At 43.5% G+C, this 288,358-nt stretch overlaps 11 protein-coding genes and 1 long non-coding RNA gene across 22 annotated transcripts in view; 6 read left to right on the top strand and 6 right to left on the bottom strand.

Moving 5' to 3' along the window:
- The window catches only part of enah (ENAH actin regulator), a 56,831-nt gene extending 44,552 nt beyond the window's left edge, over nt 1-12,279 (bottom strand). The window contains 2 exon segments of the mRNA XM_029114506.2: nt 593-758; nt 12,188-12,279. Coding sequence (XP_028970339.2) covers nt 593-758; nt 12,188-12,279 — 258 coding nt within the window.
- Nucleotides 12,280-48,500: 36,221 nt separating this feature from the next.
- srp9 (signal recognition particle 9) lies at nt 48,501-50,011 on the top strand. The gene is made up of 3 exons (XM_010882657.4): nt 48,501-48,687; nt 49,209-49,277; nt 49,418-50,011. The coding sequence occupies exons 1-3, from the start codon at nt 48,616-48,618 to the stop codon at nt 49,529-49,531; spliced, it is 255 nt and encodes an 84-aa protein (XP_010880959.1). The 5' UTR covers nt 48,501-48,615; the 3' UTR covers nt 49,532-50,011.
- A 4,001-nt stretch (nt 50,012-54,012) lies between these two features.
- On the top strand, nt 54,013-59,802 carry ephx1 (epoxide hydrolase 1, microsomal (xenobiotic)). 2 transcript variants are annotated; one of them, XM_010882655.4, is made up of 9 exons: nt 54,013-54,063; nt 56,006-56,199; nt 56,323-56,503; nt 56,710-56,928; nt 57,069-57,198; nt 57,988-58,202; nt 58,318-58,426; nt 58,531-58,653; nt 58,919-59,802. In XM_010882655.4, exons 2-9 carry the CDS (start codon nt 56,014-56,016, stop codon nt 59,124-59,126), a joined length of 1,371 nt encoding a protein of 456 aa, XP_010880957.1. In that variant the 5' UTR covers nt 54,013-54,063; nt 56,006-56,013; the 3' UTR covers nt 59,127-59,802. The 2 variants fall into 2 exon arrangements, with proteins under 2 accessions (XP_010880957.1, XP_034143527.1); XM_034287636.1 differs by lacking the exon at nt 54,013-54,063 and adding an exon at nt 54,458-54,564.
- Nucleotides 59,803-60,094: 292 nt separating this feature from the next.
- Nucleotides 60,095-61,825, top strand: LOC105017772 (transcription factor 24-like). The gene is made up of 3 exons (XM_010882654.3): nt 60,095-60,457; nt 60,821-61,111; nt 61,406-61,825. Exons 1-3 carry the CDS (start codon nt 60,344-60,346, stop codon nt 61,538-61,540), a joined length of 540 nt encoding a protein of 179 aa, XP_010880956.1. The 5' UTR covers nt 60,095-60,343; the 3' UTR covers nt 61,541-61,825.
- Nucleotides 61,826-71,565: 9,740 nt separating this feature from the next.
- Nucleotides 71,566-87,546, bottom strand: slc5a6a (solute carrier family 5 member 6a). 2 transcript variants are annotated; one of them, XM_010882652.4, is made up of 16 exons: nt 87,441-87,546; nt 77,279-77,425; nt 75,578-76,030; nt 75,256-75,321; nt 75,083-75,134; nt 74,842-74,909; nt 74,585-74,739; nt 74,346-74,486; nt 74,089-74,218; nt 73,859-73,947; nt 73,644-73,756; nt 73,425-73,492; nt 73,146-73,232; nt 72,773-72,960; nt 72,405-72,630; nt 71,566-72,296 (listed from the first exon to the last, which is right to left on the bottom strand). In XM_010882652.4, the coding sequence occupies exons 3-16, from the start codon at nt 75,923-75,925 to the stop codon at nt 72,114-72,116; spliced, it is 1,914 nt and encodes a 637-aa protein (XP_010880954.2). In that variant the 5' UTR covers nt 75,926-76,030; nt 77,279-77,425; nt 87,441-87,546; the 3' UTR covers nt 71,566-72,113. The 2 variants fall into 2 exon arrangements, with proteins under 2 accessions (XP_010880954.2, XP_010880955.2); XM_010882653.5 differs by lacking the exons at nt 77,279-77,425; nt 87,441-87,546 and adding an exon at nt 77,019-77,242.
- Nucleotides 87,547-88,460: 914 nt separating this feature from the next.
- On the bottom strand, nt 88,461-94,742 carry rpl7l1 (ribosomal protein L7-like 1). Its single transcript, XM_010882651.4, has 6 exons — nt 94,640-94,742; nt 94,035-94,143; nt 92,371-92,534; nt 91,677-91,814; nt 91,435-91,544; nt 88,461-89,301 (listed from the first exon to the last, which is right to left on the bottom strand). The coding sequence occupies exons 1-6, from the start codon at nt 94,657-94,659 to the stop codon at nt 89,093-89,095; spliced, it is 750 nt and encodes a 249-aa protein (XP_010880953.1). The 5' UTR covers nt 94,660-94,742; the 3' UTR covers nt 88,461-89,092.
- A 419-nt stretch (nt 94,743-95,161) lies between these two features.
- ncoa1 (nuclear receptor coactivator 1) lies at nt 95,162-148,710 on the top strand. Its single transcript, XM_020056185.3, has 21 exons — nt 95,162-95,741; nt 103,594-103,771; nt 117,942-118,031; nt 123,802-123,968; nt 130,073-130,179; nt 130,880-131,057; nt 132,070-132,249; nt 132,551-132,649; nt 132,992-133,132; nt 133,327-133,474; nt 133,650-134,736; nt 135,326-135,626; nt 136,169-136,321; nt 137,079-137,196; nt 138,855-139,023; nt 139,314-139,619; nt 141,364-141,462; nt 141,750-142,158; nt 142,418-142,574; nt 142,841-143,027; nt 143,178-148,710. Exons 2-21 carry the CDS (start codon nt 103,767-103,769, stop codon nt 143,343-143,345), a joined length of 4,269 nt encoding a protein of 1,422 aa, XP_019911744.2. The 5' UTR covers nt 95,162-95,741; nt 103,594-103,766; the 3' UTR covers nt 143,346-148,710.
- ptrhd1 (peptidyl-tRNA hydrolase domain containing 1) lies at nt 148,709-150,793 on the bottom strand. The gene is made up of 2 exons (XM_029114654.2): nt 149,860-150,793; nt 148,709-149,342 (listed from the first exon to the last, which is right to left on the bottom strand). The coding sequence occupies exons 1-2, from the start codon at nt 150,067-150,069 to the stop codon at nt 149,172-149,174; spliced, it is 381 nt and encodes a 126-aa protein (XP_028970487.1). The 5' UTR covers nt 150,070-150,793; the 3' UTR covers nt 148,709-149,171.
- Nucleotides 149,235-154,313, bottom strand: slc25a27 (solute carrier family 25 member 27). 2 transcript variants are annotated; one of them, XM_010882648.5, is made up of 11 exons: nt 154,213-154,313; nt 153,731-153,896; nt 153,345-153,536; nt 153,173-153,254; nt 152,819-152,941; nt 152,563-152,675; nt 152,379-152,463; nt 151,431-151,523; nt 150,965-151,067; nt 150,800-150,873; nt 149,235-149,342 (listed from the first exon to the last, which is right to left on the bottom strand). In XM_010882648.5, the coding sequence occupies exons 2-10, from the start codon at nt 153,819-153,821 to the stop codon at nt 150,802-150,804; spliced, it is 954 nt and encodes a 317-aa protein (XP_010880950.1). In that variant the 5' UTR covers nt 153,822-153,896; nt 154,213-154,313; the 3' UTR covers nt 149,235-149,342; nt 150,800-150,801. The 2 variants fall into 2 exon arrangements, with proteins under 2 accessions (XP_010880950.1, XP_034143774.1); XM_034287883.1 differs by lacking the exon at nt 154,213-154,313 and having other exon boundaries at nt 153,731-154,051.
- Nucleotides 154,297-161,439, top strand: LOC109616877. Of its 2 annotated transcripts, XR_002198162.2 has the most exons (6): nt 154,297-154,385; nt 154,830-154,982; nt 156,539-156,625; nt 156,715-156,813; nt 157,410-157,640; nt 159,137-161,439. It is a non-coding gene; the product is annotated as an uncharacterized LOC109616877 (long non-coding RNA). The 2 variants fall into 2 exon arrangements; XR_002198161.2 differs by having other exon boundaries at nt 156,539-156,813.
- Nucleotides 161,440-167,035: 5,596 nt separating this feature from the next.
- Nucleotides 167,036-225,419, top strand: rcan2 (regulator of calcineurin 2). Of its 3 annotated transcripts, none has more exons than XM_010882643.3 (5): nt 167,036-167,055; nt 173,837-174,067; nt 209,862-210,035; nt 210,723-210,894; nt 222,570-225,419. In XM_010882643.3, exons 2-5 carry the CDS (start codon nt 173,852-173,854, stop codon nt 222,722-222,724), a joined length of 717 nt encoding a protein of 238 aa, XP_010880945.2. In that variant the 5' UTR covers nt 167,036-167,055; nt 173,837-173,851; the 3' UTR covers nt 222,725-225,419. The 3 variants fall into 3 exon arrangements, with proteins under 3 accessions (XP_010880945.2, XP_010880946.1, XP_010880947.1); XM_010882644.5 differs by lacking the exon at nt 167,036-167,055 and adding an exon at nt 167,980-168,128; XM_010882645.5 differs by lacking the exons at nt 167,036-167,055; nt 173,837-174,067 and adding an exon at nt 197,876-198,071.
- Nucleotides 225,420-233,094: 7,675 nt separating this feature from the next.
- msra (methionine sulfoxide reductase A) lies at nt 233,095-284,383 on the bottom strand. Of its 5 annotated transcripts, none has more exons than XM_013138668.4 (6): nt 284,190-284,383; nt 252,563-252,631; nt 251,300-251,419; nt 248,172-248,276; nt 246,715-246,821; nt 233,095-233,563 (listed from the first exon to the last, which is right to left on the bottom strand). In XM_013138668.4, the coding sequence occupies exons 1-6, from the start codon at nt 284,323-284,325 to the stop codon at nt 233,399-233,401; spliced, it is 702 nt and encodes a 233-aa protein (XP_012994122.4). In that variant the 5' UTR covers nt 284,326-284,383; the 3' UTR covers nt 233,095-233,398. The 5 variants fall into 5 exon arrangements, with proteins under 5 accessions (XP_012994122.4, XP_019911873.2, XP_028970318.2 ...); XM_020056314.3 differs by lacking the exon at nt 284,190-284,383 and adding an exon at nt 253,718-253,742; XM_034287783.1 differs by lacking the exons at nt 233,095-233,563; nt 246,715-246,821; nt 248,172-248,276; nt 284,190-284,383 and adding exons at nt 249,632-250,117; nt 280,095-280,750; nt 280,932-281,421.
- Between the last annotated feature and the right edge of the window lie 3,975 nt (nt 284,384-288,358).

Here is a 288,358-nt window from a genome sequence, read left to right as displayed (position 1 = left end):
ATTACTGGCGGTCTGGACAGATCATACAGTACGGAGCACAGCAGGAAGTTACAGTCAGAGGAGAGGAATACAACAGACACCGTTCCCTTGCTCCTCTGGCACGGAAGTACAGAGCTATTGTTCTCCCTGTTGACTCCATAACTAACAGTGGGGTTAACGCTGGAACGACAAACAAACAAAGGTTTTTGAGAGCTTGGCTATAGCGAGCTAGTCAAAGTCTATGATGTTTGCGACCGAGGGAGTAGCAGAGCTCTCAAATATGTTTCTAATTAAAGAGCCGTGTCATTCCTGAGACTGCCAAGATAGCAACCAGGCTACAAAGGTCAGAGACTGAATAACGTAAAGAATTACTCAGTCTTCAGCCACATAAATCCCAGACCCACATCAAACTAACTTCTGAACGCTTCTTTATTGCGTACACAAAGTCTTCATACACACAACACTTGTTGTCTTTCTATTACGCTATTGTGCAATTGTGCTGTACTCTGCTGGCAATACTCGGCCCTCATTCAGGGCGGTAGCGGTTGCGGGGTGTCCCTTTGGTTGATGCCTGGCAAATCCCTCCGGCCCGGTGCTGTGCCCAGAGTCTTACCTGATGGTCCTGTATTTTGCGACCCACCACCCGGAAGGCGTTGTTGCCCGTGTGGTGGTATATGTGCACTCTGCTGAAGCCAGTGGAGCCGCCTGCTGGAACCCATTTCTTATTGGCATCGTCGTACACCATGACAGCAGCCCTCGCCTGACAGATACTCTGCTCACTACAGAAAGACAAGAGAGGGACATGGGGGGGGGGGGGGGGTAATGGCACACGTCAACAAAGAGCAACAAACAAGGGGACACAGTTTTTACCCGGAGCTGAGGGCAAGGAGAAAATGCCACTCCAGGTGGCACCGTTTCCAAGCCAGGGCTGCCAGCATCCTTTTTAGTTATGTCAACTGGATGACAGGAAGTGATAGAGGGGCGCTCTGGAAGGGAGAGGGCATTGGAGTGAGCCGACCATACAGACATATCACTGAGTGTCATACACATTATAGACAGTCCACCTGCAGGAATCCCTCTAACTGCATTGTAATCCTCTACGTGGGTTCAGTCCATAACTCCGTAAGACAGCCGCTACATCCAGACCTTTCAGGGTAACAGAGGAATACCCCTGGCCTAGGTCTATGCGCTGTAGTAGTGGGTGTCATTTGAGACTTGGCCAATGACAGTTGGGTATTGTGATCCGTTACAAAGATTACCGACCAGGGGAACAAAAGAAGTAGGCCACGGCCCTGCCAGGCAGCAGAATAAATTATTCACTAACGCGCTTCACTCACCCTCCCACTCCAACGGGAGAAGATGGACAGGAAAGTATGAGAAGAGGAAAACATAAGAAGGAGCAAAGAAATATGAACGCACGAAAGCTAGAGAATGTGTGCATGCTCCCACAATTACACACACACAAACCACGTGAAGGTCAGCAGAGAAGGCAGTGTTGAGTAACATCAGAGTAAACCACAGAAGGAAAAGGCTCCTGTTTTTCACTTTCTTCTTCGAGACTGGCTTGAAACATTCATCAAAAAAAAGAAAACTCAAGAAACCGACAGGGGGAAAACTGATTACTGATCACTAGTCAGGCCAGGGCTGATTCTCACAGGTAGAAACAAGATACAGTGGACAGTGATCGTGTACACAACCACAGCACAGTATTTACATTTACCAATGAATACAAAATAAGATTAGATTTATTTTGATTTACACAATCCCCATTTGTAATCCCCAAGTAAAACAACGTAAAAAAATTAAATCTACTATCGATCAATGACCACATTTATTGATGTTGAGCATTTTTGACAAGAATTATGTCTTTTTCCATAGGGGCGGTGGAAAGTTGCTCAAACAATATTCAAATTATTCACAGAAGCAATGAGATTTGGAAAAGTCACTATATATATTTTTGTTTATTTAGAACGTTTCCGGCATGTTCCATAGCAGAAGCAGAATCTGATTAAATCTCATCTAACAATGGACTCTAAGGCGGCAAAACGTTGGAGGGGTCGGCAGACTTTCACTAGCAACTGTAAGAAAAGATTTGCAAGGCTGGCTAAACACTGACAGGCCCGAGGCCCATAGGGAGCCAGGGAGCTCCCAGACTTCAAGTGGTAAGCGGATGCTTTGCAAAGCAGGGACAGGGGAGGGCCACTTACTCAGCAGTCCCCTCCTCATCCCACTCTCTGCTAGGGACAACCCAGCCCACTCGGAGCATCCATCAGCGTACTCAAGTCTTAAAATACACCAAGCCCTTCCGAGCCGACGCAGCCATGAAGGTCACTAGAGCAACAAGGAAACCTCATGCTCACTTAGACAAGCATCACTTCATCAGACAGGGGTTCCCAACTTTGTCTGGCCCATTAACCAAAGCAAAGAAATAAATAGAATAAATAACCTACAAATGTTTCAAAATTACAGCAATGACAGTGCTACAGTTGTTTCAGAGAGCTTTGTAATAATACATCTTAAGGAAGTAAGGATTACCATGCAAAGGGGTCCAGGGTCACTCAGTTGGTCAAAGCTGGTCTTGTCAGTTGACACATTCTTTTGAAAACTGAAACCTCATGTAAATTATTTAAAATGAGGCACCTCTCCCTGTTGTTTATTCTCCATGTCATAGTTTAATAAGGCCCAACATAATTACGCAGGAAAGCAGTGTAGGCTCCCTTCAGTCACTCATAATAACAGCTATGTGTACAGCAAATTGATTTGTCAACAACCGGGTCTCAGCACAAATTACTCCTAAAGACCACTAACAGCTATCAATTCAGAAAAACGTACCTGAAAAGCATAATATTCTCGGTGGAGCTGGAAGATGATCTATCCCCATTCATCTGAGAAAATCGTGCTTTCCATTAGCTAGTGTAAGACTACCTTTAGAACTGAGTTTAGCTGGAATCGCAGGGCCAGTTATATATCTGGCTACCTGCACTAGTCTGTCTTCAGCGAAAACAGTGCTAATAGCCTGCCAAGATAACAGAACCATGGAACCCCACTAGGCACATCCCTATTATGCCCTTTGGACCTCAGAATTCTAATTGCATTTTTCTAAATATTTCAAAGTTTCCTTAAACTCAGGCACTGAAACCCTAATACATGTAGGGAGATTTTTCACATGGGACCATGAGATTTCCATCTTATTGAGGTGGGGGCATACTGCTGTGATAATAGACCTTGCCATCATTTGCCGTTCGTCTTATCTCCAATCGTTAACTCCCCTCATGCTGTGCTCATGCTGGGTTTTGTTGACAGACGCAATCAGGTCACGTGTGATGGAGATGCTAATTGCTCTAGCATCGGAGCACAAACCAAGCGTCAATTCCCACTAGTGTTCTTGTTCCACATTCCCACTAGTGTTCTTGTTCCACATGAATCTTACAGGAGACATGTAATGGAGTTTCTATCCCAATCCACCAGAGAGAATCCAAAACAACTCAGTCTTTAGGCTCTGATCTGCCACCACTTTCCAACCACAAGCAACTGAAACCCAGAGGAATCCAAACCCAAAGTGTCCAAGGCAGGGGAACATTCTAAGGCTTTCACACATCCCCTCTCACAACCCTTTATTACCCCTTTTACTTTTTCTTCTACATCATGAAAACTGCACAGCTGGTATTGGCTGAACATTTTCTAAACATTATTCTGGACACATTTACCACCGCTTACTGTTGTCACAACACAAAGACAGAGACCCATGAGGGCTCTGGGGAAACACAACGAAGCTAAGGACAATCAGAAGAATGGACGAACAACAATACATTTCAAGGAAAGTAGTCGGCTTCCCAACTAAGGTTGTAATGTGGAGCCCTGTTTAGTAGATTTGTAGCAAACTGTTTAAGAAAGAAAAGCCCAGGGTTCGGTTCTTGGAGCGTTTCCAGGCTTAGACTTGCAAAGTAGAACCAGACAGACACAGCCCGTCATTATAGCCCCAATCCCATGCCGTTTCCTCGTCTTCCTATAAGGCCTTCTCAGTCGGCTCAGTACACCTACACAGCTGGCTCTGCAAGCTATCTGGGCTCAGATCATCCTCTCCGAAAGACTTGTACAACAGTACTCCACTAAAACTGCACCCCTTTATAAATACACTCTAGAGAAAACACACACACCACTAAGATATACAAACACACACAGACAACGCTGTAACGTTCAAGCTAGTTGGAAACGGAACAGGAATAGGGGCAGTGTTTCTATCCATTCATTAATGTTAATGTCTCTATTCTGAAATATTACATCAAAGAGCCTGACGGTGAGACACCAGAGGGAGGAGAGACAGAGGCAGCAAGCAGTGGTGACGTCAGAGCCGGTAATGCTTTGAGAAGCGCACCAGGGACTAGCCTGCTTATGCAATACAGTGCCTGCCTGCTATAACCCTATCAAAGAATACATGTCCACACATTACTGCACCTTATTCCTCTTATTGCTAAGAACAGAAACGCATATGCTTTTCAAATAAACATACCTAGGTAGAGAGGAAATCTCCACGTAAAATATGAAGTAGATTGGTAAAAATACAAATCTGCCATCAAATGAATGCTATGACGATAGATTATATTAGAAATGAATGCATCTAGTGCAGTGTTTCTCAATCCTGGTCCTCGGGACGCAAAGGGGTGCACGTTTGTTTTTGCCCCCTAGCACTCAGAACTGATACAGATGTTGCTCGGCCACTCACACACTTGATTGACATAAGCAACCTATAATCAAGCCTTTAGTTTGAATCAGGTGTGTGATAGCTTGGGCAAAAACGTGCACCCCTTGGGTCCCGAGGACCAGGATTAAGAAACACTGATGTAGTATATTCTTCATCATAAAATAAAAAACCAAAGGCTTTGATTTTTGCTCGTAAAGATTCAATGTGGACTAGAGAACAATACATCAGTGTTAAAATGTTATTGGAAATATCAAAACACAATCATATTCATGTTTAGACCTTTTGTTAAGTAATATTGACATTTAGATATATTCATGCAGAACTGTCTTGCATTCTGTACACGGGATAGCTTTTAACTGATATTTGATGTGACGTTCTTAAGATTTAGAACCGTAGACTGGACTGTCAGTACATCATACAGTGTTCCCTGGACCAGACAGCAGTGGTTAAGGCTTAAAAAGGAATGTTGGCCTATGTATCTGGTGGCCATTTTAACACTGTGGCTTTTGTTGGCCTTAACAACAGGCTGAACTAGGCTCTGTAGTCAAAGGCTGAGCATAGGCTAGTTTACAAGCTGAAAAGGGATGAACCCAGTATGAACCCCAAAACACAGCAAGATTAAGAAACACAAAAGACAGCGATTGTTCTGAAGTTTGGGGGCTCTGTGCAGATTAGCAGCTTTCACTCCACTCTAAACGGGAGGGAATTTCCATGGCCAGATCTTGAGAATTTCCATGGCCAGATTCACTTTTCAGAGAGTGCCTTCTCTTACTCATAGGAAGTTATTTTACTCAGAAGACCACATCCATGTTGGATGATGGGGCCATTGGCAGAGGAGGGCCACGGTTGAGGTCTGGATGGCTGTTCCGCAATGGCTGAGTTTTCGTGACATTTATGACACTAAATATCAATTTACCCTCAAATTACAGGGTTGCTATCTTTTGAGGTTCTAGTCATGAAATCTATGCAGCCTATCCAATCACTTTTCATAGCTACTATTTACAGACCCCCTGGGCCAGATAATGTTTCCCAATGAGTGGGATGCAGTGTACCACATTTCCTATCCGACATTGTAACCATGGCAGATAATGAAATGTATGCAGTCTTCAAAATTCACATGACATCCAATGACCCTCTTCAAAAGGTCTTTGGAGCCAAAATGGTCTCATTAGGTTTAGCCCAAAAGGGGTTTTAGGATCTACACATTGCCACAATCATACCTCGGATTTACTTTTGTCCCACGGAATAGATATTGTGGATTTAAGGACTTAAGGACTTTGTTGTATTACAAAGAGGAAAATCTAAAATATATTTGGATGCTCTACCATACTCCCTCTCCCGACTCTAGGACAGCATCAAATCTTACCAGAAATCCAGACATAACCCTATGAAATACCGGAGATCTGTACATCCATAATAGTTTCTCTTGCGCCTGCTATAGGTTGAAAACATGTGCACATTTTGTTTAAATACTTGGTTTACAATGTTAGTTTGAGTTAACACTGCAAATACTAGCGAAGTCAACTGCTTGAAGCTAGTGAGTGGCACCAAGATATTGTCCCACATAGCCTACACGACAGCATGGTTATTAAAAGTTTCGGCTTCAATGTCAGTGCCTTCAAAACAAATTTAATAAGGGAGGAAATATACCTCAAGGGTTGAGAAGTTTTGCCTAACCAGCTATGACAACGGCACAAACATAGCAAAGGCAGCAAACTCCATCGCATTAAATGAGAAAAACAAATAGTTCGACACGGCCTGCATTGGTAATGACTGTAAAATAGAAAACACTGAACTTTAACTTGACTTTTATTCAGTTTAATATCATGTTAAGTAGGCTATGATCTCTATTTTTAAGTGAGATTATCTACGCTGTTTACACCCATGTTTGAAAATCGCAAATGATAACCGCAAGTACAATTTTTGTCAAAGAAATCCCAATTCAATATTTGATCCAAATCGTGCAGCCCTACTATTCATAAGTTATGCTGACAAGACACAAGCCTCTTTAATGTACCTTACATTTCTAAACAACGGGAGGCAAGGTTTCTCCCAAAGAGCTTGATTAATGAGACACAAATTCAGTTTCAACCTTTAAGTGTTTACTGAAGACTCATCTCTTCAGTATGGTCTGATTGTGTAGTCTGGTCAGTTTGGTTGTCTCACCACTGAGATATCCTCTCTCCAACACTATTTGGTGGATGAGTCAATGGCCCCTAATGTTAATGTTAGTGAACACTGTGGGCTAAACTTGGCCCTGTCTCAGGGTGGTTTGTGGTTGGTTAGGGTCCTTTTGGTGGTCTTGGTGCTTGGCAAAATGAGCTGAGTTATTTCTAGCCTAGTTGGCTTTTCACGCTGAATTCAGAGTCAGTCTGAATTCTATGCTGAGGTAGCTTTTTGGATATAAGGAATGGTCCCTTAAATTTCACTGGGGTTCTGTTGAATCTTAGGACATGAGTCCTTGGACCACACCTTAGGACTACCTGGCCTGGCGACTCCTGTCTGTCGCCTGTCCAAGCTGAACAAAGCTGGTTGTGTTTCAGGTCCACAACCCAACTGGTCATCCTTGTCCATCCTGTTGTTCAGCTGATCTGTATTCTGCCTGAAGACGGTGGACACAGATCAACGCTACTTACTGACCTTTGGTCATCTGAACATACAAAGACATTGATGTGGCCCTAAAATGGTCATGTAATCTAAATCTGCACTCTGTACAGCCGGAAGAGGACTGGCTACCCCTCAGAGTAGAGTTCCTCTCAAGGTTTCTTCCCAGGTTACGAACCCTATTAAAATAGATTTGATTGATTGAAGTGAATACATAAAGAAAAAGTCAGTGAGGGAAAACCAGACCATTCCCAGGCAGCCAGTCGACCATTTAGGCATTAGGGAAAGGAGAAAAATCCCCGGGCCAGTCTTACAGTGAGTCGAGAGACCGGGGTGGGTCAAATTGAGGGCTCAAGATTAAGACGGGACATTGAAACAAGAGCCCTGCAGATGTAAAAGTAAGTCACGACTGACATTAGCCACACACCACTTGGAACACATGGATCCACCAACATTAGCGGTTAGCCAGCATATTTTCCGATACGCTGGCAAAACAGACCTACTGCACACAATACTCTGGATTCCACTAAGATGTAGTAGAACATGAGCAAAAGGGAATGCATATGAAATGCTGCTGCTTCAAACACATTGACGATGATGGTGGTGGTGAGGGCCTCAAACCTGCTGTAGCTCAAACTCTTAGAGGCCCCGTGGACGTGATAGAAATAGGCCTGCCACCATTTAACCTGGAGGACATTGTTAATATAAATGCCTGAAACCAGCGGCATAAAACCTTTTTTTTGATGAGATTGAAACTGTCTGGGGAGCTTCCCCCTTCTATACAGTTAATCCAACTCAGTAAATGTGGAGGAGTTAAGAGGAGGTTTCACCTTTAAAGCCATGGCTCGTGGCATCCTTTAACCTGAAAACCGGGCACATGCTGTTGATACCAGCTCCCCCGACGGACAAGCACTAGACTACAGCTGCTGCGAAAACGCATGGAACTCCAGTACCAAGGCAAGTGCTAGCCAGCTAATCAATAAAAAACCTCATCCTCTCACATTTCTTCAGTTTGTAAACAACTTAAGGTCACCTGAGGCCCCTGGATGCCGTGGTTAAGTCACCGCCTTGCCGTTAGCAGCAGCATTGAGAAACCAGCGTTCAAATTCTGCTAGCTGATAAAGCTTTGGGGTCCCACAACGGTCGGCCAAGTCACAATGTCGTGGCCGATAGGGTTAAGTCCACTGACTGTCCTGAACAAGGACAACCATATCTACCTGCCACTAGTGTGATCGAGCAATTACAAATAACAAAGGCTCTAATTATTGCTTGACTAAATTCATTTTTACTTCAGACAGCATTAAATTATGTCATCTAATCAACACGAGCAACATTTCAAAAATACTGCTGTGGTGCATAATTAGTCCTTAAATAATCACAAAATATTCAGAGACTGAATAAATACCACAAATGGTGTGTACCTGTGGGTTAATTGCATACAGGACATCATGGAAACAGGGAGTAAAAAGGGGTGAAAGGCAAAAACATGATTCAGGAATAAATATGCTTGAGGAATGGTTTCTTTAAAGTGTGACCCAAACTATGCAACTGTAGTCCAAGGCAGACTGTCATAAGAGCTGGCTAGATAACATAGGGTAGTAGAGTGAGGATGGGAGCTTGCAGGAAAGCTTGTATGTCAGTTCCAGGGTAAGAATGAAATCTAATTCCCTCTGAACCAATTAAACTATATCAAAACAGAGATAAAATATAACAGCCAGGCGTAGCATTAATTCAATACTGAGAGATTTCCAAAAACCATGCAGTTATCTTAAATCCAGCAGAAGGTTTCAAAAATAACAATGTGGCGTCAAAGCAACAACGTTATTATTTAAAAATACTCTTAATAACGCATGTTATTTTGATCTTAGAAATTGGCCATATCCTTCCAAAAAGTATTGACTGCACTTGGCCTTTAAACGGCTGAAACTTGTAGTGACAACCATTGCCAGTCCCGCGAAAGGGGAAGTGCGTGCGCATGCAGAGTGGAAAGAGGGAGCAAAAAATACATTCCATTTCCTTCCTATAATATACCTTTTCAGAGCTTTCAGCGCACACCTGTCAATCTCACCATGTAAAACCAGCTGGAAAGAAGACTGAACGGGCTGGGAGACTATGCATGATAAATGTCACTTCCTCATCGTCTAATGGCACATTGTAGACATGTGTAGCAGACCCCCCCCCCCCCCCCCCGCCCGCCCTGCTCAACTAGAGTAACAATTCTTCATTGGTGTTTCCCCTGCTTTCTTCCAGTCTTTTAATAGGCTGAGAGAAACTACAGCCATCACCTTAGCAACACAGTGTACGTGGGTGGGTTTTTATATGGATCCCTGGCTGCTTTTCACAACGCTGGGAGGGAGAGGAATAGAGAGAGAGAGAGAGAGAGAGGGGGAGAGGAAGAGAGAGAGAGGGAGAGCGCCAACGACCGACAAAGGCTAAACCATTCATCTTTCTCCACTTCAAACATACACAGGGAAGATCTCAATTGCATTCTCCCTGTGTCCTTTGTCATTCACTTCTGGAAACCCACTTGGGGGCCCCTCTGGCCTTCTAATCTAATGGGTTTCTTTAGGTGACGAGGAAAGGGGACGATAGGAGACCAACACGCAGGTCTGAGTGTCACCATGTCTGCAGGCATGTCCACCAGTGGGGAAAAGAACTACGACTTGACTGATTTTACGACACGTGGTCTTGTGCGAGGTGTGAACATGGCCACAGGCTGGACTGTTATTATTCTGCAAGCTTACTTCCTCCATTGTTTCCCTGGTCTAGCCGACACCTCAATACTCCCACCCTAGCCTATCACCACATCAGTTATTGGTTGTGGGTTTTATTGCGTGAACCCGAGGAAGAGTAGCTGCAGCTTACGGGGATCCAAATAAACAAACCTCACTTTCTCCCGAAACAGCCACAGGGGGACGGGCACACCTCCTTACCACCATCGCAACCCAGTATAGCACACAGGAAGCAGACCGAGAGCTTAAAAATACAAACCACACTGCCATTAGTCATTAATAACACCACCAGATTGGGTGAGACAGAATTATGGAAAGAGACAGAGATTCAGAGAGTGAGAGACAGTCAGGAGTGTGACAGATCTCCATTTTGCCTTGTCATTCTTACTTGCCACTATATGCCCATTTTAAACTACACTGTGGCTAGGAGTGTAAAAATAGGCTGGTGGGAGCTGCTGAGGTGATAGGCTCTCTTTTATATGGCTGGCCAAAGCCAAACTACTGGTATTTGGGCTGCATTTATGAGGCATAAGAAGCCTTAGCCATTGGCAGACAGACAGCAAATCACTTTAAAGAGGGACAGTTGGGAGGCAACGGACTGAGCGCTAATACCTTCATAACTGTGACTTAGTGGGATGTTAACACTAGGGATCATACAGAAGCCATCACAGCACACAATTAAAATGCAAAACACAGCTCAGCTTGAAATCTAGAGGCCTTCACTTGCATTTAGGAAATTCTTGGACACAGGACTTCCCTTTGAAAAGAACATGCGATGGAATGTACCTGTCTATTGTCAGGAGTCTGTACTGTCTTCCCGGCCATCTGATAAAGCTTGTTGAAGGACATCTCATAATCTACACCATCTACTCTGAACAACAGGGTACTTAAATTCCAATGGAGCAAGTCATGAAGTCAAATTGACTTTTGCAGGGAAAATAAATCATACACTCATTGCAATATATTGTTGTCATCCCAACACTCCACGTGTCCAAATCCTCAAGACGGAATCATCACAGTGCTAGGGCGTTAGCCAAACTGGTTCCAAATGAACCGAATGACACCACCAAACTGTACCCAAGAAAGAAAAAAACATGTCATACAGGAAGCGTTTGACGGTAAACTTCGTTTGCATTCTGCAAAAACACTGGGGAGGTTATGACCTTGTTAGCACTCAGCCCGCGTGTGTGACAGCAGCAGCTGGGCGTTTGGGAACACGTCAACTGCAGGTTTACAGGGCAGCGGGGAGAAACCGCCAGGTGAGTGTTCACTGGGACCACCTCCTACAGGAGGACTCAGCACTGTGGGCTGCCATTCAGCCATCCACAGAGAGGGATTCATATAGAACAGAGCCGTCAATCTCCCAGCACCGCCCGGGGGAAACAGAACCGGCGGTGTCAGGGAGGCAGGGGATCTGGCACGGTCGCCATTGGGTTTCATCGGTCTGAGGGCTGACTGGCTGTTAGCGCTGTTGTTACTGAACATGGGCCTTCAGAAGCCAGACTTTCCTTCATGTACCAAGCCACCGCGGGACAACCAAAATGAACTGAAAAGGCATCGACCATATTACATAAAAGAACATACGTGAAATTTCCATGCCCTTGAAAAAACGAAACGTCAGCGCCCTGCGGGCAAAGCTAAACATGCCGGGTGCACACTGGACAGATGTGTCAAGGGAGGGAGCGGATTTTAATATTCGATGACAATCCTCCTTTGCAAAACATGATCTTGATGGCTGGCTTCATGTTCCCACAGCCAGACCAAGTGGAGAACATGCATGTCTACAAGCCCTTAGGGAGCTGTGCAGGAGAAGGATAGACTGAGCACTGAGACGACAGCATCTGAGAAACACTCGTTGTGACACCGAAAACAACCGTAGCGGGGGAAGATACTGAACATCAAGACAGAGGAAGAACGGTACAACTGAAATAACTTTCTTCAGCCACACATCAAGTGTGAAAATCATTCCTGTCCAACACACAAAGCTGCTTTCGAGACACCAAGAGCCTTCGAGGCTTTGCTTAAATAAAATGCAACAGTTGCTTTGATGAGGGAGATGAGACCACCAGTCAGCAGGCATTCCTTACCGAGAGAACCCCACCCCCCCCCCCCCCAAAACAAAATACCTACAACTACTGTACAGCAAATCAGTATAGGCTACGGTACATACCGGTAGATGTCCATTTTGGAAGACAAGACGCATGACCGTTCATTGAGGATGAAGCCGGAGGCCTTGCGGTGAGCGGCGGTGTCGAGCTGCATGGCGATTCCCCGCCACCCACCCACCCCCCCACCCCCCCTTCGCGACGGTGCCCCTCGCCTAAGCTCCCGACGCTCTCCGTTCCAGCCACCAGACGCAGAGTGCAGTCCGTCCCTCCGTCAGCCTCTCTCTCTACCGATCTCGATGGATCATGTCGTTGCCCTGTTCTCAGAAAAGGCGTCAGGGATTCATGCCCGGTGAAGCCCTGAAGGACGGACGGGTTTATCAGCCGGTCGGCGACGCTCCATGCGAGCAGAGCCCTGCGATGTGAACTGCTGCTGACGCCGGATTCAGCTTCTCACAGCGGTGGAGGGGTAACCTGGCAACAGGCTCTCTCTCCTCCCTTCCAGGCAGCCAGTTGTTAGAGGAAGATCATGTGTTCCAGAAGATGAAATCACTGCACACACATTCTGGTGTTTATAGCTGGATACAGTTCAGGAGAGAGCTCCCTCTCTACCCCCCCCCCCCCACTCCCTCTAAACACCAACGCCTCCCCCACCTGTACTGTTTCTCCTGTCTCTACCAGAAACACCCCCCCCCCCCCCCACTCTCTCTCGTCCCTGTCTCCCACCAGAATAGACTTATCATAATAAACAGGCAGAATTAGCAGTGTTTTGTTGAGTCTTAACAAGGCTTAAGCAGGCATGGCTGTCGAGTTATGAAACAAGCCTGACACGAGGAAATCTTTCCACAGGTGATAGTGAGAATTATAAAGCAAAAGAGGACTCAATGTCTGAAATTGAATTAATATTAGAAAGGAGCTCTACTGTGCAACCATTTTACTCATAGGTATACCAAAACAATTAGCTTTGTGACCCAGAATTTTAATTTAGGAGCACCAGGGTCAGTGGAATGAAGGATTCTAGCTCAACTATTTACTGGGCATTCACATTTTTTAACTTTGGTGCACAAAGGTAGGCGTTGAGGCCTGCATAATCAGCCATCCTTCTTAAACAGTACACTTACAATATGGAAAAATAAGCTAGTTTATGCAAGTGCTTGCGAGGTCAGCAAGATGGGCTAGACAGTGAGAGACAGTGGCCTTTCTGTACATCCAGTTATAACCACGACACACCCAGTAGGCTGACCGGTGAGACGAACCCCTACAAAATATCATGTTTAAACCTGGCTGATAACACGATGGAACCACACAACTCTTAAATCTAAAAGGTCAAAGGTGTCCTCAACTCTACAACCGCTAGGTAACCTAGGAGCCAGTTACAGAGAATACTGCTGGACATCTCAACCATAAGGCAGGCCCTCCATGACATAATCAAGAATATTTTGTCTTTACTTTAAGATCTTGAGTAACAGAAATTAAAAAGAAAAATATCCAATTATTTATGCTACTGTAGGCTATACAAAATAAACACATAGCAACGCTCCAGACAAATCCACCACACACAAAAAAAAAATAATCCATAATATTGTTTTGTTAGGTGTTCATAAATATGGTACCAGTCTGGTGGTCCAAGCTTCCGAATAAAATGGTGCCAGTCTGGTGTGGTGGTCCAAGCTCCCGAACTCCAGACCACACATGCCCCCTGGCGCCAGGGGTTCGCCCCCAGCTCTCCCCTCTCCATCCTACACTCCTGATGTTAAAATAAAACCTCAAATATCCTTAATGAATTTGTAAAAACATTTTTTTTCAAAAGAACAGGCTAGTTGGTTACCATTTCCCCATCCTCTGTTCAAACTGAAACCCTTGTCAGATATATAACAATAATGTGTGTATATGGCAATTGATAATGCCACCATCAGAGTATCAGATTAATCTGGTCTTTCATAGAGTTGTACCAAGTAATACATTTTTTTAAAATCGGTTAACTGTAAATAAACATAATTCAAACTATTTGGTCCTAGGTTGGAAGCTACATCTCTTCAACCCCAACTACTGACTCCACATCCTCTTTTCATAAAGCCAGAGGAAGGCTGACGGAACACAACAGGCGCGTTAAGCCAATGGCGTGTGGCGAGGGTGGGTGGCAGGGAGAGTGATTCCAGACCTCACTGCAAGTGAAGGGGCTGTTGGTCTGCCATGGGAATGCAGGTGAAAGGTCAGCAACAAGAGGGACCCGTTGTCCGAGAGAGTGCAGAAACCATTGACACTTGTACGGACCACCAGTGCCAACTAGGGCCCAACTGATGGGGGGACATTTTGATAGTTAGTCTTTGACAGGATATTGTATAGTTTTGACAATATTGCAGTAGATCTTTTGCATTAGTTTACCATAGCTCAAGTGATTCCCTAAAAACATGGTTTTCGATCTTTTTAAATAGGAAATACAAAAATTCCAGTGCTTGTACTTCCATAACTAATGAATAATATTTTTTCACATTTCTCTTAACCATTTGAAGTAGACATATTGTGAGCTATGTTTGGAACAAGGCTTCTTCAATAAAATCTGAGAATCTAATCTTACTATATACAGAATTGTAATCTTGAAAATTGCAATATATTGTCTTGGCAGCTAAGTATTGCGGTTATATTGTATTGAGGTTCCTGACCATTCGAATGGACAGAAGCATTCAAAACATTTTCATGGAGACTATGCACACTAAAAGACTAAACCGCTGAGCAGGGCATATAAAAAGCTATACATTGTCTATTTGGTATCTATAGGTTTAACCACAGTAGAGAAATGAATTGTCATAGGGATGGTAGAACAAAGCATTTAACATGACAAAATCCACATTTTCAAGAAAAACATCTAGCCTGGGAATTCATTGCATTAATGGATAAAAGCACTTACATAAGAGGTATTTGTCACACTTTCAGTATCCCGCAAGTAAAGAACTGTCAAAACACGACTTTCACAATAAAAGCTGCACAATTCAATTAGGGCCTGCACTCACAAAGGAACACTCACCGGCCCACAGTATTACATCCAACGAAACGTAGATGAAATTACATGGTACAGCATAGACATTGACACCCAGCGGGAAAAGGAGGAGAAAAAAACAAAACAAGGCTAACGTCAGAGCACAGATGATCTGAACCACACCACCCACACGTTTAAGCCAACAGAGCCATAAACAGACAGCGCTATCCACCTGTGCCAAGCCCCTCAGACTGGCAGGCCAGCCCAACGGTGTGAGATCCCCACCTCCACCTCTAAAAGACACCTCCTCTAGGCAGCACACGGAGGAGGGATGGAGGAGGGATGGAGGTGGGGGGGGGGGGGGGGGTCTTTGTGATAACCCGTGGAGATGTAGTGCCATTTTGAGTTGTCACCACAGGTGGCTTGGGCAGGCATGGCAGATGACAGTCAAACCCAGCTCTCTCGCTTTGAGAGAGTGAGTGTGAGAGAGAGAGAGAAACCGTGAGATGGGAAGGGGATAAAGGTATAGTGTGAGAGAGAAGGAGGAAAGGAGAGAGGTGTAGACAGGTGATAAGACCACTATCAGGGAAGCATGCATAATTCAGTTGTTCACATCCCCAGCTAGCGGCTAGAATGCAGACAAAACGCCAGACAGTAGGAGAAGCTGAAATTGAACACTATTTTCACCTTGGGATTCTGTGCTCGGAACCGCAATGGCTTTAAGATGAGCTGTCGTCCTTGGCACTGTGGCAGCCACAGAGACAATCCATTCACAGAAAATCCGTCCGTACTAAAGGCTCAAACTAATGACTGTTCCATTGGTCATGTTCAAAATCAAAGCAATTTGTGCTCCAGTAACTTAAGACAAATGGAAGGCACAGCTAAACAGAGAAAACCATGACTCCAACGACAGGAGCTAATCATTCAGCAAAATAAACTGCGCTGGCAGCTGAGGACAACGTCATAGATCTTTAGAAAATAATTCTGAGGGGACTGCCTGAAGAGGCTCTTCTTCCCAAAAGCACCAAAACCACACAAGCAGCAAACAACCAAATGATTTGCTATAGCATTATCACTTAGCGGGATGAAGAGGCTTGACGAGGAGCCATTCATCAAAACCAGTGTACAAGACCCCTGATAGATACCCTGCTCAGATCCCCTCCCATCACTCCAGCTGCGCTCTTTGACTACATGACATCAGAAACCCCGGAAATCAATATCCCTTTTAAAGGCCCTTTTCCCTACTCCGCTGAGGGTGCATAATTCAGAACTGATCCAGAAACCAACTGTACAGGTCGCAGTGTGTCCTCCACTGGGGAGCATCTGAACATGCGTGGGTAGAATGTATGGATGACATAATCATAGGGCGAAGGTCACTGCAGTATGGCCAGTGACAGGCAGCTCAAGTATATGGAGGGAACAGTGGGGAAAAACAACACAGCGATGAATACATTTGCCCTTCAATGCTTAATTAACTAAGGACGACACCAAGCTGCCCAAAGGCTCTTTTGCTTTCCCTGCTCTTTTCTCTGCACAGACAAGCTAAATCAGCCCCTGTTCAGATCTCCCTGGCAAAAGAGGAATGCGTGGCAGTGCTAGGGAGCCTTGTGGGACCGTGGCCCAGCTAAGTGAGAGAAGGAGAGTGAATTGGGAAATCATTGGGACATTCTCCAGCATTTTGCATTTAATTCACTTTGCCAGGCAACCTAACGTGCTGCATCACGGCACTAGGAAGTTCAAAGCGCCAGGACTATTCATTATATCAGAGGAGATTGCACCAGGCTTTCAAGCACCAGATCAGCATCTTCACTGTACAGTCTTTAAAATAAACGTAGGGATGAACGAAGGAGGACACTGGCTTTGTGTTCCAGTACAGCCAGTAAACATCAGTGGATGAACGCTGTGTCTGCTGGGGGCCACCAGGACCCTGCTGCTGTGTAACTTAAGACTACCAGCCATCCTGAAGCCCAGGCCTCCTGGACACAGGCAGGATCACACTATTCTGAGCTCCAGCTCCACTGAAATCGGCAGCGAAGCACTAGCTCTGGACACATGCACAGTCTGTTCACCACCAGAACAGAGGAGATTAACATAAAACACTGCAAGAAGAATCGAGAGAGAAAAAAAAAGTTTCCAGAGCAAGTGGAAAAATCCTGAGTCCAAAGGTGATCAAGAAAGGAGAGCAAAAATCTTGAAAAAAATTCAGGGCTAGACGTTCAGCCAGGCTTGTGCTCAAAAAGGAGCCATCGAAGCACAGCTGCCTTAATGCCACCGTTCCAAGTATCGAGGCAGTCACAGGCCCAGAGATAATGGATAGTCAACACATGGAAAAGATTCCCTGCTGCACCAGAATTTTACAGAAATGTGTTCGGCGGCTAGGTCCTGAGTGACTTGTGGAGATGAATTGGTGCTATGCAGGCTCTTCTCAATCCTCTTACGGGCTAGCCAACAACACAGTAGCCACAATCATCGTTTTGCAGAAACAAAATCATATTAGTGAAATTGTTTTGGTTTGAGAAATTGTGTAGTAATGAAAATATACGGTTCATGTTTGAGGCCAAAATGACAATTTGTGTTGTTTAATTTTTGCATGGACTTTAGCTCAATTCATGAAGGGTGCCAATACCTGATGACTTGAATGTATTTGCCCAAAAAGTAGGAAAGATAGGAGTGTGTAAGCCGGAACAAACCCACGGCCGAATCGAAATCACGTTGTAGTGGTACGTCTGGAGAAGGCTGTACCACCATTTGCCACAGGAATGTGGTTTCAACCAATCAGCATCCTTCGCACCTTCTAAAGCCCTACAGTACCAAAAGTATGTCCTTGGAGAGATAATGTCTGTATCCAACCATCAAATACAGGTGACATGTATCCATCAACTAGCCCAGCAGAGATGAGCCCAAATCACCATTCTAAGGATAAGCGGACTCAGCAAGAGGGCCAACGTTAAATGTCCCTACAGTACGATTATATTCTTTTTGTAACTGATCAGAGGATGGCGGACCCAGATTGAACTTGACAAAGGTTATTCTCTAGCAGCTGAACTGAACTGTGACGACCAGAAGATATCAATTACACTGTGTCATTAAATATGCTCTGATGCCGAATTAGGACCATGAAAAAGACGCCGACGGAAATAGACAATGATGACACATCATAGCACGGGCAGAGTTGTGATGGACAGGAACATTTTTGTTATTTTATTAGCTTCCCTCAGAGAAATGTGCTAAACAACATGTAAATAAAATGCACAAACCTGTTGAATAGCCGGCATATAAAGACACTCATTTCAGCAACAACCTCTTTTCCGAAAATGTTGCCCAACCAAGACATACAACAGAAACCCAGTAAACATTACCCAACGGGCTAGCTCTGCAACACCTGCTTATGGAACTTCACTTAATGCAGAGACAAGGCTTAAGGATTAAACTGCACAGCAAACATTTTTCAGTGGTTGTGCCATTTGTTACATTTCTCCCTAAAATGAGGCCATGAAGAAAATATCTACAAAGATGGAGGCGTGAGGGAAAAAAAAACATGCTAAACCAGCACCCAGGGATGAAAGTGACAAAACAGCTCAACCAGTCACCCAAAAACTAGAAAACATTTCACCCAGGCGGCATAAAACAATGCTGATGTATATCCAAATTCGGACAAAACTGCCCTATCAAATGAACTCCACCTGTTCCAATTACCTGTCGTTGCATCTTCTCAGAGGCAGTGGGGAAGCATGGTGGCCCTCCAAAGTGCAGCAGGTTAGGAAAATGACCAACAGGAGAGTGTCAAACAGGCAGCTCCGGCAATTAGCCCAATTTATTCGACAAACAGAGGTGCTTACAGCCTCTTCAATGTTGTGTAAAACAGCACAGAGTCTATACACACTACACCAAGTCCAAATGTAGTCTACACTAGTGTAAAACACTACCATATTGTGGACCCAAGGGCATATGTTTGCATTGCATATCATGAGGGTCAGGGTCAATGGGTCACGGGATTTTTTAAAAATCTATTACAGGGGGATCAAAGCTGAATGCTCCGGTCACATCATCACAGGAGAAAAACTATGTTCTAACTGTACATTGACCCCACTGTAGACCTGAATGGCTTCTTAAGAGGACATGGTCTGGAAATGTGAGCTATTATGCTGTGTTATAGATACATTTGTCAGCAAATCTGGGATGGGGGAGAGGCTCATCACACACAAACTAAAGCCATTCACTCAGTCGGGAGGAGGGCACAGACAGGCTAAGCTCTAATCCAAACCTGGTCAACTCCTACCCCATTTAAAACAAATATGGGGGAAGGCACATTTCTGCTAACAACACACTTGAACTACAAACAATCTGGCAGTAAAAGTCCATCAAGTATAACCGTCCTCCACAACGTTTCTCCATCTACCCCAAACAACACATACTTCCTCACCCCCCCCCCCCCCCCCCCCCCCCCCCGCTTGACAGTCTTCAAGGTGAGGACTTACGAGTCACGTGTCATAGTGGCGGCGGAAGCGACAGGAATTTTCGGCACCAACACCCGAGAACGTCTGAAAGGCTCTGCTTGGGTCAGTGTTCTACAAGGTCTGCGGTGAAGAGTCCCGATATCTGTACGACAGCACTGCGGGGCTACCATGTCGGCCAGAGGCTCCAACACGACGGCTGTTACTCAGACCCTCCCCCAGAGGAGGGCTAAATCAGGCAATCCGGGCAGCCCCCCAAAGAATGTACCCCTCAGCCCCAGGAATAAACATGCTGACTGAAAGGCATCATAGGACGGTTTTGTTTCCGGGGCTTTTCTGAGTGAGACTCCAAATCCATTAATATCCCCCCATCCAGCAGCACCAGTGGCCTAAATGCACTGCACATCAAAATGTTGTCCTGTGAAGCAAGACGGAACATTTAACTACGACGGATGTAGAAAAATGTATAATCCATAAAATGGTACAGCACGAATATGGCCCAAGGCCAATCACGCAATACAATCCAGATGATCTGGTACATCAACGGAAGCATGTATAAACAGACCCGAGCCTTCTCAAACACATATAGGAAGGCCAAATAAGTGACTGGAAAGCATGGCCTAAACAATTACCAGACTGCATCCTAAGGTGTTTAAAAGATAGCTTTCACCAATAAACAGTGATTCGGTGAGTGAAAGAATGACAAGAACATAACGCTGTCCATTAAACACTATAGGAGCCAGCAAGAGGGTGTGCCCTTCCCATCCACAGCTCCTCCCCTATCCACAATGAGAGCGAACTGAAGACAGCAACAGGAGGAGATACTAGTAAAAGTCACAGAAGACAAATCACAACAAGGTTGTCAATTATTTTTTTTTTAAACTGCTTTCGCTCACCTGAGCTAGTCTTCTAACCGAATGGTCCATTGATCTGGTTTCTATGGTGACATGGCCCTTTCACTTGAGCGGGTGGAAATGGGCCAGCGGATTTACAGGATTAGGGAGGAAGGAGTGAAGCCTTGGTGCAGCCTTTTCAGGCGTGCGTCTGCGCACGCATATGTACGTGCTTGCTGCTTGCACATGCGACCGTCGGAATACGTGCATGGCATGCCTAGGCTGGCTGTGTCCCTCACTGGTCCGGAGCCACAAACATCCTGATTTGCTGAAGACACAAAATTAAGACCAGGTTCAACTCAGGACAGGCTGTGATTTAGTCGTCTGATGGGTCAGTGCTAAACACTGTTAAATGTTGGCCAATTCCCCCTGCCAAGAGGTAGCCAGGCCAGATGCTTGTGTCGGGGCACAGGGCCCTGCATATCACCAGGATGACAGATTAAAACTGCACTGGCGAGTGGAAATGCGTCTGTGAGATGCCTGAGAGGAGACTGGCCCACTGAGTGAATCACAATGGTGTCAAAATCCGCACATAAATCACAGGCGTGCTGAGCTAGCAGGGCAGCTAGGGAGAAGCCTGTCTTGTTTGTTAGGAAGCAGCCGTTGCTACAGTAACCCTAGTCTTCCATGATCTGGGGTTGTGAAGAGTCACAGATGCACAGCAGAGATCTAGGGGGTGTGTCATTGTTTGTCCGTATACTAACACATGATGAGCCTCAAGACAGGAACTACCATCTCATGGCTTTAGGAATCAACCAATCTTTGGCCAGCAAGACGTAAAAACCACTGTCTGTCCCCAAAGAATTTGCAAACACTTCTATACATGCCACATATGTCCAAAACGTAAAATAAGTATCGGTCATTCAACTCTATATCCTGTCAGAGAAGGTTAAGTCCACACATTCGGTCTGGTCGGTCTCAAACCTCCATAGTGTTCTGGTTTTCTGTGCAGTAAACAGCTGAGTGAGAACTGGTCCCGGTTGCTCCTTTGTGGATCATCACATTGAGATGTATGATTCTGCAGACCTTTACTTGGCCTTCACAGCATTGATCTCTGTAGACTGGCACTGCGTTCCATGTCGAACACGTGCGCCTGCTGGCTAATGCAGTGCAGAGAATGTTTTGGCCATTTTAAGCAGAGGTAGTGACTCAGTCACCATTGATGATGTCTGTCAAACACTGTCAATAGTCAATGGTATAGTAACATGACTCAGCCCTGTACTAACTAGTTAGGACTCCCTGTAGGCTGCCTGATTGATAGACCCCAAAAGACACTCGTCTGCTTCTACCAGGCAGCTTATCAGCAGACATCCCTACCCGGTCACAAGCTGGATCTGGCCCACTGCAACGCTGAGACCATAATCCCTAAATCTTTTAATATCATGTTCAACATGCTTTGCCGTAAGGACAGAAATGCTACAACGGACAAAGATTAAGTTGCACAGCCATGATGAGGTTGGACTAAAACTAAACCCTTCAAAATAGTTTTTTTTCTCCTGTTACATAGAAAACAAATCTTCCAAAAATAAGAAACAAAATTACAAAAAGAAGAAATATAGAAAACTGGAGTGTCAATTGCGTAGCCTAATTCTAAGCAATGTACACCTCTTTCAGCAATGTCTGCATTACTAATAAGTCACCGATAAGATGTGCTAAATTGGTTGCAGGACATTATATTTTTGGGGGGTAGAAGAGAAAGTGGGAAGGAAGATTTGCCTGGCGTAGAAGAAGCCATCATTGCACCCCATGCTAGGGTCATCTGTGCAATGGAGGCAGTGGCGTCGACCGCTGGATCATCTGAGGCAACAAGGAGTTGTATATGAAACCACCTACGTGACGGTGCACATGGCGGCCTGTTCAGTCCCCGGAACACAAGAGACCGAAAACAGTGGCCCTTGAACACCGAAACGGCGCCAACCGAGTTACTGTGAGCTATAATCAAGCCATGTTCCGACTTATCCCGGATTCATCCACTTCAAAAAGACACTGCACTTTGATAATCGTATTGACTTTCTCAATATGTGCAAAGCGATTTAATATAAAATTACCTACATTGAATATGGAATTGATCTTAAAAACATCCACTTAGTATATTGACTCATGTGGAGCGGCTCATTTGTTTCATGAGCAGTCGGTCTGATCATTTATCACATCCTTTTGTCAGTGCTACCTTAAAATAAAATAAAAACAAGGCCTTTAATTCTCGTTCTACGCGAGGTCAACACGAGCTATACAGGACAAACATGAATCGCTGGGAGGGAGCCATTCATCTCAGTGAAATGTATCAACAGTCACTAGCACAAACAAAGCCTCTGCATAAGTGGAATTCCACACAGTCAGCTAAAAGCTATAGTTCCAGTTCATGAGTGCTAAACAAAAGGGCGATCTGCTTTCGATTATACTGAAAAACACCAGTCACAGTAAAAATATGTCCGTTTGGAACAAAAGATAACCTGTGGAGTGGATACGGGCTGATGTTGTAATGCAAATATGTCAAGACAACCACGCTGCGCTTATTGTGCCTTTATTCTAATGTGAACTTCGCCTCACCCGTTGCCTACAGACCGAGCACAGAATACCTTTCCAAACTCAGTCCCCACTGGAAGCAGAGCAATGTAAACAAAACAGCCTACTTCAGCTAACCGACATACAGTATATATGGTAATAGAAGAGCAAGAAATGTTAAAACCAAGGGTGTAGCTCTCCAAAGCAGTGGACAAAGGCTTGTTTTACCAATTTTTTATAAAACAACTGTAGTCGGAGAGTACAGATACTTAATCTAGTCCATAGTCCAGTAATGACACAAATGAATACATAACATCGCTTAAATATCATTATATTTCAGACTGAAGAATAGATTTACTGTGCACAAGGTGACAAATCATGAAGCACTGTAAAAAAAAAAAGAATTGTATTCATTAGGGAGATAAGACTTCCATATAAAACAGTGAATCACATACTGTTAATTTACTGAAATAATGTAAAACCTGGCTTCTGGTGTTTCAACATGTATTTGCATGATATCAATAGCAAATAACTGTAGTTTGTAAGAATGTTGTAAAGTGGGCCTAATATGTGAAAGATAAAAAAAATTACTTAACAGCTTGATGAGGGGTACTATTGCATTTCAAGAGTTATGTGGGTTTGCTCCATTTAAACGAGCAGTATTGATAACATGAAACGTCACTTGCATAGGCACTTTTTAAATACTTTCCAACTGGCTCCATTGCAGATGCAAAACGAGAATGTCAAACAGAATCACGGTTCTGAGATACCCATGGCTCTGTGGACCGAAAAAGTGTCTGTATGTTATGTAAATTGCAATTTCAACCCAAAATAAATCTCATGCAAATGTGAAGAGGGCCTTAAAAAGATAACATCTGCCAGCATCACAGCTAGAACTTGATCTACGACGCTCCCTACCATGCAAACAAAGTGTTAACAGAACTTAGAACAACAAATGTATAATGGTCGATGTATAATTATACGGCATTCCTCTGTGGTTCAGGTTAAGAGGAGTGTTTAACCCTCATGCATGTACATCCAATCCTCTCCCTGAGATCATTAGGCCTCAGGAGCTGAGAGAGTCTCTGTGATACCAAACATGGCAATCATAACTTGATGACTCACACACAGACTGAGCCCGTCCTCTCATCCACAGAACCAAATCACTCAGCACCAAGGTGGGTGGGTGGGGGGTGTGTGGGTGTCTGTGTGTGCGTGAGCGCGTCTGCCTTTTAGGCTCCAATTAATCAGCAGAAAAGAAGGACAGAGGCCTTTAGTCATCCTGTACAGCGCCACATCTCATTGTTCCCATGAGTGTCTTTCCACAGTCTCCAGTGCATTCCTTCTACTTCATCAGCATCAACAAAACAGTCAACCAGTGAGGCCCAGGATGGAACATTTAGAGAAGCAGGCAACAAAATATATACAAACACACTCCTGGCTAGGAGACGCAGAGGACAGCACTGCTCTAACCACAAACGTGGCTAAATTCTAACACACTGGTTTGAGGCACCGTATCACTACAGCAGAGTCCAAACTGTAAGTCCAGAGTCAGAGTTGAGGGTTCAAGGTTTTATGAGGCCCTCTCTCATACAGCCTTTGGAAAACCTTGTAGACAGGAGGAAGGAGAGTTAGCCACTGTCCATGTGACAGAAGGGGACTTGTGTTGTGCCTGTCATCACCCACAACCTTTGACTCCTCTGACAAATGACTGAATAGCGGCGAATTAGGATTACCATGGAGCGACTCAACTGGTGGAGCGAGGTTATGAAACTGGACAGAGACGACACGCCAGGGCAGGCAGCAGGACCCTGACACGCATCCCCCGGGAGATAGCAGCAGAGGTTTAGTCAGCAGCCCCCCCCCCCCAACTGGCCTAGGGCATCTTCCCAGACAACGTGTTTCTACATTGCCTTATTCACCTACAGCGCCAGGCTAGCGAGCACCCAGCCACTGGAGGGCCGTGAATGATGTGTCATGAGCGTGACTTGAGGGAAACCAACTGTAACCCCATGACTAAGGTTTGCTAAACACTTGGGCCGGAGAATCCTTCTGGAGACCAGAACGCAGCTAAACGCGGCCCCCAGAGGTCCAGCAAATGCACAGCTGCTAGATTTGGGGGGGGGGGGGGGGGGCAATCCGACCCACAGCTTTCAGCCAAAACCCTCTCCTCTACCTTTACCACTGTGTCTAGAATTAAGTGAAGAGATCTGAAAAATATAACTAAAAAACAAAGCTGAAGTGGAATAAATCCACTGGAAGACGAGTCATCAGAGCACTACCAAACACAGCAGTGAAATGCAGGCTCCTTTCCATTGGGCGGTTATTGTTACTATATTTAAAAAGGCAGCAACATTCCTCTACATAACAAAGAGAACCTAAGATAATTAGTCTAATGATATTAAACCGAATTAAAAAGACTTCACGTGTCCAGAGGCCATCAGTTTTACGGAGTATGAACGCGATTACGGGTACACGCGATAAAGCTTAGAACACACTACGATATCATGACAAGCCGCTCGGTTAATCTCAAGCCTTTTACATGAAATTCTATTCCTGCTAAGTGCATGCGTTGACCCACCAGTCTCCTCTCCTCCACTCCGAGAACACACCAGTGCGTTGCCTTTAATTAAGCCTTGCTTGGAGCTTAGCTGTCGGGTAAAGCTGCTCTTTTGTGCCGGGGGGAAGAATTTCCATGCAACGCCGGCGAAAAGGGGAAAGTGGGAGAAGAGAGGGGATTCTTTCCATTGTCAACCAGAGGCTGGCCGCGTGCCATGAGAACCCTCTGGCGTGAGGGAAGAGACTAGGAGGAGGATGTAGGGTGTTCAAATTCCATATCAGACACTGAGCTTAGAAACACACACACTGGCTGCCGGTAAAACCGTAGCATTCAGGGGAAGAGGACGTGTGCGTGTACGTTTTGGAGTGTGGGGGGGGGGGGGGGGGGTGTTCAGAACTGACCCAAACAGCGGATGGATTTTGTTGTGTTGTTGGGAGAGATTATGATTTGCATGGACTCTTCCCAAGACACTAGTAATCCTCTATACCATAATCACACTACAGCAGCAGCGGAATAAAACCCTAGTAGTGAGTAGCTCGACGCGTTCAACTGGTTGACAGATGTCCGCGTGCCCTGGGGTCTTTGTTTTTCGGAGCAGACAGTGGTCCACCTGTTGTGGGAGTGAGAGAGGAAGGACGGGAAGAAAGGAGGATGGGAGGCATTGTTGGGAAACAGCTGACGTGATTGGCAAGGTGAGAATCATGCCATCCGCTCAGTAGCTTATTTATGACTGCATTAATAACTAACGCTTGTGACATACAATTAAAAATGTCACTCAGGGCACTGAGATCACTTAATGCTTAATTAATGCTTCATAGAAAATGTGAAAAAGTGGAGAATCCGCAATCAGAAGTACCGTATGCTAATGCTAATGCTAATGAGAAGTACCGTATGCTAATGAGTTCTATAGATAGACAAAACAATGAAATGAGGTATTTCGTGCAGGGTTAGTGTTCGACCATGCTACAGTGGGAGAATGTGAGCAGTTAAACCAGTGCTGCTGACACCAATTAATCCAGTCATTTCCCTTCTTTTCTAAGCCTTCTGATTCAGCGATCAGAGACTGGAAACAGCAGACTGCAAAACGGCGCCAGCATTGGCCTCTATTAACGCTGATTAAACACGACTTACAGCTCAGAAAGCATTACAGGTTTTGAGAGATGGTCAACGTTGAGTTTTTTTCAAATAACTTTCCCGGTTGAATAAATACATGCAGTGCTATTCTGGAGAATTGGATCTATAAAAATGGAAACTGGATTGACAACATCTTGTGCCAAGTGAGCCTTGGAATCTCCTCGAGCATCTCCTCCCCCAACCCACGAGAACAAAACACACCTCACACACACACACTGGGCGAGAACAAAGGCATTACTGTCACTGAGACAACAGGTGTGTTTCCCTTCCAGTCCTACCGCTGTCCTGTACATCTACCCAAGCCTCTACTAAAGTAAGAGGTCGGACATCTTGGCTTGGTAAATGAGGCAACATGACCCCAGTCTGGAGAGAAAACACAAGAGGGAGGTGGGAAAGGCAAAAGTAGCCATGGGACAGCTGCTCTTACCATGGACAGATGGGCTGACATAGGAGCCACCTGTTCAGAAACCCTGCCCACAGACTGCCCACTGTCCTGGCCCAAACAAACCACATGACTTAAGATATATCCAAGGCTTCCTGAGGGTTTCAAAGAAGAGGGAGAAAGCACAGAGGGATATCAAGAGACGTGGTGGGCATGTAAAAGGAGAAGGTGGAAACAAAGCTAGAGAGTGAGACTAAGACAAAGATGGAGGCCACAGGAGGGGAGAAACAGATCCTCATTTCAAAACCATGCAGAAATGACAGGGCAGAAGACACTCGGCGGGCCAGCGAACAGACTCCTCATCTATATGGACGGTGTGGAGTGATCTCAACCGGTCCGTGGGTGCTCACAGTTTACTGACTGATCACTGACACATTCATATCAATAAAGCGAACGGAGATGACGCACAAGCTTCGTCCACTGACCGACTCCTGCACAGAAGGCCTCACAGTATGACCTCAGATGGAGATATGGGGGGGGGGCAAACAATTCACCAAAAATCCCCTCTGCATTTCCACAAGAGCACGCCTCCGCATCAGCACTGAATTAGCATACTTGATGTACTTGTAGCATACTTCATGGGAGTGATTTTTTTAATGGCATTGGACTGGAGACCACAGCAAGATAATCTCTTTACACCCAGACTAGGTTTGCCAATAACAGGCTTTATCTTGTATCAGTTTCTGTCAATGATGTGTTGCATAACAGAAGACCCAAAATACACAGCCTCAAGGTACTGAATCATTCAACTTCTTTCCATGAAACCTGTAATGCCATATTTAGTCAGAAAAGGGCAGTAAATGTTTAACGTGTTATTGGCTGGAGATCTTCGCTTCTGACCCCGAAAACAGGCCAGGGGAGAAATTAGCAATATGTTCGTCTACCAGCAGAGGGTTTTATCACCGGCCCAGAACCAGTGCCAGTTAAGTACAATCCTTACACCTACAAACACTGACAGACTAAGGCAAACAGCAATATTGACACCAGAAAAAACAACTGTCAAAGAAAACCGGCCAATAGACCTTCCCACCAGACCCATAGACACGTGCATGAGCCCCAGACATCTAGCAACAGGTGACAGACCAGCCGTGTGGACGATACTGGCTTGATAACACATCAGCTCACAGTTGAGAATGTCGATGTTTTAATCAGCTCAATTTTAGATCATGGTTTCTGTAGGAGGGTTGTAGACAGCTCCTCTGCTGTGCTTCACAGGCTTGTGCTTAGTGGGAGGGAACTGGGCATATTATCCATCTAAACTGTATGTGCGGAGCAGCTCAACTAGGGAGTTCCTGTCAAAGCAGAGAGGAGCACCAGCTCTAAAACAGCCAGTCAGTGAGAAGTCGGGATTTAGATTAAAACAAAGGCTGAAACCCATTAAAGACGTTCAAATAGCACTTGCTTTCCATTGTGAGTGATTAAATTGCAGATGGAATTTCAAGAGCTCCTTTCTGCGGCCCAACCAGTTCTAAATCAGTGAGATCAAAGGGTCGACATACACAATCAGGCAAATGGTAGCTCTGCGTTAGTAAGACATATCCTTCCCAATTTAAACCGCAAGAAGTATGCTGCTGTTCCTATACATATTCAACTTTACAGCAAGGCCTGTTGGGTAACATGTTATACATACAATAGAAGGGGGGAGAATACGCGGAATGTCTATGATGATCAACAAGAGCATGACCATCAAAACATTTAGATTCCCTTTGATTCTTGAAAATCTTTGGGCAGTTCTTTAATTTTTCCAGAGAACACAGAATCATTCAACAACAATATGACAGTAACCCCATGAGCGGTTAAGAAGGTCAGAGGTTAAAGAGTCAGTGAATCAAGAGTGTTAGCTGCTGTGGGTGACAGAACCATGTGTCACACACTTTCATTGATACACCCTGTTGCACAAACAGCCTGTCAATCAGTTGTAAGACAACACTACTGATCATTCATTCAGTCAAGCTCTTTAACAGGACTGTATAAGACAGTTTGCTAATAGTCTGTCAATTAGCCTATAGTTCATTTAGTCTAACTTCCACAATCAGCCATCTAAACCTCTGGTAATCACGGATGCCTCCATTATTGTGCTATACACATTGATCATTATCGTATTCCAAACTGCTATACTAACTGCTAACATACTAACATAATAAGTTTGTAACAATTTAAAGAAAACAAATCCATGTTTCAGTTCTCTGCCCACAGAACCATCTAACGAAGTGGAAAAAGAAACTGGCCTTGAGGGCCTATGGTAGCTTATTATGTCTGCCTGACCGCTGACAGAATGGATTTGGCAACACAGTCAAATAAAACAAGCCACAGGGTTTGTAAAAAAAAAATTAAAAAAAAAGGGTTATCTTCATTCAAAACATTTCCGACCAACAATTTAATTGTCCTGACCCTTGAGCCAACTACTGGAGTTGAGATCTTCTCATTCCACCCGAAAGCAGTTTTTTTCCGCCTCATCCATATGGACCCGTGTGTATCCAATCGGACCCGCTGCAAGACTGTAGTCGGCTTGACCACGTCATATCTTAGAGTCGGCGAAGTGCTGTGCTAAATGCTCTCTTCACTGCCACTGGGTATCTAGACCTACAGTAGAGTTATACAGTTAAGTTACACCAGCAACAGTGATAACTAAGTGTCAGATCCCACAGTGACACACAGCAAGGCAAGGACCTAATCCCATGGACAGTTGGCTGACGGACTCAAAGATCTTATCACCTTTAAACAGATGCTGGCAGAGGGAAGTGAAGTGCAGTGTGGTTGCCAGCTGTTCCGTGGTCAGGTAGAGTGTGATCTTGGTTCCAGTCAGACTGGTTGACTACAGCTCCTCAGAGGTATATTAGGGAGTAATATGAACACAGATGTACAGGGAGACATATTTCATATACATCTGGTGGGATAGTTTTTGGGTTTTTTTCATGAATGAAATAACATTTTCATGTCAAAGCGCCTTTTGGTGGCCAATCCCTTGTGGGATTAATTGACATCAACAAAAATAATGTAAAATAATTACAATTATGATGTAATAACCATTGGGATGATGCATTAATCTGTATCCACGGTGAGAAAGCCCAGTGGGTGGGCAGAAGCCTATGAAGTGAAATGGGACGGGGTTGACGTTCAGCCCATTTTCTCAACAATTAAATATTCGACAATGTCAATGCAGTACTGTGTTCCCAAAAAGGAATTTTTGGAAACCGAGTGGATCTTAATGAAGGAAAAATGAGTCACAGAGTGGGCATTTCCTAACAGAAAACATACTAGAACACCAACATTGCCCAATAGAATCTATTTCAAACATGGCTCTGCCAAACTCCTTTGCTAGGGGCTGCCCACTTGGTTTCTCTAGCCCCCATTGAAAATCACAGCCTGTGGGTTCTAGGGAAGTGTTTGGTAAAAGTCTAAACAATCTATCAAACTGTTATATTATGATAAAGTTTAGCTAGACAAAACCTAGCATTATTTAACATCTCAGGCAGCAACACAATATATTCTCTTCACAATAGGGGACTGATGTGTGCTTGGTTTTGATAATGGGTCATTAAAAGCTTTAGCATTGCCTGGAATCTTTCCCCCCTGCTTAGAGGAGAGGTTCAACTCTGGAGAGGGGCGGAGATGCCTTGGCTGTCCCCCCACAGCCTTTCTTTCCTAAAACGCACACCAATTTGTTTTGAGCTTTTTCAGGCAGTTCAAACTTTGCTAAAAGAAGGCCCTTTCACAAGCAGGACTTGTACTTTGCACCAGTTCTCTTCTGCCTAGAAGTTACGCATTTCTTTTCTCAATCCAAACACTGAGCGATTGCACCAAGTGATCACTAAACAAAGGACAGTGTTCTTAGAGGAGTTCATGTGTCAAACTATTCTTTCAGAGTTCCCTCCATTGTAACAGAAAGGAAAGATGTGTGTTTGGGTTAGTTTATCCATGGCATTGCGGGATTGCCTTCACATTTACCATAAACCTTGGATGTTTTATTTTTCCAAGACCTTACTTCTTCTGAAAAAATCATCATAGAATTTATATTTCCCCGGCATTTGGCGTTGCCAGAGCAACCCCTTCTATGTGAAAAAGTATTTTGCGATATTCAATGCACTCAGCATGGAAGAAGGCACAGAGGCAGATGAGGCCGAGCAAGGCTGCATTTGTTAGAGCTGAACTACTGGCGTGAGTCAACAACACGCTGCTCTCTGTCCTTTAGGGAGGACCTTTTCTGACGTTGGCCGCAACACTGACAATTAATAAAGACATAAGCTGTGGACAAAGACAGAAAATAATTCAGTTTCCAGTGTATTCCCGGTTTGCATAATCATGTGTGACCTCCTCCATACAAGAACAGATACAGCCGCCGACTCCTCATGCCGACTCTAAGCTCCTCAGAAACGACAACATCGCATTTAAATGTCTCCATATTTACACAGAGACACACACACAGACTACAGAAATGCTCACGCTGTGCGGGCAGATACATTCAGCCCCTTAGCGGGCGAGACACCTCTTCGAGAAGCTGAGAAAGAGCGAGAACAGAAATGAGCAAGAAGAAAAGCACCCAGAACTCACAGCAACGAATACAGCGTTAGGGAAAAGCTAGCTAACGCACAGGATTCTAGAATTCGACTAGTTGGATGTAGCGAGCACTGGACGAGTGGGAGGGGTCACTTAAAAACAAATTGACAGCTGGTTCCTAATGTGGCCGTGAGGCAGCAGATCAAGCTGGGCCAGGCTGAGATGAGGCATACCCATCGACTAAGACACTCAACACCGACTGAATGGTTTAGCTATGGTAAGAATGAGCAGCAGTAACATGGTGAATATGGCTGTAGGAGCCGCGTTAAAACACCAGTCAGCTCTCGGCAGGCAGCTACCATAGTACTCAAAGACATTTATAGAGCAATGAGGCTGCAGCAATGAGGACCAGCCCACAGGAACCCTGTGGGTTTACACTGTCCATCAGTATTAAAAGGGCTCTGCTTTTGCAAACCACCTTGTCCAGCTGGGTGATCATCTCATTCATCTGCAGTTGACAGTAACCAGTTAGGTACAGGTTCAATTTCACCGTGTTAGCAAAGCAGGGGCATCAAGGAGCATTAGGAATCCCTTTTAGTCTCTGCAGCTCCGCTTTTACTAGAGCTTCATGTCACGTTCCAGTTATCCCCAGTCTATCCACCTAGAGGACCAACCTGCTACAAAAAAAATAGTAGTCTCATTGTCAATGCTGGGTGCATCTGTTCCAGAGGGACACAGCCTCATAGTGGATGCACCCGGTGTTCTGGGGACAGATCTATGGGCGCCAACTGCATGTCAACACACTGAGGTATGGAGTGGTTTGACAGACTTCTCTAACAATGTTCCACAGACATTTCCTCATGAAAATCAACAAAACTATCATTGACATCAAATGGAGACGTGACTGGGACGGCAAAGAAACACACATTCAGGATATCTGGAGAATTGCAACATACACTGTACAGTTGGGGACAAATATTGGCAAACCAGGATTTTCCTGATTCCGATGTGCTGATTCTTCTCAAATTGCACACATTGCAGATCCTAATTTATTTGGTAAATGTACGCGTATAAAGAAAAACAAATGACAAAGGACAAATTTACAGACACTGCAGACAAACTTCTTTTGTAGACATTAGTCTGCATGGCGCAACATCCTACCGCCACATCGACCCAGTCTTCATCAGCAAACAGCTCAAATTCTTCACTGTTTAAGGACTGCTCTCAAACTGCTGTTTTCAGCTCTCGCCAAATGTTTTGGATTTGATTCTAAACTGGACTATCCAGGAGCCACTACTTTTCATCTTGAATCACTCCAAGGTGTTGTTTCTGTATGTTTTGAGGAGTGGTCCTGCTAGAAGACCTACATTCTTCAGAGACAGTGATTGGACGCTGGATTCAACATTACACTCCAAATGTTCTTAATCTCCAGATTTCACAGTCGTGCACACATTCAGGCCGCCAGTACCAGAGAATGTCTGCATTTGGGTGCAAATGTAAAAACATTGTTCTTGTACAGGAAAATAATTAAATATTTTCTTTGTGCATAAGTTTCAATTGTTTACCAATTTGAATTCTTATAAATTCTTAACAATTGTGTTTTTCCATTTCCACATATACAATGGCTCTATTTACATATATGAATACATTAATGAAGGGTCAGATGCAACCACACAAAACTCACTCTCTAGCCTACCTGCACTCACCTACACTGTTAGACTGCCTCATTAATTACAGTTCTCACATTCTGGAGCATAATTCACCAACAGTATCAGAAGGATAAACACACTTAAAGCCAATCTGCTTGTCTTGACACCACACCGATCTATAAATGCTTTATTTTGTAAGGTCATTAGGTCAATGTTACTATCATTATGATGCAAGCGTATAAAACACTCAGTAAAGCAGTCACACCAGTAAAGCAATCAATCCAGCAAACAAAACAATTACCGCAAACACATATAAACACCAAACTGCCTTAAAAAAAATTTTTACAGACAGAAAGGGCCAAAAGCACTTCTTCAGATTAGAAAAGCGACATTCCCTCTCAGGTCAAGCAACAGGTGTTGGTGCTCCAATATGAACATTTGTAAAGTACAACAGCTAAGAGAAACATGTAAATTAAACCATATGGCACAAGTCACCCTTGACAACCTGAGGCCAAAGGCGCAGTCTACTACATTCTACTTGGCGCCACAGGAAGAGTAATGGCCCATATTAATGAGGAGGCCCCTGCTTTGCGTGTCAAATGATAGTGGCGAGCACAGGGTCATAGGTCACCCTGACCTAGGCTGCCTGAGCACTGACGCGAGCTGTCGATGTCATCAAAAGCTGGTAGCTGCTCTATGCCTGAAAGAGTGTGGTGGCTGATTCACATCCACAACTGGATGAATGTGCGTGCAAGTGATAAAAGCAGGACTTCAATACCACCAGGTAGTCGAAGAGGTGTGGGAGCTGGAAGCCACTGTTGAAGCCAAAACCAAAGAGGTCTTGGGATCTGATCACAAAAAAAGCAAGACGGCGCCAGTGTTTGCGGCGAAACGTCTGCTCAGTATTGTGTTTGCTGTTAATTAGTTTAAGTATTTGTCGTTGTATGGTCTTTGCGTTATTCGTTTATGATCGCCAAGTTCTTTAGCATCGGAGATACAGTTGAATTGCTGCTGCTAAAGCACGATTTGGGAGAGCAGATTACAGGTCTCCCTCTCTTCTCATCTGAATTACCTGTAGCCCTGCGTTGCCTACCCTGTGCCGACTCTAGTGAAAAATGTTTTAAGAAACGCTTGAAGAGACAGGGAAAGCGGGGAGGTGTGCTGGCGAGGCTAAAAGCTTGACACAGATGAGCCTGATGCCCTCATTTGCGACTGATCCTTGCAGTGGATGGTACCATATTCCTGCAGTCAGGTGTCTACTGGATTCCAGACGTCGCTGGATCCAACCTGTCATTCCGTGTCTACTGGCGGAGGCTCCCCCAATCCGGCAACATGGGCCAGCAGAGGCGCTGTGGATCACAGGAACCTTCGTCCTCTGAACCGTTCCCCTTCACTGAACAGTGGGGAGGGTGTGCTGCGCGTGGCTCTGATTAATCCTAGATCGCTAGCAAATAAGACGTTCCTGCTCAATGACTTTTTTACTACTCGTGAGTTGGACTTCTTATTATTGACGGAGACCTGGCTCCATGCTGGTGAGTTTACTCCTTTCTCAGAACTTCTTCCTCCGGAGTGTAATTTCCTCAGCTCCCCTAGTGGCAGGGGTGGAGGGCTAGCATCAGTATTCAGTTCCACTTTCAAATGCTGAAAGACTCCTGACAGTTTCCTTAGTTTTGAGTTCAACCATCCTTTTCCCATACTGTGCACGGTGGTGTATCGTCCACCTAAAGTCAATAAGGATTTTCTGACAGACTTTGCTGTCTTTTGGGCTGCGATTATGTTGGACTACGATCGTTTTTTAATTGTTGGTGATTTTAATATACATGTTCGCTGTGAAAATAGGCCTTTGGTCAAGGATTTCACCAGTCTTATAGACTCCTTCAATCTCGTTCGGTCGGTGACTAGTCCGACACATGAAAAAGGGCACACACTGGACCTTGTGTCCACGTCACTGAAATGTGTGATATTTGTAGATCAGATCACCTGCCTGTTTTGTTCACGTTCACAGTTCCCTGCTCTAAGGTTGAAAATTGTGTTCCTGCATGTAAAGAACTTCGTTGCATTTTTCTAATGCTTTTAATTAGTCTATGTTGTGTAATCTAGATGACAGCTGGGCTCTTAGCGCTGATGTTGTTACTACTCTCATGCATTCCACTTGCACTGATAACTTAGACTCTGTTGCGCCGTTCAAATCTAAAACGTGCAAAGCCCTCTTTAGAGCCTTGGCTAAACGACAGTACCCACACTCTCAGACGTTCACTTAGACGAGCTGAAAGAAAATAGAAGGATAAACTCCAGATTTCCCTAGGAATGCTACATGACTGCTGTACTATCTATCAAGAGGGCTGTTAAAGCAGCAAAAGCACAATTTATATCAAACCTTGTTTTCAACAATAATCATAGGCCTCAGGTTCTCTTCAACTCTCTTAACTCTCAGATAAACCCCAATAGCATGGCTTGTATTGTTCCATCAGCCAAACAGTGTGAGGATTTTTTTAAATTAATAAATTGGAAAGATTGCTGCTCTAAAAAAAAAATTTGCAACTTCCTCCGACCGAGACCCACTACATTCTCAGCTGTCTTTGATCAGTTTGAGCTCGTATCACTTATTTACAACAAAGGTAGTTCATACCATGCGCCCCACAAATGTTCCCCTGGATACCATTCCCTCTCGTCTTTTAAAATATGTTTTTGATACGGTTGGGCCGTATTCTTATTCTGTATTCTTATTCTGATTAATACTTGCCTTATTTCTGGGTGTGTTCCAGCTGCTTTTAAACATGTACAGCCTCTTATTAAAAAAATAAACATGGATCCTAATGTTCTTGCAAATTTTAGGCCGATCTCTAAGCTACAGTTTCTCTCTAAAATACTAGAGAGTAGTTCTTAACCAACTGACAATGTTTTAAAAAAAATGATATCCAGGAAAAGTTTGAGTCTGGCATCAAGCCACGTCCTAGTACTGAAACGGCACTTAAGAGTTTTCAATGATCTCCTTGAAACTGTTGACTCAGGAAGCCCCGCTATTCAGGTGCTTCTGGACCTGTCTGCAGCCTTTGACACAGTGGATCATAGGATTCTTTTGAAACGCCTTGAACAGTCCATGGCATCAAAGGAACTGTCCTAAAATGGTTCGAGTCATACCTGACTGATAGGCAAATTTTCATCGACCATGGCACCTCTCACTTGTGGGGTCCCCCAAGGCTCCATTATAGGCCCCATCCTTTTTTCACTATGTGGTCCATTTTTAAGAAACACAATATCTCCTTTCATTGCTTTGCCGACGATATACACATTTACATGCCAATAAAAACAACATCTAAAGACTGTACAGCCTGTGTTAGACTGCAATAAAGGACGTAAAAATCTGGTTGGAGCTAAACTTTCTCACTTAAAATGAAAGTAAGACAGAGATTCTTATGTGTGGACAAGGTAACTTCCTAGGTGATCCTCTTGGTACCCTAGCCCCTCTAGTCTCTTATAGGAGACCGTTTAAGAATCTCAGTTATACCTATGATAGCTCCTTCAAACTCAATAAGCAAATTAGTCTTGTGGTGAAATCTAGCTTCTTTCAGCTAAAACTTTTGGCAAAGGTTAAGGTCTATCTTCCTCCGAGGAACTTTGAGAAATGTATCCAAGCATTTATTACGTCTCGGCGGTATTACTGCAATTCCTAGTACCTGGGGGTAGATCAGAAAACCCTAAATTGGCTCCAGTTAGTACAAAATACTGCCACTCAACTTTTAAACGGTATAAGAAAACAGGAACACAACACCAATTTTGGCCTCCCTCCATTGGCTTCCTGCTCATTTCAGGATTGATGTAAAAGATTTTAATGCTTTTTTTTTAAAGGTTTTAAATGGTTTGGCCCCTATCTGTCTGAATTTTTACATTGTCATTCTCCAGCCTGAGCTTTTGCAGTGGGTGGTCCTATCCTCTGGGATAGCCTACCATTGCATATTCGAAATGCCCAGACTATACACACTTAAGTCATTAGCTGAGTTGGCATTAAATGTCTATGCTGCTATTTTGTCTGTGTATCTACATAATTTTTTACCTGTAATTTTCAAATATTTTGTATACTTTGACATTTTGTCCTGTACAGCACTTTGGTCAATGACAGTTGTTTTAAATGTGCTTTATAAATAAAGTTGACATTGAGCCGTCTGTGGAGTTCTATGATTGTTGACACGGTTGAATTCACAGGGTTAATCCAATTCCGCTATTTTATTCCCACAGCTGACTGTGAGGATCCTACAGAGTAGGACGTTGACTTGGCTCAAGCATTATACGACTTAATCCAAACAGAGACCCAAAATACACAGCATCACCCCATGAAAATAAAATCTTTCACCAGAGACCAAACACAGAGCATCACACCAAGGAACTAACATAGCCCACCAGAGACCCAACACAGAGCATCACGCCAAGGAACTAACATAGCCCCCCAGAGACCCAACACAGAGCATCACGCCAAAGAACTAACAAAGCCCACCAGAGACCCAACACAGAGCATCACGCCAAGGAACTAACATAGCCCACCAGAAACCCAACACAGAGCATCACGCCAAGGAACTAACATAGCCCACCAGAGACCCAACACAGAGCATCACGCCAAGGAACTAACGTCGGCCACCAGAAACCCAAAAGCATCACCACAAGAAACTGTGTTTTTTACAAAAACAAGGTTTGGTAATATCAGCGCCACCATGGCACATGAGAGATAGAGGGACTGAAGAGAGCTGGGCATTATATGTTTCATACCTTTGCCACCTGACCCACCCATGCAAACACCACAGCAGAGAAAAGGACTCAAGAATTCACTGCATAAGGACAAAAGGGAAGACCGTAGGGTGAATTTTAAGGTTAACATACTGAGACAATGTCAAGGGTTTTCACACTGTGCTACAGTCAATTTGTACACACACACACCCACACACACCAATGCAAATGTTAGGGAAAAAATTGCTCAAGGTTGAAACAGCAATGTTAAAAAAGAAAATGGATGTTTATAAGAGGTTTCTCTTATTTTTCAGTAAGCTATACAGTACCATTTTAAGACGAACGGTTACCAAGCCTACAGTACCATTGTCATCATATCATAAATAATGTTGCACTGATAATAAAGAAGCCATTATGGTAATTCTGGGGCATCTGGCAAAATAAAAGGCCTAAACAAAAGTTGTCTGCTTCCCGTTCCATGGAAATGGAACACATTGTTAAAAGCAGAAATACAAAAGGCGGGTTTGGTCAACAGGCAGTGAGGTGTTGCTGATTGATGCTGTGGGACAGAAAGGCCACTCATTCTTATGGGAGAGAGCATTGTCCTGCCACCCTACAATGCTGGGTAGGCGAGAGATTTCAAAATGAGCTAAGGAGACAGAAAAACACAGAAAACCACTAAAACAACTAGATGTGTTGCAGCAGATAGACAAGGCCCTCTAAGCAGTTGCCTGAGAACTCCAACTCAAATTTTTCACTGACATCTTTTAGCCTGAGACTCCAATTGTAATCATTTGAAATAACAGGTATTATAAAGCCATAAGCGACTCTAAAGGACCACAGATTAAAGCCAACAACACATTGACAACGTTTCGCTTCACACGTGGGTGTTCTGGCCCAAACCATCAGCTTCTGGGAGCAATCAGTCGGAATCCATTGTGAGAGAGTGACCTGGCATTAACATGTGGGCTGGTTGATAACCGCAGACCCCTCCCCCAGCTGGAGGGCAATGAGGCAGCCCAGGAGCAATCACACACAAGGAACTTTATGAACACAGGAATCATGTACATGGGGATGATGTACAAAGCAATGGTTTCCATTTATGCATCCAATCCACATCTCAATTCATGTTCTCAGACTGGCAAACCACCAGCAGTCACGCAGTAAACTCTTCGCTCAACCCCCACCTCGGGGACCTCCAGTATTTATTTCATCTATTCCAGAGCTAGCACACCTGATGAAACTGTCAGAAAATCATCAAAGCCTTAATTAGTCAATCAGGTGTGGCTGTTCAGGGCTTCAACAGAGTGAAACGTCTCAGGATCGCTGAAAGTGGTTGAAGACCTAGGAATCAAAACAGTGGAAATAAAACCCTATTTATTCAGTATCTTCTGAATGATCGACCATCAAAATTGCCCATTTGTCTGCAATTATATATCAACAAAATCACATCAAATGAAACGGTTGCAAACAGTTGCAAAATATATAAAAACTGAACCCTTGCAAGCACATGAACATATACACATTACCAGAACTTAACTTCCAACCGTTTAACTTAAACACCACACAAAAAGCAGAGGCAAAATACGAGAGCCCAAAATGTTTTAATTGGTAGATTATGTGTTACGTAAGATTGGAGCACAAAGTCACTTGTCTCCCATGAACCAGCCCTAATCCTGGTAGATGAAACACTATGGTGATTAGTTCCCTCCTGGGTCCATTTCCTTAAACAAACGATCCTTTAAAGAGCAGCGAAGTGCAGTGTAGAAGATGAAACTCCTCTGCAGTGACGTCAGATAGAGGCCGAAAGAAAAGGGTTGCAGAAAGGCTGTGTTGCAGTTTTTCAGGGAACAAAGGAGAAATTAGAGAGATTAGGGATGGACTGCCAGATAGAGAAAGTTGGGAGAGGGAGTGAAAAGCAGATGGTACAGGGAAGAGCGGGTGATAAAACCTCAAAAGAAATCCTCGGAGCACAACAGCTACTTTCACACACACTATTGGGAAGACTCATTCTGTAGTCTTCGGACGAGCCTCCAGAAAATAAAGCAAGATCCTTAGCTGTCAGTAAAATGAAAAGCCTCCAATTTAGATTATAGGTCTCACACTCACAGCTGACTGTGGACTCCTATCTCTGGTCACCTCTCGACTGTCTGTCATATGAGCCACTTGTGTCATTAGGCAGAAGACAAACAGACTAAATCAAAGTATTTTAGGGCTTACTGCTGCACAGTAATAAGCCAGAGGCTTAATACAATTGTGGCAGTCATCAGAAATACTTACAACAAATAAAAACATCCAAAAATTATTATCAGCAGCATTTATTTTAATTTGTATGATCTTCACACACCACAGTCCCCTACAAGGTGGGGGCATTTTAGTGGCTATTATTTCTCAGCATTAGTCTGTATGTAACCAGCTCCTTAAAAAGGCTGTCAGAGGTTGTTACAATGACACACAGCCCTGTCGCCTGATGCTCAGTTATCATCCAGGACTGATACAAGGTCAAGTGTGCTTTACACCAAATGTAAAGAACATCATCAGTGAGGAATTCTAAAGGAACAGGTACTGTTCAGCTTTCAGCACATGGTGACCGTATCTTGCAGTGCCTTATCATTTCAGATAGCAAAAGTCAACCACCAGCTAGTGACAGACACCAGCATGCCACTTAATATTTCCATTAAGTCATAGGATCACTGTTCGCCAATCAGCAAGGTGGTAGATAGAATTTCAGCAAAACTTGACTTCCTGGTAGCAGCCATTGTTCAATGAGCCCTAGTGTACATATTCACATGCAAAATAGGGGTGCAGCGGTACGCCTAATCCACAGTACAGCAAGTTCAGTCAAGCCATTTTATACTGTATTTCTAACATAGAAATAAGCAAAAATGACCAGTAGAAATGTGCAGTTAATGTTCTAATTTCAATATCTTTCTACAAAATGAATCAGTGACTGATATATTCCCCATTTAAACTTTCTCTCCAGACCATCTATCAGTTTACAATTACTTGCAAACTTATCTTGTGAACTTATTCTCGCTTTAGACTTATACGGTACTATACTTCTAACTCTATACCACGCTGGACTAGCTAGCACTATAGCGAGTGCTAGCTAAGGGAAGACGAGGAGACAACTTGTGTTATTGTTCAGAGACAGGACTCTCCAAAGTGCCCCTTTAACAATGTGTTGTAAGAATTCGGGGATGCTGGGTGTCAAATGTTGATTGGACAAGAAGTTAATATCTGGTAGTACATGGAATGATAAACCACAAAAAGCTATCCACCATTAAACGGATTGACAATCAAAGCATGCAGAGCTATATCCACTCTCAACACATTCACTAACTTCTCTCTCTTATCCAGTTGTCTGCACACAACAACGCAATGAGCAGCACTACATCTTTGTATACAACTTTTCAGTTCCAGCTTCTTTTGTGTAGATTCTGGCTTAATAAAAGTGACAGTGCCCTCCAGTGCATGTGTTAGTTTTACGTTCAAGTAATGTTTGCAAGCACCTATGTGAAAGTCTGAACGCGACCCGCTCACGCCAGCACAGATGTTGATGCTTAACTATGTAAAGCCCTTAACAAGGTGCCGAAAACCTCTATTCGCAAGCACACAGTATGGATGCATATATGAGCCCTCATTGCTCGTCATTTCTTTAGCCTGATTAGACTGATGCTGAGGGCCGCTTGAATGCACTGGGGTGATTAAGTTAAGTTTCTTTAAGTTCCCACACTGCCCTAAGTATATTGGTTACTGGTACTGGGGAGATGATGGAATAAATGTCTCAACATGTTGGTAGGTGTTGAATTAGCTGCATAGGTAACTTATCCTGTGGCGACATTACAGTTGTTTTAACAGCAACTCCAACCACTCACTATTCAAGTCTACAAAATGCTGCCAAACCAGAGATTTAAACTACAACTACAATATTCGACAATGTTGGTTTACATTTGTTTTGTACTAGAAACTCCCAACCCTCGTCTGAAGTCTGCCATACCTTCTGAGCTATATGGGAGACGCATACACCGGCACAATTAGGGGGTGGGCCACAGCGCATTTGCCCCATCTGAAATCCGATCGGCCCCTTTGAGTGCCCCTCCTGTCACTGCAAAATTTAAAATTTTAATTAAAACTTTGTTTAACAATGCGTAATGTACCTCACAGTCCGGAGATCCCCAAAAAAGAAAAGTTCAAACTTTGTAATACCGCACCAATGGCTGAAGAGGAGTAATACATTTAACACATCAGTATTTCTGTTGTGTCCCGACTATTTAAAGTTCCCTGTTCCACATGTGCCCAGAATCAGAGATGTAGCACAAGTTGATGCTATTTGTTCTTAAATGCTAACACACTGAACTGTATTCCTGCTCAGACGTTGACCAAGCTAATTAATGGAGACAGCTAACATTGACCTGATGTAGCAAGTACATTTAAGCGCTTGTGTGTGTGTGTGTGTGTGTGTGTGTGTGTGTGTGTGTGTGTGTGTAAATCCATCATGCATAAATGGTGTGAGTCAACTACAACTGATTTGGAAACTCCATTTAGGCCAACTTTCAGAATCTAAAGTGGATGGTCCAGACATGGAGATGGACTAGCCTCACCTCAATATCTTCCCCAGAAAACTCCAGGGAATGGGGGGAGGGCGTTTAATGCATGATGGTAAAGAGACAATCCCTGGTTAAAGTAGTAGTAAGAAAATGTTTTCTTGTCAAGGATGCAATTTAATTCAATTGCATTTACTTCAATCATAGCTTAAACAGTTTTTAAAAGCTATATCAATCACAAAAAAAACTGCCACTGGAACCCTTCCTGCTGATGTTGGCCCCTCTAATAAATACCGGCCCCATACGGCCCCACCATCTCGAAAATCATAGAACGGGCACTGCATGCCAACAGATGGACCCCATTTAGGCCTTTCACTGGAGGCCCTCCCACCATGTTGAGTCATGGATCTGAGTAGGCGTCATCCCAGTGGGTCAACCTGTGACTTCAGAGCAAGCCTTGACATCTGAACTCTCACAGCAACACAGTCTCCTCAATACAAAACATGTACCTATAGACGTTAGTATGTGGAGATTGTCTGTGTTGACGTATTTTGGTTAATACGTTCTGAGATTCCATCTGTGTTGACGTATTTTGGTTAATACGTTCTGAGATTCCGTCTTTGTTGACGTATTTTGGTTAATACGTTCTGAGATTCCGTCTGTGTTGACGTATTTTGGTTAATACGTTCTGAGATTCCGTCTGTGTTGACGTATTTTGGTTAATATTTTCTGAGATTCCGTCTGTGTTGACGTATTTTGGTTAATACGTTCTGAGATTCCGTCTGTGTTAACGTATTTTGGCTAATACATTCTGAGATTCCATCTGTGTTGACGTATTTTAATATACATTCTGAGATTGTCGGTGTTAGTGACGTCAACTCCCAAATGTGGAAATACGTGGAGAGAAGCACTGCGCTACAAACAAAGCTCATTAAGGGTTAAGGTTTGCTAATACTACATATTATTGGCACCTTCTAGAAGTACGGTATTTAGAAATGATTAGATTTCAAGCAGGTGATTATCACAATATGAACATCACTCACTCAACCAGTTTGAATAGAAAAAATGACTTATTCTCCTGTTTTGTATCACTGTGTGTAGCATAATGTAGCAAGCATGGAGAAAAGAAAACAAGAGAATTGTCTGAGGAGGTCAGACAAGACTATGGCCAAGCATGGATACTCTCAAGGCTACAAGTCCAACTTGAGACCTTGACATTTAAGGCCAGTGCCTCTGTAGCCAATGTCCCTGGATGTGGCTACAAGAGAACTTGATGGAAGATCACAGGCAATGAGTGTGAATGGTGGAGGAAGCACATTGATCAACTGCCACAGGTTCAAGCTGACCTTCAGACATAAGGTTTGACAGTTTTAACTACTACCATCTGTTACTAACTTAATCAAAAGGGTTGTATGCTAGGACACCCAGGAAAACCAGGTGCTGAGAGAACATTTTTAATAAATCCTGAATGGCATTTACCAAAAGACACCACATGTCATAGCCCTTCTGGGACAATCTCCTGTGGACAGATGAGGCCAAGTTTGAGCTTTTTGGTAAAGCACACCATCTCCATGTTTACAGAAAACAAAATGAAACCTTAAAAGAAAAGAACACCTGCCCCAGAGTTAAACTTGGCAGAGGTTTAGTTATATTTTAGGGTTGCTTTGCTGCCTCAGGAACTGGGTGCCTTGAAAGTGAGAATGGCACCATTCACACTTTCCAAACCCCAGCAACTCATTCAGAATTCAGGGGCCCATCTGGTGTTCAACCTTTCCATGTTTTCCCATGTCACACTACTTCTTTGCACTCTACACTGGGTTCCAGTTGAAGCTCGAATCCACTTCAAGGCTATGGTCCTTGACTAAGTTTGTTCGTTCAGCTACCTCCGGGCTCTTGGCTGTCCCACCCCTTTGGGGCAGTTCCCGATTCACACAGTCCAAACTCTTCTGACCTGGCATCTCAATGGTGGAACCAGCTTCCCTTGTAGGCTAGGATAGCAGTGTCTCTACCCATCTTGAAAAACATCTGAAAACTCAGTACTTAAAACAGTTCCACTGACACAATGTCTGTCCTTTGCCTTTTGTTTAATTTTTTGTTTATTATTTGTATGGTCTTCTTTCCAGTACTGACCTCAGCCAATAAATAATTATTTGATTACAATGCACTTTGTACTAAACTGCGTGGTTGTTCCACCAATCTCTTTTAAAATGAATGCACTCAAAATGAATGAATACCTGTTAAATGACTAAAATGTAAACCATGAAATTAGGAGAAGACCAAGCAATTTGGAGTGAAATGCTGAAACTAGTTTCAGAAAGCTGGGTCTCAGGCAAAGATCATGGGTCATCCAGCAAGAAAAGTACCCCAATACACTTCAAAAAACCACCATGAATGATTCAAGACTAAACACTGGACTTTTCTGAAGTTGACAGAAATTATTCCAGATCTAAACCCTATTGAAAACCAGTGCACATCAGTTGGGAGGCACCCTTCAAATCTGGGAGAATGGGAGCACTTGGCACAAGAAGAGTGGGCCAAACTGCCAGTATAAAGGTGAAGGAAGCTCCGCACCCATCATGATTATAGGAAGCAATTGGCATTTATTTTGTCCACAGGCTTGTGTGATTGACATGTGAATTTTGTCAATTAAATGTCAGTTGGTCTAATTTCAAAGGATATTAGGCTTTGATAAAAAAATAAATCAATGGTCCAGAGTACTTTTCCATCTTATTTTTTAGACATGTTTTTGAAGAGGGTGTGCAAGGGTTTCGATACTGTGAAAGTACGAACTTAGAGCACAAATACATAATAAAGAATGATATCATTATATACAAAACATGACATATGTTCAATGCAAATACGTGTCTTTATTCAAGGTAGGCTATAGCAGTCAGTGACTGTGCGAACCTTGCATAATAAACTTAAATAGCCCCGTCCTGTTAAAATATACAAAAAACTGTTTAATTTACATGGCATCAAGTAAGTTACACATCATAATCGTCGTAGATAATCGGATAGATGATGCCGTACAAGCAAAAAAATGCACTCGGAATTAAAACCCATTGCACGTAGCATACAAGTAACAATTCTAACCGTATATTGTGTCAATATGCAAGGCAAATGAGGATAGGCTACCATATGACAAAATAGACACTAATTTGATTGAAATTAATATTTAACTTTGAGGACATTGGCCAAGATTTTACTATCCAATGTGCGGTTATTGCTCCTGCGCGTTACTGCATTGCAACAACTAAGCTAATTTTTCTTGCGGGAGGCGTGTGTAGGTGTGAAATAACAAATAATTTGTGTTTTCAGTTAGCTTCATAATGAGCAATTACTGATAGGACAATTGGGCACTGCACGTCTAGCTATTTGATAAGCAAGAGGACAAAAACCACAGTACTGCAGTATCATTTGCTATAGGACCTATGTGGAATATAACACAATTTTGTGCAAGAACATTTCAAACACGAAATAAACAAAGGAAAAGCATCCGAATAGAAAGTTCGCTGGACATAGTTTAGAAAAAGTTAACCTTGTCTATTTAATTACATTTTTCCATAATCGTCAATACAGTTTGAGACCGATCAATTACTCACCTCATGATGATTCTATCACAGGCTCAAAATAGTTTCTTCGTCCAAAGGCTTCAAATATATTATTTGATTGATGACTTATCTTGCAATAGTTTTCAGAAAGTTCGCACTTGAATATGCCACAAAAGAATATCAATGGAACGCGGCGGGATGAGAGGTTCACAGCTAGGCTACATCCAGTAAAGTAAAAAAAATAAAAATGAAAATGTAAAAAAAAAAACGTTATCTTACATGATCTAGTGCATCGCGCCACCGTTTATTATATTCTAATGAAAGAAAAGAAGAGAAGAGAAAAGTCAATGGTTTCGCTGCTGAGACTCCAGTCGTTTCATCTAGCGGCAGCGTGCCGCTGGGATACCAATCTCTTTACTGCTACAACATTGACGCAAAGCTTTTCTCAACTACGTGAGGTACGTTCAGACGTACAAAAAATTGGTAGCCACGCCCCCTTAAAATTAATAAAACAAACGCAGAGAATTCCCAAGTGCCAGCTTGCGAATTCGTTTTTTTGTATATTATTGTACATTTACGGGGGGCTGTAATGTAAGCAAAATCGTTGTGCGATTATGTATTTATAACCGGCACTAAATGTAATTTTCATTCAAACATCATGCCTGTGTTAGCTACCTTGACACACTCGCTGTAATTCAAAAAGGTGGCGGAATTCTCCTGTCATTTTATTAGAATCTTAGTGCTTTTAAAAAAAAAAATTGTATATGTGGTTGTTGCGGTGTTCGAGGTCATAGAAGAGCCCATCGCCACATAATATTCTGCCACAGGTGGCCAGACCGTGTGACTTGTGGCTAGGTTAAATAAGGCAGACAGGCCTGTCACAGTCATCCATCAATCTGATCTATATATTGCGGTGTGGGGAAAAAATATGCCACAGTGATGTCATCATAACTAAAACTGGACACATATTTGACTTGTTAGTAGCCAATGAGACGTGAGTAATGTTAATGCTGCACATTAATAGAATGTGACTTTTTTTCAGATGTGTCACATATGTCTAATGCCCTATAAAAAGGGTAAAGAAGACTAGGCAACATCTTGTTAAGGAAAATACGTATTTATTCTAGGCAATTAAATTCAGAGGTGGGAAAATAGTTTGTAGAATTAAATAGTATTATTTAGTAAATAATATTTTACCTTTTCTAAATAATAATCAAACATGTCAGAAGACTCTAGTCCCATCCCTAGGGGAGGGAAGCTCCCGTTCAGCCCATTCGAAGCTCTTCTCTGACCTAACACCCCAATGGTTGTAGCAGGCAGAGCAGAGTACATTTTAAAATAGTATCTAAATTCACCACTGTTCCGTTAACCTTCTGAGTGCGTTTTTGCACTCTTGAAAAAACTAAATCTTACTGCCATCTACTGGCAAATTTGTGAAGACTGCCTTGGGTAATTGGATTTTCATAAAATGTCAATTAATGACTTCATTGGCATTGGAATCTTTTGTTTATAGTTCACATAGAGAGTTTATCAGTGTTTTTTATAATGAAGGGTCTTTAATGTGGCCAAAAATTTGCCAGATTAGAAAGGGCAGCTTTGTTGCCTTGTCATTTTCTCAGCGCTGTGCAAATAATGGCAAACATACCAATTAGCTCTGTGATTTTTTGCTTGATTATTTGCAGTGTGTGAAATAGTTTTCTTTTTACGTACTCATTATTTGGTTTGAATCCCCATAGAACCTGGGATTCTATGGGGCCTGTTTGAGTAGAACCCCAAAACCCGCTGGCTTAGAAGGCTCTTGTCTAGGTTATTCTGTCTGTAAACTGAGGGCTTTGTAATGGAAGGTTTGAGAATCTATATATTTTAGGTGAGTGTAAAATGTAATCTTTTCTGGTTTTTTATTAGGAATCCTAATTCTGCTGTGCATGCAACCTAAACTGCATTGAGTTTTGGTATAATTTAGTACATTTATTTCCAATCCAACAATGCATGTGCCTTGAGGAATTGCTTTGCAGATTCAGTTGCATTGTTTTTGTGTGGTGTAAGCAACATTTGAGTGAGATCGGCACAGAAGTGTGCGGATGAGTGAGATCGGCACATAATATTTTCTAGTGCCCTTGCCAATGAATTAATATAAATGTTGAAAAGCTGAATCCCTTTCTCACCCCTGGCATTTGAATACATCTGCGTATTTATTGCCCATTTTAACTACATGCTAATGGTTTGGGTAGATTTATTTCATGATAGTACAAAATGCTTCGCTTAAATAGCGCTTGTGCGATGTTATCCTCTTTAATAGCAGTTTATCCATTCATCCATCCACTCACGTATTCTCCGCGTGAGTATTGCGTCTCGTGTATAATCTTTGCCACAATTACGACATGCCTTGAACGCCTTAGTATTGTGCTCTGTGATTGGTAATCACAGCTCTCGTCCAATCGCAGACGTTGGTATATATCGGTCCTTTCTACCTGGTACGCTGATGTGGTTTTTACGAAGTTAGCAAAGCCTGAAGACTGATTTAATACTTTTTCTCTTATATTTTAAATCTTATTCACAAGTATTATGCCTTATTATCAAACATGGGAAGAGTTTGCAAGAGCAGCAGAAAAACTATATTTGACAGATCCAATGAAGGTATAGTAACTACGATATTTTCTGTTGAATGCAGGCATGAAATCTTGCTTGCTAGCTGTTTTTTTATATTGAAGAAGGTATCTAGCTAATTGTAGTTAGCTAACATAATTTCTTCCGAAATGGTTATTTCACAGTACAAGTGATTGTGATGGCCCATTATAACCATAACTACTAAGAGTAATAAAAAGTCTAGAAAAGTAGGATAACGTTAGCTAACACGTTGCCGTTTTCAAGCAATAACGTAACTTGAAGCCAGCTGTTAGCAGGTCAACAGACAGTACAGCACTAGTGAACGTCTGGACGAAAGGGTTGCAGTACTGCTGCTGATCAGGGTAACTGGTGGTAAAAGGTTTAATAGAAAATAACACTACAGGCTACATAATATACCAGCCCTAGTTATGTGTGAACTTAACTCATATTCTTTTTAATAAAACGAATAAGCTTAATTTTCAGTTATCTTTGTTGTAAACAAGCTGGTCTAGCTACATGTTTTTTTTTTTTTCTTTCTCGTTTTGATACAGGTCAGGGTCGTTCTTAAATACAGACACTGTGATGGTAACCTTTGCATTAAAGTCACAGATGATGCAGTGGTAAGTTCAAGAGAACACCATTTTCTACCTTTGATCAGAATGTGTACTTCTGTTGGCATTTTACATTAAATAATGACGTTTCTTTTAAGATTTTGAACTATTATATTATCCTGTGTTCCACTAATTATGTTCCATTGCAGTGTTTACAATACAAAACGGACCAGGCCCAGGATGTGAAAAAGATTGAGAAACTGCATGGCAAACTGATGAGGCTTATGGTGTCCAAGGAAAGTGGAGCCATGGAAACGGACTGACATTTTTACTGTTAGTTGTGTTAACTCTTCTTTGAGTCTGGACTGTGGTGTGTCAGTGGCACAAACAATGGAAGAGAAGGGAACTGGAACGTGACATTGGATCATGAGAGCGGGAATGGATGGGATAAGTTGGAGGAATTTGGAAGGTTGGTGGGAATCAAAAATGAAATGGGGAGCATAACTGTTGCTGCTCTTAAGGGGGATTTGCTGGAGCTCTTTTAAAGAGCTTGTATTTATTTTCAGTTTAAAGATGGACTAAAACCAGATACAGACTCACATGTTTATTTGCGTCTATGGTTAGGTTTTCATTTTATATCTTAGGTTTTTCGTTTTTATTTCCACATGGGGAAATGTTCCATGTACCATGTTGAAGTGAACATGAATGAAAAAGGCCATTTGGATTTCAACACAAAACTCCAATGCGATTTAGTAAATTTTAGCAAATTCTGGATACTCAATAAATGTTTGTTTGCACCATGACAGCCAACATCTCTCTCGATTACTGTGTGAAAAAATTTGATGCGTTGTATGGTTAATTTGCTATATCCCCATATTGCTGTTGTTAAAACTTCCATAGTAAGTACACACCAGCTGTCTAGGAGTGTCTTTAGATTCTCCTCAATCAACCTCTCCAGATATTCTGGCATCTTCTGTAGTAATTGCGATTAACTTACCGTAAAACAAGGTGAGTACTACTTCCTCGAATGCATTTTTGCCTCACCTATTACTACTTTCCTGTCCAATAAAGCAGAAGTAGTCTGAAACTTATCTAAAAATGTATATTTAAGTTCTTGAGCAATAACACCAGAAAAACATTTGAAATATTTAAAATATTTTTTTATTACATAATTTTCTTTAACCAGCAATGTTTTTATTTTACATTTAGTAAACCAACCAAATACCAACCATGTTTTGTGTTCTACCTTTAAAATGGTGTATAAAAAAAATACATTATTTTGATTCAACAGGATGCATTTTGCAAAGCTGCCATAAAAGACTGAAATTATTTTGTTTAGATTTAGTGGGCTGCAGGTTTTCATTTTAAAGGGTCAAAGTAGGGGCACTGTAGAATCCTGCCTCTAATGCTTACCAAAAAGTGCCTTAGGCCACTGGTCACTTGAATAATGTACAAGACTGTATTACTAATAACTTACTACAGTGGAATGAATAGTGATTAAAACGGCACATTCTATCGGTACTGCAGAACTTCACACTGCCAAACCTAACTGCTTGAGCAAGTGTACTAGAGCTAGTTAGATCCTGTCGATGTGTAATGGATTGCACCTATAACTAAATTGCGAATAATGTATGGGTAGTATATGAATGGAGACAGTATCAAAGACTCATCTAATCCCTCATCTGGTTAAGGGTAACAGAGATGTTCATTAATTTATAGAGCCGTTTCTCTGGAATAGACTTTAGTATTGAGGAATTTTAGGGATTTTATTAAATGTATACACCATGACATAAATATAAAGGGAAATATATAAATTGAGACCACTGCACCTTTTTCTTTCCCTTCCAAAAAGTTGAAAAGGAAAGTTTTGAGTGAGGAACAGAAGCCTTCAATTTGCAGTGGTCTCTTAATGTTAACCCTTCTGTTTCTCACTCAAAACCTTCCTTTTCAACTTTTTTGGAAAGGAAAGAAAAAGGTGCAGTGATCTCAATTTTTTCCGGAGCTGTATAATTTAAATACATTTTAATAACATGTAACATTGAACGGTGTATTACTACATTTTATTTCACAATTTCATTATATTTTGTTTTATATTTTATTATTTAAATTATATATTTCCCTTTTTATTTATGTCATTGTGTATATATTTATTTAATAAAGTCCCTAAAATTCCTCCATAGTTTAGGATTCATGACAATGTTTGTACATACGGAAGTTAGCCCGAAAACTCATAGACATAATAAAGAATAGACGCTGCATCGACCGCTACTGCCTACTTGCGCTGACGAGCCGTGGGACCGCCATCTTGGACCGGTCAGCTGCTCCACTCAATGTAATCTGTTTTGGCAGGTGAAACGACCTGTCAGCGCATTTAATTAATCATACCTCAGTGAATACCTTAGTGATTTTCACGCGGGTTTTTTTTGCTGCAAAGGTCATACATGTAGCTATGATACAGGACAAATGGTTCGGCATATTTTAATATTCATAGTTTTATATTCATCAAAACTGTGAACATAATCCCCAAAAAGGGAGAAAAACAGGAACATTTCCAGTTTGACTATCATTCTGATTGAAACACCTAATGTGTAAATAGTGGCAGTAAAGTCAGAAATATATGTTTCTCTCTCATTTCACAGCCCCCATCCCAACATACTCACATGGGTCCCAGTCTAAAATAGCAGGATGAAATGAAAAGTGACTGTTTTTATTTAAACTACACATTTACTTTGTTGAAACTCCCTTGAAAAGTCTGCAAACTTAATTAATGTAGCAATTTTCAAAACACAGTTACAAGTGCTTTTCAGAACCCAGAGGGAAAGGGATCAGGGCTAAGACAATAACAAGGACATAATGTAAAGATAAACTTCATTATACACAAGCTCACAAACTTAGTGTAAGGCAAAGGAGACCAACATTTGGATTCCTGGAGACACACACCATGAGGCTAGAGTTCATGAAACACAAACAAACAGAGGTATTTACAGACCCAACAACACTTACAGCAGTATTCACATAAAATGTGACAGACCACTGTTTTCAGGCAGTTTTAAGCCATTGCTTTCAGATTCAGTGTTAATCTTGTCAGAATGATGACAGATATGACATAAAGATACTATGTGTGATGAGTAAGGTTAAAGTACAGATAAAGCTTAGAATTAGTTTTGGGATGCTTGAATTGTCGTGGAACCACACGCTCTAAAACCCCTGAAAAAGGACAGTTCTTCCTCGTGCTCCCTTTCTGCAGTTCAAGAGAGGTGAGTTTGGTAATGTGGTGCAGCCTTATTTTGAGAAACACAGACACAACCAATGACAACAAGTCAGAATGATGGTTGTCGATGCCAAACTGAGTCTCCTCAATGTGTTCCCCAAGCAGAAAAACATCCTCCGTTCCAATCTCCTCCCGGACGATGTCTGTGATTGTCGACACCTTAGGAGCTGGCATTGGTGAAGCTTGGCGGATCACCCTCTCTGCAGCACTCAGCACCTTATTAAAATAATAATTTAAAAAAATACATTATAATTTATATAGTGCTTTACACAGGTGAGACACCACACCGAACCATCAGGCGGCGGAAGATGGCCTGGAAGTGCCGATGGATTGTTATTCCAGCCTCCTTATATGGAAAACAGGCACACAATACATACATTACTCACAAGACATAAAGATATTCATTAGGTATATTTTCAAAATTGTAATTAAAAGAACACCAACCCTACCTGATGCTCTGATTGAATTAAATAGGAGCTCCAAGTGATCTTGGCTGAACCTGTAGGTGAGCACATACCGCTGAACTAAATAATAAGCTTGTTTGAAAACCATTCTACTGTCAGATGTTCTGTTGCCTTTATTTTAAGTGTGGTGGGTATGAGACATGAGAGGTAACTTACTTTTGTTAGGGTGAATTACACGTGAATAATACAGTGTTGGGCAAGTTACTTGGAAATTGCAGTGAGCTAAGCTATTAGTTACTCTGTCATGAATAAAGCTTCACTACACAAAAGCTACCACCCAGTCAAATGTAGCAAGCTAAGTAACACAAAACACAAAAAATATATATATATATATAAAAAAAAAAAAGTAACACAAACACAGCAGTAGGCTAGTTCATTACATAGGAAGCTACTTTAAGTTGTGCTAATTTCACATGACAAGAAAAGTAGCTTGTGTGGCCAAGCTACTTGGTAAATAAAGGAGTTACTACTACTGAAAAAAGTTACTTGATTCTGAAAATAGTGAAGCTACCACCAAAATACTAAGTTACTAAGCTAGTACTGCACAACAATGATAATACCGTCTTTTATTTATATTAATATATAATTAGCTGGCCAATGTTATACCAGTAATATTTGCTTTATTTCTACAATAGCATTCTTGAGTCAGTTGAACACTGGCTGGTGCAGTAAACATAGCCTAGCTAGCTGGATACGATTTCAGTACAGTAATATCAAAGATCCTTGCTCCTTCTCAACTCTCTGGTAATATTCTAGTCACAAAAAACAACCAATAATACGGTAATGTTAAATCTTACTTGTGAAAAGTAATCCCCCGAGCCCTGCTTTCGATGGTCCGCGGATATGAGCAGGAGTATGCTCCACAGTGCTCTGGCATCGTTGCTTCTGCTGCTACGCAAATAGGAGTATGACCGGTCAAAGATGGCGGCCGTATTTCTCGCGCCCCAGCAGCCAATGCGGTGTCTACTCTTTATTATGTCTATGCAAAAAACTGCCTATACAGCTCAGTAAAACTACATCTCCCATGAACCAACGGTTTCTATTTCGACCGATTTCGACACTACAAACTGTGCCAGAGGGCAAAATCACTGAATCTTACAAATCGAGAAATCAGCAGAAGGTAGGAGTAACTGCTCTTGCTTTTAAGTAACTCGAAGTTGTCTTGGTCGATATGTTGTGCTTATGCTAATGTATTAGTCGATATTCCCTCATTTAAACGAATGAAACAATGTTGAGCGTTAATCCCAATCAAATATGTGAAGTTTGGATTATTGTGTTGATGAGATAACGGCCAGGTGCGTGAATAGAAATAAATTGAAGGCTAGAATACCTGTAAACAAACTAGTATGTTGTCGTACGTTTTGAGGTTATTTGATCATTTTGGAAATTAGTTAGCATGAGTCAGTTTTTTTTAAGTTACTCAAAGTAGCTGCTTCGTTTAGTTACAGTACTGCTGCGTTGAGCTTCGTGTAAGCGTATCCAACTGTGTCCTGACTAAAAACTGCCCAGTAAAACTACATCTCCCATGAACCAACGGTTTCTATTTCGACCGATTTCGACACTACAAACTGTGCCAGAGGGCAAAATCACTGAATCTTACAAATCGAGAAATCAGCAGAAGGTAGGAGTAACTGCTCTTGCTTTTAAGTAACTCGAAGTTGTCTTGGTCGATATGTTGTGCTTATGCTAATGTATTAGTCGATATTCCCTCATTTAAACGAATGAAACAATGTTGAGCGTTAATCCCAATCAAATATGTGAAGTTTGGATTATTGTGTTGATGAGATAACGGCCAGGTGCGTGAATAGAAATAAATTGAAGGCTAGAATACCTGTAAACAAACTAGTATGTTGTCGTACGTTTTGAGGTTATTTGATCATTTTGGAAATTAGTTAGCATGAGTCAGTTTTTTTTAAGTTACTCAAAGTAGCTGCTTCGTTTAGTTACAGTACTGCTGCGTTGAGCTTCGTGTAAGCGTATCCAACTGTGTCCTGACTAATCTTCCTTCAAAAACCCGACTAATATTCTCTTTCGAAATCCCAACTCTGGACTAGACAATTTTGACATTAATTATTAATATAGATTCAGCTTTGAATAGGCTTCAAATTGTATTTCCAATCCAATTAAAAGAATACAATGTTTATATTGGGATAATCAGTAAGGAATTTGTAAGAACAGATGCAGTATTTGGATATTATATTTATATTTAATTTCATATCAAATTAGAATCTCCCACACAAATATTAAATGGCCATGCATGCCCATCTTCCAACATTGTAAATGTGTTGCCCTAGGCATTTTGTAATGCAGCCTGTCAGCTCCAATTACCTGTTTTTTGCTTGTTGCCATCTGCTGGTTCCAGAAAAAAACGTTTTGTCTGGGCCCCCATAGAGAGAACTTTTATAGTATGTAATAAAACACCAAAGTGTCATGTCAGTTTGATTAATGTGTTTCAAAATTCTCTATGAAAGTTGTTGTGGTATCAGAGTCCAGCCAGAGAAAAGCTTGGTCATGGATTTTGGCCTTCATGAATTGTGACTATGGGGCCTTGTCCACTCCATTCTTTACCTAATCCTTTCAGAACGGAACTATGTGCAACAACAGTGACACTTTGTTCTATTTTCCACATTTTCTGCAAACCTCTGTTCAATTAAACCATCATTTTCTGTGGCAATTTGTTTTCATAATGAATAAAACATCCAGTAGGCTTAGTGAGTGTGTGTGTATGTCTATGGTGCTGGTAACCATACGTTCTGGTACTGATGATTATTTACTATTGTATTTGTTAACTATAAACCACATGCTACAAGTAGCCAACAAACCAAATGGTGGACACTTCACCACTTAGCACATGTGAATGGTGAATACTTCAATATTTAGCATATGGGGACATAGATTGCCGAATATTTTACTACTTCGTAGACTAGGAAAGTGAATGGTAAATACTTTTGATATTTAGCACACAGGGACAGTGAGCAGTGAATACTTCTACTTGCTGGCAGCATTGTAAAGGGCATTGTAACATCCCTGACTTGTCTTCTGTTCATTGGATGTCCCTCAAGGCAGCACCATGTTGACAGAGGTTCTGTTAGCCCTGGTGCTGGGAGGAATAATCTACCTTCTGGTGCAGAGGAGTAAGAGGCATCAGCTGAAGAGTGAGGATGGCTGGTGGGGGGTGGGGAATCCCCCAGAGACGGAAGAAGAAGATGTCAGAATTCACCCCTACACTGTCCGGACGAGTGACGAAGAGTTGGAGGTGAGATGAGGAGAGGGATTATTGGCCTGGAGGATGGCTGAACTTGCCTCTAACAGAGTTAAAACTCATGTAAGTGTTAAGTCGATCAATAGGATTAATCCTATTCAATGCCCCCCTTCCCAGGACCTATACAGGAGAATAGACCAGACCCGACACGTTCCTTCTCTAGAGGACAGCCAATTCAACTATGGCTTCAACTCCCACTATCTGCAGAAGGTGGTCTCCTACTGGAGGCATGACTTTGACTGGAGGAGACAGGTGGAGAAACTGAACAAATACCCACACTTCAAAACCAACATTGAAGGTGAAGTTGTTTAAAGAGATTGAATAGTCATGTGATAATCGTAAAAAATTTCAAGCAAAAAGAAACTGAACAAGCAGTCGGCTTCAAATACACTCTGCGATTCTAAGACCACGTCAAACTCTGCGGAGGAAAACAAAACGTAATTTCAGTCACCAGTGCATTAGTTATGGTTCATTAATGCCAGCGTCCTCTGACCCAAATATCAGGCATTGACGTCCATTTCGTCCATGTGCGGCCCACTAACCTCCCTGAGGGGGTGACTGCTGTGCCCCTGCTCATGGTGCATGGCTGGCCCGGCTCCTTCTACGAGTTCTACGGGATGATTCCACTCCTGACTGAACCCTCCAACCCAGACGACGCAGTGTTCGAGGTGGTGTGTCCCTCCATCCCTGGATATGGCTTCTCTGATGCTCCTCATAAGAAAGGTCAGTAGTTAAAAGCTTGGCTGGGTTCAAGGGTCACATAAGTTCCCAGCCCACTGAATCAGTGAGCATGTCTGCAAAGTTGAACTTTAAACTAGGATCCTTTTTTTCCCCAGAATGAATGATTCGCGTTTATGTTTCAGGCTTTGATTCGGTGTGCGCGGCGCGTGTGTTCCACAAGCTAATGAAGAGACTGGGTTTCCAACAGTTCTATGCTCACGGAGGAGACTGGGGATGGATAGTCACCACCAACATGGCCCAGCTGGAGCCCCAGTAAGACGGACTGACGCCCTTGCACTTCATTCAGATTATTCACCATGCAATAAGAACATTCAGCCACTTTGAATTGAGAAAAGGACTCGTTCTCCTGTTTTGTGTCACTTTGTGCGTTACGAAAATAGGTTAGACACACGATTGAGTCCATCTCCAGAGACCTTGATGTTACTATTTCTACCATACGTAAAATTTTCTAAAAGTGTAGTTGTTTAAGGCCCATTCCATTGCAGCAAACTGCCTTGAATGTGGCTGCAAGAAAACTTGATGGAATATTGTGGCAAGGATTGTTTGGACTGTTCTGTGGCAAGCAATCAGTCCAGGTCTATGTCCAATTGAAACCCTGAGGAGAACTTGAGCAGTTTACACAAGAAGACTGATTAAAACTGCCAGTAAAGAGGTGCAGGAAGCTAATCCATGGCTTTAGAATGTAACTCGATTCCAGTTAATTTCCAAAAGTTGTGCTACTCAGTATTGAATATAAGGTCTCTATATAGAGTGGCACAATTTTGAGTCTAGGGCTCAATTATTTTGTCAATGCTGATTCTGTTTTTTGAACTTATATTTAGAGACTATGTGAGTTATTTGAAAGTCCAACGGATCCAATGCTTTTGGCAGATCTTGGCCTAGTGTAATGTTTGGGCCATCATTAATGCCATTACTGTTTGGAATGTACAGTATGAATAACATGTTTGAGTTACATTTTTATAATCTTATGTCAAAAAAGCTGAGCACATTTAATGTCTGTGCTGTTTTTCTTATCCCTGCCCTCTGGTTTTATTGCCCCAGAATCATTAAAGGTTTGCATCTGAACTTTGCTCCCCCCTCCAAGTCGGGCCTGCTCATGGTTCTGTCTCTAATACTGGGCCGCCGTTTTCCCAAGCTGTTTGGCTTCGACGAGCATGACGTCCAGCGTATCTATCCCGTCTTTCAGAACCTAGTGGTGGAGACTGTCAAGGAGTCAGGATATATGCATATCCAGGCCACCAAGCCTGACACTGTGGGTAAGAGATGGGACCAGTTCAGAAGGGGAGGAGTTCTTGGCTACATATAGATTGAATTACTGCATTGAACACGACCAGGTTGAACAAACATGGTTCCGTGTATCTTTTTCTGTAGGGCGAGCTTTGAATGATTCCCCGGTGGGTCTTGCAGCCTATATCTTGGAGAAGTTCTCCACGTGGACGGATCATGACTTCAGGAACTTGGATGATGGAGGACTAACAAGGTGGAGGACTAACATAACCTCAGGCACATTCTCAGGTGTATACTACGACGGCTTCTCCGTCACATGCTTAAGACTTCTCTTTTCACCTAAATCTCGCCTTGCAGGAAGTTCAGTATGGATGACCTTCTGACTAACGTGATGATCTACTGGACATCTGGCTGCATCATCTCCTCCATGCGCTTCTACAAGGAGAACTTTAGCAAGGGTCTTTACCAGCCACACACAAAGTATGTGCTTTGTAACAGCTATGTAATGTCTATGTACGTGCAATTTGATTGGTGTGTACTATCTACGTACAGTATGTTCTAGATAATAGCTAAATAATATCTGTATGTGCTGTGTAATAGATATGTATGTCTGTTTATGTGCTATGTAATGTTTATCTATGTGATATGTAATATTTAAGATAGCATGAGGTGGTCCACATTCAGAACATAAAATACTGAACTAAAAAAATTCACAAATAGACTTTTATACGTCCTCTCTACCCAGGATGCCAGTGCACGTGCCCACCGGTTTTGCCAGCTTCCCCAATGAGCTGACACACACCCCCAAGCTGTGGGTTCAGCAGAAATACCGCCAGCTGAAGACGTTCACCCCCATGGCTCGAGGAGGACACTTTGCCGCCATGGAGGAGCCACAGCTCATGGCCCAGGACATCCAGAACTTCATCAAGATGCTGGAGAAGAGGAAGAAGTGATGGTTCTAGTGTGCACATCTGCCTTTCCTGTTTACTAAACATCACCAAATGCTAGGTCAGCGAGCACTAGTGTTATGATAGCAATGGCATGTGCCAGAATTGACTTACTGACAAACACATAGAGAGAGGTATATATCATAGCTGCCTTTTTAACACCCATGGACATATAATACTAGCAAGGTCTCAGATGTGTTTGTGCCATTTTGGCATGACTATATAATTTAGCAAGACCGCACAAACAGATCTGACACAAGGCAAATAAAAAAAGGTCTGGGTTTTGGTCAATGCCATTACAATTCTGGTAAACCCATAAGTTGCTGATCCACTTTCTAGTTTGGAAATTCAAAATGGACCAATTGATAAGAACATACTGAATATAACCACTGTTCCTAAATAATAAACTGGAGAACGCAGTCTGAAAAAGCCTCATCTTAAGTTTTTCTTTCTGATTACTTGCTAAATCAATGCCTGAGTGGTTATGAAATTATGCATCGTTTTGCAGTAGTTGCCTGAGAGCAAATGTGTATTTTACTCACCAGTTCTGTTCTTATTTACACAAGTTATTTACAAAATTGTATCATTCCACAAAAAGCACTTTGTACTTCAGATGCTACGCTACACTGATTTATACGTCTTGCCACGACAAATCATATTAATAAAAATCTAAAGAAAATGATTGTGCTGTCTTTCTGCTGATGTTTTTGGCGTCACATCTAAAACAAGTGAGACTTGATCCTGATTCAAGGTTGTATGCCAAGCAGGATGACCGTGCCAAGCATAGTGCCATCCTCCTACTTCTCCATCACGCCAGGGAGAGCCGCGGTACCTCCAGGTGCACTCTGGCCCTGGTGTTTCCCAAGCCCTGGGTCGTGCCCCGGGACACCCCACCACTCCCCTGATGCTGCTCCCCTTGGCAGAGCACACCCGGGGGAGGCGTGGGTGGGGGGGCGGGGAAGATAAGGGCCGCTTGAAGATCCCTGCATTACCTCACCAGATAAGTCAAGGGGAAGGAATGAGAGACAGAGAAAGAGAGGGATGGCTGAAGAGGGAGGACGGAGGACGACACCGTGCAGCTGAGACGCTGTGACTGGGGATTGTTAGACGGGCTGTAGAGTTGCAGTCAGGCTCTGGGTCTCTGTTGGTCTTCAGTGGGGTGACTGGGTGTCGGTTCAGGGGTTGTTACTCTTAAGTTAAGTGACCTGATTCCTGAAGCCTTCATGTCCGAGAGGCGGCTAGAGGATCCTGGGTCCATCCCAGCGGAGCAGACCAGGATGGATCCATGCCTGCAATTTGGACACCAGCAGTCCACATGCAGGGATCCTAAGAAGTGGGTGAGTTACATTTATCCAAAACCTGGAGAAATAAAGTAGACCTACAGGCAGACATACAGCTTGTAAATAGTTGAAAAGTAGATTCATTATCTTCGCTACTGTGTGGATGCTTCAGTTTATGTTAATTAACTTCACCGTCCAGATTCAGGCGACATTTCAACCCTTCGCATTGAACTGTGATGTGTTAAATTAATGTCACACTTCACAATTTTGTATGAGAACTGATTCTACAGTGCTTCTGTGTTTGGCAGCTCATCGACTTCAATCTTGAACTTTTTCCCTTTATCCTCTGCTCATAATTCTGGGGTTGTTTCCCGTGCTAATGTGATCCGTAAGTGTTTGTGTACCTCCTGCGTGGCCCAGGTGAGGTCTGTGTGTGTGAGGGGGGTGCAACCCAACAGGACCATGAAGCCCCAACCCTCCCCAGTTAACGCGGCCAGAGAGAGGAGCCGCGTGCGGAACCTCCGTCAGGCCTTCCACAGCCTGCAGGCAGCCCTGCCCTCCGTCCCCCGTGACACCAAGCTCTCCAAGCTGGACGTCCTGGTTCTGGCCACCGACTATATAGCCCACCTTACAGAGACCCTGGACCAGGGCGGTGCTCTGTCCGACCTCACACTACCCCCCAGGCCAGGGGGATACCTCCACCCAGTCAAGGTTGGTGACATCTAACTACCTGCGTTCTTGTATTTAAATTTCCTTGGTCTTGTATTGAATCCCAATGTGGCGCATAGGCATTATGGCTTTTAAAGGGGATATCTGATGTGGCCAACATACACATTATGAATGGAATCTTTGTGAACACTCTTGGTTTAAAATCTGTTTTTGGATTGAATTCCGTACCTCGTCATTACAGCTTGTAAACCGGATCTGTTCATCATCTCTTATGTGACGTAATAAATTAATGTCAAAATGTTCCTTTAAAAATGATAATGTCTCCTGCCCTGACAGAAGTGGCCAATGCGCTCCTTGCTATACTGTGGGAGTGTGGGGGAGCTACTGGCAGCCAATCAGGTGCCAGCATCTGGGGATGAGACACATCCACTGACCCCTACTCCAGAGGTCAACATGGATGAATCCTTCTAGGACGAGTAGCAGTGACATACCAATCTAACTGTGATCCAACTGCAGTAAATGGCAATGTAAACTTAATGAATGCCCTGGACACTGAAACTCCCACAATGTCAAGGGGATAAGATACAATAGAAAGAATATCTACAGTCTGCTTCACTTAACACATTGTATTACTCGTATTTATTATAATAAAAACGCTACTTTAGAGAAGTGTATAATTATTTGTTATACATTCACACCTAGGGAATTCAACAGACACTCATATTCAGAGGAACTTATTGAGTGCATATCTTTTCATACTTTTTGTACTAATAGTTATCATATATATATATATATTTATATATATTTATATATATATATATATATATATATATATATAGATGCGACATTAATATATATATATATGTATATATATATATTAATGCTTTTTCAGGGTTCTTAAAACAATATTGAGCATTTCAGTGACTTACATGACATGTTTTTTTTTTCTTCATTTTAAGATGAATTAAAGTTGATCTTTATCCTGTCTCCTGGATTGGTTTTATTTTTAGTTTTATAGTTTTAGTGTTGTGGATGGGGGAGGGAGTGAAAGGATGGACAGATTAGCAGAGGGGAGGACTGTTGTGAGAACACTTGGCGAGCAGCTTTTACTCATGGATCCTGAGTACTAGTTCAGGGCAATGACCGCTTTAGGGTAGAATATATTCATGCAGCTTTACTTATTAGACTCCGACATACGCGGTTGAGTCATGTTAGGGACTTTATATTACAGTATTATTATGTGTGTGTGTGTCATTTGTGACCTGGCAAAAGGTATCTCCAAGGAAATGTAGATTACTATGACAATGAGATAATGAAGGTTTTTCAACATTCCTTCTAGAGAGCGTACAGTGATAGTTACATATTTAGTTCAGATATTGACCAAGAATTACTGAGAAACACTGGCAGAATAATTTTAACTCCACACCAGTAACGTCTTAACACACTGTAATGTTTAAAGTATTTATGCTCAGGCAGACAGCTTTTCTTGGCTTTAACATGTACATGACCATAGAATCATGGTCATTATGTCTCCCACTTGAGCAACATGGGCTCAAGTCCACGAGAAACGGTACAACGTTCAAGGCTAGCTCTATAAATCTGTCGGGGGTCTGATAACCCCCCCACTCTTTCTTATTAATGGCTAATTTGGACCTGCCAGAATTGTGCTACTAAGGCAGGGGTTATAGAGGCAAAGGAGAGGACTGCCATTTTGGGGGAAACAATGTTAGAATGTTACAGACTACACAGCGTTCCAGCAGTCCCACTGAGGTTACTTAGTATAGATGACTATTAAGCTTAACAGCCAGGCAGGCTCAGTTGCAAAGGTCATTGTAATGCATGCCCGTAGACATAAATAGTAATCACCTCATTATAATTTATGGATAACCCATATGCTAGGAAATTGATTCTCTGATGCCAGTGTTTCTGTATCAAAGTAAGGGTTACTAAACAAATGCATATCCTTTTGGGTTGAACTGTATTCCCTTCTTGTTTGGAGAATCTCAACATAGTTTCTGTATCTTCAGCTCATTATATCCAGTACACAAAGATTGCTGAGTGAATTTATGAAGCTTTCTAGCCAGCCTCCCCTCATTGGCTTGGTCTAGGAGGAAATGAGTAGAAGAGAGGGAGGATGAGGAGAATAGGACGAAGAGTAGGGAGGAAAGTACAACTCAACAAGTTTGACCACAAGAAAAATAGAGCATTTAATGTACAAGACAGGTTGATGGTTTGATGAAGGGAAGTGGCCAAGAGATGTAAGTAAGAGATGTTCCTAGTAAACTCCACCTCCCTTCTAGCTTTACCTCCTTGGAACAAATAAAAAGCATTAAGCCAAATCTTTGAGGTTCCAGTATGAAAGGCCATTATATTGCATCTGATTCTACCACTTGAAATAACAACCAGAAGACTGCAGTGGAGTGGAAGAAGGGGCGTGAGGTGGTGGCATAAGTTGCTCAAAGAAATGTAAAGAATCGAGAATGATAAAGGTGGCAGCAGACTTTAGCTGCAGACCTAAACTCTCAGGCACCTCTACACTGCCACCTACTGGGACCTCATCTCTCAGGCACGTCTACACTGCCACCTACTGGGACCTCATCTCTCAGGCACATCTACACTGCCACCTACTGGGACCTCATCTCTCAGGCACATCTACACTGCCACCTACTGGGACCTCATCTCTCAGCCCGTCTACACTGCCACCTACTGGGACCTCATCTCTCAGGCACGTCTACATGGCCACCAACTGGGACCTCATCTCTCAGGCAACTATACACTCACCTAAAGGATTGTTTGGAACACCATACTAATACTGTGTTTGACCCCCTTTCGCCTTCAGAACTGCCTTAATTCTACGTGGCATTGATTCAACAAGGTGCTGAAGCATTGTTTAGAAATGTTTGGCCCATATTGATAGGATAGCATCTTGCAGTTGATGGAGATTTGTGGGATGCACATCCAGGGCAACGAAGCTCCCGTTCCACCACAGCCCAAAGATGCTCTATTGGGTTGAGATCTGGTGACTGTGGTGGCCATTTCAGTACAGTGAACTCATTGTCATGTTCAAGAAACCAATATGAAATGATTCGAGCTTTGTGACATGGTGCATTATCCTGCTGGAGGTAGCCATCAGAGGATGGGTACATGGTGATCATAAAGGGATGGACATGGTCAGAAACAATGCTCAGGTAGGCCATGGCATTTAAACGATGCCCAATTGGCAATAAGGGGCCTAGAGTGTGCCAAGAAAACATCCCCCACACCATTACACCACCACCACCAGCCTGCACAGTGGTAGCAAGGCATGATGGATCCATGTTCTCATTCTGTTTACGCCAAATTCTGACTCTACCATCTGAATGTCTCAACAGAAATCGAGACTCATCAGACCAGGCAACATTCTTCCAGTCTTCAACTGTCCAATTTTGGTGAGCTCGTGCAAATTGTAGCCTCTTTTTCCTATTTGTAGTGGTGATGAGTAGTACCCGGTGGGGTCTTCTGCTGTTTTAGCCCATCCGCCTCAAGGGTTGTGCGTGTTGTGGCTTCACAAATGATTTGCTGCATACCTCGGTTTGTAACAAGTGGTTATTTCAGTCAAGTTGCTCTTCTATCAGCTTGAATCAGTCAGCCCATTCTCCTCTGACCTCTAGCATCAACAAGGGCATTTTCGCCCCACAGGACTGCCGCATACTGGATGTTTTTCCCTTTTCACACCATTCTTTCTAAACCCTAGAAATGGTTGTGTGTGAAAATCCCAGTAACTGAGGTGTTACGCTGCTATATTATTGTGCTGGGGGATATGAGGAATGCTCTACTAACTTTTCTCAGTCTCCTCCAGTTTAAAATTTTAGGAGGAGATGAAGGTCCTAGTCCCACACCTGCGGATTACCTGGTTTGGGGGGCCCGTTGCTGTCCCTGTCCTTGTCTACCTGGTCATACTTCTGACCTAGTCTAAAATCAAATAAACTCTGGATTTATCCCAGAGAATGTCTTTATTATTCCAATTGGACTCTTAATATCTCACCCGGCACAGCCAGAAGAGGACTGGTCACCCCTCTGAGCCTGGGGTCCTCTCTAGGTTTCTTCCTAAAATTCAACCTTCTTAGGGAGTTTTTCCTAGCCACTGAAATTCAACACTACTGTTGTTTGCTCCTTGGGGTTTAAGGCCGGGTGTCTCTGTAAAGCACTTTGTGACAACTGCTGTTGTAAAAAGGGCTTTATAAATAAATTTGATTGAAATTTGATTGACTGAGCAGATTGTGAAATACCGGCCCGTCTGGCACCAACAACCATGCCACGCTCAAAATTGCTTAAATCACCTTTCTTTCCCATTCTGACATTCAGTTTGGAGTTCAGGAGATTGTCTTGACCAGGACCACACCCCTAAATGCATTGAAGCAACTGCCATGTGATTGGTTGATTAGATAATTGCATTAATGAGAAATTGAACAGGTGTTCCTAATAATCTTTTAGGTGAGTGTACACGGTCACCCACCTCATCTCTAATGCACTATCATCTCTAAAGTATGGGGTAATGAAATACTCTATGTGGAGTGTGTCTGAAGGTGGGCATTGCTCAATTTTAGCTGAACCTGTTAAAGAGGTTAGGGTAATGTAGATTAGGATTATTAACAAGATAGTTTAATATAGATAACGTGGCAGATTTGGATAATCAACATTAATTTTCGTTCTCTGAACCTTCAATGTGTAAAGTAAAAAGGTTAGGAGAACAGGGTAAGGCAGTACGGTAAACATGATGCAACTGAAACAAGGATTTGTCTGACCAGGCTGTTTGTCAAATCTTCAACTGCCCAGTGTTGGTGATTGTTTGCCCACTGAAACCCCTTCACCCAGTATGCTTGGTTGTCTGCTACAGAAGCCCATAGATTACCAACATGTTGCGGTTTGTGAGGTTGTTATTATTACTGCGCAGGTTTTTTGGCGGCCTGTTAGATTGCACGATTCTTGCCATTCTCCTTCAACCTCCTTAATCATTAAAAAAAAAAAAAACGTTTTGCATACAGGACTGTCACAAACAGAGCATTTTATTTTCATTGCACAATTTACAAGCGTAGACTCTGTTGTTAGCGAAAACCTAGATTACAGCACACTCAAAGCTGCTTACGTTCCCATTTCATTTCAGAAGGAGCAATCCTTTTGTGTGTACTAGGTGGTGTAGGTGTAGAGGTGGAGATGACCCATACATTTCCAGTAGGTGGGAGTATTGAAGTGTTTTAGAGATGGGGTCCAAGTGGGTCACAGCATAGAGGTCTCAGGGATGAGGCCCCAGCAGGTGGCCATATATATAGGTGTATAAAGGAGATATAAGATCCCAGTAGTTGGCAGTATAGAGAAACCTAAGATAAGTGGTGAGTTTTGAACCAATCCCTATCCCCTTCACACTAGAGTGTAGGGGATAGAGGTTCCATGGTCACTCACTGCTGACAAAACTCCAAGAGGGACTTTGACAGAGTGGCTATGGGTTTGAAAAACTTTGGGACAACGGACTTGAACTTACATAATAAAACAAGCAAGAAATGTACAGATCCCTCCTATCATTGAAGAAATAAACATTGACAACTGCACATTCAATTTGGGATATTTTAGGTTTTGAATGTGTCACGTCTCAGAATCAGATGGGACTAAAAGTCATATCATTTGGCACACCTATCAATTTTTTTGGGTGAAAAATTTGCCAGCTTATAAATAACAAAGTACCTTACGGGATTCTATGTCGCTAGGCATGTGCTAGTAAAGCATCCTTTCAGACTCACACGAAAGGGCCACTGAAGGGTCAAAGAGGGCCAAAGGTCAGAGGGGTTAATTTGGGATTTACCAACGATCTGCAGCTGGACCCCTCACATGAGTGTCATGTGAGCCAGTGACAGAGTCACGGTGACCCTCCAGACCGAAGAGCTGGGAGGAGCGGGGTGAATGAAGGCTACAGAACCATTCAGTGATAACAACCCTCCCCTTGGGATTGGAAAAGCATGACACCGTGGAAGGCTCTCACCATCTCCCCCTCAAAATGAAGGCTGAACGATCCCTTAAAGAGTTTGTTTTATAAAATCAAAATCAACATACACCCTCAATTGTGGGTATAGTAAAGAAGTATCCACTAAACAAAAAAACATCTTACCGATAAGGACAGGACCAGGCAAACAATTTCACAAAGCACATGTCTAATCAAACATTTTATTGTCAAAACAACCAAGAGGCATCGTACAACTACCATTCATTCACTTACATTTAATCTTGAAAAGACAGAAATTATGTCAAAATTGGAAAATAATGCACACTAGGATTGTCAAACAGATACCTCCTCTGTTCAAGACGAATCTTCACTCACCAGGCTCAGTTCAGTATGGTCCAAAACAAAAGGTGACAACAGAAAAGGTAATAACTGAACTTTTCTGAATGGACTTTTTGACAAAACAAATAAGACACAGAGCTCTTTCTGCTCTGAGAATGTAATCCAACACAAACACGCTGATGAAAAATAATAGTACAGATTATATGAAGGCACAGCCAAAGCAGTGTTGACCAAACTCAACTGCTTATGTTTTTGTTTTTTTGGAATGCATACTAGTACAAATTCATACAAATGGGACAAATATTAATAATAAATATTATCAAGGCAAAATATTTATTATTTTTTGAAATTACCAAGTGCCATCTCTTATAAAAGTGCATTCTAAATTAACTGTACCCTGAACAGATCTCTTAGTAACTTTGCATTAATACTATTGGTTCGTTGATGGATTTGAGATTTTCTGCTTTATAGTTCATAAAGTTTTTTGTTTTTCCGATCAGTTTCCTAGTACACTTTTCTTTAGTTTAAAAAGGATAGTTTGCCTCAAATCCTTTGAGTATTTAGTTCAGAGAGTCCACTAATAAAACAGTCCTCAATGTGTGTCAGTAGTCACATTTTCAAGTTACAGCACTGAATATAGAGAAAATTATCTAATGGTGATGTTTTTGCACACTTTTAGGGGATTGTATCATCAGTGAACTAATGAACAAAAAACATAAAGAGAGTGTAAAATATCCCTTTAATATTCAAGGAAATTCCAAACCGCTGTTTTGGCCTAAATTTACACATCTCATCTATTCAAGGTACATCTGCATCACTTAGCCCCAACATCGGACACCAGGGCTAGCCGTCATTGTGCCAGCCTCATAGCAACAGAATAGGCCTTGTGTGCTCTGAGTGCACTTCAGCATTACTGGAACACAGTGCTAAACCCACACTGGGTAGATTGACATCTTGCATAACAATTATTTCGGCACTTACCTACAAATTCATCTCAAACATACAGTGGAAAGAGGTGGTAAAGGGTAGTGATATAGATACACTTCAAGTAATTTCAGGTATGAAGAAAAAGGAATCAATTCAGTAATATCTTATATCTAAATTGATTCTACATAATATTTATCAACAAAAATATACACTCTGTCAGTCACAGATGTCACACAAAAAAAACAGAGGAACCATAGAAATGTTTTGATGTTGTGAATTTTTCAGCAAGAAGTGAAAGCCCTAAAATAACATGTAAGACTACACAAACTTGGTCTAGCTAAACACTATGCCACACCAACAGCTATGGTGAACGATAGCACAATGGCAGATTTCTGGAAAAGCTACAGAAACCCAGAAAGCCAACCCTAAGACATTCCATCATCGGGTGAAGTAGCCAGCAAGATGTTATACACTGGGTTGTCCTGGTTTTCTGTACTGTCTCTGATTTAGTCTGAGTAGGCAGCTGGAAAAGACCAACCTCCCAAAAATGTTTGGTTGAGTTTGGAGGTCTGTTTGTTGTGCTAACAGTGAGAAAAGTAAAGGCTACCCTGTTCTAGAGGGCCACTGGTATGACTAGGCATGAAAAGAAGCTATTTGGTTAATTGATCAGGATAGTAATCTACTAAATTCAACACACCTGCACTTCCACATTGGTTTAATCAAAAACAGGAAGAGGGTTGCCTATCCTAGTAAACATAATACTAACTAAATAACCACTTCTGCTTTCTATTCGCAAAAAACATTTTATGGTATTGCATATAGAAACATTCAACATACAGAAACATATTTCCATTTGCTACAAATGGAAAAGAAGTCAATGGAAAAATAGATATTATCTTTTGGTAGGAAAACTATCAAATCACATGATTTTCTATATGCTTTGAATTAAGATTTTCAGCAAGGTAAATGAATAACATTCAGACTTCTGGGTTTAGAAAGGACTTTGGTTAAATGACTGGAACATTGCCATAGGAGCCCATGCAAAAAATATAGTTATGTATGACATACAGACAAGTCAGAAGAATAGCTTGGCTTTCATTCAGCAGTTTCAGAAGATCTGGTCCCACAATATGGCTATATAAATGTCCATCCCTAGCCAGAGTTTCTCTGCTCTATAATTGAAAAGAGGTAATAAATTGCTCTACACAATTTATACATAACCATGGTCTTTGGGAACAAGTGCCAAGCAGATTGGTATAGGCAGAAGGGGTTACTACGTGGTCAATTACTAGGAATACCAACCCAAAATACAAAGACACAGATGGAGTGCTCCGTCACTGGAATCCCCAACCACACAAACACACAACCACACAGAAGTAGAAGGATAGGTCAAATGCAATCACAAACTCACAACATAAACCAGACAACCACAACAGAATACTGGCACAATAGAACGTCTTCAACTCTGTAGTACGGTTCAAGTAGATTCCAGTGCATGGAAGGAGCACAAAATGAAGATTTTGAACAGAGAACGGCATGAGAATCCCTAAAACTACAAAAAGGACCAACATTTGACAAATTACAATTACAATTCAACACCTGCACTGCAGGTTTCATATTCATCAAATTATCAGTTGAAAATGTACAACCATAATATTAACATAACATCAATCAACTGGAGATATTGTCCTGGCAAATTACTTACACCAAATATGAGCATTTGCAAAGATCTTAGAAAGGTGTTCTTTTCTTCATTTTAAAATTATTAAAATGTTCTGCCTGTTACAATGAAAATAAAAAAACTGCCAAAAGGAATCTAACCAAAGTACAGCATATATTATCCTACAATTAGATTCCCAAGTACCACACACTTGTGCCTCCAACTTGTCAACAGTTTCCTGGTTTACACTAGAGATCCTTTCACTGTAAATATTCTTGCTTAGCGTGGTGGGGTGGACAAGCCACAATTCATGCGTGTAAAGCAAACTAACATTCAAGAGACATGGAGAATTACACATAGACTTGTGCTGTACAGTATCAGTAGTCATAATGAACTACATTCAATATGGCGACTACTAATGAGGCACTTCATGACAACTATGTGAGTAGAGTGGACTAAGTGTGAATGGACTGATAAGGACAGGTATTCTACATTAATTACTGGTTAAGCTGCTGTAGTAGTGCAGACTATGACCTTCTGTACACTCAAAATATGATTCCATTTAAAGGAAAATAAGTGATCTATTATTTCTCTTTTGCCTTTATTTAACATGCTGCCTATATCAAAACCCTATTGTTTATTTGCATTAGCAGTTTGAAAGGCCATGTGAAGCAAACAGACATAAAAAGCTTGAAACACTATCAATTTGCCTCGAGTCATGTCTGCTGGAACATCAAGAATTCTTTAAATGGGAGAGGCTGTGGATCTGAGTTCTCTGGAACATACTTTCTGAGAGATAAAGGTCCTTAGTGTCTGTGCTTGTGTGCGATTCTGTACACTCTTCTCTACACAATAGGCTCATAAAAACTGCAACTTAAAACTGTGCTTATTTAATGAAGTTACATCTATTCTGAATCAATGTCTGCAGGATCACACATTGATACACCTTAAACACACATTTCTGGGGGTCACAAGTCACCAGTAATTCTGCCTAGTCTTACCGGTGACAAATTCATACAGAATCTGTATAGCAACCAAATCTCAATCAATTCCATGGGGTTCTGCATTTAGATCGTCCTGAGTAATGAAGTCCAATGTTGTTTTGAAGTCCCAATATTTGTTTTGAACTGTAAAAATCGAGTGGATTTTAGAGAAGATGGTGCTAACAAACTATATCAATCAAAGCACACATTTGGCCTGAAAGCACGCTGTTGAATTTTGGCAAGCATTCACGCAAACTGTTATGGAGAATAAAGTCATTGTGATCCTGCAGGGATTTTCTCAGCTTAGATCTAACTTTCTGAGGGCACTGGAAGCATAACAAACAACCAAATCAAGACGATGGTTGAGATCGTTGGACAATAAGTTGACAGAAATACATCTGATTCGTAGCAACTGTGTTTCGAAAAAGTTAATCTCACGTACCTGATTTCTTTTTCTTTATAAAAAATATTTACATGAAATGGCAGGTAAATCAAACTGCCCTACTCAAACTGCTCTCTACCTGATTTTCTTTGATACATAGAAAGGCTTAGGTTCCATTTTCACAGTCAGTGGAAAAACTCTGTGCGTGTACGTCCACTATCTTATTCAACCAATATTGGACAAACCCACTAATTCATATAATAGCAAGCCCATAGGGTTAGTCCAGGCTCTACAATATACAAAATTGACAATGACGACCAGACTTCTCTTCAGCATTGAGCTTCATTCACTTGTATAATTTACCATCTTGTTGCACTTCTAAAAACTCTGGTATAAGTACTTCCAGGTCAGGAAAACGGTGAACAGTGCTGTCACTAAGTGCAGATACCACTAAACCCCTTCCCAACTTTAAGTGCACTATTCTTATAGCAGAGGACTTTGGCACTCCTAAAAACCACCAGAGATGTGTGGTGTATCAGTTTTTCCAGGAAGTAGGGGTCAGGGGATGAAACTCCCTGTTCTTCCACAAGAACCCTGTGGTGCTTGATGGGAGTCATGTCCAGTCATACTGGATCACCACTGCCTCTCCGATTCATCGTGGGCCCTCTCCCCATAGGGCTGAACACTAAGTGGGGGTGTGTGAAAATGGTTGGGCTGGGGGCTGTGCATATATTTGTGTGTGTGTGTGTGTGTCTGTGGTGTGGGGGGGGGGGGGGCTATCACAAGGCTGTCTCCTGCACTGTATGAGCCAGTCGACAGGACGGCTGAGGGGTGGCTCGAACCTCGTCCTCCTCCCTGTCATCCATCCCCCTTTCCTCCGTTTTCTCCTCCTCTTCCATCTGGGCCAAGCCATTGCGCTCCTTCTGAGCCATCCGGTAAGGCTGCGTGCCAACAGCTATGGACTGCACAACATCCCCACACGCACACAAAAAAAAAATACCCACATCTAAATAACCACAGTAAACATTGTGCGGCCAAGACAAACAACAGGAGACCTGACTAAAGAATACCTTGTGTGGCAGCGGAGTGACACAGCAGAGCTTCTCCCGGTAGCGTTCAGGCAGGAAGAAGAGCAGGTTACCCAGGACAGGGTACACTGTCCCTGGGGTCAGGTACTTCTCCTTCGATGGACCCGTCAACAGGCTGACGATCAACCCCACTATCACCACAGTGGTGGAGTTATGAGCACTGTACCACAGATAGGACAAGCTGTACAGGGCCTGGAGACCCCGGGGCCTGGAGAGAAACACAGGGTAACGTGGTCAGATATCCGTGTCACCGTGCGCATGCTGTTTTTTTGGTGGGGATGCAATTCAAGCACTTTGAGGTTTTAAGTAGCGCGGAACTGATTTGAATGGTGGCTGGTGAAGCCAGTTACTTTGGTTTGGAGGTGATTGAGTCCATGATGGTCGTCATGACGGCGGTGGTCATGTTTCCAGGGACGGGCATAGCGGTGGCGTTGATGAAAGGCGGCAGAGGGGTGGGGACTGCCATACGGGAAATGAAATTACCAATGCCAATCCAGAAGGCCATAACCAGGCCAGCCACCAACCCCACTATTGCTCCCTGTGGGCAGAGGAAAAGTGGGATCAAATCTGCTCTACAAAACGCCACAGATTTAATGGAAAAGTAATCAGAAGGTTACAAAATATTTCAGTGCGTTGTTAAAAAAAAGAAAAGTTCTCTACTTTTCTATCTGTCAGTGCTAGCCAATTCAACCACTTCGTTAACAAGGCAGCATTTTTACTTACAATGGAGTTAGCCCAGGGGAAGAACATTCCAAGGCAGAAGAGGCCGAGAAGAGGACCACCCACCATCCCAAAGATACTGAATGCAGCCTGGAGGACACAAAGAGAGACAGAGAGAGAGAGAAAGAGAATCAAAGAGGCTCATCATCTTTCCATAACTTACGTAACACGCAGCCACTGTCTACGATATAGAGGGCACGTAATGTCGCTGAATGTAATTCAGTGGGGAACAGTATCCATTAACAGAAGCAATGACATGAGGGGATATGGGTCAGTCCTCACCTGCAGCACTGAGCCCATGAGAGAGGCAATGTAGGCCATCGCGAGACACACCAGGCCGTAGGCCAAGGCTGAAGAGAAACAACAGTGAGGACGTTCAAACACGGCTGCATCACCTAATTCAGAACTCTACAAAATACAACCGCAAAAACCCAAACCGCGTCGCCTGTCACTCGGCATGAACAGTGCCCCAGTGTGGACACTCGGGGAACAGCAGCTCACCCAGGCCCTTAGAGAGCAGCGTGGCTTTGGCCTCCGTCATGCCCGGGCAGTAAGGCTTGATTAGGTCCTCCATCGTTACCGTTGCTAGGGAGTTGAATGCTGATGAGATTGTACTGCAAAATGTGCGGAAGAAAGCGATATTGTGTAGTATTCAAAACAGTATGGTATTAGAATTCTCATTGAGCATGAGAGGAGGTGGCTGTTTAGTTCAGTACCTGAGAGCACCGCTGAACAGGCAGGCTACAAACAGGCCTGGGAGGCCTGGCAGGTCCTTGAACACATCCATCACAAAGTAAAGCACCATCTGAAGACCGGAAGAAAATCATCACTGGAGCCATGGTGGAGCCTCATAGACAACAGTAATGGGAGAATTTAGCTTAATAACAGCCTCAACTGAAACAGCTTTACCAGCCCTACGGCTGTTTCGGCGACTAGCCCTACTTACCTGGTCATTGGTTTTGACATAGCCCTTATCCAGCGGGCTGTCCTCCCCGTAGCGAGCAAACATCACCAGCCCCATAAGACAACCCAGACACAACACTACCTGCTGACAGGGAAACACCACGTAGCAAGACCTAGCAAGAACGGAGGAGAGACAGACACACCCATAAGATTAACATTACCAGTACGCGCCGGACTCATTTAAAATGGCCCTGAATTCATTTGAATCAAGCACGGCCAGGGGACGGCGTCCACGCTCACATGATGGCTTCTCTCTCCGTGCGCGAGCTGAGGTACCTCTGAACCTGGGCTTGGTTGACCCCGTACAGAGCCAGCATCAGGAACACGCCGCCCACCCCCAGCGTCCAAAATGTGTGCCTCTCCGTGGGGTCAGGGTTGAGGCTGCAGGGGGTTACAGGGCCGGGGAGAGGAGGATTTAAACACCAAAGCACCACACAGAGCCACGGGACGCTGTCGGCTAAGCTGAAGAAGAGACTCACTCCAGGCTGGCGATGCGGCTGCCGTTCATGGCCTTGCGCCACACCTCCCCCATGCCTCCTGCCTGGTGGGCCCCAACCACAATGACCGCCAGCTGGCCGGCAAACATCACAATGGTCTGGAACACGTCAGTCCAGATGACAGCCTTTAGCCCCCCCTGAAACACACGAGATAAGACATCCAGGCCTTAATCATAACTGCCTAGAGAGTTGTAGTGAGATAGAAGACTGAATGAAAGTCACTGATGAAAGCCACTCACCAGTGTTGTGTACAGTGTACACACCAGCCCCATGGCCAGCACTGCCCCCCAGAGGTCAAACCCAGTCACTGCAGGTTGACAGGACCAAGAGCACACATCAGCAACAATGATCACATTTATACCACACCCAGTCACTGATAGTCTAATAAGTCAGTACAGTTAATAAAGCCCTAACTGAACGTCATCAGTGGAAAAACACCACTTTCTAAAGCAGTACATACAAAGGGACAGATCCCTTTACCTGCATTGAGTGCGAGGGCGGGGGCATAGAGGACCACTCCCATGTAGATGACCTGCAGCGACAGTCAAACAGCGGTCAACAAACACACACCACTATTAGGGGAGATTTCTGATATTAGCCATGTGGAAACACCCAGGGTAGCATTTGCACACAGTTAAAGGACACACACTCACCATCTGAAAGATAAAGGTCACAGTCCCCATGATGCGCACCGTCTTGTTGAATCGCAGCTCTAAATACTAAGCAGGGAAAACAGATGGGAGAGTGTGAGAGATGTGAATGTGTAAATGTCTCTAAGGAGCACAACATAATTAAAGATTCCAAGGGCTTGTGTGTGTTCCTTTGTTGTAGGCAGGAATGTTGCATGTTATGTATGCTGGTTCAGCTACACTGGTCAGCAAGTGTGTCAAAATGTTTAATAACCACAAAGGACAACATGCTGACAGGAGCAACAAATTCCAGATTGTCCAGGGTATGTGAGGGTTCAGAGCTCACCTCGTAGGCACTGGTGAGGCGCAGCCTGTAGAAGACCGGTATGAAGATGTGGGCTGGGATAAGCAGGCCCAGAAAGTAGGACACTCCCAAGAACCAGTACTGGGTTCCATAGGTGTAGATCTCCGAGGGCGCCCCGAGGATCGCCACGGCAGACTGGAACGTGGCGAGCAGTGACAGTGAGACCGGCAGGCAGCTCATAGAACGGTCGGCCAACAGGAACTCCTGAGTGGTGCGCTGGCGCCCGCCGGAAAGTGCGTAGAACAGGCCGATGCAGGTGGAGGCCACCAGAAGGAGGGCAAAAATGACATAGTCCGGTGTGGTGAAGTGCATCTGGACTACTTCCCCCATAATGAGTGATGGGAATGGAGGGGAGGGGGAGAACTGTAGGTGGAGAGGCCCAGGTGGATCAGGGCAGAGTTAATGTAGCCTCAACCATAGGTCTTCTCCAAGACACTAAAGTGGAGAAAAAAAAGTTTGTTATACTCATTACTGGTCGCTGTTTCTCTTTCAGCAGGCAGAACTAGAAATTTACAGTTAATTAAAGAGAAGCCTTGAAGGAAACATTTTACACCATCTAAGCTTACAATATAATGAATTAGGTTACCCTTGGTTACTTGAAACCACACCATAACCCACTTCACAGTAGGTCTGTCTGCCTTAGCAGCTTTAACATTCTGTCGGATCTGATAAGAGCTAATCAAATGGGAATTAACTATCAAGGCTCCCAGCAGGTTTTCAGCGTTTTAATAGAGAAGGGGTGCAAAAGTCTTAGATCACCTGATTAAAATGTGTATTTGGGCAAAAAACCTTTTTTGTCTGTGCAGTTTCTATTTAACTGCTTGCAAAGAATAAAGAACATTGTAAATACACATAACACAATAAAAAAGTATATATTTATATATATTATTGCGATATCCAAAAGATTATTGTTATCTTGCACGATGGATAAAATACATTTCATAAAGACATTTGAAGAATAAGAAAATGAGCAGGTTGAAGACAGAAAATGCAGTGGAAAACTCAAAAAGCAGATTGAATAATAAAAAAGAAAACAGTACTTAAAAATATTTCCTTGAGAGACAGAAGGGAATCCAGTAAAGTACTTGCTCAGCATCTGGCAGAGTCATCTGGCACCATGTCCTGTCTTAAATAGTGTTTTATTTTCTCTCCAAACGAATAAACACTTACTGCTCATGTAAATGTCTTTAAACAACTTTCTCAGGCGGTCTAACACTTTGGCACAGCGCTGTAAATATTACAACGGGTCCGAGCAAGGGCAGAACAAACTAGACAAAATATCTGAACAGATGGGTAGGTTATCAGCATCTCCAGACACATCATGAGAATTTCACTTGACCAAAAATCGAGCTGTGATCAGTGACTGTACCAGCCGAGGTTTGCACAGACAGCCACTGTAGTGGGGCACACGTACAGTACTTACAGTATGCAGTTTACATCGCCTTAATCCTAATGTGATACCAGTGTCGTTCACATTCAGCAAAACACTGAAATGATATTCTTTAGATAAAGACAATTAGGGAACGGATGAAGACAGACAAGACAGGGAATTGCGTGAAGGAGAGGATGACAGGGTGTAGAGAGTCAAGAAACGGCAAGAGTGGAAAGCGAGAGGAAAAAGAAAGCGAGTAGAGAGACTGATAGCAAAAGACAGATCACTGATAGGTGGGAAGCAGGCCTTACTGTATTAGTGGTTGGAATGGCTGGTGAATAGCGGTCCGAGGTCAGCAGCCTCACAAAACTCGGAACGTGGCACTTAATAGACAACCAGTGGGAGTGTTCTTCTGATAAGCACCAATCACAAACCACCGTGGAATGCCAAGGAAAGACCTGCAAAATAATGTTTGCTTTCAGAACACTGTTACCAAAGATATAGGCCTAATCATTAAAAACAAAATCAAACACATCTAGATTCTTGTTTCCAAGGACTAAGGGCTTATCATAATAAACTTTAACCTACACTTCATAATTCTTACTGCCACTAAGCAAACTATCCTTTACAGTCTCTACTTACAGGCAATATTTGTACTATTAGGTGTCAAAACACATCAGGACTCCCCATTGTGCTCTGTTCACCCTTCTATTAAAGACATGTAATACTATACAGACTCTCTCACAACAAACCAACCCCATGTGAACGGTCCTGCCTGGGTGATTGGCAGCTGTGGAGCAATGAGGAAGACTATGCTGGGAAACCGGGGAGAGATCCTGTGAGACGCGACACTTTCATTCGATTAGTCCCAAGAGTGGCGATCATGAGTTTACGGGAGAGTGAGGGCATGAGAGCGTGAGCTAGTGTACGTGAGGGGTCACAGAGGCCCCATGGCACGCTCAACTTCAGACCTGAAATGTGCAACGCCATCATAATAAATCCTTATCCTAGATTCCAAGGGGGTGCAGAAGTTTAAATCTCTGGCGGTGTGTTAACAATGAACTACCAGACTTCAACTTGTTCACTAGGGGGTTCAACTTCAAAGGTATGGCAATAATCTGCTAATGTTTTGAACAGTACGATCGGCGTATGCTGTTCCAAGGCTAAAGGTTGAATCCGGATACACAAACGTTGTCAAGCGAAATAGGGCTGCTACATGTTTATGTGCTGGGCACATGTCTGTGAGTAGCCAAGTGTCTTGCAACACAAATTCAAAGTTAGTGAGCCAGAATAATGTCAAGTGATGAGTAAACTTTGACCTTGGATCCAATATAATGGGCTAATTTGGTTAACCATTTAATGTTAAAATTACTCACCTTAGGTTTAAACTATGACCTACCAAAAACACACATACGTACCAAAGCTATCGCAAATTACAATACAGGAATAGATTATGGGGGTTTCCATGCAGTTCAAATGTATTTAAGATTTAAATAATTTAAACAACTCCACACAGCAATACATTTTTCAAAAACATTACATTTTCATAGTAATGCTTTCTGGTAGTTATGAAAGTATGACTGATTTTATGATGAAGTAAATGACATACAGGTCAATAACCAATCACAGCCATGGTTTAGCATTGTACATTCTGCAAATCACCAGCAGAGGGAGTCCCATTAAACGGAAAATCCAGAAAATGGATTCATTGGTCCACATTGTAGAAAACAGAGTATTGTGTCTCTAGGGTCTAATTTCAGCATGTCAAACATCCTTTCCAATTAACTTTCTGTGACAAGTGCCAGAACAATCTGCACTACCAAAAAAAACATTGCATCTCCACTCACACAGAATGATTCTTAGTGCTACAATTCAACAAGCCAAACATAATGGAAATCTTACAGCACTCAATGGAGTTACATTTATTCATAAGAGTATGACAATATGTTTGCAATGTTGGTGCAAAATTACTTGGTTTGAAATGATTTTTGATTAAATAAAATTGTTTGCGTCAAGCATAGGTTCAGAAACCCACTGCTAAAATGCCATCTGCTTTATCCTTGCAGAGCGCTGAAATCAGATCTTAAATCACCAGTAAATGAGCGTTTTATACTAGCACTGCCTAAAAGCCAGTAAAAAGGACAACCCTTTTAGGGAAAAACACAAATCCAAGTGCAACACACCTTTACGACCAGATAAAGGCCTATTTACAATACAAAAACCAAAATCACCTCACCACCCATGCCACTGCCTTCACACAGTGTAGACTTGCCCACTTAGGTCTGCTGACCTGGGCTCATATATTCTAGCCTATAATCAGGGCAACAAATATACACGGTCATACATATATACAGTATACTGTATCTTTATGAAAGGGAAGGGTTGCCATCATTCCATCATATTAAAGGGGCAGCTTTCGTCTTCGAGCTAGAGGATACACAAGCGTATCAATGTCGTCTGTACGGAGTACGCAAACCCCATTAAAACAGCCTTGTGTCCTGATAAGGAGACCGCCAGGCCAGACTTTCACCCACCGCACCGTGAGGTTAAAGGGTCCAGCTCCGGACCAGCTGGAGGCTCAGGGCTGAAGAGCCCACCACGTTGAAACCCCTGTACCCCACAAGGGGTCGACGCTAGGGTCGTCCTTCAAAAAGGAGTTTGACCAGGGCAGTAGCGTCTCTAAAAACAGCGGTGGGTCGAAACGGTGCCAATCCGGAGGCTCAGTCGTGCTGAATAACCTCTGCCAGTCACAGGGTCTGTGATGATCAAAAGGCGGAGGCTTGTCGTGACAGGCTTGTCTCTTTGATTCTCCGGAGCCGGAGGGATCAAACATGGGGTGCCTGACCCATTAAATCACCCACTTATGATGAGTCCATCACCTCTGAGGTAGGACAGACAAATACAGAGAACAAGGTCACATGGCGGCATCTCTAAAGTGAATCCAAACATTGCATTGTACAATAATAATGTGATTCCAGACTCAGCAATAGTCTAGGTAGTTTGATTAAAGGGAAACATTTTAATCAACCTGCTTTATCGTTCAGGCTGTTTTGACCACTGAAAAGATGCAGAGCTTGGCTAAATCAGCACATGTATTGACCATGTCCTGTACAACTGTTTGTTTATTTTTTTTTACTACAGGCACAGTCTCTGCTTTACTTGGGGAAAACAGATAACTAGTGTATGGTGCTTATTTCATAAAGTTACAAAGCCAAAGCAATGTCTGGAAAATGGCATAGCCTAATCAGCATAGTATCGGAGCCTACAATAGATACAGAACTGAACATAAAAGTATGTCATAACATCAATGTAAGAAAAACCAACGCAATCAAACATAAAGGACCGCTCTTTAAATTCATCCAGAGAAGCATCCACGCAAGCTCAATCAGGACACTAACCGTTTGATCACAGGGAGAAATGTTAACTGTATTTTTTTTTTATATTAGTCTATTGTTGTTTTCAGCGTTTACCAGTTCAAGAACATTACAGCTGATGGTGATGAGCTGTAGCATAGCCAGTGTTTAAGAATACACTGCAGGAATCACACTGCAAATGGCCACGAAACTGCGGGAAGCGCAGGATTTTTTGGTGTCTTAGTGAAGGTCTACTGGCCCTGTGGCAACCCAGCACAGAGGCAAATAAACACAGTGCCCAAAGCCCACTGTCGCTTTAGATCAATCATGGGGTTGTTTATTATGGCCGCCTTTACTGAGACCATGCTGGTCTGGTGACAGGGCATAAAGACATACAACAACATGAGCCTGTGTTGTGCCTCCAAAAAGGGTAAAACCAAAACTACCGCAGCGACAGAGGGATTTACGGAAAGAGGGAAAGCTTCTTAAAATGTCAGTCTTGATGTATGATTAGGGGTAATTGGAAATGTGTAACCAACAATGTTGCTGCCTTCTCCAAATGTCTCAGAACTACCCAGACTGCAATTCCTGTTATGTAGATGGACACTAAAGGCACTGTATAAGCTACCGATCTTAGCTTTATATCGAGTCAAAACAGCTTAAACTCAATCAGAAGAGATGATAAATAACAAACAATAGGTTGGTTTACCAGTCTAAGCTACTCTCTGGACTTGTTGCTGTCTCTCTCCTCTTGTGAAATCATGCCATACGCGCCCCACCCCAATGCTATATGTTTCTCCTGTGTACAATTTCACTACAGTGGCTATGACGTTAATTGCTAGCAATTACCTTCATTTTAGGGATCTCATGGTTGTTGAAACGGTACAGTGCTTGAACTGTCAAACCCCGATATACCACCGACAAGGTAAAAAGTATTTTTGAATAAAAAAAAGTTAGTTAAACACTAAAACTTATTAAAAACAGCTAGGTATTAACCACCAGTGTGTCAGAACTTGACACAGAACCACAAATCTGGTTCCTGACATAAATGTTTACCTATTGTTCCAGGCTAAATTGCCCAAAATCTCTCTACTTGGGTTTCCACAGTTGGTTTACAGCAGCTTTCAAGTCTTACAACTGATTCTCAATTGGGCCATTCTAGGAAATGCACTTTCTTGTTTTTAAACTAGGCCGGGTCAATACTTGCATAGCGATACTCATCAGTATCATGGTAAGGAAACAAACTGCTCAGTGGAATATTTACTTATGTTGAAAACAAACATCATTACGCTGTCATCCAAAGTCACATTTATTTTAAGCTATATAACACAGTATCTTACATAACGAAGGTTTTTAAAAGACCAAAGATTTTAGAAGGTTTTTGGTACAGTTTGGCCAAGGAAGCTGTTCTGCAATCCAGTCACAACCCTATATTAAACCACTCCAGAGTCAACACAGCGGTTTAGGATCAGTGTCTTGCTAAAAGGTGATCCTTGGTACCAGGTCTCTTGTGACGGATGCAGGTTTTCCTCTAGGATTTTTCCCATATTTGGTTTCACCCCTTCCAATTTCAGAAGGTATTGTATTACCCATGGAAATTAATTTAGAAGACTTTATTTTATTTCAGAATATTGTGACAACTGGTAGGCAATCTTGCACTGGGAAGCGTTGGGGCAGGAACCAAAAAGGTTGATAGACTGTGTCCCAGGGCCGACTAGGGTCGTTCTTTCCTTGGCAGGTAATCCTACTTGCTCACCTAGTGAGAAATGTGGCAAGTCCCCATACCTATGCAGTTTGCAGAGGTGAATTTAAAAGCTAAAGCAAAATGTCTTCTTTGAATAAGATTAATACTTTTCTTGTCAATTATTTTATAAAAATACATACATTCTGGGGTTGATGAGGTCACTTGCTTTATGTTTTATTATTATTCATTTTATTTTGTCCAGAAGAGAAACAATTCTCAATATAAAATGCATGCTTTTATTAGCAGGTGGGTATGTTTGGGTGTGTGCAGAACAGCAGTGTTTCTAGATGGCTTGATCTAGAGTGTCCAGAAAAAAAAAAAAATATATATATATATAAAAAGAATAACCTACAAAATAACTTCATTCAAAAAGTTTTAATAGAAATATGGACAGACAACACTTCTCATGACGTCAGACAATGTCAAAGGGCATCTCACTTCATCAAGAAGGGAAGGATTTTCTCTGCTAGAAACTTTAGCAAGAGAATCAGCTAGATAGCTGGTACCCCAAGCTTGAGAAAACGCATTGGTCAAATCTTAGTTCACTTAAAGAAATGCTGTATGCTCCCAAACGAGTAGCATATTTCAAGTGTAAATTCATAACCTTCCTAATCTCAACAGTAGACCATCATATCATAAATGATCTGTTTGCTCTGTGTTTTTCAAAGCAAACCAACCATGTGACCATTCTTTTAATAAACAAGACAAAACCATTTAGGGGAACAATAAATACAACCATCAGTACTTAAAAATCCCCCGGTATACAGCAAATACGGTAAAACACTCAGGCATAATGGAAAGCCGCCGTTGCCTGGCAACTGGGGGGGACGTTTGTATACTATGTTATCTTGGAAAGCGCAGCCTGCCCTGCCTTGATGTAACCCACTTCAGTGAAATTAGTGGAAAATAGAAATCCATTCACCGGTATGTTCAACTTTGACAGGGGTGGTGAAAGAAATGGCAGTAGGGAATGAATGCAGCTAGACCTGACAGCCCTTGTAGTCTCAAATTCTGAGAAACCTTTTTTTAAATTAAATACCTCTTCAGGCTCAAGGAAATCCCTGCTGACGATGCCTTCCCCTCCTCGGGTGATGCTGGTCAGCTTTCATCACCCATGGGCCTCCAAAGCCACTTGTCAACTAGGAGCGCACAGAGCATCTTTCTAAGCAAATGTTTAAATTTAAGTAAGTAGCAGAAGATAGCTAGGTGGGAGAATCCAGAGTTTGGCAAACTTGTTTTGGATAAAAAGCAGTTCCGTTCTGGTGCACACACTGCAAACTACACTGTCCAAACAACAGATACAGTTAGGTCCGGAAATAATTGGACACTGTCACAAGTTTTGTTATTTTGGCTGTTTACCAAAATATATTCAAGTTACAGTTAAGCAATGAATATGGGTTTAAAATGCAGTCTCTTTATGTTGAGGGTATTCACATCCAAATTGGAAGAAGGGTTTAGGAATTACAGCTCTCTAACACGTAGCACCCTCTTTTTCAAGGGACCAAACGTAATTGGACAATTGACTCAAAAGCGGTTTCATGGACAGATGTGGGCTATTCTTTCATTGTTATATCTTCATCAATTAAGCAGGTAAATGGTCTGGAGTTGATTCCAGGTGTGGCATTTGAAAGCTGTTGCTATGAACCCATAACATGTGGTATAAGGAGCTCTGAATGCAAGTGAATCAGGCCATCCTTAGGCTGCAAAAAAAATAATACATCAAAGAAAGACAGGAAGATTAGGAGTGGCTATATCAACAGTTCGACACATTCTGAGAAAGAAAAAAAAACGTACTGGGGAGCTCTGCAACACAAAAAGGCCTGGATGTCCATAGAAGACAACAGTGGTGGCTGATTGTAGGATCCTTTCCATGGTAAAGAAAAACCTCTTCACAACATCCAGCCAAGTGAAGAACACTTTCCAGGAGATTGGATAACGATATGCCTATCTACCATAAAGAGAAGACTTCACGAGAGCAAATACCGAGGGTTCACCACAAGGTGCAAACCATTCATAAGCCAGATTAAACTTGGCCAAAAACCATCTAAAAAAGCCAGCCCAGATCTGGAACATCATTCTTCGGACAGATGAAACTAAGAGCAACCTGCACCAGAATGATGGGAAGAAAAAAATATGGAGAAGGCTTGGAACGTCTCATGATCCAAAACATACCACATCATCTGTAAAACACGGTGGAGGCAGTGTGATGGCATGGGCATGCATGGCTTCCAATGGCACTGGGTCACTAGTGTCAATTATTTTGGAAAGAGGGAAAGCTTTTTAGTAGCCGGATGAATTCTGAAGTGTATAGGGATATATTGTCTGCCCAGATTCAGCCAAATTCAGCGAAGTTGATTGGACGGCGCATTACTTTACAGATGGACAATGACCCAAAACATACTGCAAAAGCAACCCAGGAGTTTTTTAAGGCCAAGAAGTGTAATATTCTGCAATGGCAGAGTCAATCACTTGATCTCAACCTGATCGAGCATGCATTTCATTTGCTGAAGACAAAACTTAAGGCAGAAAGACCCACAAACAAACAACTGAAGACAGCTGCAGTAAAGGCCTGGCAAAGCATCACAAAGGAGGAAACCCAGTGTTTAGTGATGCCCATGCATTCTAGTATTAAAAAAGAAAATTGTATTTATGATTGTGTTAGGAGTGTGGTTCCAGGGTTCATGGGAGTTTGCCCAACCAATCCACATGTGTTTTGTGGATTTGGAGAAGGCATTCGACTGTGTCCCTCGCGGCATCTTGTGGAGGGTGCTTGGGGAATATGGGGTCCTGGGTCCTTTGCTAAGGGCTGTCAGGTCCCTGTACAACCGAAGCAGGAGCTTGGTCCGCATTGCCGGCAGTAAGTCAGACTTGTTCCCAGTGCATGTTGGACTCCGGCAGGGCTGCCCTTTGTCACCGGTTCTGTTCGTAATTTTTATGTACAGAATTTCTAGGCGCAGCCAGGGGCCGGAGGGTGTCAGGTTTGGGGACCACACAATTTCGTCTCTGCTCTTTGCAGATGATGTTGTCGTGTTGGCCCCTTCTAACCAGGACCTTCAGCATGCGCTGGGACGGTTTGCAGCCGAGTGTGAAGCGGTGGGGATGAAAATCAGTACCTCCAAATCCGAGGCCATGGTCCTCAATCGGAAAAGGGTGGCTTGCCCACTTCAGGTTGGTTGAGAGTGCCTGCCTCAAGTGGAGGAGTTTAAGTATCTAGGGGTCTTGTTCACGAGTGAGGGAAGGATGGAACGGGAGATTGACAGACGGATCGGTGCAGCTTCTGCAGTAATGCAGTCGATGTATCGGTCTGTCGTGGTGAAGAAAGAGCTGAGCCGCAAGGCGAAGCTCTCGATTTACCAGTCAATCTACGTTCCTACTCTCACCTATGGTCATGAGCTTTGGGTCATGACCGAAAGGACAAGATCCCGGATACAGGTGGCCGAAATGAGCTTTCTCCGCAGGGTGGCCGGGCGATCCCTTAGAGATAGGGTGAGAAGCTCGGTCACCCGGGAGGAGCTCAGAGTAGAGCCGCTGCTCCTCCACATCGAGAGGGGTCAGCTGAGGTGGCTTGGGCATCTTTTTCGGATGCCTCCGGAACGCCTTCCTGGGAAGGTGTTCTGGTCCCGTCCCACCGGGAGGAGACCCCGGGGAAGACCTAGGACACGCCGTCCCACCGGGAGGAGACCCCGGGGAAGACCTAGGACACGCTGGAGGGACTATGTCTCCCGGCTGGCCTGGGAATGCCTCGGTGTCCCCCCGGAAGAGCTAGAGGAAGTGTCTGGGGAGAGGGACATAAACGTATATCGCTACAGACACTATTGCAATGTTTTACTGTAGTGGGTTTCCGCGAGAAGGGCTTTGTCCAGGCTTAGCTTGTAGGGTTTGGATGGCCAACAGACTAGAGGTGGCAGAACAAAAAGCTTGGGTAAGGAGGTAGGGTTGGGGCAAGGTAGAGAGGGATAAACAAGCTCCTCACCTAGTCAAGACATGCAGCAAGAAACCACAAGCTGTTCAAACTCATGTGGCTTTGAAAGTTCCATGCCCAGTGTCTCACAGCTACACAAAAGGGTAAGAATCTGAGTCATCATTAAACCCTCCCTGAGAATGTAGTGAGTCCCATGAATCTGGCATTGACTACTGACAGTATGTGTGTGAGAGGAGTTATGCTAAATCTCTGGGGGGGGGCTAACAAATAGAACAGTGAAGATTGTTATTCCCACCATTTATAAGATATTGTAGCTTTCACTATCAAAGTCATTGTGGAGCATATAAACTAAACTCCATGGCCTCTGTTGGTCCAGCAGTCTCAGCCAGTGGGTCTGGCAGTGTGGGTTCAAATCCAGCAAACTACCATTTAACCCAAAACTGTCCTCCATCTTGCCACACTTTCCATCAAAAAAGCATAACAATGGCTAAAAAAAATAAATTGAAAAATTATACTTTTTTGAGTAACAATGTACAACTTCAAGGTGCAAAAGCACAGCTAGAAAAATTTTACAGATGTGAATTAATTCAAAGTCTAATTATTTGTTGCTCAATGTCATTCATAGAAAAGACAGTTTGGGACTACGCACCACAAAGAAATTCCACTCTTATTTTTTTTACAAGGACACCCATGAAAACATCACGTGTTGTTTGATTATATTTACAAAAAAGCCGGTGTATTCTGTTTAGTTGACAATGGCAATAAGACAATTTCATTACACATATCACAACCGCATGAACATACCTAACAAATCAATATAAGTACAGTGAGTCAAGAACAACTACACATCTCAACGATCAAAAAGAATGTGACATGAATCAGGAGCCAACACAATACTATAACCAACACGGCCACAATATATCTACTCCAATGTAATTAGACACATACTGAGTACCAACGAGCTGTCATCGATCAGTAGCCTCTGCATTTAATTTGATATGGTTCCCAATGAAATAGAATGATGAAACGTGCTGTTTGACAGTCAAATAAAAAAAAAAGGAATCAGTCTTCAGAATGTTGCAATCTGGCCATAAAGCAGATAAAAGATGCATCACGGTCATCAGCGATTGGCTATCACACGCTAGCTATACATGTCAGATTAGCTTGCTGGCTAATAAGGTATCTATGTCTCAATCAAGAAAATAACTAACAGAGACTGATATAATGTTAGCAAACTATGTAATTAATGAAATCCTCATTCCACTGAAAATAACTTTAAACTCGTGCTTCGTTTAATAGTATAGCTGCGGCATGAGGTTACTTCGATCGTACTAAGAATTCAAGATAGTACAATGCTCACAACGGCTGGTAACATGTCACGTTTGCATACATCACACTGGTTTATTTTATTGAACCGTGCAGAGTTCGTTGTAAAGAGCAAATAAACATCTCACCGTGATCAGAAGTGTGGGTCTCTTATTCAGCATGCTATGGAGAGACGAGGTCATTAGGCAACACGAACCGCCCATTCTCAGCGCTTCGTTCACATGTTGCATTCCCCAACTCGTACGTTACATGCACCAACCAATAGTTGTGTAATATGTCACCAATGGCGTCATTGACTGACAGATTCATATAACATGATGTTATCAGTTTATATTCGTGAAATACCTATTCAGACGTTCTAAGATCTGCACCAACTCCGCTACGCACTGACAGAGGAACGTGACCAGAAAATCGGTTAGTGCAGTGCCGCGTTCAAAACCACTTCGGACATCTATTACCACGGGTTGCAGTACTTACTAGACAACTGGTAACTGGTTTTAGTAAGGGTTTTATTTAGAACTCACAGTGGAAAGAGCCCTACATGGAACTCGTGTTATTCAAAGGTTTCAATCGCAAGGCTAGAATCCTTTTTACCACAACTTGGAAAGGACCAATGTAGGCAGTTATAGTGTTCAGTGAGGAATAGTGTTTTTAAGTCAAACAAAACCGACTTAAGAATACAAATAGCTCACATGTACATGTCATATAAAGACAGTTTCACCTGATTCTTATACATTTACATTAGGACAAACGATGAGGAGATAAATGTCGGTCATCTCTAGTAGTGCTTACAGATGGGTCATGTCTTTGTTCCATCTGGATTTTAGCACTTTTATCCATTTCATTGTCTGACCTGATCACCCTGTTATAAAATAGAGGTAAACATATTTGACCCACTTATTATCATTTGATTCAAATGACCTCTTAATGTATAATACTTACATAATATGGCTAACTATTGTTGTGCATTCTACAGACTTCATGTTCCATAATTAAATGTGCATTTGTAGCCAGATCAAATGTGGCCGGCACAAATAGCATGTCACAAATTAGACTGCAGCACCCTAGGTTGCACTTTCCCAGGTCTTCCCATTTGCTGAGCCGGATGAGTCATATCTCACTAGCGACATTGATTGTGACAGCACTGGTAATGGCAAGATAATATTTAATGAAACAGACATGCGCTACAGCAAAAGCAGACACCCCCTCAACAAATACAATTGGTGCAAAGTGACTGGCAAAGAAAACACAATCACATGAGCCCTAACCATTTATCTCTGAAACCAAACTGCTACAATTGATAATTAACAGATAGGAGACGACTGTGAGGCAAGATTTACTGCACTCCAAAGTACAAAAATCATTTCAGTTTATTGAAAAAAATAAAAACATTATCTCACATACACCACAAAATCACAGTGACATCACTGACTACATATTAGTGATGATGCAATTAACATCTCCATATAATGGCCTGCAAACTGCAGAGGGGGTAACGCTGAGAACACCCTATTTTTCAAAGGCAGGGACAATGCTGTCTAATCCCAGCATAATCCAAATATCCATACCAATCAGGCCCAGTACAATGACTTCCAACTTTGCGCCAGAGGTGGTAACACGCAGATTCATTACATCCTTAATCTTAAGGGTTTTTTAAAGCATTGTAAATCCCAGTACCGACGGCTTGACACACATTACCAAATCACCAAGGACTAGCCCATGACAGGTAACAGTCCATCACTAGCTCAAGGAAAAAGTCTGATGTGAAACATTGGCGCAATCAGTTGAGCTGCCTGATGACTGAGTTGATGTCTGTCCCTCTGGGTCCTGGGTTGCCTATGTCCTTCATGAGACCCGCCTTGTCACTGGCAGCGTGACGAGCCACAGACAGCTTGAATGGCCATATGAAGTTGGAGACAACACGAAAGTTCTTCCCCACTGAGTAGATCTCATGAATCAGGTCCTCCAGGCAGATGATACCAAACTTGCCTGAGAGCAGAGGGAATTAAGTAAACATTAACCATGTATCTGGATGGAAATCAGTGGAAAATAATTCTCTGATGACTGTGATGCATATTTTCTACACTAGTAGGTTGAATGTGCATTCAAAACAGTTGCAACTCCACTCTGATTGTTAAATGCAGCAATATTACATTATAAGACCATGGCTGTCTTTTGTCCACCTATTAAATGCATGGCTAAAGACTACCTTTCATCACTTCTGCAGAATCGTTTTGAGATACAATTTCAATGATCACACAGAAAAAATACTTTTAAACAAAAAATTGCTTTTTTACTAAGTATTCATACTATTTCGCATAAGCCATGCATACATTTTACTGAAAAAACATAACCCAACATAGCAAAGAAAAAAATAGCTGATCAACAAATAACATTTTAGACCTGTTCTGTGTCCATCGCATAACACAACTTCACTCAAACTGGATGGAAATGTGGTAGGTGATTTATACAGATAAGCTACTGAAATACATCCTAAGGGCTATCAAATGAATCATACGTTTACAAAAATGTCAAACATAATAAAGAGGTCCACATTATGCAATAAGCCATGTTTTTCAAAATATACACTACTGTTAAAGTTTTGCGGTAACTTAGAATTGTCTATGTTTTTTAAATAAATAATCTTCAATGCAATATCTACATGGGCGTACAGAGGCCCATTATCAGCAATCATAAATTCTGTGTTCCAATGGCATGTTGTGTTTATCATGTTTATCATTTTAAAAGGCTAATTGATAATTAGAAAACCCTTCTGCAATTATGTTACCACATCTGAAAACTTTTGTGTGGAATAAAGAAGCAATAAAACTGGCCTCCTTTAGACTAGTTCACTATCTGGAGCATCAGCAATTGTGGATTTGATTACAGGCTAAAAAATTCCAGGAACAAATAACTTTCTTCTAATAGTCGTCAGCTTATACTTGTTCAGAGAAATGAAGGTTATTGCATGTGAGAAATTAACAAGAAACAAAAAAATTTAGACCATTGCACATTTTTCTTTCCACAAAAGTTGGAAAGGAATGTTTTGAGTGAGGAACAGAAGGGTTAAAATTAAGAGACCACTGCAAATTAAACGCTTCTGTTCCTCAATCAAAACTTTCCTTTTCAACTTTTTTGGAAAGGAAAAGGGGCAGTGGTCTAATTTTTTCCCCAGAGCTGTATTTCCAATTAATTCTGTTATACTTTCTATTTTAACTCATTTTGTCTATGTTTTCATGTATGTGTAGATGATGCAAGTAGACTAATGGTTACACCCTCCTGTCACATCGTGTTTTTATTAATAAAGAGGAGCTCACCATGATTACATGCATAACCCATACTCTTATATTCAACTCTTTATTAATAAAAATAAGCTTTTCAGAACAATGAGCTCTCCTTAAAATTCATGAGTTGTCAAGGCATAGCCCTGGCAAAGAAAAAATGCCTAGAAACACAGTCAGCTGTATAATTGTCAAATAAAAGACGTCTGGAGCTACCAAGACTCTTCCTAAAGCAGGACATCCAGCCAGACCTAATTACTAGGCAAGAAGGGACTTGGTCAGGGAGTTGACCAAGAACCCACTGGCCATTCAACAGTGCTTCAGAGTTTCACTGAAGAGATGGGAGGACCTGCCAGAAGGCCAATCATCTCCACAGCACTACATCAATCTGGTCTTTATAGTTCAGTGGGTAGACAGAGGCCACTCCTGAGTAAGGCATATGGCTGTCTGAAAGGCGCTGAGCACACAAGGAAAAATATTCTATAGTCTGATGAGACAATTTTAAAAAACCTATTAGGCCTGAATGCCAAGAGCTACGACTGCTGAAAACCATCAGTTGACTAATTTCACTGAAAGACCTGGCAAAAAATTTGAAACTAATTCCAGCCGGCAGAAAGACATTCTGAAACTTGACCATTCAGATCAAGCCAAAGATCTACATTTCCATCAGACTGTTGTGTTGCTGCTTGTCTTGTGTATCAGAATTTGGTTTAAATAAAGTAGGTTTTGTTTACTTCGCTTTACTAGGCTTTTGTTTAAAAGCTGATAACAGTAAAACAGATAATTTCTTTAAGGGGGGGCTTCACTTCACAGTTCTGTACATACAAAATGTGGTCCATACCCATATGCTGCTCAATTAGAGTGTTGTCTGTGAGAGCAACCCTCCGCTTGTCGATCTTTGCCTGTCCTCGTTTCAAGATCAGCTCACGAACTGATTTCAAGTTGGGGAACCTGATAAGAAAGAATGATTCACCATCGTTAAAACAATACAGTGTACATAAGTTCTAAGAATAAGTGGATTAATCTCAGATACTGGCAGTTTATTATCACTAAGACTCTAGATGAACTACCACTGTTACTTACCCCCATGCCACATAGGGTTCAACCATTTTTAACATGCCCATTGAATTCTTGTTTACTTTGACGAAGACACCACTGAAGATCTTTCTCAGACGTAACATCTGAATCACCCTCCGAACTTTGGGACTGACTCCTTTGATCCTGGACAGAGACAACATTGGAACAAGTCACCTAGAAATTCAAACAGTAATTCCAGATGATTGTGCATAGCTACTTACACACCAAACGGAGTATGTAAAATAACTCCAGATTTACTCAGTGAGAGCTCACAGCAACTATATTTGCACCACTTTTACAATGAGATTATGTAGGTACATGATTACAGTCAATTAGGGCTTATTTTCATTACGATACATTTTCTGAGACATATTGAAGAAGACTTGAGACTCTAGATTATTTTGCTGTGTAAACTTGGAGATATCAACAGCCTGAGATGCCACCTTCCGAGATGGCATGCACCACATTTTTAATCAAGCACCCACGGAGGTTTGAAAGTGTGAAGACAATTCTGTCAGAACGATATCAAGTTTCTGTGCAGTGTGGATGCATATTCATCGATTTCCCTTTGACTGACACACACAATACTGCGTAGTACGTCTCTAACATGCCGGTGTACATTCAAATGCTATGGAAAAGATTATACAAACTAATACTATGTAAAATGTTATTCTCTCTTGTAGTGTAAACAAGTCCTTACATTCTGATGCGGACAGCAAAGGCCAGTCTGTTCTTTGCAGGGGGCATGGGTGGAGCTGGTCTATTATGTGCTCTCCTGATACGAGTGTCATCACGATGCTTTTTATGGCTGTCCTTCAGGAAGTCCTCTAAGCGCTTGAACTTCAATGGTTTGCCTTTGGATACCTGAACAAAAACATTTCAAGACACACAGAACTACTTAATCAACATACAGTACCTTTAAAAACTATAATTGCCCCAGTCTACTTATAATCAGTCATTTGTATTTGCACTCATGTTATGGTTTCTAGATACAACTCAGTAGTTCATTTGATTAGTACTACTGTAGTCTACACAGTCATTTAATCTATTTGTTCTGCATTCACAGATGCAACGAAATTGTTCATTCTAAATATTCCATTGCCATGCGGGCTGTCATTGTTAATCCAAGCCAACTATATCTTACGCAGAGAAGCCAACATCTGTACATTAGCCAGAAAAACAGCATAGTAGCTGAATGTGTTTACTCTGTTTTTCTAGTGACATTGGATACATCCATAACAAGCTACAATTCATGGTTTTGCCTGGTATAAAAAGTTATGAGTACGGACTGCATGGATTCAGCGGTTTACATTACATCATGATAAGGTGCTCCATAAAACTGTCTTGTAACATACATTTCTCTCACAAGTAATTTACACTAGTTAATGTGTGCTTATGTTGCACAGAAGATTAATGTTTATCTCTCTTGCATAACAGTACCATAAATACACACCTGGCTAGCCAGCTAAATGCATTGGTCAGTGGGTGAAGTAGTTAAACATATTTCTATTGAGAAGCCAGTAGACATTGTCTCATTCCATGTGTATGGTGTAAATATAGCTAGCTAACCACTTGGAGGTAGCCCATGTTTTTGCAAATGCAGTCTATATTTGCCTAACACTTCTGCAATGCAAAACTAACCAGAGTTTTGACAATTAAAAAGACTAGTCATGACTTGATGTTGCTACTGTACAGTATAATCAAAGCCAGCTAGGCCAAAGAGATGGCTCATATTTATGCTATTATTCTCTCCCGATGCTAGCAGTGTGTATTAACAACAGATACTGAGGATAACGTCACTGTCTTACTGTTGCAACTAAAACCGTATTGAAGAACAGTTCAAACCTTGTGCAGTGAATGCACCTTTTGTGTTGTCACTGCACACCTCTTCATCAATGAACAATTCCTATGTGGGCAGGGTTTTCTGATATGCTATGTGAACACTTGCAACAAGATTGTTTAGAGTTATAAATGAATAGGGACTAAAAGGCGGATTATTGAAGACCATCTCGTTAATTTGACTGATACATTTTCAGATGGTGAGAATACCTGCTGAAGTTACAAAATGGATGAGATTACACAGCAATGTTATTGGGGTGAAGGAACATTAGATACGTATTTGTATCTCTACTTCGATTAGTGATAAGTCTGCATTTGACAGTGGTTTACAGAAAATGGTCAAAGGCTTCAAACCCCTTTTAAGTCTGATTAAAGATCTCAGAAGCTGTTTCATAATTTACAGTTGTAGACATTGTTCCACCTAGATGTCCTACATGTCCTACAATGTTATCAGAGTCAAAACGTATCAGCATTGTAAAACATTCAACACCATTGTAACACAGTGAGCTTTTAGCTAATTGCTACCTTTCTCTTCTCTAGAAGTGCACGCTTGGCCTCGGTGGCTTTGATAGCTTGATAAGATTTCCTCCTCTTCAACAGGTTTTCAGGAACCAGCTTTATCACCCTCTTCACTCTATAATCACAAAACAATTATTAAAAAAACACTCAACATCAAGCTGACACCATTGACAAGAATTTGCTCTTTTCTTCTATGACAAATGTCACGTCTTCTGGGAAATCAAATCAATTCGTAAACGTGATCAATCAAATGAAATTGAAGTCTTTTTTTACATTATCAGTTGATTCGTTAGCTAACGTAAACTATATAGATAACTACAAACCAAAGTAAACGAATTTATTTAAATGGTATCCTTATCACACAGCGAAATGGTTTGATAGCAGATTATTTCATGTGGAATTTATGTCGAAAAAGTAAATGTGACTATGCTGGCGTAGAGTTATGCCCATGTCATGTGAAACAGCATGCGTACTATTGAGCATCTGTCAGATAAATTACAGAAATGCACGGCTTAACAAAAACATATTGGTTTCATTTTATATTAAAACAAAAGAAAATGTTGAAGATATTTAATTTAGCGAAGGATGGAAATAGATAAACAAATACGTACTCAGACTCCTGTTCCGCCATCACGAAATCGATGGGTAAGTAGAGGTGGATCGGCGCAGACAAATGACGTGTCAAAGTCTCTCCATATTTGCACAACCTGCCACCTAGTGGAGTGGAGTACGAAGTGAAAAACAATAATAAATGTTCTCTTTCTATAAAACATTTTTATTTGGGCATTATTGAATACATTTCGTCTGTGAAAATGTTTATGTATATGAAATACGGATAACTATACTTTGAGCTGGAAACTCACTTCATGTCAATTCTGAAATCGACAACATTTGTAATGCTGGTGCCACTGTTCACAACAAAGCTATCCCACTACCTAGCAAAGCGACGTTGATCTCCGGCGTAGCCTTCAATAAGCATGCTTCAAAGATATAATGAACCCATTCATAACATGGTCTACAAGAGGCTCTTCATGAAATGTTAAAAATGTCAGTTGTGTAATTTCAAGCAGCTACAATACAACCAACACACGAATTACTTTACTCGTGAACGAGCCTCCAACTGAGCTGCTGTCATTGTACGTGCACGAGCTACCCTGTTTGTTTGTGTAGCGAGAGGTTGAAAATGGCGAAGAGGAGAGACCAACGCGACAATTTAAGATTCAAATATTAGCAAATCGTGAATGACAATTTCCAAACAAACGCAAATTGTATTTCAAAATAACTTTATTTTTTAAGCGGAGACGAGGAGTATCCGAACACCGCTAACTGGTTTTGAAACTGGCTTTAAATTAGTTAGCATTGCTAATCTCGCTGGCTTCAATCGTGTGATTTTTTTTTTATCTCAACCTTGTTTGTCAACATTAGCGAACGGCGAACTTTTCCTTGACTAGTGACTGTAACTACGCTGCTAGATCACATTATCAATAACCCGCGGAAGAGATTGATTAACGGAACGGCGGATCTGAAAATCAAACCAGCCGGACTAGCTTACAGGCTTGTTGGCTAGCTCATGGCTGACAAATATTTACATCTCAATTAGCTAGCCCGAGCTTAATGCATGGAAATGCGGATCAAACTTCCCTCAATCCCTGTAGCTAAATAAAGATTGCATTGAAATCGGATACATAATACATAAAACAGTCTGAGAAACAGGTAAGTTAACTTGCAAAACACCCTAAAGAATTGCTGCAAAACACTAGTTTGGACTGAACCAGATTTAGCCGCGGATGGCTAGTTTAGTTGTAACGCTGCTACTAGCAGATGATCAGACCAGGAGTCAGCTATGCGATGTGTTATGCATTTGATTGGGAAACATTTTGTTTAGCTAACATTACTAATTTGTTAGATTTAAAACAAAATGTGATTTATTTAGGTGAATCCACGTTTCATTACTGTAGCTAGCAACTTCACGAGCAAGACAGTTCTCCTTGAGTTCTTAATTGGATGTGTGATTTTTGGCAAGTACTTGTTATGAATGAGTAGAGCACGTGCCTCTTGTTTGCAAGACTTCTGTGTTGTAGCGATGAAAGGCAACCTATGATGGAATTTGTTTTCATTAGCTAGAATTAGTAACATTTCGCCTCTGTATAGTACGTGTTTTAGGGATGACGTGTGATCACGCTTCAAGGTTGCAACGTTCTGCTAGCCACCTGTGCCAAATTAATTGGGCGTCTTCTCTAGTTATTTTCTAGGTCATCAATTTGGGATTAATTTATGAGGATGGTAGATTGATTGACAGGTTTGTAACAATAACGATCTGTAGGGTGAGGGCTCGAGTGTACGTTGCTTTTGGCTGCTCTGCCAGTGGGGCATTTCATTTAATCATTCTAGTAGTTCGATTAAGGATTCTAGTAAACCTAAAAGTGTTGAAATGTTTTTTATTGCCCTTTAAGTCGTTGCAATGTATTTTCTTGTTTGTGTTTAAAAAAAGTTTGATTGTTAGCAATGGTGTAGTGTTTGGGTAAACGCAACTGAAAGCTCGTTTGTTTAACAGTGATTCTAAGATGCAAGTTGACAGGGCATAGCTAATAATAGTTTGGCTCATGGAACAAGTTTATTATGTAGGCTAAGGTATAGGTGTCATGGACTTCAGTGCGATCAGGTTTTGAGTATGCAGGTCAAAGTAGACCTGCTCTCTTCACCAACATTTATATTTGCTATTGGGGGTTCCGCTACTAACAAGCTCCGAAAGAAAAAGTTCATGTTTGACCAGATGTTTGTCCACCTTTAATACATCTTTCTACTGTTTCTTCCTCACTTATCCAGAGTTTTTTTCACTCTTGCTAAGGGAACGTTTTAAGTATTACACTGGAATAATTGGTATTTTTGGGCAATGAACAACATGTAGCGAGCTGCGAGATTCTAAAACCTTGCTACCACGCAGTCTCAGATGTATATGCTTGTGTCCTTGTATTCAGCATTTATTTCTCAGGTGAGAGATATGACTGGCATGTTGTGATTGTTTTCATGTGTTTAAAAAGAGGGAAGAAAATTTCAATTTTGTTATATTATTTTTGGTCTATGTAGGGTTAGTTGATAAATACTACCTGATGGGGGGGGGGGTGACCTATGTCAGATCTTGGCATGATTTCCCAAAAGCATTTTAAGGCTTTCTTCAGTGAGAACTATAGGATCCTATGATTCAGTGTGTAAATCTACCCCCAGATCTTTTAAGATTTCCTGAAAATGTAAGCACAACCTTTTGAGTGTTGTCATGTTTAATACATTCCTTTTCACAATCTTAGAAAAGGAATTTGTGTATTCACCTGAGGTTTTTCAGGTGTTCTTGTGGCCAAAGGCAAAAGCATCATATTGTGAATGACAATATTAATTACATTTATACATTTGATAGCTTGAAACATTTGTTGTAAATTAGAACTTTGCCTTTTATTTTGATGTTAGATCCTCATTTTGAAATGATTCTATGGGCTGACAATATGGCCTATAAGTCTTATCTTTCTTTCAAAGTTATGGGCGATTTCACTATATACATTTTTATTGCCACCAAATAAACTTTTTGTATGATGAAAAGCTGTGTTTTTGTAAGGACTTTTCACATTAGTCTTTAAGCTATAGCCAAACAAAACAATACGACTCACTGATAATTACATCTTCAGTTTAACCTGCTTTTTTTGTAATAATCGCTTATCTGGATTTTAGGTGTGTCAACAAAAATACTGTTATTGCTACACATTTTATCAGAATATGGTGTAATGCATTTCCACTAATAATGACCAACCCCCCATAGCAGGTCTTATAAAAAATTTTACACTGGTCCTATTCACAAACTCTCAAGTGTAAGCCTAAGTGAAGCAATTAGCTGGCTTCTCTTTACATACAATGCCTCCCAGAACTATTGGACCCTTGGTAAACATGAGCAGGAAAGCCTATGAAACAAAGTTGTTGTTGATTATCAGCTTTTTCCCCCCTCAAAATATGAGTGAAAATTAGACTGTAAAATAGAAAAAAACTCAGAAATACATATTTTTCACAAGTGTCCCGATCATTGTGTCCCTTAGAATTTCATATGAACCTAATCCAATATAATTATTTCCCCATTTGTTTTATTTTCAAGTTTAATTGGGAACTCATATGTTTTTCACTGGGATATAAATGTTAGGTGACACATGCCAAACTCCCATAATAATCTTTAAACATGGAAAAAGTTCAGACAACACAAATGACGACAATACAAATTAGGCAATGAACAATATATTTACGTACCTGAAAATACCCTCTCCACTACTAAGAAGTTAACATCAACTGGAGCTGTGATGAGCCTTCCTGCAGCCAGCAACATCCTGTCCACCACTGTTGGTCTGCCTCTGAAACTGCATGGTCGGTGCTGGTTAATTAATGGATGGGACACCCACTGATGCTGGAAGTGGTGTTTGAGAGCCAGGATGGGTCTACGCTTCTGGTGTAGATATTACAATTGCAGTTTGGCCTTAATACCAACATGACTACCTAATCATGCCCGGCATACTACCTATTCGTTCCTTGTCCCTTCCCTGTAACTGTTGTCCTAATTGTGCAGGGAAATGTTTTCTCAGTCAACTTACCTGGTAGCATAATGCAGAAGTTTTGATCTTGAGCTCCTAAGTCTAAGAAACAACAATTAAATGCCACCTCCATGCTTACATGCTATTTGGACTTGCAGGAAGAGGGCCTGAAGACTCATCCAGAGAAACACGTCAGTGCTTGCAGTTTCCTAAACGTTACTGGAACTTTGATGGGAACCTGATTGTGTTGTCTCCTCAAAAATAGTGCTTTTTGACCCATAACTGCCGAAGATTGTTTGGTGATTAAACACCAGTATGGTCATACAAACTGTGAAGTATGATGGTGGAAGTTCTGGGTCGGTTTTATGTCCAAAAGCCCTGAAAACCATCCTATAAAAACCTATGTAAGGATGCACACTGGCACCATGGACTGTCATGTACCAGGACATTTTTCATCCAGAAATCTTTCTGCCTCTGCCAGGATTGTGAAACCATATCGTTGTTGGTTCTTTCAGCTGGACAATGATCCAAAGCTTTCCTTCAGATACAAAAAGAAATGGCTCACTGGCCACAGAATGAAGTTTTTCTCAGTTCCCTGACGTGAACCCCACTGAAAACGTAAGGTGAGCTGGAGGGGAAAGTAAAACTGTGTGTTCCATTTAAGTCTGTCCACTTGGTTGAAATATTTTATGCATGGTGAACTTGATCTGAACGTGTATTGTAGCAATACACGCAAACTTGCAAAACACAGACTACATGGGTTGTGTACCAGTCACTGGCAAACATGTTTTAGGCTTACTTGGTACCGTGATGCTGCTTACAACAAACTGACTTAATAAGAACTTCTGTGTTGCTAGGGTTTGCTCCTTGTACACTTTTAAATGATAGGTAAAAAAGAGAGTTGTTAAAAAGGTTAACCCATCTTTGGTTCTGATGGGCCTCCCTGAGCTCATTACACCATTTTCTATTTATTCCTTGTTCTGGTTATTTGTATCTATTCATTGTGTTACTCTTTTTTTTTTTATGCTTTAATTACCATAGCCCAAAAAACCAGTTGTATATCCATTGTTGTAAAACGAAGTCAGCCTTTCACGGTTAGTCTAAACCTATTGTATAAGAAGCATATTACAAATAATGTTTGAGAGGAAGAAAGGTCATGCATGTTAGCTTGTGTGAGTGGCTGAGGTAGGGGTTTCCGCTCTAGGTTAATGTGTGCCTTTGTGAGAGAGAGATCCTGCTTTTACTTTAGCCTAGATGTGGGCTACTGGAGTCGTAAACGCTGACCATTCAATCCCGCAGTATTTTTTTTAGCCAGTTCAAGAAACTATTTACAATTTTAGGGGTTTGGTTTAGGGTACATTTTTGAATCTGGTTAGTGTTTGGTTTCCGAATTATGGGGTACTTCTAGACCTAAAGGTTATGTCACTAATGGTTAAGGTTAGGTTTAGGGTTTGAAGATAGGGAAACGGGGAGTAAAAGGATCGAAAACACGTGTTGATGTGTCTGGGAAGGTGCACACCACAGGAGACAACAACTAAAGTCACATGGACATAACCTCATACCCTTAAATAGTTACAAAGAATTTTACATTTGTTTTCGCATTATCAATGTTTGTTCTGTTGCATTAAAATATAACTTTGAATTAACTGATTTTATTAGATAGCTGGCACACCCGTTTTCTTTAAACAGCCATAACAAAGCCATTGCTAGCTAGTAATGAATGTCAGTTATCAGGGCGTGTGAGCATGTTATACAAATCAAATCAAGCATTTAAGGTGATTTAGATATTGTTTTGTAACATTCACACACTGATTACAACCATTCATATTTAGCTAGTCATGTGTAAAGTTAGCTGAAGTTTATAATGGCTTCTCTTGGTATGCTTCTTTCAGGGTGTGGAATTATCAATTAACATTAAGTTGGAAAAAAAAAAAGCGGCGTTCTCCTTCAATGTTTTTGTGAACAGAGCGATAATGAGCCAATATAAAACTGTACAATTGATTCCTATTTTGAACTTATTTAACCCTGTAAACTAAGAGGAAGGGTTAATGGACATGCATGGTCCTCATCCCAGTGAGGATGGTCAGATTGCTGGGTGTGTGTTTGTTGTGCTGTGTTTCTCAACTCTCCCACCCTGTTTCGGCGCGAGGCGCACACACGGCCGCCGCTGCTGCGCGCAAGAGGAACGGAGTGGGGCGCTCAGCTGTGCCTTCGCCAGCCGTCAGAGAGCTGACCTACATTCTCCTCTCCCTGGAAAAAATAAAGCTTGTGCAGCAGACTGTGTGAATTTGTGGGGGCTGGGAAGGAAATCGAGGGGGCAGCAGAGAAGGAGAGGGAAGTGAGAGCTGTGGCACACTCATGGAGCGAGCTGAGGAACCAGATCCCAGTGTCCCATTTCTTATCGGGGAACGCTAGGAATTGAGAACTGAGATGACTGTTTGTACAGTGGGACTGAGCTGCTTAGCTGGGGTTTGGCAGGCAGGGAGCAGGGCAGGCTGAGTGACCTTGGCCCTCCCTTCAACTTGTTGTGGTGGGAAGGGAAAAAAACGCTTCTCAAGTACAGTATCATTTGCTCTCTGGATCCATGGCCTCATGAGTCATTTTAACAGATTTGATTTGAGAAACGGCAGTGTAAGTCTCATCTCGAAGTACAGGATGTTTAAACGGGTTCAGTTTGTGCGGAAACATCAGACGGTGCTAGTTGCCTACAGCAGCATTCCTCCTCTGGCTGGGCTAGTGGATGTGATGTCACTCCTCTAATAGAGCGTCTCAGACACATTTTTCAAATATGTCTTGTTGGTTTCTTTTCAGTGGATGATTCATGCATGACCTCTCTGTAAAACGTCCTCACAGTGAAAGGGATGAGATGTAGGCTTTTGGCTACTTTGGCATAATCGGCCTGTTTGGTATTCTATGCACCTGTTGGGTCTTAGGGAGCCCCCCCCCAACTGTTACCTTTGGCTGAAGTGAGAGATAGTTAGTTTATTGTCTCCGTTTGTTTTCCTTTCTGATAGCCATGGCCTTGAATAAAAACTGTAATGAAGGAGTGGATGTTCGAACCATTTTTGACTGTTCCTAGTCAGGGTAGACATCTTTAAAAATGTTTAGCTGTGTCCGTGAGGTCGAGTGATGTTTATTGTCATGGCAATACTTTTGCACTTCTCCAGTATTAGGCTTGCATATGCACTTGGCTGGTCAACTTCATTAATCCCCATTGTATTGTTTTTACTCTAAACGTGTCTGTAGAACTATTATTTGGAACAAGTTTGGCAATAAATGACTGAGGATAAAAAATAAAAGAGATGAAAGTTTGGATTAGCCTGCACTTGACCCTGAAATGATGTGCAACCTCCCCTTCTGGGTTGTGTCATAGTAGTGTCTAAAGTTCAACCATGAGTTTAATTCACAAACTTGTCCTTAGATATACTTTGTAATGCATTTTAGTTTTCCATAACCTCATGCTTCTTTGGGTAATGGCCATTGACTATAAATCAAGAAAGAGGTCCTAAAACAGCGTACAGTGCAGCGTGTTTGAGGCTTTGTCTACTAAATCTTATATAGTGTGTCTTGTATCTAACATATTGGGTTTGGTGGTGATTGTAAAGAAGATGTGCTATGTTTGAGCCTTGACTGTGCCCCTTGCTGATTGGTTGCTGGAAAACATCCACGGGTGATGCAAATTAGCCAGGGTTGCCCGGGAAGGTGGGGCATCATTAGTCTCTCTAGTGCCTCCCTTAGGTGGCTGTGGGACCTGCAGATCTCCCTGAGGTCATCAGGTGAGGAAGTCTGCACTTGTGTACATTGACAGCTTGCTGGCAATTTATGTTCAGACAGGGCTGCCAATACAATTTCATGTTGAGCAATTTGGGAAGGTATAAAAAATTAACTATGTAATGCATATTTAGTTCAATTGCTTGTGGTTCTTAGCTCCATGTATAGATATTCTGGTTAGTTAACAGGGTGTAATTTTCAACTAGAGCCCTACAGTACGCCGGGCTCAATTCTGCAGAAATGCAGGTCACTAAGACGGGGTTACTCAGGCTCTGAAATTGTTCTGCCAAAACCTTGTGTGCCTGGTTGAACTTGACCAGCCATACATCTCCCGGAAATACTGGTTTGGGAGGAACACAGGAATGATTGCCTTCCTAGCTCACTGGCTGGCCTCCATGTTATTATTTCAGTTAATGGCACCAACCCTACCTTGATTTGGCTCAGATCCCATTATTGACTCTTCTGATTGGACAACCTGTATGATAACACAGGCTTTGCCAGGTATGTATTGGAGGCTACACGACCTGATCTTCAACTTTCCCAAAACTGTCAGTTAATGTGATGAAAGGATGCCATAATCTCAAATTGGACAACACAAAATGGGGAAGGGGAATAATATAAAGATACTGCCATGGTTGTGACAGCAGTGTGGTTTGACATGGTCAGGTCAACTAAGCAAGATACGAGGTGAAGCGTGGGGAGAACATCATACCGGGTAGACCAGATAGGTGTTCAGTGACTGTCCAGATTTTGTAGGATGTTGGGAGCTGCTTTCACTTCACCAATAGATGTCCTGACACCCCTCTCTCATTGTATAATATTGAATAATGCGGATCTCGGTTCATTATTCAACATTATACAACCAGAGAGATGTCCTAACACCCCCTCTGGCTGTATAATGTTGAATGATGAAGCGAGATCTTGTTGCGATCAATAGATGAATGTGCCAAAAAAGACCAAAATCCGTGGTGTATCGTAGGTAGCCAAATTGGATCTCGGATGTTATAATGCTTACAGTGTCAATACTATTCAAAATAAACAATGTTCTTGTCTTTTACTAATGTTATTGAGCAAAGATTTGTGCATTAAAGAAATGTGTGGCTCAAATAGAAGCCGGTCTTTAATGTTAAGTGCCAGTTATGATCAGTGCAAATAAATGCTTGGGCTTTTAATTAAAGTGTTGGAGTAATTATTGTCAACTGGAACAAATGGTCTCTCTCTCTGCCTCATAGGAGGTCCAGCTCGCTTCCTCCTCCCCGTGTGGGATGGTACTGCATGACGGGGAGGCCGTGGCGCCGTAGCCCCCTCTCCTGGATCCAGCCAGCCAGCCCGTTTCGCCACCCCACTCAGAGCCGAGGATCACAGCCACAGCAGCCCCCACATGAGTCCCCCTCTAGACCGCTAGATGAAGTAAGTGTGGCCCCCCTCTTGGCCTACGGTGCTGCTGTACTCACGTCAGGTGCATCCCATGGTTAGGTTTCTGTTGTTCTGCCTCCGTTGGCAGTGTTCCTAGCTTGTCCCTTTAATTTCCTTTCTGTGGATATAGGCCTGGTTTATCATCCATTTTTCAACATAAGCAGGGCCTTGCATTGATTGGTCAATGGCCTGATTCGTCTACACCTCCTCTTAAACCCAGCCCACATTGTGTTGAAAGGGTCAATGATTTGAAATGTCATTGATATGATCTCTCATTCTGTCACAATCAGCAACTGGATAGGACTATATGGTAGAATGGTGACTGCAGCCTGACTAGCCTTAGATTAAATTCAGAAATCGCATTATATGCATTGCAGCTTTGAAAAGCAATGTTGGCAACGTTTACCGTTCGTGGTAATGTCGGCTCGAAAGTAGCAAAGCCTGTTGGTGACATCCAGGCAACCAGTCCTTTGGGATCACTGAGGACAGACATATCCAGAGCAAGTTTAGTCCAGGAACTCATTGCATGCATCTGCCTGGACCGCATAAACCAACCCATAGGAATCACATGCTCCATAAGATGCTGTGGCACAAACCAAAGGCATTTGTGACATTTGTTTCCGTTTTGATATATGAAATTCCCGTTTTCTGTATCCATTCCTAAAGGGATTACCCTATACAGGGTTTGAAATGCTATATCTTAGATTCAACAGAACTGGTAAAAGAAAACAAACTCCGTCTTAACCCCCTCCCTCTCAAAGCACCCCCTTAAAGGTGCCTTCCTCCCTCTTGAAGACCCCTGCCCCTCCCTCTAGAAGACCCCATCTCTCTCAAAAAGACCCCACCTTACTCTAGGACCCCCTCCTCCCCAACCCCCCTCATGTTTAAAATTTGATGTTTCAGTAGTTAACAGTTCCTCTGCTGTTGCCATGGAAATGTGAAATCTGACCCAGCCTGTGCCGTATCACTCATGCTCATCTACTGTATACGCAATGAAATCCACCAAATAAATTACTGCTGTCATGTGCATGACTAAACCATTTCTACAATTGTACATTAATATAGTTTTCATGATATTTCAAGTATTTGTCCTTCATAAAGCGACATTAAGCAATTACATTCAGTATAACAATTACATTAAAGGTGGTTATGTAACAAGTTTCAAGTTTATAGCTGATTGCATCATCTTTTTGTGTGTTTTCTTTAGTTTCCCTTTATGCCTTTAATCTTGTCAACTTTTGTGGTCCTGCAAATCCTGTTAGATGGGTTCATTCACATTTGCTATTAAACCTCACTCCGACCAGTGCAAGTCTTCCCTGCCACAGTTGTTTGTGCCCTTTTGACCCAAGTGTTCTGGATAACTGGACAGCTGTACATGGACCAAACAACATGATAGTTGACTATGCCACTGTGAAAATAGGGGTTGTGGAGTTCGACTGATTCTATTCTACTGCAATAATAAATGAATAATACAAATGTTAGTATAGGGGGATATTGTTGTTAATAACATATTCCCATTAGGTGAACAACCACATCCCTTTATTATATCCAAAAAAAAAACATTGTTGTCTTTGTCAGGGTTTCTAAGGCAACACTGCAGAAATATTCCAGCAAAATGAGAGAACCCATTTTATAAACACAAAACACAATTTCCCAATTAAAGATTTGTGCCTTCATAACTAAATATGATTACTATCTACACTATTCACGGCTATGAGCAATGAAGTTCAAACTTTTATTAAAAGTAAATCAGTTCATCAATAGCCTTCTTTCAGGATGTTGCCGGGTACATGGGTTGCTTAGAGAAGTGTCTGCCTCACTGTAAGATGGGCCTGTTTTGGTCAGCATTTAATGGCTCCTCAATTTCACTTTAAGAGAGCCAATTAGTTTAGCCCAAATGATGAGTGTGTTTTCTCTGAGGGGAACCGGGCTAATGAAGCAGTGTGAGATCACACACACACACAGTATCTCAGCTGCTGCTTGCATCTCGTGCCGTGACTTCTCACCCTGTTTTACTGCTTTATGTGTTGGTGTCTCTGTCTTTAAAACTACAACTAGCCTCACTCCACTGCTGAATAATCTACTCTAATTACCTAGCGGGTTACACTTACAGCTTACCTGGTTTCTGACTTCAGCATTGTATTGATTAACTGCTTTATTATTGGCTCTCATCATATTACTATTGGGACCTCCCACTCAGGGTGATGTCAAATTCTAGGTGAAATCAGGTTAGTCTGGTTTTTATTTTGCCTAAAATTCATTGTTGCAAATTGGGCTGTCTGTTTTGGTCCTAACTTAGTCAAAGATCAGCTACAGCTTGCATTCGCATACTCATGGAAAACCAAAAGATGCTGGAATATACTGTTGTTAATCATAAATTGTGCGACCCTCTTGAATGATGTTGGCTTTGAATACATATGTAATAAATAAATGAAAACAGTTGTTCCATAATTCAACCTCTATATTCTGCACTGACATAGCGTGCTGCTGTACAATTGCTGTGCTGAAAAAGACGTGTTCAAGTTATTCACCTGCCAATTGGTTGGAAAGTGAAATCATTTTGAATTGGTCAATTATTGAAAGACAGTGGATATGTATTCTCAAAAGGCACATTTCTTACTTGGTTCTGACCAAATTTTATGTTACTGAAGTATTTTTGCATGAAGCCTATTTTATTCTTATGGAAATAATGACCTTAAGATGAATGTAAATAATAAAAGTGTGTGTGGTGAGTCACTGCCAACTACGTAAACCAGATGCTAAATTCAGCATCTGGTCTTAGTTGCAATCATCAGCTACCTCTGTATAAAAGTTCAGTTTCTTTTTTTTTTTTTACATTAGTTATTAATAATTCAATACTTATAACTAATTTACACTTGATGTAATCCATGATTTTACTAAATGAAACAAAATGATGGACACCTTTTTATTTAGAATGACATTTTATGGTATTACTGTGAGTTATAATGCATTGTGTATGATGAGAAGCTGTTTGTGGATAGTTTGGGTGGAATAATGAAGAATAACAATTATAAGAAGAGGATCTCGAAGATAAATTATTTATAGAATGAGGTGATAATCAGTAGCATCTTTACACCCTATTGCGGCATATTGCAATGTACACATTACTGAAGATATACGGGCTAAGGATGTGTTATAATCCCCAAAACCACAACAGTTGTTGATTATATTCAAGTTAATCTTTCTTGCTTTGCTAAATACAAGGCGAGGTTCCCTCCCTCTCTACTCACTTCTCCAGCTTATTTGTCTGCCAAATTAGTAACATGGTCTAAGGAAACATCTTGGCTTCTTCCACAACAAAAACAGACCATTATCTTTGTATGGTCGTCGTTTCGACATGCATTGATTAGACGACGGACACAGCTGCCCTTTTCAAACTTTTCAACAGCGTTTTGTTGGGTGAGTTGTTGTGCTTTGGGACTACATGTGCCCCTGATGAACTTGGTCTGTAGTGGAGGGATTCTGTTATGTAAACCGTTTAGAAGCCTTCACTTTAGACAGGGGTTGTCCACATTTAGAATTTTGCCCGACCGTATCCATTTCATTAGCTGTAATTGATGCCTTATTTTCGCTATGCTAGCCGTTGCCTTTACATTAATCGTAACTGTTGCCTTCATTTATTTAAAGCAGTGACTGCAATTTTAGGTGTTGTTATAAGCCCTAAAAGTGTCCATTCCCACTGTGGCTATTGTCTCAGGCCAAACCCACACCCATGCCCCAGTAACAACGGTTACCATAACCATAATCCGTGACATTATCATTTCGCTGAGCGTAATGTGTTACAACGCCGTTTCCCAAGAAGTTGGGAGGCTGTGTAAAATGGAAACCGAAACATTGCAATGATGTGCAAATCATATAAACTCTGTATTCAATAGAAAATAGTTCAAAGACAACATATCAAATGTTGGAACTTGAGATATTTGTGTCTTGAAAAGGATATGCCCACTTTGAATTAGAAATTATTTTTGGTATCATGTTCCCATCCTCACTGGAATGATCTTTTAATACCCAATCATGTTACTGACCAGTTGCCACATGACATGATTAGTTGTGATATTCCACCAGGTTAAGTATATATTTTTTAGCATTATAATCCTTTTCCTGTCTTTTGTTGCCTCTGCCCCAACTGTAACCTTTCTCAGTTTCAACATTTATTATTTTGTCTTTGTACGATTTTCTATTAAATACAGGGATAAACAATTTGCACATCATTGCGTTCTGTTTATATTTGCATTTTTGGAAACAGGGTTGTACAGTTACCCCCCCACATTAGTCCTATTTAACCATAAATGTAAGTCCTCATTTTGGCTGTTGCCCCTAGCGATTCATGCAGGCTGCTGTAGCGGTGGTGCTCTAGAACTGGTCCCGGCTCAGGGGAGAGGAGAGTACGGGAAGGACAGGGAGGGGTCTGCTGCCATAGTGGGCGGGGTCTGCTGCCGTAGAAGGCGGGGTCTGTTGCCGTAGAAGGCGGGCGCCACGCCATAGGGGCAGAGGGCCGCGCCATAGAGCTTTGCACTGCGCCTGGTGATTTCCTCCTCTAGGTAAACATCCTAAAGCAAGTTGTAAACAGTGTAAGTCTAGAACAATACTTTGAGAAGAGCAGAGAGGGTACGGGGCATGTCTGGGCTCTGTCCTCTGGCCCCCCCTGGCTGTTCCCGTCCTTGCCCCAGGTGCCAGGCTTATCCCTGCAGGTCGGGGCTGTCTCCTGGGCCTAGTTCTTAAATAACTACCCCAACTACCTCATATGTAGCAGAAATGTCAGAACGAGAGTGTATATTAGCGGTGTGGGGACTTCTAATGTTGTCATCATTAGGAACTAAGAGGCAGGGTGGGTAGAAGGACAGGTGTGAGTGTGTGTGTGAGTGTGTGTGACAGCCAAGCAGGCTGATTTATGAGGGGCACCAGTTGGAGAATGAAGGCCTGTGAGAGAGACATGAGACCCAGGGGTCTGGAGGGTGGTGAAGGGCTGGCTCTGGCCCAACCCAACCTAGTATTTTGGCCGGAACCGAACGGGAGAGGCTGGAGTGCAGCTCAAGTGATGAGGGGGATCAGGTTGGTAATGCGACACCCAGGGGTGGTGTTCCTTTCTGTGGAGACGTGGCCAAATGAGGCGTGAAACATACACAGAATGGATGGCATTCGCTCTGTTTACTGTTGCTGTTTTAAATGGACACGCGGATATCTCTGTCTTACCGCGCCGACCTACGTTTTCAGGGCTGTTAAAAAATGTGCTCATTATGTGGATGTTTCTTAATTTCACTGCGGCCTCTGTTTTGAAGCCTGCTGGTGTTTGAAAGGGGTCTGCAGATCATTTATGACCCAGCTACAGCGGAGATGCAGCCAACCCAGTTGGTTGTGTGTTAGTGGTTTCAGGAGAACTGTATACATTCCCTGCCCTGTCCTATATTTCAGGGGGAGGAACTCTGCAACAGTGACTGAGCAGCTTCTCATGGAGCAAACCATTTCCGCCGGGGTGGGGGGTGGGGGTTTGGTGGGGGTCCTGTGTACAGTAAAACATGGGATACCGTGTTTTTCCTTAGGGTCCTCCTCACGGGGTCTCTTCTCGTGCCCTGTCGCTTGCCTGCCACAGACCCTGTTCGCCCTGTTCCCAGTGCCTGGGGACAAAAGCAGCTCCCCCCTCTCTGTCTCTCCGTGATGGGCTGGCCCTCTCTCTCCGTGCCATACGTTGCTGTTGCTGTTCTGCCTGTGAAGGAGGTGATTAGAGTACCCCAGCGTGAGCAAACCAACGAGGCCAGGAGCGTTCTGTGAAAGAAGGAAAGACGGAGTAGTAAAAGGGAGAGCGAGAGTGGGGGCGGTCTGCCTCTGGAATGGAGCTTTTCTGCGGTGTTCTGCCTCTTCCAGAGCCCATGCTGTTTGGAGGAGTTACGGCCCTGGCTGTGTACTGCTGCTGCTCTCAGCCCACTCCGGGGGACTGCTGCGTGGCACCTGCCTGTTTCTCTGAGTGACTGACGGGCTCCTCGAGACTTCTCTCTTATACACGCACGCACGCGCGCGCACGCACGCGCGCAAACACAAACAATCCAGCGCTAGGCCGCGCTGAACTCCGTTGGGATTCAGGTGCGTGGATTTCTAATCGGGGCTCTTTCTTGCTGCCCCCATCTGTCTCTCTGCTTGATCCTGTTTTTTTAATCTTTAGGTTAGGTATGTATGTCGGTAGGCAGGTGAGGTCGTGTGTCAGTATTTCGGAGCAGCGAGCAGGGGGAACAAAGGCCTCTGGCTATGTGTGTCTGGGAATAAGTAGCTTCATATCCTTCAGAGTTGTGTTCTAAGTGCCTGCCCTCTTGGCTGAGGTGGATGTTTAGGTTTTTTAGGTGGGGAGGGAGGGATTTGCGGGGGTTACTTGATATGTGCGTGTCTTTTGAAACGGTTTTGTTTTTAGCCCCCCTCTTCTCCGCTCCACATCCAGTTTTCTCAGCTCTCCCCTGGCCATGTGGTTGCAGGGGCCTGTCACATGGGCTACATTTTTCTCATGTTTAATTTGCCCGTATGGTATTCAGTTAGGTCATAGCCTAGTTATAACATACATATGATTCATCACATTATACTGCTTTAATGTATTGGCTTATATCTTTTGGTAACAGTCAAGTAGAATAGTAAGTACACCCCCTGGAAAGTAGTTTTCTTTTAAAATTATTATTAAAAAAGTTAACCCAATTTAATAAATCACACAAAACTTTGAAACCATTTTCAAAATGGCGACTTCCTTATGGTGAAAAGGTTGGTACACCACTATCTTTACACTGCAGAAAATGTTTGTTTTGAATCAGGTGCGTCAAAACAGGTGCGAATTACTACAAAATAAGTTGGAAACAACATGGGAGGGTCCAGCTAAACATAAAGATGAGAAACTTTGTCTGGTTTGGTCTTAACTGTATGTGTGCATGGTAACACATCATGCCAACATCAAAATACTTATTTGAGGCCTTCAGAAGAAACCTTATTGATGCCCATGAGTCTGGCTGGGGTTACCAAGTCATTTCCAAGCAGTTCAAAGTAAATAATTCCACAGTCCTACATATTGAGAAGAACTGTCCGAAAGATGGGCATACGGGTCTCTAAGAATACCAGGGTAACATCCACACGCATCTGTTGTCACAATCAATGTCAAGGTGTGTGAGTCAACTGTAAGAAATACACTGCACAAACTTGGCCTGCATGGGAGTTCAGAAAGACGCTCCTGCCCTAGAAAATGTCTGTATCAAGGCAATACTGAGGTTTTCCAGACAGCACCTGGTTAAGGACTAAAACTACTGGAACAATGTGCTCTAGACATATGAGTCAAGGTGGAGTTGTTTGGCTGCAATGCCAGATGACGTGTTTGGTAAAAATTAAACGCTGACGTTGTACAGAAGAACGTCCAACCAACTGTAAAGCATGGAGGCAGTGGCGTTAGGGCCTGGTCGACTTGCCATCGTTGAGTCAACTAATGTTGTTCCAGGGACTACTTTAGACGAATGTGAGGCCATCTGTCAAGAAGCTGTACCGAACATGGATCTTGCCGCAGGACAGTTATCCAAAACACACAAGCAAAGCTACAACAGAATGGCAAAAAAAGATTACGGACTGGCCAAATTAAAGACCAGATATCGATCCTGTCAGTGCTGTGGGTGACTTGGAGCAGGCCGTGCATGCTAGGAACCATCTTGAACATGACACTGTTGAAGTAGTACTGTAGAGAGTGGTGGACAAAAATTGATAGACAAGATAGACAAGCGACTAAATCAACTTATTTCAGGTAAAGGGGCCAACGCTAGCTATTGACCCTAGGGGTGTACTTACTTTCTCTGCACTATCCAATTGCATTTCTGTAGATTTTTGATGGATAAAGGATTGAAAAGTACAATATTTCACTGTTATCTGTAAAATGTGGTTACTTTATCGGTCAGTAGTGTTGATGTAAAGGTTACATATGTTCAAATATGGAAAAGAAAAGACAACTTTCCGGAGGGTGTACTTTTTTACATTGCAACAGCGTCGCCCGAGCAATTATTGATTGAGAAAGGGGTTCTAAAGCTGTGAAGCTGAAGGTGACAATGGCAAATTGTAATGCTCATGGAAACTGATTTGCAAAGTGGCTTTGCTTTCATTAGGGAGTGTTTAAATGAAATTAGAATGATAAGCATCATTTAGGAAGAAGAGGGGAAAGGTCATTTGAGGACACAGCTTATATCCTACATTTTTCTTATTACAAAAATAGAATATATTGAACAAAGGCTGCCTGCAATTGCTAATCAGTCTTCTCTTCTCGAAGAGCATAGACTTTGCGCAATACTCATTCAAAAGCAGCCTGACTTAGTGTTTGTGCAAAAAAAAAAAAAGCATATTTTTGAGCTTAGTGGTTTGTGACAGGTGCCACCATGCTCCATGTTGTGTGACTAAGAGAGCTCTTCAGCTGTGGCCCTCTGGGCAGCCTGGCATCCAGCCAGGAGGACAGGAAGGGCCGTTTGGGGCTTATGTCTGGAAACAGGTATAGAGCCGTGGACGGAAGGGACGCACCAACTGCCATTGTTTTGGCTGTGCAACTTGGCGCTTAGTCGCTAGACGAGGGCAGCACAAAATTAACAGGACGCCCCGACTAACAGGATACCCCATTAATCTGGGAAGACATCGAACTACTTTTTTATATGGGTGTCATCACGACATGGCCACTAGCTGATGTTATGACCGTCGGAACCCTTCCCCTCAGAGAAGCTGTATCACGAGGCTACGGGCGGCAGGATGTAGCGGGCCAGATATGAACTTACTAATAACTAATATTAGTAACCATCGACATTGTACTGTGGCCGACTCGTGGAGGATCAGCACCACTGTGTCATACGGCAGCGCCCAGCCCCAGTCTGCAGGCGCATCTCCTCTTCCTTTTGACTGGAGTGTCGGCTCACCAACTGTGCAGGGGGTGGATGTGACCATTATCACCAGGCCTGGAGAGACTGGTAGGGCAGTGACTCTGTGAGCTCGCCAGGACACGCTTGTTATCTGGGATTGCTAACAGGAAATCGGGTTTAGGGCCTGTTGTGGCGATGGCAAGGTACAGCTCACCAAAACAAAGCGTTAGGCGGGAGCCAGGATCGGGGATTGCGGATGGAACAGCATGGAACCCAGTGGAAGAGATAAAGGCATGTGGGGACAAAGACATAAACCTGAATGTGCCAGAGCGTGGGATCATTACCATCACTTATACTTTGAACTTTTAATTACAATTCAAGGCAGGTCCGCAATAGGTGAAGTGCTATTTTTGGCTTAGAGGTATGGTTTAGGAAAATAGGTAGTATTGGGGTTTAGGCATTGCCGGTTAGGTTTATGTGTTAGGGCTTAGTTAAGAATAGGCATAACAGTTTGGTTATTATGGTTTGGTTTAGGACTAGGGAATAAAAAAAGCATCTATTACTGGGTCTGGATTAAGTCTCAAGTCCCCACAAGGAAAAGACAAACGTGTGCGTTTGTGTTGTGCCTTTTGTCCCGTCTACGTGATTGCTCCCTCGTGAGAAGGACATCTTCAATGTTGTAGTGTGGCTGTACACCTCTCGTACTGAGCTTTGATCCTACAGCAATGAAACACTTCTGGTTTTAATGCTGTCCTTATCAGGGACTGACCTGAACCTAGGACACTACATGAGGGTAATTAATTACCAGGTAGAAACATAAACCAAAAGACATTGGGCCCTAATGGACTGCAGTGGAAGCGCCCCATGTACAATATGTTTGCCTCTGCCCTTTGTCTGTATTTGCCTGTGTTTAGTTTGGTCATTGGGTTCAGTAAGTGTGTTTATGACGACGAGCCTTGGTCAGGGCTGGGTCTAGTTAAGCAACTAGTCTCCCCTGACGGCGACACGGGGGCTTGTTTACATGACGAGAAAGAATAAAGCGCTAGACTTCCCTACGCCTGCGCGGTCATTTCTGCTGCGTTGGAATTTGCACCGGCGTGTTTGAGACCGACCACTCAGGATTGGGGCCGTCCGTTGCGGGGCGAGTCGAGCCCATCGCGCGCGTACTGCATAGGAACTCCGATACAGTTCCGAAAGGCGTTGGAAACTCCAGGGGGCTCTATGGAAGTGCGGTGCACGCTACCTTGGGAGGGACTTGGAAAATGTAGCTCGGCGTTTACAAGCCCGTTGTCCCTCCCCCTCGGCACGGGCATCGTTCAGTCATCCCCGATGAAAGGGAGAACGTGAACGTTGGGTCTGTGAAACGTGAAGACATTAGGGTCATTTATGTAATCAGGGTTTTCTTACATTTCTGTCTTATTTAAAAGTATCTGAATCTGTTGTTTTGGGGAGCGTCAGTCTTTCAGTTGGCGAACGAGATAAAGGCCAACTGGGGCGTAGATCGGCTGTGGTCTGGACCCGACCTTTCTTCAGCCATCAGAAGCGTGATCTCAGTTGGAAGGGTTCCTCTATCAGGAGCAGGAATGACATTGGTCTGAGGTCAAAGTGTTATTGTTTTGTCAAGCAGGACTGAATGCTGGGCATATTATGGCAGGATGTTGTTAATAATTGGCCTACACAAGCAGTTGGAGGGCTGTTTTATGGTGTATTAGTATCTTACTTCACAGTATCAGAATAGATAGCAAAATTGTATGTGCATACTAATAATTGGAAGTAGTTAATATTAACACAGTCAACCGTTATTTATAGTCCTGCACGAGACAGTGGGTGTGTGTGTGTGAGTGTGTTGTATAGCTATGCATGTGTATGGGGTTTGCTCACTCGAAAGCCTCCGCCTTACTTTACATTAAGGCATGTAAGACAATCATCAGCGGAAAGGACGTCCTCTCCTCTCATTGGTGTGCGTGCGTGCGCGCGTGCGAGCGAGCGAGAGAGAGCAGTGTATAGAAGAGCTAGGCCCCGAGCCATTAGCCAACAGGAACCAGCCTGTCCTGGCCCAGCCCACTGACAGGATAAAGGTGCTGCTGCCTGTCATCCTTCAAGGAGCAGTCTGAAGGACCCTCCCACATTCCAGACGTAGACGGCAGGTATCACAGGGCCGGTGAGCTAGCTGTACTGAACGGCGCATGAACAGCCATCCACGGTCTCCGTCCTGACATTAACCATAGGGTTAGAATATAACACCCTTTTCTGCGCCTTTGGAAGTGCTTCGGTTCCGGCCCAGTTGTGTATCTGTAAGCGTTCACAGCTGCTTTTCAAACGCCTGTTTTAACCCTTTCCTGGGGACCATCTTGAACCGCCACTGTACCGGCCTATCCCTAGTCAGTAGAGGAACACCATGTTTGATGCGAGACTACGTCCATCACTAGGCAACCAGAACTCTCAATCTAGTAATCTTGAGCTGCATTAGAGTGGCCTACCAGTCCGCTGCCTGGGTGGAGACGGCGCTCTCTGAAAGTGCACCACAGTTGATTTATACCGTGCCTTAACACTATGCTGAAAGTAGAAAGAAAATGCGTCTTGCTAGCCTGCCACAGCTAAAGGGGGAACAAAAACAACACATGGCACGTCAATACTCAACGTCTATGTTGTTCCGGGAAAAAGATCCTGAACGTTCTTCGCGGGAACCAGAATTGTCTTGTCTGAAAGGGTACGGCCGCTTCTGATTCGACGCCTAAGTGTGTGAAAGGTCAGGCTGTGCCGTGGCGCTATCGACGTGCTACTTTAGCGGAATTCTGTGTTTGAAGATGTGGCTGTGTTCTGATTCAGTCAGGTGGTGTGTTATGAAGGGCCTGTGCCCTGTATGGACCCTCAAGTGCTGGAACAGCTGAAAACTGGCATGAAAGCGGAAATGAAACTGTTGATTCAGGATTTATCACATGGGTGTTAGGCTGAGGGATTGTTTTTATAGTAATAATCATCATTTTTTGGCAGATAGGATCATTGGCACTGCCAGTCAATATTTACCTTGGCTGAGGAAGCATGTTGCTAATAGGCTCAGTGAGTTGGATGTAGGATCCAGTCCTGTAAGCACCCCGGCGTTGACAGCTTCTGAGGGGACGATGTGTCGTGGTGGCGCGTGTTCATGCGCTGTGCAGTGATTGGTCTGGGCTGTACGTTAGCGGCGGTCTTGTTTTCTCGTCTGTCTGGGTGCTGGCGTTTTGGCCTGTGTCTGAGTTATTATCAGAGTCCCCCCCCCCGTCCCCCCCCCACACTTGTGTTTTTTGGATTGGAGAACAGATTTCTCTTCCAGTAGATAAGGTGCTAACTTTCTAGCCTGAGTTAAAGGGTAGTGCTACTCTTTTGGCTGTGGTTTTTGTGGCTCTATTTCGAGGTGAAAAGCTGGAAATTAGGCTAGTGGGGGGGGGGGGGCTGCACGGCCGCCCAGGGTTTCTGAGCTGTGACAATAGTGGCTTGTTTCGGTGCCTGTGGATCAAAGCCGGACCGATGTGGGGTGGGGGGGTGTATTGGCCTGAGAGGTCCTGAATAACGCCTGTCACAGTGGTCCCCTCATCAGAGAGGCAGCACACTAAACGGCATCAGAACGTTTGGCTGAGTGGACACTGGCCATAAAAACCAGTGGTGTGTGTATGTGCATATGGATGTCTGTTTGTGTGTGTTCTGTATGCATTTCGGATGCAGAAAAAGAGTTATGGAATCAGTGATTCCAGACATTGTTATGGAATCCAATATATTGAAAATGGATTGAACTCAGTAGGGAATCAGTTGCATCAATTGAAGAATTAGAATTTGCCTGTAAGATGAAAGGAATGCAACAGTTTTGTTTCTTTCAACTTTCTGACAAGCAAAGACAATGACCTGTGTACAGTGTAGAATCTGTGTAGGCTGTGCGGGCTCCTACCACTTTGTGGAGCCGTTATCATTGGAAAGGTAAACAGTTGTCTGGTAGATTAAGGCCTCCCCATGTCAATTAAATGTTAAGTACAAAGTAACCAATGCATACCTGGCAGAACGATATCATAACTATTATTAAAACATTTTCAAAATTGGCCTGCTGTGGTTTCAGTGTTTTTGAGCACTTACATTTTTCTATTTAAAAAAGTGGGTTTAAAAAAAGAAAATGAACATGCTGAGGAAGATGGAAGCCTGGAAAAACTCAATGGAATTAACAAAATTAGGCAAAAATATAGCTCCCTACAATACCCTAGTTCAATTTGGTAGATATGTAAGTCAGGGATGTACCATGTTTTATAATGTATTTCTTTTAGCTCTGTGTATTTAAAGTTCCCTCAGAGAAAGACTCTCGTCTCACCATAACCTGTTGCTATGACTACAGGTAGTTGCTAGCTGACAACACCTGATGTACAGGAAGAGCCAGTATCCTGCGGTGCTCTGCAGATCAACAGCAGGCTCTGTGCTGTGTGACCACCATACATCTGACCATGTGGTCACAACATGCCACCACAGACTGAACGTGTTTTCGGCTTCACATACGTGCCACAAATATGATGTGTAAAGCGGAGGGGGGATGGGGGACACAGTAACAGCTACACCAAAATGGGCCACAACACTAGTTCGGGCTATAGTTTGGCGTTATATAAACCCCTCAAAGTGCATGACCCAGCGGCAGTCAGATGACTTGCAGTGGGACGCTCAAATGCGGGCCACATTCCCAGCCCCCTCCTCTTTCCTTTTTCTTTTTCATTAAACAGCGGCTGTGATAAATGGCTTTGAATTCCAGCACCTCAGATCTGCACGGGACGGGCTCTTTTGTTATCGTTGGCCCGCTGATTCCGGCTTTAATTCAACCCGTCCGAGTCTTTGATCGGTGTGGCCCTGTGGTGCTGCTCGCCTTCCCTACAGCGACGTGCCTTTGACCCCTCGCGCACGCGGCCCGGGAAATCCCCGTCACAATCCCTTGGCACGGCCCCACTGCCGATAACACTGCCTGGGTCAGGAGGACAGGGCCAGGAGTGTATCAGATACACATTGATCAGTTCGGCGATCGGCGTGGGCGCGTGCATTTGGGCGCCAGATCGGAATGGTTCCATTCGCTTCAGAGGCCTCATTTGGTTCTGCAAAAGATAGAAGCCAATCTGGGCCACCCGGGTGGCACTTTGGTTTAATGTGAAGAACATAGTTCTTCTACATTCAGTGTTAAAAAATAAATAATATATATTAACTTTGACTCCTCTCCAAGCGTTGTTTTGGCAGGTCTTTGATCAGCTGTAATTGTGGTTGTTTTCTTAATTTCACCCTTTCCTCTTTCCTCTCAGAATGAGTGCTGTGGGGGAAAGTGCCCTGGACCCTGCCACACCTGAGTTCCGCAAGAGGAAAGGCTCACCATGCGACACCTCAGGGCAGAGGTAAGAACACCGTGCATTTGTTCCTTCAGCCGTAGCAGAGACGGGCTCATCCAGAACAAATGTCAGTCCGGAGTCATATCCATCAACAAGCACTTTACTGAAAAAGAAGCATTGCCTCCGACACAGTATATCCTAGCTAGCGTCCTTCAGGCATGGCCTTTTATGTGCACCTTCGTTTGCATTGTCACCTTAGCATTGACATTCCCTGCATCCCTCGTCACCTGTTTCTTCAGCTCATGTGCCTGTTATATTTGTACTTACCTGTCATCTGGCTCCATGCGTTACAACCCCTGTCGGTGTTGAGTAGAAAGCGCGTTAAGAGCAGACCGTCAAGCTAACACGTTTATAAGGTGCCTCAGTGGGAGTTTGAGTGTGCAGTAGGTGTGGTGAAGGGGTCAGTAGAATGCAGGCTGTGGGGATCAGACGGGCCCTGGCACACAGTTTACATTTGACGTTATTCATTTATTGTAACAATGACTTTGATATAGTTAGTATAGCAGCACAGTTTAATACTTTATTTTCACTGCAAAACATTTAGAAATTGGCCCTTCCAGGTTTATAATCATTTAATTCAAGGTGGCACAGACCGTGAGACCCAAATCACACAATGTTGTGAATGTAGTGCAATGGGGTTACTGACTATGATTGGAAGATATACATCGACATCTTTACCTGGAACTTAGACACTGGAACATACACTGCCGTTCAAAAGTTTGGACGTTTCTTAGAAATGTCTTTTGTCCTTTTAAAATAACATCAGATTGATCAGAAATACAGCGTAGACATTGTTAATGTTGTAAATGACAAGTGTAGCTGGAAACAAATGAATATCTACACAGGCATACAGAGAGGCCCATTATCACCATTATGTTCCAATGGCATGTTGTGTTTGCTAATCCAAGTTGATCATTTTAAAAGGCTAATTGATCATTAGAAAACCCTTTCGCAATTATGTTAGCGCTGCTTAAAACTGTTTAAAGCTGATTAAAGAAGCAATAAAACTGGCCTTTAGACTAGTTCAGTGTTTTCAGCATCAGCGTTTGTGGGTTCGATTACAGGTTCATAATGGCCAGAAACAAATAACTTTCTTCTGAAACTCTTCAGTCTAGGCCATTCCATGCAAGAAATGTAGATATTCCATTGAAAATCAACCGTTTCCAGCTGCAATTGTCATTTACAACATTAGCAATGCCTACGCTGTATTTCTGATCAATTTGTTGTTATTTTAATGGACACAATATTAGCTTTTCTTTCAAAAACAAAGACATTTCTAAGTAACCCCAAAGTTTGGAATGGTAATGTATACATTCACATCTGTACCTGGAATGTATTCACTGACATCTCTACCTGGAATGTATTCATTGACATCTCTACCTGGAACGTATTCATTGACACCTCTACCTGGAACGTATTCATTGACACCTCTACCTGGAACATATTCATTGACATCTCTACCTGGAACGTATTCATTGACATCTCTACCTGGAACGTATTCATTGACATCTCTACCTGGAACGTATTCATTGACTTCTCTACCTGGAACGTATTCATTGACTTCTCTACCTGGAACGTATTCATTGACATCTCTACCTGGAACGTATTCATTGACATCTCTACCTGGAACGTATTCATTGACATCTCTACCTGGAACGTATTCATTGACATCTCTACCTGGAACGTATTCATTGACATCTCTACCTGGAACGTATTCATTGACATCTCTACCTGGAACGTATTCACTGACATCTCTACCAGGAACATATTCACTGTCATCTCTACCAGGAACATATTCACTGTCATCTCTACCAGGAACGTATTCACTGTCATCTCAACCAGCACCATACTTTCAATTTGATATCAACAAGTAACAAACTAAATATTCATGTAGCATCATTTTGCTGGGGGTTAATATGGACATTCAAAATCCTTTCACAACATCTTTTCCATTTCCTTTGTTTGGGTGGAGTTCCATTAACTACTTTGCGCGTGCGTGTGTTTGTGAATCTGGCCCTCCATATGCTGCGTATGGTGGCAGAAGGTTGCTAAGGAGGATTGCCTGGCTGTGTGGGTGTGGGTGCGGGTGTCCGTGTGGGTGCGCTTGGCCTGGATCAGGCTGGCTCAGGGATTGCTAGGGTGTCCTCTGCAGGGCTCCAGTAGACTGATGTTACTGCATCCTGATCCACAGCACAGCAAAGATCTGCCAGTTTCTACAGCAACCCCACGCAAAGCCTTACCCGCACCCACCCTACACACACACACACACACGCACACACACCCTGCCTGCACAAAGCAACCGTGGCAATACACTGACCTACTTAAACTGCCGTAGCCTCACACTCATTCACATATAGAATATATACGTACACACACTCATTCACATTCTGACACTCAGACACAGTTACTGTACATACACAGACATTTCGACAAGGATGGTATTTATCCGCATGTTAATAACATTTCTGTACTACTGGCTCACTTGGCGGCAGTAATGACGTGTTATTTCTTAAAGCCTAAAAAAAATCTGTCTAATGGCCATGTACAGGAAATGATCACGGCTGGCAAAGGCATACCTGTGCATCCCGGCAACATCTGTACTGGCTGATAGGGTTTTCTCGGCTGCGGGCCTGATAGTCAACAGACTACGTAAGCCTACTCGTCTACTCCCAGAGCACGTGGACATGCAAATTTTTCTAAACAAGAATAAATGATCATAATAATATAGGCATTGCCTAATGATTCTTTACGTGTTTGTTAAGATCTTGCATCTATGAACGTGCAAGACCGATTTTTTTGTTTTTGTTTTCCCCATTTCCCCCCCAGAAAATTTCCATTGCCCCAAAAATTTTTGGAACACGTTATCATCACCATATGACACCAAGTCAATAACATTTCAAGGGATATCCATCTGTCCAGTTAGGAAGCATAAACAATTGTGAATCAATGTCACCTGTTTTGGTGCAAATGAAAGTGACTGGAGAGGTACCAGCAAGACAACCCCCATAAAGGGAATGGTTTTGCAGGTGGTGGCCACAGACAAAATGCTATCCTTCCTGACTGATTCTTCTCTAGTTTTATGTTTTGCTAGTGTGTCTTGTCACTGCTGGTAGCATGAGGCGGTACCTGCAGCCCATTCAGGTAGTCCAGCTCCTCCAGATGGCACATCCATACGTGCCATCGCAAGAAGGTTTGCTGTGTCTCCCAGTACAGTCTCAAGAGCATGGAGGAGATTCCAGGGGAAAGGCCATTACACGAGGAGCGCTGGACAGGGCCGTAGAAGGGCATCAACCCAGCAGCAGGAACTTGGTGTGAGGAAGAACAGGAGGAGCACTGCAAGAGCCCTGCAAAATGACCTCTTGCGGGCTACTGGTGTGTGAACAAATTGACAGAAACCGACTCCATGAAGGTGGAATGAGGGCCCGACGTCTTCTAGTGGGACCTGTACTCACAGCCCAGCACTGTGCAACTTGATTGATATTCACTAGGGAACACAAGAATTGGCAGGTCCACCATTGGCGCCCTGTTCTCTTCATCGATGAGAGCAGGTTCACACTCAGTGCATGTGGCAGATGTGAAAGAGTCTAGAAAAGCAGTGGTGTATGTCATCTAATGGTTTTGGAGGTCGTCAGTGATTGTCATGTCCTTGGAGGGTCGGACATGCTGGCCAACGGTACCCTGACTGCTGTTAGGTACCGGGATGAAATCCTCAGACCCATCATCAGATCTTACGGAGGTGCAGTGGGCCCTGGGTTCCTCCTGGTGCAGGACAATGCCCGGCCTCGTGTGGCCAGAGTGTGTAGGCAGTTCCTGGATGATGAAGGCATTGATGCCATTGACTGGCCCTCACGTTCCCCAGACCTGAATCAAATTGAGAACCTCGGGACGTTATGTATCGGCGCTTCTGACGCCGCCAAGTAGCACCACAGACTGTCCAGGAACTCACTGATGTCCTGATCCAGGTCTGGGAGGAGATCCCCCAGGACACCATCCGCTGTCTCATCAGGAGCATGCCCAGATGTTGTCAGGAGTGCATACAGGCACAGGGGCCATACACACTACTGAGTCACATTATGAGTTGCCGTCATGAAATTCATGTAAGTTGGGGCCTGTGATTTCAATTGTTTACTTTGGTTTTCAGTTTGAATCCAGCCCTCCGTCAGTTGGTGATTTTGGTTTTCATTGACCATTGTTACGCCATTTTGTTGTCAACGAATTACAGAATATACAGTAAAGATATTGATCTTTAATATATTTAACTCAAAGAGACGCGATGTGTGATTTAAGTGTTCCTTACATTTTTTGTGCAGCGTACTAAAACGTTATTGAGGTTGTTAACTATGTTTTAAATAAAACGTATATTACAATTAGCATACACATATTTTTCATTTAAAACCTCTCTTTTTTGGCACAAGGATGTCGGGTTGACTATTCGATGACAAAAGCTGAGGAATGATCGACAGTGAAAATATTTGTCAAGCACATCCCCAATTCGTATGTGCTCTCAATCCCACTCACCCTCACATACTGCCATCGGGTAATACCAAGTCCACACTGCCAGCCCAACAGCCTTTATCAACCCCGTTCTATCATTTTTATGGTCCAGTATCTCCTCACTTGTCAAGTGTCCCAAGCATTTTATCACTTCTTTAATCCTGTTTACCACAGCTCCTCCACAACATTCAGATTCAAAGGGCTTATAGTAAATGATTTCCTATGTGAATTTGTAGACCTAGTCAGTCTCTGCATTGATCTCTCCCATGGTCAGTGTATTGCTGAAAGTCAGCCACTTAGCTACTGGCTCCGGGGGTGGGACTCACTGTACATGCATGCGTTGTGTGTGTGCGTGAGCGAACGTGCCCTGGCCCCAGGCCCAGGGTTCCAGCCCACCCACCAAGCAGCAAGGTAGCGAGACGCCCCAGTGGGTCTCTGACCCCTCCAGCACCACACAGAGAGATGGGGTGGTGGGGGGGGGGGGGTGATGGAGTGGTAGGTGAAAAAGCTTGACAAATAGTGCAAGGGTGAGAGAAAAAGAGATGGGGTAATGCAGAGCGTTGCATAGCAAAAGAGGAAGAGAGACACCGACAACAAGGGAGAGCGAGAGGGATCGAGGAGGAGAACCCGTTCAAGGGAGAACGGAGGGGATGGATATCTCCTTCTCAGCAGGGTTCCTCACATCCTCCTTGTCAGGTGATCTCCCGCTGGGTGAAAGAATAACAAACTGGCAGCGGGGTTAGTCCCCCCTCACCTCCCTTCTCCTCAGCTCCCCCCCCGCGCTGCTCTGCTCCGTCAGCGCTGGTCTCCTGCAGCTCTCCGCCCTGCCCCCCACTCCCCTCTCTCTATGTGCTGGCCATGAATTATTGAGAGGCCTGCTGTCCCTGTAGGTCCCCTAGCCCTGATCCTCCAGCTCTGCTCCCCTCTCATCTCCCCTTCTCTCCTCCTTTCTCCTTCCCCTCCCTCCGCTCCTACCTACCCAGTTACGGCAAGCCTACCGACCGTCTGCCTGGATACGGACTGCTCGGGCCCCGGGCTGCATTCCAATACCCCACAATCTGATCTCATTCCTCTCCTTGTCTCCTGCCCTTCAGGATCTCCTCCAGCGCTAAATGTGTTTCTTATACAACAGAGCTGGAACTCTGTGTGTGTCAAGTGATCCTCTTTCTTGCTAAGGGAGTTTAGCTTGGTGTCACGCCATAACAACATGTTCAGCGTGGTTAAGTGTGTTCAACTATAAACCTGTTTGCGTGCGTGTGTGTGTGTGTGTGTGTGCCTGCAGTGTGGAGAAGCGGCGGCGGGAGTTGGAGTGCCGTTACATAGACGAGCTGGCCGATCTCCTCTCCGCCAACATGGGTGACATCGCCAGCCTCAACGTCAAGCCGGACAAGTGCCACATCCTGAAAAGCACCGTGGACCAGATCCAGCAGATCAAACGCCGCGAGCAGGGTGAGCACCCGGCAGGGGGGGTGGACGCGCGCACCCCGGACGCGTTGCTGCGAGTGGGGTCGCCATGCGTCAGCCACACGTGCCGTCTGTGGCCGTGTCTCCAGAAAACACGCACGCACGCACGCACGCACGTGCGCACGCGCTCCATGTCATTCCTCTTCGTCATTCCTAGACTGACCCGTGTGGCCGGCCATCCCCTGTCACTACCTCACTTCCCCCTCCTCCCCCACTGGAAATCATTAGGTCCGGGCGGCTTGGTGGCTTCTGTTTAGCAAGAGGGACCCCTGGGAAATCAGGCTCCTTTGTCGTCAGAGCTGAATGACAAGCCAGGCTAATCCTTCCCCACTAAAAGCTTGTGGCGACACCCTTCCGCTGCGTCGCATGGGTCCTTGAAAATGCCTGCTAGTTTGCTTAAGCCCTGTAGAGCTGTTTATTTGTCTTTGGGGCTAGGATGGCTGCATATGATGGCCTGCACATTCTGTGCCTGACCCATACACATTCTGGTACCAGTACTCAAGTTTGCCCCCTCCTCTCGGATCAGTTCGACTTCTCAGTTTGACTTGTAGTCTGATCAGTGTTCACAGGGAAAAGACATAACGATAAGAACTTGCTAGATCATGGGCTTTTGTTCCTGGTCACTCACTGCAGAACCCCCAGGCCGGGGTCCATGGTTCACCTGGCTCCATAACAAAGCACTTAACTTACTTGCCCTTGTTTTGCCACCCCGAGCGTTTTTACACGGTGCGGCTGCTAACTCGCCTCATCCACCACCAATTTGTAGCACCCGTTTAATGCGCAACAGGACACTCAGCGCCTACAATAAAGCATTGTCTATCCGGTAAAGAGTGGTGGAGTGATGTGTGACAGTTAGGAATGTGGGCCGTGACCACACGGCCCTAATGTAACACACATCATGCTTACGCCCAAATTTAGAACACACACACACACACGCACACAAACACTACAAATGTACACATGCAACCATCCAGAGGGTCAGTGTGCTGATCCACCCAGACACGGTCCATCTCTCCCCGACGAAAGGTCGTCACGCTATGGTAGGCCAGAGTCTAAATGGCCGGATTGCTGTCGGTAGCAGCGTTTCATTGGACATTTTTTTTTTTTTTATGTGATTACTTATTCATAAAGCCGATGCGTATGAATAATGCACGCTGTGCATTGGCGTGAGGCCCGCTGAAGCAATAACAGCGGGTGGTGCGTCGCATCCCCTCTCAGGGATGAATGACCAGATTAGTTCCCTCGTGTTTGTGGGCGGATTACGATGACGGCGTCCATTTATTGATTGGCTAATTGTATTAGAATGGAAAATCTGGATTAAGATTAACATCACAAGGATGTGGCCAGCAGAAGGTGATTTGGAACAGAGGTTGAGCTGTTAGTCCTTGCGCGCTCATGCATGCTCGCACAAACATTAGAAATGCGTTTGATGATCAAGAGATACTGATACGGATGTTGGAGCTGTGGTCACACTGATATCAGATGGTGGTTTTAGTTCATGATGGGACACCCCCTGGGCTCCAGCCAACTGGCCTGTTTCTGCGGAAACCCTTTTCAGGGCTCTGAACGTGTCTTCCTACACCTGCAGGACAGTGTTTACACTGGTTTGAAATGGGCTTGGGCCCAAACCTGTTTAACTTCTCCCCTTTGGCCCCTGACCTTTGCCCAGTGTCGTTTTAGGGTTAACCATTGTCAACCTGACAATGTAACATTCTTCTAGTGAGTCCAAGCCCGATTCTTATCAGCTTCAGGTTAGCGTTTTTTGGGGGTTAATCTTTTTATTACCAATGTAGTATTTGTGCGCCTGCGATTGTGTGTGGCTAGGAATGTTGACCTGCAAGTTGGAAATGTAGAGCTAGGCCTAACTGATGCAGGAGATCCTTTTACAAGCCTTTTAAATCCCTCCGTTGCCAACAGCACAGTCCAATTTAGGTCAGCGCCTTAATGTTTATTTCACTTGAGATCCCTCTGACCATGGCACTCCTGACATTCCCCCCACACCATTGGAATAAGGAACACATTAGTTTCCACCAATGGAGCCTGGGTGGAAACGTAGGCAATTGGAGTAGGATGATGACGTTGTGTTCCTAGACACGTTTTTCTTTAGGTCACTTTCTATTTCAGTTTGATGTTTCAAGTTGTGATTAGTTAAGGGTTAGCTGATCTGAGATGCACTATGTCTAAGGTACTGTGTTGTCCAGTATGTTTTTTTTCCTAGTTTCCCCTCTGAGAGTCCATTAAACATGCTGTTAATGTGGAGACACACACACACACACACACCGAACAATTTCTTATCAGAAGTGTCATTTATGCAGTAATTAACACCATTGATAAAGATTTGAAAAGTAAATTAATGAATAACACAAATACTGATCTGTAATCTATATTTGCTTGGGAATGTTTAGTTTGTGTGTAGCTTAGCTTCCCATAATGGATGGCTGATAATAGAATGCTATTGGATTCTGCACCATTAAACATCATGGAAGGTCCAAAATGTTATGCAGCCTTACACCGACCTTTTTGAGGAAAAATTTATAATGTTTTAAACAATATGTTTCCTCTGAGCAGTTACATTTGTGTAATACTTCAAGTATAATGTTTTTTGAACATACACCACACTTATCTTAAATATTTTGTATAATATGTTTTTTTATTAGGGGTGCCAATACTTTTCGAGGCGACACAATATTGAAGGTACGAAAGCTAATAAGATGGCTACATAGCAGACAAACCTAGTCATTGTAACATCTGCCCATTTCTGGCCCTGACTCCCGTCATTACGAACAGGCTCTGTGACTCAGAGTTTGGGTGTAAATTTGAATATTTCTTGCAGCCCTAGTTTGCTAGCTGGTGATAGGGCCGTAGCGAAGCAGGGTCTGGTGTTGGCCTTGAGCAGGCGAACTGGGAAATGCAGTGGAGTGTCAGTGTAATGGTAAACAGCACCACACGGTGCCTCTCCTAAAGCCTCTCCGTTCCCTGCACAACGTGCCATTTTCCCCCTTTCAGCCTCTGTGAAATGACGGGATATATTAGGGTCAGTGTGTGTGTGCGCCTGCGCATACTTGCAGGCGTGTGTGTTTTCTGTGTAGAGTATGTAGCGCATTTGTCATCCAGCCTACGTAGAGCTGACATAGCCATGACATAAGGTTGTTGGGGGCCCAGCGGCCTCTGCGGTGTGTCACTCAGTACTTAGGCCCTCTCTTCTGTTTTTGTTTTGCGAGCTCAGGCAGTGGAGTGGGGGGGGGGGGGGTATGGTGGAGTAGGGCGTGCGAGCAAGCAGCCAATGGCTGAGCTCCCAGCCTCTGACCTTGTGCAAGAGGCCCTCTAGCAAAGCCCAGCTTTCCTTTCCCCTACACAGGGAGACACAGGAACACACACCACTCCAGTTGCGCCTCCTCCTCCTCCTCTCTCTGGGCCTGTACTCCCCTCCGCTGTGCCCCTCTCTCCCTCCCCTTTCCTCCTTTTACCCCTCTACTATCTGATCCTAAGATAGACAGAGACAGACCCTGGCCTCTCAGAAGACTCCAAATGTGTTACTTAGTCCCAGAGCCCCCCCACCGCCCCCCAAAAAAGAAAATGTTTTTATTACAATGTATTTTCTTACGCTGCTCTTTAGCCTCACACACTGGTGTGTAATTCTTTTCAGGACAACCTGGACTAAGTGGGTTTTATTTGTAAATGTTGTTTAAAAAATGACATGGATTAATCATTTTAAATAACAAATGCCTATTACAAATGTGGTTTGCCCCTTATTATAACCTGATGGGAAAAAAAAAAGTCCCTATGGTTAAGAGCTTGTGCTAAACCAAATAGTTAGATATAGTATTATAGACAGTATGTTCTCCTTAACATCATTTCTATAATTCTATAGATTAACTCCCTAATGTCTACCAACTCCTGAGTGGCTTGTGAGCATTGTAGAGCAAAACGTGTAGGTGTTTTGTGAGAGTCTCAGCCTTCCAATGACAAAACAAAACCTTCAGACTTTCCAGACATTTTTGTGAAGAAGGGACCGGCACCAGGCCCTTCGGAATCTGCCCTTGTCTCAAAAGCTAATGCTGTAGCTCAGTCCCCATTAATCACCCAGACTAATGGAAGTAGAAGAATCCAGTGGTGGTTGAACACTGCATAAACATACAGTGCTATGTTATGCTACACGGTACATTATAAACAGTGTTTTATAGGGTTTTGAATTCCAGGATGTGCAGGCACTTCCTTTAGACCCATTGTTTACTATGTTTTCTGAGGAGAAAAATGACTAAATGCTTATAAAAAAAAAAGAGAAATATCAATTCATTTTATGTATCAACTTAAAAGGTTAATGCACATTTAAGATATGCAGATGATTTATAAAATCAATGAAATTGACCTTTTAATGTTTGAAGCCCTTCTCTGGTTAAAGGCAGCGTGTGTTAGAGTTACTCCCTAGTGCTAGCGGAATGTCGCTAAGCAGTAGTCCACCATGTTTCTGACTGGGCCAGCCTGCTGCAGGATATTAATGTGTCAGCACCATAAAGTCATAGCCCACGCATGTTTGTTTTGTCAATAACCTAATTATGGCAGAAATTAGTTGTTTTGTTTTTGGTTTTGTTTCTTGGCCTCCTGGAATACCACATGTTCTTCGTAGTGATATGCTAACTCCCTTATTTTAAGGCTTGGGCCCCCGGCCAACCGGCGCCTGATAAACATACACTCCTCTCTGTTTTCCACCCTGGAGACGAGATAGTGCTTGGGGATACAGGGCAAAGGACCTCTGTTCTGCTCTTCCTCCCCTCCTTCACCTTCTCTCTACCCTCTCTCCCATCGTCTTCTGCCTGGCTGGCCCTCCTTCCAGCTGTTGGTTGGTTCCTTGTTATTGGGGCCAGGTCGCTATAGTGAGCTCTCTATGCTGACATCACTCGTGCCATGCCCTCCTGTGTGACTGGATCAGGTGTCACAGTCTAAGCCAAGAGTCACACCGAGGGCCCAGAGAGTGAGGGGTGGTCTTCTCCACATTAGGCGTGTGACGTGGTCCTAGAAGGAGTTTCATACTACTGGATAATAATATCCTCCTCTGCCGTCCAAGTGGGCCTAGCCCTCCACTTCTCAAGAGATTTCATCCAGTAAAATGTGCTTATAAAACCAATTGGAAGATCATCATTGTACCAACATTTCTTATTTTAGAGCAGATGTGTAGTACCAATCAAAAGTTTGGACACTTTTGACTGGTACTGTATATCCTTGAGCCAAATGTCAAATTGAACATTGATGGCAGCCTGCAGTACCCCTGTCGGCCTGTAAGTTAAGATATTAAATGAGAGGGGGCAGCACTGAGCTGTATCCGTAAACAACTGTTCTTGTAATATATCCAGTTTCTAACTGCAGTATCTCTAACTGTGAATGTTATGTATCTATGAGATCCCATATTAACCCAACTTTCTTGGCCTTAAATACGCTATTGAATATTCACACAGGAAGGAACTCTGTCATGTGGTCAATGGCCTTGTCCATTGATCTCATTCTTTACAGCTGTTGCTTGGGACACTGCCTCTTTCTTTTCTTGTCCTCTCTTCCTTCCTTAGTCCCTTACACTCTCTTTCCCTCTTGTTGATATTCCTCTCTCCTTTATTTTTGATCTTCTATTCCTCTCTGTTTGTTTTTCTATCTCTCTGTTAGTCAGTCTCTTTCTTTCTCTCCATGTCAGGGCTACAGTACAGTAATGAGACATGTAATGGTGGGGCCAGCTCAATCCACTCCACTGCATCTAAACTCCCACCCCGTTGGCCCCAGGCACCAAACATCTTCTCTCTGTCCACACCAGCACCCAGGAACCAATCATCAGCAGCCAATCATCAGTTCATTAACCAGTGCAAGAATAAAAATCATCACTGGATAGTACCCAGATCCACTATTCCTCCCTTGTAAACCCTTTGACTAAGCCTGATGTCATCACCAGTGTTTGACTGTGGTCAACGCGGCTCCCTATTCTCTACTGAATAATACCTGAGTCAGTGTGAGGGGAATACGGCGTGGGAGTTATGTGGTTATTAAGAAATGGCCCTCTGTTCCTGTGTATTAAATCTGTTCTTGTTTGTGTTCGCCTTCTGCAGAGAAAGCGGCGCTAATGTCGGCGGATGACGAGGTCCAGAAGAGCGACATCTCGTCCAGTAGTCAGGGTATGGTGGAGAAAGAGGCCCTGGGCCCACTGCTGCTGGAAGTGAGTGAAGAACAAAAAAAAAAAAGGGTTTTGTAAAAGCACTTTGTGACAACTGCTGATGTAAAAAGGGCTTTATAAATACATTTGATTGATTGATTTATTGATTGAAGAGACAAAGCCACAGGAAGTATCTACTTATCCACTGATTGGATCATTTATTAATGCCGCTGTCTATAGTACATGTACTCTGTAATGACAAGATCATATCAGTTCATCAGTAAATGAATGGGTAGTAATTAGATTGCACCTGTTTACAGTTTGATCACCGGTTGATGTCGTTAGCATAATTTTGTTTTCTTTGTGTTTTCAGGACATGTAGAATAGAATTTTTCATTCTGTTTAATGAATTTCCATTCCAATGGGTGTATTGGCACATGAAACCTTTTGTTTAAATTGCCAAGGCAAGTGGAAAATAAGAAAGATATAATGATAGAGTAAAAAAATGTAAACTGTCAATTTTTTAAAAAGATTTCTCTTGTATTGTCCAGAGTGATTCACTGAATCTGTATGTTTCTCAGGAGTATTTTTCCCAGTGAGGCCCAGTGTCATTACACCACGTTACTTCCTGGCCCGCGTCCCCGCTGGCTGGGGTTAGTGCTAGGGGAGAGAGAGCCTGAGCTGCCCCTGGTCTCTTTGTGTGTTTCCCTTCCTCCGGAGGTGTTGGTTTCACTCCTCCTTTGTCCTCTCTGTTTTGGGCCAGGCCCTGGACGGCTTCTTTTTTGTGGTGAACCGTGAGGGCCGGATCGTGTTTGTGTCTGAGAATGTGACGGGTTACCTAGGTTACGCCCAGGAAGAGCTAATGACCTCCAGCGTGTACAACATCCTCCACGTGGGTGACCACAACGAGTTCGTCCGCAACCTTCTGCCCAAGAGCCTCGGTGAGGACAACGGGGGGGGGGGGGGGTACAAATAAAAGGACACTAGGATGGTAGAATAATTACTAGAATAAGGTCAGCTGAGGGAGGCCAGGTAACAGAGAAGGACCGGAGGGTAGAGATAAGATCAGAGGTCTGCTGCCAGATCATGTGACAGCTAGAAAAGCATTGTAACCAGGAGCAAACAGTGCCAAGAAAGGAAACCCCCTTAGTAACCCTTATCTGTACAGGCCAGACCGCATAGGGTACCAGCACCTGTAGTTACTATCATTGGGTACCAGCACCTGTAGTTACTATCATAGGGTACCAGCACCTATAGCTACTATCATAGGGTACCAGCACCTATAGCTACTATCATAGGGTACCAGCACCTATAGCTACTATCATAGGGTACCAGCACCTATAGCTACTATCATAGGGTACCAACACCTATAGCTACTATCATAGGGTACCAACACCTATAGCTACTATCATAGGGTACCAACACCTATAGCTACTATCATAGGGTACCAGCACCTATAGCTACTATCATAGGGTACCAACACCTATAGCTACTATCTGCCTGTCTGTCTTCCACATCACTCAGTCACTGTCACCACAATCGGTCTTCTGATTGCTTCTCTGTCCCCATCTTCTATGGTCACCGTTATTTGACCTGTCTGTCTTTGTGGTGCACGTTTTTACCTGTCTGTCTCTGTGGTCCGTGCATGTCCTGTCTCCCTTCCCAATAATGTGTGTGTGTATCATTACCGATAATGCTGTGGTATAGAAATACAAGGGAAATCAGGCAAAGTGAGGGCATTTGGCCAGTCCTCGCTGATCTGATTTGGGGTTAGGTTTAGAGTTAGCTTTAGGCTCAGAATTAGGTTTAGGGTTACATTTAGGCATTAAGGGTTAGATTTTGGAGATGGATTTAGGTTTAGAGTCAGGTAAATTGATTGAAATTGTATTAATTCTTCACTTTGATGAGGACCAGCAAACCAACAATTGTGCGTTTGCGTGTGTGTGCGTGTAGTGAACGGCGTGCCGTGGCCCCAGGAGCAGGGCCGCAGGAACAGTCACACGTTTAACTGCCGAATGCTGAAGAGGCCTCCTGACGAGGTGGACACGGAGAACCAGGAGGCGCGACAGCAGTATGACGTCATGCAGTGTTTCACCGTTTCCCAGCCCAAAGCCATGCAGGACGAGGGAGACGGTCAGTGTGACACCCGTGTATACGTAAAGTACACACTAAAACACACGCACTGGACATACTGTACATACACACCGCCTGCGTGCACAAGAGTTACATGCGCACACACACACATTTAAAAGGGTGTTGAAGCAACAAGAGATCCCACACGTCTTTACCTGGTCCTTGCTAGCCCAAAGCCATATTGGAGGGAAGGAGGGAGACACCGTGATGCCCTGTGTATTAACACACACACACACACACACACACACAACTGTCAGAGGCTTAACTCTGACCTCTTCTGACCTTCTACCGCTGTAACCAGACCTGCAGAGCTGCCTGATCTGCATAGCCTGCCGGATGCCCCGCCCCCCACAGGTCCCCGTCAGCACTGAGTCGTTCATCACCAAACAGGACCCCACAGGTATTAACCCCTGACCTCTCACCTTTGGCACGTGAAAAGTCCCTGTACACACGTACTTCAGTGCATGGATTAGAGAGCTTTCGTTCGGCCGCCCAAGGTGGACTTAGTTTCACAACAAACCAGACTGGTCGGTAATTGTACCAGGGGAGGGGCGATGCTTTGTCTCTCACTACACCTGCCCTTTACGTCAGACTTCATAATTCACCGCTGTCGGAGTCTTATCGCACAGCCTCTGGATCTCTGCGTACTGATGTGTGTCTGTGTGTGTGTCTGTGTGTGTGTCTGTGTGTGTGTCTGTGTGTGTGTCTGTGTGTGTGTGTCTGTGTGTGTGTGTCCGTCCAGGTAAGATCATCTCCATTGAGACCAGTGCTCTGCGGGCGACAGGACGGCCGGGCTGGGAGGACCTGGTCAGGAAGTGCATCTACGCCTTCTTCCAGCCCCAGGGCAAAGAACCCTCCCACGCCAAGAAGCTGCTTCAGGAGGGTGAGGACTTGGGGGGGAGGAAGAGGAGAGGAGGATGAAGGGGGTAGAGGGGGGGGGGGAACGCAGAAGCTGTGCCCTGTAGTCAATAATGAAGCTGGGACACCAGAGCACAGTGCTGTGCAAGCTGGGAGTTGGTGGTTGTTGTGGAGTGCAGGTCACCTGATCGGCGGTCTGTGGTGGTGTTTTGTTGACAGTGATGACCCACGGCACGGCCATCAGTCCTCTTTACCGGTTCACCCTGAGTGACGGGACCCCGCTCAGCGCTCAGACACGCTGCAAGTTCTGCTGCCCCCCGAACCCCGACGTTCAGCCCTTCATCATGGGCATTCACACTATCGACAGGTAAAACACAGCCTGAACACGCTCTGCCAGAGAATGGGGACCAAGTAGAATAGAGTGCTTTGTTGACAGGCAGTGGTTGGAATGGTAGGAGTTGACCGTTACTGTTGCATTGTACTTTTTAAACAGGTTTTCTATGCCTTTCACCCAGTTTTTGCTTGTTTTCCTTCTCTTCTAGGGAACACAACACTGCTAGCTCTCAGGAAAACACTAACTCCAGCCTTCTACTGACCCATAGGAGCCCTGCTCCCTCCCGCTCCCCTGCCCTCCCCCCGGGCAGTGAGGCCAGCCAAGCCCCGGGCCCCACCTCAGGCCTCCTTCTCAACAACAGCTCCGGCCCCCCCGCTCCCGCCCCACCCACCAGCCATTCATCAGGGTACCCGGCGCCCAACCGGATGTGTCCTCAGCAGGTCAACTGCCCCTCGCCCCTGGGCAGCCCCCTCACAGCCGCCCCTACCTCATTCATGTCGCCCAGGCCCTCCAGGGGCAGTCCGGGGCTGGGCGGCAGCCCTCGCGTACCAGGGAACCCTTTCTCCCCTTCCACCCCTGGCCTCCACTCCCCGGCAGGAGCCCTGGGAGTGGGAGGCTGTGGCTCGGGCGCTGTCATCCTCAGCCGGCAGCACTCTGGTGGGGAAGGCGGAGCAGGGACCCCCCTTGGTTTTTCCCTGCCCTGCACGCCCACCAGCTCCCCAGCACGCCCGCCTCCCGCCAAGCCCCCTGAGGGAGTGGGAGGAGGTGGGGGAGGAGGGGACCTGACTAAAGGACAACAGGGGGGTAGCCTCAAACGCAACCAGCTCCTGGAGAGTGGTGGCGTGGTGACGCCTGGTGACGCCGCCTGCGCCTCTCCCCGTCCCGCCCCCCACCCCGCCACACCCACCTCCACCCCTCAGTGCCCGGCGTCCCACAGCACGCTGACCGAGCGCCACAAGATCCTCCACCGCCTCCTGCAGGACAGTAGCCCGGCAGAAGGTGGTGACGGCAAGGAGCCCGAGATCAAGAAGGAGCCCCCCGCCAGCCCGGCCACGGCCAAACCCGCCGGACCCCCCGCCACGCCCCAGGACCATCAGCTGCTGCGCTTCCTCCTGGACACGGACGAGAAGGATCTGGGAGACCTGCCTCCCCCAGCCGCTTTAAGCCTGCAGACAGTCCGGGTCAAGACCGAGAAGAGGACGGGCGGGGACAGCGCCCCCTATGCTGGGGCCTGCGCCACCCCCAGCCCTAAGCCCAAACCCAGCCCTGCAGACAACAGGCCACCCAGAGACCCGGTAGTACCTGCGGGCCTACTCCCCGTCTCTCCAATCTCGCACCTCACACACAGGGCATTACATACAGTCCTCACACACAGGGCATTACATACAGTCCTCACACACAGGGCATTACATACAGTCCTCACACACAGGGCATTACATACAGTCCTCACACACAGGGCATTACATACAGTCCTCACACACAGGGCATTACATACAGTCACAGCACACTGCAGGCTTCTCAGACAGTCTGCGGTTCTGGGTTGTACTTTTAGGGGGTTAAGGTAGCTAACGTGGTGGCCACTGTTGCCAAAGCGAAACATGCTTAGGTAGCAATTGTGATACAGTACATAAATAAATACAATTGAAACAATAAAAGCACAATTTTAAATAAATACAGTATACCCAATAATATTGACAGTTTTACAGAGAATAAACAAATAGCAATCAGACATCTACATTCTGGGTGCTATAGTTTCTCTTTTGTAATGACAGGTCAGGACATAGTCAGCTGCCAGGTCTATTGTCTATTGTTTCTATATTTTCACCCAAAATAATATAAATGTTTTCCTTTCCCCTCCTCTCTCTCTCTATCTGTCCCTGTCAGTTCCTCAGTGGACATGCTGACCTGGATCCTCTCAGCCAGCTGCTGCCCACCCTCAGGGGCCCCGCTGGGGCCAAGCAGGGCAGCGAGGAGCAGGATGGCCCCCAGGCCCTGTTGTCCCATAGCCAGACACAACCTCAAACTCGGCTCCAGTCGCCCCCACAGCCTCAACCCCAACTCCAGTCACCTATTCAACTCCAACCGCAGAACCATCTTCAGACCTCTACCTTACTCCAGCCCAGTGAGGCCAACATTCCCAGAGCAGTGAGCGTGAAGAGGGAGCCTCCCGGAACACCAAGCCGAGGTACAGCAGGAAAAAGAGTGCCAGGGGGTTGTCATAGAGGGTCAGAAGGCGAGGGGTCTAACTGATAATGTCTAGTCCTAAATGTAGCCATCCTAGGGAGGGCTGGTCCTAAACGGGGCCATCCTGGGGAGGGCTGGTCCTAAATGTAGCCATCCTAGGGAGGGCTGGTCCTAAACGGGGCCATCCTGGGGAGGGCTGGTCCTAAACGGGGCCATCCTGGGGAGGGCTGGTCCTAAACGGGGCCATCCTAGGGAGGGCTGGTCCTAAACGGGGCCATCCTAGGGAGGGCTGGTCCTAAACGGGGCCATCCTAGGGAGGGCTGGTCCTAAACGGGGCCATCCTGGGGAGGGCTGGTCCTAAACGGGGCCATCCTGGGGAGGGCTGGTCCTAAACGGGGCCATCCTAGGGAGGGCTGGTCCTAAACGGGGCCATCCTAGGGAGGGCTGGTCCTAAACGGGGCCATCCTAGGGAGGGCTGGTCCTAAACGGGGCCATCCTAGGGAGGGCTGGTCCTTAACGTGCCTTGTGTTTTTGTCTATGAAGGGCTGACTGATAGCTCCAACCTGCAGAACCAGTCACACTTCTGTAGTCCCACCACCCCCAGCCAGGGACAAGGGGATCCCTTCCAGACACCCAAAGACAGTAGCAGCCCCTTCTCAGAGCTTGGACTCATGAACTCGTTCAACTCCAGCACTGGTATGAACTAGAATATGCTAATATCAAACAGTCCTCTATTGATTATCTGTAGTTCAACCCCAGAAACACAATCAAACTCTTCATCAATTTGGGCAAATGATCTATTAGTGGTTAAAATAACTTCTTTCCTCATGATTGAACTTAGTGGCTTGTCTGTGGAATCTGTAAATGATGTAGGGACAGGTCAACTATAGTGTATATTCATATGATTGGAGAAGGGGGATGACACACGTCAAATCAGCCATTAGATGGTATGGTCACATCCATCGCTGTATATAATCATGAAGAAGTATACATGTTGTTTATGTAGCCTCCGGTATATAGTGCGCTGTCCGATTAATGTACTTTGTTCCTCCAACAAAAATGAAGCAAAGCAAATTGTATTTTTTCCTCACGATCAACATATTGAGTTCCATAGTATTGTGTTTTCTAGGTAGCCACAAAGGTAAACATTTGGCCTGTCCAGAGAGCGCTTTGAATTCTGGGTTTTGTAGTAGACTTGATACTCAATGGATTTTTTCAATAGATTTCTAATGTTGGATGCTGAGTTATTAGCAACTATAGAATTCAAAGGACATTACAGCCTTTTCTGTTACCTAATTGCATTATTTTACTATATATATCATGTGTGGTTTGGGGTGGATTGTCTTAAAATATTCAGAAATTGTAAAATTATTATAGAATATTATGGAAATGATGTTGGTATTTTTTGTTTCAGTGGGGTTAATGACGTGTGGTATGTTGTGCTGTCCTCCAGGGTTATCTAAGATGGAGACAGACTCTCAGCATTTCCAGCCCCTGGCCCTGACTGAGTCTCTGTCCTTTGATGGAGACATGGGAAACGCTGTGCCAGCCCCTCTGGCCTCGCCTCAGGAGTGAGTTTAGTACTTCCATTACAAACATGCTTTGGTCTGAATCCAAAAAAGAAAGGAGATTCAAATGAGCACCAGAATGCCTACTTTACCAATGTCCCACCCAAAGTTTTCCAACACACAGCTTTGACATGCTTGCTGTAGTAGTACCATAGTGTCATCAAACTGCATTATTGATACTGTTAATGGGAGATGGTCCCACAAATTAATGTTATTTGTACTTTATAAAGTGTAATATATTTCATTCTTCTTTCCACATACGAACACATTATTTAATTCAATGATCCCCAAGCTTCAATTTTAAACATGAAATTCTTAGTCTGTAGGTGGCCTCTCCTCAACACAATAAAAATTATTAAACACCAGAAGTTCCTGTATTCATACCTAATGAAATGGCAATCAGAATATACAATACTAGAAGACCCAAAATATAAATATTGTGAACATTATTTTAAACGGTAGCTTTATTTTTGGCAATTAAGATATGCTATAATGATACACATTCATATATATGAAATTGTACTTTAGCACATTGCGTTTGAAAAGAAACATGACTAAGAAGTTACATGCAGATTTGTCAGCTTTAATTTTAGGGTATTTACACCCACAAACCATGAATGTGTAAGACAAATAGCTCTTTTTATGTACTTAAGGCTTATTCACACTACGGCTGGGAATAAAACTCTGGACCTAGTTTGCATAATCATTTCCGTAATGTTTGAATTTGCACCGGCATGTTCTAGAATACGCAGGATTGAGCATGTCAATCAAGGAAAGAAGCAAGCGAAATGCGCAAGCACTACACAAACCTGATACAGTTCCGACACCGTTCTCTTCACACCTGCAAACCTCTCGGGGGCTCGATGAACGGTGCATGCTATGCTACCTCTGAAGGGGGCTTCGCAACAAAATAATCTAGCGTCTTGAATCTTCTTTGATATGTCGTGGAAAATGTCGCTTAATGTGAATAAGTCCGTAGTCCTTCCATTTTCCAGGGCCAAAAGTAATTGGACAAATGAACAATCTTAAATAGTCGTCATATTTAGTGCTTGGTTGGTATTCCTTAGCATTCGATGACAACCTGAAAACTGAGATCCATAATGATTTGTTGCAGAACCCTAGAGGTTTTTTGTAATTTTTTTAGCAAACTATAACCTGGCTGTTATGTTTGTGAAACTTAATTATGATTTAGAGTTACAAATATTTTTTATCTTCACAATTAAAAGCAGTCTATGGTCCTCCACAACAGTGGTCTTCTTTGATTTACCAGGTTGTTTTTTGCTATTGGTTAGCTCACTTAACGTAAATCACGTACATTTTTGTCACCTTATGTTTTGGCTGTCTTAATTCAAATTTCAGTCTCATGATGGCCTGCATTACTGGTTTCTTTTATTTAGTGGGTTGGGTTTATTTTTCAACAAGATCACAATGCATCCATTTAAAATAGTACACCAAACAAATGAAAATAAAATATGATTTTGAGGTGTCTCGACAACAAAGAAACACTTGTGTGTTGTGTGACTGGTGCAGACGTAATGTAGAGGTACACAAACACAGATTCCTCATCGCTCACATTCCACTTCACACACAGAAACAAACCTTGCACATCCTCACATTTTACAAGCTGCCACTCTCCCACGTCTCCCTCCTGTGTGGAGCAGGCAGTGTGTCCCGTGCCCACTGGATGAGCTGCTGTGCCCTCCCACCACGCCGGAGGGTCGGAATGACGAGAAGGCCCTGTTGGACCAGCTGGTTTCCTTCCTGAGTGGCACGGATGAGAGCGAGCTGGCCGAGCTGGACAGAGCCCTGGGCATCGACAAGCTGGTGCAGGTGAGTGGAAATGGAACAAATGGTAGATTCATTTTTTCCAACCCGGTGTCGTTATGTCTGGACGAGGGCAGGCACTGGCATACGTCCTCCATTCTACTACGGTCCAGAGCTGAATGCGAGCTAAATATAGACACTGAATTGAATGTCCCGTCCACACACCCACCCCCACCGACTCAGTATATTAGTGCAGTCATTGATAAATGGTTGGTGTAATGATTCATTTGGTCCTGGGGTGTTTTTCTTTTTCTTTTTTCTTCCTGTAATTAACCCCGACCCATTCCTCCCCCCAGGGCGGTTGCTTCGACCCCGTACCTCACCGGTTCCCCTGCCAGCCCCCTTCCCCCATCTCCACGGACCCCAAGCCTCCTGGCTACCCCTCTCAGTTCACCTCAGGCCCTCCGGCCCAGTTCCCTCCAGAGGTGGCAGGGTGTCAGGGTATGGGGGGCTTCGGGGTGCCCAGGGGTGCCTTCCCCGGGGGCATGGGCATGACACTGAGGCCCAGCATGGGCAGAGCACCTGGCCCGGCCAACCAGATCCGGCTGCCACCCAACCAGCTGAGGTTACAGCTGCAGCAGAGGCTGCAGGGTCCACAGCAGGTAAGATGGGCTGGGCTGAACAGGCACACCAGGGGGTTGAAGGCTCTCGTTCCAACCCAGTGCTAACGCGCTAAAATAAACCAAGCGCAGTCTCTGAGGAGAAAATGGATTAGTTGAGCGCCAGATGTGATGTATTCGCTGTCTGTGTTTTTAACATGGACCGTATGTACTCTTTAGTTTCTGTGGAAAAAATCGTCAATGCATGGATCTGGTGATAGTTGTAGTAGAATTGGTAAGCATTGAAAGTTCCCAGAAGCAAAGCGGAATCGATCGGTCGTTGTGAAATGGAAAAGGTTTGGAATGACCCGGACTCTTCCTAGAGCTGGCTGTCATGCCAAACCAAGTGACCGGGAAAGAAGGGCCTTGATCAGGGAGAGGATCAAGAACCCAATAGCCACTCTAACAGAGCTTCAGAGTTTTCATGTAGAGATGGAAGAACCAGCCAGAAGGAAAACTAGAGTGATGGAACTTGATGGAAGCTTGTATTGATGAAAAGGCAAATGCAAAAAACTGTAATCGGTTCTAATTGAGTCTATGAGGAGCGAGTGGTGGGCTGTGAATACATTCCGAAGGCCTTGAATTATTCATGATTAGATAACAATTTATTATTACCGATTATACATGCAAATATTCTTACAGGACACAAAGAAAATGATTCAAATGTCTAGGATAGTAAACAAATCCTGAAAACCGCTTCATACAAAAAGCATTGCGGCAAGATTTCCAAGAAAGAAACAAGCACTGGTACATTAAAAGAAGACTTGTGGAAGAAAGTTCCGTTCATTCTTCAGCCATAGAAAGTTGGTGTGTGTGATTCAGCTCGCTCTATGCCGTGGCACATTCGTCGGCACATATGTCGTCAATTTGTTGGCCAGGCATGTCCGTATAGCATCACCGTTTACGCTGCGTTGCCTTTCAATCCCACCCAGAGCCAGCTCTTTTTAAACACTGGCCTAAGCAATGTCCTTCCCAGCCAACCTGTCAGCCCTTCATTGTGTTAATGGGCCATTGTGTTGTGTGGCTAAGCCGAGCTAGCTAGTATAGTGTAATGGGTGGTCGTTTGACGAAGAGCTCCATTATGTAACAGCCGAGCAAACACAGGGACCTTATGGTACGTGGCCACTGCACTGTATGTACATCTATAGTGGTTGACTGTTTGTAATGCTTTTTGCTCTGTAGTTAATATGTGACTGCTCAATCTTCCCTGAAGAAGCAGTGTGCTATATAGAGAGAGGGGGAGGAGGGAGTTTGAGGGATGGAGGGAGGTAGGGGGAGGAGAAACCGCCTAATGTGTTTGCATTTTGCCTTTTCCACCGTCAGCCTGCACCCACACAAACGTGGCTCACAGCTCGTTTTCTTCAAGGTCTCGCTCCATCACGCTCCTCTCACACATGCTGTTTATTTCTGGTTCCCACACAGCTGTCTCTGCATATTATTGTTATTCAGTTTAGTGGTTCTTCTGCTACAGTAGCGGACCGTGCAGCTTTAAAAAGACCTCATGGCAAAGTAAATATTAGCAATATGGATCATGTTCCCATACCTGGTACTCTTCATCAGTCTTTAAGACACTTGTCTTTGTCAGATGTAGTTTCCATCCCCTCCCCTCTCAATCACTTCTCTTCTTTCAGTCTTCACTCTCGTCTCCATTTATTTCTTTGTTGAGTCCGCTCCCCCTCTCTATCGTCCCTCCCTCCCTCTATGGGTCCTGTGACTCCCTCCCTCACTCCCCCTCTGTCTCTGCCAGCTCCAGAACAGGCTGGCTGCCATGAGCCAGTTCCCAGGAGGAGCACACGTTGCCATGGGAATGCGTCAGGGAGTGCAGCAACCTCAGATGTCCTCTCAGGTGAGGACTCGACAGGCTCACGCCTCCTTCTCTCCTTCTCTCCTTCTCTCCTCCGTCTCTTAACCCTTTCACTTGCTCTAGTTGGCATGCATTGACCTGGTCACGTGTCTGGTAGCTAGTTATGCTGAATTATTATAAAATATAAAAACAAAGTCTCCTTATTTGCATCCATTCTTCTCCCTCTTTAATGAAAGTGATGGCCTGTTTTAAACGGTATAGTTCCTTAGGGAACACATGCACGTTGTAAAAGTGTCTCCTGTGAGCCCCTGATCCTCCTCCCCATGCAGCCCCCTTTGAACGCCCAAATGCTGGCCCAGAGACAGCGGGAGCTTTACAGCTTCCAGCACCGCCAGAGGCAGATCCTGCAGCAGAAGGTCATGATGATGCGACAGGGCATTGGGGTCCGAGGGCCTATGGGGGCCACCAGAGGACAAAAAGGGCCGCAGCAGCAGCAGCCGCCGCCACCGCAGCAACAACAGCAGTTTGTTTACTCGCCAGGCTTCAGCCCCATGCCAGGAAACCCACCCAGTTCCCCTAGTCACTTCAATCCCATGGGAGTGTCCCTGGACCCCAAGCTGTCGGGTCGGGCCCCTATGGCCAGCCAGGCAGCCATGATGGGGGGCATGCAGGGGCAGTTTGGGCCAGCGGTGAACTCGGCAGTCCAGCCTGGGCTCTTCCAGCAGTTTGGAGGACCAGGTCAGTGAGCAGTCACACCTAGGTTAGATCTGGTTGGAGGTCCCTATAACGGCATCATTTGTCAGGACAGTGCTGTTAACATCGATAACAGAATTGCATATCAAGTGCTGACATTGTCAATATTATATTATAATGTGATATTAAGTGCCATGCAGCATTCATACATGATCGATAGAAAATATAGTACAGTGCTGCTGGAAAAATATCTATATGAAAATGGTCGGGACTCTAGAATGTTCTCTCTCTGTACGTTTCGAAGCCATGGTTCAGCAAGGAACTGAGCTCAGCCCCACCAGCCCACTGCTGTCTCCTCAGAACTCCACCTCCCAGAGTCCTCTGCTCCAGCAGGCCCAGCCTCCTGGGTACCAGTCACCTGACATGAAGAGCTGGCAGCAAGCTGGCATGGGCAGCAACAGGTAAGGTGGCCAGAGCCACGCCCATGGAATTGTGTCAATTGTATTATCGGTTATTGACTTGATGTTTACCTGACAATGACCTCTCAGATGGTTATTGCATAATCACTACTTGTATGTATCTGAGAACCCTTTCTAATACCAGATGTGTTCTTTGAAGTTAGATGTAACCGAAAGGTACCAAGTGCTGTTGGGTACGTTACTAGATGAAGCTGCTGGGGAGTTCATAAGGCCAACAGTGTCCTGACCGTCTTGTGTCCTTGTGTCAGCTTGTTCAGCCAGTCTGGTCAGACCACGCCCCAGGCCTTTGGCCAGCAGGGAGTCTACAACAACATGAGCATCACTGTGTCCATGGCAGGAGGCTCAGGGGGCGTGGCCTCGCTAACTCCCATGGGACCATCCGTCGGCATTGGCAACAGTAACCTTGGCAACATGAACTCTGTGTGTAATGATCAGGTGAGGGTCTACACCTGATGACAACACCTCCTCAGCTGTCACAAACGATTGTGGCAAGCCAGGTCTCCCATCCTACAACTTTCAGTTCCTTTTATTCTATCCCCCCTTTCCTTCACTGATGGCCTTCTCTCTTCCTCCTTTCCTCATAAGGTCCAGCAGGTTCAAGTGTTTGCCGATGTCCAGTGTACGGTGAACCTGGTGGGCAGCGACTCTTACCTAAACCAGTCGGGGTCCATGGTCCCACAGAAGGGCACCCCGGGGCCTCAGAGCACCCAGTCCCAGCAGAAGAGCCTTCTCCAGCAGCTCCTTACAGAGTGACTCCAACTCAACCCGGGGAAAGATGCTCCACAGACCACCAACCTCTTCTCTTTCTCACCTTTGGTTTTAGACAGCTACCTGTTGGACTGGTTCAGAGGGTCCGGGGGGGGGTGGGGATGTGGGGGTTGAAGCCCAGGAACCAGCGTGTTCCCAGAGTGTTTCTGGTCTTGTATTAAACCGGAAAGCAGCAGTGATCCTGGTTACCTACTTTCAACACAGTCTGCTTCCTGTTCTGAGAATGGAATCAGGCTCCTGATTTGCCAAGTAGTTGTGCTCATCAAAACAAAGCCTGGTTCCTCATTGGCCCGTTGCAGCAGTGCGTTTTGGGAGCAGGAGCAGCGTACAGCTGAGCTCAGCTTTGGGTGGTTAATCAGTCGCCTTTGGCCCTTATTGTAGGGTTGGTCAGACGATGTCGCAGGGACAACTTTTGGGAATGTTCGGTTTTTAACTTCTGCAGTGGGAAGCTCAGTTTCAGCTGGATCTGTCACTGACTTGCTCTCTCCACTGCAATGCCTGATGGGAGAAAGTTCCCAGCTCTCGTTTTTTTGTTTCTGTTTGTCTCTGTTCTTGTCGTCTGCGTCGCCAGGACAACAAGCATCATGGCCAGGATGGGATAGGAGACTGCTCTGCTCAGTTGCCAACACTGTCTTTCCTGGGAGGACATTTTCAAACTACCAGACTGTTAAACTGTCTGTCCCACACTTTTGTCTCCCCTGCCGCTGTGAATATGAGCCACATTGGGTTCTCCTTGTCCTATCAGTGTTGTTTGTCATGTGGAACGGTGCAGGTGGGGTAGTATTGTGCAGCATAGACGGACAAAGATTGGGATGAGTTCACACTTTCTACTTTCCTTTCAAAAGCAACTGTCATTTTGAGCTCAAACTATACATTGTGATTCAATGCAGGTTTTTTATAATTTTTTATTTGCGAGTAATATGTCGGTTATTATAATTTTTTTAAAGGTGATGTTTAGCATCATTAAAATGTAACACTGCTAAATGTTGTTGAGGCGGGGAAAATGTCTGTGTTTTCTGTAATGTGAAAAAAGAAAGCATAAGAATTTGAACAATTGATTTAGAAGTGGCTAGCTCTGCTCTTGTGGCATCCCACTGAATGTGGCATCCCTTAAATTAAACTCCAAACAAACAAGAGTGGTTTATTAACATTACGCAATGACATTAATTGGTTGTAACTTTATACTGTAGAATGTCCTTACCAAGAACTGATAAAAGTGTAACGGGGTGTTTGTCTTGGAAACACCGTTCTCTCTCTCCCCACCAACTCTGCCCGCGAGGATGCCATGTCACTCCACTGGCCGCGCACTACAGCTCTTATTGACTGCTCATGTGACTACTGTTGCCCAGTCAGACACTGTCTATCAGCCCTGACCTCTGTCCATATTGACTATACACATTCATTCACATAGAATGTGCTGCCAACAAACACCACGCTTTTATGGGGGTACACGAGAACCTATTAACAAGCAATAAACCGTAAAATGAAGAAACAACGGCGAAGTACAGAAAGATTTGGTTTCCCCCGGCTTGATCCCAGGTATGTGTATTTTTGAATAACAGAAGGCTTTCTAAAGGATAACTGGTTCGGCCCAACTAGATGTCTCACTGTGTATACAAGATATTTCACAAAGTGTGCAACATTACCGAGCACAGCTGATTACCCAGGAGGGTTAGGGAGGATCAGTTAAAATAGCATGCGTGATCTCCCATCCTCCTCCTGAGGCCTCTACCAAGGCCTCACTCCTACAATGTTCTATGATTTGTGAATCACTTTGTGTACAGTTTCAATGGCGTCTGTGTGCGTGTGCTTTGTATCCAAACAGTGGCTCAGGTGTCCTCACCCTGCGACTCAGACTCGTGCTGAATGTGGCATCACTTTGTGTGTTGTGGATTCCAGTTAACAAGCAGAGCTGGCATCAGTTTCTATTCGGAGGTATTTACAGAAAAGCGTCGTTTGTGAAGACCTTTGTTTCACAAAACCAATTGTTCCTGTGTATTTTAAGACAACTTAACATTTTGCTTTACTTTTGACCTTAATGCATATAATTCAAAACAATATATGTATGATTAATATATTATCCGTTTTTGTTTTCATTTCTTCTGTTTTTGTTTTCTTTCAAAGGGGTGTGTGTAATTAGTTAGTACTTACCGATCGATCGAAAGATGACCGAACTAACTAAGTCTCTTTGGATGAGAGTGTCTGCTAAATGACTAACATGTAATATAAACATTAAGGTTGAATCTGTTCCTGAGCCACTGTTTGGTTTATGTAAATAAATATACACATTACAACACACACAAAATGAACAGAATGTATGTGGAAGGATTACTTTTGTTTTCAGTATACAGTACATTTGTATTATATTGGGTACCAGCTAATGGTTTCACACTCAAAGAAGTGTTACGAAGGATCATTTCTTCGTTTGATGGACGTCTTTACACACTCTCAAGCCTCAAGTCCTCATTGAGGAACAGGCAGGCTTGTATAGATAGTGGTATTAGAACTAACATTTCATCAAATGGAGAAGTTAATCCAATCTGTTAATATTACCTGTCTATCATTTGAAATATAATATGCCAAATACAAAACTACATTAGACAGTGCTCATTGAGAACCATTATTTTATGCAAGAGCCGCTCAGTGGCCAAGACAGTCCATTCAGTACAGGTACAAGGTAAATATTTAAAAATATTTTTTTTTGTTTGTTTTTTTTCCAACATGTTAACATGTATATAACAGACAATGTGAATATGTATTTGTTCAGAATCAACAAAATGTAGTGCTCCAAGTTTGTGGTATTAACTACTCACTTCCATTTTATTTTTTTATTTTTCATTTTCATGTATATGACTGTCTGACATACATATGTATGTGATTAATACTGTATATCTGGTGTTTAAGATGGAATCTGAATATGTCCTGATTTGATTTCTTCTTCTTTTTAGATACCTGCAAGTTTTCCTGTGGGTGTTGGTCAGATTGCTTTTTATGCGAGAGAATGGTTTAGCGACTGCTGAATGTGATTTTACTGAGAGAGAAGCAGCGTGGACTGGCTTTTGTATGGGTTAATTTAAAAAAGGCCATATTATTTAATTTCTCTGTTGTCAAAAGGTTTAAACAGATCTGAGAAAGTGGAACCTTGGATTCTGAGAAGCATTGTTTTGGTAGTTTAGTAAGCTTTTATTGATTGCCTGGTGTAGTTTTTGCATTTTGAGAAGTTATGACCAAAGCTTCAAGATGTTTCATTCATATCACACACAAGGCTCATGCAATCGGACAAGAAAAAAAATTTAGCGTTTGTTCTAAATGGAAATACAGTAGTCTAATACATTCATACAAGCTCCTCCTTCACCATACTACTCAATTCTGGAAGTTTGTGCTTTGCATGTTTTACAATGCTTTTTTAACACCGATACTGACAAGTGACCTATCCGCTATATTTATTTCATGCAACTTTTATTATTTTACATTTTCAGACGTATGAGTTAAACATTTCTCTCTTTTTCCATAGCAAAGACATAACCAGGCTTGTAGGGCCTAAAGCACTGTCACTGTTTACAGGAGGAGTGAACGTTACAACCGCTAGCTATGCACCTTAATGAAAAGGCATTTCTTTCACAATTTAGATATTCAAAACCACACTATAGAATCTGAGTAAATGATTTAATCAAGGTATTTTCAGTCATTAGTTAATTGAAGAGAAGAAACTCATGAACTTACATTTTAGTTTTTTTACTTCAACTAGCATTCTTGATAGTCGTCTGATCTGTCAACTGAATCTCAGAGATTAAGGTTATTCTAAAAACAGAAATGTCTTTAGCTGAATACTTTATACCAAATTTCAGGTGCCTCTTGTATATATTTTCTGCATAGAGGACGGCTCCTTGCTGTTTGATGTTGTTAATGAGGATTTTCTTATCTTTACCTTTATAAAAACAAGTTTGGTGTATTTTACATGACTTTTTTACTAAATATCTAAATATTCCAGGAAATTGCAAGAAATACAATCTAGTTTTGCACTTTATATCAGAACTATTAAAAGGAACCAGGCCATCTTGAATACTACACATGTTCAAATCAGATTACTATTTCATAATTGCCATGAAGAAAAAAAGACATCCCCTGAATGTAATAAAGAGTAAAATAATAATTTTACTTTTCTTTTAGTAATCCTAGTAGTTTCTCAGGTTCATTAAGAACTTGGATCTATAGCCCATCAATACGATGACAAGAAGTGGACATTATCAACAGCTAAACAATAGAGTTTAACATTTGATCCTCTCCTCTGCCACAGATCCTCAATCTAAACTATGCTTATCTTCTTCAGGTGAACCACCTCCCCTCTCCCGCCAACCACCCGCTAACACGCTAACAGTCATACATCCTGTCCTGCTGCAGCTTTAACTGTTCAAAACATTCCTTAACTCTGCTCTCAGCTACCTAGCATCGCTGTGCTATGCTCTGCCTCTTCCTTCTAAACTTAGTCATTGAAAAACCTGCTGATCAGTAATGGCCCAACTAAGTTTACTGCAACGTGACCCGTAATTTGCCCCATACTGCCTAATAGAAAAATAACATCCTTAGATCACTGAGAGTAGCGCACTCTACCATATATATATATATGTATTACCTCTTAACTGTTCAGAGTATTGGCGCAACTGTCTGCTGATGCTAAGTTTGTCAAGTATTGTTAAGAGCTGCCTTATGGAGACTGAAGGTGGTTGTGGTTGGAGAAGTCTAGAAAGCTTATCTCACCACTTCTAAGGGCAATGATCTCTCATTGAAACAAGGTTCCACTTTTTCCCCTGTAAAATTAATATAAATAAATATAAATATATATATTATACATTTTACTAATTTTGTCCAGTTTTGTTTATTATACTTCTGTAAACTTGTTTTTAGAGAGGAATTGGAGCAGCTGTGTGGGATAATATGAATGAAGTATCTGAGAGAATTATGCATGCTTTTATTTCTGTTTCCTGGTGGAATACCTGGGAATAATCCTACATTTTCTTAGGACGTCATAGACAATCAGTCTCAGGCTGGGTCCAGTACCTACAGGGGTCCCTGTAGGCTGAAAAACAAACTGTATTTGCATCTACTGAAACAGTCTTATTTTTCTGTCCATTTCTTGGAAGTATGTGGCTGCTCAGACTGGGATTAGTTCAGAGTTTACACACTTCTACACATACACACACACAACACACCTTGTGCGTTCAGTCCCTCTGTTGCTTTTCCAAGGTGAAGATGCTGACCTTGAAGGAAATGATGCTTTGACTAACAAATTTATAACATCCATGAATGTGAGAATGCAACACATTGCAATAAAAGCACCATTTAAAATGTTTGTTGATTCTGTCTTTTTTTATTACTAAACTGTGTTCTTTCAGTATGACATTTTTTGTACATTGTAATTAACTAGTTCATTGTAATTAAGAATATTTAATTAGGAGTGAATTGTGTATTTTGATCTAGTTAATAATACAAGAGAAATGAGCTGATTGTGTTTTGTTGCATCTAGAATGTCTTGTTGAACAGACTCCATCCATCAGTAGCTAGAGGAAATTCATGTAATTGAGACCATTTTATTGGACCACACAATGTTCATCCATGTTACTGTAGGACACAGAGGCATGCTGTATCTGAGAGGTGAAAACTCATGTTGATCTGGACAACGGCCATGAGCAATTCTTCCCCGTTCAGTGTTACTAAGTTGCACAGTCCAACTAAAAATAAAACGTTAACAGTTGTGAGGCTGTGGTCCAGACTCTATACACCATACACGCTCCATCAAAGGTTCCCTCTGAGTCATTTGAACAGTTTAAACTTGCGCAGCAACGGATGAACAGAGTCTTTTGGGTAAGGCTTTAGTGCCAGGCAGGTGGGGACATTCTCTGGCTGTTCAATCCAGAGCTTGTGAGCCACCCCTTTCTCCTTCAGTGTCTCAGACAGGCTGGAGAGGGAGGCCTGGTCCGGAGCCTGACCAACACAAAGGGATGAGAATATGATCTGATTTTATAAACCATTCCATAGGATACCACAGCATAACTTTCATACCCTATAATCTTTACAGTCCGACATGTACAGCACTGATTTTGTATTTACAGGCTATGCAATAAATCTTGAAATTCAACCGCATTGCATGGGTAAAGTTATTAGGAAGCTTGTTTTCACCACATGCCAATAATTGAACTATAAAAGAACTGACCACTAACGTTAGATTTACTAGTAAAAACAAATCGGATTTCAGTTAGTCAAACTAAATCTTATCGTAAAAAACTAAAATGTACATGTTCATCCTTTTCGGTCAGAGGTACGCAAAATGTTAACAGCATGGCTAAGATTAGCTTTAAAATAAAGAAAAAGGCGGAGTTAATAACTTCCTGGCCGCTGCCTGTTGGGCACTGCGCAAAGGACAGCCAAATCGATTTGGGTCAATATTTGAAATGTTATATTTATTTAACTTCCAAGATAACAGTAACCTAGTCCCAGCTACCTGAAGCACCACTTTGTGCATGCTGTCCAACTCTGCCAAGTATTCCTGAGTGTCTGGGTCGTCGTAGTTCAAATGAATGGCGGCGGTAGCAGCATGGCAGGCTTGTGTAATAACCGCCCCCAATGGCCAGGACAAAGTATGGACCAGGTCGGACCGGACCACAACATATTGAACGAGGCGACGGGGAGCTGTGCTTCCTGACGCCGCCATCTTCAGTCGTCAATGTTGGACAGAGACAGCTAAAAGGGTATTGCTGTTTTCTGCAAATTACGGTTTGTTTATCTTCCAGAAAGGTACTTGTATGCCCCCTTGTGGTTAACAAAACACTCAGCACCTCACGTGGTCAAGTCAAATAATCTTTCAGAATATCACAGTGGTTTGAGTGATTTGCCTGTCTCATGAGCAGGTAAGTGGAGCCCATAGATTTTGACAATAAAAATATATCCCTATTTTTATTGTAAGCCCAAAGACAGGTTATACTGTGATTTCTTCGGTGCATTAGTCTATAGGTAATTGGCCTTAGTACCAGATTTTGTCACAGACCATGTCGATAAATGGTATCTGAGAAATGTATTAACTAGATAGGAAATGCACAATAGATTAGGAGTCATACAGGACTACACAAGGATAGATATAAAGCTGCTATTTGTTTCACAAGTGTCCAGCCATTTAATGACTTCAGATATGTCAACTTTCGGTTATAAGTTTTGACCATTGGCAGTTTGTAAACCTGTTACTATTTAGCCACAAGCCAGCAGAGTACACTTTGTATCATAAGTTAACTGACTGGTCTCCGCAAAAGGTAACCAAAAATGATCACTACCATGGTGTGGTTTCACCTGTCATGTACATGTTTCTGTGGCACAAAATGCAGCACCTTAACAAAAAAAATAGATTTATGACTGGGAGTAGTCCTTCATTAGTTGATCTGACAGTCCACCTTTAGAATGAGCTGATGCCCATTGTCTTCCGTATTTGTTCAAACGACAGCCAAAACGTCATAGACCAGGGCGCCTGTAAACCAAAGAAATAACGAGGGCAGTATGAAAGTATTGGAAATTGTCAAGGTCAAAGGTCATGTTATAAAAAGTCAGAGTTTATGTACCATTCTCATCCAAGTGGGGAGAAAGCCTTTGTACAGGGATATGAACCCTTCCCCCTTTACAGATTGGATCAAGCAATCAATGGAAGATGTGTACAACACACCCCTGTGGAAAGATGAAGGTGGCCTATTAATTAGCCTACTGTAAGTACTTATTGGGAAATATGTGAATATAAAATAATATAAAAAGTTTCTCACATGACAAAATTTGGAAAATGTTCAAGACTTTCTATAGGCACTGTACCTTCATTTAGTTTATTGATCTTTCAACGGTCATCTTACCTGTATAATTTTGAGATTTTCTATATACTGTACAAGCTGGGACTTGGTACACTAATAGAAAAGATTGAACTGAACCCCCAAATACATAAATGTCAAAGCTCTGACTATGGGGAATGAGCACTACAAATTATTATTATAATTATATATGTATTAGGAAAGAAGAATGTTCTCAGACTGGCTGACTAACCTGCCATTCATATCTCTGGGCTGGTTCATTATTCTGGTTTTGATAACATCCGCTGGTGTTCCCATGGTAGCAGCAACCAGACCAGAACATGTGCTGGAGGGATAGCAGAGCTTTTAAAATACATTATCGGAGGTAATTAGTAACAGACTTTGAGTTATCAACACATCTCTATGGGCTTTACAGTGGATTGCATAAGTGTTCACCAACTACGGACTGTTGTTATAGTTGACATGTGGACAGGTCCTCCTATCCTGGCTCTGGAACTCTTTAGTTCAGAGTAACATATTGGCCTCTTGTTGGCTTCTCTGACCACTGTAAAATCCTTGCCCATTGCTTAGTTTCTGGCTAGGGCCTGCTCTAGGCAGAGTCGTGCTTGTGCAATATCCTTTCAAAAAATGTTAAAAGTTTGATGTTTTTATACATATTTTATGTATTGTGGTTTATTTGACGAAAGGTGTACAGATTGCAAAGAGAGTTTATGCTGAAAAAGCATTTGGACAGATCCAAACCCACCCTGCAGCTTATGTGTGGCGCAGGCAGTGGCCTAGACCGCTGTTCTGACATGATTGAGATACTTTCTATAGTCTAACCCTGAGAGGTATTTTTTACAGAACTTTCTCCTGTAACCTTTTTGAAAGCTCATTGTTTTACATGGTGTGTTTTTTGGGATATGATCTCTGCTATGCTCTGGGGCCTTACAGAAAAAGGATTTAATCTGAGACTTTTCTCAGCTTATCTATGTGTGTAGTTAGAAATATAATTATCTAATTAAGATTTTTTTATTTGTAGTTCATTAAAAAAAAAACATTGACATTATGTAATATTGTGTGTAGAGATGTGATGGAAAATTCTCATTAAATTGTTTTTTATTCTACATTTTAACACTACAAAAATGTGGAAATGGCCTTAGGGTCCGGTGAATATTTATAAAATCCACTGTACTTTTACCTTGCTAATCCATGGCAAAGGCTGTTGTCTTGTAGTGATGTATTTCTCAGTAGAATGTGCTTGACAGTGTCATAAGTTGTGAGATCTAATAATACAATTAAGAGCAATTAAATCTATAAAAAAACAACAGTACATTTTTGCTCAACAATAAAGGTACGGTACCAGACAGAAATAGCAGTCATACCTCCTAGATTAACTAGGGCAGCCCTCTGTACATTGGGGACCCACCCTGCCCACAGGCCTCTGATTCCCCCCTCGGAGATAATCTTCAGGACAGCTTGGTAAACTCCATGCACCCTGTCACAAAAGAGGCAAGATAAGTCACAAAAAAAAAAAGACCTCAATAATACTTACTAAATGTTAGATCTGAGTTAAGAAGCATAACAACATACCCTTTAGGGTTGGAGGAAGGCTTAAACACTCTGAAACACTTATCTCACCGAGGTGGCTTGCCCTCCAGTCTGCGTCTTCCCTCCATCTGCATCTGAACCTTGACCAGGTCGGTGGGACTGGCCATGAACTGGCCCACCGCCCCAGCCAGCATGCCTCCGATCGCTGCTTTCCTGTGGGGGAGAAAGAAAGGACACTTTGGCCTGGCTGGATAGACACCAATAGACGGGTGTAGGTCTGAGCCTAGTTCAGTCGACTCCTGACAAATTTGGCTTATGGCTACTGTGGATGCCTGCACTAGGTAAAACACAGGCACATCCAGACGAATATTTCCGTATCCTGTTGTTGTGCGTTAGACTTTAAATTCACTGTGTTTATAGAATAGAGGAGGAATCTTCTCTCACCAGAGGGGGAAAGTATCATCTTCAGACCTACCAAGGACATCTCGGAACTGCTCATAGGTCACCATCCGCACCCCTGAGTACACTAGCAGATGGAAAAACATGGAAGATGATCTAGGTAACTAGTCTGTCAACAAACCATAAGGCAGTAGTGAGACAGTCTGGTGTAAGCTACCTATATGTCTGTACACTGCTGGTGTGGCCCCCTGCCACAGTTTAAGCGGACCCTCCTCGCGTACAATTCCCAGGGCGGTGCCCATCATACCCCGGTAGGCCATCTGGGGGCCACCACCAGGGCCATGTTGTTTTATGGCTGCTTCACCCTGGATCTGGAGCCTGGTCTTGGTCAGGTCCAGGGGGAATGTCACTAGAATCAAGATTTTAATACATTTGAGTTTATCACAGTGATTATTATTTTTTTCTGTGTAATGCAATATATTCACAATATACTGTATGGTAATTATATTGTAGATATGATATATGTACATTAAAATGGTATTGACAGTAGGGAAGGTTAATCTATTAAAGCTGTAAAATATTGGAGAGCATGTATAGGCCTACCCATTTCAGCAACAGTAGCTGCACATGCGGACAAGATGAACTTGGTAACCCGAGGCCACTGCTGGACCCATGACTGCTCCTGCTGTTCCATTTTCAAGTCATTATGCAAGTTAAGCTTCAGGTTTCGATTAATACTTTTCTACTTCCTTTACGAAATATTAGATGCCTACACATAAGAACAAATGATCATTAGTTCTTCTGGTTCATGCCGCACACTACCATGTGCACCTTTTAAAAAGCGACACGAGCAAAGGTGACATCAAATATAATTTAGTATTAAGATAGGCAGAACGTTCTTCTCGAATATAAATGTCTACGCGGGGTCGACGTTTGCGAGCTTAGTCAGAGGCGCTTGCGCAATTCAAATAATTGTCGCCGAGGCTGTCGTGTTGCGCCAAACTGCGCATGTAAAGTCAAAATCAATGGCACTTATATAAAGTTATGTTCAACAAATGTGTGCAAGGTGTCAGTTGGAGACTCACGCATTGATAGTTTTCAGCTCAAATCGAAGCGTTTCCGGACGTGTCGAGATGCTGCGTTTCTGGGTTGAAACCTCTGCGGTGACATGCTGTTTCGCTTAAACGCTTACCTTGCTAAACCCAAATTCCCCCGCTGCGAATGGGATATCTCTTTTATCTCTATCGCCAGAGAAAAGGTAACATGGATCCGATGTTTTGACTAGATGCTATATTCTTCATTTATTATTCATGTGAAAAACATAATAATGTATTGGACCATATATGACCTAATATTACATTTTTCTGAATGCCAAATATGAGTTTATATATATGTTTGAGTCAGCAAGATCTTGTCTGATGTATGTGATTTTATATAGTCCTGGCCTAGAGTTCAACTATTTTTACAGTTATCTAGCACTTTCTAGCTCTTTCTGCATAATTTCCCTACTCAGTTTACTATCTACATCAGCCATCACATTCATAATTATCTAGTTCTCTCAGATTTTAAGGGTTATCAATTGGTCACTATCAATGGGTAACTCCACAGGTTAGCAGTAGGTCACTGGAGATGCCTGGCATGCTGTAACACAGACTGGCATAACATATATGACTGTTTAACATAACAACATATCTCTCTGTAGCTCCCACCTGGAAGGAAAGTTTCCATAAGTTACACCCAGCATGCAACACTCTGATAAAGGGCAAGGTGACCCCATGACCTGTGGGAGGTGTTCAACAACCACCTGGAGATGCTGTGGGGACCTGGGTTCTGTGGGACTCAATCAGCTGATCAGGTCAACTACACTAAAGCATTACTAATATCATTTTTAAAAATGAACTACAAAAAAAAATGTATTCACTCAATGTATAGTTTAGTAAGTTTACCCTATTAGGCTAATAAACATATCATAATTAAACCTAAATATAATCAACTTCCCATTGTCCTTCATCCCTGTAGGCTGTCTTTAGAATGCAAACATCAATGTGTTAAATATTATTGGTACTTTTTTTTAGGTCGTTTGTCTTACTGGAGATCATAATTGATCAATTACCATCATTGTATAACACTAAATCACTGATATTAATACATAAGTAATATTCGAATTCATACAAATGTGATAATACAATCATGTTTTGTTTGATGGTCACATAGGTCCAAATACCAATTTTAAGATATTCAAACCCACCCTTTTTACAGTTTACGGAAAGTTCAGTAGCATAATTATGATTAATATTACAATGACTGTCATTACTGCATTTTTAGTATTACAATAGATTAACTATCATTATTACATTATTAGTAGTACAGTAGGTTAACTGTCATTATTACATTATTAGTAGTACAGTAGGTTAACTGTCATTAGGATGTCTGTTTACAGAGGTTGTTCTCATAAAGGTGATACACCTCTGGCATGTGACTCTATGTTTAGTTCTACTTTATCCTTATTTGATGGGTAATATGGTATGTGGCCAATCATTTGCCAACCCCTTTGTTCAGATGTCAGGAGCTATTTTTTTTTGATTGACTGAGTCACTGGTGTAATTACCGTCAGTGGAAGAACCACCTTAACTAGAATGTTTGAACTGATGGACAGGAACAAAGAATAGTGAAATGTGAGGAGAATTTGAAAAATGAGGCACTTCTTACATCTGATGAACTCTATATTTAACACCATGGCCAGTTAGGTGTTATTACTCAGCACAAAAACTTTCAAAGATGCCTGTCTGGGTGATGGTCATCATAGACAAAGCTCTGGAGTCATTTGGTTTTACCGAATTTCTGGAGTCCCATGGTGACTTTTCTTTTTCCAATATTATCCCTGAACACCTCTATCTGAAGTCCCTGGGACAGACTGACCAGTATCCTCTGCAGTAGTAATGGGATTGTCTATCCTCTCATGTTTGACTGGGCCGTTATGTACCCTGCTGTAATGAGCAACCTCTCCAGGCCGGTCCCTATACAATGGAGCGGTTCAAGAACTTTGCCACCTTCGATGAGGGCTTTGAAAATGGCTTCTAGCTACCCTTATTGGTTAGTCTAGTGATGTCACTGTCTTCACAGTCGGCCAGCTGAATGGAGCGGAGGAGAACACACATTGTAGTGTCACTGCACAATATATTGTATATTTACACTGGTCTAGGATTCCACATGTGTTATTTCGTTGTTTTGAGGTCTTCAATGTTATTCTACAATGTGGAACATAGTAAAAACAAAGAAACACCCTTGAATGAGTAAGTGTGTCTCAACATTTGACTGGTACGTTATGTCACCTCTAAGTTTGAAATCAGATACTGTAGCTATTTAACCTGAATTGATTGGAGATTTGATGTAAAACATGTCTTTGTTTAGGTTACCCTTGGGGCTGTTGCCTTCTTGTCCAGTCCCACCAATACCAGACAGCCATGGAGCAGATCAACACAACATTCAAACGCCAAGGTGAAGTACAGTATCTCTGGGAGACTCCCAGTGACGGGCCCCATTAGCATAGTCTAGCGTTGTTGTTTTATTTCTTGATATTTTCCCAGGGAAGAGAACACATTCTCATTTTCAGCAACAACCTCTGGAATAGTTACAGGGAGGAGAGAGGTGGATGGAGGAGCCAAACAGAAGCGGGGGATGATTAGGTAGCCTTTCTATTCTTTCTACAAAGAGGTTTTTACAGGTTTTTAGACAGGGGAGAAGGGCCTCAGTCAGGGTGATGACCAAGAATGTGATGATTACTCTGACTGAGCTAGAGTTTTTCTTTTTTAAATTCAGATCAAGGATGAGGGAGTTCATCGCACTCCATCTCAGTCTCAGTCCATTTCGTTCAACCTCCAGTAGGTGTCAGCGGTGTATAAAAAACCTGACTGGAGATGGTCCGGTTTCTGGGGAATTTAAATGATTGGGCTGAGTGGTATCAGTAATCTGAGAAGAGACTTGATTAATGTCACCATAATTAGGTGAATTTTCAATAATCAACCTATTTGAGACTTTCAATTATACTTGCATGAAATCCCATGTAATCCTGTTTGCTCAGATGTACAGTATAATCCAACCTGCTCCGTGCTGCCTAATAGAAGTGCCCAGGTTGTTTTTATAAGCTCAGCGGTAGACTCTTGTCTCTTATCAAAGCCTCAGTGGATACAGAGACAGGTCGTGGCTGATTTCATTTGTGTGCGCTTGTTGTACTCGATGTTCATGTCTCACTGTGTGTCTATGAACTCTGGGTCCCTGCCAGACACCAGGAGGACGACGCTGACCTCACAGGGGGTGCGTCATGGAGGCCATCCAGCTCCATGCCCTGGGACACTCACGCTCGGAGTGGTTCCGACCCCTGAAGAAACAGGCGGCACGTGGAACTCTTGCCTGAGTGTGCATGTATCTCTTCCAGAACTGCGTCCTTCCTTCAGGGGACCTGTTATTGTTGTCTCCATACTGGGCCCATCGGAAACCGGAGGAGTTCAAACCTGTAAGAACGGGTCCAGTCAATGTCTACCTTCAATGACATGTAACACGTACCTGTCGATGAATGGGATACTCCCAAGGCTTTAAAAGTGGTAGGGATGTTGTAAAAATATGCGAAGGTAGATGTTTTCGGACAAAGGTTGGATGTTTTAGGGCAAACCCTTCACTCTGGAGTTATTGCTGTGTCTCCTGCATGTTTCATGTCTGTATCTATGTCTGGCCTCTATTTTATTAGCCTCCCGTGAGAGCCAGGCCTCCGACAGAGTTCTAATGTAAAATGAATGACCCACTCAGCGGTGGGGGGAACATGACATTTATCACTGCCGTTACCCTCCTTACAGCCTGCCTGCCGTCGTTCCATTCGTTTGGTCTGCAAGTATCTCATTTTGCCACCACAGAGCTGACCTGAGGCTAATTGGCATGTGCTCTTGCTTTCCATAAATTCTTCAAAGTGAAGACTACAACCTTTGTAGTGAATCTCCATGTTTTTTAGCCTCCCTGTACACATAGTCATTCAGCACGCTCTTATCCAGTGCGACTTACTGGAGCAATTAGGGTTGATTAAGAGCAATTGGGGTTAACTGTCTAGCTAAAGGAAACAGCAACACTTTTTCACAATCCCGCCTCAGGGGTTCGATCCAGCAGTCTTTCAGTGACTGGTCAGGTGCTCGAACCGCCAGGCTCTCCTCTGCCCCTATCTGCAGACAGTGGAAGTGCACTTGTGTTCCACAGGAGTGCATTCCAGGGTCGCTGACTGTCTCTCCCTCACTGTTCTCTCTTAAAACACACTAAATATTTCACACACCACACGCCCACGCTGCTGCAGTGTAAATGGACTTTCTGACTGCGAAAGCATTTGAGAATGATTAAATGATGCTGTTTCTCCAGCGTCAGTGAGGGCTTGAAGACCGGAGCGCATACAGCATTTGACCACTTGACATTTTCTGTAGGTTAGCACTTCATTTTTGTTTGTCTGACTTGGCATAATATGTAAAGGAGCTGGGTCATGAGGCATATTCAATACCACAAGAGGGAATCTTCTGAAATGATTAAAGGTTCCAGGAAGTCAATCCCATTCATTGTTTTCAATAATGGTGGTTTATTTTATGAATAGGGTGGACTGAGAACATAATAGGTTATGTTTTGTGGCATTTAATGGTTCGTGGATCATAATGTTATGGTATGACAAATCACCCCAGTTTAGAACGAGTGGCCTTTCTTTCTAATGGTGTATACACTGCTCTTTACAAATGGTGTCCGGTTGTAATTTTGAGCGCAACGTTCAGTCTTTAAGTGCAGCAGAGAATCACTCAGATGGTATATAATGACAGGTTGAAATGCATTTGCCGCTGTCAATGTAAAATGAAAACATTCAAAGCAATCAACATTTCCTTGTTCATGAGATTTAAAATAGTATAGTTTTGCCTGAAGCCCTTCGCAAGGATAAAAATAAAGCTGATGTTTATTCCAAAAAATAAAATCTCTCCTTTCTTCCCACAGGAACGATGGGAGAAGGCGGATTTAGTAAAGAATGTCTTTTTGGAAGGGTTTGTGGCATTTGGAGGAGGACGAAACCAGTGCCCGGGAAGGTTAGAAAAACAGACATTATAGTTGTTTCTTCAGAATACACACTAATGTAGCTACTACCATCCCGCTAATATATGTTCCCTAAAGCACTGTCTCTTGACTTCTTATTCAGCTTGTACATTTAATAAAACCCAGTCTATTAAGAATACTGGTTTACTGATTGTCATAAAGTTGGAATTTACTGTGGACTGCTAAGACATTCGATTGAATGTTTCTTGAATGTTTGATTTGGTGGTTGTTTATTGCGGCCTGCTCCAGGCCTTTTTTGTTCACCAGTAAAATAGGGATTTACAGCATGTTTGTTAAGACGACGTCTCAAATGGAAATCATGTCAAAACCTTATGTATCCCTCTGGCTCTCTGCTTTTAAATGTCATCCCTCTGGGCTGTTAGAGGCAACCGTCGGCACAGGAACCGCTGGGACTAAACGCACTGCAGTCAGACGCCTGACAACGTTGTGTCAATTTTACAAGACAGTCAGGGGGAAAGTTGGAGAAGTTCAGTGGAAACTTTGCAAAACATTATACATTTTCAGTGAAACTGTTCAATTGTTTTTAATCTCATTAACCAAAATGGTTCAAGCTTTCTGCAGGATATTTAGTCATTGCCACATAATTCATACCTTTTCCTCAATAAATGGGCGCTACCACGAGCAGCACAGGCTGGCTATCTGTATACCATTTGGCTACTATTGCTATTGCTTAGCGGGTCCCGAATATGCCTGCTGTGTATGAGTGTCTCTGGAGAGATGTCTGGCTCTCGGCTTGTATCATGTCTGTGGCCGTGTTGTGTTGTTGGCCCTGAATGTCAACCCCTCTGTTCCCCTGGGGTGCTAGCTGGGACAACGGCAGTATACCCAGAGGACAGTGACCAGGGGCAGCGTGACGTTAGTGGGGAAAGATCAGGGCACGGAGGGACGTTCCCAGCTTGCACAAGAGGATCAAAGACACAGGCGTGCTGGGGAGTGGGACTGACCTGCGAACCCTTTCCCTAGGACACACACACACAAATACGGGGTCAGAGACCAATGTGTTTCATGTGTTTATTTTGACATGCTGAAAGCAAAATGTCATGTTTGGCCTTGAATATCTGCCTCTGCGGACAGAAAAGGTATAAGCTGAGCAATCAGCAGCCAACTTCTAACTCGCCACTGAGACTTGCTGTGGTGTTGAAGCTAGCATGCCTGCATCTCAGGAGATAATTCACACAGGAGGGCATTGAAATAAACACTAAGGCAGGGTGCAGTGGCAGAAAGAAAGCGAGAGCTGTGGAAATAACTCTGTGGAGAGTGCATGACACGCCCAATATTTTCCTCTTCCTTGACAGTATAATTTGATGCTTAAGCAGTCTTGGTAGTCTGATAAAGACCAGCATGGCAGACACCCCGTGAAGCCACGGATCTTTGGCTTTACTTCTTTTTCCCCAACCTTTTTCCCTTAGTCCTCTCTGCTGCTCCATTCTTAATTTATCTCCCTTTCTTCTAAACTGTTGTTTGTTTCTCTCTCACTTTCTCTTTTCCTTCTATCCTTCTCACTATCTAGTTGGAGCATTGCGCCATTTCAGCTGTGAATGTTAAATGTCATTGGAATCAAGTAAGAGCACTGGTCCCTAGACCTTTCATTTCCTCTTTTTTCATTGGGACAGCTCTGGGCTAGCAGGGAAAGGCGACTCCATTGTGTCCGATAACCTGCTGGAGTGCTAACAAAGATATTGCCTCTTAGTGAGTGACTGATCAAAAGGAAGACTGGGTCCTATCTGGTTACCTGTAGTGTCTGTTTGTCTGTGTCCGAGGCAGTGTTTTTCTCTCATGGACCCATTGCCTAAATCTGTGCTTTTGGGTGCCTGTTTCTAAATGTGTGTAATAAAAAAAGACAAATTAGTATGCCAATACAGGTATCTGAAGTGAAATACTGTGGTGTGCCTACCTACTCTTCATGCCTATACTTCCCTGAGCAGTCTCCATTTAGTAGGGACCCAGCACGCTGACACCTCCAGCACAGTTAAGTGCAGACACCAATAGAGCTACCCTGCCCTGCCCTGCCCTGCCACACCAGTGTGCTGTGCTCAACATTTCTCCAAAACCCCTGACGAAAAAAATGAGGTGAGGGTGGTTTTGTCAACGGAGCTACTTTCAGCAAGGTATTTACAAAAGCTCTGTCCTGTTGTTTTTTTATTCACTGTATTTTAAAGGAATTACAGTGTGGATGAGACGGCTTGTTGTCGGGGAGGGAGGTGAGATTGTCTTTCACCTCTTTCTTTTTTTATTATTATTAAATAAATAAATATGTTGTTAAAATTGGGTTTGATAAAAAATATTTTTAACAATATAGCTCAATATTTGAATTACTTATTGTATTCAGTATTTTCATATTTCTAAATTGTGTACAAACTTTCTCACCCAATTATATGTTGCACTTATAATTATAGTACTTTTAAAACTAGAGCTGGGCACCTATAACGCCTAGGGTTTGAAAATGTATGCAAATGTATGAAAATGTATGCACTCACTACTGTAAGTCACTCTGGATAAGACTACAGTTAGGTCCGGAAATATTTGGACACTGACTGAATTTTCATAATTTGTGCTCTGTACATCACCACAATGGACTGGAATTGAAACAACCGAGATGCAATTGTGCAGACTTTCAGCTTTAATTCAAGGGGTTGAACAAAAATATTGTATTAAACATTTAGGAATAGCAACCATTTTCATACACAGTCCCCTTATTTCAATTACTCAAATGTAATTGGACAAATTACTTGAGAATCCTTTGCAGCCAATGACTGCTTGAAGTCTGGAACGCATGGACATTACCAAACGCTGGGTTTCCTCCTTCCCTTGTGATGCTTTGCCAGGCCTTTACTACAGCTGTCTTCAGTTGTTGTTTGTTCGTGTTGTTGTTTGTTTCACTTGCCTTAAGTTTTGTCTTCAGCAATTGAAATGCATGTTTGATTGGGTTGAGATCAGGTGATTGACTCGGCCATTGCAGAATATTCCACTTTGCCTTAAAAAACCCCTGGGTTGCTTTTGCAGTATGTTTTGTGTCATTGTCCATCTGTAAAGTGTAGCGCCATCAAATAAAATGTATCTGAATTTGGCTGAATCTGAGCAGATACTATATCCCTATACACTTCATAATTAATCCGGCTGCTTCTGTCTTCTGTCACAACATCAATAAACACTAGTGACCCAGTGCCATTGGAAGCCATGCATGTCCATGCCATCACACTGCCTCCATTGTGTTTTACAGATGATGTGGTATGCTTTGGATCATGAGCCGTTCCAAGCCTTCTCCATACTCTTTTGTTCCCATCATTCTGGTACAGGTTGATCTTAGATTCATCTGTGCAAAGAATGCTGTTCCAGAAATGGGCAGGCTTTTTTTAGATGTTTTTTGACATCTGGCCTTTCTATTCTTGAGGCTTATGAATGGTTTGCACATTGTGGTGAACCCTCTGTATTTGCTCTTGTGAAGTCTTCTCTTCATGGTAGACTTGGATAATGATATGCCTACCTCCTGGAGAGTTTTCTTCACTTGGCTAGATGTTGTGATGGGGTTTTATGTGTATTATGTGATTCTGATCCACCTTGAAAATATTCACAGCGTGGTGTCAGTATAAATCTACTTAACATCATAAGGCACCAATGGTTAGAGCATCTGACCAGTAACCTACTCGTTGCTAGAACAAACGTCAGTGCCAGAAATGAAAATCCAAAACGATCTGGCTTTGTGTCCATGAGCAAAATAGTTGACTCTAATTGCTTCCCGGGCCTCCAATGTGGCTGCCCATCCAGACCTCTCCAATCTGGAGGGATTGGGTTAAATAGTATCTCAAATTTTGATTAGATCTTGACTTCAACTGACAACTAGGTGAATTTAATTTTCAATTATCATTTGTTGCCATACCTCACGAATACATTCCAAGATTTTACAACATTTGATGTAAGTTTTATTTTCTACTAGAAAATGGCCAGCCTGCTCTTAAATGGGGAAATAAACGCAAACTACCATGTGTATTGATGTAATTATAGCACACAAGAATGTCCATTGATTGGGCTGCTAAGATCATCAGTGATGGCCATTAGTGAACCGTGGTTTACTCTAATGGGTATGGATCTGTCAGGTCACAGGTTTAGACTTGTTTACAACAAGATGCCTGCCTAATAAAATGTCTCTATTGATGTGGAAGACAAATGAAGATAGATGTTGATTAGTTAAAAAAACTTTACTGGAGAGGTTACTAAACTCAAGGGTATTTTCCTCGTTAAAAAAACATTTTGTATTGAATAATTCTATTTCTATATTAATTATTGATAGATCACCTGTAGCCATGTTTTTGTGAGTAAATTGATGATGTCGTAAATAAAAATCACAACAGGTATTATGGAAACAGGAAGTGTTAAAATAATATTGTTGTATTATTCGTGGGATTTGTCCAGTAATAGCCATCACTGTTGGTTAAATAAATGTTGCTTTGTTCAAAAGCTCCCAAATTGTGAAGCAGTAAGGTCACTGCTTCGCAGTACAGTACATACATGTATGTCAACATTGCATTGATTCTGTATTCTGTGTGTGTATGTTGTCTACCAGTAGCAAAACCAAGTAACATTCTGAGTATATGTAGATGTACCATTAACATTGACTACGCGTAAATGTACTTAGCAAATAATAGTGATTCTGATTGTCATTTTGAAATGGGGGAAAGCTGGGAGAAAGATATTCAATTGAACAAACAGAGGAAACTCCTAAGTTCACCAATATTCCAAGATTAACCACCTCACTTATCCATCGGATAACCTTCCTTTCTGGCTGTTGACTAGTGTGCAGGGACCAGAGTGGGCTCATCTGCTACAGTTTATCAAATGTTTTTCTTTCAGGGAAAAACCTGAAGGAAGCACCTTCTTACAACACACATGATTTAATTGTTTTACTGTAAAGAAGAGAAAGTGGGAAATAATAGCTGTTCAGTTATAATAATTTTGTGAATGTATGTTAGGTTAAAAGGGGCAGATGGGAAGGCCAGTCATTCTGCCACGATTTTGCATTTGCGTCTTTAACCAGATGTGTGTTATGTACTGAAAAAGCGTTATTTGTCCTGGCAGTGGCTTGTTTAATACACTTTTACTGGGTTCTTCAGGTATTTCTGACCTGGCATTCATTTATTTCTTGCTGGATTTACTATTTTTAGTGATACAAGATCAATAATCGTTTAAGTATAAGCACTTCTAAGCAATAGCAATAACATTCATTATTAAATGTTTCTGAACAGACCCTTGTAAAAATAACCTTTTTGGTCAATCAATGATTAGAAATGTTGGTATTGCAAAACATGTATTGATTTTTGACAGAATATCTTGGCATTTCGTAAAATACACTAACAGTTTGATAAGATTTCTCATGGACAATAAAAACTCATTATAAAAAGTAACCATGGACAACGACATTTTATAAAGCCCTTTTTTATATTAGCAGTTGTCAGAAAGTGCTTGTACAGAAACTCCCAGAGTAAGCAACTAAATGAAATTGATGCACAAATCTGGTAAAAAAACATTTATGGTCACATCAATATTTTTGCATGTTCCTATGAGCAGCAGGTCAGTAAATAAGACCAGGTGGACTTTGCACAGGGACAGCCAGGACTTTTCTGGCCAATTAGTCCTGAGGAGAGGTCAAAGGGCTCAGATCCTCCTAAGATCCAACGGGATTCCAAAGATATTAGAAAGGACATTGCTTAGATCCAAAAGAATACCTCTGGATATAATTCAAACTGACCCTAGTCAGTTGTAGTAGTAAATGTCATGGACAAAAAAGGATTTGAAGCAACTGCCCTAAGCTAGGATCTGTTCTCCAGAGCATCTCCATTTATTATTGAGAAAGTCTGGGTGTAGACACAACTGTCACAAAGAATGAGAACAGAAGGAATTCTGGCTTTTTGGTTCCAGACGGTCAATTAGAAAAGATGATTTTAAAATATAGAACATAAATCACTGCGGACACACATGCCATCCCCACTTAGCCTAACAATCAAACAGGCCACCACAATCTGGGGCTTTTCTATTGCATTGTCCAAGCAAATTCCTCTGTGAATTCAGCTCAGCAAATTCTAAAAATTGTATGCTCATACTTACTGGTTGACAAATGCCTTTTGACCACCAGTGAAACTTATCAGGGGGTTCAAATAACAGAAATTGGCTCTGAAAAGTACTCAAATTGTGAGGATATAAAATAATTACATTTTGCAAACTGACCTAACAATTTAGAAATGTAATTTAATGTAAATATGTACCAGCGGCAGCAGTGTCTAAATCGATGTCAGAAGTATATTCTTTGCTGGCAAACTGTAAAATTATGTCACTGTAAATTGACACCCCTGCTTTTAGTATGTTATGCTGAACTCTCTGATACCTCAACATGTTGGGCAATTTGAGAGGACATGTTTTCACAATTGAGACACAAGCGACGGCTGATCAATGCGAAGGTATAGTGGAGTGGCCAGTCACTGACTCACTTATTGTAACCATAGTAGTCTCTCCAAAAGCAAGATTCCATTTCATGTCCCCGGAAACAAAACATTGAAACAAGGGCAGCAACGAGATTAGCTTTTAAAAAGCTCTGAACGGCTTCTATACTTTGTGGAAAGGTAAGACCTACAACGCCTGGACTGTCCGGGTAAACGCGGATACTTAGCCTAGCTTTCCACCACGCTTTTTGGAGCCGTCGTCAGCAAATCAATTCAGTCTCATCTATATTCTTTCACTTGGTTGAGAGATACAACAACTTTCCTCCTCTGATCTTTCATGTGCATGAACCTCCCAGCAGAAACCTGAACTCTGTTAAACAAAGCAAAGATTGTAATGCGTTAGATAATGCATTACAGTGTCAATAGAGGCAAAACAAAGGAAATAACTGGATGTCGGGAGGAATGACGCACCCACTGCAGATGCTGGACCACTGTACATTCCTAGGGATCAATATTTCATCTGACTCGAACAGGGCCGATGAGGAGCCAAACAGTTCTGTGAACACAGTGAATGTTTTTTTTCTCTCCGAAAGAAGACGTAACCCATCCTTAGCGGTCTTAAGGACTTACAGCGAAAATGTCTTTGTGCTTCCTCTTGACTTAAGCCTATCACTGAGATTTGAGAAGCAATAGTAGAGCAATCACTTCATCTAATCCCCACATGTGGGAAACGGAGGAGCCCTACTGGGTTTTACTGCACTAGGGTTAGGGTTAGGGTTAGGGTTTGCTCCAATGTGTCTGTTGTCTGTGTCCGTAACAATTACAAAGAATTGTTTGGGTGGTGAGAGTAGTGAGAGTCCACAGAGCAGACACAGATCTTGCCCACATCACCTGGTAAGAGCCACCTGCCAGCTAAGGCCATGGGAGGATGACAGAGGACAGAGTGATTCAGCTTGGGCAGTATGAAAAACCTTACTGACACAGAGGAGACTTGTCTCGGTTGAGTGAACCGTCTTGAAGCTTGACTGGAAAGGCTTGAGGAAATGGCTTTGAGAGAAATAATAGGAGAGCTGGTCAGAGACGGCTTGCTGAAGTGCCTTGGAAAGGAAAGACAGAATGGTTACTGGTCTCTAGTGCTTTGTGTCAAAGGGGCAAGTTGGATTCTTTGCGGAGGGAGGACCGGCCGGCCATCTTGAAGTCAGAGGTGGTGCGATCATTGTTCAGGGAAGAGTTGATGAGGGCGGTAAGGAATAGATGTCTCCAGAGATGGTCTGCAGAAGGGAGGGGGAATGGGGTCTATCTGGCAGTCTGTTGGGTGACTTGACATTACCAGCTGCAGGATTTAATCTGGAGAGAACAGGAAACAAACAAGTATGTGTTTAAATGAGTTTGGCGTGTGAGTGACTAATGGACTCAATAGCCTGAGTAAATGTGGATAACATGAACCTTCTTTTCATAGTGGTTGACAAGGTCATCAGCAGAGAGGGAAGACGGAAGAGGCTTGAGAACTGAAGGGAGAGGAGGAAGTTTCAGATATCGAGAAAGGGGCTTTAACAGGCATTTAATGTTTGTTTAAATGTACTTTCCTTACAAATGTTGACTCAGAACAAGCTTATAGACTATTTGAGTCGAAATCAACTAAGGATTTAATTTACATTAGGCAATAACCAATGGGTGCATATGTAGCTGCTGCATTATTCATAGCCATATCACAACTGTTGATTGACGCTGTAATGCACTCATTTAACAGGCCGAAACTGAGTCTTTGGTATACGCGTCTCAAAATGTTGATAAATAAAATAGGCTAGAGTTATCCAATTAAATGCATATAATTTTGGTTATTAAATGTCAGTGTTCACCTGCTTATAGTCCTATGGGTTAAAATATTCCTAGAGAGCTGCCACTTACCAATTGTAGCCTACAAATTATTTTCGTGCTTGGGGATCTAATTTTGCAACATGCACTGCATTGAGAAACATACTGTACTTTGCGCAGTATAACCTATTCCTTTATAACAATATCGAAACAATATCTAGACTAAATGCTATAACATTTCTGATTTCATGCAATGTGAAGCCAGCAAACCCCCATCCACATGGGTGAGGGATACCTGCTGAAAACATGGTCATATCAATACCTACAACTTGCAAAATCTCTTACGTCGTCTTCCACCTTTGTTAATTCTGAGCTTTTTTGACACTGCGCTCCGGAGTAGACTATTGGTCAAAGAATGCCCCCTGTGGACATAGTTGTATTCTATTTCATTACTGGGTAACACAAACATCATTTGGATGCCGGAGGCCAGTCATTGGTGAGTCAAACTGTCTGCAAAAACGTCAGTAGATTATCGGCTCGCAGCTGGAATGCAAGGTTGATTCACAAAGAAGAGTGAGGAGGTAGAGACAACGCCGAAGACACCCGTCCGACTGATACACGCTGCACAGGTAGAGAAGAGATAGCGACTCTGGTTGCTCAAATTGTACCTAGGCTAGGACAATTCACAGCAATGCAAACAAGTGTGTCGCTTGCATTGCGGTGAAGCTGTGGCGTGCATAGCGGGTGGGAAAGTGCTCTAACTTGCGAGAGAACGACTTTAATCGAGTCTTGAATCGAGGTTGCATTTGGATTTAACGATGCAACTGTCGTGACCACAAACAATTTACGCTCACGCATGCTATATTCTTTTTCGGAAATAGAAATCTGGATTAGCTTTCAAATTTAAGTTGCCTTGCAATTTTGGAGGTGATGTAACTCCCTCGAATGTAACCCCTACAGTAGCTTACATGCTTAATGAAATCAAGACCAAAATTCCAGCTGTCAACGCAACGTACAGCTCTTTAGTAATGATAGATGACTCAAAATGCAGACATTGGTGCTTTGATGAATTGTTCTTATTCTGCAATTTAAAGTAAAAAAATAAATCTGATTTATTATTCGTCATTCAATGGTATACGGAAAAAGTGCATTCATAGGCTAGGCTAGCGAATAAATGTCGCAGATCTGAAAGCTATCAGGTGTACAGTTGCATTATGATTCGGCTTTTCCCACTGTTCTTCCCTATCGGAAAGTTGTTCCGACAGCGAAAAAGAGTGGTCCCTAGCTCCAGACATGCTCGACATCAACAGGTTGCTATTGTAAACCTCTGCAGATATGACTCATTGAAAATCTGAATGAATATGTCTGCCTCAGTCATAATGTTGCTTCCTGTGGGGTGTGGATGGATATTTCTTATCTAACTGTTGCATAGACTGTAAGGAATTGGTTTTGTGAATCAGGTTTATGCGATTACATGTATCAGTCTTGCCGTTTCAATGTTTTTGTTGCAAAATCGAAAATAACACATTTTAATTAACTTGTTATAGCATTGTTACAAGCGTTATAATAAGCATATAGTTGGTAATGTGTGTGTGTGTGTGTGTATATATATATCACTATTTTATATATATATATATATATATATATATATAATAGTGAAGACATCAAAACTAGGAAATACCACATATGGAATCATGTAGTAATCAGTGTTAAACTATCAAAATACTTTTTTATTTTAGATTCTTGGAATAGTCACCCTTTTGCCTTAGTGACAGCTTTGCACATACTTGGCATTCTCTCAACCAACTTCATGAGGTAGTCACATGGAATGCTTTTCCAACAGTCTTGAAGGAGTTCCTAGATATTCTGAGCACATGTTGGCTGCTCTTCCTAAACTCTCCGGTCCAACTCATCCTGAACCATCTCAATTGGGTTGCATTTGGGTGATTGTGGAGGCTAGGTTATTTGATCCAGCACCATCATTTAAATAGCCCTTACACAACCTGGAGGTCTGTTTTGGGTCATTGTCTTGTTGAAAAACAAGTGCAAACCAGATGGGAAGGTGCATATCTGCAGAATGCTGTGGTAGCCATGCTGGTTGAGTATGCCTTGACTTTTATATAAATCACAGTGTCACCGGCAAAGCACCCCAACACCATCACACCTACTCTTCCACGCTTCACGGTGGGAACCACACATGCTGAGATCATATATTCTTCCACTTGGTATCTCAAAGACACTTTGTTTAGAACCAAAAATCTCAAATCATCTTGTTGTTGTCCTTCAGTAGTGGTTTCTTTGCAGCAATTGAACCATAAAGGTCTGATTCACGCAGTCTCCTCTGGACAGTTGATGTTGAGATGCATCTGTTAGTTGAACTCTGTGAAGAATTTGTTTGGGCTGCAGTCTGAGGTTCAGTTAATTGAAGATTTCTGAGGCTAATAACTCTAACTCTGGGTGGTGCTGAGACAGTTTCATAATAGCGTTTGATGGTTTATGCGACTGCACTTGAAGTTCTTTTGAAATGTTAATGTCTTAAAGTAGTGATGGACTGTCGTTTCTCTTTGCATATTTGAGCTGTTGTTGCCATATTGATGGTCTTCTACATACCCACCCTACCTTGTCACCCTCTGTAAACCCACCCTGATTCATTAAGAAGGAAAGAAATCCCACAAGTTTTACTTTTAGCAATGCACACCTGTTAATTGAAATGCATTCCAGTTAACGGCCTCATCAAGCTGGTTGAGAGTATGCAAAGCTGTCATCTAGACCAAAGGTGGCTACTTTGATGAATCTACAATATACAATGTATTTTGATTAGTTTAACACTACTATGTGATTCCATGTGTGTTATTTTGTTTTATTTAATAGTTTGATGTCTTCACTACTATACAATGTGGAACATAGAAATACTAAAGACATATCCTTGAATGAGTAGGTGTGTCCAAATATAATATATATATATTTTTTTTAATAATCAAGTCATAATGTTCTGTCTGCATCACCAGCACTGGCATCCATCCTTCTCTCTGTGCTCAGATAAGCATGTATTTACCATCCAGCCATGAGATCAGGGAAATTGAACTATTGACATTTGGAATATTCCACCGTGGGCCAATCAATAATATAGCCTGATGATTTTAGTCCCTGACCTGGTTACTGTTTCTTACCGCTTCGTTAGCGCAGTATCTGGAACGGTACCTTGATGGTTCATTCATTGCATTCCTGATGAGAGCATTTGCATTAAGCCTGGTTTGTCCTTCAGATTATTCGGACACCACAGTGCTTAATAAATTCATTCTGAATTTGTCATTTTTTATTTGAGCTGATGAGTAAACAGGCGAGTAGGTGTTGGAGTTTTATTGGAACACATACAAAGAGCGGTGAGAGCGACAGAGAGAGCGACAGAGAGAGTGAAAGAGAGAGAGTGAAAGAGAGAGAGTGAAAGAGAGAGAGTGACAGAGAGGCAGACAGATAGACTGACTGCACATTAAAGGATGTTGACTCACAGTTCAGAATGCATGAATGAAATATACAGTGTCTGATTCATTCTAATTCTTTGGACCAGTTCCACTGACTGTCAAACACAGGCATCATCAAACTCAAACACATATCCTCTTCAGCCGAGTCCTAAATGGCTGTGTTTGTGAGCAGGGACGAGCGAAAGAGAGAGAGAGAAATCCTCTGTGTTGGGGGCATGCGTATGTGCCTGATCGCGAGAGCATCCATCTTTGAGCCTACTGAGACTACAACAATTCCAATCGTCATGTACAATTTTCGTTTTCAACTATTGAAGAGAATCTGGGCTTTGGCCCGACCCCTGACCTGAAAGTCGTATAAACTCACTAACAATGTGGTTTTCCTGGTAACTAACATGGTGCCCTTTGTCAAACCAGTGCTGTTGCTGGTGACAGTGAGATTTCTTTAGTTGCTTTTCATGTTTTCATTCTGTTGATGAAGCTGGAAGGATCTAGAGGCCAGACTTCCCACCTTTCCCCTCCAATACACATTGACCCTGACATGATCTTAAAACCTCAGTATCCACGAGGAATATAGGTTGACCTACCTCAGAAGGTGACCTAGGACAATTTACATTTTCACAAATGTACACCATATTTACACCAAATTAGCTCTGACTCAAATCTGTCAAGAAGTCTCATTAATCTCAATAAAACTGTTGTAGTGTAAAAAAAAAGTCTGTGCTCTTGTTTTGGCAAACTAACAGCCTTGTCTCAGACCGCAGGGCACACTGCTGGTATTAAAAGGAAATGTGGCCCTGCCTGTCTAGAACATATCAATTGAATCAAGTGCCCCAGCTATCTGTGCATTTCATTAGTGCTGCAAGCAGCTATTTATAGCAGCGTTTACACAGGCCAGGAATGATCGAGACAGCCACTGCCTCTATCTTTAGCCCTTTGTGTGTGTGACGGGTGATTGGCCATTGATCCTGAAATAGCCACTGGTGTGTTTGAGTGTGAGGCTGCTAGTGACAGCGTTGGCTCGCTGGCGGACTGGACCTGTCAGGTGTTTTAATGACAGGAAGATTGTGATAACCCCTGTGTTCCTCCAATCCTCCCTTTCACCTCCTCCATTTCCCTGCTTTTCTCTCTCCTTTCTGTTCTGGTCCTCTACTCTGCCTCTCTACATCTTCTTCTCTCCTCTCTCACACCCCTTTCCTGCCCCCCTTCTTTCTCTGCCAGATCCCTCCTGCTGCACTGCTCCACATCCATCCTGCTGTATTCCTCCACATCCATCCTGCTGTATTCCTCCACATCCATCCTGCTGTATTCAATCAAATTTCAATCAAATACAATTTATTTATAAAGCCCTTTTTACAACAGCAGTTGTCACAAAGTGCTTTACAGAGACACCCGGCCTTAAACCCCAAGGAGCAAACAACTGTAGTGTTGGATTTCAGTGGCTAGGAAAAACTCCCTAAGAAGGCAGAATTTTAGGAAGAAACCTAGAGAGGACCCAGGCTCAGAGGGGTGACCAGTCCTCTTCTGGCTGTGCCGGGTGAGATATTAAGAGTCCAATTAGAATAATAAATACATTTCTCTGGGCTAAATCCAGAGTCCATTTGATTCTAGACTAGGTCAAAAGTATGACCAGGTGGACAAGGACGGGGACAGCAACGGGCCCCCCAAACCAGGTACTCCGCAGGTGTGGACCACATATTCCTCCACATCCATCCTGCTGTATTCCTCCACATCCATCCTGCTGTATTCCTCCACATCCACCCTGCTGCACCCCTCCACATCCACCCTGCTGCACCCCTCCACATCCACCCTGCTGCACCCCTCCACATCCACCCTGCTGCACCCCTCCACATCCACCCTGCTGCACCCCTCCACATCCACCCTGCTGCACCCCTCCACATCCACCCTGCTGCACCCCTCCACATCCACCCTGCTGCACTCCTACACATCCACTCTGCTGCACTCCTCCACATCCATCCTGCTGCACTCCTCCACATCCATCCTGCTGCACTCCTCCACATCCATCCTGCTGCACTCCTCCACATCCATCCTGCTGCACTCCTCCACTTCCCTCCTGCTCCATTCCTTCGTTTCTTTCCTCATTACACCTCTATGGGATCTCCCATTCTGAACCCATCACATAATCTTTTGGAAAAGCATTATTGACCTGGGCCAGAGGTTAACGTTTTTTGGCTGGGGTTTAGCCACCCACAAATCTAATTTTTTTCCCCTACATACCTACCTACCCGCCTCTCTTTCTCTAGCCAGCTCTGTAACTACGTCTCTCAGTAGTTGAGAGCAAGATTGTGCTCTCAGTGTTGTCTGGGATATTGTGTGGATTTGCTAGATTTTATGGCACATTCACTCACTTCAAGATATGTGCCCTCTAAATAACGCCATTTCCAGTAGATGTATGTGTGCCAGACCACACCAAAGTTATTATTATTGGTAACTAGCAGCCATTTTGGAGGTACTAATCCCAAAGATTTGGTGTTGAGCTACCATTGCCCATGATGTTCAGATCAGTCATTCCGTGCCAGAGGGACGGCATATTTAATTATAAAATTGTGAATTGTGTTTTATTTAGCCACCATCTGGCCAATCTTATTTCACCCTCATCTCTCTCCTTCTGTCTCACGCTCATCTCTCTCCTTCTGTCTCACGCTCATCTCTCTCCTTCTGTCTCACGCTCATCTCTCTCCTTCTGTCTCACGCTCATCTCTCTTCTTCTGTCTCACGCTCATCTCTCTCCTGTCTCACGCTCATCTCTCTCCTTCTGTCTCACGCTCATCTCTCTCCCTTCTCTGTCTTAGTCCCTCTCTTACCCTAATTTCTCTCTCTTTCCTTCTCTGTCTTAGTCGCGCTCTCTAGCCATGAAGGGGGAGCATTTATTTTCCAACCTGAAAAAAAACACGTTCTACCAGCGGGTTTACCTACTGGGAGGAGACGAGCTGCTGGTTCTTCAAAGCACCGTGGGAGATCCAGCGCTGGGGGACAGCTTCCACCACATCACTGACTTCAATGATCTACCCACCTCCTTATTCGCCTGCAATGTGGACCAATCTGTGTTTGAGGAGCAGGAAGGCAAGGTAAGGTCAAAACCACAGTCTTCTAATGCATAGGGGAGAGTGTTGGACAGTGTCACTCTACTGTTTTAACTCTGCTTCGGTCAGTTCTCTTCTCCACACATCTGTGGAGAAGCGTGGTTATACAACTGTAAAGGTCATGTTGACCTTGTTTGTCTTAATGGTGGTCCCTGCTTCCACCACGTGTCTTGTTGTGTACTGTATGATAGTTTCTTTAGCCCTGTATATTTGTTGTTGTCCTTTTGAAACAAGTCGATTAATCTCTGGGACAGTTTTTGAATACATGTTATATGTGTCTTATTGAGAGCAGTTTGTTCTTGTCAAACAAACACAGCAAATATTTCTGTGACCTACTGTATTCCTCTTGGTGGATGGCTGGCAGCAAAATGTTTCTGTTTATCTACTGATGGGTATCCTATCTCCCTGGCCGTCCTCCTACGCCACACTGTCCCCATAAACCACCATTACCCAGGGCTGGCCTGTAAGGCCTGTTATGTCATCCAGTTCCCAGCCAAAGGTCAGATGAAGAGCAGTCATTCTGATGGGGGATGGTCGTCCGCCGTAGCTTTAAATTCTATCTTGGTAGGCGGTGGTTTTGATATGTCTGAGGAAGCCTAAGGGATGGCTCTGGGGCCTTATCATTCATCTGGTTCTGGCTGCTGTTAAAATGGGAATAGCTATTTGAGTCTTAGATGTCAGGGGTCATAGTCTTCTGACGGTCATAAATTAGAGACCTTGACCTCTGCACCACCCTCCCACAAGAACAGACACCTTATGTCCGAACATAAAAAAGACTAATAGACTGAATCCGGCACACACCCTTTGAATGTAGACATTCTGTGTCGTCCAGAATCCGTGGTCTTACTGTGTTATTGGGGTCTGTGTGTGCAGGACAGCGGTGTCCTTCTGTGCCCCTTAGTGCTCTTGTGTCTGAAGCACAGGACATATGTGCAGACCAGAGGAACTGTGCTAGACAGGTCTTTCTTCCCCGGTAAATAGTCCCATCTCCAGTTCCAAAGCCCAGCCCCTAGGCCTCAGTATCAGTCAAATACCTGGGCTCCTGCCCCCTGCCTGCGTCAGCCGGAGGACAGACATTAGCTGGTCAGCCACCCCGCCGCTTTGAGCTTCATGCACGGTGACAGCTGCATACAGAAGCCGTTCCTCCGGGACAGCGGCAGGCTGAAGGTGGATCCATCACTCATCCCACCGAGTCACGCACGCTGACGTGCACACGCAAACACACATGCACGCACGCACGCACGCACGCACGCGCGCGCGCTGGGCTTGGACAGGACTGGCCTCCTGGGACAGGACTAGTCGGGGCTGGCTATTAGAGAGAAGATGAGGGAGAGGGGGAAAAAGCAAAGGCTGGGAAAAGGGATGGGAGAGGGCAGGATAGTAGGTCTGTGGTGTGGAAGGCTGTGGAGGAGAGACGGACAGGACTTGAGGGATGCATAGAACACGCGCACGCTGTCTATAAGCAGCCATGATGACCTTAACACCAGTCTGAGTCATCCAGTGTGTGTACTTCTGCTGACTGGTCTTCCAGGGTGAAATCACTCCAACAGTGCCAGGATGTTTCCCCGGTGTGTTTTTCTCTGTGATTTGCTCCCCTGTCAAAGTACTTGACCCTTGCTGGCACGGCGAATGAAACCCAGTTTTTGTTAGTTCACCCAGGCCGGAATGAATTCGACAAGCTCTATGATAAGATTACCTTGATGGAAAGCCCTGAGTGATGAATCATGGCTATATATAGCTGCCTGCATAGTGTTATTGCCCTGTTTCTAATAATAGTTCAATCTGTCTAGGGACTAGGGATGGAAAATCAGTCAGTTCTAAAGGCCCCAGTGGACCGCACTGGAATGTGACGTGTCATTGTTGGCCCTTCAGTTCAAAGTTCCAACTGCGTGATTGACCTCCAAGCGACCTCTCCAGTGGAGTTTCCATGACCAGGGGTTGGACAGCTACTTGTACATCTTAAGGATGTTTAAAACCAAGAGGTTTGCCTCTTCGAGAATAATACTAAATGGCTGTAAGGAATCCCTGTTTCCATTTGTGTGCTACGTCTTGTTCGTCTCTCCTCTGGGTGTCTTCTCAGTCGATGGTATTGACGTCAGATCGAAAGTGTCAAGGTGCAGAGCAGAGTTGTTGGGCTGTGATTCATAACCAGGGCCATGGGGACTGACTGACTTGGCAATGTAGTTGACAGTGAAGTCAGATTACACTTGACAGGAAGAGTTTATTAGACAGACTTGCTCCGTCTTCTCTGTTTTCTTTGACATGTTGATTTTCTTTGTCCTTAAGCACCGTCACAGTCCTGAGGAGAATGTTCGAGTAGTGTTAGTGTCTGACTTCTTTAGCTGTGGTAGTACAACACCTGAGATCAACATGGGACTACGTCTCCGAAAGGCAATGCGTCAGAAAGGCTCAGTGTATGAAATGTAAGGTGTCTGAAACGCTCAGTGTCTGAAACGCTCAGTGTATGAAATGTAAGGTGTCTGAAATGCTCAGTGTATGAAATGCTCAGTGTATGAAATGCAAGGTGTCTGAAATGCTCAGTGTATGAAATGCTCAGTGTATGAAATGCTCAGCGTCTGAAATGCTCAGTGTATGAAATGCAAGGTGTCTAAAATGCTCACTCTCTGAAAAGGCAGTGGGTTGGCTAGAACCTAACCTAGCTAGTTTGTCCTCTGCCCCGTACAGTATTGCAGGCAGTGCGCCGAAAGGGTCAGAAATGCAACACCAATGGAAAGTTTTGTCTTAATGGAAGAACATAGTTGGCTATTAATGAAATGTCTCCAACAAGGGAGTGGCGAAAGAAAACGGCTGAATAAGAGGAGACACACTATTGGGTCAGTTCCTTTGGAAAAGCCTAAGTTTACTGACAAAAGTGCAAGGAATTAAAAATTGTAGGTAGTTTATTTTTTTTTATCGTTGCTGTTATTGAGGCTGATGTTTCCTTGGTGGTGTGTGCTCTACTTTATATGGGCAGACCACTTTTATGTGGCCAGCTACAGTACAAGTATGGCCTTTTGTGCCGCATGGATAGTCCCCCCCCGCCTCAGGGGACAAAGTACTCCGTGTGTTGGTCCCCCCCCACCATGCTATGATCCTGTCTGTTGCAAGGTTGACTAAAGTTTAAGGAGATTAGCAGAAACTGTATCTGGGTAACAAGACACTGTGTTAAGAGCGCTGTATCAGATGGTTGCTCTCTGAATGATGTTTATAGGGTGGCGGGAACAGGAAAAGTGCTGATGATTTGCAGCAGAAAAGCATTAACATTCCTCCCTGTCTCAACTTTATTGAGTTAGCCAGCAAGAATACACACAGAGCCCTAACTTTTGTTTTGAGTCCTGGTGGTTCCAGTAACACAAAAGTACAGCAGACACTGTCACTTTAAAGACTCTGTCTTTGGTTAAAGGAAACACAACATTTAAGAGTCAAAAACCTAAAACATAACTGTACATTGCAGTGGTTTTCAACTTATGTTCCTTGAGGAATTATCAGGTGTGACGCAAACGTCCTAAACCTTTCCTAATCTTGATAAAACATTTTAAAAACTCACCTATAAATGTGACCTATGGAATACGCATGGAATTTGGAATTTGGAGCAAGCCTACACCTATGTCGTAGTTTCAAGTCCAATTTGGCTTTGCTACACTACTGCCTCTGCCGCGGAAAGAGAGTAGGATTTTGCGTTTCCCGAAAAACGCTTGTCCTGCTCATCAAAGGTCGGTTACCGCCGGCACATTCTACAGTGTAAAGCTCTGGCCCATGGTGACTGGGTACATTTTGTACTCTCTCTCGAGACCATATTAGCAGACTCAAGTGGATTGTGAATGGATGAGATCTATAAGCCCTGAAATCAAAAAAAAAAAAAAAATCTATAAGCCCTGTTTCATCTCTGTCACTGATGGAGTTGAGAGGAAATGCTCTGTTCTGTCTCTTGCCAAGGGTTTAGGGCCTCCCACTCACTGTTTATGTCTCTCTCTCTCTGTCTGCCTGTCTGTCTGCCTGTCTGTCCATCCGCCTGTCTGTTTGCCCGCCTGCCCAATAGTCCGTTTGTCTGTCTGAGATGCCGCGGTGATCTAAGCTGTCCTGGGGAGCCGCCCCACTGCTTAAGACGTGTGATTACCACCAGTCAATGCACAGGGAGAACGTTAGACTGTGGATATTTACTTAACAGAGTTCCTGTAAGAGGACGATAGAGCCATCACTGTCTCATCACTGCCTCTCCTACAGCAGGGACTGTGGACGGCTGAGTTTGGTCAGAGCAAAGGGGACTGCTTTGTGTTTATTTGACCGTATTAGTGGGGGCAGAACTCTGTTTGTCTTGGAAGGGTAATCACAGATTTATCCCCACTTAATTTCTCTAACGCACAGAAAGAGATTTTCTAATTGTCCTCTTCCTAGATATAGACATGTTTCTGTGTCTGTAACTTTGTTGTGTATCTTTAACGTGTGTCCTCTGATCCCTCTGAGTCCTTTGCACAGAGATGATTCATTCAAGGATCTTCTCCATTATTCCGCTGTATATAATAGGCTCTGAAATATTGATGGGAGTTGTCCGCAATGTCCAATGAGTCAGTCTGTTACTGTAGGAGGACGCTGGCGGTGAGCGTCACACTCTACTCTAGGTGTCCTTTTTCATGCCTTTATAAAGTCTTTATAACACGCCACCACATTTGTAACCATTTTATCAGTGATCATATGTAGTGCTGGAACCATTCCCTTATAACTGTGCAACTGCTGAAACCATTGGGCTCACTAACCTTGATCCAGAGTGATATTTGGCTGGTTAATTACCTGTCACCCAAAATTCCCTCCCTGTCACAGCCCTAGTCAGAAGTAACTTTTAATAACAACGCTGAGTAACGGCATACTATGTATGTTGTGAAGCTCGTTACTGTATATTAGAGGATTGTACTGTTGTCTCCTCTAATGTCAACTGTTGTTAACTGTTCCCAACAACTGCTATTACATGGTCACCTATAATTCTATTTCTCTACCTCTCACTCAAATTCTATTTTACTCAAATGCTCCATTGCTCTCCTGTCCATCTCCTTAGAGTGAATGAGAAGCCTCGACTTTCACAACAAAGCTTTTTGGAATGCCTTTTAAAAGACCTGTGTACATACTTGGTATCATTGATTTTCAGCGATGACACAGTGTAAAGATTTGCTTGGCTTTTCTTACTGTTTCCTCTCTCCCTTCAAATTTATGGTAATGGCATCTTGGCAGTATGAGAGAGTTAAATGGGAACTGTAATTTATTGTCTTTACATTCTGGCTTTCTCCCTGAATCTTTTTCCGTTCTTTTATCTTCTCAAAATTCACAAGATCTGGAGTCAAAATAATTTGATTCCCAACCACACCATAACGGATTGTAATGAATAAAAGTCTTTAAGAACAACAAATCTTCCTGGTGCTGTTTGTTTTCACTGAACTGTAAATTAGGTTCACTGCCTTGTTGACACTCTAATTTATTCCACTAGCAGCCTGAGCTGCTTATGCCTCCCCGCGACACGGATGAACAGTAATAGAAGTGACCTTCGTGTTGGAGGGACGAGGTGTGTGTGTGTGTGTGAGTCTATAGCACTGACCTTTTGTAGTAAGTTGGGGTAAGGGACCGAGCAGGAAGGTGGACGAACTGGGCATAATGTGATCTAGGTCTTCTGCCCCATTCTGCCAATCAATCCTTACATCCTTATGGACATAGACCAAGGTATGGATGCCAACAGCGGAAGGAATGAAATTGGTCCAACAACTGCTTTTGGTGGCAGGGCCATGGTAGGTGGCTGTATAGCCCAATGTCATACTGCAGATGTGTCATTTTAGGGCTGAACCAAATGGGTCATGTTAGGGGCTGAACCAGATGGGTCATGTTGGGGCAGAACCAGATGTGTTTTGCTAAGGCTGAACCAGATGTGTCGTGATAGGCAATCTGAGGACGTCTTGATCACGTGGCCCACTCAATCATGCTTTACCAGCGTGGCCTCCATGCAAGCCTTGGTTTCGTCCTTCCAGATGAAACCAAGGATGGTTTGGAGGCACCTGAACGAAGGGCTTAGGCATCAGCTGTTGTGGTGTACCCAGAAGATGAAATGCCCCCCCCCCCCCCCCCCCCCCCGCAAATGACTTTGATTCAACCTCTGCATTTTACAAGTGGAAAATAATGATTAGATGAAAGTCTTTTTCACAATAATATTGATGTTGTGTGACTGTCTGGATCTTGCCACAGTCTAAGCGGTCACTCATCTGAATAACTATCTAATTGACCTCTTCTGGGTATTGGAATGCTACTGTTAGAGCCATTATCTGATGCATCAAAGAAAAACTGACACGTCTCTGGAAACTTTCAATCAAATAAATTACAAAGAAGTGAAATGTCATCAAACTGTCTGTGTGTAGGCATTGGCATTTGGACTGTGGGAAAAGGCTTAAGAGAGATCCTGCTCAAATCAGCCTTGACGGTCTGATTCCTAATTAAATGACAAATGATTCTAATTAAAAACATGCTTCCCTAGTTTGCTCAGCTATCTCAACACACTGGGAAAATGTCATTTAATAAACTGAATTAAAAAGCTGTTTTCGTATATATGGTGAAATTTGAAAACAACTTTTAGAGGGCGAAGATTGTCTAGCTTGTGCTAATGTTGTTGCTATGGACGATGTGCAGGTGCACACAGACACACACAGACACACACACAGACACACACAGACACACACAGACACTCACAACGACTGGTTAATTGTTAGCCTCAGGAGTCTTGGTGCTGTACCATGTCTATAGTCTGTACACTGAAGAAAGAGGCACTGATTCAGGTTTGGGAAGGGAAAAACACTGTGTACTCAGCATCCTGTTTGGTTCACTGTGTCAGAACAACCCAAAAAAAGCTGACAGACAGACAAAAAGAAAATGAATCAAATCCCTATCAGATGATATCTGTATGCCTCTCAGCCCTCTCTAATGAGACAGACCTCTTATAGATGAGACAAGATCTGTAGATCTGCCATAGGCAAGGAATATCCATCTATTGGGCGCTAGTAAAGCAAATAATATCATGAATCTAATATAATTTGACATGCCCTTTGGCTTGATTTCTCTTTTTACAAATACAGTATCTCACAAAAGTGAGTACACCCCTCACATTTTTGTAAATATTTGATTATATCTTTTCATGTGACAACACTGAACAAATGACACTTTGCTACAATGTAAATAGTGAGTGTACAGCTTGTATAACAGTATACATTTGCTGTCCCCTCAAAATAACACCACACACCCATTAATGTCTAAACCGCTGGCAACAAAAGTGAGTACACCCCTAAGTGAAAATGTCCAAATTGGGCCCAAATTGTCAATATTTTTTGTGGCCTGCCTTAACTTTCTTGGGCATGGAGTTCACCTGGAGTCCTCTTCCACTCCTCCATGGCGACATCATGGTGCTGGGGGATGTTAGAGACCTTGTGCACCTCCACCTTCCATTTGAGGATGCCCCACAGATGCTCAATAGGGTTTAGGTCTGGAGATATGTTTGGCCAGTCCATCACCTTTACCCTCAGCTTCTTTAGCAAGGCAGTGGTTGTCTTGGATGTGTGTTTGGGGTCGTTATCATGTTGGAATACTGCCCGGCGGCCCAGTCTCCGATGGGAGGGGATCATGCTCTGCTTCAGTATGTCACAGTACATTTTGTCATTCATGGTTCCCTCAATGAACTGTAGCTCCCCAGTGCCGGCAGCACTCATGCAGCCCCAGACCATGACACTCCCACCACCATGCTTGACTGTAGGCAAGTCACACTTTTCTTTGTACTCCTCACCTGGTTGCCGCCACACACGCTTGACACCATCTGAACCAAATACGTTTATCTTGGTCTCATCAGGTGCCATGTTGAACTTCCGGTGACCAGTATGAGGGAGTGTAAGAGCGATAACACCGAATTTAACACACCTGCTCCCCATTCACACCTGAGACCTTGTAACACTAACGAGTCACATGACCCCTAAGTGATATTTTTACTTAGGGGTATACTCACTTTTGTTGCCAGCGGTTTAGATTAACGGCTGTGTGTTGTGTTATTTTGAGGGGACAGCAAATTTACACTGTTAAACAAGCTGTACACTCACTACTTTACATTGTAGCAAAGTGTCATTTCTTCGGTGTTGTCACATGAAAAGATATAATCAAATATTAGCTAAAATGGGAGGGGTGTACTCACTTTTGTGAGATACTGTACATGTGTAGACACTTAGCTCATTTCAGAATGATCAGAAAGGGGTTCCTGAGGTGAAATTGTGTGCATGCCGACCCGTCCTCTATTTCTGTGTGTGTGTGTGTTCTGCGGGGGTTGTTTTCATAGTTCCCCAGTAGGCTTGGCCTCCTAACGCGCTTGTGTGTCAGTGAAGCGAGGGTCACGGGGTCACGCAACACTGTTGATTCCAGCGTAAACGCTTCCGGGGATGAGGATGAGCTTGCAGACACAAATACGGGACAGCAGAACTGACAAACACTGATAAGGACTGTCCGGTCATATCCTGTGGCAGCTAGTCAAGGCCTTAGGCTTTTCATGTGGTGCTTCATTCTGCCATTGGAAGGACTTTAAATCTACCTAATAGATTTTATATCTCCGATCAATAGACTGTATCCTGCTAGCGGAGGAAATGGCAGAGCTTTACCTGGTATTCCTGAGGTAAGAGGACTATTTTCCTTTCCTTTCAGCCAGTGAGGCAATAGGGCTCCGGAGATGGCTGTGTGAGTGTGCTAGCAGCTTCCTATGCTACACCTGTGGGATGGAAAGTGGATGGAAACATCCAATGACTAAGAGTCCCTATGGCCCAGGGCAGGTAGCTAGACCCTAATCAGCTCCACACGGCACGCAACAGGAGGTGGCTGGCGCACATAACCTTCACCTCCCACAGGAGTGTGGGGCGGGGGGTTATCTGTCTGTGCTTTTCTAGGTACTGAATAACAGCCTGCTGACACCCAGACATATCATAACCCCCCCCCCCCCCCACACACACACACACACCCACACACACACACACACACACACAGGAGCCCACACAAACACATTGACTCCGGGGAGGTGGCAGCTCTTAACTAGTTCCTAGTTTCATATACTCCAATTGTATATGCTGAACAAGTCCACCCATCCACCAGAAAGGGAAATGGTGTTCAGGCCTGGTGATTGATTTTCTTTTTGTTAAGAATAAAGGTGCGTATTGATTTTCCTACCTCGTGCATATGGGCATTTTCAGTGTGCCTCTGTTTCAGCTAAGTCTTGTTTTGGGTATAGCTGCAGTGGGTGTATTTTTATAATTTTCTTTCCTTCAAAATGCCGACTGCAGCTTTCTATTACATGAAAGCCTTTTCTGTTTGGGTAGAGTGCGTAGGGGCGGCAGAGACAGGGAGAGAGGCTGGCGAAGGGAAGGGAGATATGAGAGGATGCGTGTGCATCAGTGCGTGTGCTCCTGCCTGCTGACGCACATGGCTGAGCTTGGCTGTGTCATCGGTTGTCAGATTCCTGAAGGAGCCCCGGCTCTCCACGCTGTCCGCTCTTGCCTGCTGCTCCCTGCGGGGTGACTGCCTCCGGGACGGCCCCGGGAAGCACAGCCACGGAGGCTGGGACCTGGCGCGCGATGCGCACGCACGCACGCGCACACACACACAAACCCCATTCCCTGGCTCTAATTCTGCACGCCACCAGCTGGGCGTTGGGACCATGGCTGTCAGTCAGGGGGAGGAGGAAGACGATGTTGGGAGAGGAAGAGCAAAAGAGAGAATGATGGCCAGCCCTGAAATAGGATGTTTTTGTTGTTGGGGTACTGTATCAAATGGCCCCATTCTACTGCTCGTCAAAGGTCTGTGGAAAGCATTCTGAGCTCAAGCACTAGGTGGCAGACTTAACATGGCTTAACCATAGAGATGGAAAGACACCATGTCCGGGCCTGTTCTTGCAATAGGTGGGACTTCCAACCTTATTAGCTGATTGCTCCTTATATTCATTTGGGCATTCTGGAGAGGTCATCCAATTTGTGAAGGAGAAAACAGAGTACCCAATTGCTGGCACAGACGCCATAATGCCATTGGGTACACCTACAAGACCTCTTCCCATCTCTGTGTGTCTCTACTATGAATATCTTTAACTGTAAATAGATGAGTACCTGAAACCCACCAAAACAACCTTTTGTGTGTGTGCGTGTGTGTGTATTTCCTTTGCTCTCTGGGTTATAATGTATATATTTCTTACCTGTAGAGAAGCAGACTTTCCACTGGAGCCTCTGTTTATTCAAGGTACTGGCTCAATGAGTCTCGGTTGTGACTGCAGCATCAGTTTAAATACGGCACTGACTCAGTGAGTCTCGGTTGTGACTGCAGCATCAGTTTAAATACGGCACTGACTCAGTGAATCTCGGTTGTGACTGCAGCATCAGTTTAAATACAACACTGACTCAGTGAATCTCGGCTGTGACTGCAGCATCAGTTTAAATACGGCACTGACTCAGTGAGTCTCGGCTGTGACTGCAGCATCAGTTTAAATACGGCACTGACTCAGTGAGTCTCGGTTGTGACTGCAGCCTCAGTTTAAATACGGCACTGACTCAGTGAGTCTCGGTTGTGACTGCAGCATCAGTTTAAATACGGCACTGACTCAGTGAATCTCGGTTGTGACTGCAGCATCAGTTTAAATACAACACTGACTCAGTGAATCTCGGCTGTGACTGCAGCATCAGTTTAAATACGGCACTGACTCAGTGAGTCTCGGCTGTGACTGCAGCATCAGTTTAAATACGGCACTGACTCAGTGAGTCTCGGTTGTGACTGCAGCCTCAGTTTAAATACGGCACTGACTCAGTGAATCTCGGCTGTGACTGCAGCATCAGTTTAAATACGGCACTGACTCAGTGAGTCTCGGCTGTGACTGCAGCATCAGTTTAAATACAACACTGACTCAGTGAATCTCGGCTGTGACTGCAGCATCAGTTTAAATACGGCACTGACTCAGTGAGTCTCGGCTGTGACTGCAGCATCAGTTTAAATACGGCACTGACTCAGTGAGTCTCGGCTGTGACTGCAGCATCAGTTTAAATACGGCACTGACTCAGTGAATCTCGGCTGTGACTGCAGCATCAGTTTAAATACAACACTGACTCAGTGAATCTCGGTTGTGACTGCAGCATCAGTTTAAATACAACACTGACTCAGTGAATCTCGGTTGTGACTGCAGCATCAGTTTAACAGTTTGACTCAATGAGGCTATGCAGTTGAATTGGTTTGCAATCACTATTTCTTTGATGCAAGCAATACCTTATGTAATATCTGCCTCATTGTGTTCACTCCCCCCACCTTGAATAAGTTACTCAAATTTGTTTATTATTCTGTTTATGGGAAGGTTCAAGGTTTTTTTCCTTCACTGTGGTCTGTTAACAGATAGAAAAAAGGAAAGAGTGGAATATTTAGAGACAGAAAGACAAAGATACAGAAAGAGGCAGAGAGAAACAGAGATGGTGAGCAACAGAAACAGAGAGAAAGACAGTAAGTGAAAGACAGACACAGGGAGAAAGAGAGGGAGAGAGATAAACAGACAAATATATTGAGAAAGAGAGAAACTGAATTGAGGACAGTGTTTTTCAGCCATTCCTCTCTCTCTCTCAGCATCCCTGTCTCTGATTGGTGGATTGGTAGACTCATTAGCCCCAGACAGCCAAGGTTAATTGCATTTGAAGAATGAGATGAAGAATTACGAATGTCAGTCTCTCTGACCTCGCTGCATTGTGCCAGGCCTGCGACACCTAATCTTCATCCCCACATACACCCTGCTGGCACCTACCACACATACACACACGTACACGTGTCTACACACACACACCTCCTCAAAAAGGCATTTGGGCAGTCTAATTGGCTTTCTGAAGAGTGTGTTATTGTTGGAAACAAGAAAGACGGGCCTCTCTGAGGGGTCATTGTACCAACACAATGTGGACCAGACCGTTATTAACCCTCATGCACACTGTGTCACTGGTCTTTACACACTATGAAGTGGGAGTGGCGCTCATCAACCTGGCAGGGCTGTGGGTTAGTGAAAGAAGGCACGAGCAAAGATTCTCATGGCAAATTAACAATTCCTGTATTTTTTATTCTCCTTTAACATATTTTGACTTTTTGTCTTGGGTTTGGAATATCACTTTCTGATAAAAAAAAAATGTTTCAGAGGACATTGGTTGTTGTTCTGGTGATTACCAGTCAGAATCTAAAGAAGCACCTTTACACATACTCAGAATGGTTCTTGATTTGATGGTGCTCTTAGTGGAATGCCACATAGAGATGGATTACATGTATCTACCGTTACGGTGATGATTTAGGTCTACACAGCCCCTCAGGGTGCAAGGTGAACCCAGGTCAATACACGTTCTGAGAGGTGACCTTGAACCAAGAAGCACACAGCCATTCTTTAAAGGTTACTTGCAACATATGGAGAAAAAATTGAGACCACTGCACTTTTTTTTCCTTTCCAAAAAAGTGGAAAAGGAAGGTTTTGAGTGAGGAACAGAAGGGTTATTAAAATTAAAAAACCAATGCAAATTGAAGGCTTCTGTTCCTCACTCAAAACTTTCCTTTTCAACTTTTTTGGAAAGGAAAGGAAAAGGTGCAGTGGTCTCTTAATTATTTCCAGTTGTATTTCTGTCCGGAGGAAAGTGGTCTCTTCCAGGATGAAAGCTTCCTCACATATGGGCACAAGTGTTCCCTGAGTGGTTTAATGAGTGTTTAAAGATATTCAAATCATACGTTTCACCAATGTTTCCACGGCCGTCTGCAAAGGACAAAATCCTGTAATTTCTATTGGAGGTATTGGATTGCATTCCTCTAACAGACGTCCGGACGCTTCCAAACCAAGGTACATTGAAGCTGTTCTGGCAGCTGGTGGCTCAACACCATATTAAGGCACTTAAAGTTGGTGTTTATTTATTTTGGCACTTAAATGCAGTTTCTCACACCATTAATCCATTTGCATCCTGATAGGTCCTGTATGCTCTCTAGCCAGCCAGGCCAGCCATGGTGAAATGTGCCAGAACGCCTCATTGGTTGTCTGTCACACTGCTCAGTCTGAGACAAGGGTAGAGGTAACAGGTTGAAAACGGTATATTTACCGCACAAGACAGAATAAATAGGTTATCTCTCTGTTCTGCTGGGGCATAGAGAGAGGAGAGAGAGTAGGATAGAGTGAGTGAGTAAAAGAGGGAGAGTTTGACATTCATATGATGTCATGATTTGCATGTAACTCATGAATGTTCGGAACTGATTGGTGTCAATTATTTGGCCAAACGTTGGAGAAGTGTTTCTGTTCCTCAGCCCTTGTTGTGGAGGGTAGGCCTGAAGCCTGTGGAAAAAACACAGCTCTGATTTGATGCCGTAGTTTGCTGTGTCAGTTAAGTTGCCGATGATCACTGTATTTAGCTGTTGGATCTTAGGGCAGCGTAAGACGTCAGACACACACACACATACACACACGCACAGGGATGTTTTCGGAGTTACGTGACGCTGGAACATGAATAAACACACATTTAATGCTGAAACCCATTTGGCATTTACTGTACTTTGCCTTCAGCCCTGCCTCATCTGTAAACCCTTGAAAGCTCTGCAGCCTCCGCTCAATTTTTTTTCCTGTTTATTTTTCCACATCGCACAAATGCTTTGCAGGTCTTGACAACCCTGAGCAATTCATTTTGTGTTTATCCAAAAGCTTTCCGCCAGCTCCAGTGAATCAATATGTTTTGTAAGGTTGTTTAATTTTATTTTTGTCTGAAGTTTTTGTCCTAATTTATTTATCTGCCACTATACCTGGAAACACAGCCCGTCCAACCTCTAAGTAATACAAACTTGGTGATTGTATTACTTAATAAGTGCATTACTGATTCCCCTCGTTCATTCACCTATAAATATCGAGATATATTCAGTAATACCACTTCAGTTATCTGGGCTCTGCTGGTATTAAAGATACCTAAATATAACTTGACGGCAAAACTGTCTTTGGAAATATAATGGAAGCAATTTTAGAACAATAATACCTCTGGAAGCTGAGGCTCAGAGAAAGCAGATTATCTTTTAATAAAGATGTATGAATGTGGAGGCTTTGTGAATCTGTCTGTGTGGGTATGTGGTGGTTGGACCTCATCACCTTCAGATCAGTGTCTCTGCTTTGCCTCTCTGAATCTCTAATGAACATGAAACTGCTCGTGGATTTAGAGCAGTAGGCGCTTGTGTTGCTCATATTCCTGTTTTCGTTTCCCTTTCTCTCTGACCAGGTGGGAAAGTTCTGTTCGCACACACACACACTAACCTCACTCCCCCAATGGGTCTCGGGTTGAGTGGGATATGCAAAGACGCACACTTCCCAACACGCTTGTGCAATATTTGTATGTGTATGTGGAACCTGAAATAACGCCCCGTATTCGACCTTTGACCTTTTGGGTTCATTGGGGGAATGTGACTGGGGATATTTTGGTCTATGTAACTGAAGTTTACAGGTATGTTCTTGTTCAGCATCAATAGGGTCTACGGACCGACGTGTCCGGTATACTCAGGCCAGCGTCAGCTCTTAGACCATTCTGTCACAGAGTCCTGAGCCGTGGTCGTCTCGGTTACCTAATTGGACCACTCTCTGTGTCATGGTTCCACTCTCGCCTGTCTGCCTTTACTGTGGAATGAGATCTGATGGATAATATGAGTTTACTCCCTGGTGGTGGTATGAAACCCCATGCCCACTCCCCTGGTGCTCCTGTCTCTGCTCCCCACTCGGCTCCTGTCTCTGCTCCTCACTCTGCTCCCCAGCCTGCAAGTAAACACAGTTGACGACTTGTCTTTTGGCTGCAGTTAAATGAGCTCTGACCAGATTCAATTCCCCATCAGTGGTAGTGGAAACATAAGCGTTGCCATGATGGCAGGCCTGTCTCCTAGTAGTGCCGTGCAGATTGGACTGCTGTAATCCTGTCAGCGCCCACTGTCACGCCAGGGCCTGTCTCACTGGGAGGCCTCCATCACACACACTAACATGCAGTCACACGGACTCACAGATGAGAACTCTGACGACAAATCGGTTATTCATTCCCAGACCGGAGAACGTGCCTGTGGAGGTTCAGTGTTTTTAGTGATGGGGAGAACATTTCTACAGTCGCGCGCGTCATGTTGTTTGCTGACTTTCGAGTCACGGTTCACTCGTGGCTCTCTTGTCCCTCATGCAGTAGGCGTATGTTGAGCAATACAGTATGTATAGAACATCACATTACAAAAATGATAGTGAGAACCACAATGCATTGTACCTGAGAAAATATTGTACTGTGACATCCTTGGCAGTTAACAACCCTGTAGCTTGTGTGTGTGTGTGTGTGTGTGTCTGCTTATGTGTATGCCTTTAGTTAGACATCTCTCCTCACTCCTATAATAAATAACAGTCATGGCAAAGGAGAGCAGAGATCAGGGAAAGTCATTCTTTCTGTCTATCTGCATGCCTGTCTGTCAGTCTGTTAGTCTCTCTATTTATGTCTAACTGCCTACCTGTCTCTGTCTCGCTCTGTCTGTCTCTTTCTGTCTCTGTCTGCTTGCAAATTAGCCTACCTGTCTGTTTATCTGTCTGTCCCGCAGGGGTCTTCTACCAGCGGTGTGTTTTTCACTCAGCCCAAGGGTGTGGCTTGGATGAGTCATACTCTCTGTCTGTCTGTCTGTCTGTCTGTCTGCCTGTCTAACTACCTCTCTGCCCTGTCAGCCCATGAGATGACGCAGAGCATCCCAGGAGACAGACAGAACGAAGCCAGAAACAGACAGACAGACATAATCGGGGGGTGAGACGGAGAGAATGGCTTTGGACACAGACAGACACATCTGAAAACCAGAGAGAAGACACGGAGGGGAGAGAGACGTCCAGACAATTTCTGTCGGCCTCGATCCTAACACACTTCCAATGCCATATGTGTACTGCAAGCAGTGACACACAGACACACACACAAACACATCCCTGACTGGATCATGTGTGATGATGTTTAGGCGTGTGTAGTGCTGAGTGAAGATAAAGTCAGATAAAGTTGTATAAACAGCAGCGGCCAGTCCCCTTCCCAACAGACAGGCGGACAGACACACAGGGCTAATGAAAGCCATGCTCCAGGCTGTACGTGCCGGCCCAGGGGTAGATGGACTACATAAGACAAGATCTCGTCGGAGAAACGGGAAACCCGATTCTCAGATACGTATCGGCTGAATGCGGCACGGCAACCCTCTTCCATGCTGAAGAGGCCTACTAAATGTTTTGGACACTGGCGCTGTATGCGGTTTCGTCCGGGCCGTGTACGTTTTGGTGGTTTATTGGTGGTTCTGTCTGACATAGCAGGTGCGGATATTCATTGCTCTTTGAAATAGCAGGTCAGTGGGTCCTGGCTGTCGCTCAGTGACCGAGGCCCAACCCTCATCCTTCGGAGTGACAGTTATGACTCTCCTGACCGCCATACATCTCAGATGACCTTGGTCTTTACGATTCGCTGGATGCGGAGGGGCGGACCTAGGCAGTGTCATTTCTTATTGGGCCCCATTCAGCCTGTATCTGGCCCTGGACCAGATCCAACCAGCCAGAAGCCCACAGCTGTCTGTCTTCCCGTCCATTGTCTCCTTTTTCTCTGAATGGCCTCAGGGACAGACGGACAGATCACATGTGGTTGTGGTCATCAGCCTGTTTGTATGTTCATATTTTCATTTGGGTTAAAGTCTTGAGCCGTGTAAACCGAGGATATTGGTTAGAATAATTGTCTGTTTGCTAAACGATTACTTGAAGCAAGACTATAATGTAAAAATGAAGAGAAGTACACAGACAAACACACATTCCTCACCATTCCTCACCTCTTCAGACAGAATCAAACATAGGGAGGTCCGGTCTATAACTGACAAATATTGACTCAAAGTCGGGGGCTTATACAAGAGCCTTAATCCCACGCCTCATGGAAAAACCAACGAAATCCCAGCACTTAATCGATTTCCCCAGCTGAATTACATTTATTTAAGGAAACAGCTTAAACCAAATATATCTCAACCTTGTCATTTGCTTTGATTCATTACATAAAGGCCTATTGAGGCACAGAGAGCTGTGAAGGGGTGGGGGCGCCTGTGCTTCTTCCCCCTCCCTGCTGTCACTTCATTAGGACACTCAATGAAACCTACCAGACCCAGATGACTGCCGTTACAAATTCCAGGCCCAATTTAAAAAGAAAAACATGGAGCACTGAGAGCTGTGACCACCCAACCTGCAGTTCCACTATCTGTCTACACTACAATATCAACTATCACCATGTCCCATGGTAACTGATCTTTTCAGATGGTGATGTGTAATAATCTCTACCTGTTCTGTTTCAGATGGAGATGTACAGTAATCTCTACCTGTTCTGTTTCAGATGGAGATGTACAGTAATCTCTACCTGTTCTGTTTCAGATGGAGATGTACAGTAATCTCTACCTGTTCTGTTTCAGATGGAGATGTACAGTAATCTCTATCTGTTCTGTTTCAGATGGAGACGTGTAATAACCCTTATTTGACCTGTTTCAGATGAAGATGTACAGTAATCTCTACCTGTTCTGTTTCAGATGGAGACGTGTAATAACCCTTATTTGACCTGTTTCAGATGAAGATGTACAGTAATCTCTACCTGTTCTGTTTCAGATGGAGACGTGTAATAACCCTTATTTGACCTGTTTCAGATGAAGATGTACAGTAATCTCTACCTGTTCTGTTTCAGATGGAGATATGTAATAACCCTTATTTGATCTGTTTCAGATGAAGATGTACAGTAATCTCTACCTGTTCTGTTTCAGATGGAGATGTGTAATAACCCTTATTTGACCTGTTTCAGGTGAAGATGTACAGTAATCTCTACCTGTTCTGTTTTGGATGGAGATGTAAACCAAAATAAATAGTCCCTAATCCAGAACAAATTGTTCCTAAACCTGAAGGAATATTCCATAATCCCAAACTAATACTCCCTATTCCCGAATGAATTAGCCCTATTCTTGCACCATCCGTCCTTTCTGCTCTCTGTCTTCAGTGACATTTTGGAGTGGATGTCCAGGAGCAGTCTTCCCTCTGCTGGTGCTTGCCAGTAACCAAGGAAACTGTCTTCACTTCCCAGATTGCACTAGGTTACAGTCCCCCCCATGTGACAGTCTATCAGGTCACATTCTATGACCTTGAGAACCTTCCTTGTAGGTTGGAATTTAGACAATCACCTTCATTTACAAAATAACGGTTTATTCTGTGTGTGTGTGTTTTTAGCATGCATTGGTCACTCTTCTCCTATCATCTAGGTCTCTTATTGCCCTGTTGCTCAGACAGCCTTCTGTGTCTCAATCTAAGGACAAGGATTTATTTAATCCTGCCAACATGATTGTCTTTGAGTGTCTTTCACCTGGAAATGGTCAATTCGGTTGGTTTAACCTGTGAACGTTTCTGGAATGGTTGACCTGATTATTTATTCTGGAATGGTTATTCTGAATATCGATTATGGAATAGTTATTCTGACCATTGATTCTGGAATGGTTAATCTAACCCCTTATTTTAGAATGGTTGTCATAACTCTATATTCTGTTTGTATTCGGTTGTTTTTCTATACCTTTTAGTTTCTTCTTGTTCCTCCTCTGTTCCCTTCTCCTCTCTGCATTGTGTGTGGAGTCCAGTGACGTCACCATAAGCCTGTCATCAGCACTCTCATTAATCAGGTGATCACTCTGCAGTCTTTTTCCTCACTCTTCTGGTTTTCTTCCTATACATCCCTTTCCACTCCCCCTTTATCTCCCCCTCTCTCGCCACCTGTCTCTCGCCACCTGTCTTTTTCCATCTCTCCATTTGTCTTTTTCCATTTGTCTCTCCCCATTTCCTTCTTTCCATCTGTCTCTTCATTTGTCTCTCCATCTGTCTCTTTGTCCACCTGTCTCTCTCCAGCTGTCTTTCTCCGTCTGTCTCTCTCCACCTCTCTCTTCATTTGTATATTTCCACCTGTCTCTCTCCATTTGTCTCTTTCCATCTGTGTCTTTCCACCTGTCTTTATCCATTTGTCTCCCTCCATTTCCCTCTCTCCATCTGTCTCTTTCCATTTGTCTGGCCACCTGGTTTTCCTTTAGATGGAGACACTGATAAGACACAGTGTGTCACACATCCCTTTGAAGACAGCCTTAGTGTTGTCCCCGTGTCGAGGGATGGAAGAGATTTAATGTGGAGATAGACAGACCAGCATCTGTGGCTCTCTCTCCATCTGTCTCGTTCCACTGGACTCTCTCTCTCCATCTTTTTCGTCTGTGTCTTTCCACCTGTCACTCTCCACCTGTCACTCTTCACCTGTCTTTTTCCATTTGTCTCTCTCCATTTGTCTATCTCCATTTGTCTCTTTCAATTTCTCTCTTTCCATGTCTCTTAATTTCTCTCCCCATCTCTCTCTCTCCACCTGTCTCTCTCCACCTGTCTCCAGCTGTCTCTCTCCACCTGTCTCTCTCCATCTCTTTGCAAAGCCTGCAGTCTTAAACTCAAGCATTCATAGAGGCCAGTAGATCTGAGCTGTAAAAATTAAACTGTGATATGAAAAGCATTCAAACTCACGCTCACACACACTCACACACACACTGGCACACTCTGGTGCTTGCTCTGTCTTTGCGTGCTATTGCACTGCCTCATTGACGTCATTGCAGAGATTGCTGTTTTCTGTGAGGAGAGAGCTGGTTTGAGCTGGTGTGAGACGCCTCCCCATGTCCTAGTATTAGCATCACAAAATAACTTGTGCAGTCGCTCTCCTCCCCCTCTGAGAGATGTAGCCTAGCTATTTCCTCCTGTGGAAACTCTAACTGTAGATGTAGCTGGTGTGTATAGCAGCACAAAGGCACCACTGGCTGATTCAATTTGAGATTGACTGACTGGCAGGAAATGAGCTGCGTCTGGCCACCTGGTTTTCCTTTAGATGGAGACACTGATAAGACACAGTGTGTCACACATCCCTTTGAAGACAGACTTAGTGTCCCCGTGTCGCGGGATGGAAGAGATTTAATGTGGCGACAGACAGACCAGCATCTGTGGCTGCAGGACCGTTATGCAACGTGTCTTCACTTTACGCAGGGCTGGTTGCCACCACAGGTTGTCCACCACTGCTTGTTGAAGGATTCACTTTTCACCAGTGTTTCAGGTCCACGAGTACTCCCCATAGTACACACTGTGGTTGTAGCTCTGTACAAACGTTGCTAATTAAAATCATTGAGGGCCTGATAATTAGTTGACCAGTTGAATCAGGTGGGCTTGACTGGGGCTACCATGGAATGTGTACTGTTGGGGGTACTCAACGACTTGACTTGGGAACCATCGCACTAGATGCCTAATGGCATTTTTGTTAGAAAATGCGTTGACTCTCTATTTCTTTTGCTTTCCTCCTCTTTTATTAGCTGGCATCCTATTTTTTCCCCCCATCCATCTACTCAATTCTCTATTCAACCCGTTGCCACCTGCTTTACCAGCTCTGTACCACAGGTTCCTATGCCTGTTTCTGTACCACCTCTTTCAACGGGAACTATTTTTACTAAAACACTCACGACCTCCCCTAGACCAATTTATACGCCCCATGTTGCTCTGCCAGCCATGTCCATCTGTCTTGATTCCCGTAGCAGGAGGAGATTATTAGTGTCACGCCTCAGATCGATCACCTTAATATCAACCTCAACATGTTCAAAACCTGATCAGTCTCTTTCTTTGTTTTTGCTCTCCATCTCAGCTTCCCTCGGCTTATTCCTCCCTCCTCCACTCCTCTTTCCATTCATGGCTCCCTCTCCTCCTCCACCCCTTGCTCTCCCTCTCTCTCTTCTGTCCCCTGTGTTTCCATCTCTCGCTCCATTCTTCCATCCCTCTCTCTGTAGTCTTTGCCGGCACCATAGAAGCGTGACTGGGTCTGGTTGAGGCTGTGCTGGAGCAGGGGTAGTAGTCTGATTAGCAGATCCATTTCCACAACAAAGCCTCGCACCGATTGGTTCTGGGGCCCCTTTACATCGGGCCCTGGCAGAATTACAGGATTCTGGTCAGGCATAGCCGGGCCAGCCACAGAGTCCCCAAGGGGAGGGCCTGGTGTTTCAGGCTTATAAAGAATACCTGGCTGTGTTTACTGGTGACTGTCTGGGAGGATACAGGATGTCTCTCTTGATCACTTACAACACAGATCTCAGTTGTTTTATTGTTACTGAATAAACCAAACACAGGAGCACGGAACACCAAAATCCACCAGCCGCAATAAAAGGCGAAAGTGAGTGAATGGAAATAGAAAAGCAACACTTTACCCCCGTGGCAGAGTCCACTGTAGGCTCAATTTCCTGAGCTCTGCTGACACTGGAAGCTGTTTGTCGATTTGGTTCACCCCCCTAGGGTCCATGAAATTATTGTTGTTGTTGTTTATGTGGTGGCTTGTATGAACAGTTCACATAGGGCCTTTTGTCAATTCATTCTAAGCTTTCATGTGTTCATTTTGTGTGTGTGTGTGTGTGTGTGTGTGTAGCTGACACAAGTACTTGAAACCTTAATTTGCTGTTTATGGCTGTGTGCAGTCCCTGCACATAATGCGTGCGCGCCGATTACAATGTCAAAGGTCAGACACTCGTCTAGGCCCTAGAAACAGCCCTGTCTGTCTGTCTTGTCCAGAGACTTCAGTGATAACAGCCAGTTCCCAGTCCTTCTGGGTACAAAGGTCTCTCTGGGCTGTTGTTCCACCGAACACCAGATTTTCCATTTCCCCCATCAACAGTTGTCTGTCAATAACTGGTCTAAGGACGGACTGGGCATTCTGTTGTGACTCTCTTTTATCTAATCACAGGTTTTTTTTTTCCGACAACAGTCAACAGAAAGATTATTCCTTTACTGGAAAGCAGGCAGGTGAGGCGTTGTGGCCAGGTTGATGTTGGCTTTGTGTGGCCTTAGATAAGCAGCATGGATGGACCAGACCTCATTTACAATAGGAAACCTGGGAGATTGGAAGGCTGTGTTGGTTTTTACTGACCGTAGTATATACAGTTGTCTCCTGAAGTACACATTGGATAAGCGAGCATAAGTGCAGCTGGATCTATTAATCACATTTCTCTTACATGTAATGCACTCCCTTTAGATATCCAGACAAACTGTATTCCATTGACCTGGCTGAGTCTGTCTCTATTGTCTAGCTGTGGTCACTCATGTTTTTACTCTGTTGAGATGTTGACAAGTGGCTGTTAAAGTGGACAATCTGTCTTTGAATATGTTTGTTATCAAGCACTCTGTGGTGGTGCAATCATTCCCAGCTTCTGTCTCAGCCAGCAAAATTAGACCGAGCCACGTAGGCGGGGCTTGGCTCCCTCCAAGTCATTATTCAACCACGCATACAGGTTCTTACTTGCGTGTGCGGTCGGGTGACACAAGGATGATTGGGTTATGCAGAGTCGTTCTGTGAATACCCCTTAAAGAGAGGGGGGGGCCCAGAGTGAGAATGAGAAGAACAATCTGTAGAGATGGAGAGGGGAGAACATCCCTCTGGTTGGAGAGTCAGCATTTGTGTATGAATCAACACCGTAATCTCTGGGTAACACACTGGTCTTGCCTCAGCATTTTGGCGTTTTGTTTATGAGGATGTGTCCTCCATGGAGTCCTGGTTGTCAGCCGCTGGGTGGCTCATATCCTAAGACCGGGAGTAGGCTGACTGATGAGTGTGACATGTGAATTGATCACAGAAGCACCGTGTGAAATAACGTCCGCATTTGACTCTGGCAGTCCAGCATCACTATGTCATCGGCTGATTTATCACAGATTGTGCCACAGTAGAATAAGCAATGAGGACGCGGCGATGAATTATGAAGAATGGTTATACTAGCTTCAAACTAACTTTTTAGAGTACTACATTCACTGGCGCCATCATATGATTGAGTGATCATACAGCAGTATTTTCAGACTCCACAGAGCCTCACTACTGGGGGGTGAAATGTTTTCTGGAAGAGAAGTACAGTTGGTTATAATTCATTTTAAAAGCTGACAGCCATGGTCTAGTAGCAGCTTCCTGATTGGTTAAAACAACACACCTACACAACACATTATGTCACCAAAACCATTTTGCATTCATTAGGCAGGTCTGCGTTCGGTAGCTATGTTGAAAGATTCGCCATGATACATTACAGCTTTTTTGAACAGCAATTACAATAGCAACAATGAATTGTTCCCTTATAAGCCCAGTCCAATTTTTGTTTGAGTCTCCTAATTTAGCAAGTGTGGTGCATGTGGAATGCAAATCAGATACAATGTGCAGCATTTCATCAGAACCACGACAGCTCCGATCAGCAGATCTCTGCCAGTAACTGTGTGTTATCAGCTGTAGTCTCTGTTTCCTACCCAAATCAGAGTGTAGTCAGCAGTGCGACTGACGCCTCTCAGACACCCCACTGTGCGTCTTTCTGTATAACAGCTTCTCCACCTCATCACTTTTCTGTTTTCTGTCTGCAGTACCCTCCTAGTGCAGGAGTTGAAATGTAACAGGGGGAGAGGATAAAGAAACGAGAAATAAGCAATGCAAGTGGTTCCGTGTGGGGGAAAAAACTCTCTGCCTTGTTTGATGTGTGTGTGTGTGTGTGTGTGTGAGCGAGGGAGTGTGCGGGGCAGTGATGTCGTAACTGTAAACGGGAGGGGGGGGGGTCAGCAGGGGGGCTGCTTCCACTCTCCTGCCCCCCCCCCCCCCCCCCCCCCAGTCGGCCAGCCCAGAGTAGAAGCCAACCTGCCGCACAGCTTGAGTGGCTCTTCAGTCCACAGCACACCAGTGTGAACAGAATCACAAAGCTAGGTGCTCCAGGCTGAACCACACCTTCTAGCAGTAGTTTGTTTTGTCTGAGCGCTGCACAGGGGAGCCCAGTGAAAATGCCTTCCAGAAATCTGGCCTGCGGTCTCTCTGTGGTCATCGCCTGCGTGGTGGACGTTGAGGTGTTCACCAGTCAGGAGGCCAAGGTAGGACAGCATACACGCTCCCAGAAGCGGGACAACACATTTCCATTGGTTTTCTATGGGTCTGTCCAGGCTCCTCGAGCAAGGCAACTAAACCGTGTGCATTCCAACGTTTTCTCCTTCCCGTCGGTGATTGCTGTGAGACTATTCTTTTGTAGTCCAAGAGAGGGTTCTACAGTTGTTTTGTTCCCACATTTGATGACTAGATGAGACGCCATGTTGATGTTAGCACTGTCTCTGCTGTGCAGCTGGAGCAGATAGCTGAGGATAAAGAACTGTGTTGTGTTCTGTACTGTTTGATGTCAGATCAAAGATTATAGACAGAAAAAGTCAATCCAATGAACTTGTATTGGTTATGTACGCAGGTTATCAGATACACATTCCTCCAAACGTATTGATACACCTTGGTGAAAATTAGCAATAAATGCTATGAAACGAAATAGCCTGATTGTTGTGTATCCGCTTGATCTATCTAATGTGAGAAATCAACCCTTTAATTTATGTGACAAAAAACGTTTTTTTTTATGAAGAAATATACATATTTTGTCTTATTTTCTGTTGGCGGCTCTGCATTTGGTATATTGTGCACCCTACCCTTGCTGACATGACAGACCTTTATCACATTTGAGGGTGTCAGAGAACTAATAGCCAGGGTCTGAGACCATTAACCCCTGCAGCATCACTTCAGAGCTTTGGTTCTCACTTGTGGACTCTCCTCTTCGGCTCACCGCACAGGTTTTGAATGGGGTTTAGGTCAGGGGACTCGGATGGTCATTGCCAAAGCTTGATTCTGTGGTCAGGGGGTGTTTATTTATTTATTTTTTGATCTGAGTAGAGCCCGACAGATTTTCTTCAACAATTTCCTGTTAGTCTGTGATGGCATGTATCCAACCCAGGTTCCCCAGACTTTTGGAAGAAAAATACGCACACACAATCACACATCCACCACCATACTCTAATGTAGACAGTTGTTTTTTCTGCTTGACCATCCCTCTTTATGCACCATACCCAACTCTGTTGTTTTGGCGAAAAAGTTCTATTTATGCCTAATGTGACCATAGAATGCTGTTCCAATCAAAGTTCCAGCTAACTATAGGTTTTTTTCATTTTGGGTATAAGATCAAGCAAATAAACAGAAATGAGGAAAGTTTGAGATCTTTTATCGTGATAGTCCCACTTTGGCTGTCAGAGTAATAACTTCAGTTTCTTTCTCTGTGTAGCCGAAAAGATTAATACCATTGTTCTCTACTGTCCCAGAGCAATATTGATGCTCTTTTCCCTTGTTTTAGTTTTTTATTTCATTTGTTTTCACATGTTCTAAATGGCATTAGCAAGAAATGTATAAAAACTCCTGAAGTAACGTTCAAACTCATCCCTAAATGTAGCCCTCAAACTCTGATCTAAACCCAAAATATAAACCTAACAGTAGCTCCTAATCCTAAATCCAATGAATCCAAACAATACTGTTATCTGGGTTAAAAATATAGATAGCAGACTTCAGTTATTGGATTACAGTGGATTGACCCCATCAGTAGTCAGTGATTAGGAAAGGTAGTCTGTGATTGATCAGTAATCCTCCACTCACATCTACATGTTTAATATCTCATCAGTGTCTGCTCTGCAGCTTGGCTGCTCTTATCTGCTTGCTTTTCTCAACACCGTCTTCAACTGGGATAATCATTGTAGAATCTACACTCTCTGATGGAAGATGAGGAAATGTGAGCCTGTAGAGATAAGGTTTGGTTTGGAGTCTTGCTAGTGCAAGTTTCAATGAGTAGCTAATGTTTAGACTTGGCTATTGGTCAAACAGACAGACACAAACAGTTCCTGAAATTGTGTTAATAACTCTGAAGTCATCAGATATAAATGCGAAAGCAGCTTCTCCCTGTGCTTAGAGTCACAGCAGCTAAGGCTTACCAATCTTAGTAGGCCTATCACTTAAAGCTGAGAATCTCTCTTGCAAGCATTTGTTATTTTACATGTTGCCAGGCTTCCACATCCCGTCGGGAGTGTTTGAGTCACCTAGCTCAAACAAGCAGTCTGTTCTGCATCTTAATGTGTAAATAACTAAATGTCTTGTGACTGACTGTTCAATGGTTTTGACATGGCACCGTGACCTCTGTCTCTCTGTCGTAATGTTATTTAATGACGTGAGGAGCAGCAGGCTACAGAGACCTGTCAACTGTCTCTGCCTTGCAGTAGGAAATGTACCAGTTATGGACTTGATCTGTGACTTATGATTGTTCCGTCGACCTATCAGATTCCAGTCACTAACATGGCTGAGACATTGTCTATGTGTAGGTAACCAATGTATCTATGTAAGTAATATCTCTGTGTAGGTACTTTTTCGATGCTTCTAACCAATTTCTATATGTAGGTTTCCAAGGTTTCTAGGTTACCAAGGTATCTAGATTGCCAAGGTCTCTATGTAGATCAGCAGTGTCTCTAGGTTACTGTCTCTATGTAGATTACTAAGGTATCTATGTAGATTACCGAGGTCTCTATGTTGATTACAAAGGTCACTGTGTTGATTATCAAGGTATCTAGGTTATCAAGGTCTCTAGGTTAACAATGTCGCTATGCTAATTACCAAAGCCTCTACAGTAGGTTACATTTACATTTTAGGTTACATTTACATTTTAGCTGACACCCTTATCTTAGGTAGGTTTGATTCCCTGTGGATTCCCCACATCCTCTGGCGTTGCAAGTGCCATGCTCTGAGCTACACGAGAGCCTAGTTATCAAGGTCTCTAGGTTACCAAGGTCTCTAGGTTACCAAGGTCTCTAGGTTACCAATGTCTCTAGGTTACCAATGTCTCTAGGTTACCAAGGTCTCTAGGTTACCAAGGTCTCTAGGTTACCAAGGTCTCTAGATTACCAAGGTGTCAGTGGAAGTGGTTCAGGGCTGCCTTATTTTTTGTGCCTCAAACCTGAGTCCTCAAGATTAACCTGACACCTATGCCATAATAATCAATGAATAGCCAGTGCAGTCTGTAGACTTTTGGCATTCATCATTGCTTTATTAGAACTTCTATTGATTAATAAGTGTTATCCAGTATAAAATATCCATGCCCTGCGCTCCTGTCTTTCCGCACAAATTCTAATGACTGCTTATTAATGGGGAACTATCAAGATGTACAGTCTATTTTATTGATGTAATATGTTAGGAAATTACATGTGCTGATTGTTCATTTAGTATTATAATTCTAGTAATTGGTATCATAAGCCTTGAAAAATCTGAATCTGTCATCCTCTATCCTCTAAGTTTGTGACTCTTACTCTATTTTGGATGAATAGATCATTTTTACTCTGACTGTCCTTGAATATGTGAACTAGGTTGAACTGACTAGGTTTTGAAATGTTTATGGTTTGAAAAAGTCAACTTTCTTCAACTGATTGTTATAAATGGCATATGATTTGATTAACTGAATTAGGTTAGACTGAATGGGTTTTGAATGGTATATGGTTTGAATATGTGAACTGGGTTAGACTGAGTGGGTTGTGAATGGTATATGGTTTGAATATGTGAACTGGGTTAGACTGAGTGGGTTGCGAATGGTATATGGTTTGAATATGTGAACTGGGTTAGACTGGGTGGGTTGTGAATGGTATATGGTTTGAATATGTGAACTGGGTTAGACTGAGTGGGTTGTGAATGGTATATGGTTTGAATATGTGAACTGGGTTAGACTGAGTGGGTTGTGAATGGTATATGGTTTGAATATGTGAACTGGGTTAGACTGAGTGGGTTGTGAATGGTATATGGTTTGAATATGTGAACTGGGTTAGACTGAGTGGGTTGTGAATGGTATATGGTTTGAATATGTGAACTGGGAATTTTGAACAGTATATATTTTGCAGACTGCAGCTTATGGGTGTGTTGTGTTGGGATCATCTCCTGTGGGTGGATGAGCACATAAACACTATATTCCCAACACTAAAAACTATCATTACTGAAGTAATTACTGTGGACTGACTATGAAAACTTGTGACAGTATATGAGGTAATGTCATGGGAAAGTTTTGAGTTAAAGATCAGGTTTTACTAAGATCTTTACTACAAATCTAAAACAAGGAGAGTCATGCAAAGTTAGGACATTTGGCCTTTGCTCACTTTGAAAAGCTTTGTCAGACTTGTCATTAAGTTTAGGGTTAGGGTTAGAATTAAGGTTAGGTAAGGGTTATGGTTGGGGAAAATATTTGTTTGCTTAATGCTTAGTGCCGCATGGCAGCTCAGTGTTCGTCACATTTAAAAGGATTCTCTGTTTCATTGAGTATTGAATTAATTCTCTTTTGGTCAAATGAAGCTATTGCCACACTTTAGAGAGAGACAAGAGGGTTGTATGCAACCATTGTTCAGTACAGGGTGATATAAACGGGGTATGTCATGTTTGGGGAAGTTTATGCGTGAACATTTGAGAATCACTTTCTCTTTATAGTAACATGCCTAACTTTCCATATTCCAGCCCTCCCGTTTGGTCTTTTCTCCATAGCTTTTCCCATGCCAGCTGTAGTGTCACATTAAATCACATTACTGGAAAGTGGGTGTGTGGAGAGAACAATCCTCCATCTCCTCAGTGATATGAGATTACCTGCCTGGTAACAGAGGGCGGTCTTCAGTCTGGATGTGTTTGCTTTTCACTAAAAGTTAAGGAACAGAAACATGTTTTCATGTGGCTGTTACTTAAGTCTCTGGCTAACATCTCCTTCTCTCGTCTCCATGTAGTATCCTGTGTTGTTAAAGTTGACATTCATATGTGAATGGGTCTAAAGGCGAGTCTGGTTTAGCGCTTGGATGCAATCCTTTCCTCCACGAAGGGGTTTATGCCAGTAAATGAACAGTGAACATGGCCATTTGGCTCTGGTAACACAGCGCTGTAATTACTTAAATGCCAACATGCATGCCACACCACCCTCAAAGGAGGCCGTATTAAAAACACAACAGCTTGGATCACTTTTGTTCCTTTCTGTAAAACGGACACATTTGATGATGTTATGGATTTACAGTACAGAGTGGCTGTGTGTTTTAGTGGGAGAGTTTGTTATGCTGTTGTGGAGCTGTCTGTGCTGCCCAGTCTTTCTTGATGATCCTGTTTTGATCTGCTCTGTCTGTTTCCTCAAGGTGAGGTGTCACAACGCAAAGTTTAGCGGAGTACCGAGGCCCTTCGCTCTGTCATTCACTTCTCCTATTTTGTAGTTGATGTGTTATCATCTCTTGGGTGGCGTGTTTGTGTGTGTGTTGTGTGAAATAGCTCATCATTTTTCTGGTCCCAACAAGGACAGAAAACCAACGTGCGGGTTTGGTGGTTTAATGTCTCATACTCGTAGACGTCAGAGTGAGCTGGGTGTTTATAAAGACGGACCGCGGCTTGGCCCGTCCCCAGGCTTCCTACACAAAAACACATTTTCTGTCTGTCAGTCTTTCTGACTTTCGTTTGACCTTGAGCAAGCCTTTGCGTCAGCCTGTCCTCCCCCATCCCATTAAACGAGCCGCTTACCTCTACCAGTTATGGTTAGTGTTGCCGTGCACCGAAACCGCATGCATGGCCTTCTTGTTTTTATGGAATAGCATTTGGGAATTATGACAGCAGACAGAATAGTGCCAGGGATCAAGATCACTTTTCTTGAAACATCTCTCCCCCTGTCTGTCAGTGACACACCAAACATTCACCCCTGTCAGTGTTGTTTTTCTCTCTCTGGTTTTACACTCATCCGGAGCACTTTGATTCATTAGGATATTTATGTCCATAATTAGGGCGTATAAACTCTGGAACCCTCTTTAATAGATTTCATTATGAGCCCCTCCATGTTGACATTTGGTTTTAATGGTGAGACCACTACAAACACCAGATGGCAATTTTGAGGATGTTCCCTGTTAACCTTTTCAGCTTCCGACAGTGTAAGGGCACTTAAATGAATGCACGGGCAGGCTGAACTGTGCTACCACTGCTTGTGTGTGTGTATGCATGGATGTATGCATGGCTGTATGCATGGGGGTATGCATGCGTGAGTCTGAGAATTGTCATGGCCCTGTTTGTTGGTGATTTTTAACATCTGTAAGTACTGCATCGTGGAACATTCCTCGGTATTCATATATTTCACCTTTATTAACCAGGAAAATACCCTTGAGGTTGACTGGATTTACAGTAACTATGTTATCCTGATGGCATCCATGATGCAACATGATGGATGTGTTCTGCTGTTTAATCTGGATGACTCCCTAACACCACCGTACAGTATAATGACCACCAGTGTTGTGTCCCTGTGTTTAGTGTGTTGCCATGACCACTGCTATGGTACAATCTCCTCAGCTCGTTCCCAGGAGACTTTCCTTTTCAACCCAAATATCACTATAACCCACAAATACTTTCCCCAGTTGATCCAGCACGGGAATCACGCTACAGAAGGTTGTGGTCTGTAACTAATCCACCAGAGTTCTGGAGAGACACTTGAATGGATACTTTACACTATGGCCTCACTTTTTCTTGGAAGGATTGTGTGAGTGCTAGGTCCAGGCGATGACAGTTCTATATCATATCATTACACAGCTAAGTCATTGTCAACTCCTATTCACCCAGACATTCTAGTCAGGTTTATAGGACCTTTTCCTGGTCATCTGAATAGTTGGTGCTATTAACCAGTCACAAGACTTTCTCCACCCTCTTCTCTAAGTCAACTACACCAAAGAAAGCAGCTCTCATTGTGTCCTGCCATGACTCACATTCCCTTATATACCTTGTCTGTGACCAATGTACTTTCCCTTAAATATAAGCTAGACAAATACACAAGACAGAGATCAGGTAATGTTCCATTGCATATTTATTCAATCGTTAGCAAGATTGAGTCTTCAGCTGATATGTACAGTCAGTCATTCTGGCCCAACTAAAGCTTTAGGAAGGTCAGCTAAGATGGATTAGCAATGTAGCAATCTTTCCTGTCGGTGTTCTGCAGAGGAGTGTTGCTCCCAGCCTGTAAGTCCTCCTGGTTGGGATTGTCTTGAAATTCAGGTGAAAACAATGTAGGAATGAACCCAGGCTGTTTCTGATTAACATTCTAAATGCAGAGAGCACAACACATTAAATATCCAAGTTGGAACACTAGAATCTCCTAAATTCCAAGTTGGAACACTAGAAGCTTCTCTACATTCCAAGTTGGAACACTAGAAGCTTCTCTACATTCCAAGTTGGAACACTAGATGATGCTCTACATTCCAAGTTGGAGCACTGGATGATGCTCTACATTCCAAGTTGGAGCACTGGATGATGCTCTACATTCCAAGTTGGAACACTAGAAACTGATCTACCTTCTCAGCGTAGCTCTGCTGTGTACTTTAGCACAGGAATCCTCCTAGTATGTTTGTGCTGTGTCAACGTTGTCCAAGAGTAATACATCTCTCCAAGAGTGGACGGGTCTTTCTCATGCAGTGATAATGGGAGACAGGTCGAGACATGGAGGTGACCAGTGTTATTCTTCGTCGTTCTACCTGTGCAAAGGTCTCAATCTTGCAAACCCCATAGCAACAGCGAGCAAAAAGGTGCATCACTGTCCACCTGGCCAAACATATCACCTGATTTAAACGAACCCATATAATGACAACCAGCGCTTTCAAAATCATCTGATGCATGAACCAGTATGAAAGATGAGGTCAATGTCCTTGTCTTTCCAGTCCTTTGTCACCCAGGGCAATATAGTTTTATAGAGGGGGATACTACTCCTGAATGATATGCTGCACCTTCTGTGTATCCATCTCTTTATCATTCTGCAGTCAGAATGCATATAATTAAAAGGTTATAGGATTGTATCATCCTTTAGAGGTTGTGTGAGTCATGCATTCATTTCCCCTGCTCTTAAAGTAACATGTCACACTACTGTAGATGCTTTTTAATGTATCCTACCTGAATGTGTCAGGATTTGCTTTTGAAGTCAGTAACCGTCAGTCAGTGTGATATGTGACCTACTGCCTGTCTCTATCCCCAGAGGACAAAGTGTGTGCAGTTGAACTACAGTGGTGCTTCGGCAAGGTCATTGTCATCTATTATAATGCTGGACAAAAGCAGCTGTGGTGCATCATCACCTCCATATGCTCCTGGAAGCAGCTCCAGATATGTAATAGTCATTACTCACTCCTTCCCCTCCTCCCAGCCCAGCCACTCTATTCTCATCTTTCCACATCTACACATCCTTCCCGCTCAACCAGTCTGTCCACAGCTTTACATGTCTGCACATCCCTCTGCTCACCCACTATATCCTCAGTTTATGCGCGTGCACATCCCCCCCCTGCTCTGCCACTCTATCCTCAGCTAACAGGTCTGCACATCCCTCTGCTCACCCACTCTATCCTCAGCTAACAGGTCTGCACATCCCTCTGCTCACCCACTCTAACACCCTCTTTACCAGTCACTTCGCTGAGCTGGGTTTGATACATTTGTTATGGACTCTCACTTACCATTAAGGGGACCAGGGGCCTGAAAGCCTTCAGTACCCAGCACCTACCCACCTACACACACACACACACACAAATGTCAGACAGGCTATACTCTATCATATCTTTGTGTGCACATAGATATACACACCCACACTCATTCTCACAAGCCTATCACATCCTGGTCTAATTCACTCTAGGTACCTCCTGAGGATGACCATTTTTAGCAATCTCTCCTCCTGAACAATGTGCATTGTTCCAACACTAATGTGACTGAGACATTTGCTTAACAAGGAGGAATGCGTCCACCAGTCCCTTGGTAAGGCATTGATCAGTTGGTGAGTGGGTGGTAGAGGAGTATTTTTAGAAAGCTTTGTTCCCTCCATGCCAAGTATAACAAACCCCCCGCTCTTCCACTCCACACCGCGCTGTCCATATTTGTAAAGGAATTTAATCTATTCTGGAAATAGATTCACTCATAATGCCCTCGTTCTGGCCTAGGGTTAAAAGGCTTGCAGAAATGTAGAAAAGTAAAGGGACGTCTCGGATGTGATACAGATGGGCTGTTGCCATTGCCAACCCTGGACAACTGAGAAGTGAGAAAAGGTGGGAATGCCGGTTCAGTTTAATTGAGGGGTCCGGGCAGCATTTTTGAGATGAGATGGAACGGTCTGTTCACAGCGTGGATTTACAGCCGTCTAATCTGCAGCAACTGCATGCTGCGATTGTGTCAACATGATTTGATGCACCAATCTGGTACTCAATAGGTGTACATAATAAACTGGCCACAAACTATAGATGGCTACATGGTAGACTGTACAATCACCAAAATAATTGGCCCCCAGCTGTAAATATAAAAAGCTCTATTTTATGCAAAAATATATATGCAAATTGCAGTATGTTTGTTTTTGCCAAGTAATCAAAATAATTGACACCCCAAAGGATTCCTGAAAATAAGAAAATTGTTACAATTTCTGGATTATGGAGTAAATCTTCAAATTGGTCATAGAAAATCTTACTCAAATCTATGTTCAGTTACATGTTTTGCAGGGTTCTACACTAACTTCTTTCCCAAGGAGTGCATGTGCTCCTAAATGAAAAAATGTAGGAGCACACAAAGAAATGCAGGAGCACCTCTCTCTCAAAAGGCTGTATTATTCATATTATTTGGTTGGTGTACATTCTCAACCTCTTCAATTCTTGAACTCTTCTGTATTGAACTCGTCTGTGCTATACATCACTGTGGTTTGTGTCTGCTATGATTTCTCATTTTGTCCACTACAACTGCAGTTGTTTTTTGTTTTTTTTTTACAGATTTTCCTAATCAGTTAAAGATGCAGTCTGGGAATCATTTCTAAAGTGCCTGTATCTTTTCCTCTGTTAGGGACTAAAGTGGGCTCCAGGCATAAGTGACAATAAGCAGTCGCTTAGGGCCCCCAACCTCTATGGGGCTCTTACTGCTAGGGAGCCCCCGACCGATAGGGGCGAGGGGGCCCCAAATCAATTGCATTTTGATTAGGGCACCTAAAAGGCTCGATCCGGCACTGCTTAACCCCCACTAAACAGAGCTCCAATTTAAACCCCCACCAAACAGACATATTTTATACATCACCACCAAACAGAGCTATATTTTACAATCCCCACCTTACAGAGCTCCACGCTACACCCCCAACAAACAGAGTTATATTCTGCACCCTGACCAAACAGAGTCGTATTTCACACCCCCGTACAGCCAGTAACCTGTCGGAGAGGAGTAATACAACAATCTGGACGGAACTCGCACCATTCGTCTGTCAGGCCAGTTGCTGCTGTCCACTCCCAGAGCACACAGTCCAGGGTTGGGGGGCCCGATATACACCCTGACAGGAAGCCAGCTCTAAGGCACGTTGACTGGTTTAGAAAATGACCGCCTGAATTATCAGCCTACCGTATCGTCGTCTGTCACTGGCCCCGACACAACAAGCAGCCAACACACTCTCTTTGTCAGGCGTGCCGATAGAGACTGCAATTGTATCTGACTGACTCAAAGTGTTGCGAAATGAATGTTTTGACGGGGGTGAGATGTGGCATCTTGGAAGTACTCTTGTCAGACTAGTTTTAAGAGATGCCTTTTAAACAATGTCTTGTGACCATTGTTTGTTTGATGGAGAACCAGGTGAATACAAAAAACCCTTCCTGGGTACATGTGTGAACTGACTAAGAAAAGATCCATCTCATTTGTTGTACATAACAGGAACATGCTCTCAGTGACTTGTAGTCTCAATATTGCGTCTCACTCTTCACTCTCAACAAGATCTAAATGAAATGCTGTAATGTTTTTTACACACGCGTGCTGCTAATCAATTTACAGCGAATATATTTTTAGATGCATAGTTAAGGACCAGATGTTCCCTTTAAAAGGGCTTATTTTCACACTCATTACTGGCTAATGAGGTGGTTTATTTAGAGGCTGCTAGAACAGCAGCTCAGCTCCATGTGGAAGGAAGGAGCCAGAGTGGAGGGGAAGTAGGCCATGTGTTCTGCTCTTTGTCGTTAAGGATCCATGTAAAACCTGCTTGTTGTAATAAAAAGTACCCGTCAAAGAATTTAAGTGGAAGATTTCTGTTTCGGTTTGGTGTTCAGTGCTTGACGCAATCATCCCTATTGCTCAGTATATTACCTGGTCTGGCCATAACCTATGAACTCTATATGGGGTCGAGCTGGCTGTTATGAGCTGGGGTCATGGAGGACACAGCTTCAGGGACAGATGTGTTGACACCAGGCTGTAGAGCCCTGGTTTTCGCAGATCTGTGCGTGGTCCCCTGGACTGAGGAAATCATTGCGTTTTTCGTCTTTCTTTTTAACCCTCTCCCACTCCCACTGCCCTCTCTCTCACGCTCTCATACTTCCTTCACTCAGGAGTCCAGGGCTGGGATATTAGATGACATTCAGATAAGACACCTTTCATTAGCTCTGTTCCCTAGCAGGAAATGAATGCTAAGCAAGCGGCTCTGCCGGATTCCATTCACACATGCTCTCTCCCTCTCCCCGTATCTCTGCCCTGGCCAGGCTCAATAAATGGAAGGTTTATTGGGTAACGTCTTCACCCAATAAAACAATACAGACCCGCTGCATCCTTTGTTCATGATAAGCCGTTTATTAAGTTTAGACAAGATTCTGTGTGAACTGGTGGAAGCTGCAGTTGGGAAGAGGAGCTAATCTTACCTTAGCAGGCCTTGGACATTAAACATTTTGTCTCCCCCCCCCCCCCCCCCCCCCCCCCCAAGGACCTACTATATGACAATCTGAATTATTCATGCTTTGGCATTTTATATCTCAAATCGTATGATTTCTTTTCTTCTCCCCCCTCTCTCTGCATATGGCTGGGTTCAGGGGATGTTCGAGGCTCTGTTCCTGGCCTATGATGAGCGGGTGACGTTCCAGCAGTTCAAGAGCTTCCGGCGCGTCCGGATTAACTTCAGCAACCCCAAAGCAGCCGCCAGCGCCAGGATAGAGCTGCATGAAACACCCTTCAGGGGCAAAAAGCTCAAACTGTATTTCGCCCAGGTCAGTAGTCAACAAGCCTGACTGCCGTAGACTGTGACTTTAACTAAGCCCTTACAAGCATTAGACACATTAAGACACATTAAGACCCATTAAGACACTGGCTTTAGGTGTGGGGGGTCATGTTGTTTGTGGGGAAAAAGCTGTGTTTATAGAAAAGTTTTCATGTCAACATTTTGTCAGCGTTGCAGTGTGACTAACACTAAAATCCTCTTCTGTGTTTGTGTGTGTGTGTGTGTGTGTGTGTGTGTGTGTGCGCGCGCGCGCCATTTTTTGTGAGATCACTCCACATTAGCCAATAGGCCTGTCTAATTCCTCTCCCAAAGGATATTAGGGTCACAAATGAGAGAGAGAGAGATTACATCCAGAAGTTATGCTCTAAAAGAGATTACATAATATCTGCGGAGCCCAACCTTACACTGTGCTGTCTGGCGAACAGAGCCACAGCCCAGCTATCTGATGACCTACGTGTGATCTGTACAGATTATGGTGCTGAGTAGTCAAGGTGGCAATGACGTGGGTTGGTCAGTCTGACTCTACCCAGTCAGTCACCACTAATCTTAGTTGAGCTCGCTCAAGCCCAGTGCATCTGATTCACTAATAAATGGCCACTTTTCTCCCCCCGTCCTCTCTATATCTCACTTTCTCTCCCTGGCTCTCCCTGGCTCTCCCTCCTCCTCCCTACCTCAGGTCCAGAACCCAGTATCGGATGGCGATAACCTGCACCTGGCTCCTCCCCAGCCCTCTAAACAGTTCCTCATCTCTCCTCCTGGCTCTCCTCCCATTGGCTGGCAGCAGATAGATGAGGCCACACCCGTTATTAACTACGACCTGCTCTATGCAGTGGCCAAGCTAGGCCCGGGTGAGTCACCACTGTCTGTACACTGCATACCGTTTCTTATTCACGTCATTCCTCTCCTTCTTGTTGCTGCTCAGTTTACTGCCGCATAAAGAAATAAGCTGTTGGATGGAATGAGAACAAGATTTCAACCTGCTGTTCAGGTCACGGTTCACCAAAATGATAATGCCGGTCGGAAACGTTTCAGAATAAGATAATACATTTTTACAAACCCAGAGGCTTGTTGTTTTTGGTCGTGTTGCCAAATCGGTTGTTTTAAGCGGTGAGGCAGATGTGATAGGCTACCCTAGGCCTGTCTGTCATTTCCCCTCAAACATTCCAATTTTCTTCCTATGCAGAGCTCATCTTCCCTTCCATCATATACATTTATTTTCCCATATCTTTGATAGCGTAGGCAAAGGAGAAATTAAAAGTAATGTTATGATGGAATGGGTCATTAAAGTATTTTTTGAAGGATTGAAGGAGTTTTGGGCAACTAAAACAACATTCCAGATATTTGTATAAACAGCCTACAAACAGCTACAGTGGATATAAAAAGTCTACACACCCCTGTTAAAATGCCAGGTTCTTGTGATGTAAAAGAAAGAGACCAAGATAAGTCATGTCAGAACTTTTTCCATTTTGGGCATGTCTGTGTATTTCCTAAGAGATCATTCAGGTCAATGTTTCTACTCCCCTGCCCCTGGTCTTCTTTTCCCATGGGAAATGTCTTCCACCAGGTTTATTACAGGCATCAAGCTGTGTATTTAAACTTTAAAGGACATTCCACTCATGGGGGTGGATCACATTATAACTTTGTCCCAAAAGGGGGGGAATTCATCTAAAATACCAATGATGAGTCCTGTATTAGGTCCATGGACAAGTTTAGCACTGTCATCAACACAGGTTGTAATGTAATTCTGACCAGTCGGTTTCCTATCATATGTATTGATTAAAAAATAATTGCACACAATAACATGACATTAAAATGGAGCAACTTCTCGTTTGTTGTGGAAACATGTACAGTCATGTGAAGAGATAAGTACGTTCTTTTTTTATTTGGACACATGAAATAGTACACCCCTACATTTACCATCACATATGATGGCTAAGATTAGAATCAGGTGCACCAAAACAGGTGCAAATAATTAGACAATCATTAGAGAATAACGTGAGAGGATCCAGCCTTTCATAAAGATGAGATACTTGGTGTGGTTTGGTCTTGACAAAATGGGAGTGTGATAACACATATTATGCTACGATCAAAAGACCTATTCAAGGCCCAAGATTTTTGATGCCTGTGAATCTGCGGCATTAACAAATGGAGACAATTCCAGATCATGGCAATCTGTATAGGACAGCTCATCCCATCAAATTCAGCCCCAAAAGCTGACCTCAACATGCTCATGTAAGTCTCTAAGAAACTGTCAGAAAGAGACTTGGCCTACATGGGAGGTCAGGATGGAAGAAGCCTCTTCTCTCTCTCTCGTGACTGAAGTTTGCTACACAACACCTGGGTAAAGTCCAAACTACTGGGACAATGTGTTTTGGACAGATGAGTCAATGGTTGATTTGTTTGGCTGCAATGCCAGATAACATGTTTGGCAAAAACATGAACAGAAGAACCTCAAACTAACCATAAAGCATGGGCATTGTGGTTTGGGGCTGCTTTAGGGCCTGGACAATTTGCCATCAGTGAGCCAATCATGAATTCCATTTTGTACCAGATAATTTTTTATGAGAGTCTGTGAAATAGCTGTACCGAGCATGGATTCTGCCACTGGACAGTGATCCAAAACACGCAAGCAAAGCTACAACTAAGGACTGAGATCCCAGATCTCAGTCCTATCAAAATGTTTTGGGGGGAGTTGGGCCCCTGAAAATGACACAGATGAAGCAGTTCTGTAAAGATGGGTGGGCAGAAATTCCTTCCAGTCAATGTAAGAGACTGATAGACAGTGAAAAGAAATGGCTACATTAACTTATTTCAGCCAGTGGAGGCAACATTAACTAGCAAAGCATGGTGGGTACACTATGAAATTGTATATCTGAAGATTAATTTTCATTTTGAATTAATGATTGCTAATTATTATATTTCAGTGTCATTTGATAAATTAGGTTTATATAATTTGTCAATAATGTTACATGTCCATGTGAACAAATGTTAAAACGGGTGTGCTTACTTTTCCACATGACTGTATCTCTCACTAGTTCAAGACATGAGACATTTTAGGACAGCACACCAGTCAGAATGGATCTCATCCTTCAGTCCACTCTGCTTCAGTCTGCCTCTGCTTTTCATGTAGTCAGGGCTTCTGCTCTAAATTTAATACGCTCCTTACTTGAAAGAGCTGCACGCTAAAGCGGTGCCACTCTCCACAAAGGTTCTGCTGTGGGTTGTCATGTGAACCATGAATAATGCATGAGCGGGGAAGACATGGACAGCTTGCCGTGGCGGACTCCCCGCACACCGCAGGTTTCTTCATCTCTGCTAGTAGAGCAGTATCAACACGTCTCTCTCAACAGCACCATCTGATGAACCCAAACACTCCTCTGGGATTGAGTCACGCCAGCCATTTCGTCACTCAGTCAAGAGGGAGTGACAGTGACAATTGTGTCTAGCGTAAGAAGGATCGCTGTCTTAAAGTCTGAGGTTTAGTAAGAACATGCAGTGAATGCAAATGGCAGTCAGTCTGTCAGCTGTTATGTCTTGTTGTTTAAACTAGTGTCGGTCAACTTCTGGTCTGGTATTCACTATGTGCCTGATCCTGAAGTGCTCTTCATCTACGTTTAGTGACAAAGCCAAGTTAGATACAGTTAGTTAGTATTTAGTAGTTACACTTAGCACTGTGAATGGTAGGCTACTACATTCTGAGAATGGCCAGTTTCAGTGTGAATATAAACGAGTCAAGCCATTCTGCATCCTGCCAAGAGCCTCGTATTCTCATCAAAACAGCTGTTTCACGGATTCTGGCCAGTCTGCTTATTTTATCTTTGGTTGAGCAGCCAAACGCATGGTTAACTCCCCCAATAAATAAACTCTCAGTCCAAGTCAATGATATAAAGAGAGAGAAAGAGCTAAAGCGGTTATAGCACCTGCAGTTCATAGTACATAACTGACCGACAGCATCTCTCTCTCTCCCCTTGCTCCACACCTGACAGTGTTTTAAGTCAATGACGGAAACCATTTTAAAATAGTGAATATTAAATGTCATCCCACTGTGTCTGTCTCCCTGCCTGTCTGTCTCCCTGCCTGTCTGTCTCTGTCCACCCCTCAGTCTTATCTGTCTGTCACTGATATGTTAAGCTGCAATGGCAGTAAAAAATGGCCCTGGTTGATGGGATGTGATGTTGGACCATTTAAATTATGCAACAGTGTTTGGTATTAGTGAATCTAAGCTGTCAAACCCCTAGGGAACTCTCTTCCTCTACAGTCTCTCACCGTATCTCTCCTCTTCCTCCCACTGACTCCTCAAAATCTGTTGATTTAAATAGAATTACCTTACTGTAAACATACATACAAACAAACACTGTACAATATACAGTGAGTGATTTTTTTTTTATCCCCTGCTGATTTTGTACGTTTGCCCACTGACAAAGAAAGGATCAGTCTATAATTTTTATGGTAGGTTTATTTGAACAATGAGAGACAGAATAACAACAAAAGAATCCAGAAAAAAATGCATGTCAAAAATTTTATAAATTGATTTGCATTTTAATGAGTGAAATAAGTATTCGACCCCTCTGCAAAACATGACTTAATACTTGGTGGTAAAACCCTTGTTGGCAATCACAGAGGTCAGACTTTTCTTATAGTTGGCCACCAGGTTTGCACACATCTCAGAAGGGATTTTGTCCCACTCCTCTTTGCAGATCTTCTCCAAGTCATTAAGGTTTCGAGGCTGACGTTTGGCAACTCAAACCTTCAGCTCCCTCCACAAATTTTCTATGGGATTAAGGTCTGGAGTCTGGCTAGGCCACTCCAGGACATTAATGTCCTTCTTCTTGAGCCACTCCTTTGTTGCCTTGGCCGTGTGTTTTGGGTCGTTGTCATGCTGGAATACCCATCCATGACCCATTTTCAATGCCCTGGTTGAGGGAAGGAGGTTCTCACCTGGCCACATGGCCCCATCCATCATCCCTTTGATGTGGCGCACTTGTCCTGTCCCCTTAGCAGAAAAACACTCCTAAAGCATAATGTTTCCACCACCATGTTTGACAGTGAGGGTGGTGTTCTTGGGGTCATAGGCAGCATTCCTCCTCCTCCAAACACATCGAGTTGAGTTGATGCCAAAAATCTAAATTTTAGTCTCACCTGACTACAACACTTTCACCCAGTTCTCCTCGGCATCATTCAGATGTTCATTGGCAAACTTCAGACGGGCCTGTACATGTGCTTTCTTGAGCAGGGGGACCTTGCGGCCTTCACGGTGTAGTGTGTTACCAATTGTTTTCTTGGTGACTATGGTCCCAGCTGCCTTGAGATCATTGACAAGATCCTCCTGTGTAGTTCTGGGCTGATTCCTCACCGTTCTCATGATCATTGCAACTCCACGAGGTGAGATCTTGCATGGAGCCCCAGACTAAGGGAGATTGACAATTATTTTGTTTATCTTCCATTTGCGAAGAATCGCACCAACTGTTGTCACCTTCTCACTAAACTGCTTGGTGATGGTCTTGTAGCCCATTCCAGCCTTGTGTAGGTCTACAATCTTGTCCCTGACATCCTTGGACAGCTCTTTGGTCTTGGCTATGGTGGAGAGTTTGAAATCTGATTGATTGCTTCTGTGGACAGGTGTCTTTGATACAGGTAACAAAATGAGATTAGGAGCAATCCCTTTAAGAGTGTGCTCCTAATCTTAGCTCGTTACCTGTATAAAAGACACCTGAGAGCCAGAAATCTTTCTGATTGAGAAATCAATTTATACAATTTTTGACATACGTTTTTCTAGATTTGTTTGTTGTTATTCTGTCTCTCACTGTTCAAAGAAACCTACCATTAAAATTATAGACTGATCATTTCTTTGTCAGTGGGCAAACATACAAAATCAGCAGGGGATCAAATAATTTTTACAGCCAGCAGTCCGAAATATGCGAGTGCATCTTTAATACCTTGAGTTACAGTCAGTTCTGCAGCTATAGTAAAAGCCTTAGAGATTGACATGAGATCAAGGGAATACTGCTTAGTAATGACTGTGAGCAATCAATGACTTGTAGACACCTGTAGAGGGAGAACTGTCCTCTTGATGCTATTTTTAATAGGAGGTATTTGGTATTTATGTACTTTAGGCTAATGGATCTGGTTATCTGACATGTTTATAACACTTAAAATGCAGCAACTAAAATGAGATTGTGCTATTAAAAAAATCGGTGGTGAATATTTCCTGGTAAACTGAAGTAGCACTTAAAGCCTTGGGCATAATGCCTTTTAAGTCATGGAATACAGTGCAGAATGTATATAAATGTAAACTTTTAAAACACTGTTTAGACTCAGAATGTAATACTGTAGAGTGCACTTATGTACAGACAATGTTTCTTTTAAAACTGGGTTTATGTAACTGTAAACATCAGGCACTTACTATTGCTATCTATCACACTGCATTAGTGGGCGTGTTTGCATGTGTGTGTGTGTTTGCCGGAAAGTGCATTGCAGGATTTTATTATTCAGAGTATTAGTAGAGAATCTGAAAGGCTTAAACTAAGGCTGGCATGCAAGGCATGTATGCAGTTTAACAAGCAAATGATGCAGTTTACTGAGAATGGGGATTTTTAAGCTTCTTACATAACTTAGTGTAGTATAGTACTGTAGTGTACTTTACTGTATTCCTGAACTGTAGTGTACTTTAATGTAGTACTAAACTGCAGTGTACTTTACTGTAGTACACGCAGTACTATAGTGTAATGCAGTGATTCCTGAGGAAAACTGGTCAGGGAGGCTTCCAAGAGGCCTACAGCAACATTAAAGGAACTGCAGGAATTTCTGCCAAGTACTGGCTGTGTGCTACATGTGACAACAATATCCCATATTCTTAATATGAATGGGCTATGGGGTAGGGTGGCAAGACGGAAGCCTTTTCTAACAAAGAAAAACATCCAAGCCCGGCTAAAGTTTGCAAAAACAAACATCAAATCCCCCAAAAGTATGTGGGAAAATGTGTTATGGTTAGATGAAACCAAGGTTGAACTTTTTGGCCATAATTCCAAAAGGTACATTTGGCGCTAAAACAACACTGCTCATCACCCAAAGAACACCATACCCACACTGAAGCATGGTGGTGGCAGCATCATGCTTTGGGGCTGTTTTTCTTCAGCTGGAACCGGGGCCTTAGTCAGGGTGTAGGGAATTATGAACAGTTCCAAATACCAGGCAATTTTGGCACAACATTTTTCCCCCTCAAAGATTTCAGTTTGTTTTTCAATTTAATTGTTTACGTTATAGGTCACATTAAAGATGGGAAAAGTTCTTACATGATTTATCTTTGTCTCATTCTTTTACATCACAAGAAACTGGCATTTTAAAAGGGGTGTTTTTTATATCCACTGTAGCCTTTTGTCTTAGCAGAATACCTTTTTTCCGTTTTGAAAACATTTTATGTGTCATTTTGGTTCATGTCATTTGGTGCACTTGCATTGGGCCCCTCTTGAAGATCTAGATGTTATGCCATTAAAATCCATCAATTTCTGAACTCAAGCAGTTAATACGCACCTATTCTTAATTCAATCACAGGAAATTACTCATCAAAGCGAAAACATTGCATTTCTTTAGGGACTAGATTAATAATAATAGGCCTTACTATGAACAATAATTTAAACATTCATGGTATTTTGTCCAATGGAGCAAATGGGGGTGTATTTTGTAGTCACTATGCTCCATCAAAAATTGGTAAGAGTTGGTATTAAGACTAAGAACTATATAATTATATAGTGTGCGTGTATGTACTTTGCTGTAGTATAGTACACTCTTGTAGTGTACTTTACTGTAGTGTAGTACTGTATTGTATACTGTACTATAATGCTGTACCCCCACAAGGCTTCCTCCATCCCGCAGAAGGCCATGTTAAGGAGAGAAGGCTTTTGTTGCTCCCGTCTTTCAGTCGATCACCTACACTGCAGCTACACTTGAGAATGGAAAACACTTAATGAAATATTTCAGGCGCACCGGTGGGCAGTTAGATGGGTGAAGGGTTTACCAAGCATGTGTGGCAGAATAGAGGCAGGCGCCACTGTAATTAGGATCTGGTCAGGAGGGCAGAAGGCCCACTAAATAAATAAGCAGGTAGCCTTGGCTTGTGTTTACCACAATGGCTCTTAGGAGCAGGAACCTTTTGTCGTGTTTGAGTGTCAGCCAAGTAGATATACATACGCTCCTGAAAGAATGCTGGTCCATTACAGAGTTTATCACCAAATATACTGTATCGCTGTAGTGACAAGTGCCAAGTGCCAAGTGGAGACGCAATGGATTCTGTTTTTACCATCTTTGTTAGGGCTTGAATCAAAGTTCAACCTTCAATCTTGGCGCAGATGCTATGACCAAAAAGGCCAGTGAGTGGGTCAAAGGAGCAGTAGAACTGTAATATGAATGTGGTAGTACTGTGAAGACATGGCTGGGTGTATAGGTTCTGACACACCACAGGGTTAACCCAGGGACAGTAGAACTGTAATATGAATGTGGTAGTACTGTGAAGACATGGCTGGGTGTATAGGTTCTGACACACCACAGGGTTAACCCAGGACCAGTAGGACTGTAATATGAATGTGGTAGTACTGTGAAGACATGGCTGGGTTTATAGGTTCTGACACACCACAGGGTTAACCCAGGGACAGTAGAACTGTAATATGAATGTGGTAGTACTGTGTGGACATGGCTGGGTGTATAGGTTCTGACACACCACAGGGTTAATCCAGGACCAGTAGGACTGTAATATGAATGTGGTAGTACTGTGTGGACATGGCTGGGTGTATAGGTTCTGACACACCACAGGGTTAATCCAGGACCAGTAGGACTGTAATATGAATGTGGTAGTACTGTGAAGACATGGCTGGGTGTATAGGTTCTGACACATGACAGGGTTAACAGTCTTCGGGAAGCTCGGTCCATGCAATGCACTCAACTGCGCCTGTTTATTTTGGGACTGTTGCTGAGGAATTTTGTATATTTAAGAAATGGTGATTCAAAGAGTGAATTATTTGGAGTTTGGCCTGACTTGAAAGAATGCTGTAAAAATAGCTGCATTATGTCATTGGTTATGCTTGGGCCTCACTAAACCCAATCATATCCAACCCATCCAGGAGTCCTTTCACCCCCACCTACCGCACACTCTCTCACACATGCACGCATGCGCGCGCCGCAAGGCATCAAGTGTCATCCCACTTCTGTCCTGCAAACAGTTTGATGGAGCTGGCCGGGTGGGTTGGGTGCTGGGGGACAAGCTTTCATCACCATGGGTTTAGAGATGGGGTTTGCTCACTGCACACCACTACAATACAATCCCTACACACACACACACACACACACACACACACACACAAATTAGCAGACACTGAAAAAACTAAGTGATCATTCTAGGTGCATGCGCTATGAATAACAGTGACAAGTTGGGTAGCTTTCATGATAGCATAGTACATGTGTGTGCATGAAATCTGCATCCGATAGCCTTGTGGTTAGAGTAACCAGTAACTGAAAGTTGGCTAGGTCAAATCAATGAGCCGGACGGTGAAAATTCTGTAATTCTGTCCTTGTGACAAAACCCTGCACCTCTCCCATTAGGGAAGTCACATTTTGGTTGGACCTTCATTTACCTACTAAGTGAATGTAATCTTTTAATCCGTGCGTATCATTGTGTTAATGAGCTGTAATTATGTCCTCGTCAGATGTGTGATATGATAGATGATAGCTAGAATTTGATAGATCGGATAAAAACTCAGGTCCAGGTTTTCTATAAGCTGTGGAGATGTGTGTGTTATATTTTATGGTGATGAGGTTTTTACCACACCCATCTAGCCATGAAATACAACCAGAAATCCATGAGCATGCAAAGCATCACCAGATCCTATGTTACTTCCATTCTTTAGAAACTCATTAAAATGGTCAGGATAGGAGCTGAAGGATGGATGATCATTTATCTGAGTAGTTTGGGTGTGCCCTCTCTCCTTAGCTCACTTCTCTCCAGCATCATCCTAGATCATCCACTGTGTGTACAGGTGTCCGTGGTTCAAAACCTGATGCTGACATTGCAGCCAGTTAATTTAGATAGCTCTGATGTGCGAGCCTGTGCCCTGTGGTGTCCGATCGTCTCTCCTCTACCCATCAACCTCTATTCTACTATTTTCTACATTTGTTCTACATCCTCTTCTTCCCCCCTCCTTCCTTGGCCCCTTTTCTCCTCCTCTCATCAACTCCCCCCTCTGACACTGAGCGTCAGAATGCAGCAGCATTGACGTCACCCAGCAGTTGACTGTGAAGCCCGGCCCTCAGGAGAAATAGAGGAGGCTAGAGATGGAGAGAAACAGACAGATAGTGACAGATAGACAAGCACGCCAACAGACACACAGAGAAATACATTCACCATATAACCAATATAAGAATTTGGCCTACGCAATACTCTGAATAAAATATTCTGTATGTGATCCAAGTATCAGAAGCCCAGTGTGTGTTGGTTCAGGCCTTTCTGCAAACAGATTTTAAAAGGTGTGTACTGACAGCCCAAAGTTATTTGGACATTTTCATTCTATTCTTTACACTGCCCCTCCAATGCACATATATAAACACACTGTTATTACCGTGTAAAACAAAGACACCAAGGAAGAACATTTTAATCATTTTTTTCGTGCATAGTAGGGACAGCCCCACAACAGCACATATCCACTGCAACATTTCACAGAAGGGGAATGGGGTTTGTTTCTCCATGGTCACCCGTTTTTACACCAAACACACCTGTTTATGGCCACAATGCTCAATCTATGTACCCTCTGATTATAAAGCCCAGTTCCAATCAAAGTTCCAATGACATTAAGCAACCTCCAGGAGCCGATATGTATGGCTTTCTTGCAAGACCATTACTCGTTGGCATGGAGGTACTTTGTAATTGTAATTTTGGAGACTTGGTGACTCCAAGATTCAACCAACTTCAGCAATTCTTAACCAAAAACATCCTTCTCACTGTGCGTGGGACAAAATATACCTTGGTCCACATCCAGGTTAATTTAAACTTTTTAAATATTTCCCTAATATGGGAATAGATGTTTTTAGGTGTAGTGTTTTTTTGTTTTGTTTGCCATTGCCTAATTTATGAAGGTCAGCAAGCGTTGGTCTAATTTCATTTGGGTGTTCTCTGACCATCATCGTGTTGATGGATAATTAAGGGAGTTTGACAATTTTATTCTCCATCAAAACAGCATGACCACTGATGCAGTCTTAGACAAACACTTTTTTTTTTGTGTTGTTTATAAGTGCATAAACTCTGACTAGAATCACGATCATAGCTCAGTCGGCCATGAAGTTCCAAGGTTGAAAGCGAGTGGTTTTCGTCATTTGAGGCACACATGGGTAAAATGACATAGCACACAACTCGTATTTGGAGGTTAAAATCAATGATGACAGTAATGACAGTGTTTCATAGCCTCTTTTGCTCATCTTTACAAAGGGTTCCAATAATTGTGAATGCGCCATATATACAATATAGTTATTAGGGCTATCAAATGACCTATTGGGCCTTTTATAACGGTTCTTTAATTAAGAAATCTGAGTTACAGGCATACCTATGGTGTGACGGACAGCCCCGCCATCTCCCGCTTTTCCCGGTTTCCTTTCATGCTCGAACACATCCCGGACTTGTTTTGTGTCTTGTCTCCAATCATCACTCGCACCAGGTCCCAGTTCAGTCATTAGTACGTGTTTAAATGTTTCTCCTCTGCTCCCTTCACTTATTGTTATTGTTGCTTGTCGCTGTGTGTTGCCCGTCAGTGGTGAGTGTCGTTTTGTTTAAGCCTTTGTTTTCTTTCAGTTTGTTTGAAGTACTCTGTGTTTATTTCTATTAAATATCCCATTGAATGCCTCTCTGCCTGCGCCTGGTTCCTCCTCTCCATCACTGCACTATTGTGACATATGGTTTGTATTTCATATTTTGCAGACGTTTGGTTAGACATACTGCTCTTTTATGATGGACTAGGATTTTATTTTTTTAAATCTCTCTAATGGTCCGTGCTAATTTATGTTTGTTTCTAAAGTTCAGAACAATAGTAGACACCCTAGTCATCAAGAACCACCCCTAGCTGCTCCCACGCGGAGACTCCAGTCACACTCCATATGCCACAATTCACACCCATATGCCAGTTTCTGTTCAGCCACATCTGTCTCTCCACTCCCAGCCACTCAGAAGAAAGGTCACTGATGTATAAGCTGGACCACAGGGGCCTCAGGCTGGAGCCCTGAGGCACACCCCCGGCACACCTCCTTGGTGGTGACGGGTCATTTTGGGATTTTGACAGACTGGACTAGATAAGACTTGAACTTTGCAAGAGGTTGAAACTAGAGAGTTTTGGAGGATTTTTATCCCAGGTTAAGTGTGCTTTCCCTCACTTTCTTGGCATGCGGCCTGCCCCCTGGAGGTCCTGAATACTAATCCAGAATACCGCCCTGAGGACCATTGCTTTGCATTTGAAATATTTGTTTTGGTCTTGACCTGTCTGTATGTCTACAGGGGAGAAGTTTGAGCTGCATGCCGGGACAGAGTCTACCCCCAGCGTTGTAGTCCACGTGTGCGACAGTGACACTGACGAGGAGGAGGAACCAAAGAATTGCCCCAAGCCAAAGATCATCCAGACCCGGCGCCCCGACCTCCCTGTGTCCCACTGAACTAAGTCCGCCCTGCTACTTCCTGCCGTAAGATCCTCGTCTGGAGGAAGGAAAATCTGACCCCTGTCTCCCCTCAGGGGGAGATTCCCCTTGTTCAGCTCCTGCTTCCCGGCCCATGGCCACACTGCCCGGGTCAGAGGGGGGGGGAGTGCTCCATGTTCCTTGTCTTAGTCGACATACAGCCGTTGATGTGCTACATGATCACAGCGTTTGCTTCCTTCTGTTGGCAATACTCCGTACTTACATTGTTTTCAGATTTTCAAGATTCAGCCACCATGCCCTCAGTGATTGGTTCCTGTCTTTATGATTCTGTTGAAATGTCACAAAGTTAGCAGTGATGAGGCAGCACCTTTGAGATCTGCCTCTGATTGGCTTAGGGGCTAGTGTGAATGCCAGTGTAAAGATCATTGGCGGCCATTATGTACGTGTGTTAGCTTTGCTTTTGCAGCTCTTCTCTCATCGGGGTATGCTAGCCGCCGAGGTGGTGGGGCTAACTGCCACAGCATGAATTGAAGTAACCCGAGAGAATATTATGATAAATACTCAATACTTTGTCTTAGAGTCCGTTGAAGTTGTCAAAAGTTCTTTCTCGCATTGTCAGTGCTGTTTGACAACCATGGAAATGTTTTCTGTCTTGCCAATGCATGCACTGGTCTGATGCAGTTTGTGGATTTACTTTGTTCTGTTTGCTTTGTGTAACTGTCAGTTTGACCTCTCTCTTCTCCCTGTGTGTTCTGGCTATCGGTGTTTTTCACAGAAAACAACGCTTAAACCCGTTACAAGCCATGCACCTTCAAGTGAAAGCATTATGTACAATGATATTTCTGTGATTTTTCCTCAATGTGAATTGTGTCCATGTCTCGTCTCTGACAGTCTGTTTAAACAAAAAGGAGGGGGGAAATAGAAAAAAACAGAATGGCCTCCTGGTTATCTTTTCTTTATAGGGTCAAATGGAAAGCCAATCAGATATCATCACGTGAATCCAGTCTATAAAGTGCATGGTTACATTTTTATAGAGATTGTTGTGTTGTCTGAGAACAGTGGTTCAGTCACAGGGTCTTCTTACAGTTTGTGTGCCTCTGTAGAGAGCGAGAAAGAAACATTTATTTAAACTCATAACAAAGAAAAGAAATGCATGAAGATGATCCTGAGAGGAGTAAAACGGAAAAAAATAATGTTACAAATGTTTGTTCCAAGTGCTATTACAGTTTCTGTGGAGATGGTCAAGGGAAATTACACAGAAAAAAATATTTTTGTTTCCTTCATCATGTTTTTCCTGTAAGGGTTTAACAAGTGTCTTCTCTGTGTGCCTGCTTAACTTAAAGGCAGTAGAACAAGCCCTGTACAAATTAGAACTCAAGTACCCTATGTATTTGTGGAGAACTGGTGTTGTGATCAGATACTGTGTCTCGTGTCCAAACTGTTGACCCTGTCCAGTTTCAGATTTACTGCACCGATACTGTGGTCCTACATTACTGTCACCCTCTGTTCTGTCACCAATTATTTGCATATATATTTTGTCTTTCTGATCTTTTCCCTAATGTGTAAAAAAGAAACACACTGAATCTTTAGACGTCTGATTTATTTCTATCACATCCATATTTGGATCTGAATGTCTGGAAAGATCATATTATTTCCATCTGAAGTGTTTTGTTTCTGTGCATGATTTGATGTTACCATGACAACCAACTCAAAATGTAACAGAACGCTGAGGAAAAATTAACATTGGCATCTCTGTGCCTCTCAGTGTTAATGCTCAAATATGGGTCACATACAAAATGTGGGTTGATAGTTATTTTTGACAGGGCCTTTAAATGCAAATTTATTCTACCTGCAATATTTACCCATGTATATTTGTAAAAACAAAACCATGATTAGAATTTATATTTAATGCAACTGACTGTATGATTTCAGTAATAATGCGTCCCTATTGTTTGAAAGTCAGTTCAGCCCAATTAAATTCAACACAGCTCCTTTATATTTCTAGAAACACCAGGTTTAAATCAAGTAGCGTTCATTTATGGTTTATTCCAAAAAGCTAGGGTATTAGTAGTTCATCCTCCTTCCTTTTGTTTTGTTTCATATGTGCTGGGTTTCCCTTACTGTATTGCTTACTGTATTCATTACTGTATTCATCATACGCTCAGACAAACCAGAAACAAGACAATAACCTGCTAGTGCCCTAGTTGTGCCCTACAGCCACCATTACAACACTATATGAGCTAACTTGTATACATGCAATTCTTTTCTATCTGGTATTCAGTGTATTTAGCCTGGACCCCGGTCTTTTGAATCTACACTAAGCTTGGCCTGCAGTTATATTCTTTAAAACATATACCCAAAAAGAATTCTGCACAGCGTCAATATGTACCTGTATGATTCAAAATGGCCAGATATTTGTATTTTCTGTTGTTTATTTTTTAAAACATGATATTATTCTGTTTTTTTTCTGAGGGTCTCTTGGATTGGGAAGTTAAATCAGTGATGGGAACCAATATCTAGTGTGTAAAACTTGTGCAAAACCACCAATGTACTTGTCATTCTTCATGTACAACCTGCCTGCCTACACTAAGGAGACATATCTGTATATATTAATCAATACTATTTTTACTGCATTTTTGTACAAATATTCATGGTAGCCATGTACAAGTAGTTGAACTGATTCTACTGTAGTATTAAAATAGTTTGGTTTTAATGTGTTGTGTGAGCTTGTCATTTAATGCATCTGAGCCTGCTGGTTTTCTAGTGAAGTGTACATCCCTTATATGATCTTGGCTCCTCATTACCCTGATTCCACTGATTTTGTCACTGTTTCTAGGGAGTTTGACAATTTCTGACACAACAACCATCAATCATTGTGGTTGATGACAGCCTGCGATATGACACAGATGATCACTGTTCAGTCCCTGAACAAGGCTATGTTTATGCACGCCTCAATGTCTCTGTCCTTGCTGTATTACGAGGACTAAGTGCTGTGTTGACAGGGTCCAAACTGTTATTTCTAACTGCTAGAAAGTACATGAAATCGGGTGCCTCAACTCCCCCTCCTTCCTTCTCAGTCTCCTGCCTCCTTTAAAGTAACCAGTCTAGTGCCAAGATAAGAGGTGTGCTTGGCTCTGACATTCTGTACTGATGAATCAGGCAAATGTGCCCCCTCTGCTAAACACCTGACAGGAAAAAAAATTATGATGAAAAGAGGGTTTCAGATGAAGTGTAGTAATGAATATAACATCTGAAAACTTTTAGAACAGGATATACTGTATCTGAGAGACATGCCAAGCTTAGTAAAGGGTGTTGTACTGCCCTCTAGAGGAGAAACAGCAGGGACAACAGTAGGTAATCCTTTTCATTCCATTCTTTTAAATTTGTTTCTCATTCAAAACATAAGGATTTTGATTAATTGGCAATTAGCTAATTCTGTTTTATGATCCCAAAGTCATCTGCTCTTGCAATTTTTTGTATGGAATTTCAATAAATGAAATATTAATTTTAAAGCAGAAGTTGTCACCGAGCTTATACAGAAACAGTCATGAGTAAGCAATGCAGATGGCAATCCAAAAAAAAACTTATGAGGAGCCAGAGGGAAGCCAAGGATGAGCCTGATGAAGACTACAAAAATACAAGGCACAGGTAACTAGTTTTGTTAAGCTTGTTTCCTATAACAGTGTCACAGTGGGGCAAAGTTAACCATTGGTTCTTGCATTATAGCCACCATTTTGGTAAAAAGTGCCTTGCTTAGCAAGTGAGGACACATTTTTTGCAAAACAATGCACAGGGTTTTTATACAGTGGCAATTCAGCAACATGTATGATCTAGTTAGGTCTGGAAATAATTGGACACTGACACAAGTTTTGTTATTTTGGCTGTTTACCAAAATACATTAAAGTTACAGTTAAATAATTAGTATGGGCTTAAAGTGCAGCCTCTCTGATTTAATTTGAGGGTATTCACATCCAAATTGGAGGAAGAGTTTACGAATTACAGCTCTTTAATATGTAGCCCCCTCTTTTTCATGGGACCAAAAGTAAATCAAAAGCTGTTTCATGGACAGGTGTAATTTTAATTTTAGCAGCTAAAAGGCCTGGTGCTGATTCCTGGTTTGGCATTCACATTTGGAAGCTGTTGCTGTGAACCCACAACATGCATTCAAAGGAGATCTCAGTGCAAGTGAAACAGGCCATCCTTAGGGTGTGAAAAAAAGAAATCCATCAGTGAGATAGAAGGAACACTAGGAGTGCCCAAAACAACAGTTTGGTACATTCTGAGGGGGAAAAAAAACGCACCGGTGAGCTATGCAACATATAAAGGCCTGGACGTCCATTGAAGACAACACTGGTGGATGATCTTCAACCAACGTTGAGAAGGCTTGGTACGGCTCATGTTCCGAAACATACTACATCATCTGTAAAACACGGTGGAGGCAGTGTGATGGCATGGGCATGCATGGCTTCAAATGGCACTGGGCCACTAGTGTTTATTGATGATGTGACAGAAGACAGAAGCAGCCAGATGAATTCTGAAGTGTAAAGGGATATGGACATCGCTTCACTCTACAGATGGACTAGGACCCAAAACATACTGCAAAAGCAACCCAGGAGTTCTTTAAGGCAAAAAGTAGAATATTCTGCAATGGCTGACTCAATCACCTGATCTCAACACGATCAAGCATGCATTTCAGTTGCTGAAGACAAAACTTAAGGCAGAAAGACCCAAAAACACACAACAACTGAAGACTGAAACCTAGCGTTTGGTGATGTCCATGGGTTCCAGACTTCAAGCAGTCATTGCCTGCAAATTATTTTCGACAACAAAGCATAAAAAATTTACATTTTATTTATGATTGTGTTAATTTTACCAATTAAATTTGAGCCCCTGAAATAAGGGGACTGTGTATGAAAATGGACACAATTCTTAAACTTTTCATATGATATTTTTGTTTCACCCCTTGAATTAAAGCTGAAAGTCTTCACTTCAATTGGATCTCAGTTGTTTCATTTCAAATCCACTGTGGTGGCGCACAGAGCTGAAATTATGAAAATTGTGTCAGTGTCCAGATATTTCCTAACTGGACTAACTGTATATTTTTAGAACTGGATACATTTGCTTTGATTTGACAATCTTTATACAAAAATATTTACTTTGACAGTCAAAAAACATTTTTGGGGTAAAAAAAACAAAATTTTCTCCATGCGCCTTTCTTAATTACTATCATTTGGAAATGAATTTATGGTCACATGGCAAACATTTTGTACAGCTGTCTAGATACAGTGGGTCTACTTATCCACTGGCTCATCTTACCACACTCTCCCTCAAAATCCTCCAAATTTCCCTTACATTTAGACTTTTGTCCTTAACTCAGAACAAATTTCCCAACAAACCACGATGCAAAAAAAACATTTCTGAATTTTCTACACGTCGTACCTCAAAATCAGCCGACACTCTACATTATAGTGGCAGGGGTCAAAAGAATGACCAAAACTGCTATAGCTCCAACCATAGCTACTCTGAACTGGCTGGTGGCACACTTAGAATCTCATTCTAAATGAATGGCTGAAACTGCACTTTTCGACCTACACTGATCAACAGCAGTAGAAGACAAATTAACCCTCACTAGAGGCAAAATTCCTGACACAGGCAGAATTGTTTGGCAAAAGAGTGAACTACTCCTCAGTCAGACAGGGTTTTGACATTAAATGTTGCTCCTTGTACAATTTGTTAGTCTAGGTCAAATTTAGCCTCACTAAGGCCCACCAGCAGAAAGTATTAAATGTACTATTTTAAGTTCACAATGTCTATACGCAAATCAACTACCTCCTGGTCAATGCTAAATTATACTCTTACACAAATGACATAAAATACCCTGATTTGTAATATTCACTTCATCCTGAAACTGGTTGTGGAGGCTCAACCAGCTCCTCACAGAAAATATATTTCTTATTTTCTCTTGAAGCCAATAAAACGTAGATACTCCCTCATTTTATTGTGGGAAACATTTAAGGCCTACATTATCTGGGGTGCTGTATCATATCCTTAGCTGAACTGGAAAGACAAATTAACTTTCTCTATAGACTTAATGCCCTAATAAAAAACATTGTATTCTCTCTGCAAGAATTTGACAATATTTTATACTAAACAAAAATCTGGAGTCTGGCACCAATCACTCAAGTTTAAAATGACACAACTTCTGCTTGACAATCCACAAAACCAAGGCTGGGGAGCTACTCTGATCTACGATAGATTTAGATTTTTAGTTTTATGAATCCTTACATAGTACATCTAAATAAACCAATTATTTCAAAATGCAGAACTTTCTGGAGTGTAATATCCCATCTGTGTATCAAAATTATTCTGATATCCTGTGCACGGAAATAGGAAATACCAGAAACAATTAAAATAGTGTGAAGGCACCTTCAGAAAGAAAAAAAGATGGAATATGTACTTGCCCCTGCTTTTTGCCACAGCCATCAAGCCATCTGATGTTAGATGACATTCTTTCCTATGTAACTGAACCCAGAGCTAGAATTCCAGACATTACTTGGTTAGTCTGTTTCACTGCAACAAAAAAAAATGACTTTCCTCTGGACAGTCAGCTCTAGGTAGAGTCTTGGTGGTTCAAAAACTTTTTCCATTTCACAATGATGGAGCCCACTCTGCCCCTGAGACCTTTAATGCTTCAGCAATGTTTTTCATAAACAACCCCAGAAGTGTCTCGTCACAATTACACTGTAACTCTGAGGTCTACAGAGAGTTCCTTGGACTTCATTGCTTAGTTTTTACTCTGACATGCGCTATGAAATGTGGTACCTTGTATACACATTTGTGTGTCTTTCTAAATCATGTCCAATCAAGTGAATTTGCCACTGGTGGACACCATTCCAATTCTAGCGACATCTGAAGATACATCTGAGCTCAGTTTGAAGTGTCATGGCAAAGGGTCTCAATTCTTATTACTAATATTTGAGATTTCACGAAAAAGTGTCTTGGCTACGGGAATACACTCAACCAAAATATGAATGCAACAAGAAACTATTTCAAGGTTCTTACGCAGTACGGTTCAAGTAAAGAAATCAGTCTAGTCTGGGAATGCAGACATCCATCTGTTGGTCACGGCTACCTTGAAAAATAAGTTCGGGACAGTGATCAGAAAACAACACATTTTCAGCTTGATGAAGATGTAACACATTTTTTTATTATAAGATGTTGGTAACGAATACGTTTATAGCATGCGATGGACAATGTTATGCATTAAGATAAAAATACAGCTGCAATACGCAGGTAATTTATGTACCTTACGTTTTGACAATCCATCTCGGATAGGCCAAATCAGGGGCAGCATTTGCACAGCTGTGTTCGCGTGTACACGTGCTTGCGCATGCGAGTGCACACAGTTGCTACGTTCTAACCACTTAATTCTTGGAGTCGCGGCATCGTAGTGCAAAAATCCTCAGGAAAACTGTACAGGCGATAACATGCAACTATATAAAAACGAACATACTAAACGCTTGAGTTAACCCTCCTATTTCATCGCAGAGGAAATCTTCACATAGTAGTTTACTGCATGCAAAACAAAGAAATATCTGCATAGAACACCAGGGGGCAGCATATACCTTTCCATTTCATAGCTTGACAGTTTTATGAGAAGCTTAAGCAGCTGAGATTTTATTTTATTACATTATTAATATGTATGATAATATCATCATGAAGTGAAATGCAACCATAAAAAATCTATGAAGGCATGTTAGTATATAGATATTGTGAAAACACATCATGTATTAATATTAAGGCAGTGACTATAATTTCAGACCAGCGATGTCAGTAATCCATTCCTTTTTTATGGTCTATGAAGATGTTGCATCATGGGTTTCTTTGTTGGTAAGTGTGTGCATGTGTGTGTGTGTGTGTGTGTGTGTTGTTACTATGCTCCAGTGCTCTGCCACTTTTTGGTCCTGCATCCTGGGCTCCAAAGCCACACGAAATGTGCACAGGCAGCATTGTCAGATTTTGAGGCAGTTGAGGGAAAGGACATGGAGCAGGAGCCACCTGGTCTGGGTCTGGGGATTACTCCAGCCGGCAGGGCCTTCAGGCGCCTACAGAAACACGTCAGCAGTTTCACTTCAACCAGCCAGTACTAACATAATTCTGCCTACTGAAACACCTCAGCAGAGTTTCACTTCAACCAACCAGTACTAACATAATTCTGCCTACTGAAACACCTCAGCAGAGTTTCACTTCAACCAACCAGTACTAACATAATTCTGCCTACTGAAACACGTCAGCAGAGTTTCACTTCAACCAACCAGTAATAACATAATTCAACCAACCAGTATTACAATAATTCATCCAACCAGTATTAAAATAAATCTGCTTACCCGATCACCTTACCAAAATGAACTCAAATGTCCATCTGTGACTACATAACAATCTTAAATACAGTACCACAACATAACATTTATTGTGGAGCAACAGCCTCAATAACTTGACATTTTTAGAGCCATTGTAAAATGTTGTTGTTCTGCAGAAGAGTGTTTAGGAGAATTGCTTTGAAAACATTTTCCAGCATTTATTTTACAACATCAATAGATAATGCAGCAATAGAAAGAGGATTCAACCCATTTCCTTGAGTTGTTGGCAACAATGTTTTCTCTGATCGCTCGGTTCTGGCAGCAGTCCATTAGAAATGGACAGGTTCACACAATGTATTGGCACAGCATTCGTTAGTGAGGAGAACAAAGGCGGGATGTGCCAAAGGAGTCATCTCCTGGAACGAATGGAAATGTTGATGTGCAAGCTGAGCACAGATTCTGGTTTGTTTGTGTGGCTTGTCAGTCATCTACTTAATTGAAGAGATTAAATTATGTGCTAACATTAGGACCGACGAGAGAGGAGCATGTGTCTATGTGGACGGGTAGGCTGGCAGATTTCTGGAGAGGGGTAGACTAGAACACAGAGGGGTTGACTAGAAGACAGCTGGAAGGACAAGAAGACAGAGGGGTAGACTAGAGGACAGAGGGGTAGACTAGAGGACAGAGGGGTAGACTAGAACACAGAGGGGTAGACTAGAAGACAGAGGGGTAGACTAGAAGACAGAGGGGTAGACTTGAGGACAGAGGGGTAGACTAGAGGACAGAGGGGTAGACTAGAGGACAGAGGGGTAGACTAGAACACAGAGGGGTAGACTAGAAGCCAGAGGGGTAGACTAGAAGACAGAAGGGTAGACTAGAAGACAGAGGGGTAGACTTGAGGACAGAGGGGTAGACTAGAACACAGAGGGTTAGACTAGAAGACAGAGGGGTAGACTTGAGGACAGAGGGGTAGACTAGAGGACAGCGGGTTAGACTAGAGGACAGAGGGGTAGACTAGAGGACAGAGGGATAGACTAGAGGACAGAGGGGTAGACTAGAAGACAGAGGGGTAGACTAGAGGACAGAGGGATAGACTAGAGGACAGAGGGATAGACTAGAAGACAGAGGGGTAGACTAGAGGACAGAGGGATAGACTAGAGGACAGAGGGGTAGACTAGAGGACAGAGGGATAGACTAGAGGACAGAGGGGTGGACTAGAAGACAGAGGGGTAGACTAGAGGACAGAGGGGTAGACTAGAAGACAGAGGGGTAGACTAGAGGACAGAGGGGTAGACTAGAGGACAGAGGGATAGACTAGAGGATATGAGTAGACTAAAAGACAGAATGGTAGACTAAAGGTTAGCAGTAGACTACAGCCTGATATTCCTTCAAAGCTGTCATAGCAATGTTTACAGTGTATTTATTTCATATATGAATCCTGCACACTTCCAAATGTCATTCTGGTAGTGGGTCGAGGTTTTTAAACAGTATCCAAGTTGGTTAGTTCATTTGGCCATTACAGCAGTAACTGCATAAATATTGTAATGTGGGTTTAATTGAACCAAGTACGCACCCAGACACAAGGCTAAAAAAAGGCCCAATGTCTTCCTGTCAACGCTAACATACAGCAGTATTCCACAGAGAGAACGCTCCCCCACTTTGTGTGTATCTTTCCAAATGTGACAGACGTGTCCTTCAGCCATTACCCACAGTGCTTTGCTCTAGTCCCTGTGAGTGTGTGTGTGTGTGTGTGTGTATGTGTGTGTGTGCGTGCACGTTGCCCATCCTGCTAGTGTACATACAAGCTGACATGTCCCCCTGTCTGCTCTCTGTTATGGTGAGGCCAGGCTGCACTGGGCCTGGCAGAGTCTCCCACTGGCTGTTTGTGGGCACAACACGCAGGCACCCACCACTCTGACAGATGAGTCAGGGAGTGAGCAGAACAAGGCTTAAGGCAAAGATCACAGAAAGGAGGTCATCCAACACAGGCCAAAAAACACACAAAGTAAGCTGCCCAACAGCCCAACATCAACAAGCAGTTTAATCCTTTAATCTTGCAACCACACCAGAGATCAATCGGATGGACATACCTAGGGAGATGTGACAAATGTACACAAAAAAGCAGAATGTGCAATAATTGAACCAGCTGTTATGTACGCATTGATTGATTTAAGCATTTTAAATAATAATAATCAAGACTCAGACAGTTTTTGTATAAATCCTGAGTGTGCTACATTATCATATTAGAACTAAGGCAACTTCCATTTATATTAATGTTAAACTTATTTTCCAACGAGCAAGTGGAAACAACCCTTTACACAACCAGATGTGGTTATTTCTGAAGGCCAACTGGACAGGAGACACCAGTGCCGCTCAGGCCACAGTATCCGCGGGGGTTCTTTGCTAGGTACTGCTGGTGGTAGTCCTCAGCATAGAAGAACTCCTTGGCCTCAGCTATCTCTGTTGTAATTTCTCCAAAGCTTCCTTCTGTCAGGACCTGTAGAATGAATAACAAGTCGTTAGGACTGACATCCATTAATCAATGGTTCAGGGCTCTCCAAACCTGTTTCTGACGATGGTTTTCTTAAAGGTTAAGAAAAGTTCTGGACAATGCAGTGTAAACGGCTAATAAACCATGTGAGCCCTAGCCGAGAAAAGCCTTCCACTCCACGAAGTCGTTTCCATCCTGGCAGGCTGTCGCCCTGTCTGCCAGTCATTTGTAAAGCAGTGGAGCAGAGATGGGCACAGACAGAGGTCATTACTGCTCTGGGTGTCCCTACGGGTGAGGCCTTGACAGATGTCTGCTCACATGCCCCAGATGTGCCCAATGTGCATGTTTGTGTGTGTGTCTGTGTGTGTGTGTGTGTTTGCTGTTAAAGGCCTCCACCACCCAGCATACTCAGTGCCAATGCCTGCAGCATTTTTATATGGTGTCCACACACACGTGCACACATTACACACCAGCCAAACCTGAGACTCTACTCTAACCCCCAGTACAGGGCTGTCTAATCCTGAGACTCTACTCTAACCCCCAGTACAGGGCTGTCTAATCCTGAGACTCTACTCTAACCCCCAGTACAGGGCTGTCTAATCCTGAGACTCTACTCTAACCCCCAGTACAGGGCTGTCTATTCCTGAGACTCTACTCTAACCCCCAGAACAGGGCTGTCTAATCCTGAGACTCTACTCTAACCCCCAGTACAGGGCTGTCTAATCCTGAGACTCTACTCTAACCCCCAGTACAGGGCTGTCTAATCCTGAAGACTCTAACCCCCAGTACAGGGCTGTCTAATCCTGAGACTCTACTCTAACCCCCAGTACAGGGCTGTCTAATCCTGAAGACTCTAACCCCCAGTACAGGGCTGTCTAATCCTGAAGACTCTAACCCCCAGTACAGGGCTGTCTAATCCTGAAGACTCTAACCCCCAGTACAGGGCTGTCTAATTTAGCACATATCTTCCTCATATGGACTGTTTTGGAGTCATAATGCAGAGTCTGATGGTTTCCAGTGACAAAGCATCGGCCACAGCAGGGGGCCAGCAGTAACTCAACCTTCAGTACAGGGCAGTACAGTGCTGTGGTATGGAAAGTTCCATTCCATACCACAGCACCATGGCAGTCCACCAGTCAGCCAATGGCAGTCACCAGTTAGACAGTCAGTCTGCCAACCAGTCAGTCAGCCAACTAGTCAGTCTGTCAGCCATTCAAACAGCCAGCCAGCCAACCAGTCTGTCAGCCAGTCAGACAGCCAGCAAACCAGTCAGCCAGTCAGTCAGCCAACCATTCAGTCAGTCAGCCAGTCAACCAGTCAGTCCATCAGCATGGTATAACTGACAGGACTAAGCTGAATGTCATTTAATACCTGCTTGTGTAAGCAAAGCTAAAAGTCTAGTGTTTAGGACAGCATAAAGAGATGCAGGATGGAGGTCAATTTGTTGTTCTGCGACATGGACATTTTCAGCTGACAAATGGGGGGTTATGTTCAGTGGGTGAAAAGAGGATCCCCCTTTGAACAATATCATTTGGGAGGATTGTATGGATGGGCCTCTTCCTTTCCTTTTCTGACTGTCTTGCCATTTTTATCTTATTCCACATAATTTCCCAGTCTGGCTCTCCTCTTCCTCTCCTCTGTCTCACTAATGCTAATGTTCTGTCGCTCAGTGTGTGTGTGTGTGTGTGTGTGAGTTTGTGTGTGGATAGCAGGGCTGTGTGAAGGAACCTGCCAACTACCTCATTTCTTGGCCCATCTGTCTAGAGGCAGCCACGCACCTGTTAGGAGCAGCTGCCATCAGAGGAGACAGTAGAGACAGACAGAGATAGGGAACACCGAATCAACTTCTCTCTTCAACTTCTCTCTGCTCTCCCTGCCAGAACCAGCCCTAATTCCAGTCCTAAACCCTCCACCCTATAGTTCTAGTCCCAGTTCTAACCCAAACACCTCAGGCCTAGTCCCCGTCCTAACTCTAAATCCTCTGTCCCAGTTCTAGTCCAAACTCGAAAACCCAACCGTATATCTAACACCAGATGTTATGTAGGCCATGGAAGGTTCTTCATAGAGATGTAAGCCTTTTTGTCTGACCTCTCTCAGTCCTGCCTCCCTAATTTTTAATCCATCCCTCTCAGACTTTCAGCCTCTCCCCCCTCTCTCTCTCTCTTGGACTCCCCATCTCTGTCCCCTTCTCGCTCTTATGCCCCTCTATCTCCCCTCTCTCTGCCTGTCTCTCCCCTCTCAGGGACGGTGTGCCATCGTTCTGAACTCACCAGTCATGGCAGGTTCCCTAAGCAGCCTGGTCGCTAGGGAGACCAGAGCTGCAGTGGGCAGCGCTAACACTTATTGTCACAGTGAGATTGGAGGAAGGTGTGTGTGTGTGTGTTTGCACAAGTGTGCATGCATGTGAGTGCCTGTGATGTGAGCAGGAGTGTTTGGAAATCCAGGGCTCTGCCTGTAGTTAAGATAATGTGGTGGCAGGTGAATTTTTTTTTCTTCCACTCAGCATTGGAAAATGGAGCGGAGCAAGAGCTTGAGACAAAAGGCTTTTGTGGAACAAAACAAGGTAAGCAGGTCTGCTGGCCAAGAGGCTGAGAAATTGGCCGAACATTAATTCCCAATCACTATTTGTAGTCCATTTCTGGGCAACAAAGCATGTGTGAGGAATGAAACATCCTATTAAGCGTTAAGAGACTCATGCACCAAAGGATACTCCAGCAGTACACGTCTGCAGCAGCCTGTGTGTTTAAAGGCTCTGTCACACAGACTAATGCAGCACGGAGAACAAAGGGATGTGGGGGAGGAACAGAGACTTCAGCTCCAATGTTCTGAATGTATCTAACTACCCACCATTAAATTCCATTGGATTTACAATGCCCATTGTTTCTTTGTTTTTGGTTTGCAAGCATCTTCAGGGAAATTCTGTCAATATTTTACCGCGATATGTACATGCGTGGAGCTCGGCTTGTGTTTTCATACTATACACTGTATAGTACATGCATAGCTCCAGGTTATTTGTGTTATGTCCTGGCACATATAATACTTGAGCTAAAGACCCATTGTAGCTATCATACACACATGCTAGAATCTGTTAATTGCCACACATTCTTCTCTCTGTGAAGATGTCACTTTGGCAGCAGATTGCTCATAGTTAAGCTGAGCGAAAAAAGGAAGCCACGCAGAAGTAGAATTACACGTTTATCTCTTAGCAGTCTTGGAGCCAACTCTTTAGTGGTGGATGGAAGAAATGGGACCTGACATTCACTCACTCTATCCTCACACTAATTTAGCCTATGCAGTACCCCAGTGTGGGCGGTTACCCTTCACAGAGGTAGAAACAGAAAACTCTTCTAGGCGTCTGAACTCTTTGTGTTGGCTGACGCAAGCACCTCGTCAAATAAGAGTGGCGTTCGACCTTCCCCAGAGCCATCCATCAGGCACTCCTCTATCCAATCATTAGATCACTCGTTCATTAGCTAGGAGCTGCTTGGGTCATGGGTCATCCTACCCCCAGGCCGCACCTGGGTCATTCCTGCAGGGTAGACTGAGACAGGAACTCCCCAGGGAGATCCAGAGGGCTGGGGTTTCCTCAACGGCTCTGTCTCTGTCCCCTCAATACACAGGTTAGGCAGAATGGGCTGGAATCAATGTCCTCATAACACTGATTCCCTGTTCTCACCCTAAACCACGGAGCTACTGAAGCACTAACAATTACTGTATCCATCAACCCTGTATACTAATAACCAAGAATCTACTCTTCGAGGGCGTGAAGAACGCACGCGCACACATACACACACACACACACACACCACATCCTGGCTCTGAGGATATGCTAGTGGCAGAATCTCCAAAATGGCGTCCATGTCCCAGCTTTACCTCAGACGCTGTCTGTCCTGTGCTGTGTTACGTTACCACATGGCTAAATGCATAATTCAGACGTATTCATTTGCATGTCAGAAAGAGCGCTCATTTGGAATGCAAATTCCTGCGTGCCCTGGTTAACCGCAGAAACGTGAAAAGCAGCGATAAGCAGCCTAATATATAAGAAAAAAGAGAGGGGGAGAATGAAACAAAAAAATATAAAACCGGTGAAGCGTGTTAGAGCTAGAGGAGACATCCAAAGAGAACAGAGACATGGCACAAACACATGCAGGCCTTTGTGCATTGAAATAGACGCTCAGAGAAGAGGACAAGAAATTAAATGGAGGGGGAGCCAGAGAGATGAGATGACTGAAAGATGAAATTCGTTTTTTGGGAATAACTCACACTGACACAAAGAACCAGATCCACCCATTCCAAATGGTGAGTTATGAAACACACAGGACTGGCATTTAGTCAGCGAGTCCCTCCAGCCTGGTCCCTAACACCACGCCTGCTCACACAGCTGCTGGACATTACAGCATCTAAGACACAGTTTGTTACAACAAAGGCATGACAAGGCCTACAATAAAGGCATGATCAGCAGGTGCACAACACAGGAACACTACTAATCAGAAACAATGGAGCACCAGAACCATGAGGGAAGGAAGGAGAGAAATCGAGAAAGAAAAGGAGGACGCTCCAAGCCTCCAAGGTAATTTTCTTTAGTGAGAGAGCTCCCCAATCACTCCCTAAATGGACAATACAATCTAGTCATCCAGTGGAGCATACACGGTCGATGCCCCGACATACACGGTCAATACCCTGACATACACGGTCAATGCTCCGACATACACAGTTGATTCCCCCACATACGCGGTCGATACCCCAACATGCACGGTCAATACACTGAGATACGCGGTCGGTTCCCCCAACATACGCGTTCGATACCCCGACATACGCGGTCGATGCCCCGACATAAACGGTCGATAACCTGACATACACGGTCGATGCACCAACATTCACGGTCGATTCCCCGACATTCACGGTCGATTCCCCGACATTCACGGTCGATTCCCCTACATTCACGGTCGATTCCCCAACATACACAGTCGATATCCCGACATACACAGTTGATATCCCGACATACAGGGTCGATGCCCCGATATTTCCACGGTCGATACACTGACATACACGTTCGATGCCCCGACATACGCGGTCGATACCCTGACATACACGGTCAATACCCCGACATACGCAGTCGGTTCCCCCAACATACGCGTTCAATACCCCGACATACACGGTCGATGCCCTGACATACACGGTCGATGCCCCGATATACACGGTCGATGCCCCGATATACGCGGTCGATGCCCCGACAAACACGGTCGATGCCCCGACAAACACGGTCGATGCCCCGACATACATGGTCGATGCCCCGACATACATGGTCGATACACTGACATACACGGTCCATGCCCCGACATACATGGTCGATACACTGACATACGCGGTTGATACCCTGACATACACGTTCAATACCCCGACATACGCGTTCGATACCCTGACATACGCGTTCGATACCCCGACATACGCGTTCGATACCCCGACATAAACGGTCTTATGCCCCGACATACACGGTCGATGCCCCGACATACACGGTCGATGCCCCGACATACACGGTCGATTCATGATCAACACCCTGACATACACGGACATTGAAATAAACTAAATGCCTCCCAATCCACCCCCTCTGCTGGGCAATACTGAAAGGAAAATAGAACAGGCAGTGGCTGAAATGGCGTCTTTCTCCTAGTTACAAATGGCTGTGAATTACTGTACTTTGTCACGTGGCAGATGAGGAGAAAGAAAACTAATCTATTCTTTGTCAGAGTGTTCTTTCCTTTGTGAGTGATTTCAGAATGGGGTGACTGGGAGCGAAGAGGACATTCACAATGCTGTATAATGAATGCCTTATTTTGCAATGGAAAATGACAACATTTCAACTGATTCCACCACTGACAGACAAGTCAGAAATACTGTTGGGTAGATGGAGGAACAGAGGAGGCAGACAGGTCATTGAGGTCATTGGTAGTATCCTATTGTACATGAATGTGTCATGAACTGCATGGCTAATTATGTTCCCGTATATGCGTGTGTTTCAGGGTGTGTGTGCTCTGTGCTGCGCAGGCACAGAAAGTGGCATCCCTGGAAAGAAAAGGTGTCTTGGCTCCCTCCCTGGCAAAGCAGACCCTCTGTCCATAATGATGTTTAGGGAAATGTAGACGTGTGCCAAAAATCTGTTACATACCATTTGTTCAGGTCTCCTGTGGGTACCATCAGAAAGCAAACGAAAATGGGAAAGTCTGCTCATGAGAGGAGAGCAAAAGACTGGGCAGAAGGATATAAGATGGGCGTCTATATTCTGTTATGAAACTAAAGGCAGGGGATGGGAACTATTAAGAACAGGCTGTAAGTGGACAGCAGGCCGGAAGAATGAGATACTGCAGAGAGGGCAGCTTGTCTGTTCACACCCTGAGATGAGATGATGAGATGGGGACCTCACAGCTTCACCACTATGACAGAAGAGCAGGGAAGAATGTGTTCGGTGTGCCTGTGAAGTGTATGTGTGTGTGTGAGTGTGTTAGGTGTTTCTCTGTGAGGTCTGTGTGTGTGTTGGGTGTGTGTCTGTATAGGTTTGTTGTATGGTGTGTGTGTGTGTGTTAGGTGTTTGTCTGTGAAGTCTGTGTGTGTTAGGTGTGTGTCTGTATAGGTTTGTTGTATGGTGTGTGTGTGTGTGTGTGTGAGGTTATATCTTCAGGACATATCATAAGATGTTGATTGAGAGAACTAGGTTGTGAAAGAGATATTGTTCCCTGTTATACAGCTACTAAACATTCAAACGGGACAGACTATGTAACACATTTATCTTCTCAGGATCCACAGACTGGATTCGGGTGGGACAGACAGAGGACATATTCTACATTACCATATAACTCCCTGATTTACCTGACCTCTGTCGTTTCAATGTTGGTCTAAGACCTTCTACATAATGGACAGATAAGACGGCAGGGAAAGGAAGTTCAGTTTGATACAACAATTCCAAACTGATTTGGCTGGCAGATGGGTGGCAGCACGTGTTTGTTAAACCACCTGGTCTGTTGCACCAGGATCTCGGAGAGGAGCATGACACAACACACCATCTAAAATGGCCACAGATGAAGGGGGTGGTAGAGGGGGGGGTACTGGGTCCCAGCAAGCTGGTCAGAAAATATCAAGAAGAGCTTTCGCACAGAGGTGGAAAAGATAATTAGCACGACCATGGCCTCCAGTAAGTCCCCTCTCTCTTCTCTATATTCTGTATCTCATCTCACACCCTGACCTACCTCTCTCCTACCTCTTTGTTTCATACATCTGTGACGGCTGTCCACATGAGACAAAAAAAATCAACCCCACCATTGTGGGCTCAGTGTGTGACCCAGCTGTTACAACTAATCATAGTCCTTTTGGCCCCTCTGATCAATAACATAACAATATCTGTAGTCCTAATCATCTCACAACATAACACCTATAGTCCTTAAAACCTAACAACTTAACATCTATAGTCCTTAAAACCCAACAACATAACATCTATTGTCCTTAAAACCCAACAACATAACATCTATAGTCCTTAAAACCTAACAACTTAACATCTATAGTCCTTAAAACCTAACAACTTAACATCTATAGTCCTTAAAACCCAACAACATAACACCTATTGTCCTTAAAACCCAACAACATAACACCTATTGTCCTTAAAACCTAACAACATAACATCTATAGTCCTTATCATCTAACAGCATAACATCTATAGTCCTTATCATCTAACAACATAACATCTATAGTCCTTATCATCTAACAGCATAACATCTATAGTCCTTATCATCTAACAACATAACATCTATAGTCCTTATTATCTAACAACATAACATCTATAGTCCTTATCATTTAACAGCATAACATCTATAGTCCTTATCATCTAACAGCATAACATCTATAGTCCTTATCATCTAACAACATAACATCTATAGTCCTTATCATCTAACAACATAACATCTATAGTCATTATCATCTAACAACATAACATCTAGAGTCCTTATCATTTAACAGCATAACATCTATAGTCCTTATCATCTAACAACATAACATCTATAGTCCTTATCATCTAACAGCATAACATCTATAGTCCTAATCATCTAATAACATAGCATTTACAGGGTTTATCAGATAACAATATAACATCCATAGGCTATAAAAACCTAACATCTAAAGTATCGGCCCTACCAACGAACAAAATCTAGAGACCCCCCAAAAAAATATATATACAGCCCATATCAGCCATAAACCACAGCTACAGTATATAGCCACCCTGACATCAACATCCATCCATAAATATACAGTAGTTCACACGATAGGCTGTAAAATAATAACAGATGATGATAGAGGATACGTGGTGAATAGCTTCTAGACAGCATGCTAGTTGCACTAGTCATATGTAGATAACAGCATTAATGATGTAGAGACATCCTAACAGTGTGATGGACAAGGCTCTGTTTTAATGAGGTAGGGCCTGAAGCAGTGGGCAGGCAGGCCGGCCAGGCAAACCGAGGTAGTTAAATGAAGACTGATTCCTCACCAACGCTGGCAGTCAGCCCCAGTGGTGGAAGAGAGTGATTCTCTGGCACGTGTCTCGTTGCCGGTCAGCCGCCTCCACGGTGAGCTGGGGTGAGCAGCAGCGCCACAGCTTCTAAAGTAGAAACCTGCCTATCGTCGTCATATTTTGAGACACTAATGGTATATAAGAACATGAGGTCCATAGTGGAGTTTTCATGTCCAAGCCTAAGATGAGGAGAAGGGAAATGGAGGGGCTGAGATAATGTTATGACCGTTTGTCACTCAGCGACCATTCTGTGGAGTGAATGGAGCACAGTGCCCCCTAGTGTTACATAAGTGAACGGTCATCTTTTGTGTCGTCCATCTGGAGATTCGTCTGACTTTAGGGATGATGAACTGGGATGCGGTGGGGCCCTGAGGCCAATCTGTGTGTCTGATTTCAGTTTAACCGACATACAGCAGAAGACTACCACTGTCCTGGGTTACAGCGTGTACATCAGGCCAGGACCTAGAAGCATTTACAAGGCAAATATGCAGTCTAAAACAAATGGGAAAAACGACACATCTATTGCAACGTGTAGATGCCAACAGATTTTCAGATTAAGAGGATTGGAAATAATCTGTAAATGGAAGTATTCTCTGTGTGCCCTGTCAAGTCTAGCAGAGTACTCTAAAAAATAAGTCTCTCCAGGAGTTTCCAAACAGATTAAAAAGAATTTGGAGCAATTTCGAAATCACTGGAGATGAAATATATGCATATATCTGACGTTCCCATTTAAAGAGAGAAGACAGCCTCTTACTAAAAATACCAGGACAGTAGTAATACATTATTGTGGCTCAACTCATGGATTCCATAGACTGGACATTACATCGCCTCAGCAAATTGCTTTAGCCCAGGCCAAAATATCAAATGGATACTAACACCCAACCCGCCAGCTGAAGCTTGCCCAGACCAGTCACTAAATGTCCAGCTTAGCGTTTTGATTTCCTACACCGTCATTTTTGTTCTTGACATGAATCCGTTAGGGGGGGTTGTGTCACTTTCATTGGACTGCTTCCTAGTGGTCATTTAGTGAGTGGTCATACAGAGGGAAGACAACCCACTGATGTTGCCCCGGTGTCCCAGTGTAAACCCCCCCCCTCCCCCCCCCGGTGCAGCCCGGGCCCTCCCGCTGCGTACCATGATGTGGCATCTCAGACGGCAAAGCTCCATGTAATAAATATTAATAACCGTGAACCCCCAAAGTGGAGAGAGAGAGAAAGAACTCCCGACCCCGCCCCCCCCGGTCTCCCTGAAACCCAGAAAACAAAGAGGAACCAACTCACGCCATATTGACCTTTCTCTTCACGTTGGCCTCACGCGGATCTCCAAACGCTGTGCCCTTGCTTGCATAAACCCCTTTGCCTTCAGCCCGCTCCTCTCCCCCTCCCGCCATTGCTCTCTCCCTCTCCCCAATAAGGACCCAGCTGCCAGTCAGAGCGGGCTTTATTAACCCTTTGCCTTTTGACATCCATTTCATTATGGCGGGGGTCAACAGCTGATTAAAACACAGCAGAGGCGCCTCTGCAGGTGACCTACGACCCCAGCCGAACTCCGCTTCATTTGGGTTGTCTGGGCCAATCAGAGGGCTCAAGGGGTGGGACCGGGCTGGGGGGGTGGGGGGGGGCTGTTTCCATGGCAACAGGGCCCTGCCGCTGGGTTTGCGGTGCGGAGCAGATGTCTCAGCAGGGGGAGGAGGAGGTACGCTCACAACGACGGAGGAGGACAAAGAAGCAGCAAGGCCAGCAGAGGGAGTGTGTGAGCATGTTTGTGTTTTCAGTCTGTCTGCGTGTGTCTGTGTGTGTGTGTGTGTGTGTGTGTGTGTGTGTGTCTGTGTGTGTGCGTGCGTGTTTGAGTGCGAACAAGCGCGTTAGTATGTGTGTAAGCAGCCCACTTTGGCAGAGTAGTCACTGTGTAACCGGATGCTGCTGCTTTGTGCACAGAAACACAGCCTACAATAGAAAACACTAGAGCAAAATAAACAGGCTTCAGGTGAGTGCGGTGGTGTTGTCTCAGACACGTGACGGTGGGGCATTAGTGGAAAATGACCTCCTTTCAGCTGAGACGAGACACAATGAGACGAACTCCACTCACACACCATATGATTGGCATGTTAGACGAGATGTGAAACAGAGAATAAATTAGACCACAGTCCACAACCAACCAATGCAAATGTCAAACTTCGCACGGGGAGAAAAGTGTGCATGGAAAATGTTTCCAGCAAACAGCATGGCCACCAACAATGCATGCACGTGATAATGTGCTGTTAGAGGGGGAAAATAATATTCCTTCTTTATATGTCTGTAATGCCTCCAAAACTGCATGTCATCCACTAGCCCGTAGATAGCCCACAGCATGTCATCCACTAGCCCGTAGATAGCCCACAGCATGTCATCCACTAGCCCGTAGATAGCCCACAGCATGTCATCCACTAGCCCGTAGATAGCCCACAGCATGTCATCCACTAGCCTGTAGATAGCCCACAGCATGTCATCCACTAGCCCGTAGATAGCCCACAGCATGTCATCCACTAGCCTGTAGATAGCCCACAGCATGTCATCCACTAGCCCATAGATAGCCCACAGCATGTCATCCACTAGCCCGTAGATAGCCCACAGCTTGTCATCCACTAGCCCATAGATAGCCCACAGCATGTCATCCACTAGCCCGTAGATAGCCCACAGCATGTCATCCACTAGCCCGTAGATAGCCCACAGCATGTCATCCACTAGCCCATAGATAGCCCACAGCATGTCATCCACTAGCCCGTAGATAGCCCACAGCATGTCATCCACTAGCCCGTAGATAGCCCACAGCATGTCATCCACTAGCCCATAGATAGCCCACAGCATGTCATCCACTAGCCCGTAGATAGCCCACAGCATGTCATCCACTAGCCCATAGATAGCCCACAGCATGTCATCCACTAGCCCGTAGATAGCCCACAGCATGTCATCCACTAGCCCGTAGATAGCCCACAGCATGTCATCCACTAGCCCATAGATAGCCCACAGTAAAAGAACATGGCATGTTGTGATGTGTAGTAAGCCGCAATATCATAATGATAACCTTCTATACAACACAAACAGTAGATCCAACATCCATGAAATCTGTTTTCGGCGTGAGACTGGGCTTGTATAGGAGGAGTGAAGGGACCAGGGGAAACGGGGGGAGGGAGAGAGGCGAGCGGTGTGAAGACAGCAGGACTTCAGCCTCCCTCCCCATAGCTCCATCAGATGAACCTTCTCCTACTCCTCTTTTTCTCAATGTCCAACCCCTCTGCAAATGTGCAGTGGAATATCTTGTTCTTATTTAAGTTAGACTGAAAGTGAACTGTTTCATGCAGGGGTTTCATAACCAACCAGACTTCAAACAGGTATTGAATAGGTCCAAGGTTTGTATTTGAATGATATACAAAAATGGTTCTGAACATATCTGTGTACCCCATGAACATTAAACTCTGAAAAGACATGGAAAAGACATACTTCTGTTTGAAAATATATAGTAAAGATGGCTTTTATCCAGTGTTGCTCATTGGGTATGCCCTGCCAATGAAGAAGCATTACTCACCCAGACGAGCATAACCAACCTAAGCTTTCCTCTCAGACAGCTACTTTTCATCTGAATAGAGCAGCTAAACAACAGAGACCTGAAGGTGTCCAGACCGCCTCTCAAGGTGATCTCAGCAAACACTCTCCAACGAGAGACTCAAATGTCAATGGATACACGTCGGAGAGAAATGTCTAGACTCTCCAGGGACAAGTCTTTATCCATCTCTCAGTCCAACATCCTAGTCTACACAGCATATCTCCGGTTCCATATGGAACAAAGGAGAGAGAAGAATGGCCGGCAAAATGGAGAGCGAGGCGAGGGCGGAAAAAACGCCTAAAGAAAGAATAGTGGCTAGAAAATGAATGAAGACGATGTTTCCGAAAGTCATGAGTACAGCAGTGTGGAGGAGGGTGGTGTTGAACTCAGTAAAGCTTCTCCACACAGCGTTGCACCACAGAGGTCCTGCTGTTCCTTCCCCTGGTTCTCACCCCTCACTAAGGGAGCATGACCAGTATGAAATCCTTGCCAATTAAATGTATGCATAAGCATTATGAAGGTGGAGCAGGCTGCCTGGCTCAACGCCGGTTTCTTGTAAGGTGGTGAGTTCAGAAGCTTAAAGCGGGAAACGGCAGTCGTCTCTAAAGGCTGACGGCTGATGCTGGAGAAATGAAACCTCTTTTCGACGTTCACAGTCAGGGCTACAGATGGAAGGACTGACCAACCCTGATATCGACAGTTAGCTAATTAAGCCTATAAAATACTGTATACTTGGAGAATCACTGACCAAAAATGTACATCGAGAATTCACGTTGCCCTTTAAGGTTCGCTGGAGATATGGCTGTAGCAGGCATTTGTGATTGGTTATGTTGAAAGTCCCCTCAGCATTAGTTCTCAATGTAACACTGAGAATGTGTTCCGCTATGGGTACTGAATGTGATTTTCTGCAGCTTTTTAATTTATTTGGCAAATTGATTTTTCATCCAACTTTTGTTTATATGGCTTGGAATTCTACAGGACTGATTGTGGAGTTGATGTGACTCTCACACAGACACATTACCTTCTGATAGTTGTGTTTGGAGGCCAGAGCCTGCTCAAGGTGCTCCTGTTCGTATGTGTAGACGGCTGATCGATAGGTCGTACCAACGTCGTTGCCCTGGCGCATTCCTGATAAAGACAGATAACAACACATTGGCTAACTGTTACTAAATGGACTGGATGAAAGAAAACCACTTTAAAGTCAGACATGAAGGACAACGTCAGACAAACACACACACACACACACACATTCAGATGGACAAAGACATATAAACACATGGTTACATAGGTTAATCTAATATGAGAAAAAGTTGACATCCAAACTATTCTGAAAGTGTCTTTCCAGCTGCCAGAAGCCGACCAGCAGCATTGACTTTGACAAACTCGTCTTCCGAAAACAAACCCACAAATTAACCAAATGTGAGTGTCTGGGGGAAAACTACCTGGAGATCAGCCTAGACAAACTGTGCTGTAATTTGAATAAAAGCACAGTTCACCTTGATCTAGATGTAAACTGCTCCAGATTCTGCCTGCCTGGATAATTATTCTGGAGCTGGGAGAGGGAGAAGAGTGGGAGCTGCTCAGACAGTGAATCAAACTGATATTGTTCCCTGACAATTCCATTCAAACACACAATCATTGACCGGGTGTTAGGAAACAACCCCCTTAGTTGTCGCTTGAGAGGAACATCAGGTTAACATCCCATTTAATATGACAGTCAGGGAATCAGTAGGTTAACCTGATCTAGAATCAGAGGACATGCAGCAGTACTCCACTCTGTCAGGGCTTTCCTTAATACTGCCTGCACTTTGACAATGAGGACTGCAGTGGAACAAAACCCAGAGGCAGCACATTATGGATGTCCAACACTCACATATGAAATATCATCCTTTAAAAGAAAGATGGAGGAATTGAACCGCATGTTGCTGTAGCTATATGGAACGGCGCTACTGTGGAGCTTAATTAATGACTCCGGTGGTCAAGGGGTCATGGAGCAAAAGGACGATGATAACTGTGCGGCAAAGCGTCACCATCAAAGTCTTCATCTTCTTTAGGGACGCGTCCTGGTGTGGGTTAGGTTGGCCCGAGGTTGCGCGGGTGGCTGTCGCTGGGCTCAGGCGGTTCATTCTGGACGCAGTCTGATTTTCCCGGGGGACCTCACGTACTCCCTGGACACACACACTCACACAGGGTCCGAAAATTTGAAATAAAACCCACGCTCACAGAGCAGTGTGATTGGGGGCCTACACTTCACTAGGTGGAGAGTCACCCCCCCCCTTTCATCCTGCCACATCTTCAACGTGCCTCCGTCATTCCACAAGCCCTGATCGGAGCCACTAGAAACACACAGCTCAGAGCAGGGAGGAGAATGAGACCAGCTTCCAGCTATGCAATGGGTGGCTTCCTAAATGTTTTGCCTTTGAAATGACTGTAATTCGGTAGCGGACAGAGTGTATGTACGGTGGGAGGGTGCGTTACCTTGAGTGGGGTTGTGGCTCTCCCAGAAGACCTTCAGCAGTTTGGCGAAGCTCGTCTTCTCTGGATCCCACAGCACCCGGACCACCTCAGTATGTCCTGTTCTGCCTAAGGAGAGCCGGGGCAGATGGGGAGGTTTTGAGGAGTAAGCGGGGAGGTCGACCCCATCCACTGGCTCAGGATCAGATATTCCCTTACACTTATGGTTATGGTTAGGATCAGCTGACTCTAGATCGGCAGATCGGCGAGTTAAACTCGAGTACCGGAAGCGAGGGGTTAAGAATGATTGAGGAAGCCGTCCCAGGGCTTCAGGCGCCAGGAGTGTCCTCCAATCACACGGGCTGGGGACTACAGAACAAGACGGGCTGATTGCATAGAGATGTGGTTGGGGATTCTCTTTCACTCTGACCCCCTTCTCTCTCCCTGTCTCATTCTGTCTCTCTTAGCCTCGCTCCCGGACAGTTGAGTCCCTACTCTAGTGGAGACAGACATCCTCCATGTTTCACTGGAACATCAGGTGAGAAGAAAACAGCTTCTCCAAGGCCAGCTCTTCTATTCAGAATTCAAGACGTTTCTAGCGAGATGAGTTTATTCCACTGAGATCGGTGGGTATTTAATATGATCAGCTCACGAGGCTGTGTTCTCCACTATCTGCAGCACATCTACAGCTGGGATATTAAAAAAGTAATAAGAACTAACCTGTAGGGTCACTGTCATTACTGGCTGAAGCTACAGAGGAACTATACAATATACCTGCTTGCAGAACACAGCCATGCCCTGGAGACAGTCTGAGGTATGAGGGAGTGCATGAGACACAATTAGGATGGTGTATAATATAGTGCACACACACACACACACACACACACACACACGCATAGTTTCACAAATCCAGTCCTCCTGCCCCATTTTCCTCCATCTGGTGGCTCCTTCACTCAGTTGGCCAGGCAGTGGAGCTGAGGGCTCAGGGTGAGCTGAAGGACGTATGAGATGTATATACACACACACACACAGCCATCTTTACTGCTGGCAGCTCAGGGGAACATAGGCAAGATGGCTGCCAACATGAAGCTCAGCAGAAGACATAAGTCCATTTGCCATCACTCTCCAACTGCCACTGCACTCTGTGACCGGAAACAAAAATATTTCTTCAAATTGGAAGTGACCAAAATGTACATTTGATTGACCCACTAAACGGAGACTGTGATTTTCTGTGTGTGCGTGTATGTGTGTGTGTGTGTGTATGTGTGTGTGCATTCCTGCAGCCCCTAATCCCATGTTGACAGAGGATCTCCTTCCAATCTGCGCACTGCAGAGCCTCTGCTGGGATTAGTGCTGTCTGCTTGCCGTGTTAACGTGTGATCTTATGTGTGTGTGTGTGTGCGTGTGTGTTCGTGTGCATGTGTGTGTGTATGTGTGTACAGTTCTCCCCCCTCACAGGCTCAAATCTCTCTTCTAACCCCCACCTCTTCACACCTCCTTCACACCTCTCCTCCACCCCTCTCCTCATGTTTCCCAGAAGGCTCTGGGTGCAGAGATCATGGTCACCTGGACCCAGTTGACCAGCCATGTTTGGATGATCCCGGTCTCTCTCTCTCCGTGGTCTGGACAGGTACATGCATTCTATATAGGCTGATGTGCCCGAGGGTCATGGCTCATATTGAATGAAGATTCTGTCTGTCTGCCTGACTGTCTGTCTGTCTCAGCAGGCTTCTGAGGTCCAGTTCATGGCGAAGACAGGACAAGATAATGTGTGGGTCGGAATGATACATTTTCAGCGCTCTTGGTGAACTATTACTAATGCGGCGGTAAATATGAATTTGGGACGTTGGGTTTAAGGCACAGTGACCTGCAGCTCCAGCGGTAGTAGCAGTGAGCGGTTTCAGCACCAGCAGATGGACAGCTCCCTGGCAAACTCGGTGTTGACCTCTGCATTCTACACAGCCCTGCCTCTAACAGAACAGAAAACCAATAAGAACAAAACATGAATATAATGAAACAGTCAAACTCACACAGACACACACACACACACACACACAGCAAGTGTCAGACATTCACGCATGCACAACCAGAACCTACAGTTGCGGATCTGGAACTTCTCTACATTCAAAGCTCCAACCCACCCAGATAGAACGGCACTCTTCAAACTCATTTCACCTGACAAATGTCTTCACAATACGTTGTCCACTGGGACCAACGTATATCCGGATCCAAGACTGGTATCAATCAGTTCCTCAACCCTCCCCGCCCCACACACACTGGTACTGATCCCAAGGACAGATAGATGTGAGAGGGCATTTATTGGACCCCCCTTGGCCCACACACACAGCCGAAGGCCCAGTCCGTTAAGGTCAGTGGTGGTCATGAGGGCCCGGAGCTCAGACGATGCCTCAATCCTATATCAGGAACACCCAGCTGGGTTTAGTTTTGTTCGGCTACTTCCTGTTCCCAGAAAGCCACATTCACGCTGAGAGCAAAATCTCCTTTTCTAAATCCTAAATCCTTCAAAGCAGGATGGAGAGGCAGTGGCTGCATCTAAAAACAAGACAGTGACAGCTGCCAGTGTTTTGGATAATGCCCTGAATGTTCAAAAACATCTCCCATTATTGCAATGAAAAGAAAACAGTAGTGAATCAGTTCGCTGTCTGAAGCACGCATTGTAGGCTCTTTGGAAAGTGATGATTTGTATTTTTATTTCAAAACAATATTTCTTATTTGCCATTTTCACTTGCTTTTCACTGAAAACTGACAGCTCAGAATGACACTAGTGTTTGGTTACCAACAGGAGTGAGGCAGAATGAGTAGATCTAAGGATGCCCATCCCATGTTTTTGTTAAAGCATCTCTAGTCTCTAGTGACACACCAGCTTGGAAAGGAATATACAGACGTGAACTTCCGTGCAACAAATAATGACCTTAACTGTCTGATCATCAAATACTTAAACACACCACAGAATGCTAGAAATGCCATCCACCACCTCCCTGCTGCCCTGTAATAGGTACCAGGGGATTCCCTGTGGGTAGGTTGGAGAAAACAATGAGCGGAGTAGTGGATCTAGGAGCTCCTGAAAGCCCTGTCACCAAGGCCTTGTGTTTAACTGGCTCGGACCAAGCGGGTTTTAGAGTCAGTGTTACCTGTGCAGGTCTCTTCATAGGTGGGGTTCGGGGTGAAGCCTCCGGCGTAGCCCACCTGGGTGGAGTAGACGCCCGCCTGCTTCCAGAACCTCCTTTCTGCTCCCCAAAAACAGCCCATTCCTTTAACAAAAACACATCAGTCAGAAACTATACCTCGATTAGAAACAATAGAGAAATGATGGGTAAACGGTCGGGATACTGAGTAATATCCTGAAAAGTGATTTCAAGTATAATATACAGTATGTATAGCTTTAGTACAAGACCTCATCCAGAGAGAACAATGTTAAACCCTACCGCACCTGTCTGTCTGTCTGTCAAGAACCCAGCCTCCTTGAATGCAATTAAATCACCTCTTAAAATGTCTGGATCGGTCTCAGTTTTGGATTTACTGTATAATAAAAGTGTAGGGTTCCTTAACGTGCTGTAAAAACAGATCAAACTCTATAACGCCAATACCCAGCGGAAACATGCAGCACCCGGTAAGAATCATCCACCAAAAACAAAAGACTAGGTAAAAGACGGCTGAGCAGTGATTTAGCTAGGAAACAAAATGACTGGTGAGCTAGTTTCTCTCCACATACTGAACTAAAGATCTGGATGAGACTCATACGGTGTTGCCTTAATGTGTGCGTGTGTGCATATGAGGCTTCTGCGTGCGTGCGTGTGTGTGTGTGAGGTAATCGTGACTGTAGAGGCACAGGCACACACAATGTTCAGGTATTAACGCGAGGTAGTGCTGAAGGCTGCCAGTCAACCACACAGCTGGAACCGAGGAGGGTGGAAAGCAGGCTTTTGTAAGGTCAAGGGTAACTGGCACCTTTTAAGGTGTTCCACGGGGGGGCTTTGTCATTTGAAATGCTCAGCGGGTCAAAAGTGCATGTGAGGCCGCTTTAAAACATGCTTCCTATTTGTACACAGGCCCAGGAGATAAAGAGGCCGATTTCTCTCCAGTCTGTCATGATGGATTACACTGTTTGACTCTCCAAATGGAGAAAAGTGGAGCTGAACTAATGCATTTTATTAAATAGATCCTAATCACCCCTGCCATTAATCTGTACCCCCTCCCCCCACCTATTCCAGTCCACCATCCTTTCTCGCTCAGTTTTTGGATTATTTTCCTGAACCTAACTGAGGATGGGGTGGGGGGTGTGGGGGGGGGGAACTAATTACACTATCCTCTCTGGTCGTCGCCTCCCCTTTTTAACCCTCTCCTCTCTGCGGTCTCCCCTCCCTCCCCTCCCTCCCCTCATACGGATCACTTACCAAACATAGCCATCTGCAGCCCCGCTGGGAACGGCGGTACTGTCCTGTTGCCATTGACGTGGTGCTTGGCTGAACAACACACAGGGAACAATGGAGAGGATTTGATGTTAGTCAAACACCCAGTCAAGTCTGCAGAGGATCTACAGACTGTGCCATTATTGTGCACCACTGATAATGGATAAAAGGATAATGACTGGCAGACTATTGTAAGATATTCAAGTCCAGTCTCTCCGGACTAGGAATTGATTTTTAGCATTTAGCGTAGTTAGCCCCATCAATGAGGGGTCCCGTATAGCTTTGGTTGTCACAGCGACTCTGGGGTTGTGGGACTGATTCCCACAAAGGGAAACCACAAGTTCCTCAGTGTAAAAGTGCTTGCTAAATGTCAAATGTAATGACAGAAGCATTATCGCCAGAAACAGCTGCGGTGACTGCACTTGGTTCCATTCCACTACACAAACGTCTCGACACAAAGGGGCGCTTCCGCAACTACAAACAGAAAAAGGCAGGGAAAATGTACCTGGGGGGGGGGGGCGGGGGGGGCTGCAACATGCGCACATACCCTGACCCATTTAAACAGCCCCGTTCATCCCGTGATTTTATGACAGCTGCAATCACTCCAATCAACAGACGAAGCCAGAGGTGGAAGAAGCCCAATTAGGGCCACGGCGCCACCTGGCTGAGCTAATGTGCGTTAGCGCGCTGGTGTGTGCCTGTATGCGTGCGCTGCAGATGGCCCAATACAGCGGAGGACAATGTGTGTGGATCAGGATAAATCGGGGCGAGTGAGCCCAACATCTGGAGGGAACCAAGCCCTCCCCGTGCAGTGTCCTTACGCATGGGCGCGTTGCCATGGCAGCCCGGCGTGCCAACACAGCCAGTCGGAGGGCGAGCGCCAGGATCTGCTGCAGCGCTAAAGCTGCACGGGCATCCACCGCGCCCTCGTTATGCCCGTCGGCCTCTCTGACATTTTTCGTCATTTTTCCTACACCAGTCTGATCCATTTAGATCTACACAGGGCTTAGGGTTGGTAGAGCAGCGGAGCCATGGGGCATTACGGTTATCTATACTCTGAATTAAGGGCTTTTATTATGTCCATACGGCAGGTTTATCTCCACGCTGCAGAGGAAAGAGGAATATACCTCAAACACATACCTGTTTTCTGTTGTGAAATGTGCTGGGGTGGGATGCAAAGCTGGAGTTCCTCAATACACACACACACCCTCTCTTTTAGAAGACAGTTTAGAATAATCCTTCTTTTTTTCCATCCAGAAAGTTGGTTTTCTAATTGGAGGAACGTGTTTGTTGTTTCTGTCAATAGTCTGGCATGTTGACTTGATCGGCAGAGGACACTACGACGCTCTGACTACTGGCCAGCCTCACCAACCCACCCCCCACCCGGAAGAGTCCTGCTGCAGTGCCGTGAACACACAGGATAGTTTCGAGGCTAGCTGAGTCCGGCTAATTTAATCTGGGAGAGTGGAGTGAGGAGAAAGCATTAGAACAGACATAATTACATCACTTTTACATTCACACTGCTCAACAGCCAGTCCAGAATGTCTCACAGATAATATATTCCAGAATTTCCTACAGTTTATACATTTCAGGGACCTAGGGTGGTCTGCCTCTGGTGCACTTGAACTGCTGCAGCGTGGGTTTAAGTTGAACCTGCTGCTCTTTCAGCAAAATCTTTTACCACATTCACATAAAAATGCCTGAAAATATATCTTTGAAAAAGTATGTTTCAGAGTGTATATTTCAGAGTTTATGTGTTTCAGAGTATTTATTTCAGAGTTTATATCAGGACTGAAGTTCATAGTACATGGAGCATATTATAGTTGTGACTTTATCATGAACTGTTTCATTGCTATGAGTGCCAAAACAAGTGGTTCTGATTATGCCATTGATATTGCCAGTGCTGGGCTTTGCCTGACCATAAACAGGAGTGGAGATGTGGGTGTAATTGGTCTGTAATACATCCATTCATACCGCTGTCCTTAGACCAAAGGGGAAATTCCCTCTTTCCATTCTACTCACCATGGACTAATGGCCCATTGCCTCTTTCCATATGCACACTAAAGCAACCATGAGAGTAAAAGATCCAATCCCAACTTGATACAGCCCTAACCCTATAAAGCCCTATACAGCCCTAACCCTATAAAGCCCTACACAGCCCTATACAGTCCTAACCCTATATAGCCCTAACCCTATAAAGCCCTATACAGCCCTAACCCTATAAAGCCCTAACCCTATACAGCCCTATACAGTCCTAACCCTATATAGCCCTACACAGCCCTATACAGTCCTAACCCTATATAGCCCTAACCCTATAAAGCCCTATACAGCCCTAACCCTATAAAGCCCTACACAGCCCTATACAGTCCTAACCCTATACAGACCTAACCCTATAAAGCCCTATAAAGCCCAATCAAGCCCAATAAAGCCCAATACAGCCATTACCCTATACAGCCTTATATAACCTTAGGACTGTGTAGGGCTGTATAGGCTAACCCTAGCCTCAGCTCTTCCATTCTAATTATAGTAGTGTGGTGGCAGTAATCGCAGCCTTTGGGAAACAACAGAACAGAAGCATGTTCATTAATGGCTGGACGCCCCCCGCTGTAAGATAAACAATCTAAATGTAAATGTCAGCAGGGAAAACAATGAGTCCAGACAGAATATTAATGACTCACCGCTGCCGCACTCTGCTCAGTCTGTGTGTGTGTGTGTGTGCGTGGAAAAGGGGGGCAGTAACGACACGAGACATAGGGGAGACACCAGAGGATACCAACAACCCCCATCCCAAACCCCTCCCCCAGTGGTCTCCTTCATCCCTGGCATGTACCAAACTGCTCCCTGTCTCCGTGCACCCCAGGACACTTCCCCGAGCCTTCTGGACACACACCATGCCACTGTGAAGGGCACTCACCCTCATAGGCACACCTCTTAGAGCCGTACACCATCCACTGCGCACACACACACACTGAAATACGTGTCAGACCGAAGTGATGGTCTTAGAAAAATACAACTAATACTGTGCTATTCATTTGACAGGAAGTTTGCAAATAAATTAATCTAGATTGTCTGGCCCTTTCTTTAACAAATTCAAAGAGAAAAGCTGCTCGAGAAATGAAGGCAGTCAGAGAATACGGGAGAATACAAACTCACTGTGCATTTCTACCAGACCCTCAGAAGAACTCAGGCTAATGCATTTTGAGTTGAACACAGCCTGCAGCCGAGCATGAAAAACCAAAGCCTGTCTTTAGCACTCAAAATGGCAGGGGAAACAGAAAGACAAATTGCATTCTCTGAAAGAAAGGAAAAACAAAAAAAAAACACGGACAAAATGTTTCAGCACTTTGATTAATATTCCTGTTTATCTTCTCCTTGACACACCACACCAAAATGAATTTTTACATACGGTAATTATTCTACGTGCATGGCTTTGATGGCTCGTCCCTTCATTTCTTTCCGCATCTATCTCTGAAGGAATTATAATGACACTGTTTGTTGATTAATTGAATTTACATTTTCTGTATGGGCACGCGTCAGCCGCCACCATGCAGATTATTGCTTTGTGAAAGGATTGCCTAACCTTGCATGCGCATCACCAATGAATTATTTATCAAAAACATAAGAACATACTGCTTACCGCAAACGCACACACACGCGCACACTGTTTTTGAAGTAACCTTACGAAAGGTATATTTTGAATATTATCACACATCATATTTTCACATCATATGTTTCTAGCCTGGCCCTCATGTCACCATGTAGCTACTGCAACAGGGAAAGGAGAGAATTCTGGCTTCAATATAATTCAGTTTTATTTAGCGGGGAATCGAAGTAGAAGCAGTTAAAAAGCACTTCATGGGTAGCCTACACTGCATGAATAATCAAACAGCATAAAGCCCTACTTCAGAGCGAGCGCGTGCGCGCGTGCGCGCGCGCGCGTGCGTGCGTGTGTGTGTACATTCAGTGGCAGTGGGAGAGGAGCTTCAGTATGATTCTATTTGATGGAACAATTCAGACAGGGGAAGCTGAATTTGGCCTTTTTTACCCCTCCAACCAATCCCCCTTCTCCCCTTCCTTGTGAGCGGTTACTCCCCACCCTCCCTTCTCTGTGAGAGGTATGACTAACTAGCCGGCCCGGAGCTTATTTTCCAATCGCCCCCCAAAAAACTGTCGGAATAATGAGGCTAATCACGAAGCAGGCCTCATCCGGGGTGGCGTTTGCACTCTCCTTTCAACCCGCCTCTCAGTCTGCCTGATCCCACTGTCCCCTATACACACACACACGCACACACTCACTCTACTAGTTAGTGCTGCTCCAGTTCCAGCCACTCAGACCCGGCCAGACCCACTGTATCCGGGCAGGGCTGCTCATCCGGCAGCCTATTAGCACTGAGAATTAGCCGCAAAAATATGAGTCACTTAACGGTACCCCGGCACGTGTGAGTTATCGCCGTATGTTTATGTGGGTTGGGGGTGGGAGGGGGTCGATCCTGACTGTTACTGTTAATGCCCACACATTAGTGAGAGTCACAGCGTAGGTCCTCTGAGGCCCGGCCATGTCATTCCGGTCCCAGCTCAGTATACCAACGATTCCACTGCTTCCACTGGAGTCTGGAGAGTCTTCTCCAGCGACATTCATGGGAGCTAATCACAGCTGCATGTCAAGGCGCTCTCAGACTGCGAGCAGCCGGCTGGGTGGGCCATTCATTATTACTCAAACCAAGGCTGGTAGACAGAAGCAGAATTCTACTCAGGATGAGCAATCAGCGAGGCTCGGGCACGTGAGGGCCGCTCAGCCAGGCGCAGACAAGGTGGAGAAAAAACACACGTTTCATTTCCGTGGTGGTGCAGCGACTGTTGACCATATATGAATATAACACAGTGTAGTCCAAAACAGCAGAAACAGCTAACTAGCACATTTGGGTTAACAGTTACAGTGAAGTGAGCACTAAATTATACCTTTGTTTTCTGTATTGGGCCCAAATCATCTAAAAGAAGACATCAGCCTACAGGAGGTCGCTTAATTAGAGGAATGCTGTGTCCCTGTCATGTCCCATCCTCTAACCGCTGCCAAGCCTCAATTTGACTGGTGTCGCTGCTCCTCATTTCATGCTATCTGCCCTCATCTCTGCTGGAGATGCTGTTGTTGTGTAGGCCAGCGGCAGAACATGCTAGCTAGCCCGCTGCTACAACTAGGAAGCTAATTGTTCAGGTCTGTGGGGTTCCATCTTTTCTTCCAGGGGATCCTCCAGGCTCCATGACCCTTAATTACACTCAAATGAAGCTGTATCCATTTCAATCAACCAGCCACCATTGATTTAACATCACTTCATTCTGAGCTCACAGTTTCACTTGGATTGTCCCCAATAACCACATACTGTTAGGTGGAAAGATCGTGGCAGATATTTATCCATGCTAATATTTCTGTCATACAGTAAGCTGCAGCACATCACAAACCAACTTAGGACCAAGTGCGTCACTGGTGTCTGAGGATACGCTGACTGAGAAGACATCCTGTCTGACTGAGAAGACTTCCTGTCTGCCTGAGAAGACTTCCTGTCTGCCTGAGAAGACTTCCTGTCTGACTGAGAAGACTTCCTGTCTGACTGAGAAGACTTCCTGTCTGACTGAGAAGACATCCTGTCTGACTGAGAAGACTTCCTGTCTGCCTGAGAAGACTTCCTGTCTGACTGAGAAGACTTCCTGTCTGTATGACGTCTTAATGTGCGCGGAATGTGCTGTATCAGCCTCTTGCATCACTGACATTGCTACAGTACTGTCAGGAAGACAAACCAAGCCCAAACACCAACACATTAGACATGGGCTAACCACAGGCTCGTGCTCATTGATTACTCTGTAGTGGCTTTGATAGAGGAAGACAATGTGGCCCAACAGCCCAGAACACTTTGGGCACCTGCCAAGACACTCCAGCCCTCTACCACTGACGTACGGCACCAGACGTTTGGTCAATAGCCATTCCCTTTGAAAAGAGCTTTGATGGATTTTATGATCTGAGGCTTAACTTGTGGCAGTTTAAGACTGCAGCTTAAAAAAAGGCAAGACAGAAATCATTCCATCTAGTCAGAGGAAGATGCCATGAGATGGCATGGCGGAGGCTTAAGCAGAACAACTTCAAAAGATTACTCAGTGGAAGAGGCAGGGGATGAGAACAGGAAGAAAGGCCTGCAACACAGCCCACAGAGGCGCTTTGTCTCTCGCTCATTCAAAGGCTCTTTTTGGCAGAGGGGCTCTGCAACTGGCGATTGAGAGAAAGAGTGTGTGTGTGTGTGTGTGTGTGTGCGGGACAGAATGTCTGGATAGGGGGTGTAGTGTCACAGTGGAGCGTGTGTGAAGCGATATGCTATCTCTAGTTCACACCCCCAACCAGTTCCCCGACAGCTTCCACCATGCTACAGTGCAGATTAGTAGGCCAGGCCAGCCCTGGGAGTCGTGGTGCCTCTGCAGCCAGCAGACACACTCCGGGGCCTGGGCAGTGGTCCTCTGGCTCTGCCCCCTCCCCCCCAGGCTCTAGTTCCACCGGCCTGGTCTGACATTGATAAATGAGACAGAGTGGCTAATGCCTGGCTCTGTCTGATTGGAGCAACCCCCCTCCCAAACCTCCACCTCCGCCTTCTAATAACAGCCCTGGTGGGAGAAAGTACACACTGCCTCATCGGAGCAGCAATTAAGGCAACAACATCAATTCCCCTCCCTCGCTTCCTCCCTCCTTTTCACTCTCTCTCTCCCTCCAATCCCTCCCTCTCTCTCTCCTTCTGTAACCCCTGTCCCCATCTCTCCACAGCTGCTGCCCCCTCCCCCCACTGATTACCACGACGGCGGTCATCATCATGTCTTTTCTGTTTTTTTTTTTTTTTTTACACCAAGCATTATTACCAACATTGTGGCTGTTATCCATGATCGGTATGATCTGATCCGGTCGCAGGGAGAGAAAAGCACAGGCAGCTACAGTGAACCGAGTGAAAAGAGAGAGACAGCGAGGAGCCCACTGACCGGGCCGTGGTAGAGCCATGCGGACATTAATGGGTCTGGATCAGCGCCCGGTGGATGCAGGACTGCCGATGGCTGCTTTAGCTCCAGGCTGGTGTTCCTGGGGTCCACAACACACACCGTCCTGCCATTACCACCCGTCTCCGGCCCTGGAGTCTCTCCGTCATGAGGGGAACGGTGAGATTCAGAGGATTCTGTTAAACATGCGGCGCGGCGGCGTGATCAGTCCCTTCAAAAAGCATTTGAGGCGGTCCTATTTGGGAGCCACGGCAGCCGAGGTAATTTATGGTGCTGTGACTCATGTGAGTCATCCCTCGTCCCAGGGAGAGAGGCTCTGTAAGGGGGGGGGGGGGTGATGAGATGGAAGCCTCTCTTGGCTTGCACCTGGATCTGTGAGAGGCAGGTGAGGCGCTTGATCTCTCCCCTGTGTGTGACAGTGGGCGGTGTTGTGTGTGAACCTGAGAGCAGAATCAAATTAGAATCGCTGCTACCCAACAACACACAGTCAGGCGAAACACAAACATGTAAGAGACTACTTTTTCTTTGCTCGTTAAAACATGAAGTCAGGGGTGCTTGGCAGATCTGTGAAGCACACAGCATACAGACTCATATCCTTCATGTTTTGTACCAAATGATTATGACTCAGCAAAACATTGTCAATTAGGGTATGGAGGCTGCTCAAGGCTCCGATCCTTTCCAACTTTGGACGAAGCAGGCGAACACAGTCATCCGCACTGCAGAATGTAGATCAAGGAACTTCTAAAATATTTCTTCCATTCCAAAAACTGCCTTCATGGTAACAAAAGACGACACATCACCCCCCCCGCAAATGATGCATCCCCCTGGGCCCATAAGTGTCCTTTTGGAATCCCCGTTCTCTGTTACAAGGCACAGGTTTAGTCATAATCGTGCCAGCAGTGTCTGAGATTGCGTGGGTTAGCAAGACTCATATCCCTCAGCCATATGTGATCTAAACATTTAGCCCATAAAAACGCCACCTTGGGTTCAATATGAATCTTCTTGCATAAGAAAAAAACATGAGCGTGCTGTTGCCAACAGTCCACCGACAGTCCACCTGGCCACAAACTGGCTGCAAACTTGGCGCAAACTGGCCAGTAACTGGCCATAAACTGCCCACAAACTGGCTGCTAACTGGCTAAAAATTGGTTGCCAACAACTTTCTAACCGTTTGAGTTATACAAAAGGTACCAAGTGGTTCGCTCCACCGGCTTGATTTCAAGCTAGCTATGGAGTGAGCTTACATACGCCCCTAACATGTGTACCAAATGTCACAATACTGTTCACTAGCAGCCAACTTGTATTTAGGTGTATCTGATCATTTGCATGAGTGGCCTTCATCTTTTGAAGTAGTATCAAGTTGTTCAGTGCCAGAGGAGTGTTTTTTAAAGTTTTGAAAACAAATGCAGACATGGCTTGAAATCCAACATTACAAACCTTATGGGTCCTTGTATTGATAGTAAGAAGCAATGTACCAAATGCAATGACTTAAGGTCAAATGGGTGAGAGGTGTGTCCTTGAAACATTTGCATTTTCAATTACTTGTACGGGGCTACCATCTGGCCAATCGGTGTAACTGTGTAAATGCCAGATCTCTAAGGCAGGTTGCATCATGCAGGTTTTGTCCAAACCAGTGGTGTTACTCCATGTGGTACACTTAAGCATACTAAAGTAGTAGGATGCAAAGTCCTTTCCCCGATTTCATGGTCAAGGAAAATCCCACAGAGAATAAAAGAGAGGTTATCCTTTTTGGCATAAAGCAAGATGAGGCTCCTGCATGCACACGGCAGAGGACAGGGGACAGAAAGAGGCTCTGCAGCTTATATCTGGCATGACACCCACCCAGAGAAGATACAAACAGCAGATGTCACTGGCTACTAGCTCATCTGTAAGAGCTTAATTAATTGTACAGGATTAAGAGGGCCCTTTCTGAAAAGCCAGTGCCCACCCCCCAAACAAATCCCTGTGAGGATGACTGGGTGGGGAGCCGGGCACTGTGAGATGGTGAGTTGCGTGAAGCTGAGCTGAGGGGAGATGAAGGGAATTAGCTTTGGCTGCAGCCAAAAAGGCTGGTTGGTTCATATACGTACGACCAGCAATGGTGCCTAGCCGGATTACTGTTATTAGTCATCACACCCATTTCATGTTTTACTATCCTTGTGGAATTACCATTCAAACAGCTTTATTTCCTTAACCTCCAAGCCTAAAGATCTAACCTTAACCCTAAACAAAAATAGTCCTTTTTGTATTTGTAACTTCTTGTCTAAATCTGAAAACATCATTTTTCCTCACACGGCTCAACAACATTTCACCAAGAGGTCAAACGTTCCTTGTTTAAGGTACTAATCTGAAGTCAGAGTATTTTAAGAGTTTTACACCAAATTCTGAATAGAGTAAAATCCATCAAACCAGTCCCCAATCCACCACCAGCCCCAGAGGACTGTACAAAAAACATTCCCCAAAATCCTTCCAACATTTATGTCTGCACATTCTGTACTCATGGTGTCATTCTCACTGCCACAAGCTGTCATTCATCACTGTCTGTACAAGGCTCTGAGAAAACACCAGACCTACCAATGTCAGACTACAACTTAAGCGTTCAAACAACCATAATACGTCATAATACTGTAACATAATAACAGTCCCCCATTCAAAAATGCATTTTGTGAAGTTAAGCTACCTGTATTACATTCATGTTGTAATATATTCATTTGTTGTATTATTGAGTGTTTTGCCATTCAAATCTTTTTTTTTTTTATTATGCAAATTCCTCTCCCATTTTATCAGTGCACAAGAATCCACAATCTCAAACTCAAAGTCAACCGTTATAGGACCTCAGGAGCCGTCGTCAGCCCAAAGCACTGAGCCTGTATGCTCCACTGTGACTAACCACTGCTAATGGTGATGGCAGACTATGCAGGGGGAACATTACTCCCATTTCATAATCACACGCAAATCAATTAAGAAAAACAACATGCTCACTAAATTAAAACACCCCCTTATCAACTTGAAACATTCACTCACACTCAACACCCGCCAACCTTGCAACGTTGCACTGGCGGCAGGGCATTTTGATTCTAACCGTGTCTCGCAGCAAAATGACTTTCCTGAACATTTCCTCCCAGCCGTCTGGGGTGGGGGCTGGGCCAGCTTAGAGCTTCCTCTGTGTGCTGCTGTGTCAGCCCTGTATAGCCCGGTATGGATGGCCTGTTGTGTGTGTGTGTGTGTGTGTGTGTGTGTTTCAAGCAGTATTGATTGCTCTGCAGTGGTTCGGATGGAGAGAAGAATGTGTTCAAACACCCAGTAACAGTTTGGACACGGCCCCAATATCTCAGAGCTCGGCCTGTAGAATTTCAGCCATGGACATTCTAATGGAGTGGTCACACCTTTGAGAAAATAAATAATTTCAACATCTCAGTCATCTAGACCCTTAAATAAATGTATGCTGTTTGTTTTTAATGATGCCCTATCTTGCGTGCAATGATGACTGTTCATTTCAGGAGAATGTAGAGTACAGTAGCTACTGATAAATAGCTCAACACCACACACTGGTAGCCTTGACAAAGCTACAGTACATAGCTACATGAAGTGACTGAATTTAGTACCCAACGAAGTATTCTGAACCCATCCATATTATATTCAGGTCTGGTGGACACTTGGCTTTAGGAGAAGGGCACGGATAAGGAGGTAGCTCGGCTTTAGGCAGTTGGGGCACGTTCTCTGGGTAAATTACCTCGATCTCAGTAAAAGCTTGAAATACAGGACAGAATTATTGAGCTAAAACAACACAGTTTGGAACCCATCTAATGAGGACACATTTTGTTTTTAACCTGCAGTTGAATGCCGACGTGCAGTAAATAATGCAGTACACTTAAATTCCGGGCACCATGATAACTCCAGAGCAACAGAAAACAGAAAACACCCACAGAAAGACCGTTAAACCAGCACACTACAATCTACCTAACATCCCACATCCACCAACAGGAAACACTAAATAATTTGATCCCAAGGTTGAGGAGAAACAATAGCGTAGGCACCATCATCTGTGGCTGGAAGAGAAGCAGGGTAATAAGATGGTTAGAGGTGGGACCATGATCAGGGGTCATGGTGCGGCCCCGCTAGACTAACCCCCACCCACCCCCCCGCACACACTCACTCCCAGAGGGGTCTCGTCCACCGCCACACCAACCAGGAGTCTCCCTCCTTGTGAATCCAATTTAAAAAGCCAGCAGGAGTCTAACCAGTGAGCCTCTAATGACTCTGCTGGTTTTAATTTGAGGCAGAAAGCCGGCTGTAAAGGCTGCCGCGGCGCCGCTCCGCTTCCTCTCACTTTTCACAGTCCTTCTTGCCTCCCACAGAGGAAAGCGTGGTGCTGATTAGCAGTGTGGATCTCCATTCCTCAGATCTTCCCAACAGGACAGGGTACCTATGATGACCTTCACCTCTCTGCCGGCCAGCCACATCTTGAGAGGGAACAAGTAGTTCTGGGGTGGCTAGTGTAAGAAAGAACATGGCTACCAAAGGGTCCTTCTTAGAAAGCTTTCACAAAGGAGCTCTGTCTGCCTGAAGGTTATCACAGCACGTGAGCTGCTTGTCTCAACAAGCCCAATAAACTAAATGAAGTCTGCTTGAGGATCACATTTCATTTCACTGATAAAAAAGACAACAACTGCAGATTGAATAATGCTTCCATGGATCTATATTTCAGAGAAAATTAATAAAACTGACTGCCTGTGTTAATAGGTCTTCTGAATTTTTTACAAATTTTATGTGAATAACCTTTTAAAATTGCATGCTGTAGTCAGTATAGATTGAGGTCTGCAATTTCCAATAAGCAAAATAATTGCACACTATAATGTGTCTGAAAGAACAATGACCAATGAGTATCGTAAACATTGCAGAATTACAAGGTCACCCATGAAATGGTGTCATGGCAGTGATATTCTCTCTTCACAGCAGCATCTCAAACAATGTTTAATCACTTGATAAGCACCTTCTTTCTCTCCTTCTGCCTGTGAGAGATGCGTTTTTTTAAAGTCTGAAAGTCTAAGGTAGACGAGGAGACGGGAATGTGATTGACAATGGGGGGTGAGGGATCCATGGGGCGCCATGATGGATGAGCTACAGGCGTGACTCCGAGAAGCAGAGACCCAGAAAGGGTCAGAAGTTAAACATGTCACAGCCGTCTGTCGCCCTGCCCTCCATCCCTACCCTTCGCTTCCCCAGGGGCCCAATCGCTGCACTTGGGAGATCTATGAAAGGGACTCGGTTGGGGCGCGAGGGGGGAGAAGAGGGGGGGGGGAGGAGAGGGGAGACGCAGGATACAAATGCACTCTAGACCTAACAAAAGATGCTGGCGATGTGTGTGTGTGTGTGTGTGTGTGTGTTGTGGGGGGGGGTTAAAACAACCGAAGCAGAGTGTGTGGAGAGGCCAGGGTGAAACGTGCTGGGCGTGGGGGAGGGCAGGACTGGATAAAGCCCCAGAGCCCCGGCAAAAGGAGCGGCCCTCATCAATGGGCCCAAGCTCAGGCAATGCGCTCCCTCTGAAAGGAGCCAGAGGCACTGTGGCCCATTAGCCGCCCTCGACAGTCATATTTACTGTATCTCCTGCCGTCCCTCTGGAACAACGGCTCACGGACAACTGAGTGAGAGAGCAACATTCAATTCGCACTCCACACAGCCGGCCTTTTGAGCCGGGCTAAAGGGAGACGCGGGGTGAATAGGTGGCCCAGTGCATTTTGTCTCCACTCTGCTTTGTAGAGACCTAGCTTGGCCTCATCAGAAAGCGGATGAGCATTATTCAGTGGGCCGTGTTTTGTCTGTGGCTGTCGGGCAGGACCAGGGCTCATTGATTAAGGTACAGGCTTGTGAGAATGAGAAGCCCTTGAGCATGCTGCCGCTTTCACAGCACACAGAAAAGACTGAAGATCACCCAAACAGCTGACTTTACAACTTCATACTCAATTACTGTAGAGGACTTCACAATGTATGATTTTATACAGCACAACATGACTCTGTAGAATTTTATACAGTTGGATTTTGAACTGTAGGACTGTAAGTAGAGACTAATACTATATACACCAATGAGTGATACATATTAGGTTGTTGGATAGTATACAGACAGTAGATCAGTGGTTAAAACAGTCTAATCTATCAATAATCTATTAGGCTGCAATGTGAGTATGCAATCCCCAATGAACAATGTAAAAATCGGGATTTAAAATCAAACCATTGCTATGCTGGTAACATGTACAACCCTGTTTCCAAAAATGGCAATAAAACAATGTAATGATGTGCAAATCATTTAAACCCTCTATTCAACAGAAAAGAGTACAAAGACAACATATAACATTTTGAAACTGAGACATTTTAGTTTTTCTTGAAAAATGTGTGCTCACTTTGAATTTGATTCCAGCAACATATTAAATTGGGACAGAGGCAACAAAACACTGGAAAGGGTGTGTAATGCTAAAAAACTAAACCTGGTGGAATATCACATAACTAATTAGGTCAATTGGCAACTGGTCAGTAACATGATTGGGTATTAAAGATCATTCTACAGAGGATGGGATGGGTCTGTCAGATGTGAGGATGGGTAGGGGCTCACCACTCTGTAAAAGACTGCGCAGGCAAATCGGGCAACAATTTAAGAATAACGTTTCTCAACATAGTTGAGATAATAATACATAATATTATGAAAAGATTCAGAGAATCCAAGGAAATCTCTGCAAGCAAGGGACCAGGCCGCAAATCTATATTGGACGGCCGTGATCTTCGGGCCCTCAGGCGGCACTGCATTAAAAACCTACAGCAATTACTTCCGAAAACCATTCTCTGCAAACACAGTACGTTGCTGCATCCACAAATGCAAGTTAAAACTCTACCATGCATAGACGAAAGCACATTCTGCACATATTACAACAGCATGGCTCTGTAATAAAAGAGTCTGGGTACTAAACTGGACTGCCTGCAGTCCAGACCTGTCACCCTTTGAAAACATTTGGTGCATTATGTAACGAAAAATATGACAAAGGAGACCCCAAACTGTTGAGCAGCATTTCACTTTCAAAACTACAGCAATTGGTGTCTTCAGTTCCCAAACGATTACAGAGTGTTGTTACCAGAACAGGTGATGCAACACAGCGGTAAACAAGCCCCTGTCCAAACTTTTTTGAAACATGTAGCTGGCATCAAATTAAAGATGGGCATACATTTTTCCAAAAACAATAACATTTGATATGTTGTCTTTGTACAATTTTTTAAATGACTTGCACATCGTTGCATTCTGTTTAAATTAGCATTTTACACAGCGTCCCAAATTGTTTTGGAAACATGGTTGTACATTTTCAGCTTATTTGTGTGCCATTTAAAACATTTGTTTCACCTTTTAAAAATGACAACAGTTTCTATTAATATTTTCAGGGCACTAAAAGTAAAATTTGCTAACTCAACCCATGCTGTGTTTTGTTGAACACCCATGGCTAGCGCTTAGCCAATAGAAATTGGTCTTGTTTAATTGCTATGCGCTAATTGTGACCTCTCAGAAACACAGAGAAGAAACTGCCCAGTTTAGTCTACCCCGCTCAGTCTTTTCTCGGCTCAGTCCATTCGGATGAGTCCTTTCGGCTGTCTGCTCTGCTCAGTCCATTCTGCTCAGTATTTCCTACTTAGTCTGCTCTGCTCAGTCTCTTCTGCCCAACCAGTTCTGCTCAGTCCATTTCGCTAAGTCTTTTCTGTTGCCTGCCCTGCTCACTCTTCCACAGGACCATAAATGAGCGTGCATCTGCACCCAGCAATCAGGAAGTCAATATGTAATAACCGTTCACCTTGGCCCGTTCCACACCATTACACCTGGCCTGTACCGACGGTGACTCAGACAGAGACGCGAATGAAGGATGCCTGCCTGCTACCGCCCCCAATGACGGACAGATTGTAATAGACAGACAGAAAGATTGGCGAGACGGGGAGGGGGCAGTGAGAAGAGAAGAAGAAGGTGGAAATGGAGAGAGACGAGCGGGAGAAAAGAAGGGAGGAGGAGAGGGGAGGAACATGGGGGATATGAGAGGGACCTGTGACCATCCAAACCCAGGAGCTGATCATATAAGGTGGGAGTGTGGGGGCGGTCACGTTACAGATAGCATGGAGGCTTTACTCTGATCTTACTTACAGCCCAGGAATCAAAACAAAAGCCTTTCTACCGCTGAGGGAACATCACATTGTTTCAGGTAATTATTAATGCCGTGTGTGTGTGTGCGCGCGCGCGCGCGTGCGCGCTCGCGTGCATGCCCGGGTGTTCTCAACACATCATAATGCTAGCTGGACAGAAAGCCCCCAGGATCAGGTGGTGATAGCCGCAGCTACCGGTCAGGGGCCACTGTCAGGGTTCACGCAGTCTCTCTCCTCTTCCACTCTCCTGTTCATTTGTTCTCCTCTTCACTCCCACCTCCTCCCCACTCATCGTGACATGGCATGGCCAATTAAAAGGCAGTATGCGTGTGACCCTTAAGAGGGCTTTACAGCATCCATTGACAGGAAGCGCATACTGCTGACACGCTGTTCTAGCCAGGCCCTTCCATTACACTCACTGGCGGGACGGAGCGACAAGAAACATGCAGACTCGCCTTATATAGGCATAGTGATCTGGAGTGCTTTTAATGTTAGGCCGTTCAAGTGGTCAATAAGCCACTTGAGCCACATACATCAGCCAAGTGCATCCTGTGCTGCTTACATTACAGTATATTCTCTCCAGATTCATGCCTCTCTGACCGGTAGCGTAATTCAACATGAGGCCTGATATCAAAGGAATATTTAAACTGAGAGCCCTTCACATTGAAACGGAGGTGCTGTTGTGTTTAGGCGGCGTCTAAGCTGGTGCCAGTGTTTGGTGTCGCTGATTGCAACGTGGGAGCAACAACAGACCTAAAGAAAATGGAGGAAGCGGAAGCGAGAAAATGAGGGAGGGAGCACCTTCAGAATCCTATATTAACAGCAAACTGTCATTTTAGTAATTTAGCCGTTGCTCATACCTAGAGACTCTGATTAGGGTTAGGTGTCTTGCACACAGATAGACATTTTACCATGTCTGCGCTGGGATTCAAACCAGTGACTTCGTTTACTGGCACAACATTCAAACAGCGAGTCTGCCACCCAGTACTCTTAAACAGAGAACATCAATACAAATTCATTCAGAGCACTCGCTATTATCACATTACATCCCGGTCTCTCTCCTCTTACAGACGCCTGCTCAGCTGTTGGCCAGCCAGCCCGGCCGGTCAACATGCTACTGGGAGACAGGAAATGGGCCCAGGCACAGGCGATGCACACTGGGGGCTTCACATTTCACCATGACCTGAATCTACAGGGGGGTCAGCCAGGCTCGAGACGCAGGAAAGGGGCTTCTGATCGCGCAAACGAGAGGCTGGTAATTCAAATGACATATGTGAGAGTGTGTGTGTGTGTGTGTGTGTGTGTGTGTGCGTGAGTGAGAGAGAGAAGGGGAGCATGTTTGAGGGTACTCATAGGAGTGTGTTCCTACTTGAGCTATTCTGAAAATGCCAAACTGTCTCCTGGAGAAAAAAGAGGCTTATTCATTGCTTGAAAAAAGGGCAAAGCATTTTAGACGTCCCACAGGGACTAAGGAAAAAACAGGGCTTGTTAGTAACAGAGCTTAGCAGCGCAATAAAACTTGCTCAGCTAACAATCATTAGAATATAGCTTGACTCTGTTTAATTGTAAATCAACTCTAAGAACTGGCACGAGAGCCATCCCTCAGTGGATCCAGTGAATAAAGGGGGGAAAAACATTAGCTGGCAATGATTTTAACTGGAATAAGAAACTGGACAGCTGGACAGGTTGGATGGGTGGGTGTTCCAGGCCTACAGCTGGACAGTAAGGATGGGTGGGTGTTCCAGGCCTACAGCTGGACAGTAAGGATGGGTGGGTGTTCCAGGCCTACAGCTGGACAGTAAGGATGGGTGGGTGTTCCAGGCCTACAGCTGGACAGTAAGGATGGGTGGGTGTTCCAGGCCTACAGCTGGACAGTAAGGATGGGTGGGTGTTCCAGGCCTACAGCTGGACAGTAAGGATGGGTGGGTGTTCCAGGCCTACAGCGGGACAGTAAGGATGTCCACCTTGTTCTTAACACTGACGGTTGGTGGAGTGAGTGAGCCATTTGCATCAACTAAGGAGAAGGAAGAAACATTTACCCTGTGTGAAGCCTAGTAATATCCTTCCGGTTTCTGTGGCAGTGAAACATTGTTCAATGGTCTCAAAAAAAAGAAACGTTCTGGGGGAGCAGGGGGAGGCTGGGGGAGGAGGGGAGGGTAGCATGGGAGGCTGGTAGATAATGGGGGAGATTGCGGAGGCAACCACCACAGTCTTAGATATGTGGCTGCCTGGTGTTCAGACTTATTTATTTATTATTTTATGTACAATATTTCTCAGAGGCACTGCAGCCATACAATATGTTAATGCACTATATTACACTAAACAGACATTTAAACACAGTGCTAACACAGCATGCAACAATTTTACATTTTTTACTGTGTTACCCCCCATTACAGTTGAAGCCCTGATTCATCTGGGAAGAGCTCCCTCATCCAGCAAGCCAATGGCAATCGAAGGAGCCCACTGAGGTCAGGTCAAGACCCTGTGGAGGAAGAGCACACATGTGCTTCCTAGAGACACACACCAACAGTTTCTTCATCTGTTTGGGAGGCTGGTCTTTTTCATACTCCAACCAGACAGGTGGATGCATCCTCTTGGAAAATACAAAATGCTCACTAACAGGGATGTTAACAAATGTGGGTATTTATTAGTTGAGCAATTAGCTTTTTTGGGTGGAAAAATACGTTTATTTCAGCTCATGAAACATTTTACATGTTGCATTTATGATTTGGTTCAGTGCAGATAGCTACTATTCATTTCAACATCAAGAGAAATAAAAGACATGAACACAGTGTGTCATATCTTTAGAGATGTTCACCCATTTATGAAAAGCTCTGGGTTGGCTGATCCTATTCTAAATTATTTTTAGATAGATTATGTAGTATTCATAGATTTTGTAATACTCCAAAATTCAATTTCTTAAGCTTTGTTTTCATGAATACACTGATTTTGTATTTTCTATTAGATACTCAAATACACAAGTATTTGATCCCAGGTCCGGAATAAATAACAATGCCTTTTCTGCAAGGAAAATAGGAGGATGTTAGGAGGATGCTGTGGCAGGCAGCAATCAGACAAGCTTTCTTCTCCTGTGGAATAATGGGCAGTTTGGCAGCCAGTGCTTTACCTGCAATTAAGGTGCTATGAAGATAATTGTGATAAAAGCACCCAGCCTGTCAACTGCATCTTCCGATATTGTTCCTTTGTTGTGGTGCGTGAAAGACAAGGCATTCCATTATCAGGGATCGCTTTACTGCTCGTAGCCGTCACATTTTATTGAACAAACAGCAATGTTTGAAGTGGGGGTGATTGAATACAGCAGACTATAGAAGACTGCATGTATGCATGCAAATAACAGCCCCACCCACAAACAAAAAAACGCAATGTTGATAGTTATTTCAAATGAACTGGTGTCAACCCCTCAACACCAATAACAGACCAGAGTACAATAACGCACAATCCAGTCACAGCATTTTGTATTAAAATGAATGGTTTAACTGTTGTTCTTGGATTTCTCTGCATAGGCACAATGCTTATCTACTTTTTAGATGTTAAAGCACGGCACACCCACAGTGCACTGCTCCCCACCATCACAGTGCTCCAATCAAAATTGTAATAATGATGCTGAAGTTCCTGAAATAGCCGTCATTTGTTTGCCCTGGGGGGGGTAAAGGAGGAAGACAGAAAAAAGAGAGGGGGGGTGAGGAGACAGAAAGAGGATAAGGGGATGTTGAAGTATGAGAGAGGGTTTGAGTGAGACAGGAAGAGAGTGAGAGAGATGGGGGGGGGCAGAAAGAGGAGATGGGGGAATTGGACTATGAGAGAAGGGTTTGAGAGACAGAGGGAAAGAGAAATGAGAGAGAGAGCTTATTTCCCAGGATGGGTTCTCTCCAGGGCCAGCCTGAAACTTCCATACAGAGTAATATCATGCAAAATGGTCCAGCTGTGCTTTTATCTGCTAATTTCATTACAGTGAGCAGGTAGAGATCAGGGATTGCATTATCCTCCTCTATAATTCAATTCACAAGGCAGGCCCACCACTGCATGGCGCTTGACACATTCTTTGCATCTCCAAAGAAACGTCAGATCAGAAAAGAGAGGGAGGGAGGAGAGGAACGGCTTCCCTTCTGCGCTCCCGACATACCTCAGAGTGTATCGCATATTTTTCGCCTCAGAAATGAATCTTCAGCAACACATGCACTGTAAGCAAAGCAGAAAGACAGTGTCACTCTCATGGGAAGAGACAGAGCGTTTTCATGCCCTGCCGATGCTCCAGATTCCTATGTTCACAGAACTGACAGGCTTTAACAACCCTCTGTGACGGAGCTACAGAAACAACTCTCTAATATGCTAAGTTTCTCTCATTTTTACCGTGTCTGGTAATTGCAGGGACGATGTATGACAACCGGCGGGTTTAACCTGTGCTTTGGACACGATGAGGACAGGCCTGGGTGTTTTAGGGCAGAATAGGAAGGAGCTCATGCAATACAGTATTCAGACGCCAACAAGCTGCCATACTGGAAGAAGTAGTACGTTCTATGGGAACAAGACATGCATCGCTAAACGGCATTAAAATGGGAGCTCTTGGATATTAAGAGTGGGTAAAACAGAACAGAAAAGATACAAGGATTAATGGGTGCATGAGGAATGAATCAGGAAAGACTGAAGGATGGATGGTGTCTAGGGAATAAGTGAGGAAAGATGGATGGATGAGGTGTGGCAGGACGGACTGGACACACGGGCCACGACCAGGACACAGATCTCTACCAGGGACACCCAGATCTCCACTCCATCTCCTCTGCCCATTTGAGGGTGCTAGCTCTGGGCTGCTGTGAGGGCTGTTTGGAGGACGTCCCGTCCAGTCGCGTCCTGTGCTGCAGCCAACAAGGAGGGGGCCAGACAGAGCACTCAGCTGGGCCCTGTCCCAATAACACAGCAGGCCCCTCCCTCTGTCCCTCTCCCCCCACTCATGGACCAGCTGCCAGGGACACTTTTTAAAAGGGCCTGCAGAGTGTGTGTGTGTGTGTGTGTTTGTGTGTGCATGTGTTTTTGCACACGCGTGTGTGTTTGCGTGCGTGTGTGCGCGTGCAGGACACGGGACAGGGAATGTTCTAAAGAAAATGCGTAACAGAGTAAGAGAGAGAGAACGAGAGAGACGAATAAAGACAGAGTGAGAGAAACGGATAAAGAGAGAGAGAGAGCGAGAGAGAGAGAAAGAGAGATCCGCATTGGATCAAAAGTAATTATTCACAACAGGAGGCTGCAGAGTTAATTCAACCAATCAGAGCGAAGGTGGGGGATGGAAAGGGAGACGGCTGGAGAGGGAGGTGAGGGAGAGAGCAGAACCCAGTTAAAGGAATCACTTCAAAGTTACTCTTCTTCTAAACTGTCTTTACACAGCACACTCCTGAAACACCACCCTGCCACTGCAATGGGGAGCTATCCCAGGCACCTCTCTGCACACAGGACGTTAACACAGCTGTCAAAGCAGATTAATGAGCAAGAGGGGATATTCCACACCAGGAGCTAACTGTATCACACCAATCAGCTCTAAAATGGCTGACATTTCACCTGTGCCCCCCCCCCCCTCCCCCCCCACCGGAACTAGAGCTAATGTCTTCACTGCAAACCCAACAAGTCAGGTCATTTCTCTAAGGGGAAACTATGCTTCTGCCCCAGAAATACGGGAGTGCTTTTCAAAAGCACAGACATTCGATGGCCAACATGCGCATGTCACGTACAGTGTCTCCGGAAAATACTCAGACCCCTTCACTTTCTCCACACTTTGTTGTGTTATGCACTTTTTTCATAAATTCATAGAAATCTATCAATTTATAGACAATACCCTATAATGACAAAGCAAAAATACATTCTGAGAAACATTTATTCGTTATACTTTATGGCTTGGTGTTGGATCTAATAACGACAGGTGTCTGCCATTCTAAATCATGTCCTATTCATTGAAATTGACATTGTCAACTCCAATCAAGTTCTGGAGACATCTCAGTGATGTTGAAAGGAAATAGGACGCATCTGAGATCAATTTGGAGTGTCATGGCAAACGGTCTGAATATTTATGCACATGAGATATTTTCATTTTTCATTTTCAATACATTGGCGTAATTCCTGTCTTCACAGTGTCATTATAGGGGTATTCTGTGTATACTGACCATATATAAGGTGCTGTGCGTTTGTAAGCATGAATTAATGGCTGCATCTGTATTGCATGTTGGTCTGTCCGTGCGCGTGCCAATTGTGACAATGAGGAGAAACAAGAGGGATGATCTGATTCCTAATCTCTAACTGACTGTATATGTCAACATCAAACATGGTATCGAGCCTTGCTCCTTAACAGCGGCTAAAAGGGAGTTTTGCTCGTCCCATACCCTGAAAAACTGGAGGAAAACAGCTCAGGACTCAGGACACCAAGCATCATTAACTGTGTCGGTTTTTTGTTCAGGTGTTGTGCTTTTCTTCCTGGTTAGGAAGACAGAAAGCAGTAAAAGGGAACTCATTCCTGTGTACCCCAGCTCACAATCTGTCTGTAGGCCAAAACCAATCTATCGTGGTTTGTATCTAAAAACAGTGTGAACCACCTCCCCAGGGGTGTAACTGAGAATCCAAATTAAATCAAGAGCAATGCTCCATAATAATGGATTATACAAATCAAGGACGGAGAACATTTCGATAAAGCTCAAGAGGCACTTACGCTTTTGGAGATGAGCCAACACTTGAGAAATGTGGATATAGTGGTGTTGAGCTTCAACAAAAATGCATATTTCATGATAAAGATAACAACATCTTTACCAACAGAAACGACATCTCCTCTTGCAACACACTATTGTGAGAAAGCATGTCTTTTCCTAATGTCTTAAATGTATGATAGTCCTATACTCTTGTTAAATGAACACAACACAGAGGAAGAATGTTTGAGTAGGTGCTATATGAGGTGCACATAGTTATCAGCTGCTGTCTATTATTAGAAGGGCCCCAGGACTCAAGAAGGGACACTATACCAAACATGGTTAGGATGCATTATGTAAAACACACCTATATGATTGGCAGACGTCCAGAAAGCAGGAAGTGCTGGTCTTTGGTTTAGTATATATACTGTTTAAGACCATGACATTTGGAGAAGCACAGAGACATCTGGAAAGACCACGAGGAGAGAGATCGGAAGAAGGCAGAACATCTAAGACAGACATGTACTATATTTTGTGAATAAACAACAAGGAACGCTTCTCCCCCCTGACTTGGGTCCTTTATTATTCTGCAAAAGAGCCATAAGCCAACACTATCAACCATATAAAATCATGAAAGATAGTTACACTATATACCAGAGCATTTATTGCCCACATTCTGTACTGTCGACCACACCTGACCCCACACCTAGTAGCCTTACACCACACAAAAATATATCACACATTGATTTAAGAGCCCAGCTTCCAGCATCACACCGGTAGAGAAAAGCACTAATCAAAGTACTTAATGGAAATCCATCCGAGCAAGCAGCCACAGCAGAAGCCAGCCATAGCGGAGGAGGTCTGGACCAGAAGCCAACAGCCATATATACAACCAACGCTCTGTTCTAACCGGTGACACCACAGAGTAAGAAGGTTACATAGGATACCACCTTATGTGTAATGGCAGTCCATTATGTGATCAAGAGAGGTTGCGTAACGAGGGTTACCAAGGCTTAATCTGCCATCGTGCCACTCCGCCAAGCAACGCCACAGCAATGCCTCCACACATGGCAACAGCACAGCAATCGTTGCTATTGGAGCCCTGAAATGAAGGCTTGTGCTGAGAAGGGGAGGTGTGTGTGTGTGTGTTCAAACTGAAACCTTCAGCACTCCTACCCACTGACAACATGAGGTCAGGTGAGTTACATAACAAACCAAACAATCAGTGAGATGAAAGAGGCGAGGTGGGAGATGTGAGGTGAGACATACCGATGAGAGTGAGACAGATAAGAGATGAGAGAGACAGATGAGAGATGTGAGATGTGATAGATGAGACTGATGACAGATAGTCAGATGAGACAGAAAGAGGAAAGACATGATAGAGATGAGAGACAGAGACAGATGTGGGAGAATACGAGAACCAGAAAAGAGATGAAACTGATGAAAGAGAGATCAATGAGAGACAGAACACAGAGAAAGAGATATAAGAAATTAAACTGATGAGAGAGCGACTAATGAGAGACAGAATGATGAGGGACTGATGAGATAGAGGCCAGTGAGCAATAGATTAAAGACAGGTAGGAGATAAGAGATGAGAGAGAGAAAGGCTAATGAAACAACAAGAGAGAGAGTGAGGGGTCCACTAAGCTACAGTATAATAGGAAAGCTGAAACAATATTAGAGTTTGTTGAGGTGAGAGGCTAGTTGACAAATGAAGCAAAAGATCATTAGGCAGATGATCCTCTTAATGATGCTCATTTAAAACCAAATTATAAGAACCAGGAAGTGGCACTAGTTTGCTTGATTTCTTCTTTATCCTAGCAGATGGTCTCTTGGGAAAAGATACTGAAAGAAAAGCAATGGGGACCCCCAGTGCTACACCGTACAATGTAATTCCAGATCAGTTCCTTAAGCTGGAGTCTATGCGGCCATGGGGAAAAGGCAGAGGGTCGTATAGTCAATATATGGCTAATATGAGACGTAGTAGCCATATTTCGGTGTAATTCCTTTCAGTAATGAGATGAGTCAGGTCACCGTATCTCTCACCACCACACACAAAACACACTAATGAATACATAAATGAGCCGGTTGCAACAATGTTCCACCATTTTAAGATACCTTTTAAAGACTTCCTAAAATTCACAGAAAATCATTAACACTAACACTGTCATGACATCATTAATCATATGAATCATCCCCACCTGCTGGGTTTGAGGTTAATGAATAAATCTTTAATTTGTTTCATCTAATCTTTCATTTAATTAAAGTTCTGTGCCCAGGGCAAATATAATGATTCTTGATTATACTTAACTGTTTTCAGATCGGGGGGAGTCACTGTGTGACAAGCTAATGTATTGCCCTCAATGGCACTTCCACCTGGGTTTTGGATACACAGGGTTGGCAACCAGTCAATTATTCAAAGATATTCATATTCAAAGATATAGGATTTTTTTGCTTGGTGTGAAGTGATGATAACATGCCTACTAAGACAGGGAGTGTAGACACAAAAGGTACTTTCCTTCAGTCCAGAAACTGGTCCCAGTCAGGTTTGACACTACATGGGACACTACTTGTACACCAAAAAAGTGTGTGGTTTGTCATGAAGAGCTGAGGAAGGAGCAGCCTGGGAGGTAAGAATGTTGGATCTAGACTGAAAGACAAAATAACATTATAACTCTGAAGACTGTGGTTGAGAGTGGGATGAACCTATATGCAGTATCTCACAAAAGTGAGTACACCCCTCACATTTTTGAAAATATTTGATTATATCTTTTCATGTGACAACACTGAAGAAATGACACTTTGCCACAATGGAAAGTAGTGAGTGTACAGCTTGTATAACAGTGCTGTGCCCTCAAAATAACACAACACACAGCCATTAACGTTGGCAACAAAAGTGAGTACACCCCTAAAAACGTGTCTTCCTTTGGTATTACGGAGTATTGTGGGTCAATTGATGCCAACACATTTATTAAATCAATTCTAAATTAAGTTAACAAAACAACAAGAAAAAGAGGAGAAAGTATTTAGGAGTCTAAATACTTTCCAAAGGCACGGTGTGTAGTTCTGTCTGCTCTCTCCTGGTCTGTGTCTTATGTAACAATACTGTAGGGGTTGTGTGCACCACGGAAGAGTAGCTTCTGTTTTGTGGTACCCAATGGACATCCTAATAAATCCTAAACCTCATATAAATAAAATGTAATATAAGTTCTCTAAGGCAAGTGTGGTGATAACTTTTGTCTGTGGGGTTATTAGCATCACTGTAAATAAGGGACACTCGTGGTGATATTTCCTTCATGTCACTATGCCGGCATTAGCCAGCATCATTACTCAACAAATTAAGACAAATTTAGGCACAACGAAGGCAGATGAGCCTTTAGATTTATGCATACATTCGCACAATGTCTCACAAGCAACCTAAGTTTGAAAGTAAGAAAACTGCTGGGTGACAGTGACCTGTGAAGTTGAGAGCTTTGTGAATAATTCATTGACAGGCAGAGCTGACTATGCATGCATGGGTGGACCTGGGAGAAGCCAACCTTGGAAAAATCTGAGAGCTTCCTCATCCTTTACAACATCTCCATCCAGTTGAGTGAATCCTGGAGGCTGAAGTTTCAGTCCAACCATGACCATAAGACACAGTCACTCACAAAACCGACAATCAGTCCCACCATCTGGAGATTTCAAGTTATTCTAAGAAGTCCAACATATATCAAATTCACTGGACCTCTTCAGTTACAAACACTTTCAAAGCATTCTAAATTTGAGACAGGCCAGAATCACACTTCTATTGTCTAAAACTGGAAGTATTAAAATGAAAAGCAGTTAAAAATGCTATGCATTTGTAGTTAACCAATAGCCCAGCTAGGCTAGCAGCAGAGGTGTACAAAGTACAAGGTAAAATTATTTGGACGTGTTTCGCTGAGTTCACTTCAAGGCAAATTCTTACTAGGACCTAAATAGCCAGTTAAAGGGAGTTCAGAACTAACCAGTGATCAATTAAATAAAAAGGAAAAGTTAAAAAATATAAATTAAGGCCACTGATTAGTTATGCGCTCCATTTACCTGGTGATGTAGCTCTTAATCAAGAACTTTCCAAAACTGTTGAATACAGGCATACTTTTTACATTGTAATTTTTACAGCTCAGGCAACCAAGTTAAATGTCAGCCCGAGGCCCATTAGTAGTTAACCAAGATAGAAGACCCATTGTTGGTAGTTAAGTTAACCAAGCCGTATGATCCAGAGTTAGTTCTCATCCCAGCTAAAAGACAAGGCCCAGAGTTAGGCTATACGTTTACCGAGATAAAAAGCCCAGTTAGTAGCTGACCAAGCTAAAAGGCCCAGAGTTATTACTCAACCAAGCTAAAACGCAATGCTCAGAGTTATTAGTTATCCAAGTCAGAAGGCTCATAGTCAATTGTTGATAGATAACCAAATTAAAAGCCAACAACAAGAGTTAGTTGGTTACCCAGCTAAAATCTGACACCCAGATTTAATAGTGCTTAGAGTTAAGGCCTCCTGCTTCTGACCTAACTTCCTGCCATGAACCTCCTACAAAAGGCTGACATTCTGCTTCAGGTTACTTGAGCTCATGAGGCCCCTCAGGAGCAAAGACTGTGTTAATGCATCTGCAGGAATATGTCTCCTCTGTTCTTTTCTCTCTCTTCCAGGTCTCAGAGCTGAAGGCCCACACCCCTTCATGAACCTGCACTCAGAAGGACTTAAATGCAGCACTTTAACACTTAGTAGCATTTCCTCCAGTCTTTACATATAACCACATTTACGCAATGTGTATATCTAAAGGACAATTAAGGGGTTCTTAATAACCATTACCTTGATTTGGTGATTCTCAAATTTGGAAAATTCATTTATGTTTCATCAGTACAGTAACAGCTTAAACAGCTAAGTGAGCTGGGCATTAGCTTTCATTAACTTGAATGAGAGACAGTATTGTTGACTGCTTTCTGTTGCACATAATGTGATATAATGATTAAATCACCGAAAATATTTCAACACGACAGGGAGAAGCAAAGAATTATGTAACCACAACAAACATTCATAATTGTGAGAGCCACCTGCTAACTCCACCTGCTACCTGCCCAAAAACATCTGGCACATTCTAATTTGTCTTGGCAGAGGTTCAATATTAAGCTTAAGGGGAACCTTTCTTACTTTTCCATTAGCCTTTCCCAGCGGTTGTTAATCAAGTGCCAGACACAAATCAGAAAGCCTCCTGCACAGCGCTTCCCGAAGGCTGAATGGCCGGACAGTGCACTGCTGTGTCAGTGACAGATAACAGAAGGGGGATATCAGCCACACAGTCCAGATGACATGAGGTGCCAATCCTGGGGGGATTCAGGGACAGGGAGACCTATCTCTGGGGGGAAAACGGTTGACACAGCAGGTCCTTTGTGAAGAGATGGACGATGCTTCTGGAGATGTTTCAAGTCATCCCTGACAATCCCCATCGTTAAGTGCCTTGGTTGTTCAAATAGCAGGAAAACACAACTAGACTAAGTTCCCCTCTGAAAAAAAACAGAAGCAGGAACTTACTGGGTAGGCACAGAAAGAAACAAGGTTTCTTTCTGGTCTCATAAGAGTTTAGGTAGAAGGTAATCTGTAAGAAACAGATATAACTTACCTTAGACAGAACTACTCTCATTTTGAAGCTGAGAATCCTTGGTCTTGAAAAAATTACAGAAAACCACTCAGAGCTGTAAACCTGTCTTTTAACAGAGTAGGCAGCAAGAGGCAAGAGTTCAGTGCCTCCACATAGACTACTGCAGATCCATTGGCCTCAGATCTCAAATCCAAACATTGGAGAATCTCAGTCCTTTGAACACGAGATATTGTAAGATTTTCTTCAGTTTTTCCAACTACTAGAAACAATGGAACTCTAAAGCTTGGTCTAATAGCACTTGGCCTTAGTAACCAGTTGCTGCTGTTTCGCTGTAGACCCCTCTCACAAAGGGACCAACTTAGCAATTACAGAGGCAGTTAGGGAGGTGAGAAAACTTAATATTTTGGCCAATTATGTCCACTCGGACCCTGGCGGTGCATTGCAGGCAGTGATTTTTACCATTACAAAACTTTTGAAGGTAAAATTTACTCCCATTGATGTAATGATGGCAACTTAAAGTTCAATCAATGAAAAAGCAAAAACTTCTTGACACTTGCTTGGCTACAAACGTTCTGGCAGCCCTTCATGGAAAATAGCCAGGTCCACTTTTGAGAGTATATGTGTTCAAAGACATAGACCGAGAAGGCAGATGCGTCAGCGATGGCGGCTTCAGTCGCCTTGAAAATACAAAGACAGGTTTAGTTGAAATTACATGGTCATGTCTTGGCTCAAGAAACTTGCTCCAGTCAAAAATCAGCATTGTGTAGTTTTGCTAGAATTACAAAATCGCTTTTTGGTAACTCTGCTTGCGCACCCATTCACCCTCTGCAACCTAAAATTTTTCAAAGTAGTTCTCACCTTGTTTTCTTGTTTGGTTTTGTTTTTTCGCATTGAAGCAGAGCTCCTACACCCTGGGTATTTTTGATTTCCTTAGCGCAAAGCTGAGCAAACAGACAAAGGGAGCTGCTATAGAACCCTGCCAAGTCTCGCCTGGCTTTTCTCTCTTCCTCTCCCTCTCTGCTCTCTCTCTCTCTCTCTCGGCATGGCAACCTTCCCGAGAAGCCTTGGCGGTGCTCCAGTCTGTCTGCCTGTTTGTCTGAGTATACCCCAAACAACGAAGCCCCCCCACCAAAAATAAAACCATAGATTTGGGCGAACTGATCAAAACGAAATCTCGGACAAATTTCGGAGCAACACATCTCCCTGGCACTAGACCATCTCCTTCATCTCCATCTACCAGCCCCCCCTCAGAAGCACACACATACACACACGTGGTACTTGGTGCCCTTGCCAGCTAATACCTCCCAATGCCTGCTCACACACCCTCTTAACCTCACCACACCCCCACACAGCCCGTCCTCCTCTCCCCTCTCTCTCCCACCCTCACTCAGGGAGTTCCTGCGTCTTCCACTCAAAGAGATCCACGAAAAGTCTCTGGGACGTCTTTACAAGTCCTGAAGCTGCTTTGCTTTTTCAATGCCGGGGAAGTCTATTCATCGTGTGCCAAGGCATAGCACCTCCCATCATTCTGAGGGGGCACCTCAGTGCCCACATCACTCGTGCCAACTCACCAATGTCTGCTTCCACGTTCCCACAATCCAGTACCAAATCCCAATGCCCCCCTCACACATACACACACTACAGCCTAGCGTGATAGATTCAGGGCTGGCAGATGAAGACGCGATCCAAATAGGGAATAAATAAACCAACAGAACAGAGGCTGTTGATTGGCTGTCAATTTCTCTTAAAGGGATTTTGGTATTAATAATAAATGGATTTCACCATAGGTTTTGTGACATTAGGATACATTTAACCCTTGGTCAGCAGACTATAAGCCATGGCCAGAAAACTATAATACAGGCAAACATATACATTAGGTACAATCCCAGGTAATATTTCCTTACATCTTTCAACTGACGGGAGGTGATAGAGCATGTTTTTAATTTAGTAAGGGGGAGTGAAAATATGCATTACTTACAACTCATCCTTCATGTTTTGTAACTGGCAAACCACCTTAAGTTCAGTTACAGTCCAGAATTTCTATAAATAGCCCATTATTTCAAAGTATTACTTCATGAGTAATTTGAATCAATGTGTGAATACTTTCAAATAGATGCCAATATTACAATACATGCCAAGACTCAAATACAAATAGCAAAGAAACCCAGGTCAACGGTCCTAACTATTCCTGAAGGTGAATGCAGATGACACAGCATACACCTTCATTTTACACAATCACATAATTTCAAATTAACACACAAATTAGTTTATGACCACCATTCTATGTTAATGAAATATGCGCTGCACAGAGTGAGATCCATCTGTGACCTGCACAATAACAAATAGGGAATCATATACCTGTCAGCAACCACAAAGATTCGGATGAATTCAACCATGTCCATGAGCAAATAACAATTTCACTGTCCATAAAATGCTTAACAGATAGCGTTGTTGCAACTCTCTTTTCAACCACATCATAATCCCGCTTGGGAACATATGAATCAACATAGTTGTTTTGGCCTCTGACCCTTCCTTCCTCTTTCCTCTGAGCTCCAGGGCCCCATCATGTGTGACCTTCAGTGTACTAACAGCAACATCAGGATGTCTTGACAAGGAGAGCAGAGCCACATGGCTTGGTGTGGTGTCTGTCTGTATTGCTGTGTCTACGTCTGCTGGCACCCTGCCAGCCCCATGGTGCAGTGCTGTTGCCAAGGGGAAGCCTGGGATTGAAGAGCCGACAGGGCTCTATGGGGCTAAGGGATGGTAATCACACCACTGCAGTCCTGCAGGGTGGATCCCTTCCATTCCCTGCAAGGTTAGCTTCATGCCATTGCACACAGTGCCCTAGTGAGACGCATCTCAAGCAGACTGCAGCTGATCCCGACAGGCCTTTCATTCTCTCTCTCGTTCTCTCTCTCTCTCTTACACATATACACACAGTCCACAAAGGCTCTCCGCTGGATAGCCGGGATAGCCGTGTGACTGTGGCTTGAACATCTTATTTGGTGCAATTCTGAAGAAAAGTGAAAGGCTGTTTACAATTTGACGGGTTAACTAGCTGTTGTGTTAGACCTTTACTCAGAGGGGGCCTGTTTCAGAGAAATCTGCAGGACAAATTGCAGTTATCATTTAACAGTAGGCTACCTATGGTGACAAGAACCAAACAACGCAAGAAACAGCAATCATTTTCTCTCTTTTGCTTTTTTCTTGCAATCAGTGTTTGATGTCATGGGGCCTTTTCACTCTCTTCTCTTTCTGCCTACAGTGCATCAGCTAGTAGTCACTGCAGATCGAACCCGCTACTCTGCTATGGCGAAATTATCATTTGTAAGTAACATGAAGTGTCAGACATTGCTAGTTAACCTTGCTGAAGGTTTTGCATTTTAGTGCCTATTTAAATTATTTGCTTCTGAGAGTTACACAGGAAACATTATTAACTTTAAAGCAAATGTAGTTTTAGATTTGTGACTTTCCACCAACTGACTAAACACTACTGCAAATTCTCCCTCAGGCAAGTCAACTTCTTGCCAGTGGGAGTAACTGCATATCCAGTCACTTTCTGGACAGCAAAACCTAATGAATAACTTCTGGCCTATACGAACGATTGAGTGATTATTTAACAACACTTTTGGTACAAATGTTCGCTTTTGAATTGATTACAATTTAGTAGCAGCTAATAGCTACAGCCAATAGCAACAGTTACTATTCCTGGGGTCCATACAAAACTAGACAATCAGAACGTTTTGTGTATTTGTCTAACCCTGCATACCTTCATAGCAGAGCTAAGTGAATATACGCATGCGCAATATGGAGGTTTCGTAACAAAACAAAGCCTCTCCGGTGCTATTAGACATAGCTAGCAGGATATAAGTGTAGGCATTTTATTTCCGGTTAGTTCATACAACAAATAAATAGGTAGAGAGTCGTATGACGAGCGCTTGTAGATAGATACATAAATTATAATTGCCTTATATTTTATTTTTAAACGTAATTAGGTCAACTTCAAGTTCTTAGAGTATTTTGCTAATGATTGTATGCTAGCTAGCAACCGAGTACAGTACTGCACGGAGCCTAGCTAACTAAAACTAAACGAGACACGGGAAAGTATCGTCCTACCTGATACTTTTAAACTTTCACTTCTACCGGGGAGAGCTGTCTCTGGAGTCGGCATCTGTATTTTGGAAGACATAGCACCCATTTTATTCATGGTAAAACGATTCCAAATCAAACGGAGTCGAGTGGTTACGACCATCGATACCAGGAAACGACACACTGCTGTTGTTGATAGATACGCCGTAACAACTAGCTTGTGTAATGCAAAAGTTGTATAATTGTGTTGTAACCACGAAGCAACGCTCGTACATACATAATGCAAAAATGTGATTAACTTGATGTAACCTAATTTATCTGAGGAGAGCCTATTACCAAACCTGCACATAATGTATTTCCTTTTGGTATTATATTGACCCTAATTAGTTACAGCGAATTGAATAAATAAAATGTTTTCTCACATGTTAACATTTTTGAATAGGCTAATAAATGACTTTAAATTGCTAAACAAATTTAAATGGTAAGCTAGCTAAACCATTTACCTAAATATGTCATTATGTAGGTATAGTGAAATGTATATTTTATGGCATATAGCCTTGTGGTTAGTTTCATAAATAATGAATTGTCTAGCTATCTTCTACTGTACTATCGTAGTGTTTGGGCGTAGCACGGAGTTTGGATAACCAGGGAAATGGTTAGAGTTGGGCCAGTAAGCTTAAGGGTGTTGGTTTGAATCCCTGATTTTACAAGGTGAAAAATAGTTGTAAGACCGCCTGCTAAATGAGATGTGTCTCTGTCTTAATTAACTCTGCATTATCTTTAGATTCATTGTATTATAATTTTAACTTTACACTTTGTAACAATATGTTCAGACAAAGGCAGATTCAGGTGACAGGAAATAAATATTTATTTCTTAGATTTGAAACATTGAGCTATGTTCTGAGTCATTGTTCAGCTTTTTCTAAATGTTCATGTTCCATTGATACAATTATTTTCAGAGTTGAATCATTGCCTTTTCTTGAACCATTACATAAAAAAAAAATATGTTAACATTTTCTGATGTAAAAACAAATAAAATAAAAAACTGGATAACACTGGGAATACATTGCCTACGCTATCTGTTTATTTCTCAGGCAAGATTTTCTGATAAAAAGTCTATATAGTTAATAACAAAGTTACTAATATGAATTTGAAGTAAGGGTTATAATAAGAGTTACAATTGAGCAGGTTTGAATTAAAAAGGATTTGCCCCTTCAAGTGTGGAGAAGCTTTTAGTTAAAGGCCAGTACCACAGTGCTGTTCAAGAGGCTTTGGGTGCTATGCCTGAGAAGGTAACTAACATTGCCATTTAAAGAGATTTGAATGAACTTGTTTTCAGAAGATAAATCTGCAGTTAAATCACACAGTTGTGAATGAGTTTTGATTATATAAACTTACACTTTGTTGGCCCTTCCAAAATCTGCTGTTTTTTGTGAACTTTTCTCTGCAACAAACTTGAATGTTCCCAGCTAATAAGAGATTTCAGTGACAAAGAAATACTTTTTTTCAGTAACAAATATTTTCTTAATTTATAATGTGCACATTGAATCATTTAAGTGGTATTACTATTTGAAACTAAATTGAAATAATACTGAATTCAGTCACTTAATTCAACTTAAATTGAACATTTCAATTCAATGATTTTCCTATGAGTTTTTACTTAGCCTTGAATCATAACAGCCATAATAATCTGATATGAACCTATTCCTGAAACCTAAGTGTCTTTGGAAGACATACATGCCTCCTTTTTGCTCTGAAGGTGCTCTGACTGTGTGGAAGATGTTTGAATGAGACAAAAACAACCATAAGCTTCTCTGGTTTCCAATATTGTTATTAGAATCAGAATCCCCTTTATTTGTTAAACGCATTTACATATACCCGTGTAATAGTTGGTTGTATGAACGAATGGTTTTACTAAGCAGTTAGATGGAAACACAGGGATTAGTATGCCTCTTTTTTTGTTATTGAAGGCAGAAAATGTACATAAAAAACTAAGTATGATCACCGTAGAACTCACACCTACCCCTTCTTCCCAGAACCCATCCATACAATTTGCATCAATTTGCAAATAAAAAAAGTTCAAATTAATTAAACTTTATGGGAGGATGGTTTAGGTTAGTACATTAGACACCACATGCGCGCACAGAATACAGACCGGATTCATCAAACCCTTGGATTAAACGTTTGATTTCAGTCCACTCTGACCACCTCTCAGCGTTAACTTCGCGAATATTAACGTGTTCAAACTGAGGCCTTCTGCAGAACAAGCTGTTTCTGATTGGCAAGCAGATGTAGAAGGATCCACGGATGTGAAGAGGAACCTTGGCTGGGACCTTAAGATGTGTTAGTTTACCTGTTGGGTTTCCTAGATCTCCTGTTTTCCAGGCAGTGCACATTTTTAGATCACAAACATGGGAGGGTGGTTTTGAAGGACAGTGGTCCTGAATTAGACACTAATGTTCTGGACTTATCCCAAAAGGCTTCAGCTAGGTTGGCTAAAAAGTCTTGTGACAAGAGCAAAGTCACTTTAACCTGCAATTACAAAAACAACATTTAATAGGAAATTGAAATTATAATTAAAAGAGTGGCAGGTCAACGTCATTTCAACGTTCTTTGCTCAGTGGGGCTAGTCTAGTGGTTAGAGCATCCGACCAGTGACCGAAAGGTTACTAGATTAAATCTCTCAGCCATCAAGGTGATGGCTCCGCCGTCGTTACTAAAAATAAGATTGGGCCCTTTTCCAGGCAGATTTATTACAGCTTCAGTTAATTTACATTTCTTAATGATTGGCCTAATAGTGGAACATTTTATTTTCAGGCATGTAGCATTTTTTATATATGGCCTAATTAGACTATATAAATGGGATTTTAGCATGTGTGTCACCTCATATTTATACCTTAGTGAAAAAGGAAGACATTAATGACCAGTTAAGTGTTCCTATTTCCCCAGATTTATTTTTGTTTTAAATATATCCATTTGAACATACTTTTACAGAGTTTGTTAATAAGAATTTCAAAGGTGCCAATAATTGTGAACATTTGAGAAAATTAGGTGTTTACTCATAAAGAATGTGTTTTTCTCAATTGGATTGAATTTGAACAAAAAGGTTAGGTTCCTCTTTTTGATCATAAGATCAAGCTGATTTCGCTCATCTTTACCAAGGTTCGCAAGAATTCTCGAGGACATGGAATACAATAATTTGTACAGATTATTGACATCACCAGTAAATAGGCACAGACCGATAAAGGAGGGGGAGCAACTGTGGACTACTGAGCAGCAGCTATATAGATAGCAAAGTACTGAGCAGCAGCTATATAGCAGAACATGGCACAGTAGCTTTTTAGGCAGCAGAGCACTGAGCATCAGTTATGTAGGAGAGCACTGATCAGCAGCTATGGAGGCAGCAGAGCACTGAGAAGCAGCTATGCATCAGAGCCCTTAACAGCAGCTATGTAGGCAGTAGAACTGCTGCTGCTCTATGGGCAGCAGAGCACTAAGAACCAGCTATTTAACAGAGCTTTGAGGAGCAGCTGTGTGGGCAGCAGAGCACCAAACAGCAGATATGTAGCAGAGCATGTAGCTATGTAGGCAGCGGTGTTGCAGCAGCTATGTAATCAAATACAAAATGAATGCATAAAAATTTAAAATCCACAGAGATCTCCATATTTTGTGGCCTAGGTTGGTCCAGTGATCTAACCCACTGCCTCCGTTGCATATGTAGTGCAGGTTTGAATTTCACCTACTGCTCTTAGAGCAAAACCTCCTGTCTGTCTTTCACCAATTCCATGTCCAATACAACATAAAATACCAAAAGAATATATAATCAAAATATATCTCCATATTTTTTGCCAAAGCAATTTGAGTTCTAGAAAAAAACAGGAAAGCAGGCACTCCATGGATGTCTCTCTAGTTTTGAATCTAATTAGAAAACTGAATTAGTAAACTGAATTTGAATGTGAAAAGCTGAATGTTGTAATCTTAGGTAAACATCAAATTAAAGTTTATCAACTTCATGCAATTCCACAATAAGACAGAATATATACGGTTTGAATATGCATTTCGTGATTATAATATCATTAAAAATGTATCTAAGAAAGAATCACCTATGCATTCAATTACATTTCAAATCATGAAGTTACATTTACCATTTTAAAATTCTAATTAAATATCCCAATACAAATTCGATATTATGAAAT

The sequence above is a fragment of the Esox lucius genome, chromosome 18 (assembly GCF_011004845.1).
Source record: "Esox lucius isolate fEsoLuc1 chromosome 18, fEsoLuc1.pri, whole genome shotgun sequence".
NCBI classification, from domain to species: domain Eukaryota; kingdom Metazoa; phylum Chordata; class Actinopteri; order Esociformes; family Esocidae; genus Esox; species Esox lucius.
This window is presented reverse-complemented; position numbering and strand designations above follow the sequence as displayed.

Excerpts from the sequence above, each read along its gene's own strand:
- ptrhd1 (XM_029114654.2), bottom strand. The coding sequence starts at position 150,069 with ATGGCGGCGTCAGGAAGCACAGCTCCCCGTCGCCTCGTTCAATATGTT. Across the intron at positions 149,343-149,859 it reads TGCACAAAGTGGTGCTTCAG|GCTCCGGACCAGGCCTCCCT; the intron begins GTAGCTGGGACT and ends TGTGTTGGTCAG.
- msra (XM_013138668.4), bottom strand. The coding sequence starts at position 284,325 with ATGGTCGTAACCACTCGACTCCGTTTGATTTGGAATCGTTTTACCATG. Across the intron at positions 252,632-284,189 it reads TGAAAGTTTAAAAGTATCAG|CCAAGCACCACGTCAATGGC; the intron begins GTAGGACGATAC and ends TGTGTTGTTCAG. Across the intron at positions 248,277-251,299 it reads CTATGAAGAGACCTGCACAG|GCAGAACAGGACATACTGAG; the intron begins GTAACACTGACT and ends GGCTCTCCTTAG.
- LOC105017772 (XM_010882654.3), top strand. The coding sequence starts at position 60,344 with ATGTCCGAGAGGCGGCTAGAGGATCCTGGGTCCATCCCAGCGGAGCAG. Across the intron at positions 60,458-60,820 it reads GCAGGGATCCTAAGAAGTGG|GTGAGGTCTGTGTGTGTGAG; the intron begins GTGAGTTACATT and ends TGCGTGGCCCAG. Across the intron at positions 61,112-61,405 it reads GATACCTCCACCCAGTCAAG|AAGTGGCCAATGCGCTCCTT; the intron begins GTTGGTGACATC and ends CTGCCCTGACAG.
- srp9 (XM_010882657.4), top strand. The coding sequence starts at position 48,616 with ATGCCTTATTATCAAACATGGGAAGAGTTTGCAAGAGCAGCAGAAAAA. Across the intron at positions 48,688-49,208 it reads ATTTGACAGATCCAATGAAG|GTCAGGGTCGTTCTTAAATA; the intron begins GTATAGTAACTA and ends GTTTTGATACAG. Across the intron at positions 49,278-49,417 it reads AAGTCACAGATGATGCAGTG|TGTTTACAATACAAAACGGA; the intron begins GTAAGTTCAAGA and ends GTTCCATTGCAG.
- ncoa1 (XM_020056185.3), top strand. Across the intron at positions 132,250-132,550 it reads CATGCAGGACGAGGGAGACG|ACCTGCAGAGCTGCCTGATC; the intron begins GTCAGTGTGACA and ends CGCTGTAACCAG. Across the intron at positions 142,575-142,840 it reads GCTGGCATGGGCAGCAACAG|CTTGTTCAGCCAGTCTGGTC; the intron begins GTAAGGTGGCCA and ends TCCTTGTGTCAG.
- slc25a27 (XM_010882648.5), bottom strand. The coding sequence starts at position 153,821 with ATGGAACAGCAGGAGCAGTCATGGGTCCAGCAGTGGCCTCGGGTTACC. Across the intron at positions 153,537-153,730 it reads AGCTACTGTTGCTGAAATGG|TGACATTCCCCCTGGACCTG; the intron begins GTAGGCCTATAC and ends TCTTGATTCTAG. Across the intron at positions 151,068-151,430 it reads CCCAGAGATATGAATGGCAG|GGGTGTGTTGTACACATCTT; the intron begins GTTAGTCAGCCA and ends ATCTTTCCACAG.
- slc5a6a (XM_010882652.4), bottom strand. The coding sequence starts at position 75,925 with ATGGGGGAAGTAGTCCAGATGCACTTCACCACACCGGACTATGTCATT. Across the intron at positions 73,493-73,643 it reads GCTGCTCTCTAAGGGCCTGG|CCTTGGCCTACGGCCTGGTG; the intron begins GTGAGCTGCTGT and ends GTTTCTCTTCAG. Across the intron at positions 72,297-72,404 it reads TCACTCCGCTGCCACACAAG|TCCATAGCTGTTGGCACGCA; the intron begins GTATTCTTTAGT and ends GATGTTGTGCAG.
- rcan2 (XM_010882643.3), top strand. The coding sequence starts at position 173,852 with ATGAAGGGGGAGCATTTATTTTCCAACCTGAAAAAAAACACGTTCTAC. Across the intron at positions 210,036-210,722 it reads TCAAACTGTATTTCGCCCAG|GTCCAGAACCCAGTATCGGA; the intron begins GTCAGTAGTCAA and ends TCCCTACCTCAG. Across the intron at positions 210,895-222,569 it reads AGTGGCCAAGCTAGGCCCGG|GGGAGAAGTTTGAGCTGCAT; the intron begins GTGAGTCACCAC and ends GTATGTCTACAG.
- ephx1 (XM_010882655.4), top strand. The coding sequence starts at position 56,014 with ATGTTGACAGAGGTTCTGTTAGCCCTGGTGCTGGGAGGAATAATCTAC. Across the intron at positions 56,200-56,322 it reads CGAGTGACGAAGAGTTGGAG|GACCTATACAGGAGAATAGA; the intron begins GTGAGATGAGGA and ends CCCCCTTCCCAG. Across the intron at positions 58,427-58,530 it reads GATGATGGAGGACTAACAAG|GAAGTTCAGTATGGATGACC; the intron begins GTGGAGGACTAA and ends CTCGCCTTGCAG.
- rpl7l1 (XM_010882651.4), bottom strand. The coding sequence starts at position 94,659 with ATGGCGGAACAGGAGTCTGA. Across the intron at positions 92,535-94,034 it reads CACTTCTAGAGAAGAGAAAG|GTATCCAAAGGCAAACCATT; the intron begins GTAGCAATTAGC and ends GTTTTTGTTCAG. Across the intron at positions 91,815-92,370 it reads TTTGCTGTCCGCATCAGAAT|GATCAAAGGAGTCAGTCCCA; the intron begins GTAAGGACTTGT and ends GTCTCTGTCCAG.